The sequence below is a fragment of the Pseudophryne corroboree genome, chromosome 1 (assembly GCF_028390025.1).
Source record: "Pseudophryne corroboree isolate aPseCor3 chromosome 1, aPseCor3.hap2, whole genome shotgun sequence".
Classification (NCBI taxonomy): domain Eukaryota; kingdom Metazoa; phylum Chordata; class Amphibia; order Anura; family Myobatrachidae; genus Pseudophryne; species Pseudophryne corroboree.
In genome coordinates, this window is record NC_086444.1 from 171,424,916 (window position 1) to 171,713,273 (window position 288,358).

At 46.4% G+C, this 288,358-nt stretch overlaps 1 protein-coding gene across 2 annotated transcripts; it reads right to left on the reverse strand.

The window, feature by feature from the left end:
• Nucleotides 1-4,892: 4,892 nt before the first annotated feature.
• Nucleotides 4,893-127,294, reverse strand: LOC135059234 (baculoviral IAP repeat-containing protein 1-like). Of its 2 annotated transcripts, none has more exons than XM_063963892.1 (11): nt 126,712-127,004; nt 113,651-114,258; nt 57,923-58,022; nt 55,962-56,043; nt 52,274-52,322; nt 48,306-50,456; nt 47,136-47,306; nt 26,534-26,692; nt 20,434-20,520; nt 17,529-17,693; nt 4,893-6,019 (listed from the first exon to the last, which is right to left on the reverse strand). In XM_063963892.1, exons 2-11 carry the CDS (start codon nt 114,189-114,191, stop codon nt 5,655-5,657), a joined length of 3,870 nt encoding a protein of 1,289 aa, XP_063819962.1. In that variant the 5' UTR covers nt 114,192-114,258; nt 126,712-127,004; the 3' UTR covers nt 4,893-5,654. The 2 variants fall into 2 exon arrangements, with proteins under 2 accessions (XP_063819962.1, XP_063819961.1); XM_063963891.1 differs by lacking the exon at nt 126,712-127,004 and adding an exon at nt 127,011-127,294 and having other exon boundaries at nt 4,894-6,019.
• Nucleotides 127,295-288,358: the final 161,064 nt, after the last annotated feature.

The following is a 288,358-nucleotide window of genomic DNA, read 5'->3' on the forward strand; positions in this document are numbered from 1 at the left end:
CCTTATTGCCCTTATTGTGAAGAACCCCCTCTTTCGTTGGGTGGTCGACAGTAACTAGGTTGACAATGTCGAGGTCGACCACTATTGGTCGACAGTAACTAGGTCGACAGGGTGTCTAGGTCGAAAGGTTTTTAGGTCGACATGTTCTAGGTCGACAGGTCAAAAGGTCAACATGAGTTTTTAATGTTATTTTGGTGTCGTTTTCTTCGTAGAGTGACCGGGAACCCCAAATAGTGCACCGCGTCCCCTCGCATGGCTCGCTTCGCTCGCCATGCTTCGGGCATGGTGCCTTCGCTCCGCTACCGCTTCGCTCGGCACAGATTACCGTTCCAATCGTAGTCCACGTGGATCGTTAAGTATGAAAAGGTTCAAAAAAGAAAAAAATTGTGAAAAACTCATGTCGACCTTTTGACCTGTCGAACCTAGAACATGTCGACCTAAAGACCCTGTCGACCTAGACACCCTGTCGACCTAGTTACTGTCGACCAATAGTGGTCGACCTAGACATTGTCGACCTAGTTACTGTCGACTTTCAGTCCGGATCCCTCGTTGGGTATTACATTTTTTCTCTTCTAACCTCAGAGTATCGTGTGTCCTTTGTATAAGTCTCATAATAAACGAATCGCCTGATAGCTCCATGTATTGTCCCTTTATGTATTTACTGTATATATATTGATAATGTCTCCTCTTAGATGCCTTTCTTCAAGTGAGAACATTTTTAACCTTGTAAGACTTTCCTCGTATTCCAGCGTCTCTAACCCCCTTATCAATTTAGTTGCTCGTCTCTGAATCCTTTCAAGCTCTAAGTTATCTTTTTTATATTATGGTGCCTAAAATTGTATACAATATACAAGATTTGGGCATACCAGTAATTTATATAATGGTACTATAACACTCTCATCCCTTGTATCAAAATTGTATAATGGTACGATTACACTCTCATCCCTTATGCCCAAAATTGTACACAATATTCAAGATTTGGCCGTACCAGTAATTTATAAAATGGTACAATTACACTCTCATCCCTTGTCTCAATTCCCCTTTTTATGCAGGCTAAAACCTCATTTGCCATTGTTGCTGCAATCTGACATTGTAGATTGTTGTTACATTTCTTAGCAATGAGCACCCCCAGATCTTTTTCTAAAACAGTTTCTCCTAAAATCTCTCCATTTAATTTGTAGGATGCATGGTTATTTTTAGTTCCGAGGTGCATGACTTTCCAGTTTAAAAAAATAATTCTGTAGGGACTCTGACTCCTTGTCTGAGTTAATTACACTACATAGTTTAGTATCATCTGCAAATATTGATAACGTGCTTTCCAGACCTATTCCTAGGTCATTAATAAATATATTGAACAGTAGAGGCCTGAGTACTGACCCTTATGGTATTCCACTGAATACAGTCTCCAATTAACCATAACTCGCTGTTCCCTGTTATCCAGCCAATTACTTACCCAAGTACAAATGGTGTTTCCTATGCTGAGCTCTTTTAGTTTGAAAATCAGCATCTTGAGAGGCATTGTATCGAAGGTGTCACAACTGAGGACTGGTGTCAGTAGCTGGAGGCCTCAGTTGCAGGGGCTGACGGGTACATGAACTTAAGAGGTAGGAGAGGACTCCTAGACATGTGCTGAGATGCAGTACCAATTGCCCGAAGGCGTGACCACGACAACAGGAGGTATCTTTGAGGGTTTTTATTAAATTATAAAAGTCAAGAATGTGCAACCAAACAATAAATGTCACAAGTGAGTCTCTGAATCGCCACTGGTATTGACCAGTAATCCGGAGTATGAGTGGGAGTGCTTAGGAACACTTGGAAATACAGGTGGACTATAAAGTGATGCTGGGGATCGTAGATAAAGCGTGAGCGATGCTAGGGATCGCGGATAAGACTTGAGTGATGCTAGGGATCGCAGGTAAAGAGGGATGCTAGGGATCGCAGGTAAAACTTGAGTATGGAGACAGAATCTACTAGAGAGTGGCTGCTGGAAGCCGGAGTCATACACACGGGTGGTCTTCAGTATGCCGGCTGTCGGGATCCCGGCGCACAGTATACCGGCGCCGGGATCCCGACAGCCGGCATACCGACACTTATTCTCCCTCATGGGGGTCCACGACACCCCTGGAGGGAGAATAAAATAGTGTGGCGCGCGTGCCCGTAGCGTGGCGAGCGCAGCGAGCCCGCAAGGGGCTCATTTGCGCTCGCCACACTGTCGGTAAGCTGGCGGTCGGGCTCGTGGCGCTGGTATGCTGGGCACCAGGAGCCCGACCGCCGGCATATCGTAGTGAACCCATACACACTGCTAGCGCTGGGTGCGGGAACTAGAGAGTCAGGTTGCATCACAGAGCCTCAGCACCAGAGAACTGGAGCTGCACCGCAGAGGGTAACCACCAGGGAGTCAGGCTATACCGCAGAGAGAGTTCACAGGAGAGTCCTTAACGAAGCTGCATACTGGAATGCTGGAGAGACAATGGAAGTGCTGACAACCCTCTGGGTGCAGAGACAGGATATTTATACCTGCTCAATAGCAGGGATTGGCTGACAATTAGGTTCAGACTCCAGCAGCACTGTGGATAGGTGAGAAGTGTATCATGTGATTAGATCCAAAATGGCTGCGCCCATTAACGGAGATTGAAGGGGAAAACACTCAGAGACCATGTGTTAAACGGTAATGGTGGCAGAGGCCGCAACAGAAGGAACTCTGCACGCCTACACGCGCACAGCGGCCACAGGGATGACTGCAGCGGCCGCGGCACACAGAGGATGCACGTCCAGCGGGGAACCACAGTCGCGGCAGTGACGGCCGCGGCAGGACTGAGAGCGCCACACCACTGCAAGTGACTACACTGAGGAGGCCGCTGAACCAGCGCTGCAGGCCATAAACAAAAGATGTAATCCAAAAATAGCTATAGCCCGGCCCTGGCTCGCTGAGCCAACCTCAGGAGACACCTAACAGGCAGGAAACGGCGTCCAGTTACCCGGACTGTGACAGAATGCTTTTGCAAAATCTAAATAGACCAAATCTACTGCGTTGTCATGGTCAAGATTATCGCTCACTTTTTCGTAGAAGCTAATTAAGTTAGGAAGCTAATTAAGTTAGTTTGGCATGACCTGTCCCTCACAAAATCATGCTGGTTCTTAGTAATAAAATTGGAGGTATCCAAATACTCCTGTATGCTATCCTTTAATATTCCCTCCAAAAATTTTCTGACTACTTATGTTAAACTAATCGGTCTATATTACCGGGATGAGTTTTGCTTCCATTTTTAAATATAGGCATTACCTCTGCTTTATGCCAGTCCTTTAGTATCATGCCTGTTTTAAAAAATCAAATACAGAGGCCTTGCTAATTCTGAGTGAGGCGCCATAAGAACCCTTGGGTGAAGACCATCTGGACCCGGTGATTTATTAATCTTAAATTTGTTTAGTCACTCGTGCTATTTCCACCATCAAACAAGTGCTAAGCAATGGTACATTACCATGGTAAAGACAGGGTTAATTATTCACATATCCCTGCATGCATAGCCCAACTACACAGGTGTATCACATGGGTGTTAAGTACTTGGGTAGGAGGTATAAGTAGACTATGATGTGTTGGTGGTGGGGTGACCGATGCTGGTGACTAGCTAGGTGACCTGTGTATTGCTAGAACCAGGTTTATGGGACACTGTGAATGCTATATGGATGTGATTGCTGGAACTACACCTAATGCTGTATGTGCCATCCTGACATTTCCTTAAATAAACTACAGTAAGCTGGTTAAGCAAGATATGTGTGGACATTAAATTATTACTGTGTTTACCACGCATGAATGAAGTAACATCCCAAGAAGATCACGTAACTTATATGGGTAGTAATATTCAATTTTACTTAAAAACATATTCTATGATTTAGTTAAAATGACAAGTGAATCATAAGGATCATATTAACACTAATTAAACTTGATATTTTCTAAACAATTGACTAAAAAGATCAGTTGTGTTATGCAGCTGGGCATATCAATTAATGCGTATTACTTAAAGGAGAGCCTTTCAGGTGAAAATTTTATGAATCTTATTATGATTATTAAAATTCCAATTTGAGTGATTAGAGGTTGTTAATTAATGTAGTACCAAAGGGATTTCAAATGGGGCCTGATTCAGATGGTGTCACAACTTAAATGGTGTTGCAACTGAGCAATTATCACCAGACTGCGTATGCGTCGCGGCCGCAGTGCAGACACGCATCTTTGCAATGCCGCTCACAGTGAGGAATCATTGTCAGAGTGATTGACAGGAAGAGGCCATTTGGGGATGGTTGTAACGGGGTGTGTCAGTAAAAATGCAGGTATGTTGTGACTGTTTTTTGCGGCATGCCTCTTGCACAACTGCGACCTTGTATGCATAAAACATGGCATCAGCGTTGCAACTCCCACAGCCATTCCGAAGGCCATTGAGGCACTCAGGGAGTCAGTGTTCCTTGCATCTGGGTCACGGTTGGGAGGCAATACGCAGTTGCTGAGATTGTTACGATGGCTTTGACTGGCATTTCTGTTCACTTGTGGGCGGCTACTACACTTACAATGTTTCACAGTTCCATTACTGAAAAGGAATGCTGCTGCGTCGGCACGTTGGCCACATCTGCATCAGCCCCCTGATTTCTAAGATTCAATTAATAGGTACTCATTGATCCTAACAGAATAGAAGCTTACCACAGCTCATAGGTGACGTGTAACGCATAAAAGCATCACAGACCACTAAATAACTCTTTCTGCTAAGGGTTAGTCAAGGTTAGTCATAACTATAAGCACCCAACACAGATCATTCTTGTATTATGGATTTATAGTGGAACAGAGTCAAATTTAAAAGCCACCATACTGAAATTCATTTCTATGGTAATTCCTGAAGTCGCTGTCATGAGCCCAGGGCTTGACTACTGCTATGACTATTAGAAGCCTCATTTCAGCCACTAATAAAACAACATATTATGATTCCTATGTTGCACCAGTATAGCACTCTCTTATACCCCTTTTCCACAGCCGCTAAAACCTGGGTTATTGCTGTGCTATCCCAGATCGTGGCTCAGTGCAAAAGGGTTCATCTGGGTCCAGTGACCCAGGAGTCCAAACTGGCTAACTTGCGGGGTTGGGCCCAGAAAGGACCCAGATTAAGGGGCTGTTTAAATGGGTAAGCAGAGTCATCTGACCCGAATCCCGTTTACAGCATGGGGAGGACAGTGAGACTCCTGGCTGCTTACTGCAGTGATGACATTATTCGGGGGGCGGGTTGTGTCAGGGGTCGGAGCTGGAGTCTCACTGCAGGTGAGACTCTTGGCAGCAGCTGCTTCCGTGTGCAGTGTAAATGGCTCTGACCTGGGAATAATCCGGGTTGGAGCTGCAGTGGAAAGTGGCCAGTCCCGGGTTTAGCCCGGTTTGGAACTGTGTTCCAAATATCAGATCAGACTCGGGACTTGGGTGGAAAAGAGGTATTAGACATGTGCCTAGTTGGCCAACTAAAACCCCACACAGAGTATGTTTATATAACAATAAAAGTTTAGTAGCTTTCTCACACCTTCTACCACTATATACTGTACTATGATACCACATAACGTTTAATACTGACCAATAATCTTTATATTGATCAATTAAAAGATTGATACAAGAGTTTCGAATGCTTTCAATCTTCAATAATTGGTGAATTGAGCAAGTACCACTGCCATGCAATGGTAAGTCTATTGGATTGAGGGTGATTCTCTTTCATTGCATTGAACATGTTGAAATCATCTTCATCAAGCAGCCATCCAAGCATATTTATAGTCACCAGACTGGGAAGTCTAGACACAAGTTGTACAAAAGATGTGACTGTGGTGGCATGAGACTTTATTGATTGAGTATACAGCCTGCTGATATCCAGCCTATTTAACTCCGGCATGTTTCCCGCTCTCTCAAAAAAAGTCGTCCATCCAGATTCAGAGATTTCGGAATTCATTTGTAATTCAAGTTGCTGAAGCTTTGTCAGGAAGCTGTTTTTTGCTGCTTCAGCTGTGAATTAAAAAACAAACATTGTGTGAAGATGGAAAGGACTTTACTGCCTGCTGTGAAGCTTTAATTTGTCATTGATCTGCGCCCATTTTCTTTTATATCTCTCATTTGATAATATATTGAAAAAATAAGCATATCTAAAAACTAGAGATGAGCGCCGGAAATTTTTCGGGTTTTGTGTTTTGGTTTTGGGTTCGGTTCCGCGGCCGTGTTTTGGGTTCGACCGCGTTTTGGCAAAACCTCACCGAATTTTTTTTGTCGGATTCGGGTGTGTTTTGGATTCGGGTGTTTTTTTAAAAAAAACCTAAAAAACAGCTTAAATCATAGAATTTGGGGGTAATTTTGATCCCAAAGTATTATTAACCTCAAAAAACATAATTTACACTCATTTTCAGCCTATTCTGAACACATCACACCTCACAATATTATTTTTAGTCCTAAAATTTGCACCGAGGTCGCTGTGTGAGTAAGATAAGCGACCCTAGTGGCCGACACAAACACCGGGCCCATCTAGGAGTGGCACTGCAGTGTCACGCAGGATGGCCCTTCCAAAAAACCCTCCCCAAACAGCACATGACGCAAAGAAAAAAAGAGGCGCAATGAGGTAGCTGACTGTGTGAGTAAGATTAGCGACCCTAGTGGCCGACACAAACACCGGGCACATCTAGGAGTGGCACTGCAGTGTCACGCAGGATGTCCCTTCCAAAAAACCCTCCCCAAACAGCACATGACGCAAAGAAAAAAAGAGGCGCAATGAGGTAGCTGTGTGAGTAAGATTAGCGACCCTAGTGGCCGACACAAACACCGGGCCCATCTAGGAGTGGCACTGCAGTGTCACGCAGAATGTCCCTTCAAAAAAACCCTCCCCAATCAGCACATGATGCAAAGAAAAAGAAAAGAAAAAAGAGGTGCAAGATGGAATTATCCTTGGGCCCTCCCACCCACCCTTATGTTGTATAAACAAAACAGGACATGCACACTTTAACCAACCCATCATTTCAGTGACAGGGTCTGCCACACGACTGTGACTGATATGACGGGTTGGTTTGGACCCCCCCCAAAAAAGAAGCAATTAATCTCTCCTTGCACAAACTGGCTCTACAGAGGCAAGATGTCCACCTCATCTTCACCCTCCGATATATCACCGTGTACATCCCCCTCCTCACAGATTATCAATTCGTCCCCACTGGAATCCACCATCTCAGCTCCCTGTGTACTTTGTGGAGGCAATTGCTGCTGGTCAATGTCTCCGCGGAGGAATTGATTATAATTCATTTTAATGAACATCATCTTCTCCACATTTTCTGGATGTAACCTCGTACGCCGATTGCTGACAAGGTGAGCGGCGGCACTAAACACTCTTTCGGAGTACACACTTGTGGGAGGGCAACTTAGGTAGAATAAAGCCAGTTTGTGCAAGGGCCTCCAAATTGCCTCTTTTTCCTGCCAGTATAAGTACGGACTGTGTGACGTGCCTACTTGGATGCGGTCACTCATATAATCCTCCACCATTCTATCAATGTTGAGAGAATCATATGCAGTGACAGTAGACGACATGTCCGTAATCGTTGTCAGGTCCTTCAGTCCGGACCAGATGTCAGCATCAGCAGTCGCTCCAGACTGCCCTGCATCACCGCCAGCGGGTGGGCTCGGAATTCTGAGCCTTTTCCTCGCACCCCCAGTTGCGGGAGAATGTGAAGGAGGAGATGTTGACAGGTCGCGTTCCGCTTGACTTGACAATTTTGTCACCAGCAGGTCTTTCAACCCCAGCAGACCTGTGTCTGCCGGAAAGAGAGATCCAAGGTAGGCTTTAAATCTAGGATCGAGCACGGTGGCCAAAATGTAGTGCTCTGATTTCAACAGATTGACCACCCGTGAATCCTTGTTAAGCGAATTAAGGGCTGCATCCACAAGTCCCACATGCCTAGCGGAATCGCTCCGTGTTAGCTCCTTCTTCAATGCCTCCAGCTTCTTCTGCAAAAGCCTGATGAGGGGAATGACCTGACTCAGGCTGGCAGTGTCTGAACTGACTTCACGTGTGGCAAGTTCAAAGGGCATCAGAACCTTGCACAACGTTGAAATCATTCTCCACTGCACTTGAGACAGGTGCATTCCATCTCCTATATCGTGCTCAATTGTATAGGCTTGAATGGCCTTTTGCTGCTCCTCCAACCTCTGAAGCATATAGAGGGTTGAATTCCACCTCGTTACCACTTCTTGCTTCAGATGATGGCAGGGCAGGTTCAGTAGTTTTTGGTGGTGCTCCAGTCTTCTGTACGTGGTGCCTGTACGCCGAAAGTGTCCCGCAATTTTTCTGGCCACCGACAGCATCTCTTGCACGCCCCTGTCGTTTTTTAAAAAATTCTGCACCACCAAATTCAAGGTATGTGCAAAACATGGGACGTGCTGGAATTTGCCCATATTTAATGCACACACAATATTGCTGGCGTTGTCCGATGCCACAAATCCACAGGAGAGTCCAATTGGGGTAAGCCATTCCGCGATGATCTTCCTCAGTTGCCGTAAGAGGTTTTCAGCTGTGTGCGTATTCTGGAAAGCGGTGATACAAAGCGTAGCCTGCCTAGGAAAGAGTTGGCGTTTGCGAGATGCTGCTACTGGTGCCGCCGCTGCTGTTCTTGCGGCGGGAGTCCATACATCTACCCAGTGGGCTGTCACAGTCATATAGTCCTGACCCTGCCCTGCTCCACTTGTCCACATGTCCGTGGTTAAGTGGACATTGGGTACAACTGCATTTTTTAGGACACTGGTGAGTCTTTTTCTGACGTCCGTGTACATTCTCGGTATCGCCTGCCTAGAGAAGTGGAACCTAGATGGTATTTGGTAACGGGGGCACACTGCCTCAATAAATTGTCTAGTTCCCTGTGAACTAACGGCGGATACCGGACGCACGTCTAACACCAACATAGTTGTCAAGGACTCAGTTATCCGCTTTGCAGTAGGATGACTGCTGTGATATTTCATCTTCCTCGCAAAGGACTGTTGAACAGTCAATTGCTTACTGGAAGTAGTACAAGTGGGCTTACGACTTCCCCTCTGGGATGACCATCGACTCCCAGCGGCAACAACAGCAGCGCCAGCAGCAGTAGGCGTTACACGCAAGGATGCATCGGAGGAATCCCAGGCAGGAGAGGACTCGTCAGACTTGCCAGTGACATGGCCTGCAGGACTATTGGCATTCCTGGGGAAGGAGGAAATTGACACTGAGGGAGTTGGTGGGGTGGTTTGCGTGAGCTTGGTTACAAGAGGAAGGGATTTACTGGTCAGTGGACTGCTTCCGCTGTCACCCAAAGTTTTTGAACTTGTCACTGACTTATTATGAATGCGCTGCAGGTGACGTATAAGGGAGGATGTTCCGAGGTGGTTAACGTCCTTACCCCTACTTATTACAGCTTGACAAAGGGAACACACGGCTTGACACCTGTTGTCCGCATTTCTGGTGAAATACCTCCACACCGAAGAGCTGATTTTTTTGGTATTTTCACCTGGCATGTCAACGGCCATATTCCTCCCACGGACAACAGGTGTCTCCCCGGGTGCCTGACTTAAACAAACCACCTCACCATCAGAATCCTCCTGGTCAATTTCCTCCCCAGCGCCAGCAACACCCATATCCTCCTCATCCTGGTGTACTTCAACACTGACATCTTCAATCTGACTATCAGGAACTGGACTGCGGGTGCTCCTTCCAGCACTTGCAGGGGGCATGCAAATAGTGGAAGGCGCATGCTCTTCACGTCCAGTGTTGGGAAGGTCAGGCATCGCAAACGACACAATTGGACTCTCCTTGTGGATTTGGGATTTCAAAGAACGCACAGTTCTTTGCGGTGCTTTTGCCAGCTTGAGTCTTTTCAGTTTTCTAGCGAGAGGCTGAGTGCTTCCATCCTCATGTGAAGCTGAACCACTAGCCATGAACATAGGCCAGGGCCTCAGCCGTTCCTTGCCACTCCGTGTGGTAAATGGCATATTGGCAAGTTTACGCTTCTCCTCCGACAATTTTATTTTAGGTTTTGGAGTCCTTTTTTTTCTGATATTTGGTGTTTTGGATTTGACATGCTCTGTACTATGACATTGGGCATCGGCCTTGGCAGACGACGTTGCTGGCATTTCATCGTCTCGGCCATGACTAGTGGCAGCAGCTTCAGCACGAGGTGGAAGTGGATCTTGATCTTTCCCTAATTTTGGAACCTCAACTTTTTTGTTCTCCATATTTTATAGGCAGAACTAAAAGGCACCTCAGGTAAACAATGGAGATGGATGGATTGGATACTAGTATACAATTATGGACGGACTGCCACGGTTAGGTGGTATAAAAAAACCACGGTTAGGTGGTATATATTATAATAATAATACAATTATGGATGGACGGACTGCCTGCCGACTGCCGACACAGAGGTAGCCACAGCCGTGAACTACCGCACTGTACACTGGTTGATAAAGAGATAGTAGTATACTCGTAACAACTAGTATGACACTATGACGACGGTATAAAGAATGAAAAAAAAACCACGGTTAGGTGGTATATATTATAATAATAATACAATTATGGATGGACGGACTGCCTGCCGACTGCCGACACAGAGGTAGCCACAGCCGTGAACTACCGCACTGTACACTGGTTGATAAAGAGATAGTAGTATACTCGTAACAACTAGTATGACACTATGACGACGGTATAAAGAATGCAAAAAAAACCACAGTTAGGTGGTATATATTATAATAATAATACAATTATGGATGGACGGACTGCCTGCCGACTGCCGACACAGAGGTAGCCACAGCCGTGAACTACCGCACTGTACACTGGTTGATAAAGAGATAGTAGTATACTCGTAACAACTAGTATGACACTATGACGGTATAAAGAATGAAAAAAAAACCACGGTTAGGTGGTATATATTATAATAATAATACAATTATGGATGGACGGACTGCCTGCCGACTGCCGACACAGAGGTAGCCACAGCCGTGAACTACCGCACTGTACACTGGTTGATAAAGAGATAGTAGTATACTCGTAACAATTAGGATGACACTATGACGGTATAAAGAATGAAAAAAAAACCACGGTTAGGTGGTAGGTATATAATAATAAATAATACAATTCTGGTCGGACGGACTGCCTGCCGTGTGCCGACACAGAGGTAGCCACAGCCGTGAACTACCGCACTGTACACTGGTTGATAAAGAGATAGTAGTATACTCGTAACAATTAGGATGACACTATGACGGTATAAAGAATGAAAAAAAAAACCACGGTTAGGTGGTAGGTATATAATAATAAATAATACAATTCTGGTCGGACGGACTGCCTGCCGTGTGCCGACACAGAGGTAGCCACAGCCGTGAACTACCGCACTGTACACTGGTTGATAAAGAGATAGTAGTATACTCGTAACAATTAGGATGACACTATGACGGTATAAAGAATGAAAAAAAAACCACGGTTAGGTGGTAGGTATATAATAATAAATAATACAATTCTGGTCGGACGGACTGCCTGCCGTGTGCCGACACAGAGGTAGCCACAGCCGTGAACTACCGCACTGTACACTGGTTGATAAAGAGATAGTAGTATACTCGTAACAATTAGGATGACACTATGACGGTATAAAGAATGAAAAAAAAACCACGGTTAGGTGGTAGGTATATAATAATAAATAATACAATTCTGGTCGGACGGACTGCCTGCCGTGTGCCGACACAGAGGTAGCCACAGCCGTGAACTACCGCACTGTACTGTGTCTGCTGCTAATATAGACTGGTTGATATTTAAAGAGATATTAGTAGTATACAACAATACTATACTGGTGGTCAGGCACTGGTCACCACTCCTGCAGCAAAAGTGTGCACTGTTAATTAATATAATTGTACTCCTGGCTCCTGCTAACAACCTGCAGTGCTCCCCAGTCTCCCCCACAATTAATTATAAGCTTTTAATTTATACATTGATGACTGTGCAGCACACTGGGCTGAGCTGAGTGCACACAGACTGAGTCACACTGTGTGACTGACTGTGCTGTGTATCGTTTTTTTTTTCAGGCAGAGAACGGATATAGCAGAGAGAAGTGAACGGATATATTATATTAAATAAAAGTTAACTAGCAACTGCACTGGTCACTGACTGTGGTAAACTAACTCTGTCTGCGACTCTGCACAATCTCTCTCTATCTAATCTATCTATCTCTATTCTAATGGAGAGGACGCCAGACACGTCCTCTCCCTATCAATCTCAATGCACGAGTGAAAATGGCGGCGACGCGCGGCTCCTTATATAGAATCCGAGTCTCGCGATAGAATCCGAGCCTCGCGAGAATCCGACAACGTCATGATGACGTTCGGGCGCGCTCGGGTTAACCGAGCAAGGCGGGAAGATCCGAGTCGCTCGGACCCGTGGAAAAAAAAGTGAAGTTCGTGCGGGTTCGGATTCAAAGAAACCGAACCCGCTCATCTCTACTAAAAACTGTTCCTACTGTAACTTCTACATTGTATAACCTATATTATCTAAGGAGATTTCAGCATATCAAGAGAGTTTTAAATTAGTATTTGCAGCAATATAACTTGGCCGCAATAGACACTACAGTACTGTGAGAATTTTACTTGGCTGCAGCAATAATACCCCTTTCACACCGCCAATGCAGGATCTCACTTGGGAATTGGAAACGGTTCCTTCCCGAGTAGGATCCGGCATTGGACCCTACAGCAGGCTTCCCTGACCCGGCAATATGCCGGGCGGGTTGCCATAGCGGCAGGGGGCAGAGGTGGCGCTGGGAGATGAACTCTCTCTCTATTGCAGTGAACGGGTCCCGGGTCGCATCGACCCGGGAACCCATTTACGCTGCCACTGACCCAGTATTCAACCCAGGAATAACACTACTTTATTCCCGGTTTGAATTACCGGGTCAGACGACCCGGGAATTCGACCATTGCCCTTTCACACCGACCCGTGTCGACCCGGCAATATGCCGGGTCGATACCGGGTTATTTGTGCGGTGTAAAAGGGGTATAAGAAACATAGATAAAGAATATGACAGCATACAATAACCACTTGGCTCATCTAGTCTGCCCTAAACACATGTACATGCACACACTTTCACACTAGGGTTAATTTTTGGGAGCAAATTAACCTACCAGTATATTTTTGGATTGTGGGAGGAAACCGGTGTACCCCAGGAAATCCACGCAAGCACAGAGAGAATATACAAACTCTGCACATTTAGCTCCGTGGAGGGAGCCAAACAGTTATCCCTAAGGCCCTAAGGACTATTCAACTGGCAGCCTGCAGGCCAAATGTGGCCTGAGATTTACTGTAAATTAACCCATGATCTGAATTACTGATTGTGGTGACATGCATCTGCCAGCAGCAGCCAATAAGAATCAAGCTGATGCTATGCCTGCTGCGCTGAAGCCATGTAAGGCTGGAGGAGAGCAGATAGATCCCCTTCAGTAAATGTATCCTTTGATGTCATTATGAGTTATCAGATCATTTGACTGTTCATATTACATGCACAGAGTGCCTGGGTCCTGCAGGCTGCAGCAGTTTTCTTGGGATCAGACAGCTACTTGCACCACCTTGAAAGAGACAAAGGTAAGACTGGCTGACTGGCTTGTGAGAAACACGCTGATGAAGGGGAAAGGGGGTTCAGATGCTGAGGGTATTTGGGTCACAGGGGGCATGTTAGGGAGGGGCTGGGGGCAATTGGGGCACACAAGGGACATGTGGAGAACACACAGCTGTGTAGGGGGCATGCCACAGACATTGGGTACATTTTGAGCACAAGGGGCATGTCAGACAGATGCTGGGGGGCATTTGGGGAAAACAGCAAGTGTGTGGAGAACATGATACTGTGGAGGGGGCACATCACAGATGCTGTGGACACAGATGGACATGTAGGGAACAGCTGCTGGGGGCGGGCAGATGCTGTGGCCTAATGTGAATTATGAACACTACTGTGGCATAATGTGAATAAGGGGCACTACGTGTGGCCTGCTGTGCATGGGGGCATGTGTTACAAGCTGGTGGGCATAGGACATATGTTATAAATGCTAATGCCCTCTGCAGGAGGAGTCTGATGACATACTGTATAAAGAGGCATGTGTGGTTTGATGGCATACGAAGGGTGTGCAATAAGTTTCTGGCAGTCAGTGCAGTGCATAGGTAGAGTAGACCAGAGCCGGATTAAGGGGGAGAGCACAGGATATACATTACGCCTGTCTCTTTTTCAGAGATGAAGACAGCTTTGTCTCCATCTCTGCACCACAGGCATGATTGAAGCACATGCTCGGCTGCTCTCCTCACAGAGAGCTCTGAGCTCTGATGGGCAGGGCTCTCTGCATTAGATACATTGTAGCAGCTCAGTACACATGGACTCCGGCAGTAAATCTCCTCTTCCTCCTCTTCTCTCTTGATTAATGCTGTATTTTGTGTGTGTGTGTGTGTGTGTGTGTGTGTGTGTATACAATGTGCGTTTGTAGGTATGCTGTGTGTGTGTAGGTATGCTATGTGCATGTGTGTGTGTTTGTAGGTATGTTGTGTGTATGTATGCATGCTGTGTGTGTTTGTAGGTATGCTCTGTGTTACTGTGTGTATGTTGTATGTATATATGCTGTGTGTTTGCATGCTACATGTGTGTAGGTATGCTGTGTGTGACTGTATGTAGGCTGTGTGTGTGTGTTTGAAGGTCTGCTGTGTATGTATGTATGTATGTATGTATGTATGCTATATGTGTGTATACATGCTATGTGTGTGTAGGTATGCTGTGTGTGACTGTGTGCTGTATGTATGTATGTATGTATGTATGTATGCTGTGTGTGTTGTACATACGTTTGCTGTGTGTGTGGATGCATAATAAATATATATATATATATATATATATAAATATGTGTGTGTGTGTGTGTGTGTGTGTGTGTGTGTGTACTGTATGTACAGTATAGACACAATCTGACTGTCTGATTGTGGACTGCAATCTCTGATTAAAGTTCTTGTGAAATGTCCAAGCACAGAATCGTTCAAACGGCCATATTCAATTTCAGTTGCAAAATTGCAAATTCGCAAATCGCCCTTGTTTTTGGATTTCTGCACATGTGCTGTGACCACATTGCGCTTGCGGGAGGCTGAAATGCATTCACAATGCAATCTCAGGCCCAGTAAAGTGCGATTCGGGGCATGCATCTGATGTCAGCTGCGCTTGCTGCAATTAAAAACATGGCACCGCTGCCACTGCAGCCTGGAATATCATGCGTATGCATGGGTCAACTGGTACTTGGATGCATCGGTGGGCGTCTTTTACCTTTCTGGGCGGCTCTGCACATGAGTATTTTTAGCAAAAGCACTACTGAGAAATTTCTGTCTCGGTAGTGATCCAAGCTAAATAAGGCCCAAAAACAGCTCTGCACACCGAAGAAGTTAGCATGTTCACCTCCTTCATTAACTCAAGTATGGAGCTCAACAGCAGCCACTGGACAGCCATGATCTTCAATGACTACAAGAGTGGTTTGTGACACCAGTGAGTTTTGGCTGACTGCAAGCTGCTTTTGGGGAGGAAGCACTGTTGAACCATGGTGTTTGAATGGCTTGTAAAATTTTGGTGCAGGAATAGTCCCTGGAAGACGAGGAGTACTGTGTCCGAACTGTGCCATAACCGAGGACAACATTGCTGCCATGTGAGCTATAGTTGAGATGGACACTAGGGTGACCATGGTCCAGTTAGAGAAGGAGATCTGATCATGATCCATCCGCTTGATACTCCACAAAAAACATGGCCTTAGCAAGGTATCTTCACACTGGGTAACCCATCAGCTGACTCGAAAGCAGACGGAGGCTTGGGTGACTTTGTGCTGCAACATGCTGGTCAGGTTTGATGGTGGTCACTCAAAGTCTGTCTAGGAGATCATTAGTGGCAATGAATCCTAGATCTACAGTTTCAACCTTGAAATCAAACAATAGTCGGCCAAGTAGATCCCAATTGGAGGTGCGCCGGGACAGAAGTTTCTACGTAAGCGCAGCATGGCCAAGCATATGTTGGCTGTTTTTCTGGCCAAGACTGGTCTTGCAGCTTCCGTAGCACTTGTGCAGCAGTGCACCATCACTGGGGATTGGTATGCCAACAAATGCTTGCCGCAAATGCTAGAAGCCTTTTTCAGGTGCCATCCAAGTACTGTCCCTGCGCTCATGGTGCCCTTCTTCATCACACAATGAAGTGGTAGATTTTCTGGCCCACAAACATATCCGGAGCTTGGTCATCCACCGTACAGTCCAGACCTGGCACCCTGCGACTTCTTAGTGTTCCCACAAATCATGCACAAGATACGTGGGATTCATTTTGAGTCACTGGTATTTGAAGTGGAGACCTTTATCCAGCATGTAGAAGGCATACCTGCTGCATACTGGTACAGCTGCTTCACCAAGTGGCTTGAGTGTGTGCAACTAGGCATAGACTACTCGGTGAATACTGTGAAAAAAAATTAATGTTCACTTTATTTGTAAATAGAATACTTTTTGTGCTTCCGGAAATATACTGCCCCTCACATGTGTGATAAACTTTACGTGAACCCTTTTTGTATAAATATCTCCAGTGCTGTGTTGTTGTTTTTTTGCTATAAAAAGCTAAGCTCAATAATGCCTTAAATTACATTACTCAAATAATTTTTGACTAAGGCACTGGTGTTATGTTGTAGAAATAGGGACAAAGTTGCTTGTAGAGAATGCCAATATTAAATACCTTCCATTCTGAATTAAATACTTTTACTTCAGAACAGTAGTATAAACCTTTTTAACCATCTACCCAACACCCAACACCACACTGGTTCACCTCCCGGAAACAGGGCCTGATTCTGACATTGACTGGTGTCGAGGACCTTGCAGATTCCCGAGTATCATGTGCAGTACAATCGCAGCACATGTGCAGTCTGCTGACAATCGCTCCGTTGCGTGAACATTGGCACTGCATACAAATATGAATTAGGCCCATAACCTGAGTCATCCACTGGTATTTGCCTATATAACTCAACATCACACTTGCACACACATCATTTCCAATTTATTTTATGGAAAGTGTTTTCCATGAATGGATCAATCTGTATGCACTAGTGATCTCCTCCTATGTGCATATGTCCAATATGGCGCATACGCAGTTACCGATTTATTACTGTCGCACATATATGCAGTATGCTGAAATCTGTGAGATCCGCCCACATTTCCACTTCCGTCCCACTCAGGATCAGGATCATAGAGTTCACGTTTTGATTGCTCTTGGTACATCTTAAATGTTTTCACTTTAGTTGTATGTGGGATATGTTGCTTGCCCTGAGAGCATGGGTACAGAGTGTACATAAGGCACGTAAAAGGTCACTTTGCGCCTGCTACAAAGCATCAGAACTACTAGCCCTACTGAAATATAATACAAGAGACTTCTTCTTAAAGGTAGCCACTAGTTCCAGGTTTAAGAAAAAAGAGCTCTATAGATGATACTGAGAACACCAAATGGCTTACCTAACAGTACAATGCTCTCATCATCTAATATCTCCATCATGGTGAGGAACTGAAGGTTTGGAAGGTTCTGAAACTGTTCAACAATCAGTTTAGCAGCATGAGCCATTCCTTCTCCCACGGGCAACCACAACTTCTCCAGGTGAGTGAGTGAGCCCAATGCAGCAGCTGTGGGCCAAAGGTATTTTAAATACTTTTTCTGTATTAGTTTAACATTTCTTTAGTGTGCATTGCTACTATGTAAGTTATGGAAACTCTATGGCATGAGACCTCAATTCTAAAAACATGTTAATCTACAATGGGAGAGAATTAAATTCTGGAATAGACAGGATATGCTGTTCTAGAAAGGCATATTTCACACTGCTGGCATTGCAAGTTTTCCATTGCACGCAAAAGAGGTGAGATGGAAAACTTGCCATGCTGACACTACCATAATTGCTTAATGTAGCTTCAACACACTTGTCCTGAATATCCTGAATAGGCAACAGAGAAATCAGAAAACTGTCAATAAATAGAAAGTAAGTAAAGTTAACAAAGATCATCAGCCTTAAAACCAGAAATATCAGTCACAGACATTTATAGAATGGGAAGTTGCTGCTGAGTATGTGGAAAGAAAACACAAGAGGCCAGGCGGTAAATTTACTAAAATCCTTTAAAAATCCCTCATTTACTAAAAATCGATTTTGCATTCGATTTTCAAATTTAATTCAATGTGGATTCATGTTTGGAAGGGATTTTGAGTTTAATTTATGAAATCCTTTCCAAACTCGAACCTCAAATCCCCATTAAAATCCCCAGCAAAATTGAACAGAACATCCTCATTGCAATATGTATCATATGCACAGTAATTCAAGGGCAAGCTCTTTCTTCACACTGTTCATAAATGAAAACCTACTGTAAGTGATGATTTTTTATTTAAATACTTACAGCTGAAATTTTGGAAATAAATTTAGTCCTAAACTACCTTCCAGCCTGCCTTCCACTTTCTGTGCTCCCACAGTCAGTTGGTGTTAAAAATAAAATAAAACCCTGTTTATTGCATAATCTTTGAAGAGGGTTTGTTTTATTTAATGCATAATTATGCAGTAAATGGCAGCAAAGCACAGTATTGAACACTTTTGCCAAATAATAATATTCCTTTCAAATCATTTTTTTTTAATAAACCAAATATGCATTCTGTCATGGATTGGGTGGCTATATGTGCCTCTTTATATTTATGCTCAGCACAAGTTTGTGGATTTGACAATGGAGTCAAAAGCCAGGAGCAACAGCCATAGCCTACATAACCTTTTTTTTGGTGGAAGGGGAACAAATGAGAACAATTTAGTAACAAATACTATTAGCTGCTTTATTAACAAATACTGATACAGTATCTTACACAAAAAACATCCCTATAGCATTTGTCCCACAAGAATTTTTGCAGACAAAGATGAATTGCTGAGTATATAGGTATCATGGAATGAACTAGGATAGTCAGTTACAACACTCGTGATTTTAAAATTCATTATACAGTATCAGTGGTTCTAAGACTTTTTTGAATCACGGCACCCTAGAGTATCAGAATTTTTTTCATGGCACCACTAGGCCAAAAGCTTCTTATCGAGAAACTTAGAAAAAAATATTAAGTAAATGATGTTCATATGTCATCCTTAGGTACAATTATGTGGTTAGGGACAAGATTTGCTTCTGTTTGTTCATATATTTTATGATTGGCAGCCACCAGCACTGGTTTTGCCTATTACATTGACCATAAATAGTTTGAATTGGTCCTTAAACACCAACCTGAGGCACCCCTGCAAGTGTCCCGCGGCATCCCAGGGTGCCACGGCACACAGTTTGAGAACTACTACATTACATCATCCAGACAAATTGACCAATAATGTGCTCTGGTGCTATCGCACATTCATGGAATAAGTATGATGTCTATAAGTATAAATATGTGCACTATTCAACTCATGAAGCTGCTGATTGATCCTCCACAGTGTTCTCAGTCAGGTGGTGATTTGCATTTACATACCATAACCTTGGACATCCATTATTACTACTTCCACACTGCCCTACATGCTTTTGGGTACATAAAAAGTAATCACTATCAATTTCTTACCATTAGAATTTTGTTTAGAAGCCAAAATCGAATGTCTAACATTAGTCTAAATATTTGTGGATTTGAGGTTCAATTTTGAGTTCGATTTCAAATCGATTTGCAAATCGAATCTTAGTAAATGAGGGGATTTTATGTTGGGCTATGAGAAAACATCAATGTCTTTCAGAAAATCGATTTCTATTGGACTGAGTTGAATTTGGCTTTAGAATCGATTTGAATTCAATTGGGTCTTTAGTAAATCTCTTCAATCCAAATCGAATGGACATCGATTGCCAAATCCCTTGAAACACCAAAAATTTAACTTTATTAAATATACTCCCAAGTTTATTTCACCCTGATGTAACTTGATTCAGAAATATTAAAAAGCACAAACTACCCTGAGATATGAGCACAACATGTGAGGATCAAGTTGTGCACTTATGCAAATATAAAACTGCATATAAAAACTGGGGGAGGTGCACAGAAAGTGTAGGAAAGAGCAAATCTCAGGAATGAATTGTATTCAACAAGGTAACTATAAGCAGAAGCATAGTGATTGACCAATACTCTGATTCACTCACATGACATTCACAAGATTTCACAAGTGATGAAATTAGGCATTCCAGTAAAGTACATACAGTATCCTATGAGGTTTGAGCACTAGCACAAGCTGTTGTCTATCCCTCTTCCAATGTTGTATTCACATAGCCAACATTGAATACAATTTCAAGCATTCCATTTGATTTATTAAATAAAAATATCAAGCTAATAATAATTTAACCAAACATAAAAATTATAATAATGTAGAAATAGACTTTGTTTTACCGAAGATCTCAGCAATATCTTGCCCAATTATCTTTTCTTTGTTCAAGTTGAGAATTTTCAAAGACATAAAATTCTTCATTGTTTGAGCTGCCCGGAGAAAAATACGAATCATTAGAACACAACACACTCTAAGGGGGATATTCAATTAGCTGTAGTAATTTACCAAAGCTAATTAACTTCCCCGGGGTTATCCAATTCAGGAGCATAAAGAGCTATGCCAGGGGTGTGGCCTATAAAGGGGGCATGTCCACACCCACTAAAAATAATAAAATGTAAAGAATTTGGAGTGCGTTTGCAATTTTAAAACGATGCGATCGCACAGTGACTGACAGGAAGTGAGCGTTTAGGGGTGGTAACAGCGTTTTGTGGGGGTGGTGGCAAAATGCAGGCGTGTCATGGCCGTTTGGCGGCTGGGGCAGATTGCATTTACCCCTTTGATGTTCACGATTTTGCATATGGATTGCGATGCATATGCAACTGCGTATGCATCGCAAACACTGCAGTGGGTGTCTTTTTCCATTTCTGGGCGTCAACTACCTGTGCGATTCTTTGCAAATGAGATTGCAAAAAATTGCAATTGTAGTAGCAATAGCGATCCATGCTGAATTAAGCCCTAATTCCACAATCTAGCAAAACCATTTGCAACAATGAATAATTCCTAATTTAATAGTGCATCCATTCTTGCATCACGCTCTCCTTTGAATTTAAAAGCATTGCTATTGTGGGCTCACAATCAATGGCAGAACTACTGAGTGGTGGGCCCAAGTGCAACAATTTGCTTAGCCCCCTCCCTCCCAAACTCGTCACTGCGCACCCCCATCCCAGTGGATACCAGCCACCCTTTACCTATATGACCACCATGTACTACACACAGCATTGGTGACCCCCGTATACTACAGATAGCATTAGTGACCTACATATACGACAAATATCATTAGTGACCCCCATATACTACAGACAGCATTATTGATCACTGTATAATATAGACAGCATTAGTGACTCCCATATAATACAGACAGTGTTAGTGACCTACATATACAACAAACAGCATTAGTGACCTACATATACTACAGACAGTGTTAGTGGCCGCCATATACTACAGACAGGAACAGTTATGGACAGCTGTTACTTGTGTCTCTTTCCTGGTGGCTGCAGGTTCAAATTTAACAGACGCTGCATACAAACTGAAAAGAGTCTGTAATCAGGTTCATTAACTAGCTGAATACCCTTAAAGGCATATGCGTTTATGCTTGGTTTTACCATCCTACAACCATTCTGGGTGAATTATCCATCTCTATTAAAAGTTGGTCCTATATATATGGACTATGGATGTTTTATATCCATAAAGGCCTTTGTTCCTTTTTTTGTGATACCATACAGAAACCCCTGATGAAGTCGTTCTGACGAAACGCGTTGGGTCGAATCAGTTACGGTCTCTTATCTAGTTCACCAGTACACCCTACAGAATATACACCTATAAGGGTGAGGGTGTTCTTTAAAGGCTTGAACAGAAAACCTATTGACTGTATCTGGATGTATTTCTTTTAAGAATGTTTATATGAATGTATGGAACCTTTTATTTGTAAAAAAATGTTCATATGAATTTATGGAATTCTATATGGTTTTTTTTAATAAAAACAAATTGGTATCATATCTAATTTAGGCCATTCTGGCCGTCTTTTTGTTCGGGTGTGTTCTCTGGTGTGAGGGTATACTTGCAGGTGATACCAGTTATAAGAATCCACACCGTGGAAGAACAGCTACTGGAAATACTAAAATCTGAGTGTTTTAAAGTTATACCAAGCGCAATTGGTTATTGTTTTGTTTATGTTATTCTTTGAAAGTTCACTAACAGGGATTTTCTCCATATTGCTGCTGGTGGGTTGAGCGCGGGGTGGAAGACATTTTTTTGTATCTATATATATATATAAAATGTGTGTGTATACAGTATGTGTGTGCCCGGGATTTACAGATGAGCCATGCTAATCATGACTCCATCTATGCCTGGGCACGCACTAGAATGGGAGCTTCTCTGCACGCTCTCAGCGTGACTAGGTGGACGGATCACCTAGTCATGCCGGGAGCGCTCGTATGCGATGGAGCCACACTAGATGAGTGCGGCTCCAACTGTACATTTTTTATATTTGAGCATACAGTACTTTGTTAATGCTGGCTCTGACACAACCAACGCAGCAATTCACTGCAGCCTCAGTAGCCTCCCGGAGCCGTGACTAAGAAGAAACTGAGGCAACTGCAGTACAATCACCAGCACATACTTGAAGTGTGAACTGCTAGCATCCAGCACCTCCATCCCCCATAGCTGCTCAAGTGTGTAAGTCCTTTCCTCCTCATTCTTACAACTTGCCGCTGGCGCAGAAGAGGGTAGTTCACCGGCAGCACCGCCGCTAGTTCCACCACTGATTTCTTTAGAATTAATACCTTACTGATTACTGTCTCTGAGCCCTTTCTTCTAATCCTACTGGTGGTCCTTCCTGTGTGTTTTCCCAGTACCATCCACCTGTGCGTCTGCCCAGCACCATCCGCCTGTGCGTCTCCCTAGCGCCATCCCCATGTCTCTCCAGTGCCACCCCCCTGTGCGTTTCCACAGTGCCATCCCTGCGTGTCTCCCCAGTACCATCCCTGTGTGACTCTCCAGCACCATCCCCCATGCATTTCCCCAGCACCATCCGCCTGTGTGACTCCCCAACGCCATCCCCCTGTATCTCTCCATCAACATACCCCTGTGTCTCTCCATCGCCATCCCCCATGCATCTCCCCAGCACCATCCCCCTGTGCGCTGTCGAAGTAAAAAATATTACATAGAGAGAACATACAGACTCCACACAGTATGAGTCGCTATGCTTGCAAATACGCGCAGCGAGCACAGCAATATATGGTAACATACGCATTAATACAGACATGCCACAAAGATAGATTCAACACATATTTCATACAGCACATAAATTGAACATATCAAGCGCCCAGACATCATAAAGTTTTAAATTATATAATGGAGTAACGTCATGTTTGTGTATCATTGGAGCGGAGCAAGTTGGACAGGTCGTGCTTGGTGTCAAAGTAACCAGATTAATATGTAGATTCATTTGATGCCTGTTATTAAGTTGTAGCACATTGCCATGAGTAGATATGATTGAATGTATGAATATTAAGCCACAATTCAACTGACGACAAAGGACATTCCACTTAAAGCATGTGGACAGGAAACTCAGGCCAGCCCTTTTGATGACTTCAAGGCTTGCATATGAACTGACCAATGACTCATCATGAATGAGAAAGTTCCCTCCCCTAGACTAATAACAAGAGACCTGTGCACGCCCCCAACTCTCAGTGTATAGCTGATCACACACACAGAGCCGGCTGCGCTTTTTGCCACAGATGATGGTGGAGATGCTGTCTGTCCAGTGGCTGCATGATTTTACTGAGAGAGAGAGAGTGATATGGAGTGGAGAGTGAGCATTTGAGCAAAATATGGTAATTGTATTGCTGGCCGTGTCTGTATTTGATTTAGTTTGTAATAACTGCTTACTGTATAAATTGTAACCAAGTAACTATATATATATATATATATATATATATATATACTGTACATTGTGATATATTGAATACATATCCTTTTAATAACAAATATATACATCAATGAGCTTTTGAACTCAGATAATGTGTGGGTGTATTGTTTTCTCTTATGGGATGTAGTGTTTTACGATGTATAGCGCACATTCATAGCACATGGTAATAAGATGCACAGGCGTCCACAGTATATAATAGAGCTAGCATTTTAAATATTTGTTCGAAAATAATTTGACTTGCACAGCGCTATCCAGCACCATCCCCCTGTGCGCTATCCAGCACCATCCCCCTATGCGTCTCTCCAGCACCATTCTCCCATGCATTTCCCCAGCTGGGGGGATGCACAGGATCTGGTATCTTACTGATTACATCCCCTGTGTGTCTATCCAGTGCCATCCCCTGTGCACCTATCCAGTGCCATCCCTTGTGCACCTATCCAGCACCATCCTCCTTGCCTGTCCCTAGCACCATTACCATGTGTCTCTCCAGCCCAATACCCTATGCATCTCCCCAGCGTCATCCCCCTGTGCATCTCTCTAGCACCATCCCCAACCAGGCACATACTCCTGAAAAGCCCACCACCTTATTGAAGGCAAACAAGTCCTGCATGATCTTCACTCTGCAGCGGTAATTTCCTGAACCCTGCAGCCTGAAGTGAAAGAGAGATGCTGCTTCCCTCTGCAGCCTCGCACAACCCCCTGCAGAGCAGCTCACACTGCCACCCAGAGCTCCCCATAGATCCCGCAGCCGCTGTCGCCACTCTCCTCCATGCCCCCTAACCCAGCAACCAGTCATATTTCTTTAAGAGGAGGATCAGGGTGAAGAATGGATGGCGGTCCCTCCTCCGTGTCTGACCGCCCCCTCTGACTTAGACCGTGGTGCACAGGCGCAGACAGCAGCGCACACTCAGGGGACTGGTGGCATGCTCCAGCATATAATGAGTCAATCTGATTCAGTGTAATGCTGTCGGCTTTGGGCCCCTTTCCTGCAGTGGGCCTTGGTGCAATGCATCGGCTGCACTGGCGGAAGTTCCGGCATTGCTAAAAATTGTTAACATGCAGTCTTTGGGGTTTATTATCTCTCATTTACTGATATGGAAATATTGGGGGTAATTCCAAGTCGATCGCAGCAGGAATTTAGTTAGCAATTGGGCAAAACCATGTGCACTGCAGGGGAGGCAGATTTAACATGTGCAGAGAGAGTTAGATTTGGGTGGGTTATTTTATTTCTGTGCAGGGTAAATACTGGCTGCTTTATTTTTACACTGCAAATTAGATTGCAGATTGAACACACCCCACCCAAATCTAACTCTCTCTGCACATGTTATATCTGCCTCCCCTGCAGTGCACATGGTTTTGCCCAACTGCTAACAAAATTCCTGCTGCGATCAACTTGGAATTACCCCCATTATTTCTGTGCTTTTACACACATTTAAGTAATGGTCTAATTCAGGCTTCCAAAACTTGGTCCTCAAGGTACCCTAACAAACTAGGTTTTAATGATACACATGCTTGTGCACCGATGGTATAATCAAACTGAAGGAGGGCCTAATTAACTCATCTGTGCTTGATCATGGATATCCTAAAAACCAGGTCTGTTAGCGTGACTTGAGGATTGAGTATGGGAACTGCTGGTCTAAGGGCCTAATTCAGCATGGTTCACAAAAGCAAAATCTTTCTCTAATTGGCAAAACCATGTGCACTGCAGGTGGGGCAAATGTAACGGATTCAGTATGACTTACCGGCGGACATGATGCCGGCTGTCCATATCACGACAGCGGCATTCTATCCGCCATAATGCCAGCAGTGGAGCGAGTGCAAAGAGAGATTTGCTCCCAAGCACTGAAAAACAGACAAAAGCACTGAAAAACAGACAAAATGGTCAATAAGATAAATTGGTTAAATCCATTTGCTTAACCAATTTGTCTGAATGACCATTTTTGTCAGTTTTCAAGCATTTCGGAGCAAATTTGCTCCCATGCATTAACAGATTTTTATTCCAACCAGCCAGATTGGACAATAAATCTTTAGGTGTAAGGCCAGCTTTATTCATTGTCTACACAGATGATTTCACTGAAATCTCCTGCTTACCTGACAGCACTGAAGCGGGACCTAATTTTTTAAGTTTCTAATTCAACAAGCTCTGAAAATACAATATTTTTGGAATAATTCAGTGTAGTTAATTAAATACCATCTCAGGATGGTGTAATTAGCCTTGATTTTTTTTCCAACTACTATTTCAGCAGTCAAATATTGTAAAATAACTGTAAAAACAATGCATTGTTGTAAACTGTGACCTTTTTTTTGGTATGGTAAGGACGTGTCCTAGGATAACCTTATGAAAAATGTGTCACCCTAGTACTAGCGACCTTTATTTCTATCACCATATAGTACATGCTTTGTTTATTTAAGCATCTTCACTTTTAATAGCACTTTTATTTTTACTCTGACGTCATAAAACAATTAATAGTAATATTTCTAAAAATTGTGTAAATTCATTTTCTAATCATTACCCAGTAAAGCCATATCAGTGTCCTTTAGGACTGATCCACAGAGATTCAATTCTTTCAGCTTCTTGCAAGTTGCGAGGGAGTCCATCAGGCCTTCACAATCCAGATTTCCAAAACCTAGGTGCACTACTTCCAAATCTGGAAAGCTTTGTATGTACTGAACTGCAATGAAATAAATCTGTGTAAACACAAGACAGTTAAAACTAGTGACAGACTACTGACACCCCGGGGAATCTATGCTGCCAAATATTCCCCAGAAAATAGTAATTTATGAGTGCTTCTAAGTAGAGATGTGTGGCGGGCACTCTTCATGTTTTGTGTTTTGGTTTTGGTTCTGGTTCCATCCTCGTGTTTTGGATCCTGATTGGTTGTGCCAAAACCACAGTTCCGTGTTTTGGTTTTCGTTTTGGATCTGGATGATTTTTGAAAAAAACATAAAAACAGCTAAAATCACAGAATTTGGGGGGTAATTTTGATTCTATGGTATTATTAACCTCAATAACATTAATTTCCACTCATTTCCAGTCTATTCTGAACACTGAACACCTCACAATATTGTTTTTAGGCCAAAAGGTTGCACCGAGGTGGCTGTATGACTAAGCTAAGCGACACAAGTGTGCGGCACAAACACCTGGCCCATCTAGGAGTGGCAATGCAGTGGCAGACAGGATGGCAGATTTAATAAAATAGGCCCCAAACAGCACATCATGCAAAGAAGAAAAAGAAGTGCAATGAGTTAGCTGTATGGCTCAGCTAAGTGACACAAGTGTGCGGCACAAACACCTGGCCCATCTAGGAGTGGCACTGCAGTTGCAGACAGGATGGCACTTAAAAGAACTAGGCCCCAAACAGCACATGATGCAAAGTAGTAAAAGAGGTGCAATGAGATAGCTGTATGACTAAGCTAAGCGACACAAGTGTGTAGCACAAACACCTAGCCCATCTAGGAGTGGCACTGCAGTTGCAGACAGGATGGCACTAAAAAAACTAGGCCCCAAACAGCACATCATGCAAAGAAGAAAAGAGGTGCAATGAGGTAGTTGTATGACTAAGCTAAGCGACACAAGTGTGCACCACAAACACCTGGCCCATCTAGGAGTGGCACTGCAGTTGCAGACAGGATGGCATGTAAAAAAACTAGGCCCCAAACAGCACATCATGCAAAGAAGAAAAAGAGGTGCAATGAGGTAGCTGTATGGCTAAGCTAAGTGACACAAGTGTGCGGCACAAACACCTGGCCCATCTAGGAGTGACACTGCAGTTGCAGACAGGATGGCACTCAAAAAAACTAGGCCCCAAACAGCACATGATGCAAAGAAGTAAAAGAGGTGCAATGAGATAGCTGTATGACTAAGCTAAGCGACACAAGTGTGTAGCACAAACACCTAGCCCATCTAGGAGTGGCACTGCAGTTGCAGACAGGATGGCACTAAAAAAACTAGGCCCCAAACAGCACATCATGCAAAGAAGAAAAGAGGTGCAATGAGGTAGTTGTATGACTAAGCTAAGCGACACAAGTGTGCACCACAAACACCTGGCCCATCTAGGAGTGGCACTGCAGTTGCAGACAGGATGGCATGTAAAAAAACTAGGCCCCAAACAGCACATCATGCAAAGAAGAAAAAGAGGTGCAATGAGGTAGCTGTATGGCTAAGCTAAGTGACACAAGTGTGCGGCACAAACACCTGGCCCATCTAGGAGTGACACTGCAGTTGCAGACAGGATGGCACTCAAAAAAACTAGGCCCCAAACAGCACATGATGCAAAGAAGTAAAAGAGGTGCAATGAGATAGCTGTATGACTAAGCTAAGCGACACAAGTGTGCGGCACAAACACCTAGCCCATCTAGGAGTGGCACTGCAGTTGCAGACAGGATGGCACTTAAAAAAACTAGGCCCCAAACAGCACATTATGCAAAGAAGAAAAAGAGGTGCAATGAGGTAGCTGTATGACTAAGCTAAGCGACACAAGTGTGCAGCACAAACAACATGGGACGTGCTGGAATTTGCCCAGATGTAATACACACACAATATTGGTGGCACAGGAGACCCCTAAACCACACACACACACACACACACACACACACACACACACACACACACACACACACACACACACGGCAAAGCCTGTAAAATAAATTTGGATAATAATAACCCTTTTATTTGGAGTTATTATAATAATATGCAGCACAGGTGGGGACACCACACAGGGCAACCCCAGTAAAAATTATTTGGATAATAATATAAGTAATGTATATAAGCCTTTTATTTGGAGTAAATAATATACAGCACAATACACCACCACTGGACTGATGCAGCACAAGACAGCATCACTGGACTGGACTTATATGGCAGTACCCCTGGACTTATACAGCAGTACCCCTGGAGTTGTACGGCAGTGTCAGACAGAATGGCACTTTAAAAAACTAATCCCCAAACAGCACATGATACAAAGAAGAAAAAGAGATGCAAGATGGAATTGTCCTTGGGCCCTCCCACCCACCCTTATGTTGTATAAACAGGACATGCACACTTTAACAAACCAATCATTTCAGCGACAGGGTCTGCCACATGACTGTGGCTGAAATGACTGGTTTGTTTGGGCCCCCACCAAAAAAGAAGCAATCAATCTCTCCTTGCACAAACTGGCTCTACAGAGGCAAGATGTTGACCTCATCCTCCGATTCATCACCACTTTCAGTGCGTACATCCTCCTCCTCACAGAGTATTAATTCATCCCCACTGGAATCCACCATCACAGGTCCCTGTGTACTTTCTGTAGGCAATTGCTGGTCAAGGTCTTCCCGGAGGAATTTATCATTTATTTTGATGAACATCATCTTCTCCACATTTTGTGGAAGTAACCTCCTACGCCGATCGCTGACAAGGTTACCAGCTGCACTAAACACTCTTTCGGAGTACATACTGGAGGGGGGCAACTTAGGTAAAATAAAGCCAGTTTGTGCAAGGGCATCCATATTGCCACTTTTTCCTGCCAGTATAAATACGGACTGTCTGACATGCCTACTTGGATGCTGTCACTCATATAATCCTCCACCATTCTTTCAATGGTGACAGAATCACATGCAGTGACAGTAGACATGTCAGTAATCATTGGCAGGTCCTTCAGTCCGGACCAGATGTCAGCATTCTCTCATGACTGCCCTGCATCACCGCCAGCAGGTGGGCTAGGAAATCTAATCCTTTTCCTCGCAGCCCCAGTTGCGGGAGAAAAGGAAGGAGCAGCTGTTGACGGGTCACGTTCCGCTTAAGTTGACAATTTTCTAACCAGCAGGTCTTTGAACCTCTGCAGACTTGTGTCTGCTGCAAAAAGAGATACAACGTAGGCTTTAAACCTAGGATCGAGCATGGTGGCCAAAATGTAGTGCTCTGATTTCAACAGGTTGACCACCCTTAAATCCTGGCAAAATGAATGAAGGACTCCATCCACAAGTCCCACATACTTTGCGGAATCACTCCGTCTTAGCTCCTCCTTTAATTTCTCCAGCTGCTTCTGCAAAAGCCTGATGAGGGGAATGATCTGATTCAAGCTGGCAGTGTCTGAACTGACTTCACGTGTGGCAAGTTCGAAGGGTCGGAGAACCTTGAACAAGACGGAAATCATTCTCTACTGTGCTTGAGTCAGGTGCATTCCCCCTCCTTTGCCTATACTGTATGTCAATATATAGGATAGAATGGCCTTTTGCTGCTCCTCCATCCTCTGAAGCATATAGAGTGTTGAATTCCACCTCGTTACCACCTCTTGCTTCAGGTGATGGCAGGCCAGGTTCAGGAGTGTTTGATGGTGCTTCAGTCTTCGGAACACGGTGGCTGAATGCCGAAAGTGGCCCGCAATTTTTCGGCCCGCTGACAGCATCTCCTGCATGCCCCTGGCATTTTTCTAAAAATTCTGCACCACCAAATTAGATGTATGTGCAAAACTTGCTGGAATTTGCCCAGATGTAATGCATGCACAATATTGGTGGCGTTGTCCGATATCACAAATCCCCAGAAGAGTCAAATTGGGGTAAGCCATTGTGCGATGATGTCCCTCAGTTTCCATAAGAGGTTGTCAGTGGTGTGTCTCTTACAGAAAGCGGTGATACACAGCATAGCCTGCCTAGGAACGAGTTGGTGTTTGCGAGATGCTGCTACTGGTGGTGCCGCTGCTGTTGTTGCTGCGGGAGGCAATACATCTACCCAGTGGGTTGTCACTGCCATATAGTTCTTAGTCTGCCCTGTTCCACTTGTCCACATGTCCATGGTTAAGTGGAAAGTGGGTATAACTGCATTTTTTAGGACACTGAGGAAACTTTTTCTGACGTCTCTGTACATTCTCGGTATCGTCTGCCTAGTGAAGTGGAACCTAGATGGATTTGGTACCAGGGACACTACCTCAAACAATTCTCTAAGTCCCACTAAACTAATGGCGGATACCGAATGCACGTCTAACACCAACATAGCTGTCAAGGCCTCAGCTATCTGCTTTGCAACAGGATGACTGCTGTCATATTTAATCTTCCTCACAAAGGACTGTTGGACGGTCAATTGCTTAGTTGAAGTAGTACAAGTGGTCTTCCGACTTTCCCTCTGGGATGACAATCGACCCCCAGCAGCAACAACAGCAGCGGCAGCAACAGCAGGTGTACCACTCAAGGATCCTCCGGAGGAATCCCGGTTAGGAGAGGACTCCTCAGTCTTGCCAGTGACATGGCCTGCAGGACTACTGACGTTCCTGACTGAGGAGTAAGTTGACGTTGAGGGAGTTGGTGGTGTGACTTGCAGGAGTTTGGGTACAAGAGGAAGAAGGGATTTAGGTGTCAGTGGACTGCTTACGCTCTTACTCAAAGTTTCACAACTTGACACTGACATCTGATGAATGCGCAGCAGGTGACGTATAATGGAGGATGTTCCTAGATGGTTAACGTTTTTACTAGTGCTGGGCAACGATTAAAATTTTTAATCGCAATTAATCGCAGGATTTCCTGCTATTAATAGCGATTAATCGTATTGTTAGCCGACTAAAGTCAATAATGAATTCAAAAGTGGCGAGTACTTCTATATGAACTACACAGCAAAAACATTTGGTTTGCAGTTTTCCCTTAACACAGTAGCATTTAAAAAACTTTAAAAATTAAAATTAAAAAATAAAATATGTTTTCTGAGAATCTAAATCTGTTTTCTTACCCAGATTTTTCTTCCCACCAGATTGGACAGATATATTTTAGGTGTGTAACCTATTTACTGCTCTGCACCAAGCCAGTTGCTAAGACACACAAGGTTATTTACATTTTCAGATGATAAAGAAACTCTCTTCTTCTGTACAATATGACCAGCAAGAGAAAACAACCTTTCACAGGGTACTGATGTTGCAGGTGTGGCCAAGTACTTCTGTGCAATGGAGGCCAGCCTGCTGTGTGAGCCTGCATGTTTGGACCACCACTCTAATGGACAGGACTCTGTACTGATGGTGGGCTCCGCTCTGAATCGACGCACACTGTTCTCAACTGAATCTTCCTCCTGTTCAGAATCAGACTCTGATGAAGCAGCCAATAGGGCTAACTTTTTATTTGGTGGCTCTGATGTTGTTGCTTCCACTAAGGCCCACACCTCACCCCTCTCAGCTCTGGGTATACACTTGAGGTCCTTGAATCTAGGGTCCAATGCGGTAGCAATCTTCAGATATGCAATGTTGGCATTTTCTTTGCGTGTCTCCAGGTCTGTTCTGAATGTAGACTTAAATTTGACCACGTAGGCTGGGTCATCATCTGAACTCTCCATGACCCGAGAGAGATGGCAAAAAGCAGGCAGAACCACAGAGCATGAAACATACTTTTCTCCTCCCAGAAGTTCAGTCACATACCTGCAACAGTAAAAAAAAAATCAAACCCATTTCTTTGGGTACGGGAGAATGCTGGTGGTCAGAAGACCGACAGCGGCATCCTGGAATCCAGATACCCAAAAGTCCCCGGTAAGTATACTAACCCTCCCTACCCTTAACCCTCCCTGCTCCCTACTAACCCTAACCCTCCCTGCTCCCTACTAACCCTAACCATCCCTGCTCCCTACTAACCCTAACCCTCCCTGCTTCCTACCCACCACCAGTAAGTGCCTAAACCTACCTAACTACATCCCATTCATGCTATATTTTTTACAGACAGGACAGTGGAAAAATTAAATATATGAAGTATGTAAAATATACCTGCAGGGCTCCTGTAGCGTTTCCAACCTCTGCAGTTTGTCCATTTCAGCTGTAGTTGGCATGGCAATCTTGGTGTTGTGTGTGGTGAGGACATCCCTCAGTGCCTGTTCATTTCTACAGACACTTTTTATCATGTCCAGAGTCGAATTCCATCTGGTTGGAATATCTTGTATAAGCGACTCCTTATTTTGTCTATGTTGAAATTGTTGTTTTTGTAATTCTGCAGCACTTGCTGGACTGTGTTTAAAGTGGCCTACAACTTTTCTGCATTTGGCCAGGACATTGTCAAACGCACTGTTCTGCAGAGATACTGTGACAGAACGCTGGAGACTGTGCGCAGTGCAGGGGACATGTTCAAAAGGCAGGTGTCTTGCAGCAGCAATCATATTTCTTGCACTATCTGTGCTAAGTGTGCCGACTTTATCTGAAATGTTCCACTCCTGTGCAACATGAATAAAATGTTCAGCGCACGTTTCAGCAAAATGTCTCTCTTCTGTTTTCATTACAGTCAGAGCATGTGAATGTAGCTCCCAGTGTTCATCAATATAATGCACTGTAACTCCGAGGTAATTATGGTTACCCAGCGATGTCCAGTAATCTCCAGTGAGAGCAACATGTGGTACACATTGTAACGCCATCGCTTTTGTGGTACTCTCCTTTTCATACAAGTCATGTATTCTTCTTGTGATGGTGCGTCTTGAGGGAGGCTCATACGTGCTGTCATTCGTTGCGATCCTAAGAACATTCCTCAGACCGACATCTTCGACAATACTAATTGGCCTGCAGTTTGTAGCTATCCACTTCGCTATGTTATTTGTTAGCTTTTCTTGCTTTTGTTTATCTATACTTCTCCCATACGCTGTATCCAATGTAGTCTGCCGAAGCTTCCCTCCACTGTTTGTTTGAGTGGGTGAGTTGCTGGCATCAACGGTGTGTATTGCATTTAAGTGATACTTCAGACTCGAAGTACTCCGGTGATAAGAAAATTCAGCTTTGCAGTGTTTACAAATAACTTTGGTTTTATCAACTGTGCCATCTGGTAGAGATTTAAAATGAAAATGTCCATGTAAGATTTCGGTTCCTTTCTCCATTTTCTGTGAAAACATTTTTAAATAAATAAAATAAAATTTATTAAAAAAAAGTAAAACAAACTGTATTTTTTGTTTATAGCAGATTAGGCACCCCAGCAATAAAAGGGAGTATAATAGCTCAGCAGGGAGACCTTAATGAACGAAGGAGGCCCAAACTTTCACTAACTCTCCTGTTAATATAAGCAATATCAGCCCCAATGTACATAAACCCGTCACATCCAGTCCCACAGCGGCGTTGATAGAACTTGCGCGCACGCTGCGGAACCATTCTCATCCAGTCCCACAGCGGCACCCGCCAGAGAAGAGAAGGGCTGCCCTGCTCGCTGCAACCCACGCGACTGAGGTTTCTCCTCAGCCGCGTAACTAAGTTACCCAGTTCCGGCCAGCGCGCGCTACAGGATCCCACTCACCCAGTCCCATTGCTTGTGTTCTAGCTTAGAACTCTTAGAGCTTAGGCTCTGTATAAAAACCAGTACTCACAGAGATATTGTGAAGATGTCTCGGTCTCAAGAGGTTATGGCGGCTGGCGGCTTCCTCCTCTCCGGCGGCATCCGGTGGCTTCCTCTTCTCCGGCGGCATCCAGCGGCTTCTCCATCAAGGGGGTCAGATGAATAACTGCTTCTGGCGGCTTCTTCCGGCGCAGCAGCATTAACGGCGTTAACAATATTATCGCCGTTATTGCCTTATGGCGTTAACGCGTTAATAACGCGTTATCTTGCCCAGCACTAGTTTTTACCCCTACTTATTACAGATTGACAGAGGCAACACACAGCTTGACACCTGTTGTCCAGATTTGTGGAGAAATAATTCCACACCGAAGAGGTGGCTTTTTTGGTATTTTGCCCAGGCATCAGAATGGGCTTATTCATCCCACGGAAAACAGGTGTCTCCCCCGGTGCCTGATTTAAACAAACCACATCACCATCATAATCCTCACCATCAACTTCCTCCTCAGCGCCAGCAACACCCATATCCTCATCCTGGTGTACTTCAACAGTGACATCTTCAATTGGAATATCAGAAACTAGACTGTGGGTGCTCCTTCCAGCACTTGCAGAGGGCGTGCAAATGGTGGAAGGAGCCACCTCTTCCCGTCCAGTGCTGGGAAGGTCAGGCATCGCAACTGCTGACACACTTGGATTCTCCTTGGGGATTTGTGATACCATCTTAGAACACACAGTTCTTTGCTGTGCTTTTGCCAGCTTAACTCTTGTCATTTTTCTAGTGGGAGGATGAGGGCTTCCATCGTCATGTGAAGCTGAACCACTAGTCATGAACATAGGCCAGGGCCTTAGCCATTCCTTTCCACTCCATGTTGTAAATGGCATATTGGCAAGTTTAAGTTTCTCCTCAGACCATTTAAATTTAATTTTTTGCGTCATTTTACTGAACTTTTGCTTTTTGGATTTTACATGCCCTCTATTATGGCATTGGGCATCGGCCTTGGCAGACGACGTTGATGGCATTTCATCATCTATGTCATGACTAGTGGCAGCAGCTTCAGCACTAGGAGGAAGTGATTCTTGATCTTTCCCTATTTTATCCCCAAAATTTTTGTTCTCCATTATTTTTCTGGAGTTATATAACACAATATGCAGCACAGGAGAGCGTACCCCTACACCCCACAGGGCAAACCCTGTAAAAAATATATTTGGATTAAATGTTAATAATTTCTTTATTTGGAGTGAATAATATACAGCACAGGACACTACCAATGGTCTGATGCAGGACAACACAGCGACACTGTAAGGGACTTATTATACAGCAGCACTGGACATATGGCAGCAGAGGACACCACCACTGTGACTGGTCACTGGACTGACTGATGCACAGGACACTACCACTGGTCTGATGCAGGACAACACAACAACACTGTAAGGGACTTATTATACAGCAGCGCTGGACATACTGTATGGCACTGGTTCTGGGCAATATTTAAGTGACGATCAAAAAGAAGAAAAGTATTCCTTGATTAGGGCACTAATCAAGGAATACGTTTCTTCTTTTTGATTAATACTATATGCCAAAATGTTATTCCTAGGAGCACCCCCAATAGACATATTGTATTATTTGTACAAAAGATTACTTTTTTCTAAATGGGGAAGAGACGATTGTACACAATAAATTAAGTTTATTATATTATATCTCTGTGCGATCCTCTATATCTCTGCAATATTTAAGTGACACAGTATTTACACAACAATTTCTCTTAACGTCCAAAAACTGAGCAGCTTTTTTGAATGTACAATTGTTTAAATATGCCCAATAAGGAGTGTTGATATTGTATCATCCCAATGTCCACCATTACAGTTATTTTACTGCACTGATGAATTTACCATAGACCCAATAGCAGCAATCTGTTACTACACACTGAGGGAAACTACAAAAGCACAGACCTTCTGCACATAGAGGTAGTTTTATAAGCCTGATAAGCCCTCAAACCACCGAGCGTTCATCTTTGTGCAACCGATTATATATCAGTATAATTGACTTGTCTCTAAATAATCTATGAATCATTATAGATATAGGATAAGAGACACCAATAAGGTACTATTGAGACCAATTACATGAAGGTAAATTATTGCCTTTTTAGCTGATAGTGTGATACATCCTTTAATAGTCTGTTGGCACTGGCGTTTTTATAATGGGTGCAGTGTGTGCTCTGCACACGGGCCCCTGAGTCCAGAGGGGGTCCCCACTGCACACACTGCACCCATTTTTAAAATACTCACCCCTCAGAAGTCCAGCGCCGGCATCCGCAGCACTATTAGAACACAGTGAAAATGGCTCAGCGGCCATTTTCACGGAGTTCTGTGCATGCGCAGTAGAGAAAACTCAGGGAAAATGGCCGCCGTGCCTCCCCTGTCATTAATGATTAAAATAATACAAAGAAGATACTTATGACACATAGTCTGCTTTAGCCTTCATATTATTTTGATAATTTTTACCTGGTAAATAACTGCTTTAAATGTGTTTTGGAGGCACCGCTCTCGGTGCCTCCCGCTGTCAGTGTAAAGGGCCGGAAGTGGGGGGCAGGGCCAAGCTTTGGGCAGTGAAAGCCCATTAAAAAAAGCAGCAGAAGCAGCTCCTATGAAAGTACGCCCTGTCACTGAGGAAGCTGTGATTGGGCAGTGGGCAGGGAAGGCCTTATCATTACTCCTGGAAGTGGAACTGGTACGAGGTTGTGTTTGGCCCCCAGGGTTCCCGCACCCTACTTATATCCTCTCTGTACACTGCACCACCGGCGGGGGTCCAGGTGAGCGCTGGTCAGGGGTCCAGGTGAGCCGGTAGTGTCATGGAGGGGAGGATCATGAATCCATGGTTGGACTCTGTGACAAGGGGGATCTATACAGGTGCTAGGAGCCCTGCAGGGTGAAGAACGCTCTTACAAGGAGGGATCGCTGCTGGGCCTGCCTGGCAGCATGAGAAATTAAGGTTCTCTGTGAGGAAGGGGGCATGTCTTCAGTCTCTTTCCCCCCGCATGTCTGCATGCCCCCATTCTGCTGGGCCAGTTCACACTGTGCGCAGGGCCAGATGGCCGCTACCGCGATCAGTTCTCTGATCGGGTATTGGTCACTGGTCCTTCTTTAGTCACAGGCCACAGTAAGATGGCTGCGGGAGAGCTGCTGTGCATGCCCTGCAGCAGCAGCTCCCCCACGGAACTCCAGCAGCAACAGCCAGTAACAGGAAGCCGCGTAAGGGACTCATCTACAGGGAAAGGCTGCACGGGGCCAATAAGTCTCTCCCCATATGTTTTATATTTTAACTAGGGGTTGTGAGGCCAATTGCAGCCTCTACCCTCCCCTTTGCCATAGGACACTGTGTTTTTAGTCTATCTCCGAGGCTCCTCCCCTCCCACTGTGCAGCAGCGATACAGCACCTGCCCCGTTCCTGATCCTTCCTGACTGTGCAATAACTCCCATGTGGCAGGTGTAGAGGTGTGCCAGTGAGGAGCAGGCTAATGTATCATCATATATGGGCATACGTAGCAAAGTAATGACTTCAGAGGAGAGGGACTGATATGTGTTTTCCTCCCTCTGTATCTTCTGTCTGACTGTCCCTTCATTCTGTTTGTCTCTTTGCTGTCCATCTATCTCTCTGTTACTCTCTGCCACCTGCCTCTTCATTCTGCCTGTCTCTTTCCTCTGTGTCTGACTTCCCACTATCCTCTCACATCCTCTGTCTGCCTATCTGTCACTTTCCTCTGTGTGTCTCTTTCCACCATTCTCTCACATCCTCTGTCTGTCTCTTTCCTCTGTGTGTCTCTTTCCACCATCCTCTCAAATCCTCTGCCTGTCTGTCTCTTTCCTTTGTGTCTCTCTTTCGCCCTCCTCTCACATCCTTTGTCTGCCTGTCTGTCACTTTCCTCTGTGTGTCTCTTTCCTCCATCCTCTCACATCCTCTGTCTACCTGTCTGTCACTATCCTCTGTGTGTCTCTTTCCACCATCCTCTCACATCCTCTGTCTGTCTGTCTCTTTCCTCTGTGTGTCTTTCCACCATCCTCTCACACCATCTGTCTGTTTGCCTGTCTGTCTCTTTCCTCTGTGTGTGTCTCTTTTTCTGCCATCCACTCACACCCTCTGCCTTCTAATCTGTCTCTTTAATATGTGTCTCTCTTCCCACCATCCTCTCACATCCAATGTCTGTCTGCCTATCTATCTCTTTCCTTTGTGTCTCTCTTTCCGCCATACTCTCACATCTTCTGTCTGCTAGTCTGTCTCTTTCCTCTGTCCTCTCACATCCTCTACCTGCTGGTCTGTCTCTTTCCACCGTCATCTCACATCCTCTGTCTGTTTGCCTGTCTGTCTCTTTCCTCTGTGTCTCTTTTTCTGCCATCCCCTGTCATCTTCTGTCTGTCTTTCACCAGTAAGTCAACCCTATCGCCTTATCTACCCAACAGTTCATACTGTGTGGAGGACAGACATAATTACTAGTGGACTTTCTGAATAAGTTAAATACTTAAAAAGGGTATTCCACCTCCAAATGATTACACACAGCTTTATCTCTCCCCATTTTCTATATATATCTCAATCATGTCCCAGTCACTCCCGTCTCCTGACTCCTCTGTTCTGTCCTCACTGTCCTGTCTCTGTCCCCACTGTCATGTCCCTGTCCCCTCTGTAATGGTGCTATCACCTTTGTATTTTCCCTGTCACTCCTGTCTTCTGACTCCTCTGTTCTGTCCTGTTGCCTCTTTCCTGGTCCTATGACCTCTGTCTTGTCCTCACTGTCCCTGTCCCCACTGTAATGGCGCTATCACCTTTGTACTTTCCCTGTCACTCCTTTCTACTGACTCCTCTGTTCTGTCCTGTTCTCTCTGTCCTGGCACTATCACCTCTGTCCTGTCCCTGCCCCCACTGTCCTGCCCCCACTGTAATGGCGCTATCACCTTTGTACTTTCCCTGTCACTCCTTTCTACTGACTCCTCTGTTCTGTCCTGTCCTCTCTGTACTGGCACTATCACCTCTGTCCTGTCCCTGTCCCCACTGTTCTGGTGCTATTACCTCTGTCCTGTCTTCACTGTCTCTGTCCCCACTGTCTTGGTGCTGTTACCTCTGTCCTGTCCCTGTCACTCCTGTCTTCCAACCTCCTTGTTCTGTCCTGCCATTACCTCTGTCCTGTCCCTGTCACTCCTGTCTCCTGACCCCTCTTTTCTGTCCTGTCGCCTCTTTCCTAGTCCTGTAACCTCTGTCCTGTCCTCACTGTCCTGTCCTCACTGTCCTGTCCCCACTGTAATGGCGCTATCACCTTTGTACTTTCCCTGTCACTCCTGTCTACTGACTCCTCTGTTCTGTCCTGTCCTCTCTGTCCTGGCACTATCACCTCTGTCCTGTCCCTGCCCCCACTGTCCTGTCCCCACTGTAATGGCGCTATCACCTTTGTACTTTCCCTGTCACTCCTTTCTACTGACTCCTCTGTTCTGTCCTGTCCTCTCTGTCCTGGCACTATCACCTCTGTCCTGTCCCTGCCCCCACTGTCCTGTCCCCACTGTAATGGCGCTATAACCTTTGTACTTTCCCTGTCACTCCTTTCTACTGACTCCTCTGTTCTGTCCTATTCTCTCTGTCCTGGCCCTATGACCTCTGTCCTGTCCCTGTCCCCACTGTTCTGGTGCTATTACCTCTGTCCTGTCTTCACTGTCTCTGTCCCCATTGTCTTGGTGCTGTTACCTCTGTCCTGTCCCTGTCACTCCTGTCTTCCAACCTCCTTGTTCTGTCCTGCCATTACCTCTGTCCTGTCCCTGTCACTCCTGTCTCCTGACCCCTCTTTTCTGTCCTGTCGCCTCTTTCCTAGTCCTGTAACCTCTGTCCTGTCCTCACTGTCCTGTCCCCACTGTAATGGCGCTATCACCTTTGTACTTTCCCTGTCACTCCTTTCTACTGACTCCTCTGTTCTGTCCTGTCCTCTCTGTCCTGGCACTATCACCTCTGTCCTGTCCCTGCCCCCACTGTCCTGTCCCCACTGTAATGGCGCTATCACCTTTTGTACTTTCCCTGTCACTCCTTTCTACTGACTCCTCTGTTCTGTCCTGTTCTCTCTGTCCTGGTCCTATGACCTCTGTCCTGTCCCTGTCCCCACTGTTCTGGTGCTATTACCTCTGTCCTGTCTTCACTGTCTCTGTCCCCATTGTCTTGGTGCTGTAACCTCTGTCCTGTCCTCACTGTCCTGTCCCCACTGTAATGGCGCTATCACCTTTGTACTTTCCCTGTCACTCCTTTCTACTGACTCCTCTGTTCTGTCCTGTTCTCTCTGTCCTGGTCCTATGACCTCTGTCCTGTCCCTGTCCCCACTGTTCTGGTGCTATTACCTCTGTCCTGTCTTCACTGTCTCTGTCCCCATTGTCTTGGTGCTGTTACCTCTGTCCTGTCCCTGTCACTCCTGTCTTCCAACCTCCTTGTTCTGTCCTGCCATTACCTCTGTCCTGTCCCTGTCACTCCTGTCTCCTGACCCCTCTTTTCTGTCCTGTCGCCTCTTTCCTAGTCCTGTAACCTCTGTCCTGTCCTCACTGTCCTGTCCCCACTGTAATGGTGCTATCACCTTTGTACTTACCCTATCACTCCTGTCTACTGACTCCTCTGTTCTGTCCTGTCCTCTCTGTCCTGGCACTATCACCTCTGTCCTGTCCCTGTCTCCACTGTCCTGTCCCCACTGTAATGGCGCTATCACCTTTGTACTTTCCCTGTCACTCCTGTCTACTGACTCCTCTGTTCTGTCCTGTTCTCTCTGTCCTGGCACTATCACCTCTGTCCTGTCCCTGTCCCCACTGTTCTGGTGCTATTACCTCTGTCCTGTCTTCATATATATGGGAAAAATATAACAAATAAAGATATCATATCTATTAAAAATGTGTTCACTGTGTGTGTGTTTATTCAATTTTATATTGTTTACAAGTGTGTTAAAATTTCATGGGACCAAATCTACTACGCGGTTGTTGTTCAATACTGCCCTTATTACATTCGTTGCCACAAGTACACACACCTATATGATAGTGTAATCCAACAGACAGGGGCGTTTTAAGAGAGGAGGAGGCCCGTGTTCAGCCTCCTCCGTCGGGCCCCCTCCTCTCTGCCCGGAGCGCTGTAGAGTCTGAGCACTAGAGGGCTCAGACTCTACTGCGCATGCGCAGATCTCCGGGAAAATGGCACGGCGGCCATTTTCCCTGAGTTTTCTCTACTGCGCATGCGCAGAACTCCGTGAAAATGGCCGCTGAGCCATTTTCACTGTGTTCTAATAGTGCTGCGGATGCCGGCGCTGGACTTCTGAGGGGTGAGTATTTTAAAAATGGGTGCAGTGTGAGCAGTGGGGGCCCCCTCTGGACTCAGGGACCCGTGTGCACCGCATACACTGCACCCATTATAGAAACGCCAGTGGCACTGGGGCCCTATCTACCTATTCATGGGAATAAATAATTTTAGTAAATCATAGCTTATCACTCCTGTGGTCCTGCGCCGTCTCTCCACATACTTCCTTACAGTGAATGGCTGTCAGCACTATGATTTGGTGGATAGCTCCAGCCATCCACCTACAGATTGAGCCACGCTAATCGTGGCTCCGTCTGTGCGGGCACGCTTATCGCTGCGTCTGGGGCTCGCACGCGTCCGTGATGCGCACACGTTCCATTCACTAGAATGAAAGAGGGTCTCCCCCTAGGGCACGCGCACGTCCGTGGCGTGCACTCGCCCCATTCACTCCCGGTGGGGCTAGGCGGACGGATCACCTAGTTACGCCGGAAGTGCACGTATGCAATGGAGCTGCTCTAGATGAGTGCAGCTCCATCTGTATCAACACGCTGACAGCCATTCACTGGCTGACTGCAGGCTGGGAGACAGATAGAGAATTAATCAATGTCATTTATTGTCAGGGTCCCAAATTATGCTTAAACACTTTCAGTGTTATATTAGTGCTCCCTAGCGCTAATAAAATACAGGTAAACACTCTATTAGACTATCCAGGTCAGTGGTTTCCAAACATTTTTGAATCGCGGCTCCCTAGAATATCAGAATTTTTTTCACGGCACCCCTAGGCCAAAGAAAGAAATATTACATTAAGTAGATCACGTTTATATGTCATCCTTAGAGTCAGTTGTGTGGTGAGGGACAAGATTTGCTTCTGTTTGGCCACATATTTTATGACTGGCAGCCACCAGCACTGGTTTTGCCTATTACACTGACCATAAATAATTTGAATTGGTCCTGGACCACCAACCCAGGGCACCCCTGCAAGTGTCCCGAGGCACCCCAGGGAGCCACGGCACACAGTTTGGGAACCTCTGATCCAGGTCATCCAGCAACAATCACCCCACCGACAGGAAAGTCTTTATAAATCCTGATTGACAGGTGTCAAATCCATGTCCTCCTCTCCCTTATGTATTACGCATTATGGCCCTCATTCCGAGTTGTTCGCTCGCAAGCTGCTTTTAGCAGCTTTGCACACGCTAAGCCTCCGCCTACTGGGAGTGAATCTTAGCTTCTTAAAATTGCGAACGAAAGATTCGCAATATTGCGAAAAGACATCTCTGTGCAGTTTCTGAGTAGCTCGAGACTTACTCTGCCAGTGCGATCAGTTCAGTGCTTGTCGTTCCTGGTTTGACATCACAAACACACCCAGCGTTCGCCCAGACACTCCTCCGTTTCTCCAGCCACTCCCGCGTTTTTCCCAGAAACGGTAGCGTTTTTTCACACACTCCCATAAAACGGCCTGTTTCCGCCCAGAAACACCCACTTCCTGTCAATCACATTACGATCACCAGAACGAAGAAAAAACCGTGGCCCTCATTCCGAGTTGTTCGCTCGGTATTTTTCATCGCATCGCAGTGAAAATCCGCTTAGTACGCATGCGCAATGTTCGCACTGCGACTGCGCCAAGTTACTTTACTATGAAGAAAGTAATTTTACTCACGGCTTTTTCTTCGCTCCGGCGATCGTAATGTGATTGACAGGAAATGGGTGTTACTGGGCGGAAACACGGCGTTTCAGGGGCGTGTGGCTGAAAACGCTACCGTTTCCGGAAAAAACGCAGGAGTGGCCGGGGAAACGGTGGGAGTGCCTGGGCGAACGCTGGGTGTGTTTGTGACGTCAACCAGGAACGACAAGCACTGAAATGATCGCACAGGCAGAGTAAGTCTGGAGCTACTCAGAAACTGCTAAGTAGTTAGTAATCGCAATATTGCGAATACATCGGTCGCAATTTTAAGAAGCTAAGATTCACTCCCAGTAGGCGGCGGCTTAGCGTGTGTAACTCTGCTAAATTCGCCTTGCGACCGATCAACTCGGAATGAGGGCCCGTGAGTAAAATACCTAACTGCATAGCAAATTTACTTGGCGCAGTCGCAGTGCGGACACTGCGCATGCGCACTAAGTGGAAAATCGCTGTGATGCAAACAAATTTACCGAGCGAACAACTCGGAATGACCACCTATATGAAAATACATTTTTCAACAGATTTCTCAATGAGAGGTGGGCCAGGATCAAACATTACCGTGTGTGGTGCCCGCAATTTCTGTGGGGAACCACAAATTACGACTGCCTCTGCCTGTCAATCAGGCAGAGGCGGTGGCGGGGCGGGCGGCAATGCTCCGCTTTCTGGGTGGAAACGGAGCGTTGCAGGGGCGTGCCAGCCCAAACGCTGGGCTGGTATGCGCGAACGGGGGCGTGTCGGGTGTGCGGCCGCAGCGGCTGCCTGACGTCACACGCAGTCACTGCGACAACAAAAATGGCGCCGGGACTCCTGCGGCCGCAGCTAAACTGCGCCGGCAGGAGTCATCCCTAATTTCTGCTAACAAGCAGAAATTGCGTGCTGTTCGCAATTTCTGCTTGAAGCAGGGAGGGAGGCGCCGGACAGCATGCTGGGCAGCCTTGCCCAGCGCTGGGCGGCCCCAGCATGCGTGCTAATGGTGAGCAAATTCTGCTGATTAGCAGAATTTGCTAACCTTACTGAATTGGCCCCATAATACTGAAGATTTAAGTAATACAGCAATTGACAAGCCACACAGACATAAAAATGAAACCTTGCACACACAGTAAGCATGGGTTCACTACGGATTGCCAGCAGTCGGGCTCCCGGCGACCAGCATACCGACGCCGGGAGCCCGACCGCCGGCTTACCGACAGTGTGGCGAGCGCAAATGAGCCCCTTGCGGGCTCGCTGCGCTCGCCGCGCTACGGGCACGGTGGCGCGCTATGCGCGCCACACTATTTTATTCTCCCTCTAGGGGGGTCGTGGACCCCCACGAGGGAGAATAAGTGTTGGTATGCCGGCTGTCGGGCTCCCGGCGCTGGTATACTAAGCGCCGGGAGCCCGACCGCCGGCATACAGAAGACCACCCATAAGCATAATGCAGGATTGGTGTAGGCATTTTGAGTAACAACTTCCAAGGGTTGTGTATTTCACTCTCACAAAGTACCAGGTGAGGCAGCCATCTTGGGCGCACTGCATAGGATTACCCTGGGTGGAATAGTTTACTCCTAGAAGAGATGACACAAAATGGGGAGATTGTAACGTCTTAACGCTCAGACTCAGGTCCCAACAAAACCACCAGATCCATGTTTTTTTCATCCCATCTACTAGTGTACCAGATGAGGCAGCCATGTTCGTCACACTATGAAGGTTACACTGTGGGAGGTGAGCCGTACAAGGGGCCGATGCATATATGGGAAAACTGACACTTGTGTAATAGTAGTACAGTATTGATATACCCTGTATGGAAAGATCCACATGAAGAACATCCTGCCAGAGGAGGAACCATCCGAGGCTACTATCTGGGGTGCACTGCATAGGTCACATTGGCAGGATGTGAAAACAGTGGAGGTACACATTACAGGAATAGCACACAGTGGGGTGGAAGAGAGAGAAAAAAACACACAGTAAGAAAACATTTGCAGGTAACCAATGGAAGGGGGAAGGAAGAAAATTAGGATATTTCTATTTCTATTTTTGTATTTTTGTGATGCAGGAGGTGAGATTGGGCTTGCTTTGGTAGCCCAGAAGAAGCGGTTCTGAGCCTGACATGAACGAGGCAGTGACTTGGTGGGGATGTGACCCATAATGTTGTACCTAGGGGCGGCCTGACCCCTAAATCCACCCCTGGGTCTGGGAACCAAAATTTTAGTATAACTGCATGCTGTGATTTTTTTATGTTTACATTTTTCACCCAACTGTTGGGTGTGCTGTACTAGTCTAGTCTGTTGTCAGAGCTGGTTGTGCGAGTTCCTAGGTTACTGTGATGTCATATTGCTCCCTGGGTATTTATTGTGAAGCTTGATAAGGCTTGGACATTGCTTTAAGTGATGTAGAGGGGAGTTTATATCTGTGTGTGCCACATTCAAGGTATTGCCTGCAGGGTCTGACTGGCCCACAGAGGTACAGGGGAAACCCCCACTGGGCCCCACTGTCTGTGGACCCACATCCTCCTCTAGGGACCAGGTTCAAGACTGTGCACTTAAATTATACATATGTATGTTACATTATAATGCACAGTCTATGGTGTATTTTCTATAGTGCATTGCTGTTATTAACTTGGTGCATTATCATGATGCACTTGCAGTTTTTACTATATATATTTATCAAGGGGCCCAGATCATGCACTCTATATAAGCCTCTAAGCATGGGTCCCTATCACTGCATCCCCCGGTGGGCCTTTCTTGTCCCAGTCCAACACTGATTGTCTGTATATCTCATCTGGCAATGTACTTTCATTGACCACTTGATTAATTGAGAGCAGTGATTTACACATAGCATCTTGCACAATATTTCTGGTGCAGCTGGTCCAAGTGGCAGATCTAGGCGGAGAAGAGAGCAGTGTCGGACTGGGACATGAAGGGCCCACCTGGGGAACACAGTGGTAGGGGCCTATGTTTTAAGGGTGTGGCCAGTCTCCAGAGGGGGTGTATATATATATATATATATATATATATGTATCTGTCTCTCTCTCTCTCTCTCTCTCTATATATATATATATATATATATATATATATATATATATTAAATACTGCTAGGGCATGCGTGATAATGTACCAGATTAATAATACCATTACACTGCAGGAAATAAACCATAGTTCTGTGCAGTATAAGGTAACATATGTATAGTTCAATTGCTCACCGGGAACCTGATCCCTAGAGGAGGAGATGGCGGCCCCAGGCAGTGCGGCCCACAGGGGGTTTCCCCTGTACCCCGGTGGGCCAGTCCAACCTTTGGTGAGAGTGGATCACAAATTCAAAACAGTGAAATGCATGAAGCAGTGAAAAGAGTGGAGAAGTGAGCCTGTGGAGAAGTTACCCATGGCAACCAATCAACTGCAGAATATACAATTCGTACAATTGCATCTTATGCAAATGGTAAATGTTACTTCAATGCTGATCGGTTGCCATGGGCAACTTCTCCACTGGCTCACTTCTCCACCCTTTTCACTGCTTCATGAATAGACCTATCTCTCAAAGGTTTGTTACATCTTCCCCATAGTTAGTAACAGACCTCCAGTGACTCTTAAGGGGGGTACTCACGGAGAGATCCAGGCTTAAAATCTAAGCAATCTAAATAGATTGCTTAGATTTTAAGCACAGATCACTCGTGTTTAGCCGCCTCAGCGATAGCGATGCGCGGCCCCGCACATCGCTATCGCCGCTGCTAGATTGAGCCTGCATGCAGGCCAATCTAGCGGGTCGCTCACTTCACCCGCTGGGTGAAGTGAGTGGCCCCCGTCCTCCCCCCGCATCGCTCAGCACACATTGCGCTGTGCTGAGCGGTGGGAGAGATGTGTGCTGAGCGGTTCGCTCAGCACACATCTCTCCCATGTATACCCCCCTTAAAACTTACCAAACTTTGTTGATTCATTTCTACAATTCGATGATTGAAATACAATTTTCTTCATTCTGCTCAGTCCTTGAAATTCATCTGGCAAATGGTCTACAATCTCTGGATTCTTAGGTAGAACAATAGACACTTCCGTCAAGCAGGGAAATTTGTGAATGCCACAAACCAGCAATTCTAAAAACACAGTGAAGTTCATAAGAGTTAAAATGTTTTATTGCTGTTACAGTTGGCAGAATGAAATCATAATACTTTGTATAGGTGAACTCTGTTTAAAATAGTGTTGCATACATATACAGTATCTAGCATGCCCCTCTTTATTAAATAATTGTTTCATCTTTTGACCCACTTACTGTCTTTGGAAAATGAATAAGACCCAACAGTCTCTATTTTGAAGGAATTGTCCTGATTTGAAGATGTGTTGTGTTGTGATGAGGCAGATGTGGCTTGGTGGATCTAAGTGTAGTATGAACTTCTTTGCGCTTTTTGAATTGCGCTTTTTGAAATATTAGTAAGTATGGATTTGAATATTACATATGCAGGGCCGGTGCCAGGTTTCTGGGTTCCCTAGACAACATTTCACCAACCACCCTTGTTCCCTTCGATTCATAATATGCCACACATCAATGTACTCAATTTTTAATATACCACACAGCATATAGAAATGCCCCAACTATACACATACAGCAGAACCCCACAATCTTTACATTGCCTCCAATTCATAATATGCCACACATCTGTGCCACAAATTAATTATTCTGTATGCCACACAGCTACATCCCCACCTCATAATTATGCTACACATCAATGCCTCCAGTACCTAATATGCCACACATTTGTTCCACCAATAATATGCCACACTGCTGTGCCCCAAATTTATTGTATGGCACATAGCTGTGCCTCTAATTCATAATTATGTCACACAATACCCAATACTTATCCCCTGCCTCCAATACTTATCCCCTGCCTCCAATACTTATCCCCTGGACTCAGAGGTGTCCTCCAGTAGCTGGTACCCTTAAGCAGCTTCCTAAAGCTGCCAAATGGTACTGTAGCTTTAGCCCTATACATATATGCATTTTTCATAAATTGCTTATTTAAATATAAATGGAAATTATTATAAATAAGGCATATTCAAAATATTACTGCAGCTGAAAACAGCAAGGGACACAGTACCTGGATAGCAAGTCCCCTGAGAATTTTCAATCTCTAGAGATTCTAGAGAAGACATCTTGAGAATTAAATTTTGTTCCTCTGTGCTCAGATATGTGTTACATATAATCAGTTTCCTGAAGGATCTCAAAGACCCCTCAATGGCTGACCCAATATTCTTCAGGAAATCTCTGCAGTTGATCAGCTGAATTTCAATATGATCAGACATGGAGAACAAAATCTGGAATTTTTCACAGTTGAGTTGAGAGAAGTTGCCACTGTTAATACCAACTGCTTGAACTTTGAAAATAGGCACTTTGTATCCCATAAGTGACATGAATGATTGAACAATTATGTCACCTATTACAATTTCCTGAGGAAAAAGGGAAAGGAATTTATCTGTCTCAGTTGTTTTCTCTTCGTTATCTTGCATCGTTTTATGAAAGGAAAGATATGCAGAAGAGTAATCCCTTTCCACTGTTGGAACTCCATATTTTTCATATGCCTGTGCCAAGCCTGAGACATCAGTTGGTGCTTTGTGTGACATTCTTGTATCATACATGAAAAGCTTAACACAGCTGAACAAACTAATACTTTCTGGATAATTTTTGATGAAAATGAGTAAACTCCTGGAGGATGTCATGATGAGAGGACTTACAGAGAAGGACATTGTTTTCCCATTGAGAAACTTCATGATTATTGGAGCACAGTCAGGAAGACTTTTACTTTCAACTGATGCTTCAATAGCAAATGTCATTAATCGATCCATACAGTCTACATGAATCTCTTCAGGGATTGCTTTATGTAGGGTGTATATGAAAAGGTCCTCCTCAAGTTCAAGTTCTGGGTGCCGCTGCAAATGTTCTCTGCTGTCTAGATGGCTGTCCAGTGCCTCAGGCCTGTCATACAAGCTGAACAAATAAGTCAGGATCTTTGCAGTTGTTTTTGTGGAAATCATGCTGGCATATCTCAGGAAATAGCTGTAAGGTCCAATTAATTTGAGGAAAGAATTTATCTGATGAAGATAGTGATAACCTTTGTCCAATTCCACCTGATTTTCGGACTCTAATAGTTCACTCAGTTTCTTTCCAGCAAGAAACTCCTGGAATGAAGAGTCAAAAAACCTGTACATCGATTGAAGCCTCTGGGCTGTGAATTTGCTTAAAAGTCCAAATTTGACGGCCTTGTCACTTTCCACTCCAGCTGCTCTTAAGTCATGCTCTGTGAAGTGAAACTGGCGCTGAAAAAGACCCTTGAGGGAAAGTTCTCCACATGTTGACACCAGAGAATGCACTAGTTGAATCTCATTAGGGAATTTAAGGGTATAATATTTCAAGTATGCTTTAAAAGCATGTATGTCACTAAATATATTACAGCCAGGGTGTTGAATCCAGGAGGAGCATTGCGCAAGAACAATTAGAGGTGTTTGCAAAACAGCTCTTAAGTTTTCAAGTGTTTCTAACTTCATTAAAAATGTCTTTACCCACTCAATATCATGTGAAAACAGTTTTTTCACTAAATACAGAGTGGAATTTAAAGGAAATCCTTGGATGCTCAGGATGGTTCTGGCATTTTGACGCAACTTCCAGCCTTTGTCAGTTCCCACTGTGACTGACAGACTCACTCTGTTCCAGGGGTTCTTCTGTAAAAGTTCTTCTATGGATCCTGGAGTGGAGTCCATCAACCCATAGTCATCCAGGAGAAACAGGACCTTCTCTTTTAATTGCTTTATGATGTTCCCCAGGGTCTCTTCAGTGAGAGATGTTGTGGATCCCGTCAGCTGCTGGCGGATAATGTCACACAGAGAATGTTGGCTGTCAGAGGAGGATAGAGATATATAAAACACGAGGCTAAACCTACTGAGGACAGGACACCTCCCTGAGGCCCAGAGAATGGCAATCTTCTTGAGTAGAGCTGTTTTCCCACTGCCGGCTTCTCCTTCTATCATAGTGATGTCCCTCAGCTCTGACAGGATGTCCGGTAATGTGAGGTGCTGCATTATATGATTTCTGGTGTCCTTCAACACAACAGAGATATCTGCAAACAGTGAGGTGAGATCTATTGAAACTGTATCACCAAATGGGGTCATATTATAGAAAGCTGGATCATGATACTTTTCAATAAGCTGCTTCTTCAAAGTTTCCAGTGTTTCACAAAACAGAGTATTTGCCATTTCTGTAAAAACAATTTCATGTCAAATAAATTAATTAAAGATTGATCAATCTATGTATTTGAACATTTCAAATCAATACTATTTATCTTATACTACAGTATATTAGTTAATTTTTCTCGCTCAACATCAGCACAGAACAGATTTTATTGTAGGGTAATGAAGATTATGGGAAGCTATGAAAGGCTTTACCAAATGACGGGGTGCTGGCCAATAATTACATGAATTTGAATGCCATTCTTAGAAGAAATATAATTTAAAAGACAAAACCAGGTTGGTTTTACCTTTTAAATGATTGTCACTTTAAAACATCATCCAGGCTTGCTGGGAACTTGCCGAGCCTGCAAGTTGCAGACTAATCTATATATATATATATATATATATATATATATATAAAAACATGGATGTATGTGTGTATGTTCCAACATAACTCTAGAATGCCTGGAGCAATTGACACCAAACTTGGTACACATATGACTTGCAATCTGGAAGAAAATACTGTGGGGGTAAGACACATATAGCACCTGTAGGGGTGGGTGTGAGAAGGGGGTGAAATGTAAAAATCCATAGTGTTCGAGTTTGCTAAGATGAATAGTGACACTCCCGATGCCGTTTCAGTCCAAGTTCAGCCCCCATCAGCATGGGGGGTGAGAAGTGGGGGTAAGACACCCCTATCACCCTTAGAGGTGAGGGTGGGAAGGGGGAGACATGTAAAAAGCCATAGTTTTCGGGGTCGCCGAGATGCATAGTGGCACTGCCGATACCGTTTCAGTCCAAGTTCAGCCCCCATCAGCATGTGGGGTGAAAAATAAAATGTATATCTACATATGTGGCACTGCAGTGCTGCTAACTCACAAAGTCAATGGGGATGGAAAACTGTGCAGCCTGCCCAAGTGTCCTCCTCCTCTTAAAGCTAGCAGCTCCTCGCAGCACTGGGCAAGGCGCAGGGCAGTGTGAGAGACCGAGTAAGCCGGGACAGGAAGATATGTCTTACGTTATTACGTCTCTCTCCCGAATGTCGGGCGGGGAAGGGGGGAGGGGGAGTGATCCGGCATCCAGGATAGATTTCAGGTTGGCTGAGTGTTAAGGCAGTGAGAGGCAGAGACCCGAAGCTAGCGGCAGCACTGCCGAGTCCCCTTCAGAGGAGGTGGCGGCGGGAGACAGGTGCCGGCGGGACTCAGGACCTGAAATTGCAGCAGTGCGGGGGGAGGGAATGTGGCGATCAGAGTCCCTTCAGAGGCTGCAGCTCAGGTGGGCAGCGGGAGACCGGAGGCAGCGATTGTGAAACTAAGCAAGGAGACCTAGGGCCCTTTGGAATAGAGTCAGCCTATCCCTGCAAACCTTACATATTTAACATACAGCGGCCGGAGCTTGGTTTGTCGTCCCAGCATTTACAGCACTGTGCAGGGCAGCATCAGAGGTGGGATGGGGCAGAGAGGGAGGCAGATTATTCTCCTCAGTGCCAGCCTTTTGACAGTATCAGTCCGAGGAAGGCCTGCCTGGAGGTGTGGCCTGACAAAGATTGGCAATGGAGGACCATGTTCTGTTGTAAGTCTAATTAGTTTACCGGGAAGTCCTTCAAAATTAAAGTTATACATACGGAAATACTTGAACTTCCATAGCGAAGCACGAGTATTCAGCTAGTACATACTAAATCTGCTGTAGTCTCTTATCAGTTGACCTCAAGTGGAATTGCCTCCACCAAGTGAAACATGTAAAGGAGGGCCTTCCTGAAGAGAAAATGTCTTCTACAACTAGACATCAACTTAAAAATGTTCTTGGCAAAAGTTGTTTTAATGCCCTTGCATAACATGATTCTTACCTGGTACTGCTACTTCTCGATTGACCAGAATACTTGTGAATGATATACTCTGAAAATAACAAGATGAGAAATGCCCTTGAATACACAAGTTACAAATATACTTTACATAGTGGAAGTCAGTGCGCATTATGGTGTCCATTCCGAGTTGATCGCAGCCAGCAGCTTTTTGCTGATGCTGCGATCAACTAGTCCACGCCTATGGGGGAGTGTATTTTAGCTTAGCAGGGCTGTGATCGCTTGTGCAGCCCTGCTAAACTAAAATAATTTCAAGCAAAAGAAGACTAGGCCTATACCTACTTACCCTGTGCGACGATCCCTGCGATGCTGGAGCCGGCTTTGACATCAGATATCCGCCCTCCGTTCTCCTGAACACGTCTGCGTTTTACTCACCACTCCCCGAAAACGGCTCCAAACGGTCCGGATCCGCCCTGGAAGCCTTCTTCCTGTCAATCTTCTTTGCGGTCGGCTCTGTGATCGCTTCCACCGTTAGCTGTGGCCGTGCAACATAGCGCATTCCACTCCCGTTCGCACCGCAGCGATAAACCGATGCGTGCGAACGGGTCTGAATTACCCCCTATGACACAGAGCATTTAACTGCAAAGCCATTTTTACCACTTTGTGATGTCAGACGTTTTGATGCCATTTGCGCAGGGATTTTTGGTTCTGTGCACTTATCTGGACAACAAAACTATTGGGTGATGTATCAAGAAGTGAAAAGAGTGGAGAAATGGATCAGTGGAGAAGTTGCCCAAAGAAACTGATTAGATCCTACTGCACCTGTTGTTTTACAGAATGCACTTGATTAAATGCTACTCTAAGCTGGTTGCTTGCTGTGGGCAACTACTCCCCTGCATACACGTATCCGCAGGCAAGATCGGGTCATGTTCACACACGGAGAAACTTCACATGCCAGAGAGCTAGAGCTAGTGTCGGTGGTGCATGCAATGTGATAAATTGCACCAGCCAATCAAGTCCTAACTTCCGTGTCACAGGCTGTGTTTTAAAAATGCAACCAAAAAAAGGGGGAAAATGGGGGGAGGGACTACAAGTAGTTGCTTAGTTGGGCGCACAAATGAAATTCATATTGATTTTATTACCTTTAAAACTTAGCTTTTATTGCTTCACCTTCTAAAATGCCCCCTTTATATGGGGATTACACAGCAAAACATAGAGGTTAAAATTGATACATACAAACATAAACGTGAAAAGAAAGAATGTAAGTGTGAAAAGATTTAAAAGGCGGTACTTCCACTATTACTCTAGCAAGGTGTAGGGATAAAGTAATTTATCTGGCACATATGTGTCTCAAATGCATTGAATGGGAAACCCTCTAATATAATACAATTCAAATCATGTACGAGACAGGAAATAATTCTCTGGGTGTATATGGTGATATTACAGATTAATAAATGCCATATGTTGACAGATTCAACTGTGAGGATTCCTTGTAATAAATCACTGCTCTAAATCCAATGTGTGTTTGTTTGTGTTTTCACTTATGTAATCACACTTTAGTGTTCATTGCATCAATATAATGCACACATTCAGTTGATATTCTGTATCACCAAAATATAGTGAGATGGACAGAGATAGGTATTGTTGGAGTGAGATTTCTTTTATTCAAAAAGGATTCACATATTCATCATACTCCCTGAATTGATGTCAGTACCGAGCTAATCAGTCTCACGGTTGCCAGTGTCTATAATTACACTGCTATTATCATTGAAATGCTACAATGGCCTGTATTTCCTGTGCTATATAACAGGAAAATATCTGTTACAATGATTTTTAATTCAGACTCTACCTGTGTTTAGATATATTGTATCAGGATATAAGAGTCAGTGCTTGTGCTAAACGTATCCCTGATTTGTAGCAATTGTGCAATATAGCAACCTGTGTTAAATATTTTGTAGCACAGAGTAACTATTCGTTACTGAAAGATCTTTCTTCAAATTACAACCATGCTGATTGCAGTATATCAGAATATATTGACCAGTTCCCTTCCTTTGCGTGTCACTAAATCATACACAAGGGCTGGCAATTCTACATAATCGCTTGTACCATTTCAGAATATCAATATATGTGTGCAATTGAGAAGCTTGGCTGAGCGATGTTATTGTGATGCCAGTGTTGCATTACCAACTATCATACTGAATCTAACACAATGGCTAAACTCTGCTGACAATCTCACAGTGCTGCTGCAGACAGCAACAGCACGTGTAATTCACTTGGATACAATGTTACCCAGAGAAATTGTATATACTCTATGTGCTACCTGATGACCTACACTGACACTTGTTTAATTAACCTCACTATGCGAGGGTGCCAGTGGAGGACTATGAGTATATCTTCCTACATAAATAATTCTACACCATAGCTTAATTAAGAGTGTGGAGGCCGCCGAAACGCCAACGTGCACGTTTCGCTGTATAGCTTTAACGAGGCTAACCCGATTGTCCTCCGTGATACTCTATTTCTAGGATTAGTATTGTCCAATCACATACTGTATGAGGATCACGTGTGCCCATCCGCCAATGGCAACACGTCCTCTGCCTGATGTAATAATCGTCATCTGACTTCTGACGTCGGCCCACTACGATCACGTGGTACCCGACATGCGTCTGTCAGTTGGATGTAAACAAAGAGTCCGGTCACGTGATCGGAGTTTTAGAAAAATATCCATGTACAATCTCTTGCTGCCTATTAAGAAACCCCGATTGAGGGGAGAAGAATCCTCGGCAGGTTATTGATAAAAGAAACTATATTTCATGTTGTGTGGTGTAATTGAAAATATCGTGTGCGCCCTCCATATAAATTTAGTTGCACATTAGATCTTATATATCGATGGATTAGATATATATCCTAATATGTTCCGATATGGGATGATATTAACCCTGGTCAATCTTTGTCTCGAATTATGCATTACAGACATATATAGAGGGACACATTATTCAATTGTACATTATGTACTGTATACATTTTGCACAGTATATAAATATATGCTGTGCATTCCCGTACCCTATATATAAGGTACTCATATTTTTAGAAAAATTATTATTGATGTATGAAATAATTGATGTACCCAATATGGGATGATGTCTACCCTAGGCTAAAAAATATGAGGATCTTCGTGTAGCCCTTAGATGGCTGCCATATACAGGTAAGTAAGACACCGTGGTATGGTACTATATCACTTGTCACAACAGTATTTGGACAAAGTGTGTGGGCAAAAGAGAACCGACCCCACGGTGTCCAACTCATGCCTGATCTGTAGTACGTCATGAAGGTAAGTATATTTTGAGGTCTCATCCATTCTCAAAACAAGGAGTATGAATTAAATTGATTAACCTTCAAGTGAATATGAATTCTGCTTTCTGAATTCCATCCTAGCATGAAATATCTGTGGTGATGCTAAATCATGCGGTATGTGATGTGAAGAAAGAATTCTTTCTTCACATCACATACCGCATGATACGGGGCTGCACCCCCACAGTTTACCTCTAGTTTTAGAGTGAGATATCTCAATGGGGTTCATCTAGTCGATACAAATAACTGACTGTGCGTATAGTGTGCAGATACACTCTTTTTCTCCTGTGTTTTAAAAATGACAGGAGCGGATTGGCTGGTGAAATTTATGACTCACAGTGAAATTTATCACTCATTGATAAATACGGGCATGAATACTTACTGTTAAGCCTTCAAATTTTGCGTAATTCTTAATATACTGCCGTATGTCATCCTTTGATTTTCTGCTCCGGAGAAATTCACACCTTTCAGAAAAAAAATGAATTCAGTTATTTTGTAACATATGTTGGAATTGAAAATTATACTGTAGCTAATAGTTTCGTTTTTTGTCATAGTCTAAGTGATGTTATGTTTGAGTTCAAGATTTGAAGTATAAAAAATGCTGATAAAAGGTGAAACCATTATGTGATAAAGGTTGAGTATCCCTTATCCAAAATTCAAAATCACACATTTTTGTGTCCCCTACTGCGATAATGACACATATGTATATAGATTTTATATTATATATCTATATAATATATCTATATATATATATATATATATACACATAATATATACTATATATGTTATTATCTCAGTAGGGGACCTAAAAGTGTGTGATTTGAATTTTGGATAAGGGATACTCTGTATTTATGTTTAAACTTGTGTTTTCTACTCATATAGAGTCAGAATGGGCGGTAGCCATTTCGTAGCTGGCTTGCAGACAGCTCCCCCGGAACCCTCCCCGGAAGTGGACGCTGTGCAGTGCGGTCTTAGCTGACCACACATACACAGCAGCCTCAGCACATCGTAGGGAAAGGTGCATTTCAGAGCCCTTGTCCCTTTGGGTGCTGATTAATACATCAGCTCAATGTTATTGCATATTGCAATGCGATCCTGTGCAGTAAAATCCCACTTAGATCGCATTGAATATGTGATCTATGATAAATGCCCCCCATTGGTACTAGCAGATGGCATATTACCACCATGTTGTGGTTTGGTGACACTGCGTGTGATCTCGCAGAATGGATTTGCACATGTGCAGTTCTCTCATCATCCGAATTGTACACTAAACTTTTTTTGCAGCGCTGAGATCAGGTCAGAACTGGGCGTGCTTATGCACCACAATGCGCAGGTGCGTTGCACAAGTACAAAGTGGATCGTTGCTGTGCGATGTATTTTACAAAGAATCCATTCACACAGCCGATCGCAAGGAGATTGACAGGAAGAAGGCGTTTGTGGGTGGCTACTGACAGTTTTCAGGGAGTGGTTGGAAAAATGCAGGCGTGTTCATGCGTTTACAGGGAGGGATCCTGTCGTCAATTCCGGCCCCGGACAGTCTGAAGTGATCGCAGCGGCTGAGTAAGTCCTGGGCAACTCAGAAAATGCAAAAAGTTTTTTTGTACCGCTCGGGCTACACATGCGTTCGCACACTTGCAAAGCGAAAATACACTCCCGTATGAGCGGCGACTATCTGTTCGTAGCAGTGCAAAAAAAAACCGTAGCGAGCGATCAGGTCTGAATGACCCCCCAAGTCCATAATCACAAATAAGTTTCTAATGCTGGTTGATTCTAACAATTTTAATTTATTTTATTTTTTTAATGTAACATTTGCAATCCCCCTGCCCTTAGAAGTGCTGTATTTGCCTCTAGGTAACACTGGAGCTAGGACTTCATCCTGTATTCATGCCGAGGCCATACCCCCTCACCAGGGGCAGATAAAGAGAAAAGGGCGTCGGCCACCGTGGGGCTCCATAGGAGGTTAGTATAATTATATGGGTGCAGGGTGTGCGGTGTGTGGGACACCCTGCACCCACTATAGATATGCTCATGCCCCTCACACACTTGGTCAGTGTCGGACTGGGGCATAAAGGGCCCACCGGGGGAATGCAGTGATAGGGGCCCATACTTAGGGGTGTGGCCAGCCTACAAAGGGGGTGTGGCCAGCCTCCACAGAGGATTGAAATACACAATTGTCTTGTGCAGTGTAATGCAACATATCTACCATGTATAATACAAGTGCACAGTCTGGAACCTGATCTCTAAAGGAAGGAGTGGGCCCTCAGGCAGTGGGGCCCACCTGTGGTTTCCCCTGTACCCCTGTGGGACATACTGGCCCTGCACTTGGTCATTTATAGAACTCACTCAGGAAACCACTTTGCGTGTTCTCTCCATGGGTCGTCATTTTCCTCCCAGTTCCCCAGACATCCAGCACAGGAGAAGCATTGGACGGTGTCTCTTGTCCCTGCATTATTTTAAATCACAAAAGTTTATGGTAAATTCATAACATCTTTTTAACCAATTAACTAGATACATTCACCTACTTTGTGTTAGAAATATGTGTGTTCAATAAAATATTTCCAGTTCAGTGTTCTTAAGTAGGTAAATCTCAATCCATTTTTTTCCGCATTGGAAATATGTGTGTCGCAGAGTTTCTGTACAACAACGAATAGCCCAATAACTTCACTAGTGGAGTAGTTTTATTGATGAAACAGCAGCTGTGCAGTACAGTCGTACTCACTGTTATACACATTGGGGTGTCAAACAGCTCACCTGCCGGTGAGTGTATGTAGGTTCCGGCTAGCAGTGCAGGATGCTGGAACAGTGTTAAAACAGTAGGCAATTGCAGGTTTCACTGGAGCTAAGTAGAAGACTTCTAGTGTGGCACTATAGCCCAGTCTCAAGTTGGCTCTGCACATGCTCAGCAGAAGCCTATGTGGCCATCTTGGTACAGGGAATGAAGCTTCCCTTGAAAAGTAGCAATGAAGTGGCGCACTCCACATTCAACACAGGGAATAACTGTTTTACTTTTAAGTCTTAGTTAATATGGGTGGAGTGTCTCTGTATAGGTACACTAATGATAGTTATACAGAATATGAAGTGTATAGTATTTAAGCAAACAGCTTTAGTGATTCCCAATATACCAGTCAGAAAAATTAGGATTTCAATTACCTACCGGTAAATCCTTTTCTCGTAGTCCGTAGGAGATACTGGGAATTCATTAAGTACCATGGGGTATAGACGGGTCCACTTGGAGCCATGGACACTATAGAAGTTTGATAACGTGAGCTGGCTCCTCCCTCTATGCCCCTCCTACCAGACTCAGTCTAGAAAACTGTGCCCGAGGAGACATACATACGGAAATAGATAAGGAAAGCAGTGAGATTTCGAACCAGCACAACCATAACAAGAGGACAGCCATGCTAACTAAACTTGCAAACAGGGACAGCAACAGCTGAACCAAACAACAGTACTTAAACAAGTAACCATGCAGGAAGAACGAAGCACCGGGCGGAAACCCAGTATCCCCTATGGACTACGAGAAAAGGATTTTACCGGTAGGTAATTAAAATCCTATTCCCTCTTACGTCCTAGGGCTGGGGAGGCCAACCCGCGGCTCTTGAGCCGCATGCAGCTCTTTCATCCGCTGCATGCTGTCAGGAATCGACTCACCACAGCCACATCTGTCCGTCGGTGCGGACTCCGTCCGGGGTCCCTACGTTCTGCTGTCGTCCGCTCCTCTGCCGCCGGGCGTCATCCTGGGCCTAGGAACGCTCCTGTAACGGCGGGCGTGTGAGCGCGATGCGTTCCCGCCGGGCCGCGGCATGGGCGCCGCCATGACAGTCTCCATCGGTCAGAGTACGGCGGCCAATCCGGAGCTTGGCCGCACCTCCTTTTCCCATTCCAACCAATGTCTGCACACCAGGGGGTATATCAGGAGCTGCAGGGTGAGCCTGTGGTTGTCCTGAACTTTGTGTCACTCCTGCGACCCATGTGCCTGGATCCTCCGTGTTCCTGGTTACCTTCCTGTTTCTCCGTGTTCCTGGTTACCTTGCTACATCTCCGTGGAACTACAAGCATCAGCAACCCCTGCATCTGTATTTGGCTCCACACCTAACTTCAACCGCAGTGTGCTTCAGCCTCTGCAGTAGAGACTCTCTCCAGGTGCATTCCATCACCTCACCTGTGAAGCAGCTTGCTAGCTGCCTGTGCTTAACGAACTGCTCTGTGAACTTCCACCTGAGTCTCCTGCATCTGCTACCAGGTTTGCTACACATTTATTACCATCTCTGCTGGCTCCACGTTTTAAACCATTCTGGTTCCTCCATAGACTCTCAGCATCCAAGCTGCACCATTTCCATTGCATACTTTTTATTGTTTATTCCTGCACGTTTTTCTGCTGCCTTATTGTGTGAACTTTTATGTTAATAAAACACCATTGCGCTGATGCGCAGAAACCCAATCCAGCCTCCTCACTTCTTCTATCCTACCTCCACTGACCCACTAGCGCCCCCTCCGGGGACACAAGTAAAAACCGAACCTGACAGTAAGTTCAGGACCGATGGACTCGGACGGTGGTCAGAGTGTGGGGTCAGGGGCCTTACAAAATCTGGTCTCCCGCTTGGATGGTCAAGAGGCTGTGCAGCAGCAGATGTTCCAGTTTCTGCAAGGGATGTCCTCCCGGATTGATACACTACAGCAAACCCTGCCTAGTGTACTTGCTACTCCAGTTCCAGTTACCCCAGCACCTGCAAGTGCTGTGAGTTCTTCTACGCCGGCTGCATCAGCTCCAGTGTCACGCTTGCACCTGCCCGTGCCTAGCAAATATGATGGCAGTCCGAAGTTATGTCGCGGTTTCCTTAACCAATGTGAAATCCAGTTTGAATTATTATCACACAATTTCCCCACGTCAAGATCCAAGGTTGCCTACATTATCTCACTGCTCTCTGGTTCTGCCTTGAGTTGGGTGTCTCCTCTGTGGGAACGTGCTGACCCTCTGATGAACAACTACGCTGAATTCGTGTCAACCTTCAGACGTATCTTTGACGAGCCAGGTCGTGCAACATCAGCCACTGCAGACCTTATTCAGCTTCGTCAAGGTACCCGGAGTATGGGGCAATATGTCATCCAGTTCCAGACGTTAGCCGCAGAGATTCAGTGGAATAATTAAGCCCTGGTAGCAGCCTTCTGGCATGGACTTTCAGATCGGATCAAGGATGAACTGGCAACCCGCGATGTCCCTGAGCAATTGCCTGAACTGATTTCTCTATGCATCAAGTTGGACTCTCGCATCCGCGAACGCAACAGTGAGCATGCTCGTAGTGAGCCGCGCAAGTCAAGAATGGTACCTTCAGTACAATTTCAGTCTCCACCTTCTGATGAGCCTATGCAAATCAATAGGTCCCGTCTAACTCCTGAGGAGCGGTCAAGAAGACTCCGTGAGAGATTGTGTCTTTATTGTGCGGCTGCAGGTCACCAGATCAATTCTTGTACAGTGCGTTCGGGAAACGCCAGATCCTGACTTGTAAAGGAGGAGTCAAGTTGGGATCTTCTAGACAAGCTCCTTCAAACCAAGATCTCATTCTTCCTGTGACTTTAGAGACTACAGATGGTCTTCAGTCTGCATCTGCGTTAGTGGACTGTGGAGCCGCAGGAAACTTCATCACTCAAGCTGCGGTAGATAAGTTTCGTTTGCCTATCTGCGAACTCTCATATCCAGTCTACATCACTGCAGTAGATGGTAGCCGAATCTCCAAGGGGAATATCTCTCACCAAACCAGACCAGTGGTTCTGGGAGTCGGGTTCCTGCATTCTGAATTAATAAAGTTTTTAGTTATTCCTCAGGCAACCCAGGAGATCGTGTTGGGAATGCCCTGGCTCCAACTACATAATCCGCAGATTGATTGGTCTACGTTACAACTCACTTCCTGGGGTTCGCATTGTCGCCAGTCCTGCTTAGCCCAAGTTTGTCCTATCAAGTCTTCTAAAGTCAAAACCCAGTCAAATCTTCCTGCGGCTTACCAAGATTTCTCTGACGTCTTCAGTGAAAAGGCCGCTGATGTTCTGCCGCCCCATAGAGAGTGGGATTGCCCCATTGACCTCATTCCCGGCAAGAAACCACCAAGGGGGCGTACCTATCCGTTATCCGTTCCCGAAACTGAGGCGATGAGCGACTACATCAGGGAGAACTTACAGAAAGGATTTATCCGTCCCTCATCTTCACCCGCTGGTGCGGGCTTCTTCTTTGTTAAAAAAAAGGATGGAGGATTACGTCCAAGCATTGACTACCGGGGTCTCAATGACATTACCATCAAAAACAGTTATCCATTACCACTCATCACTGAATTGTTTGATAGAGTTAAGGGAGCCCGCATCTTCACCAAGTTAGATCTCCGCGGTGCCTACAACCTCATCAGAATCCGTAGTGGTGACGAATGGAAGACAGCTTTTAATACTCGAGATGGTCATTACGAGTACCTGGTAATGCCATTCGGGTTGAGCAATGCCCCAGCAGTGTTCCAGCACTTTGTTAATGAAATCTTCCGTGACGTTCTGTACAAATACCTCGTAGTTTACCTGGATGATATCCTCATCTTCTCCCAAGATCTCTCTTCTCATCGTCTGCAAGTCCGTGAGGTCCTCCGACGTCTTCGTGAGAACCGTCTCTACGGCAAATTATCCAAGTGTACCTTCGAAGTTACCTCCATACCGTTCCTGGGGTACATAATTTCCGGATCGGATCTCCAGATGGACCCGACAAAGTTGGAAGCCATTGCCAATTGGTCCATTCCAAGTAGTCTCAAGTCTATTCAGCGATTCCCGGGATTCGCCAATTATTATAGGAAGTTTATCCGAGGATTTTCAACTCTCATCGCTCCTATTACCAACTTAACTCGGAAAGGGGCAGATCATTCCAACTGGTCAGAAGAAGCTTTAGCGGCATTTCAAAAGATCAAGCTGGCCTTTATGTCTGCTCCAGTTCTGTCTCAACCGGATGTAAACAAGCCATTCGAGTTGGAGGTGGATGCCTCCACAGTAGGAGTTGGAGCTGTTCTCTCCCAGAAGGGAACTGATGGGAAGATTCACCCTTGTGGATTTTATTCTCGTAAATTCCTCCCTGCAGAAGCTAACTATTCCATTGGAGATCAAGAACTACTAGCAATCAAGCTGGCCCTTGAGGAATGGAGGTATCTCCTGGAAGGGGCCAAATTTCCGTTCAACATCTATACGGATCATAAAAATCTGCTTTATTTGAAGGCAGCCCAGTGCCTCAATCCTCGCCAGTCCCGGTGGGCTATGTTCTTCTCTCGTTTTAACTTTAAGCTTCATTTCCGCCCAGGTTCTCAGAATATCAAGGCAGACGCTTTATCCCGATCTATGGAGTCCGAAGAGGAGACGTCCGACTCGGTTCCGCATTCCATCCTGAGTCCAGTGGTATTTGCTTCGTCTCAAGTTTCTCCTACTCCACCTCCTGGTAAGACTTTTGTTTCCCCAGAACTCCGTTCCAAGTTGCTGTCTTGGGCTCATCAGTCCAAATTCACTGGGCATCCTGGTGTCCTGAAAACTTTCAAGTTCCTCTCTGAGACATACTGGTGGCCGAAGATGAAAGTTGACATCAAAGATTTCGTGGCATCCTGCCCGAAGTGTGCGCAGCACAAGACTCCTCGACAATCTCCAGCAGGTCAGTTACAACCATTATCTGTTCCCAGCCGTCACTGGTCACACTTGTCCATGGATTTCATCTCTGACCTTCCCTCTTCTCAAGGATTCAATACCATCTGGGTTGTGGTTGACAGGTTTACCAAAATGGCCCATTTTGTACCACTCCAGGGTCTTCCTTCCGCAACAAAGCTTGCCCAAATCTTCTTACGGGAGATTTTCCGCTTACATGGACTACCCACTGAAATTATATCTGACCGTGGAGTTCAGTTTGTGGCAAGATTTTGGAGAGCCCTTTGTTCTGCCATGCAAGTCAACCTCAAGTTTTCGTCAGCCTACCACCCTCAGACGAATGGGCAGACGGAGAGGGTAAACCAAGAGTTAGAAACCTTTTTAAGAATTTATGTTTCGTCTCCTCAAGATGACTGGTTGGACCTGCTCCCATGGGCTGAATTTGCCCACAATTTCCGCTACCATACTGCTACAGAAACAACTCCGTTCTTTGCTGTATATGGACAACATCCCCGTGTTCCAGATTTTCAAGAACTTCCTCACATTGATGTTCCTGCTGCCACTGCTGTCTTGAGTCAGTTCTCTTCAACCTGGAGGAAGTTTTATGCTTCTCTCAAGAAGGCTTCTAGCAGGTATAAGTTCTTTGCTGACCGCAAAAGACGTGCAGTTCCTAGCCTGAAACCTGGTGACAAGGTTTGGCTTTCCACCCGGAACCTCCGTCTTAGAGTCCCGTCGATGAAATTTGCACCACATTTCATCGGTCCCTTTTCCATCGAAAGAGTCATCAGTCCTGTGGCCTACAAGCTCAAGTTACCACCTTCTCTACGAATACCTAATGCCTTTCATGTCTCTCTCCTCAGACTGTTAGTCCTGAATCGCTTCCAAAGAGCTCTTCCAGTCGGCCCCAAAGTGCGAACTCAGCGGGGCGTGGAGTTCGAGATAGAGAAGATTCTGGATTCCCGTTGCCGGTACGGTCGTCTACAATACCTTATCGACTGGTCCGGTTATGGTCCTGAGGAGAGAAGTTGGGTGAATTCGTCAGATGTCCATGCTCCAAGGTTGGTCCGTGTCTTCCACAGAACTCATCCTTCCAAGCCACGTGGGTGTTCAGTGCCCACCCATAAAGGAGGGGGTACTGTCAGGAATCGACTCACTACAGCCACATCTGTCCGTCGGTGCGGACTCCGTCCGGGGTCCCTACGTTCTGCTGTCGTCCGCTCCTCTGCCGCCAGGCGTCATCCTGGGCCTAGGAACGCTCCTGTAACGGCGGGCGTGTGAGCGCGCCGCGTTCCCGCCGGGCCGCGGCATGGGCGCCGCCATGACAGTCTCCATCGGTCAGAGTACGGCGGCCAATCCGGAGCTTGGCCGCACCTCCTTTTCCCACTCCAACCAATGTCTGCACACCAGGGGGTATATCAGGAGCTGCAGGGTGAGCCTGTGGTTGTCCTGAACTTTGTGTCACTCCTGCGACCCATGTGCCTGGATCCTCCGTGTTCCTGGTTACCTTCCTGTTTCTCCGTGTTCCTGGTTACCTTGCTACATCTCCGTGGAACTACAAGCATCAGCAACCCCTGCATCTGTATTTGGCTCTACACCTAACTTCAACCGCAGTGTGCTTCAGCCTCTGCAGTAGAGACTCTCTCCAGGTGCATTCCATCACCTCACCTGTGAAGCAGCTTGCTAGCTGCCTGTGCTTAACGAACTGCTCTGTGGACTTCCACCTGAGTCTCCTGCATCTGCTACCAGGTTTGCTACACATTTATTACCATCTCTGCTGGCTCCACGTTTTAAACCATTCTGGTTCTCACACCAGTGAACTTATCCATCATTACCATTTCCTCCATAGACTCTCAGCTTCCAAGCTGCACCATTTCCATTGCATACTTTTTATTGTTTATTCCTGCACGTTATTCTGCTGCCTTATTGTGTGAACTTTTATGTTAATAAAATACCATTGCGCTGATGCGCAGAAACCCAATCCAGCCTCCTCACTTCTTCTATCCTACCTCCACTGACCCACTAGCGCCCCCTCCGGGGACACAAGTAAAAACCGAACCTGACACATGCGGCTCAGCCAGGTGCTGGCCACCACTGTCCTGGCCCCCCCTTCCCCCGTGCTCACTGCGCTGCTGCTGTCACTCTGTGAGGGGAGGAGAGCGCAGCATGCGCCTCTTCTGCCCCTCACTCTCCGGTGGCGGTCCGTGAGCCAGTCAGAGCTCGCGGACCGGCAGCTAACGCTGCCAGACCGCGAGCCTTGATTGGCTCACGTACCGGCGCCTAATTGAAGAGACACAGCCGCCGGAGAGTGAGGGGCAGGAGACGCGCACGCTGCGCTCTCCTCCCCTCACAGACAGCAGCGCGGTGAGCAGCAGGGGGAAGGGGGGGTCGGGGGGTCATGTATATCTGGCACTGGGGGCATTGCTGGCACTGTGGGGACATGTATACCTGGCACTGGGGTCATAGTTGGCACTGGGGAGACAAGTATATCTGGCACTATGGGGTCACTGGCATTGGGGGCATGTCTGGCACTGTGGGGACATATATATCTGGCACTTAGGGGACATGTATATCTGGCACTGGGGGGCATATCTGGCACTGTGGGGACATATATATCTGGCACTAGGAGCATAGCTGGCACTGTGGGGGCATATATATCTGGCACTGGGGGCATATCTGGCACGGGGGCATAGCTGGCACTGGGGGGAAATGTATATCTGGCACTGGGGGCAGAGCTGGCACTGTGTGGGAACATATATATCTGGCACTGGGGGCAGAGCTGGCACTGTGTGGGGACATGTATATCTGGCACTGGGGGCAGAGCTGGCACTGTGTGGGGACATGTATATCTGGCACTGGGGATAGAGCTGGCACTGTGTGGGGACATGTATATCTGGCACTGGGGGCAGAGCTGGCACTGTGTGGGGACATATATATCTGGCACTGGGGGCAGAGCTGGCACTGTGTGGGGACATGTATATCTGGCACTGGGGGCAGAGCTGGCACTGTGTGGGGACATGTATATCTGGCACTGGGGATAGAGCTGGCACTGTGTGGGGACATGTATATCTGGCACTGGGGGCAGAGCTGGCACTGTGTGGGGACATGCATATCTGGCACTGGGGGCAGAGCTGGCACTGTGGGGACACTGCATTGGGGGCATAGCTGGCACTTTGGGGACATATATATCTGGCACTGGGGGCATATCTGGCACTGGGGGGAAATGAATATCTGGCACTGTGAGGCATATATGTATCTGGCACTGTGAGGCATATATGTATCTGGCACTGTGGGGACATATGTGTATGTGGCACTGTGGGGGCATATGTTTCTGGCAGTGTGGAGGCACCCATTTTTTGACACTTTATGTATGTGGCACTGTACCGGGACATTATATGTATTTGGCACTGTACAACATGACTAAAAACGGAGTTATGACACAAGGTCATACTCCTACAAATGTCATAACGAAAGGTGTGAGCACAAAATGGGGTGTGGCTTTGTGAAAACTAGACCACGCCCCCATTTTTGCGCGAGCCTTCGGCACGCGCATGATACTGGCTCTTGCCCTTGACTACAGATTTTTTCTGGCTCTTTGCCTCTGACTGGTTGGCTACCCCTGTCCTAGGGGATACTCGGAATCAGTGGCGTGCGGTGAGGTCAGTGGCTGGTGAGGCACTACAGCCATAATGTCCGCTGAATCTTGCCGATGACCCCTACCGCCGCCGAGCCAATGCCCGCTACTGCCTCTGAGCCGATGCCCGCTGCCACCGCCAATGGCTTACAAACTCGCCCACCATCAACTGACCCAGCCCTCCGACACTAATTTTCATCTGAGTTCGATGCCGCCAATGCCCGCTGCCTACCTGCTCATCATACTTGCGATATATTGTAAATTTTTATAGAAGAAAAAAATTGTGTTTGGGACTGGGAAGGGAGTGGGAGGAGGACATGGATGCAATTTTGTTGTCCAGGGCTTCCATTAAGATGCAATTTTGTTGTCCAGGGCTTCCATTAACTTAATGGAGAAGGGTCTGAATGGGTTAAAAAAAAAAGTGTGAGGTCCCCGCTCCAAAGTATAACCAGCCTCGGGCTCTTTGAGCCGGTCCTGGTTGTTTAAATACTGGGGAAAAAATTCGACAGGGGTTCCCTGTATTTAGACAACCAGCACCAGGCTCTTAGTCTGGTCCTGGTTCCAAAAATACGTGGGACAAAAGATGTAGGGGTCCCCAGTATTTTTAAAAGCAGTATCGGGCTCCACTGGCCAGGGACATAATGCCACAACCGGAGGACACATTTATGAAGGTCCGTGCGACCATGGCATTACCCCCCCAACTAGTCACCCCTGGCCGGGGTTCCCTGGAGGAGTGGGGACCCCTTAAATCAAGGGGTTCCCCCCTCGAGGCACCCAAGGATCTGGGGTGAAGCCCGAGGCTGTCCCCAGTACCCCTAGGAGGTGGGTGCCGGGCTGATAGCCATAAGTGTGTAAAAAAAAAAGAATATTATTTTTTGCTGTGGAACTACAAGGTCCAGCAAGCCTCACCCGCTTGCTGGTACTTGGAGAACCTCAAGTACCAGCATGCAGGGAAATAACAGGCACTCTGGTAGCTGTAGTTCTACAACAACAAAAAAATACCCAAATAAAAACGCAACACACACACCTTGAAAGTAAAAATTTATTTAAACACACTTACACACTCACACATACTTACCTACATCCCACACCGACCACGTCCACTTGCCCATGTAGAATCCAATAGGGGTACCTGTAAAAATGAGAGAGAGATTACTTACCTACATCCCACACCGATCACGTCCACTTGTCCATGTAGAATCCAATAAGGGTACCTGTAAAAATGAAAATTATACTAACAAACTTCAATATACAAGAGGGGGAGAGAGAGAGAGAGAGAGAGAGAGTAAGAGAGTGTGTTTTTCACCTGTGTGGGCGATGCGGCATCTAGAACTAACAGGCAGGACTAATAGGTGCAGACACTCATGTACAGGCGCTCCCTGTTGAAGCGGCGGCGGTTCTCAGTGGCAGCATCAGTACAGGCTGTGACAGCTCATAGATGGGAGCATGCGGCTGAACGAGAGCCCTCACTCCCTCTCCATTTCAGCGGCGGGGCTCACAGGCAGCATCAGTAAAGGCTGCGATGGCAGCAAGCGGCTGACGGAGCGCTCCCACTCGCACTCCATTCAGTGGAAGCAGCGGGACTCACAGAGAGAGAGACCTGGTTATAATGTTGCTGTTCGGAGGACGGAGCCGGCGGAGGAGAAACAGAGAGGGGAGAGCCACACTCACTCTCCTGCTTCAGGACCCGCCACCACTTCCGCCTCCAGCACTGTGTTGGTGATTGGACAGCGGATCCAGCACTGGATCTGCTGTCCGATCACAGGTTCCTCGCTGACATGGGGGTGGTGTCCCTGTCAGCGAGGCACTTGTTTCAGTGCCGCTTTCGCTGTATTTTTAAATGGACTTTTAGAGACCAGTGCTTCGCCCCGCCCCCCGCTCTGTCCCCCATCACATTATCTATGGGAGGCACTGCTATCAGTGCCTCTCAAAATCATTTAAGCACAGAAAATTATTAGAATTAAATAAAGAAGATACTTATGACACAGAATACATGTCATAAGTATCTTCTTTGTATTATTTTAATAATTAATCACAGGGGAGGCACTGCCTCCCTTGACTGCGCGTCCCAGCTGGGAATCCATTTAGTACCATGGGGAAGTACCAAAGCTCCCAAACCGGGTGGGAGAGTGCTGAGGTTCCTGCAGAACAGATTCTCCAAACTGAAGGTCTTCAGAGACCAAGGTATCGAACTTGTAAAACTTGGCAAACGTGTTAGAACCCGACCAAGTAGCTGCTCTGCAGAGCTGTAATGCCGAGACCCCCCGGACAGCTACCCAAGAGGAACCAACCTAATAGAGTGGGCCTGTACAGATTTCGGAAACGCCAAACATGCCGTGGAATAAGCATGCAGGATAGTGAGCATGATCCAACGTGCAATTGACTGCTTAGAAGCAGGACACCCAGTTTTATTGGCATCATAAAGAATGAACAGCAAGTCTGATTTCCTGTGATGAGCAGTTCGCTTTACATATACCTTCAAAGCCCTAACTTACAATGTCCAAAGACTTTGCAGTAGCAGAGGTGTCAGTAACAACCGGAACCACAATTGACTGGTTGATATGAAATGCAGACACCACCTTAGGAAGGAATTGCTGACGAGTTCTGAGTTCAGCTCTGTCCTCATGGAAAATCAAGTAGGGGCTCTTGTAATACAAGGCCCCCAAGCTCCGATATGCGCCTTGCCAAAGCCAAGGCCAACAGCATGACAGTATTCTACATAAGACATTTTACGTCTACCTGCTGTAAGGGTTCAAACCAGTCCGATTGGAGGAATTGCAGAACCAAATTGAGATCCCAAGGTGCCGTGGGAGGCACAAAGGGAGGATGGATATGAAGAACACCTTTCAAATACGTTTGGACCGCAGGGAGAGAAGCCAAATGTTTCTGAAAGAAAATAGACAAGGCCGAAATTTGAACTTTTACGGAGCCTAGGTGTAGGCTCTCATCAACTCCTGATTGCAGAAAAAGCAGGAAATGTCCCAGATGAAATTCCTCCATAGAATATTGTCTGCTCTCACACCAAGAGACATATTTCTTCCAGATACAATGGTAATGCTTTGACGTTACCCCCTTCCTGGCTTGGATCATAGTTGGGATGACCTTGTCAGGAATACCTCTCCTGGCTAGAATCAGCCTTTCAACTTCCATGCTGTCAAACGTAGCCGTGGTAAGTCTTGACAAACGAACAGGCCCTGTTGCAGAAGATCCTCTCGAAGAAGCAGAGGCCAAGGATCTTCGATTAGCATCTCGAGAAGATCCACATACCAGGCCCTTCACGCCCAGTCTGGAGCAATGAGAATTGCTTGAACTCTCTACCTTTTTATTCTTTTGAGAATTCTTGGGATCAGAGGAATGGGAGGAAACAAGTACACCAGCTAGTTGACCTAGGGGTTGTCAGGGCATCGACCGCTATAGCTTGTGGGTCCCTTGACCTGGAACAATACCGCTTTAGCTTCTTGTTGAGTAGAGAGGCCATCATGTTGATTTTTGGATAACCCCACCGACGCGTCAGTCACTGGAACACCTCCGGGTGGAGGCCCCATTCCCCCGGGTGCAGGTCGTGTCTGCTGAGGAAATCTGCTTCCCAGTTGTCTACTCCCAGAATGAAGATCACCGACAACGCCACGGCATGTTTTTCCGCCCAGAGGAGAATTCTTGACAACTCTGACATTGCTGCTCTGCTTTTCGTTCCGCCCTGTTGGTTTATGTAAGTCACCGCCGTCACATTGTCTGACTGAAATTGAATGGCCTGATTCTGAAGAAGAGAGGTCTGCAGAAGGGCATTGTAGATAGCCCTGAGCTCCAGGATGTTTATTGGAAGAACGACTTCCAGACTTGACCACCGTCCTTGAAACTGCACCCCCTGGGTGACTGCACCCCAACCTCTGAGGCTTGCTTCTGTGGTTAATAGAATCCAATTTTGAATCCCGAACCTTCGACCCTCCAATAGGTGAGAAGTTTGTAGCCACCACAGGAGGGAGATCCTGGCTTTTGGCGACAGACGAATCCTCTGATGCATGTGAAGATGCGATCCGGACCATTTGTCCAACAGATCCAGCTGGAAGGGCCTTGCATGAAACCTTCCGTACTGAATTCACCCATAAAGTTCGCAGAGTCTTGTATGTATTGCAGGAGTAAAAAATTTCCTCTTGAGGTAAGGTATACAAAAAGGGTGCACACCAACAATCTTGCGCAATAAAATGATTAGAGCTGCCCAGCTTCTCCACTCAGCGGGACAAACACATAAATCCCGTAAATCAAGATAAATACAATAAAGTGCAGCGTGCATTGGCGCTCATACCATATGATGAATGACTGGTAATGAGAATGAGTAATTCAAATGAATTTATTGGAACAAAAAATATATATAAAAATTATATAAAAACAATGGTGAAATCATGCATGATATTGCACTGATTAAAACACAAGGATGTGGACCTACAGACAATGTCTGGAGCAAAGTGACTGTGCATACAGGGAGTAGGATCTCTCACCGTGTTATGGCCCTGCGGTGGGCTAGCTTTCAAGAAAGCAGTTTGCGGTCCAGAGCTGATATAGCCCGGCACCACCGCACAGGGCTTGGATCAGCAAATGAGTCCCGGACAGGTCACTGCTCCACTGCTCCAGATATGATGAATTTTCCGTTGACAACGCGTTTCGGTAGGTATGTCCTACCTTTTTCAAGTCAGTGATAGTTCTGTTGTGGGCTGTTGGGGTTTTTATATCCAATACCCTGATTTCTATTAGTGTCACCTGTAGTTTAGAGGCGGACTGGTGTTTCTCCGGCGTGTGTAGCCGGAAGTGACGCATCCTGCGTTCCAGCACACCCCGGAAATTGATATGGTGTGCGTTCCATGTCACTCCGGCTTTTCCGGAAGTACCGCACCTTGCGTTCCAGCGATAACCGGAAGTTGACATCACAGGCATTCTATTCCTTCTGAGAGTGGAATCTTAAATAAAAAGTCCACCACGGTCATGATGTCTTTCGTTTATACATATCCCAAAACAGGGGTTATAAATAAACTGCCTGTGATGGATAATTCTATTCCCAAACTGGCGCTATCGTAAATGAGTCATCATTCTCCATCTTTGTTAAGGGAACGAACACGTCATTTTCCAATTCTTTAAATTGCGATTCTCATTCCATAATAACTTTTATATTCCAGAGAGTAACCCACTCTGACCAAGCTCAGTGGTACTTCGTATTCCCACTTAGTCCTTCCCTAATACCCGAGTGGGTTTACTCCAGTATTCACGGGATTTCATATGGAATTTCATAGTCGTGCAGAAAATGACATGTAGGATTAGAAGATAAAAAGAGAAAAATTAAAACATGCAATTAAAATATTAATCAAGAATATGAAATTAATTATTAATTAGTTGATTAATAAATTAATCTAAAAACCACTTAAGTTCGAAATCAGAGTTATGACCATTAGGTTTCAAGGAATTGAGATCGAATATCCAGCGCATCTCACTCTGCGCTAACCGTTTTTCCAGATCCCTATTTCTCCAATTGGTTTTTATTTGCTGGATACCTAGATACCTGATTATATTTCCCTCACATTTTTTATGTACTTGGCCAAAATGTTCCGAGAATGGGTGACTCTCCAGGCCTTTGCGGATGTTGTAGATATGTTCCGCCATTCTAGTTTTTAAAGGCCTGGAGGTTTTCCCCACGTATATAAGCCCACATTTACATTCTAGGAGGTATATTACGTTCCTTGAGTTACATGTGACAAAATCTCTGATTTTGTGTTTTTTTCCATTTACTGTAAAATCAGTCGTTTTCCTTGGGAGATCTTTTTTGTATGTGGTTCTGCACATTAGACATGCTCCACACCTATGAAAACCCTGATTGCATGTCCTAACCAGGGATTTGTCTGGTAGACTACTTTTCACCAGACAATCCTTTAGGGATTTAGCTTTTTTATAAATGAACATTGGTTTATTGGGAAGGATTTTTCCAATAACCGGGTCATCCTGTAGGATCCTCCAGTTTTGTTTGAAGATTCGTTCGATTCTTTTGTGATGCGCCCCATATTTGGTTACAAAAGCCCATTCATAGGGATTGTCTCTTGTTTCCTTTGGCATTTTTTCTAATAACAATGTCTTCCTATCTATTTGGGTTACATGTTCTTCTGCCTTCTCTAGGATAGATTCAGGGTATCCCTTTTCCCGAAAGCGGTCTCCCATCTCTTTTAATTGAATACCTAGTATTTCAGGATCCGAGCAATTTCTTTTAAGCCGTTTGTATTGCCCAACTGGGATATTTTCTAACCACTTATGGTGGTGCTCACTGTCGATGTTAATATAGGCATTGGAATCAGTCGGTTTTCGATGAGTGGATGTGCAAATACGATTTCCTTGATTGTAAATTTTGAGATCTAAAAAAACTATCTCATTCCTACTCTGGGTAAAAGTGAGGTGAATATTAAAATGGTTTTGATTCAATGATTCTAGAAAGGGGGATAGACTGTCGTCTGTCCCCTTCCAAATGAATAAAATGTCGTCTATGAATCTCCACCATGACACCAGGTTCGCCCCCGTGGTTCTCATGGTATCTATTGTTTGCATCTCCCAATAGGCCATGTACAAATTTGCATAGCTAGGGGCGAACCTGGTGCCCATGGCGGTGCCCCTAATTTGGAGATAATACACACCTTCAAAGTAAAAATAATTGTTATTCAGAATAAAATCAATGGATTCCAAAATGAATAGCTGAACTACATCTTTATACTCACTTTTTTGTAAATAAAACTCTATGGCCCTTTTTCCCTCATTCCAGTTGATAATGGTATAGAGGGTACTTACGTCCGCACTGACCATTATACATTCATTGGTCCATGAGACTTCTTCTAATTTTCTTAAAACATCACCTGTATCTTTCAAGAATGCAGGAGTGGTGGTCACTAAGGGCTGAAGGAAGGAATCAACCATCGCCGATAGATTGGACGTCAGACTATTCGTACCCGTTATTATGGGTCGACCCGGTGGATTCACCATGTCCTTATGGACCTTAGGCAGGATATAGATGGTTGGGGTAGATGGATTGTCCAAATGTATGAAATCCCGTTCTGTACTGGATATAGCCCCAGCATCTACTGCCTTCTTGGTTAATTCTTCTAACTTCTTACTCATGTTGGTAAAAGGGTCCACCTTCAGTTTCCACTCTCAGAAGGAATAGAATGCCTGTGATGTCAACTTCCGGTTATCGCTGGAACGCAAGGTGCGGTACTTCCGGAAAAGCCGGAGTGACATGGAACGCACACCATATCAATTTCCGGGGTGTGCTGGAACGCAGGATGCGTCACTTCCGGCTACACACGCCGGAGAAACACCAGTCCGCCTCTAAACTACAGGTGACACTAATAGAAATCAGGGTATTGGATATAAAAACCCCAACAGCCCACAACAGAACTATCACTGACTTGAAAAAGGTAGGACATACCTACCGAAACGCGTTGTCAACGGAAAATTCATCATATCTGGAGCAGTGGAGCAGTGACCTGTCCGGGACTCATTTGCTGATCCAAGCCCTGTGCGGTGGTGCCGGGCTATATCAGCTCTGGACCGCAAACTGCTTTCTTGAAAGCTAGCCCACCGCAGGGCCATAACACGGTGAGAGATCCTACTCCCTGTATGCACAGTCACTTTGCTCCAGACATTGTCTGTAGGTCCACATCCTTGTGTTTTAATCAGTGCAATATCATGCATGATTTCACCATTGTTTTTATATAATTTTTATATATATTTTTTGTTCCAATAAATTCATTTGAATTACTCATTCTCATTACCAGTCATTCATCTTGAGGTAAGGTGTCTAACCCTTCAGTTAAATTACCAGACCATTTAGCAATGGCTCGTTTAATCCACCCACATTCTATAGTAGGTCTCTGGGCCACCCCTGCAGCTGTATGCAAAGATTTGAGTGTAGTCTCAATCTTACGATCAGCTAATCCTTTAGGGAGGCTGTACCAGGAACAGGTAATGCTATTTTACGTGAGAGCCTCTAGACTGATGCATCCACTATCGGTGTATTTTCCCATCTTTTCCTATCCTCAGGAGGAAAAGGAAAAGATGATAATAACCGCCTAGGAATTTGACATTTCTTATCTGGATTAACCCACGGTTCTTCAAACAGGGTATTTAATTCCTTTGACACAGGAAAGGTGGCTGAGGATTTTTTCTTAATATTAAAGAAAGATTCCTCACACACCTCTGTCACCTTATCAGGAAAATTTAGGACTTCCCTGATAGAGTCTATGAGAGCTGCAACACCTTGCGACAGAGTACACTCCCCTACCTCTATGTCCACCTCACCTTCCTCCAATAATGACTCTTCATTATCAGACTTAGAATGCAGTATATGGGCCAAAGTACGTTTTTGTGGCCAAATGGTAGAGGACTGAGACGCTTGTCTGAGTACTGAGTCCTTTTGCATAAACTCAGTCATAGACTGTCTTAAGTATTGCGTCTCCTTCTCATTACGAGATCATTTAGTAGATATGGTGGAAATCAGCCCCCGAATGGAGTCCAGCCATGCTGACTCCGTCCTACTAGCCTGAGAAGGGATACTACACTGAGTACACACTAGTGAACCCCCTGGAGAAGAGGAACACTGTGCCTTGCATGATACACACTCTTTGCCTGACATACTGCAGCAGTAACAGCACACACACAGGAAAAGGTTAAGAGCACAATTAACCCACAAAGAGCCCTTCCCGAGAGACACAGAGAGAGGATAGAACCAGCACACAGCGCCCTTATCGCTAAAGCCAAGATTAGCCAGGTCGCAGACTAAGTACCTAGATTAGGGATTTAGTACACTAGTATAAACCTGCTATGATCTGGAGGCTCTCCAGAGGAGCTGCGTGTCCCCGCAGTCAGCGTCTGTGTTGCTGCAGTAAGGTAAAATGGCACCTGTGAGCTGCTGGATCCGCTCATAGTGAAGCCCCGCCCCTGCAATGGCTAGCATCCTGTCAGCGGGGAATGGGACCATCAACCCTTAGTGGGGTTGTGCCGTCCTTCCCCCCAAGTCCCATGAAGCAGGCAGGCTGGTGCCATCCAGTCCTGCCTGAAAATAACAAACTTTTAAAATAAATGCAGAAAACTCTTCAGGAGCTTCCAGAGATGTGACCTACTCTGCTGAGCACATTTTCCATACTGAGTCTTTTAGGAGGGGCATAGAGGGAGGAGCCAGCACACATTTTCAAACTTCTATAGTGCCCATGGCATCAAGTGGACCCGTCTATACCCCATGGTACTAAATGGATTCCCAGTATCCCCTAAGACGTAAGAGAAATAATTTACCCTGCACAGAAACAATATAACCCACCCAAATCTAACTCTCTCTGCACATGTTATATCTGTCCCCCCTGCAGTGCACATGGGTGGTCATTCCGAGTTGTTTGCTCGCTAGCAGTTTTTAGCAGCTGTGCAAATGCATTGTCGCCGTCCACCGGGGAGTGTATTTTCGCTTTGTAGAAGTGCGAACGCCTGTGCAGCAGAGCGCCTGCAAAAACATTTTGTGCAAAACAAGACCAGCCCTGGACTTACTCTTCGTGTGCGTTGATTCTAACATTGGTGGGTTGGCCCATGCGTTTTTCTTAGCACTTCCTGAAAATGGTCAGTTGACACCCAGAAACGCCCCTTTCCTGTCAATCTTCTTGCGGCCGCCAGTGCGAATGAAAACGTCGCTAGAACGTGTGCAAAATCACAAAGGCCTTTGTACCCATACGTCGCGCGTGCGCATTGCGGTCCATACGCAGAAATGCCAATTTCTAGCCTGATCGCTGCCCTGCGAACAACGGCAGCTAGCGATCAACTCGGAATGACCCCCATGGTTTTGCACACTAGAGGAAGATTTTTCTTTTGCAATCAACCATGAATTAGGCCCATAGGGGATAACTCAGACCTGATCGTAGCAGCAAATTTGTTAGCAGTTGGGCAAAACCGTGGGGGTCATTCCGTGTTGATCGCACGCTAGCTGTTTTTAGCAGCCATGCAAACGCATAGTTGCTGCCCACGGGGGAGTGTATTTTCGCTTTGCAAATGTGCGAACGCCTGTGCAGCTAAGCTCTGCAAAAACATTTTGTGCAGTTTCAGAGTATGTCTGAACTTACTCAGCCCTTGAGATCACTTCAGTCTTTTTGGTGCCAGAATTGACGTCACACACCCGCCCTCCAAACGCCCGGACACGCCTGCATTTTCCCTACCACTCCCAGAAAACGGTCAGTTGACACCCGTAAATGCCCTCTTTCTGTCAATCTTCTTGCGATCGGCTGTGCGTATGGATTCTTCGTTTCATCCATAGCTCAGCAACGATTCGCATTGTACCCGTACGACGCACGTGCGCATTGCGGTGCATACGCATGCGCAGTAGAGACCTGATCGCAGCACAGCGAAAATCGGAAGCTTGCGATTAACTTGGAATGACCCCCCCTGGTGCACTGCAGGGTGGGGTAGGGGGGCAGATATAACGTGCAGAGAGAGAGAGAGTTAGATTTGGGTGGGGTGTGTTCAAACTGAAATCTAAATTGCAGTGTAAAAATAAAGCAGCCTGTATTTACCCTGCACAGAAACAAAATACAAAATAACCCACCCAACTCTAACTCTCTATGCAAATGTTATATCTGCCACATTCGCAGTGCACATGGGGGGTCATTCCGAGTAGATCGCTAGCTGCCGTTGTTCGCTGGGATCAGTGGAAAAAATAGCTAATCTGCGCAAGCGTATGCACCGCAATGCGCACACGCGTCATACGGGTGCGAAGTCTTTTGTGGTTTTTGCACTGGTTCTAGTGACGATTCCAATCGCACAGCCGAACGCAAGGAAATTGACAGGAAGTGGGAGTTTCTGGGTGTCAACTGACCGTTTTCTGGGAGTGTGTGAAAAAATGCAGGCGTGGCTGGGCGTTTGCTGGGCGGTTATCTGACGTCATTACCGTGTCACTCATCGCAGCAATCATCGCACAGGATAAATAACTACAGGGCTGGTCTTGTTCTGCACAAAATGTGTTTGCAGGCGCTCAGCTGCACAGGCGTTCGCACTCCTGCAAAGCAAAAATACACTCCCACGTGGGCGGCGACTATGCATTTGCCCGGCTGCTAAAAACTGCTAGCGAGCGATCAACTCGGAATAACCCCCATGGTTTTGCCCAACGGCTAACAAATTTGCTGCTACGATCAGGTCTGAATTACCCCCATAGTCTCTTGGCTAATGGGGTTCATTCCGAGTTGATCGCTCACTGATGATTTTGCATATGCGCCGCAATGCGCACGCGCATCGTACGGGCACAAAGAGCATCGCTGCTGTGCACTGGATCTAGCGAAGATTCCATTCGCACAGCCGATCGCAAGGAGATTGACAGGAAGAGGGCGTTTATGGGTGTCAACTGACCGTTTTCTGGGAGTGTTTGGAAAAATGCAGGCGTGGCCATCATTACCGGGTCATTCGTTGCAGCAATCATCGCACAGAATAAGTAACTACAGGGCTGGTCTTGTTCTGCACAAAATGTGTTTGCTGCCGCTCGGCTGCACATGTGATCGCACTCCTGCAAAGCGAAAATACACTCCCCCGTGGGCGGCGACAATGCGTTTGCACGGCTGCTAAAAGTAGCTAGCGAGCGATCAACTCGGAATGAGGGACAATATGTGTTGCAATAGTTACTAAGAAATTGTAATAGAGTATCCTAAGAAAACCTCTTGGTTCTTTACAGCATCAAACAGCATTGACTGCACCAATGTAAACATACCTGTACTGTAAAGGAGACCTTTGAATATTAGCAGCCTGAGAAAATGTCATGGATCCTTTAACGAACCACTTGCCTGGAGCGGTCGTATCAGATGCGCCAACAGTGCCTGCCGTGCTGACGATCACTGCTGATTAGGCAGCCTGGCGGCTGGTATCTGGTCTCTAGGTCGACCGCACTTAGGTCGACAGTCACTTGGTCGTCCACTATTGGTCATCATGCATTAGGTCGATTCTAGGTCAACATGGTCACTAGGTTGACATGTTTTAGGTCGACATGAGTTTTTCACGTTTTTCTTTTCTTCATTTTTAGAACTTTTTCATATTTTATGATCCACATGGACTACAATTGGGAACGGTAACCTTGGCCGAAGCATGGCAAGCGAAGCAAGCCATGCGAGGGGACACGGTCCACTAATTGGGGTTCCCTGTCACTCTACGAAGAGAACGACACAAAAATAAATTTAAAAAACCCTTTTGTCATGTCGACCTAATGCATGTGTCAACCTATTTTGGGTGTTGACTTAGTTACTGTTGACCAATAGTGGTCGACCCAGACACTGTCGACCTAAGTGTGGTCGACCCTATGAACCACACCCGTATAATATACACTGACTAAAGCTATATAACCTGTTTGGAGCCATTTACAGTTTGAATATATCATCTACAGAACCTGATTGTATTTTGTCACAGAGAGAGTTTTTATATTGTCTTTTGCTACTCTCTTCTCTTCCATCTACACATTCTGAGGGACTCTCATAGGGGATAATTCAGACCTGATCGCTGCTGTGCATTTTCGCACAGCAGTGATCAGGTCTGTACTACGCATGCGCTGGCGCCGCAGTGCACCGGCGCATGCCAGACAGCCGACGGCTGTCTTAACCCTGCGATCGCCTCTGTCTGATTGACAGGCAGAGGCAGTCGCTAGGCGGGAGGGGGCGGGCCGGCGGCATTTGGCCGCCGTTTAGGGGGCGCGGGCCGGGCAACGCAGGCGTGCCCGGACCATTGGGGGGGCGGGCCGCAGCGGCTGCGTAACATTACATGCAGCTGCTGCGACCCTCACAGCGACGGGTAGCTCTCTGCCAGCGCCCAGGAGCTGCGCTGGTGGGGAGCTACTTTTCAAGTACAAAAGCATTGCCGCCATGCAATCCTTTTGTACTTCTGCGACGGGGCAGGGCCTGACATGCGGGGCGGACTAGCCCTGTGCTGGGCATCCCCCGGCATGTCAGGGAAGCTGATCATAGATGTGCTAAATTTAGCACAGCTACGATCAGGTCTGAATCACCCTCATTGGGCCTAATTCAGGGTTGATCGCAGCAGAAATTTTTTTAGCAGTTGGGTAAACCAGGGCCCTCATTCCGAGTTGATCGCAGAGATTCATCGCATCGCAAACGGCAAGAAATCAACTAACTGCGCATGCGCAAAAGCGTAAATAGGCATGCGCGAGCACACCGATACGACACTTGTGCAGAAATACTAAAAAGAAAACCACACGTTACTCAGAAACGAAAACGGGGAGTGGCGGAGGCGTGGCAGGGGCGAGACTTCGCAATGGTCCGACATGGGCGTGAAAGTGGGCGTACAGTGTGGGAGTATGCAACTAGCAATAGGCGTGCTTTTCGCAAAAAAACATTGGCCCTCATTCCGAGTTGTTCGCTCGCAAGCGGATTTTAGCAGATTTGCTCATGCTAAGCCGTCGCCTACTGGGAGTGAATCTTAGCATCTTAAAATTGCGAACGATGTATTCGAAATATTGCGATTACACACCTCGTAGCAGTTTCTGAGTAGCTTCAGACTTACTCGGCATCTGCGATCATTTCAGTGCTTGTCGTTCCTGGTTTGACGTCACAAACACACCCAGCGTTCGCCCAGACACTCCCCCGTTTCTCCGGCCACTCCTGCGTTTTTTCCGGAAACGGTAGCGTTTTTTTCCCACACGCCCATAAAACGGCCTGTTTCCGCCCAGTAACACCCATTTCCTGTCAATCACATTACGATCGCCAGAACGATGAAAAAGCCGTGAGTAAAATTCCTAACTGCATAGCAAATTTACTTGGCGCAGTCGCAGTGCGGACATTGCGCATGCGCATTAAGCGGAAAATCGCTGCGATGCGAAGATTTTTACCGAGCGAACAACTCGGAATGACCTCCATTGTCAATGTTAAAACTAACATAGGAATCCATTGCAATCTTCACGCAGCAGCAGAGTAGGTCTGCAGTTACTCTGCATTTGCGAAGTACTGTTACAAGTGTGTATGCACTAATTAGCAGTTAATTGGAGAGCACATTCATCTGTTGGCCAATTACTTGTTAAATACTGCTCAGATGAGAGTTAGCAAACAGCAATTGTCTGAACCCACATTACATGTTTATTCTAATCACATATAAATCTCACACACTGCCAAATAAGGTTGTTATTTGTGTTCAAGTTGGTGTGTAAACATTTTTGTAAAGGGCAGGTTTTAATGTGTGTAAGACTACCAAATGCAAACAAGTGAAATTACTCAAAATGTAATTTAAAAGCTGCAACATTTAACCTAAATAAACTGTGACCGACATAATGCGGCATACACTTAATTTTGTGCATAAATGATAGTTTCATCTTTGTTTTTAATATCTGTCAATGTTTTAAATGATGTCCTGTTGCCCATTGAAAATTATAAAAATAGTTGTGTTATTTTAATTAATATGGACCTTAAAGTGTGGTGCAAGGCATACCTGATGCATTTTTAAAGATGCAATTTTTTTTTTAATTTGCAGTTTGTTCCCTTGTTCCCCAAGTGTCTATATGCTTACCTAATCTTCCTGGAACTAAGATTTACCTAATGCATTACCTTGAATAAAGTACTCAATTTTTTTTAAGTATTAATTTTTTATTACTGTAGTAATATATTTTGAAATCAAAACAACATGGCTACAGGTGAGTCTCACAGGCAGAGATGGACCAAGCAGCAAGCAGATGCCACTGACACAAATGATATAGCAGAACTCAGTACTCGGCAAACTCCAGCTTCTGGCCAAATGATAATTTGAAGTAAAAAAAAAAATATTAAACACCCTGCCAGACAAAAATATTGGGCCAACTGAGAAAGAATTAGGATCCACCACACAAACACATCAATACATAGCACACTAGTAAGAGGAAGATGGCTCTGGTGTTTCAGAAAAAAAGCTCACAGGCTACAATACCTCCAAACATTATTCATACATTTCACTAAGAGGGAGTTAGCCATTCTGGCCACACAAGCCAACTCCAAAATAACATAGAGACAACATGAAAAACATGGGTGCTGCCCATCTTGAGAGACATCACTTTCTTCTTTTTCTCCCCGCGTGAGGCTGTTCTTCTTGGCTTGGTCTGCGGAGCGACCTTCGTTGGCCTTGCCCAGTGGGCTGTTCTTCCTGGGCAGGGGCAGGGGAGGGAGCCGATGTGGGTGGCTCTCTGCCACTGTGGGCAAGGGAGACAGCGATGGCCTGGAGGCCTTGCAAGATGTTAGTTGCAAGGCTTTGGAATGAGGAGGCAAGTTGTTCTTGTCCCTGCCTGATCTCTGCCAGACCTTGGCAGAGTTGAGCAACACCTTGCTCAACACTGGTTCGGTGCTCACTGAGCCGGACAGCTATCTGGCTTACCTCCCGGATGACCCCGTCTTGAAAAGCATTTAGGCTCTCACCATACCTAGCTATTTCAAGCAGGATCTCCGGGATAGCAGAGGGTTGGGTGGGGGGGGCCAGTTGGAACCTGGAGAGGTGGGATTTGTCGTCCCACACTGCCAGACCCATTAGGTCCCTCCATCTCAGCCTCAGCCACATAACCCTCCTGTGACTCCAACTGCTCACCCCCCTGTGCTGTGTTATGTTGCAAGCAAATAGAAGAATGTGTGGGAAAAGAGTAAAAAAAAGAATTATTTTTTGTATTTTTAGACAGTTTAAAAACCAGAAAAATATGTGTGTAAACTTACCTGGCATGTCATGTTCCGTCAGGATCTCAGGCAGGTCCGTGTCCATATGAGACACCCCTTGGCCCTCCTCATAACTCACACAGTCTATCGCCATCTCCTCCAAGTCGGTAAACTCCACAGTGACAGCTGGTCCTCCACCTGTAGCCCTTGAGGCATTCCACTCCGCAGCCCTCTTGCCCTTCAGGCGGGATTTGAAGTCGGCCCAACTACATATGTTTGGGAAAATAGGGGCAAGGTAGAGTATTATTCTTTAATGTAATAAATATATAGGACACATGTTCTGCTTTTGTTTGCTATACCCAACATCACATGTAACTACCTTTTTAAGACTACTTAGCACAGAGAATGGACTGCCAAGATGCACTTACCGTCGTCTAACTTCCTGTGATGTTCTGACGATAGAGCCGACTTCATTCACTGAATGTGTGATGTCCCTCCAGATGCAATCTTTCGTAGCAGCACCCATGTTTTTCGGTCCTCTATGTATTTTGGACATGGCCTGCGTGACCAAAACACGCAACTCCCTCTTAGTGAATGCTGGCTGTCTTTTTCTACGTCTGGAGGTAGCCTGTGAGCTTTGCTCCTGTTGCTCCTCACCATCTTCCTCGTCACTAGCAGCTTCTGTATGTTGTGCTTGAGTGGCTAATGATGATTCTCCCTCAGTTTGCCCAGTATGTGTGTCTGCCAGGGTATCCCCACTTAATTGTTGGGGCTCAGAAGCTGGAATTTCCTGAGTACTGGGTCCTGCCTCTTCCAAATCCGCAGAGGCGGATCCCAGCATTCGTTCCTGGCATTGTATGCGTTTTTTTGTCAATGCTATCTGCTGCTGCATAATGCGGTCCATCTCTGCTGCTAATTCCTCACGAGTAGCCATGTTGGAGATGACGTCTGTACGCCCAGGTGTGTGGCTATTTATACCTACGTGCGCCGCGATCATTCACACAGGTGTACAGTATGCTAATAGTGTTACTGATTGTACTGGCTATATAAGGGCCCGGTTTGCACGCTGTGAGTGTGTGTGGGATGAAAGGAGTTGCTGTGTCTGGTGTGAGAAGGTGGTCTTTTGACGTTTGCAGAGTGAGTAATTTTAGCATTGTCAGGCATACAGTTTTCCGTTTATTAGCTTATAGCATGTACAGCGTATTGCGTTTGTTTTGCGAAATTTCGTTTGTGAGTATTCCTGCATTCGTTTTTGTTTTTTATGCAAGTATGTTTGTTGTTGCAATGCAGGTGTGGTTCAGATTTTGGGAGGATATCTGATTCAAAAATTTTTTTTTTTATAACCTGTACTTTAGTGTTTATGTTTTATTTGTTTGTTTTGTTCTTGTTGCTCTTAGCCTCCTTGTCTGTTTCTTGTAGGTATTTATTTGTGGAGACTGTATCCCATTGTCTTATTTTGGCAAATTAGCCTGTTTATTTTGGCACTGCCTAAGCAGAATTTCACTATTTTCTTATTGATCCGGTAAATACCCTAGGCCTGTGTTTGTGTCTCTTTGTGGTAATTGTCTATATGTGCTCTTAGCCTCCTTGTCTGTTTCTTGTAGGTATTTATTTGTGGAGACTGTATCCCATTGTCTTATTTTGGCAAATTAGCCTGTTTATTTTGGCACTGGCTAAGAAATTAATTTCTGTTGCTTTCTTGAGCAGGTAAGTAGCCTAGGCCTGTGTGTTGTTGAGTATGTGTGTGTTCAAAGTGTTTATATTATGTTTGTAATCACAATTTGATATTTTTTATAAATTTTTTTGAATTTTAGTGATGTTGACTCAAAGTAGTGCTGTTCTTGCCTGTAATAGCTACTAAAGGGATCCAGTTTGTCTACAATGTTGTTTAAACTTTAAACATAATTTACAATATTTATACTTAGTTGTTTGAAAATATGTAGTTGTTCTTATTATATGTGTATGTTTGGCTTGTTTACACATTGAGAATTGGTTTGCTTAACCTACGGCCCTCATTCCGAGTTGTTCGCTCGCAAGCGGATTTTAGCAGATTTGCTCATGCTAAGCCGCCGCCTACTGGGAGTGAATCTTAGCATCTTAAAATTGCGAACGATGTATTCGCAATATTGCGATTACACACCTCGTAGCAGTTTCTGAGTAGCTCCAGACTTACTCGGCATCTGCGATCAGTTCAGTGCTTGTCGTTCCTGGTTTGACGTCACAAACACACCCAGCGTTCGCCCAGACACTCCTCCGTTTCTCCAGCCACTCCTGCGTTTTTTCCGGAAACGGTAGCGTTTTTTCCCACACGCCCATAAAACGGCCTGTTTCCGCCCAGTAACACCCATTTCCTGTCAATCACATTACGATCTCCAGAACGATGAAAAAGCCGTGAGTAAAATTCCTAACTGCATAGCAAATTTACTTGGCGCAGTCACAGTGCGAACATTGCGCATGCGCATTAAGCGGAAAATCGCTGCGATGCGAAGATTTTTACCGAGCGAACAACTCGGAATGAGGGCCTTTGTTTGTTTCAAAATTCTAATTAGTGCTTTCACTTTTTTTTCCAAATTTATACTTGGTCCGTAATTGATTCAAGAATAAATGTTGTATGCTCCTGCAGTAAGTTAACACCCAGACAATTTTACTTTGATTATGGTTGACAATGTGTGTTTATAACTTGTCTTATTCTCAATATTCTTACCTTTATTTTAAGTTGGTGATGTCCGTATTTGTGGCTGCTGAAGCCCTCCCACCTCAACCCACGGAAGCACTCCCACCCCAACCGCCAGCTGCCAACCGCAACCGGCTCCTCATCAACCAAGGCAACGGAGGCGTGCTAGGCCACCAATTTTCCCCACCCGTGTCCTCCTTTTTGGGATGCCAGATGATGTGGTTTTGCGAAGATACAGGCTGCCACCACATCTAATCCTAGACACTCTCTCCATAATAGAGAGTGATCTGGAGTCTTCAATTCGGTATCCTACAGCAATACCACCATTGACACAATTCCTTGCTGTGTTACATTTTGTTGCCACAGGTTCATACCAACATGTTGTGGGAGACCTGGTTGGCATGTCGCAGGGACAGTTCAGTAAGGTCCTGCGGAGTGTCAGCCAGGCTTTCATAAAGCGTGTGAAGCAATTTATTGCTATGCCTTTGGATGATGGTGCCCTAGATGTGGTGAAGCGGCAATTTGAGGAAGGTGGTAGTCGCTTCCCACATGTTATTGGGGTTGTGGATGGCACACATGTAGCTATTGTGCCACCAAGACATAATGAAGAAATTTATAGAAACAGGAAACTGTTTCATTCTCTGAATGTAATGGTTGTTTGTGGGCCATCCCTCCAGATCCTTTCCCTGAATGCCAAGTTTCCTGGAAACTCACATGATGCCTATGTCATTAGACAATCAGGGATATGGCAGAGATTAAGATCAAGTCCACGGCAAGACATGTGGTTATTGGGTGAGTCTTTAAACATATTTTTTTTGCAAAATTTTAAAAACAAAATAATATTCTCATTCTAATTTTATTTTCTCATCAAACAGGAGACCGTGGATATCCTTGCACCCCCTGGCTCATGACTCTTTACCGTATGCCCAGGCCAGGACCACAGACGGCATTTAACTCCGCGCTTACTGCCACTAGACAGCTGGTGGAGCGCACAATTGGGGTCCTTAAAGGATGCTTTCGTGTGCTCCACCGCAGTGGTGGCGACCTCATGTATTCGCCGGAGATGGCAAGTAAAATAGTGGTCCTGTGCGCTATACTCCATAACATCGCGGTAAGGAGTCGCGTTGAGCTTCCTCACACAGAGGAATTGCCAGATGAGGAGCCAGGGGTTGGCCGGAGATTTGGTGGTGGGAGAGTTTCCCGGAGGGGAAGCGAAGTAAGGGCAAGCATTGTGCAAGAATATTTCAGGTATAGTGTATTTTGTTATGTTTTTGGAAAGTACTAAAAAACACTGTATGCTTATGGTCATTTTGCTCAGATGTAATTTAGGTTGCTATTGTAAGGTCATTGTGTAATTGTTAGGGTGTGTGTGAATATCTTATTATGTTTTTAAAATTTAATAAAAAACATGTTAAGCTTACAATGTTTTTACTTTGAATATAATAATGTGACGTTGCTAAATAGTGTCCTTTTTTTTTAATTAATCCTGTTTTTTTTTACATTAAACCCCAACATATGTTACTAAATGTTGTGCACTTTGTGACTGTGCAGCTGATTTATCACACAAAATGTGGTGAGTACACAGAGTTTTGTGTTAATTTTATACAAAGTGTGTGTGTGTGTGTGTGTGTGGGTGTGTGTGGGTGTGTTTGGGTGTTTGTGTTGGGGGTTTTGTGAGAATAGTTTAGACTTTTATCATGCTCTTCCGCGACTGCGTATTTCCGCTCTAGCGAACTATCCACTCTGCTCTTCACAGCATTGCAGACATCAATAAAGTTTATTTTAATGACAGCATAGATTTTAGACCAATCACATGCTAACACACACTATAAATATATGCCCAAATAAGGAAAACGCCATTGCCATGATGCGTGCAGCACCCTTCACACGGCGGGAACTCCGCGTGCTAGTGGAAGTGATGGAACGACGCGTAGGCCGCGTAGGGCGATTTATCCCAAATAGGGTTAAACGCGAGGCCTACGCGGAGGTCCGCCGCCTCCGCTGCCGCAGGAGCATAATACAATTAGAGAGGCGCTGGAGCGACCTGCGGAGGCGCACGCTAGACCTCCTAGCGGAGCTCCGCCAACAGATCAGGAACCTACGTGTCCGCAGTAAGTAACATTTCGTGCCCTAACGGGTTTTACGCATAACCTTTGCTTACTTTCGTTAAGTGTGAGTGCAAAAATTTGCCCAAATAAAATTTGCATGAGTGTGTGTAGGTAGGTTATGCAGTGATGCATACCTCCCAATATGACCTTTTGCAAGAGGAACACAATACTCTGCTTATGGATTTGTAACTTAATTGTTATTCTCAAGTTTTCTATGCACAAGTGATGGCAATCATACATTAAGAGTGAAGTGACGGAGCAGAACATTCTGTCCCTCCTGGAGAGACTCATGTTGGGAGGTATGGTACTGACTGTATGTTGTTGTGCATAATTACTACACAGGCAGAAAACTGAACAAAATAACCTGCTCAGTGGTTTTTGTTTTTAACAAAATGTGTTTTTTTTTTAAACTGGGGATGTTTATAATTAAAAATGTGAATATAGTTTTTTATGGATAGAAGGTATTTAATAAAGTTTAGTTAGAATAGGTTTGTTTGTTAAGGCCAACATCACCATAAAATATATTTTACTAACTTAGTAATGTTAACCCTGTCTCTTTAACATGGTACAGAACAGAGTAATAGGAATATGCTGTGGTTCAAAATGATTATGCTTTTTGATAAATTTAACATATGTCATTATAGGGCGAGCACAAGGGCAAGGTGCTGGTGCTGGGAGGCAACCCCAGCAACATTCCCCATCACCATCCCCTTCACGATCACCCTCACCCTCTCCTGCCCAATCCACCTCTCCTGCCACCTCAGCCTCTCCTGCACAAACCCCCTCTCCAGCCCACACCCCCTCTCCAGCCCAAGCCCACTCTTTGGATAAATTCCTCTCTCTGCCCCCCTCACCCGCTGTGTCCCAAAAAAACACACCCCCACCCTCACCCTATCATTCCCAAACCCACTCTGAAACTACCTCCCCCTTCCATTCCTCATCACCATCCCCTTCACGATCACCCTCACCCTCTCCTGCCCAATCCACCTCTCCTGCCACCTCAGCCTCTCCGGCTCAACCCCCCTCTCCGGCCCAATCCCCCTCTCCGGCCCAATCCCCCTCTCCGGACCAATCCCCCTCTCCTGCCCAATCCCCCTCTCCTGCCCAATCCACCTCTCCTGCCCAAGCCCACTCTATTTCCCAATCCCCCTCACCAGCCCACGCACACTCTCTTTCACAATCCCCCTCTCCACGCCACACCACCTCTCCTGGCCAATCCCCCTCTCCTGCCACCTCTGCCTCTCCTGCCCAATCTCCCTCTCCTGCCACCTCAGCCTCTCCTGCACAAACCCCCTCTCCAGCCCACACCCCCTCTCCAGCCCAAGCCCACTCTTTGGATAAATTCCTCTCTCTGCCCCCCTCACCCGCTGTGTCCCAAAAAAACACACCCCCACCCTCACCCTATCATTCCCAAACCCACTCTGAAACTACCTCCCCCTTCCATCCTGCCTCCTTCCCCCATCCTGCACCCATCCCCCATCCAGCCAACCTCACCCCTCCAGCCTCCATCCCCCAGCCAGCACCTATCCCCCATCCAGCCTCCATCACCAAGCCAGCCTACATGTGACACCGAATGGGCAGCAGAGGCACCAGAGGCAGTAGAGGGAGGTGGACAAGTGGCTGAGGAAAGTAAGTTCAGACACATTCCTTTGTTAAAATTAAGAAATATACAACAAACAATCTTAAAATAAAAATGTTGTACAGTGGCCAATCTTTTCTCTAGGTTAAATGCTTGTCTTCTTCATCATGGTATGGATGATGCATTCATATTTGTGTGTGGGACATTATATGTACAGTGTGTACATCTGGTTGATAATGACTATGTCGACAGGTTTGCATGCACAACACGGTTTGGATATTAAACATTATATGTAACACATTTAGAGCAGAGTGTTAATTTTTGTGTGTTTTAACTTTAACAATTGAGCTTTGGTGTTGCAATATTTTAATTCAAAAGTCGCAGGAGTCACTTTATTATCCAGCATAAGGACACAATGATTTGTGTTGTGTAAGTTACAATCACAAAATGCAATTATTATAAAATTAAAAGGACAAAAAAAAAACATAATTTTGTAAGGCAGCCTTTCGGGGAGTGTGGGCATGCTAGGATATGTTGTCCTTCTGAAGATGTTGATATGCATTGTGATGATGCAGGTCAAAACAGCACAAAAAACAAGTCTGCTTCACTACAGATGTGAATGAAGACCAGTATGGGGTTACATGTACTAATTTGGGGGTGTGATACAAGATTGGATGTTTACCATAGCAACCAAAACAAAACAAAGTTACAGTTATTTCCAACCTTCTAGAATAGAAGTTGAATGTTATTGGTTGCTATGGACAACATCACAACCTAAATATTACTCCCAGCTTAGTAAATGTACATCATGGTGTGTTAGAATTTTACACATTTTAATTTTGCTATGACAAACATTGCTGAGTATGATTGTGTGTTGGTATGCTACTGTTTTGTCTTTTATACATCCATGATGTTTATTATTTTATATGGAAGTGTGCTTTGTGGAATTGTGAAGTAATAGGTAATGTGAGTTATGTTTAAAATTGAATTTTTACTCTGCATTTCAGATGTTGCCGTTGGAGATTCCAGAAGAGCGTCAGTCATCATTGAGCGCATGAAGGCCCATTTGGAGGGCATGCTATGTGAACTCGAAAATTTGAAAACATTTATATAAAAAAAAAGTTAAAAAAAAGTTAATTTAAGTTTTGAAATGTTAAAAAAATGTTTAAAAAATAAAATAAATTTTCGCCATTATGCGATTGTTAGGTTTTTAATGCTAAAAAATTAAAACATATTGCAAAGGAAAAATTGGTTACCTAACAACAACAACAAAAATACAAAAATACTTTAAACATTAGTCTTATTTATTACATACAAATTAGGTTACTTAGTAGGTTATATTGTAAAAAACAAATGTAAACACATACATTCACACAATAAACAAACACACAAAATTATGCTATTTACATTTATGTCAGGCACAGTTTACACATCTCTTGCACTTGCTTTAAAAAAAAAACATGGTAATGTCCAATTAGGCCAACAAAGTGTTCTTGAAGTATTCTTTGCAGACTTAATTGGTCATGCACACAATCAATCAGTACACTAATTGGTTTTTAAATTGAGAGACGCTTGTTGAGTTTGACTTGCAAGGTGTCATCTTAATTATTGGCAAAAAACATTGCTGTGCGTTTGTTTGCTAAAGCCTTAGCACATTTAAGAGGAATGTGTAAATCTAAGATGACATCGTATTTTTGCGAGGAAGTTTGTGCGTATACGTTGGATTCGCATTACTGCGTTGTAATATGGCATACGCCTACCTTGTGTAATACTGCGTACGAAATAGCAGAAATACGTTGGGGGCGGACGTTCGCAATTTTGCAACATTATCGCAAAATTGCGAATATGTTGTGCGAACGAAACACATAGCGACCAACTCGGAATGACCCCCCATGTGCACTGCAGGGGGGCAGATATAACATGTGCAGAGAGAGTTAGATTTGGGTGGGGTGTGTTCGAACTGAAATCTAAATTACAGTGTAAAAATAAAGCAGACAGTATTTACCCTGCACAGAAACAATATAACCCACCCAAATCTAACTCTCTCTGCAAATGTTATATCTGCCTCCCCTGCAGTGCTCATTGGGGGTCATTCCGACCTGTTTGCACGCTGCTGTTTTTCGCAGCGGTGTGAACAGGATAGTTCTGCGCATGCACGTTGGCCGTCGCTGGGCAACGAGAAGAAGAAAAAAGAAAGCGATTGCTACCGCGATCACAAGAAGATTAACAGCAGGAAGGCGTTCCGGGGTGGCAACTCACCATTTTCTGGGAGTGGTGAGTCCAACGTAGGCGTGTCCAGGCTTTTGCAGGGCGGGTGTCTGACGTCAATTCCAGGACTGGACAGGCTGAAGACATCGCAGCGGGTGAGTAAGTTGAAAGCTACTCAGAAACTGCACAAAATGTTTTTTGCATAGCACGGCTGCACAAGCATTCGCAGTCTTGCTATGCAAAAAGCCCTCCCCCATAGGCGGCGTCTAGATGATTGCACGGGCAGCAAAAAGTTGCTAAGTGTGATCAACTCAGAATGACCCCCATTGTTTTGCCCAACTGCTAACAAAATTCCTGCTGCGATCAACTCTGAATTACCCCCTCTGTGCAGTATCTGGGAGGGGAATTGCTATACAAAAGCAGATCCCTCTCTTTTTCTTTAAATCCCTCATCCCTGACCTTCCACTATGCACCCTTACCCCCATGTCCAATTTCGTAACCCGTCACACATGGAGGCAGCAGGAGCCAGGGAGAGGCCATAGGAGCTCTATCTCTTCAGCTATACAATTGTACTTCCCAGCAGCTGCCATTGTCTGCAGCCACTGGAATTGAGGGATTCTGCTGTGCTGACTGATCAGCAGTGATTGGCAGCACGGCAATCAGTGGGGGAGAGTGCAAGGAGGCAGAGGGACCTTCCGGTCCCTCTGACAGCAGCAGCAGAGGGAAGTTTTCCTTCCTTACTGCTGCTAACACTATCTGACTGGTCGCATCCTCTGCGACCAGGTCAGATAAAGCACTTGCAGGCATGGTCGCATCTGATGCGACCATGCCAGGTAAGTGGTTAAAGTGGCCTCCAGTTCAAATTATGACACATTACAGTGTCCCCTTACCATTATATCATCCGCTACACACTCCTATCACTGAAAATGTAATGTCACAAAATTCAGGCTGGGCATTGGATCAGACCCAATTGCTTAGCAGGCAAATCTGGGAAATTGGTATGCAACTTTATAGCCTGGGTCCAGGCCCCCTAAGCCAATGGTACCCTTTGTACCCACTATATTTATGCCCATGTATATACACTGGTGATGTACGGTGAGGTAAGGCAGGTGAGGTAGAGCCTTTCCTGTCATACTAACGTTTGGACCAGAGTTCTGACTATATAAAGTATAGAAAAACTATAAAGAATATGTAAGAATAATACAAAGAAGATATTTCTAATTGTTTTTATAGTCAAAACTCTGGAGTAAAAAGTCTATGGCAGGTGAGGCAGTGCCTATATTTTCCACACATCTCTGATCAAAACTCACCAAATTTACAGGAGTTTATACTAGTGATGTGCACCGGACATTTTTCGGGTTTTGTGTTTTGGTTTTGGGTTCGGTTCCGCGGCCGTGTTTTGGATTCGGACGCGTTTTGGCAATACCTCACTGAAATTTTTTTGTCGGATTCGGGTGTGTTTTGGATTCGGGTGTTTTTTTCAAAAAACTCTAAAAAACAGCTTAAATCATAGAATGTGGGGGTCATTTTGATCCCAAAGTATTATTAACCTCAATAACCATAATTTCCACTCATTTTCAGTCTATTCTGAACACCTCACACCTAACAATATTATTTTTAGTCCTAAAATTTGCACCGAGGTAGCTGTGTGACTAAGCTAAGCGACCCAAGTGGCCGACACAAACACCTGGCCCATCTAGGAGTGGCACTGCAGTGTCAGACAGGATGGCACTTGAAAAAAATACTCCCCAAACAGCACATGACGCAAAGAAAAAAAGATGCGCAATGAGGTAGCTGTGTGACTAAGATAAGCGACCCAAGTGGCCGACACAAACACCTGGCCCATCTAGGAGTGTCACTGCAGTGTCACGCAGGATGGCCCTTCAAAAAAATAATCCCCAAACAGCACATGACGCAAAGAAAAAAAGAGGCGCAATGAGGTAGCTGTGTGACTAAGATAAGCGACCCAAGTGGCCGACACAAACACCTGGCCCATCTAGGAGTGGCACTGCAGTGTCAGACAGGATGGCACTTGAAAAAAATACTCTCCAAACAGCACATGACGCAAAGAAAAAAAGAGGCGCAATGAGGTAGCTGTGTGACTAAGATAAGCGACCCAAGTGGCCGACACAAACACCTGGCCCATCTAGGAGTGGCACTGCAGTGTCACGCAGGATGGCCCTTCCAAAAAGCACTCCCCAAACAGCACATGACGCAAAGAAAAAAAGAGGCGCAATGAGGTAGCTGTGTGAGTAAGCTAAGCGACCCTAGTGGCCGACACAAACACCTGGCCCATCTAGGAGTGGCACTGCAGTGTCACGCAGGATGGCCCTTTCAAAAAACACCCCCCAAACAGCACATGACGCAAAGAAAAATGAAAGAAAAAAGAGGTGCAAGATGGAATTGTCCTTGGGCCCTCCCACCCACCCTTATGTTGTATAAACAGGACATGCACACTTTAACGAACCCATCATTTCAGTGACAGGGTCTGCCACACGACTGTGACTGAAATGACTGGTTGGTTTGGGCCCCCACCAAAAAAGAAGCAATCAATCTCTCCTTGCACAAACTGGCTCTACAGAGACAAGATGTCCACCTCATCATCATCGTCCGATTCATCACCCCTTTCACTGTGTACATCCTCCTCCTCACAGATTATTAATTCGTCCCCACTGGAATCCACCATCTCAGGTCCCCGTGTACTTTCTGGAAGCAATTGCTGCTGGTGATTGTCTCCACGGAGGAATTGATTATAATTCATTTTAATGAACATCATCTTCTCCACATTTTCTGGAAGTAACCTCGTACGCCGATTGCTGACAAGGTGAGCGGCGGCACTAAACACTCTTTCGGAGTACACACTGGAGGGAGGGCAACTTAGGTAGAATAAAGCCAGTTTGTGCAAGGGCTTCCAAATTGCCTCTTTTTCCTGCCAGTATACGTACGGACTGTCTGACGTGCCTACTTGGATGCGGTCACTCATATAATCCTCCACCATTCTTTCAATGGTGAGAGAATCATATGCAGTGACAGTAGACGACATGTCAGTAATCGTTGGCAGGTCCTTCAGTCCGGACCAGATGTCAGCACTCGCTCCAGACTGCCCTGCATCACCGCCAGCGGGTGGGCTCGGAATTCGTAGCCTTTTCCTCGCACCCCCAGTTGCGGGAGAATGTGAAGGAGGAGATGTTGACGGGTCACGTTCCACTTGACTTGACAATTTTCTCACCAGCAGGTCTTTGAACCTCTGCAGACTTGTGTCTGCCGGAAAGAGAGATACAACGTAGGTTTTAAATCTAGGATCGAGCACGGTGGCCAAAATGTAGTGCTCTGATTTCAACAGATTGACCACCTGTGAATCCTGGTTAAGCGAATGAAGGGCTCCATCCACAAGTCCCACATGCCTAGCGGAATCGCTCTGTTTTAGCTCCTCCTTCAATGTCTCCAGCTTCTTCTGCAAAAGCCTGATGAGGGGAATGACCTGACTCAGGCTGGCAGTGTCTGAACTGACTTCACGTGTGGCAAGTTCAAAAGGTTGCAGAACCTTGCACAACGTTGAAATCATTCTCCACTGTGCTTGAGTCAGGTGCATTCCACCTCCTTTGCCTATATCGTGGCCAGATGTATAGGCTTAAATGGCCTTTTGCTGCTCCTCCATCCTCTGAAGCATATAGAGGGGTGAATTCCACCTCGTTACCACCTCTTGCTTCAGATGATGGCAGGGCAGGTTCAGGTGTTTTTGGTGGTGCTCCAGTCTTCTGTACGCGGTGCCTGTACGCCGAAAGTGGCCCGCAATTCTTCTGGCCACCGACAGCATCTCTTGCACGCCCCTGTCGTTTTTTTTAAATAATTCTGCACCACCAAATTCAAGGTATGTGCAAAACATGGGACGTGCTGGAATTTGCCCAGATGTAATGCACGCACAATATTGCTGGCGTTGTCCGATGCCACAAATCCCCAGGAGAGTCCAATTGGGGTAAGCCATTCTGCGATGATCTTCCTCAGTTGCCGTAAGAGGTTTTCAGCTGTGTGCGTATTCTGGAAAGCGGTGATACAAAGCGTAGCCTGCCTAGGAACGAGTTTGCGTTTGCGAGATGCTGCTACTGGTGCCGCCGCTGCTGTTCTTGCAGCGGGAGGCAATACATCTACCCAGTGGGCTGTCACAGTCATGTAGTCCTGAGTCTGCCCTGCTCCACTTGTCCACATGTCCGTGGTTAAGTGGACATTGGGTACAACTGCATTTTTTAGGACACTGGTGACTCTTTTTCTGAGGTCTGTGTACATTTTCGGTATCGCCTGCCTAGAGAAATGGAACCTAGATGGTATTTGGTACCGGGGACACAGTACCTCAATCAAGTCTATAGTTGGCTCTGAAGTAACGATGGATACCGGAACCACGTTTCTCACCGCCCAGGCTGCCAAGGCCTCAGTTATCCGCTTTGCAGCAGGATGACTGCTGTGATATTTCATCTTCCTCCCAAAGGACTGTTGGACAGTCAATTGCTTACTGGAAGTAGTACAAGTGGTCTTCCGACTTCCCCTCTGGGATGCCGATCGACTCCCAGCAGCAACAACAGCAGCGCCAGCAGCAGTAGGCGTTACACTCAAGGATGCATCGGAGGAATCCCAGGCAGGAGAGGACTCGTCAGAGTTGCCAGTGACATGGCCTGCAGGACTATTGGCTTTCCTGGGTAAGGAGGAAATTGACACTGAGGGAGTTGGTGGTGTGGTTTGCGGGAGCTTGGTTACAAGAGGAAGGGATTTAGTGGTCAGTGGACTGCTTCCGCTGTCGCCCAAAGTTTTTTAACTTGTCACTGACTTATGATGAATGCGCTGCAGGTGACGTATAAGGGAGCATGTTCCGAGATGGTTAACGTCCTTACCCCTACTTATTACAGCTTGACAAGGGCAACACACGGCTTGACACCTGTTGTCCGCATTTGTGTTGAAATAATTCCACACCGAAGAGCTGATTTTTTTTGTATTTTGACCAGGCATGTCAATGGCCATATTCCTCCCACGGACAACAGGTGCCTGACTTAAACAAACCACCTCACCATCAGAATCCTCCTTGTCAATTTCCTCCCCAGCGCCAGCAACACCCATATCCTCATCCTGGTGTACTTCAACACTGACATCTTCAATTTGACTATCAGGAACTGGACTGCGGGTGCTCCTTCCAGCACTTGCAGGGGGCGTGCAAATGGTGGAAGGCGCAAGCTCTTCCCGTCCAGTGTTGGGAAGGTCAGGCATCGCAACCGACACAATTGGACTCTCCTTGGGGATTTGTGATTTCGAAGAACGCACAGTTCTTTGCTGTGCTTTTGCCAGCTTAAGACTTTTCTTTTTTCTAGCGAGAGGATGAGTGCTTCCATCCTCATGTGAAGCTGAACCACTAGCCATGAACATAGGCCAGGGCCTCAGCCGTTCCTTGCCACTCCGTGTCGTAAATGGCATATTGGCAAGTTTACGCTTCTCCTCAGACGCTTTTAATTTAGATTTTTGGGTCATTTTACTGATCTTTTGTGTTTTGGATTTTACATGCTCTGTACTATGACATTGGGCATCGGCCTTGGCAGACGACGTTGATGGTATTTCATCGTCTCGGCCATGACTACTGGCAGCAGCTTCAGCACGAGGTGGAAGTGGATCTTGATCTTTCCCTATTTTTTTAACCTCCACATTTTTGTTCTCCATATTTTAATGCGCACAACTAAAAGGCACCACAGGTATACAATGTAGTTGGATGGATACTATAGTATACTTATGGACGACGAGTGACGACACAGAGGTAGGTACAGCAGTGGCCTACCGTACTGCTATATACAGTATAATGGACCTGGTGGACACTGTCAGCAGACTGCGTTTATAGTATATAAAAAAAAAGACACCACAGGTATACAATGTAGATGAATGGATACTATAGTATACTTATGAACGACGAGTGACGACACAGAGGTAGGTACAGCAGTGGCCTACTGTACTGCTATATACAGTATAATGGACCTGGTGGACACTGTCAGCAGACTGCGTTTATAGTATTAAAAAAAAGACACCACAGGTATACAATGTAGTTGGATGGATACTATAGTATACTTATGGACGACGAGTGATGACACAGAGGTAGGTACAGCAGTGGCCTACCGTACTGCTATATACAGTATAATGGACCTGGTGGACACTGTCAGCAGACTGCGTTTATAGTATAAAAAAAAAGACACCACAGGTATACAATGTAGATGGATGGATACTATAGTATACTTATGGACGACGAGTGACGACACAGAGGTAGGTACAGCAGTGGCCTACCGTACTGCTATATACAGTATAATGGACCTGGTGGACACTGTCAGCAGACTGCGTTTATAGTATAAAAAAAAGACACCACAGGTATACAATGTAGATGGATGGATACTATAGTATACTTATGGATGACGAGTGACGACACAGAGGTAGGTACAGCAGTGGCCTACCGTACTGCTATATACAGTATAATGGACCTGGTGGACACTGTCAGCAGACTGCGTTTATAGTATAAAAAAAAAAAGACACCACAGGTATACAATGTAGATGGATGGATACTATAGTATACTTATGGATGACGAGTGATGACACAGAGGTAGGTACAGCAGTGGCCTACCGTACTGCTATATACAGTATAATGGACCTGGTGGACACTGTCAGCAGACTGCTTTTATAGTATAAAAAAAAAAAGACACCACAGGTATACAATGTAGATGGATGGATACTATAGTATACTTATAGACGACGAGTGACGACACAGAGGTAGGTACAGAAGTGACCTACCGTACTGCTATATACAGTATAATGGACCTGGTGGACACTGTCAGCAGACTGCATTTATAGTATAAAAAAAAAAAGACACCACAGGTATACAATGTAGATGGATGGATACTATAGTATACTTATGGACGACGAGTGACGACACAGAGGTAGGTACAGCAGTGGCCTACCGTACTGCTATATACAGTATAATGGACCTGGTGGACACTGTCAGCAGACTGCGTTTATAGTATAAAAAAAAAAGACACCACAGGTATACAATGTAGATGGATGGATACTATAGTATACTTATGGACGACGAGTGACGACACAGAGGTAGGTACAGCAGTGGCCTACCGTACTGCTATATACAGTATAATGGACCTGGTGGACACTGTCAGCAGACTGCGTTTATAGTATTAAAAAAAAAGACACCACAGGTATACAATGTAGATGGATGGATACTATAGTATACTTATGGACGACGAGTGACGACACAGAGGTAGGTACAGCAGTGGCCTACCGTACTGCTATATACAGTATAATGGACCTGGTGGACACTGTCAGCAGACTGCGTTTATAGTATAAAAAAAAAAGACACCACAGGTATAGAATATAGTTGGATGGATACTATAGTATACTTATGGACGACGAGTGACGACACAGAGGTAGGTACAGCAGTGGCCTACCGTACTGCTATATACAGTATAATGGACCTGGTGGACACTGTCAGCAGACTGCGTTTATAGTTATATAGTATAAAAAAAAAAAGACACCACAGGTATACAATGTAGAGGGATGGATAGTATACTTATGGACGACGAGTGACGACACAGAGGTAGGTACAGAAGTGGCCTACCGTACTGCTATATACAGTATAATGGACCTGGTGGACACTGTCAGCAGACTGCGTTTATAGTATAAAAAAAAGACACCACAGGAGTGTTTTTCAGGCAGACAAACGTATACTGGTGGTCACTGTCAGCAAAACTGTGCACTGTACTCCTGCTATAACTGCTCCCCAGTCCCCACAATTAGGCAGTGTGAGCACTCAGCACAGATATATATCATGCAGCACACTGAGCACAGATATGGTATGGAGCGTTTTTTTCAGGCAGAGAACGGATAAAAAACTAGCAAAACTCTGCACTGTACTCCTCCTAACAGCTGCTCCCCAATCCTCCCCACAATAAGCTAAGCAATCAGATCAACTTTGTAGTATTAATATAAGTATAAACGGAGAGGACGCCAGCCACGTCCTCTCCCTATCAATCTCAATGCACGTGTGAAAATGGCGGCGACGCGCGGCTGCTTATATAGAATCCGAATCTCGCGAGAATCCGACAGCGGGATGATGACGTTCGGGCGCGCTCGGGTTAACCGAGCCATACGGGAGAATCCGAGTATGGCTCGGACCCGTGTAAAAAGGCTGAAGTTCGGGGGGGTTCGGTTTCTCGGAAACCGAACCCGCTCATCACTAGTTTATACTGCTGCACCTGTTTATAATGCCCAGATGTATATATACTGCTGCACCTGTGTATAATACCCAGATGTTTCTAAGCTACTGCACCTGTGTATAAAGCCCAGATGTACATACTGCTGCACCTGTGTATAATGTCCACATGAATCCTTTGGCTCAAATTTTGTGTGTAAATCTGCAGTGGCAAACGCAGGATTTGCATGGGGGGGTTTCCAGAACTGGGTGGAGCCAATCACGGGGGTGGGGACTGAGGTGACCCAGTATATGCTGGGTCTGTAAAACTAGTGTGTCTGTGTGTGTGTGTGTGTGTGTGTGTGTGTGTGTGTGTATATATATATATACATATCTACACATATATAGGGTTCACTATGGTATGCCAGCGGACAGGCTCCCGACCGTCGGCTTACCGACAGTGTGGCGAGCGCAAATGAGCCCCTTGCGGCCTCGCTGCGATCGCCACGCTACGGGCACGGTGGCACACTATGCGCGCCACGCTATGCGCGCCACGCTATTTTATTCTCCCTCCAGGGGGGTAGTGGTCCCCCACGAGGGAGAACAATTGTCGGTATGCCGACTGTCGGGATCCCGGGGGCCGGTATACTGTGCGCCGGGATCCTGTCAGTCGGCATACTGAAGACCACCCCATATATATACCGTGTGTGTATATATATATATATATATACACACACACACACACACACATACATATACACATATACATAGCATATTAAACATGCATATATATATATATATATACATACACATACAGTACACGTATATATACACATGTATACATATCATATGTGTGTGTGTGTTTATATGTATGTATGTATATACATGTGTATATATGTATGCACATGGATATATATGTACTATAATTAAAATAAAGTAAACTTTTATTGCACTTACAAGTGCCACCAGGAAGACAGCAGGCTGCAGAGAATGCTAGACAGCCATTAATAATACTCATGCAGCTAATGTGGAGGGGGTTTCTGGGTGCTCGGAAACCCCCCCCTGGGTGCGCCACTGAATCTGGCTCTGAAACTGGTCAGTGCCTCCTGAGCCATTTACCTCACCGTACGTCCCTGGTATATATTAGATATACAATACTTAAGCCCAAATAAATCATAATGACAAAAAATATTTTTTCATTTTTGATTTATTGAAAATCCCAATATAACATAATAATATTTATTATTGTGTATGAATGAGAGTAAAAAAGAATGATCCCAAAGTATGCCTACAAAATCATATATGAACCATGGGCCCAATTCAGATCCGATTGCTGCTGTGCGCTTTCGCACAGCATGCGAATAGATCTGAACTGCGCATGCGTATGCATCGCACTGTGCAGACGCATTGCACGGCTTCAAAGGGGATCGCCGATCAGTGACAGGATTGTGTGAAGGATCCATTCGCACAGGCGTTCGCAAGCAGATTGACAGGAAGAGGCCGTTTGTGGGTGGCAACTGACCGTTTTCAGGGAGTGTCCGGGAAAACGCAGGCGGGACCAGGCGTTTTGAGGGAGGGTGTCCGACTTAAAATCCGGCGCCGAACAGGCTGATGTGAATCGCAGCGACTGAGTAAGTCCTGGGCTGTGCAGAGACTGCGCAAAATTAGTTTGTGCAGCTCAGCTGCACATGCGTTCGCACACTTGCACAGCGAAAATACACTTCAACTGTAGGCAGAGGCGGATTTACCGTTAGGCAACCTAAGCAGTTGCCTAGGGCCCGGCAGGTCCCAAGGGGCCCGATACGGGACCCCCGAGAGCTGCAGTCACAAGTAGCCTAGTTCCGAATATAGAGGAAGTAAGACAGACACCATCAGCGTCTTCCTTTCCTCTGCTTCTCACTGAGAAGCATTTGCCTCTAGGTGCCAGCAGGGGGAGCTGAGATTACCGGCTTCCTAGGAGCAGCTGCTACTTCACTTCTCCGTGCTCCCAGGTCTGTGGAGTAGTCACTGGGGGTTGAGGCACTTGCTTCCCTGTAATTGTCTGCACTTCATCCTCCCTGGGAGGACCCCTGTAGCATGGCTGAATCCGATCAGTGGGCAGAGCTCAACAGGCTAGCCAGGTATCTACCTTCCTATCCAGTGAGTGTTCAACTTCAACAGCTAATAAGATACCAACCCCCTTGGAACCCATGTGAGCACTGTGAGTCTGCCTGCTGCAGTGAGCTGGGGAGAGTGGTGGTTTGTATGGGACTATAAGAGGCAGCTGCAGGGACTAGGAGTAGGTCCAGCAGTTGCTGGGACACTGTAACAGGTGGAGAGATGGGAATCTGCTGGGCCTGTGTGACTGGTACATGGAGGTTCACTCAATCTATGGGGCTGATGGAAGGGGACAATGGAGGGTAAGGTGAAGAGGGGGCTACTGGGAGGGGCTGACTATCTATGGCAAAGGGAGAGCTTATTTGGAAAAAAAGGGGTGCGAGGGCAACAGGTTCTACAGTATGCTCTGTGTTGTCAGTAGAATCTGGCCCTGAGCCCAACGGCCAATAGCTAAATGGAAGTGTCTAGTTCCCCTTCCGTAAATGTTAGCCGGTGACATCACAGGCCATGTGACCAGACCATGTGACGGTCCGTTTTTCAACAGGGTAGCATCTAGTTTCCCTTCGTGGAGAGGACCTTTCCCATAAGACATGTCACAAACTATTTGGAATAGTAACCTGTGGCGAGCGAAGCGGAGCGAGACACCGAGCCCGAAGCGTGGCGAGCGTCCATTGGTGCATAGACAAAAACAAATAACCTATCTGAACAGCGGGAAACAAAAATATACATAAACAGAAGGGGAAATAGAGGGTTTATAATAAATAATCTAGTTCCTCTTCAGTTACTGAAACAGAGGGGGATCTAGTCTCCACTTTGATAGTGTCTAGTTCCCATTCCGTAAAAACGTACATAAACAGAAGAGGAAATAGAAGGCTCATACTAAATAGTCTAGTTCCTCTTCAGTTACTGAAACAGAGGGGGATCTAGTCTCTACCGTAGCTAAATTGCTTAGCCTATATGCACTATATGAGAGGAGGAGTCAGGCTTTGGCGCCTCCAAGTTTGTGTAGATGTCTGAAGTGCATTTAACTATGGACTTGTGGCCAGTCATGTGGGGTGAGGTCTGTTGTGTATTTAAGGGATTTGTTGGGAGGTATAATGCATTTCTTTTAATTCTGGTTCGCCACTCCATTTGATATGGTTTTTTTAGGGTAGCGGTTACAGTATCACTAGTCGGGATCCCGGCTGTCAGTATACCGACAGCGAGATCTCGACTAGCGGGGAAATACAGACGCCGGAATCCCGGGCTCCACAGGCTTGATAGCGCTCGCCTCGCTGCTGGGATCCCGCTGTCGGTATACTGACGGCCGGGATCCCGTATGCCGATTTAACATACCGATCCCGTTCTTTTATGTCTGTTAAATACATTTTACAAAACTCAGATCCTCTGCTCTGAACTGCTCTAAAGGAAGATGTTTGTGCTATTGAGGGACAATGTTTATATGTATATTTTTTTGGTAATTGAAGGTTTACCTAATCCCCGGGAAGCACTCGAGTGTATTAGAGGAGCCGGGATGCGCCCAGAGAAAAACATGAGGTGCGTGCGTGTCTCATCAGGTTGGGTATAAGTGACTGGTGTTTGGGCAAGCAAAACGAAGCCCCTTGCAGGCTTGCTGCACTCACCACGATGCGGGCTCGGTGGCGAGCGCAGGTTCTGTTCCCCATATGTAGGTGTCGTGGACACCCATGAGTTGGAATAGTCCCTGTTAGTCAGCATTTTGAGGGGTTGGGATGTAGGCATTGGTATTGTGACCGGCGGTCTGCTGACTGCTGGTCACATAAATACATCCCGTTGTATCATGCAGGGTGTGTCATAATGCAGGAGAACCGGGGATGGAGGCAGCTTGGAAAGGAGACCTTGCCCTGACTGTATTGTCCTTGGTGCAGGAGTGAGGCGGGGTTGGTGTAATAATGGGTATTATTAGGGATTGGGGACAGTCCATCCCTTAAAATTCTTATTATTACACCCAATAGTATGACTGCATTATATATCAGTGCATACCCCCCCCCCCCCACCCAAACACACACTTATTGTAGCAGATCCCCATCCCTTATAATACTTATCACACCCATTAGTATGACAGTATTATATATAACACACACACACATACACGTTATTGCAGGCACTACAATTAGAATGGGATGCACTAAGTTTAGAAAAGTGATGATTTCACAGTGATAAAGTACCAGCCAATCAGCTAACTGCCATGTCACAGGCTGGGTTTGAAAAATGACAGTTGGGGGCTGATTGGCTGGTACTTTATCATAGTGAGAAATCATTTGAAGTTCACTCTATCAGGATTTTCACCCCTTCTCTCTGCGTGTTGCAGCTATCTATCGCCCTCCTGGGCAACCTAAACAACAATTTCTAGAAGATTTTTCTGCCTGGCTCCCACACTTCTTATCCTCTGACATCTCCACCATCATTATGGGCGATTTCAGTATAGCTCTTGACAGTCCACAATCTGTTCATGCATCCAAACTCCTCTCTCTAACCTCCTCTCTTGGCCTAACCCAATGGTCCGACTCCTCTACTCACCAGGAGGGCCACTGCCTTGATCTTGTGTTCACCAGGCTCTGCTCAGTTTCCCAACTCATTAACACTCCTTTCCCTCTCTCTGATCACAACCTGATCACCGTCACAATCTCTTCTATTACTTTAAATTCTAGGACACTAAAACCAAGCAAGCCTCCTCTAACACGCAGAAATACTAACAATATAAATTTTCAACAACTTTCCACTTCTCTGCAACAACGTCTCTCACCAATCTCTACATTCACCACACCTGACACTGCTGTATCCCACCTGCACCAGACCCTAGAGAGTGCCCTTGATGAAGTTGCTCCAGCTATCCATCACACTCCACGTAGGCTTAGATGACAACCATGGCACTCTAAATCAACAAGACACCTACAAAAACTGTCACGTAAGGTAGAACGTCAGTGGCGGAAATCTCAGAATCCAAGTGACTTTCTCACATATAAGACTACCTACCACTCCTATCGTCAGGCCCTGGACACTGCCAAACAAACATATTTCCAATCTCTCATCTCTTATCATGCCACCAACCCCAAACGACTTTTTAATACATTTAAATCACTTCTTTACCCTCCCTCACCTCCCCCACTAGCTACTATCAGTGCACAAGAACTTGCTTCCTACTTCAAGGATAAGATTGATAAAATCCGAGATGAAATGGTATGCTCTAACTCAGCCAGTGACCTGCTCAAATCCCTATCTGAACCCTCTGGCACTTTCTCTTCATTTGATCCCACAAGTGAAGATGAAGTATCAACACTCTTTTCATCCTCCTACTCCACTACCTCACCTCTTGATCCTATACCCTCACAGGTCAGCAAAAGTTTGTCTCCTGTGCTTATCCCAACCTTAACTAAAATCTGTAATCTCTCTCTCTCTACTGGCATCTTTCCATCTCTGTTTAAACATGCAGTGATTACTCCCATTCTGAAAAAACACAACTCTGACCCAAACACACTCTCTAACTACCGTCCCATTTCTCAGCTACCCAGTCCCTCCAAGCTACTTGAGAGACTTGCCTACACTCGCCTTACACACTTTCTTAACTCCCACAACTTACTGGACCCACTTCAGTCAAGCTTTCGTGCCCAACACTCCACGGAGACGGCACTGACCAAAGTAGTGAATGATCTGGTCACTGCTAGATCAAAAGGCCATTACACACTACTTATTCTTCTAGATCTCTCTGCTGCTTTTGACACTGTTGACCACTCTCTTCTCATACAAACACTAGAGTCCCTAGGTCTTCAGTACACAGCCCTTACTTGGTTCTCATCCTACCTATCTAATCGATCTTTCAGTGTTCGCTTCTCTGATTCTACCTCCTCTTCTCTACCTCTATCAGTTGGAGTACCGCAAGGCTCAGTCTTAGGTCCTCTGCTTTTCTCAATCTATACCTCCTCTCTTGGTAAACTAATCAGCTCCTTCGGATTTCAGTATCATTTGTACGCTGATGATACTCAAATCTACCTATCCTCCGCAGATTTATCACCATCTGTATTGGCTCGTGTCACTGGATGCCTGTCTGCCATTTCATCTTGGATGTCATCTCGCCATCTCAAACTCAACATTTCCAAAACAGAATTAATTATTTTCCCACCAGCTAAGGGTAGTTACCAACCTGATATTGCCATAACTGTTGACAATGCAACTATCCACCCTACCCCACAAGCTCGCTGCCTAGGTGTCATCCTTGACTCTGAACTGTCGTTTGTTCCACACATTCAATCTGTCTCTAAATCATGTTACATGCACCTTAAAAACATATCCAAAATACGCCCTTATCTTACACAAGAAACTGCAAAAACTCTGATCCATGCCCTCATCATCTCCCGCATTGATTATTGTAATAGTCTCCTTACTGGTCTTCCCAAACATAGGCTCTCACCACTTCAATCCATTTTAAATGCAGCTGCGAGGCTAATCTTCCTCGCCAGACGTTCTTCGTCTGCTGATCCGCTCTGTCAGTCCCTCCATTGGTTACCGGTATTCTACTGTGTCAAATATAAAATACTTTTACTTACATACAAGGCTATTACCCCAACTGCACCATCATACATCTCCTCACTCATCTCAAAATATTTCCCTACCAGACCCCTCCGCTCTGCACAAGATCTGCGTCTCTCATCCAGATGTATTACCTGTTCCCACTCAAAATTACAGGACTTTACCCGGGCTTCACCCACTCTGTGGAATGCCCTCCCACGCACAATAAGACTCTCCACTAGTCTCCAAACCTTTAAACGTTCCCTGAAAACTCATCTCTTCAGACAAGCCTACCAAATTCCTGACCCACACACATAACCTTCAATGCTTCCATATCCAGTTACATTCCCTCTGCACAGTCCCCATAACCTCACATTTTGTCTTCCAACATTGCTGGATGATCATATCATACAACCCACTAAGAAGCTAGCAATCTGGGGAAACATTATGTAATAGGTTGCATCTATCCTTGTGTATCAATACCTATTTCCCTATAGATTGTAAGCTTGCGAGCAGGGCCTTCCTACCGCTATGTCTGTCTTTGCCCTGTTTTGTTCTATAATTGTTGTTCTAATTGTAAAGCGCAACGGAATATGCTGCGCTATATAAGAAACTGCTAATAAATAATAATAAATAAATAATAGTGAAATTATCACTTTTCTAAGCTTAGTACATCCCGCCCTTAGTGAGGGGGGTACTGATATATAATTAATAGTCTCTGACTGAGGGATGTAATAATTGGCATTATAAGGGATATGGGAACCTGTTACAATCCATGAAGGTGGGAGGCAGTGATATAAAATGCCGTCAATGAGTGATTGGGGATAATAGCATTATTTGAAGCGATGAGGCTTGCTACAATTGGTAAGGCTGTGGCACTCATACAGTGCAGTCAGTGAGTGAGGGTGTAATAATGGGATATGGGGCCTGCTAAATTCCGTGAGCGGAGCACTGATCTAAAATACAGTAACTAAGGACGTCATTCAGTTCTGACCGCTGCTGTGTGTTTTCGCACAGCGGGCGATCAGATCATAACAGCGCATGCGTAAGCACCACAATGCACATGCACGTCAGACAACAACAACAATGGGGATCGCCGGTCAGCAACGGGATGGTGCGAAAAATCAGTTCGCATGGGCGTTCGCAAGGTGATTGACAGGAGGAGGCCGTACGTGGGTGGTAACTGGCCATTTAATGGGAGTGTTCAGGAAAACGCAGGCGTGTCCAAGCATTTTCAGGGAGTGTGTCTGACGTCGGCTCTAGCCCCAATCAGCCTGATTCTATTGCAATGGAAGAGTAAGTCCTGGGCTGTGCAGAGACTGCACATACAGAATTTTAGCAGCTCAGCGTACACATAGCATCACACACTTGCACGGCAAAAATACACTCCCCCGGGAGGCGGCGACTATCTGATCGCAGAATAGCAAAAAACGCAGCCCAGTGATCAGAACTGAATGACCCTCTTAGTGGTGTTATAATGGAAATTAGAGGGGAGGGAACATGGAGCAATCACTGAAGGGGGAAAGTAATAGAATATAAGGAGCTGCACCAGCCGCCGTGTCACTTCTGGCGGAACCGGAAGTTGGAATATGCGCTCCACTCACTTGGAGAGCATTACTTTACACCTCCCATTCTGGTTGGCGGGAGACGTACGTCACATCGAGCGGAAGGAGGAGCGGTGTGTAACACCTTCACTGCTCCCTGACCGCTACTTTTAGATAGCGACGTCATTTCCGGCGGAACCGGAAGTGACGCCATGCGTTCCAAATGTTGGATCGCATGTTAAAAAATGCGGTATTTCTCACTCTATAATTCTCTGTGGACATCGAAATTAATGTATGATGTTTTGCCATGTAATCTGAGGCTAATAAGTGCCTGTTTATTACTGAAATATGTGTGCAATGTTTTTAATAATGTAATCACGCCCACTGGAATAGGAAGTGGGTGTGTTTTAGTTCTATCTATAAATATCTGGTCCTCCAAACATCACTTACACCTTGACAAAGACCCTATCGGTTGAAACACATTGGTGTTCACTGCTGCCCAGGATTCGGTGAAGGTACAGCTCAATAGGGGGGGGGGGCTTCATAAAATACCCCTGTATGTTAGTTACTGTGCCTTCCTGGAAGGTCATTTTGGGTACGCATTTTAAGTGTAAAAATATTGTTTCAAGAATAAACTTGTATAAGTCTGCACTATGATTCCCCATTATTTGTCTTGCATGTACCTTAGTTGAGGACCTTCACAGAAAATTGCAAACGGTGGGGACGACTTACTACAAGTTTTATCACCATCGGGTATTTCCAGTGGTTGGAGTATTCAGGAGGAGACCAGATAAGAGATTTATCCAATTCTTGACTTTTTGACTGATTGACTCTATTGGGACACTTATGTTCTATAATTGAGAAATTTCTGCTTTGAGAAAAGTATCTGGAAGAATTTATTTTAAAATTGAGTATGATCCTATCTATTTACAACTAGAAGGATTGGCTTCATATCCATAAGACACCGAATAAGGAGTGTCATATACCTTCTTAAGTGCATAGGAACTTTTTTCTTTATTTGCATTGCTGTATCTTGCAGCTCCGTGTCACTTCAAGTATCCATATCTGTGCTGCATTGTTGTGAGCAGTATATAGTCGTACAGTGCAGCATTTTGGTGACCACCAGTATATATAGTAGTACAGTACAAAAGGCCATTGCTGTATCTTGCTGCTCTGTGCCACTTCTAGTATCCTGATCAGTGCTTAATATCTGTGCTCAGTGTCAGTGCTGCATTGTGGTGACCAGTATACTACAGTACAATAGTCCAGTGCTGTTCTCGCTGCTCAGTGTCAGTTCTCTGTAGTATCATCAGTGCTCAGTATAATCAGTGCTCAGTATAATCAGTGCTCAGTATAATCAGTGCTCAGTATAATCAGTTCTCAGTATAATCAGTTCTCAGTATAATCAGTGCGCTGTTAGACGTGCGCCTGTTTTCCGCCATTAGTGCATTGGGATTTAGACAATTGATGAAGTTATTGTGTCCCCGGTACAAAATCCCATCTAGATTCCACTTCACTAGGCAGGCGATAGCGAGATTTTAGCAATTAATATCAGTGATTTATAATTAATTATTAATTACAGTGATCTTGCCAAATGATTCCAGTGATTTTGTCATTTTCTTCCAGTGATTTGGACCAATAATACCATTGATTAGAACGAATAATTCCAGTGATTTTGTCATTTTCTTCCAGTGATTTGGACCAATACTACCATTGATTAGAACGAATAATTCCAGTGATTTTGTCATTTTCTTCCAGTGATTTGGACCAATAATACCATTGATTAGAACGAATAATTCCTGTGATATTGAGGTGTTTGTATCGCTTAGCTCTGCCATCCAGTGACCACAGTGCACCTCTTTTTCTCTTTTCTTTGCATCATGTGCTGTTTGGGGCCAATTTTTTAAAAGTGCCATCCTGTCTGCCACTGCAGTGCCACTCCTAAATGGGCCAGGTGTTTGTGCCGCCCTCTTGGGTCGCTTAGCTTAGTCATCCAGCGACCTTGGTGCAAATTTGAGGACTAAAAGTAATATTGTGAGGTGTGAGGTGTTCAGAATAGACTGGAAATGAGTGGAAATTATGGTTATTGAGGTTAATAATACTCTAGGATCAACATTACCCCAAAATTCTATGATTTAAGCTGTTTTTGAGGGGGTTTTGAAAAAAAACACCCGAATCCGACAAAAAAAATTCAGGGAGGTTTTGCCAAAACGCGTCCGAATCCAAAACACGGCCGCTGAACCGAATCCAAAACCAAAACATAAAACCCGAAAAATTTCCGGTGCACATCTCTAAAATATATATATATATATATATGAAAAAGATATTCGGCACTCCACTGAGATGCAGTAAGACAGCCTGCCGGGTGCCCTCCAGGTATCGGATCATATACAAATATGCAAATAGGCGGCACTCACGGACTTCTCAGGAATAACACTCGAGATCACTCAAGGTTAAATGGCTTAACGTTTCGGTTTATTAAACCGTCATCAGAAGATGAGTGATCTCGAGTGTTATTCCTGAGAAGTCCGTGAGTGCCGCCTATTTGCATATTTGTATATATATATATATATATATATATACACACACACACGGACACACACTGATGGACTTGTAAAGTACAGTATACAATCTTTAATATACATATACCCTCCTGGTGTTCCCGTTGTCCTCGGTGCTGCGGTGTGGGTATACCCGGTGCTAGGGTGCAGGTGTCCACTCACTGTGTCTGGTTCTCCGATGCTGGGTGTCCCCGGTGCCGGGATGCAGATGTTCCTGGTGTCCCGGTTTCCAGCACAGGGTGTCTCTTGTGCTGGGATGCCGATGTTCCAGGGGGCTGAGTTAGGTTGCGATCTCTCCTGGCTCCCTTGTTTACTTAGTCCTGTGTGCAGCGGCGAATGTTGCACCCGGGCTGGGGAGGAGGCCACGGTCTGTAACCCTCACACACCTTCGCTGTCAGTGCTATCAGCGGCCGCAACTGTTCTGACTGGGAGGAGGGAAGAGCAGGTTGATCGGAATCAACCACAGAGTGTGGGGGCCCCTAATGTTGGGGGGCCCAGGGACGACCGCCCCTGTTGCCCCTCCTTTAATCCGGGCCTGGTTGGGGCAATTTTTTATGGTTAGAAATGCAAAAGTTCCACTTCTCATTTACGTTGATCACAATTATCCACACTTCACATATATACAGTATGTAGATATATGTAATCATAGGAAAAAGTCAGATGATGAATTGCTGAATTTTCTGGCTGCCAGGTCAGCACAATGCACGGTTGTGCAGGGAGCATGGCTTAATATAAGAGGCATGACGTGGCACATAACGTGGCCATAGAGGATGTGGGGAGGGCGTGGCTAGGCTGCAAGTTTACCAGCATTGTATAGTGAAGGGGGGGAGGAGGACTAGAATAACACGTTTCAGCTCAAAATCGCATCATTGGGGTCCCAGTACGACCCAAGGGCGTAGCTACCATAGGTGCAGGCAGTGCAGCTGCTATGGGGCCCAGAGCTGAGAGGGGCCCTCCTTTCCTTTCAAAGTTACATGTGTTATATACATTTTTCGCCAAAAGGTGGTACGTAGGGGTCCTTTCAAACTTTTTTCTTGTGGCCTGCAATATATCTAGGTATGCCCCTGGACCTGCTCATTGTAGTGTGGTATAAAATTAATTGGAGGGCATTTTAATGTTATATAATATGAACCAGGGCACTGTAATGAGGCACAATATGAATGGTGAGCACTATATATCATAATGTGAATTGGGGGTACTGTGCGGCATAATGTGTACTGGCAGCTCTGAAATGTGACATAGGGTGAACATAAGCACTACTGCGATTCATAAAAGAAACTAGGGCACTACTATGGGGCATAACATTAAATAAGGCTCTACTATGGTTCAGAAAATGAACTAGGCACTATTATAGGGCATAAAATTAATAACTGCTGCAGAGAAGTGTCTCTCTAGAAGCACTGGGACGGGGGCCCCTTCAAAATGTTGCTATGGGGCCCACAAAGTTCTGGCTACGCCTCTGGTCCGACCACTGGTGGCTGGGTGGTGTGTTGGGTCCGCTCCAGGAGCCTCCTGATCTTTCCGGGAAAGTAGGAAGTATGCATTTGCCCTACTTGTTTCTGTGTCCAATTTTGGTTAACTTCATTCCTAAACAGTGTGTGTATGTGGAATTCATCGCTGTCATATGGATGCTTTGCCATACCCTCACTTGTCCCTAATTGGTGTGTTTTTTTTTGTGTGGCTCAATATGAGAATTCAGACATAATTTAAGTAACAGTTTTCAAGGGTCACCATTTTTTATTATTTGTCCTGGGCGCCATTAACCCTGTCAGAATAATTGCCCTTAAAGTACATTGATGGTCATTCCGAGTTGTTCGCTTGCTAGCAGTTTTTAGCAGCCGTGCAAACGTTATGCCGCCTCCCACTGGTAGTGTACTTTAGCTTAGCAGAAGTGCAAACGAAAGGATCGCAGAGCGGCGGCAAACTTTTTTTGTGCAGTTTTAGAGTAGCTCAATACCTACTCAGAGCTTGCGATCACTTCAGACTGTTCAGTTCCTGTTTTGATGTCATGAACACGCTCTGCGTTCGCCCAGCCATGCCTGCGTTTTTCCTGGCACGCCTGCGTTTTTCCGAACACTCCCTGAAAATGGTCAGTTGACACCAAGAAACGCCCTCTTTCTGTCAATCACTCTGCGGTCAGCAGTGTGACTGAAGAGCTTCGCTACACCTTGTGTGATAGTACGACGCGCGTGCGCATTGCGCCGCATACGCATGCGCAGAAGTGCCATTTTTTTGCCTGATCGCTGCACAGCGAATGAATGCAGCTAGCGATCAACTCGGAATGACCCCCATTGTCCCCAATACCAGAATCATTTAATTTTTTTTTGGCCAGAAACATGCTAAAGGTGGTAAGTTTACAACATTTACAAATTAAAACTGTCAAATGTATTAATATGTAATTTGAAAACCATTATGTCTATAAATGTATGTGATTCCTGTAGGATGATCTGCACAAGATACATTTTCATAAAGAAACACTGTATAAAAGGGATGCGGTCAATTTACCTACAATCAAAATACCGACGGTAAAAAACCTGACAACCACTGACTGACGATCAAAATCACAACACGGTCACCATCCCGACATGGTCAAAATACCGACATTTAAAATACCGACAAGGTCAAAATACAGACATTTAAAATGTTGACAGGTCAAAAAGTCGACATGAGTTTTTCATGATTTTTTTATTGAAACCGACTTGTTCATAATTTACCATCCCAGTGGACCTGGAGGGGGAATATAATAGTGTGCCGAGCGCAGCGAGGCACCGCGCCCAAAGCAGGGGACGCGGTACACTTACACGGTGTCCATGTCAACCCATGTCAATCCATGTCGACATATACACCAAAAACAATGAAAAACTTGTGTCAACTTTTTGACCGGTCAACATTTTAAATGTCGGTATTTTGACCTTGTCTGTATTTTAAATGTCGGTATTTTGACCTTGTCAGTATTTTGACCTTGTCGGGATTTTCACCGTCGGTCAGTTGTTGTTGGGATTTTGACTGTCGGGATTTTGATTGTAGGTATTTCACACTGATCCCGTATAAAAACCATACATTACAGTCTTATCCGGCTGTTTGGCACTGGCAATGTGCCCTGGGGTCCCGACAGCTATGGGGCATGTATGGATGTCTGATGACATGTATAAGCAGATGGAGGTGGGGTGTCTGATGGGCATGCAGAAAGGTCTGATAGACATGTGGGAGGAAGGGGGTCCAATGGGCATGTTGGAAGGTCAAATGGGCATGTGGAGGGGAAGTGGTCTGAAGGGCATGTGGAGGGGGTCTCATAGGCATGTGGGAAGGTCTGAAGGGCAGTTGGAGGTGGGGGGTGGTCTGATGCGCAAGTGCGGAGGTCTGATGGGCATGTGGAGGGGAGGGAGTGGGAAGGTCTGATGGGCACGTGGAGGGGGAGGGGATCTGATGGTCATGTGGGAAGGTAAGATGGGTATGTGGAGGTGAGGGGTCAGATGGGCATGTGGAGTTTTTGCCCAAGGCAACAGAAAGCCTACAGTATCTTTGCTTTTGATGCCAGATTAGAAACCTGCATAGTTGTTGTTGGTAACCACACACGGAGAAAGGTCCTGAGTACCTACTGGAAACAAAAATAATAAAGAAAATTACCTGTGAAGAAAAATCCAGCTTGTGCAAGGACACGTGGCTCCAGTAAAGCATACACAGGCCAGCAGGTAAATGATTGCAATCTGATCTGCTCATTCTGCATTGATTCCTTGCTATCCTTCAACGCAGGCTGCAGGCGGATGTCATACTTTGATATATTCCCAACATCATCTCCCTGAATAAATCCACACATAGGGTTGAATTTTCTATGGTTCTCTAAAGGGGTGGCAATTATGGATTGCTTACACAGTACCAGCCCACAGCTGAAGCACTGGCAGCTGTAATCCACACCTGTCCGGAAGAAACCAGCTGACGCCAGCTCTTGTGGAGACCAGGTTGACATGGGTTCTAGATTCAAGAGATTCCTCAACCTCTTTGCCTCACTTCTCATTGAGTAGTTGGGTCCTTTGGGCAGCTGCTCACGTATCTTTCTGTGGTTTTCTTCCATTTTACTTATCATTTTGCCTATGTCAGCATGCATAAAATATGATGGCAGCGTGGGCTTAAAGGATGGGTCAAACTCAGAAATGTTTATTAGGTCCATACTTTCAGAAGACAATAGATGTTTTAATATACTGTATACGGATAGAAAATTTGTTTTCAGAATGAATCTGTGAAAATATAAAGAAAAAAAATTCTATTAGAATATATGTCCCCTGAGCAGAGAGCACCTAGTAATACTGAAAATGTGTTGAAGATGTAGAGCACTTCTGCATAGACTCCATATTGCTCATCCACGGAGACTTCATTTTCTGTATCAAGAGAGCCACAATGTTTCTACTGCACATGCGTGGCACCATCTTGTTCACAGTGTTAGAGCACCACAGTGAGAGACGAGAGGTGGTTGATAAACAGTTAAAAGGTCTACAGTCAATAGGTCAACACCCATAGGGTCAAAAGGTTGACAGGGTCAAAAGGTCAACAGGGGCAAAAGGTCATCAAGGTCGACATGAAAAAGGTCAACATGCAAAAGGTTGACAGGGTTGATATGGTCGACACATGTTTTTTAGGGTTTTTCATGGTTTTACAAGTTTTGCTGCATTTACTATTCATGTCACAAACTATTACCTTTAGTAACCTTGTGACGAGCGAAACAAAATAGCACCCCCAACAATGTGAAAAATAACAATTGTGTTGACCTTTTGACCATGTCGACCTTTTGACCACCGTCCTTTTGACCCTGTCGACATTTTGAGCCTGTTGACCATTTGGTGATGATAAGGAGGAAACTGTACCAATCACCAGATGTGTTTCATAGTTATTCATAGGAGGGACAGATGAGAGGCTCCTGTTTCTCTTTGCTGTAGGGAAAGAAACAAGGGAAGGACAGGGCAGGTGCTTACTGTGCATATACAGTAAACATTTGCTACAAGCAAGATATGTGTTTGGAGAACACTCGTGACTGATATGTTCCAACACAATGGGGGTATTGGTGGGTCAGCAACGTGAAATGTTTTATTTTGTATGTGCACACGTCTAACTTGCTGATATTCAAAGTCATGTGATATAATATGCCATACTTCTTTGTGTTGCAAGCATGTGTGCAGTGGCAGAGTAAGGGAGGGTGGTCACCATCTCCCAAATCATAATTTTTCCAATATGTATCTCTTATATATTAGCCCAGATCTGTGACTTTGTGCCTCATTTGCTAACGCTGGGTGGAGTCACAACACTGGGCGGAGTTAGTCAAATGAGTCATAGATTTGGGCAAATCTTTAGGAAACTAGGAGCAGAAGCAGATGGTATGGGCATGGCACAGGCAGGGGTGTGTGAGGGGGTATGCCGTACAGACAGACGAGCACCGGCTCACTGTGTGCTTGACCCCCCACATCAGCATACTCAGCAGGGGCGCTCTGGCACAGAGGAGCGTCACTTTCTGGCACACTCCACGCTTCTTAGCTGCAATTTTGTAGGGCACCTGCCGCTGTGCAGGTTCCGTACTGCCTCTGTTATCTCCAGCCCTGGCAACCCCACCGCTAGCTGCAGTGCTGCCGCCCGCAGTGAGGTGCACCCAGCTCCTTCTCACACTTTAGCCGGCGGGCAGCGCCTCAGAAGTCCGCGCTGCTTGCAGGCTCCGACCCCTTCCTCCCTCCAGCCGCAGCGTCTCCTGGGGGCTAACCAGTCACTCCCAGTAACCCCTTACACAGTGCTCGGCAGCCGCGCGAGGTCCGCGGTGTGGGACTGAGGAATGGGGGAAGGGATGCAGGCGGGCGGAGGAAGAAAGACTCCAGCCTGAGAGAGTCAGCCATTACAGGTCTCCAGCAGCAGCAGATCCCAACAGGTTCGGTAGGAACAGCAGTAGCCAGCAGCAGTGACTCCGGTAAGACACATCTGTCTGTCACTGTCACCACTGTTTTGTCCCTAATATACCAATCTCTCCCGTGCCCTGTGTTCTGTCATGTCCCTGTCACCCTTATCCTGGCCCTTTCACCCTTATCCTGGCCCTGTCACCCCTATCCTGGCCCTGTCACCCCTATCCTGGCCCTGTCACCCCTGTGCTTACCCTGTCAACCCTATCCTGGCCCTGTCACCTTTGTCCTGGTCCTGCCGCCCCTACCCTGGCCCTGTCACCCCTATCCTGTCCCTGTCATTTCTGTCCTGGCCCCGTCGCCCCTGTCCTGGCCCCGTCACCCCTGTCCTTGCCCCGTCACCCCTGTTCTGACCCTGTCACCCCTGTCCTGGCCCTGTTACTGCATACCCTCCAACTACCTTTTTGGCAGGTACAGTACCCGCAGCACCTCCAGACCCCAATGCACCACACCTCCGCACCTTCCCCTCCACCCACCCGCGGCGCCTCCGGACCCCCTACACCACCCCCGGCACCCCCGCCCCATCCCATCCCACAGCACCTCCAGAACCCTTCACCCATCAGCAACATCCCCGCACCTGCCCCTTCACCACATGCGGCACCCCACCCCTCCCCCACACGCTGTGCCTCCAGAGCCCCTCCACCACCCACGACTCCCACTCCCCCCCCTCCACCACCCACAGCACCTCCAGACCCCCTCCACCATCCACCCCCCCATATATGTCTCCCCCCACACCTGCCCCCCTCCACCTGCAGCATCTGCAGACACCCTCCCACATCCGTGATCCCACCCCCACACCCGCCCTCCCCCACCCATGGCACCCCTGCAGCCGCCCCTCCATCACATGCAGAACCTCCGGACCCCCTTCCCCATCCTCCGCACCACCCGCACCTGCCCCTCCCCCATCCGTGGCACCTCCGGACCCCCTACCCCACCCCCGGGGGGTGGGCCCGGATGGGGAAGGGTCGGGAGGTGCTGCTGGTGGGGGAGGGACAGAGGAGTGGGGGCTGCAGATGGGGGAGGGGTCCGGAGGCACTGCAAATGGGGGAGGGGCAGGGTTGCCGCTTGTGAGGGAGGGGCAGGTGCGGGGATGCTGCGGATAGGTGAAGGGTTCTGGAGGTGCTGTGGGATGGGAAGGAGTGGGGGTGCTGGGGGTGGGGTAGGGGGTCCGGAGGCACCATGGGTGGGGGAGGGGCAGGTGCGGGTGGTGCGGCAGATGGGGAAGGGGGTCCGGAGGCGCTGCAGGTGGTGGATGGGTTGGTGCGTGGGTGCCGTGGGTGAGGGAGGGGCAGGTGTGGGGGGGAACGCGGATGGGGGAGGGTGTCTGCAGATGCTGCGGGTGGAGGGGGGCAGTTGTGGGGGGAGACATATGGGGGGGAGGATTATGGAGGGGGTCTGGAGGTGCTGTGGGAGGTGGAGGGGCGGGGGAGAGGGAGCCGCGGGTGGTGTAGGGGATCTGGAGGCACAGCGTGTGGGGGAGGGGTGGGGTGCCGCATGTGGTAGAGGGACAGGTGCGGGGATGTTGCGGATGGGTGAAGGGTTCCAGAGGTGCTGTGGGATGGGATGGGGCGGGGGTGCCGGGGGTGGGGTAGGGGGTCCAAAGGTGCCGCGGGTGGGGGAGGGGCAGGTGTGGGTGGTGTGGCGGATGGGGAAGGGGGTCCGGAGGCGCTGCCGGTGGTGGAGGGGCGGGTGCGGGGGTGCCGTGGGTGGGGGAGGGGCCGGTGCGGAGGGGACTGCGGATGGGGGAGGGGGTCTGCAGATGCTGCGGGTGGAGGGGGGGGGCAGGTGTGGGGGGAGACATATATGGGGGGTGGATGGTGGAGGGGATCTGGAGGTGCTGTGGGTGGTGGAGGGGCGGGGGAGTGGGAGCTGCGGGTGGTGTAGGGGGTCTGGAGGCACAGCATGTGGGGGAGGGGTGGGGTGCCGCATGTGGCGGAGGGGAAGGTGCGGAGGTGTGGTGCATTGGGGTCTGGAGGCTCTGCGGGTACTGTTCCTGCCAAAAAGGTAGTTGGAGGGTATGCAGTAACAGGGCCAGGACAGGGGTGACAGGGTCAGAACAGGGGTGACGGGGCCAGGACAGGGGCAACGGGGCCAGGACAGAAATGACAGGGACAGGATAGGGGTGACAGGGCCAGGGTAGGGGCGGCAAGATCAGGACAGGGGTGACAGGGCCAGGATAGGGTTGACAGGGCAAGCACAGGGGTGACAGGGCCAGGATAGGGGTGACAGGGCCAGGATAGGGGTGACAGGGCCAGGATAAGGGTGACAGGGCAAGGCCTGGGTGATAGGGCAAGGCCAGGGGTGACAGGGACATGACAGAACACAGGGCACGGGAGAGATTGGTATTAGGGACAAAACAGTGATGACAGTGACAGACAGATGTGTCTTACCAGAGTCACTGCTGCTGGCTGCTGCTGTTCCACTCCAACCTGTTGGGATCTGCTGCTGCTGGAGACTTGGTATGGCTGACTCTCTCAGGCTGGAGTCTTGCTTCCTCCGCCCGCCCGCATCCCTCCCCCCACTCCTCAGTCACACACCGCGGACCTTGCGCGGCTGCCGGGGACTGTGTTAAGGGGAGACTGGCAGTGACTGGTTAGCTCCCAGGAGACGCTGCGGCTGGAGGGAGGAAGGGGTCGGAGCCTGCAAGCAGTGCGGACTTCTGCAGCGCTGCCCGCCAGCTAAAGTGTGAGAAGGAGCTGGGTGCACCTCACTGCGGGCGGCAGCACGGCAGCTATTGGTGGGGTTGCCGGGGCTGGAGATAACAGAGGCAGCACGGAACCTGCACAGCGGCAGGTGCCCCACAAAACTGCAGCTAAAAAGCGTGAAGTGTGCCAGAAAGTGACGCTCCTCTGTGCCAGAGAGCCCCTGCTGAGTATGCTGATGTGGGGGGTCAAGCACACAGTGAGCCGGTGCTCGTCTGTCTGGACGGCATACCCCCTCACACACCCCTGCCTGTGCCATGCCCATACCATCTGCTTCTGCTCCTAGTCTCCTATAGATTTGCCCAGATCTGTGATCATTTGACTAACTCCGCCCAGCGTTGTGACTCCACCCAGCGTTAGCAAATGAGGTACAAAGTCACAGATCTGGGCTAATATATCGGCGATATGTATGCATGTTTAATATGCTATGTGTATATATATATATATATATATATATATATATATGTGTATATAAGGTATATATGTGTATATATATACACACAGACGCAGTAGTTTTACGGACCCAGTATATACCGGGTCACCTCAGTCCCCACCCCCCGTGCTTGGCTCCACCCAGTTCTAGAAACCCCCCCCCCATGCAAATCCTGCGTTTGCCACTGCCTGTTAGTCGGCATGCCGACTGTCAGGATTGTGAGAGGGCAGGTGTCCGGCATCGGTATTGTGACTGGCGGTCTCCCGACTGCCAGTCACATAACTGCATCCCGTGAGAGAGAACTTGTACACAGAGTTGCATATCACAGAAAATTGGGTGAGCAGATGGTCATTTCAGGGAAAATCTGGCAGGCTAATGGCCTTATGAGCATAAAGCAGGTGGGCAGCTATGGCATATACGAGAAAATATGATTGAGGGGCAGGTGAAAGCTACTGCCCCTGTCTTGCATGGGGGGTGCCAATGCCGTTTCTTGCACACAGCGCTAAAATGCCTAGTTACGGCACTGCAGGTGGGCCACATGAGGCATGTGAAAAAAATGTGAGTGGTCAGTAGGGGGCATATGAAAGAAAAGCTGGTGGGCAGAGGGGTATGTGAGGGAAAACTTGGTGTGCTGTGGGGCATGTGAGGGTGAGCTGGCAGGTACAGCATACTTGCCTACCCTCCCTCATTCTGCTGGAGACTCCCTGAAATAGAAGCAATCTCCTTGACTCCCTGAATAGTTCAGCAATCTCCCTGATTGCACCTTAACCCCATTATGCAGCTGTTACATTCTTGGGGGGAAATAATAAATCATTCAAATGGGATCATCACTGCCATTTCCCTGCATTAGTTATAAGTAGAGATGAGCGGATTCGGTTCTCTGAGAACCGAACCCTACCGAACTTCACATGTCAAACACGGGTCCGAGCCAGGCTCGGTTGTTCCCGCCTGACTCGGAAAACCCGAACGAGGCAAAACGTCATCATCCCGCTGTCGGATTCTCGCGAGATTCGGATTCCATATAAAGAGCCGCGCGTCGCCGCCATTTTCACTCGTGCATTGTAGAGGGTACAGAGAGGATGTGGCTATGTTCTCTCAGTGTCAAATCTCAGTATCAGTGCTCAGTATCAGTTCTTATTGCTGCTCAGTAATACTAGTACAGTGTCTCTCTTGTGCTGCCTCTTGCTGCTGTAGGGTGCTGTGGTAGTAGTGTCCTGTGACTGTGCATCGGTCATCATCATTCCAGTCACAGTGGTATCTGGGGGGGTGACAATTCCAGAGTGCTTTTGTGCTGCTCAGTAATACTAGTACAGTGTCTCTCTTGTGCTGCATCTTGCTGCTGTAAGGTGCTGTGGTAGTAGCATACCTCCACACTGTCCCGCTTTCAGCGGGACAGTCCCGCTATTCGGACCGTGTCCCGCTGTCCCACCCGCGGGCAGCAGTGTCCCACGGGCGGGGGGGGGGGGGGGGGGCAGTTGGGAGAGCCTTTGATCACCTGCTGCTGGTGATCACTGAAAACATGCTGTGCGCACAGCACTGCATGCATTCAGTGGTAGGAGGGGAGCGGGGGCTGCCCAGCTGCTCGGGGAGCGCTGGGCACGCCCCCAAAAGGCAGGAAAATGCCCCGGATGAGGCCATGCCCCCTATTCGGATCGGCGCACGGCTGCGCTGCACGAGAGTCCCTCCTTCGTCAAGCCAAAAGTTGGGAGGTATGTAGTAGTGTCCTGTGACTGTGCATCGGTCATTATCATTCCAGTCACAGTGGCATCTGGGGGGTGACAATTCCAGAGCGCTTTTGTGCTGCTCACTAATACTAGTACAGTGTCTTGTGCTAATCGTGCTGCTCAGTGTCAGTTCTCAGTAGTATCATCAGTGCTCAGTATCACTGCTGATTGTCTTGTGGTGTTCAGTAATACTACATTACTAATACTAGTACAGTGTCTTGTGCTAATCGTGCTGCTCAGTGTCAGTTCTCTGTAGTATGATCAGGGCTCAGTATCACTGCTCATTGTCTTGTGGTGCTCAGTAATACTACATTACTAATACTAGTCAGTGGTGGTTCTTGCCACGGGCAAGCGGTACTTTTGCCCGGGGCGCCGCCTTCCGGAGGGCGCCGGCACCATCCGGAGGGCGCCGCACCAGGGCAAGATCCGCCACTGTGCCCCCCGTAGTGCCCTGCTGTGCCCCCCCGCTTTGAAGGGAACCAGACGCGTAGCGTCTAGTTTCCCTTCATGGAGAGGACCTTAGTTGTGCGGTGCGCGATGACGTCATCGCGCACCGCACAGCAAAGGTCCTCTCCATGAAGGGAAACTAGACGCTACGGTCTAGTTTTCCTTCGTCTAGAGGACCTTTGCTGTGCGATGCGCGATGACGTCATCGCGCACCGCACAGCATAGTGGCACAGACACTAGGGGTCATAATTGACCTCTAGTGTCTATGCTGTTCTATGGGAGAGACGTAATAACGTCTCTCCCATAGATCGAAGAGAACAGAAGAGAGGAGGAGAGGAGAAGAGCGGCGCCGCCGGCGGAGGGGGTCTGGATCAGGAACGGGGATGGTAAGTATACTTTTTATTTATTTTTATTTTTTCTTTCAGCGCGCTGACCACGCCCCCAATCGAAGCCACGCCCCCCATATTTTGCCCGGGGCGCCACAAATCATAGAACCGGCCCTGATACTAGTACAGTGTCTTGTGCTAATCGTGCTGCTCAGTGTCAGTTCTCTGTAGTATGATCAGGGCTCAGTATCACTGCTCATTGTCTTGTGGTGCTCAGTAATACTACATTACTAATACTAGTACAGTGTCTTGTGCTAATCGTGCTGCTCAGTGTCAGTTCTCCGTAGTATCATCGGTGCTCAGTATCATCAGTGCTCAGTATCATCAGTGCTCAGTATCGCTGCTCATTGTCTTGTGGTGCTCAGTAATACTACATTACTAATACTAGTACAGTGTCTTGTGCTAATCGTGCTGCTCAGTGTCAGTTCTCCGTAGTATCATCGGTGCTCAGTATCATCAGTGCTCAGTATCATCAGTGCTCAGTATCGCTGCTCATTGTCTTGTGGTGCTCAGTAATACTACATTACTAATACTAGTACAGTGTCTTGTGCTAATCGTGCTGCTCAGTGTCAGTTCTCAGTAGTATCATGTCAGAACAAAATGTTGTGGAGGTGTCTTCCTCAGAGGAGTCTGTACCAGGTACTCAGGATTGCCTTGAGTGGTTTCATCCCATTAGGATGGAGACAGAATGGTTGGATAGCCTAGGAAATAAGATTCCTCAAAGTTCATTAGGGCATACTCTATTAAGTTGCTTGAAAAAAGCTACGAAGAATGCTCTAGATATGGATCAGTGCATTTCATCTAGGACCCCCTCAGCTCCTGATACACAGGTCTTGCAGGCCAACGCGGACATAGATGCCGACACAGGGATCAACACAGAAGTTAGAGGGGGGCACTATGATAGATTGGAATATAAAATTCAGCAATTTATCAATGCCATTAGGGATGTGTTAGAAATACCTATACAAATAGAGGAAAATTCTTGTATGCTAACTGCAAAATCATTAGTGACATTCCCAGTTTTGGAAGAGTTGAATACCCTATTTGAAAGATCCTGGTTAAACCCAGAAGAGGTTTTTCACATCCACAATAAAGTACTTAAGACATATCCCTTTGCTGGGGAGGATAGAAGGAGATGGGAGATTCCTCCCATAATGGACATTTCGGTGTCCAGGCCATCAGGGGTAATTACATTACCTGTACCAGGCTCGGCCTCGTTAAAGGAGCCGACTGACCGCAAGATGGAGACAACTCTACGATACGGCTACTGGAGCCTCCCTTAGGCCCACTATTGCATGCACTTGGGTAGCTAGGGCTATATTAAAATGGTCAGACAATTTACTAGAAGACCTTGATACAATCCATAGGGATGATGTTGTCTTGATTCTAGGTCACATAAAGGATTCGGCTAAATTCATGGTGAAAGCCATGAGGGACATTGGGCTGATGAATTCTAGAGCATCCTCCATGGCAGTAGCGGCTCGCAGAGGTCTCTGGATCCGCCAATGGAACGCAGACGCCGAATCCAAGAGGTATTTCCCATTTGCAGGTGAGACACAACGCTTGGGGACACTATGAATACAAATCCTTCCGCAGCACCACCTGTGAGAAGACGTAACTCTGCTTCTCTGATGCAGTCCCCTTGGGCTGCCAGATCGAGAAAATTCAGGAGGGCCTACTTCTGCACGAGGCTAGGCCATAGAAACAGCAGTCTGCACCCTCTACAGGTGCACGGGTTCAGAGGTTGGATTCTACTCCCTTAGCGTCCTCAGCGGGACGTGGAAGGACTCCCATGTGGGGTCCACTGGGAAGGGGGGGATCTCATCTACATCACTACAGGGGAGCCTTAGTGATTATTATTATATCCCGGGTAATAAAAATTATTACCCAGGGTTACAAACTGGATTCAGAAGTTTCCCCCTGGCTGTTTGTTTAATCAGCCCTGCCAATTGTTAGGACAGTGGGTTTGTCCCTGTCATATAAAAAAAGTTTATGTAACCCTTTCCTACCCACTATTTCCCGGCAGTGAGGGGGTTACTATCAGTGACTACTAAGGCGTGCCTCCACCCAAGCACTTATGTAGTTTAGGCTTGCTTGGGAAAGCCAATGAAGAGCATGTATTTATACCCTTCCCCTAGGTTGCACTTTGACCTGTACCTTCACAACTGTCTGTTCTTCCTTGTGTTTCAGATTCACTCCCCCGGTCATCAATTGGATTCTCAATTAACCCTATTGGTAAGTATTTATGGCAAATAAAACACAACCACTTCTTTCACTTATAACTTTGCAATTATATTGAAATACATCTTTACCTCAGCTTATCTCTTTATATCATAGAATATCCTATATACTCTATACCATACATTTCCAACTGCATGCATTACAAAAAAAATACTCTTTGAAATAACACCTATAGCAGTGGCAAACGCAGGATTTTCATGGGGGGGTTTCCAGAACTGGGTGGAGCCAAGCACGGGGGCGGGGACTGAGGTGACCCAGTACATGCTGGGTCCGTAAAACTAGTGTGTCTGTGTTCATATCTATATATGTACACATATATACCGTATATACACCTATATATATATATATATATATATATATATATAAATATATATATATATAATATACACATAGCATATTAAACATGCATATATATATCCATTTCAAGCTTCTCACACTCGCTTACAAAGCCCTCACCCACTCCTCTCCCAACTACATCTCTGACCTTATCTCCCTTTACACTCCCACCCGTCCTCTTCGCTCTGCTAATGCACGCCGATTCTCCTGCCTACTGATTACTTCCTCCCACTCCTACCTCCAAGATTTTTCACGTGCTGCTCCAATTCTCTGGAATTCCCTACCTCTCCCCCTCAGACTCTCCAACTCTCTACAAAACTTCAAACAGGCTCTCAAGACCCACTTCTTCACCAAACCCAGCCAAATCTCATCCTAACCCTCTGTTCTACGCTCTCTATGTACCCCATCTGTCTCACCCCTGTCTGTCTACCCCTCCCCTTTAGAATGTAAGCTCTCACGAGCAGGGCCCTCTTCCCTCATGTGCTTATCCTTTGTCTTACTTTAATAATCTTCAACTGCATCAACTCCAGCAGTATTCTGCCACCTGATACTTATTCCAGTGTCATCTGCTGATGTAACTATGTTTATTTACCCTGTACTTGTCCTATACTGTCATCAACTGTAAGTTGCTGTTTTCCTGTTTGATTATTTATGTACTCTGTAATTGGGCGCTGCGGTACCCTTGTGGCGCCATATAAATAAAGGATATATATATATATATATATATATATATACATACAGTACAAGTATATATATATATCATGTGTGTGTGTTTATATGTATGTATATACATGTGTATATATGTATGCACAAATTGCACATGGATATATATGTACTATAATTAAAATAAAGTAAACTTTTATGAAGCACTTACAAGTGCCACCAGGAAGAGAGCAGGCTGCAGAGGACGCTAGACAGCCATTAACAATACTCATGCAGCATTAAAAAAAAAAAAAATTTGGTGGAGGGGGGTTTCTGGGTACTCGGAAACCCCCCCTGGGTGCGCCACTGTATAGGTGTTTGAGTGACCCGGGTACTCTTAGGGTGATAGTGCACTATAGGGCCCATAGACCTATGAAAACATCAGCATTTAGTACAGACTATGTAACATCATTACTAATACCCCTTTTCCACTAGCTCTTGCGGGGGCGCGCATTTACCCGTGTTTTTCCCTAGTGGAAACGGGTCCCCCGGCAAATTCCCGGTAGCTAGCCGGGTTGAACACGTGTTCAACCCGGTTTGCTGTCTAGTGTGAATGGGTGCCGTGTCGAGGAAGGGCGGCGCTGGGAGACCATGTGATCTCCCAGCGCCGCCCCTGCCGCGTCAGTAGTAGCGTCACCAATCCGGCAATATGCCGGGTTGGTGAGTGCTGTTCAAAAGGGGCTGTAGCACGGGTCGCAGCCGTGTCAGACGACACGGCTACAACCCGTGCTTTTAGTGGAAAAAGGGGTATTAACAATAACCTTCAATTCTCCCTTTAGCTAGTGAAAGGCCTCTTGGCTCAGTCTGGAAAATGATTGCAACAGTTCCTGTCCTATATAATGTTACAAATGTTTCTCTGTGGTCTGCTGAGTAGAAGGTACTTCTTAACTTATATGTATCAAACACTAACAATCGGATTTTTCCCTTCACAGTAGATGTGTATTTGTAGCTATACAATTTTATATGGTACTCCTTGGAACGTTAGTATATCTGATCCCTGGCGGCTGTACCTCCTTAACCAACTGTATTCCTGTGTATTTCCTAACACAAGGGTCCTCTATGTTCCTGCAGAGTTGAAGTGTTTAAGCTGTCCCTTAGGCGATATCCGGGTTAGAAGCAATATATGAAATATAATCACAGTCTTGGTGTACTTGAAGTAGTTTGGCTCATAACAGAGTCTTTTATATGCTGACTACCAGTCTCTTCACCTTGTACTTATGGAACAGGTGAATTGTTCAGCAACTATTTATAAAATGCAGATTAATTTGGACTATCCCTTTACTATTGACTCTGCTTTTATTTGCTGTCTTTATATAAATGCTGCGCTTAATGTCTCGGTCTCCGCTCTTATTGTTTCCTAAGCAAAACGGCACCCTTTGTATACATAGCAGTTCCTATCCTTCAAAAATTAATCCTCAGGGCTGCTTAATGTTCCGCTTCGCCTGCACCAGTGCTAATTTGATGCTGTGCAACACTGGTAACTGACACTGCTACAAATATTTATGCAGCGCTACTATAGTCCTTGGGCACAGTTCCACAGGTACATATACATAGCCCTCTAGCACTTTCCAGATTTCTTAATTTCTTATGATGGAGCAGGAACCGATACTGTACAATCCACACTGGACCAATGATGCAATAAAATTGGATTCCTCTGTACTATAGTCGGCTCCTCTATATCTATTGTCTAGCGCTAGCATAATCAGTCCCACTCCTGTCATAGACTAGAGCGATAGTACTGCTGGTGTACAGTGTACAATGAATATCTGCTTAAATACACTTACACCTCCGCCTATTGATGCTGCAGTAAGGGGCTCTCCCTACTCCTCCTCTCTCATTTGCATAGGCCGCTTCTTCACTGCTTATATGCACCTCACTCTGTGGCCCTGCCTGGGGTTAGGGTGTGTGTGGCTGTTGCTAGGCTGCTACTGGCGTCTATGTTGTTATAGCACCGGCCAACTCCGCTTCCCCTCCCACTGCTTCTGCCGCTCAGAGGACTCTAAGGGGGCTCTCCGCCGGGTCACACCACCTTCCCCTGCCTGCCTGGAAGACTCTGCGGGGGCAGCGTGCGGCGGCACAATACCTCAGCGTGATCTCCTCCTCTCCTCCTGATGCCTGGAAGGATAGCTGGCAGGTACCGTGCAGACTCCAGGCTCCCGACCGCGTCTTCTCTGGGCTGCGTCACACTCTCACCGCGCTCCCCCTTGTAAAGTTCTACCGGTTCTCCCTAGCGGCTGTCACTTGTCTCCTCTCACCACTCCCGGGGCTGGCTGTGTTCAGCAGTTCCCAGCTGCATCCAGTCTCCTGCGTCACCGGCACCAACTGACTTTTGTGCACCCGCTCTCCTCCTCGTGCGGTCTCTGCCATTTGACCGTTATAGCAGCGTGAGGGTCAGTTTCTGGAACAGTCTCTCCAGCTGTCCCATAAGTAGTATCATCCCTGTACACCATGTTATCGTCAGCCACATACATAGTTTAATATATATATAATGGAAAATACATGAATTCATTTATATACACCATTACCTAGTATAATTCTATGGGTCATAGTAACTTGTCATACCTCTAAATAAACTCCCATGGTCTTCCTATGTTAGGGCGCTACAATTAGAACGAATAATTACTGTGATACTGGCTTTTAATTCTAGTGATTTTGTAATTTTCTTCCAGTGATTTGGACCAATAATACCATTGATTAGAATGAATAATTCCTGTGATACTGGCTTTTAATTCTAGCGATTTTGTCATTTTCTTCCAGTGATTTGGACCAATAATACCATTGATTAGAATGAATAATTCCTGTGATACTGGCTTTTAATTCTAGTGATTTTGTCATTTTCTTCCAGTGATTTGGACCAATAATTTCATTGATTTATAACGAATAATTCCAGTGATATTGCCTTATAATTCACATGATACTGGAGCCTAATTCTAGATGGGCCAGGTGTTTGTGCCGCCCACTTGGGTCGCTTAGCTTAGTCATCCAGCGACCTTGGTGCAAATTTTAGGACTAAAAATAATATTGTGAGGTGTGAGGTGTTCAGAATAGACTGGAAATGAGTGGAAATTATGGTTATTGAGGTTAATAATACTATAGGATCAAAATTACCCCCAAATTCTATGATTTTAGCTGTTTTTTTTTTTTTAAATCACCCAAATCCAAAATGCGTCCGAATCCAAAACACGACCGCGGACCCGAATCCAAAACACGAAAAATGCCCGCTGCACATCTCTAGTTATAAAACACAATGGGGCAGATGTATTAACCTGGAGATGGCATAAGGAAGTGATAAAACAGTGATATGTGCAAGGTGATAAAGGCACAAGCCAATCAGATCCTAACTGTTAATTTACATATTGGAGCTGATTGGCTGGTGCCTTTATCACCTTGCACATATCACTGGTTTATCACTTCCTTATGCCTTCTCCAAGTTAATACATCTGGCCCACTGATCCCTATGGCTACATGCATTTTAAATAAAGTTTCTCATGGCCACTTACAGTATATGGAACCTCTTGTAAAGCACAATACACTAACAAATTCTGCAAAATCGAAGTGTCTTTTTTTCAAGAAGTAGATCTTACTAACTTTGGGGCTCATTTACAGTACATTTGGATGTAGATGTAGCAGTACATGTCCGCACTGATAGGTGTTACTTTCACATCTCCCTGAAATGCTTTTTCAAAAGTAGGCAAGTATGAGGTACAGCATACCTCCCAACTTTCCTGATTTTCACAGGACAGTCCCACTGTCCTACCCGCGGGCCGCAGTGTCCCGCTTGTGAAGGGGAAGTGGTGGGGGGGGGGGCAGTTGGGAGGCTCCTGCACTCGCTGTTCATGCGCACAGTCTCTATTCAGTTGAGACAGGAGAAGAGGGGGCATGCCTACGCTCACGGAGCGCTGGGCATGACCCCTCAGTGATGAAAATGGGGGCATGGCTCGCGGCCGCGGGCCTTCCAATGAAGTCATGCCCTTTTATTAGGCCACACCCTTTTTCGCCACGCCTGTGTCCCTCCTCACATATGGACAAAGTTGGGAGGTATGGGTACAGTAGATGTGCTTGGGAGTAGGTGGGTTGAGGGGCAAGTGAGACAAAAGAGTGTGCGCAGAAGGGAATGTAACGGAATAGTTAGGTAGAGTCAGGAGTGTAACTAGAACTTGGTTGGCCCCATAACAAAATATTTAAGGTCCCCCCCCACCCCAACCCAGGTCTCCAGAGAGAGAGAGTGGCTGCAGGAACATTGAGACTAAGGGGCCTATTTATCACCATCCGCATCCAGGATGCAGATGACAGGTAATTAAATCGCCCAAACTCGCACTGCGATAATTGATTACATCGCAGGGATGTATCAATTATCGCATGCAGGGACAGAGCTTGCGGTCAAGCTCTGTCCCTGCAATGACACTCCACTGCATCATCGGGGTAATTTTCAGAAAAAATACCCCAATGTCCTGCTGTGCATGCGCAGACCCCGCTGACATCACTGCTACTACCGCTGCCCGGCTGAACCCCCCCACCGTCACGACTACCCCATGCGCCACGGACCCCACCTCAGCAGATATATATACTTACCAGTGAAAATGGAAAAATGGAGGATCTTGTTGGGCACTAGAAAGGGAATGGGCAGCCTTGGATACACACAGGGGTTTTCCTTCTCCCCCCAAACAAACGTATACAGAAATGTAAAATGGTGTATCCTGGGTGCCCACTTTCAGTGGTGAATGATTTCTATGCAGAAACCAAGACAATGGTTTCCTTCAGCTAAAAAGGTATTTAGACTGGGTGGGTCATAAATTTATACCTTCAGTAAGTACAAAGTAATTGCAGTATAAAAGCAATGAAACATGTAAATTTAATATAATAAGCATAAAACACAATTAGGGATATATATCCCAATTTCTTCATAAAACAATTCGTACCAAAAAGGTAGCAAAGGAGCCGCAGGTGGGGAAGGGTTGTCCAGACTTCACCCTGCTCTGGCTCCTGAGCTTACCAATGAAGTTTGTCCGCAGTAGAATCCAGTGGGTAAATGGTTGTAGTCCCAACGTGCGAATATCCAGTAGCCAACGCATTTCGAGATCTGCAATCTCTTCCTCAGGGCTTGATAGTTTCCACAGTTGTCCAAACAAGCTTTTTAAAGATGGTAGGTGAGTACTTCTGGTCCAGGGTTCACCGGAACCGGAAGTTGGAACTCAAAATACTAGATGGCTAAATAGCTATATTTTTAACTCTAGTATATGGTGATTTTGAGAGTGAACATCCTTATGGATGTATGTCTGTCAGAGACTGAATAAACATAATAGCCGGTGAGGTGCTGAGAAGACGGCCGTGTGGCCGGAAGTGACGATATCTGGAAGTGCCGTCGACCGGAAGTGACGAAACCGGAAGTGGGGCAATGACGCCGCTGGTATGGAAAAAAATTATGGCGCAAGTGACTTAACCGGAAGTGAGGCACCCGCGATTTATTTGAAAATAACAGAAGTGCAATGATGAATACGATATAAAGGTTATTTCTCACCAATACCCAGATTAAAATAATTTTATGGTGAATGTGATAAAATACCATGCACTATGGGTGATATTACTTGTGATTTGTACTAAAACAAAGATGATACTGTATCTAGATGATTATCAATAATAAGGGATGATGATCCTTTTACATGATTATGTACCAATGAGGAAGTATAGGAATATCCCATAATATTAGAACTAAAGTTCATACGCTATGAGTCCATATCGGGTTGTCCCAAGAGAAAATTATTCATAATTATATTGCATCCGGGTACTCAACTGTGGTGACCATATTCATGTTTGCTTCAATGTTTCTGGCTAGGAAGTACTCAATGGATTCCAAGGAAAGAAGAAAAGTAGAGGGAAAAAGTAGGTTATAATGAGTATAGACAATATGTTTCTTTCATAACAAAAAAAAAGGGGGGGGGGGAAACAGTCAGGAGGCTGCGCATTCCCTTTCTAGCGCCCAACAAGTTCTTCCATTTTTCCATTTTCACAGATTCTCTATTTCCTTTAAGAGTAACTTGTAGGCAGCATCATGTGGCACCATATGTCAAAAAGAGATGAAGAATTGAAAGAAGCTTTTACCATTGATTTTAACAAAGAAGAAATAGAAATGACAGATGACAATTTAGAGATGGCAATGCATCGACTAGGGGAATGGTTAGCAAAGGAAAACAAACTCTGGTGGGAATTTGCCACACTTGAAAAATATTCTGCAGAGCAAGTAATCCCCAAAGGTCCGAGATTTGATTAAAAAAAAAACTCGTTTGATGATGCAACAGAAGAATTCACTAAGGATTGGATAAAGATTTTAGATGACTGTTCCATGAAATTAATTGTACTCATTAGAAAAAAATTTAAAAACAAACTTAAGGAAGTGAAAGAAAGAATAGACATCCTGAAAACTCTTATCACGCCATACGATCAACTTCCCCTGTACAGCGATTTAGAAAAGGATATTGCGGAGAAGCTTAATCACAATACGAAAGAACTTATAAAGAAAAAACAGAAAAAACTCCAGCGTGACTTTGATTTTTATAAATTTGCATCACAAAAATAAGAAAACCACTTCCTACAAGAGAGAATCAGAATAGATCTAATGGTAACAATTATAAAGGAACAAGAAGACAATATCCACAATATACATCATACCAATCACAGCGATCACGATATAATCAAAGTCCGAGAAAACCAGCTAGATATGAACATTTCAACTACAGGAGGATGACACAAGAACATAGGAGAGATAGAATTCAAGAAAACAATTATCACCAAGAACATCGAGCAACACAGAGGAACTATGAAGATAGAAGAGTCAAACATCATATGGATCAAAATCGGAGAAGAACACCAACCCCTGAGGGAAATACAACAATGGAGAATCGAAAAACTACACATAATGACCGCCCAAAAGAAAGAACATAAAGAGAGTCGCCTTATTTAGAAGAAAGGAGGAGTCTGAAACGACGACTTTAAAAAAGACAGGAAAGAGAAATCAGAAGAAGAGAAAGAGAGGGAAAAGAGCTGGAAAACCATTACAGAAAAGAACTGGAACTACCTAATACGGAGAACACAGTTAATGAAGAAACAGGAAATAAAGTCATTTACAATTGAAGCTCAAGAATTCTCACAGATACAGAAGAACGAGTCCTGAAAAAAGGCTTAAAATTCGCGCCAACTACAACTACTGATGATTTTGATAGGTTTATGGACATACACAAATTTATACGGAACATTTCTTTGAAGAAATTCTTTGAAATAAAACGGAAAGATGAAACCCCTTCACTACAAACCACAGAAGACCCCACCTCTCAATCAATACACAAAAAAAGTCTAAATTCTACCCTGCGCATATAAAAGGTAATTTTATAGAAACCTTTCAAAAACTCGTCATTGAAGACATCAGCTCAATGGACAACAAAAAGAAAAAAAACACACAATCCAACCTCACGAAAAAAGAACGAGAAGCGATAAAATCCCTCCAAGAAGATCAGGATATCGTCATCAAACCATGTGAAAAGGGGGGGGGGGCATAGCCATTTTGAATAAGTTGGACTATGTGAATGAAATTTACCGCTAATTGTCAGACACCAACACCTATCAGAAACTCAAAACAGACCTTTCTGCAAAGATAAAGAACAACTTTTAGAGACTATTACAAACCCACCTTGAAAAGGGTGGAATCTCAGCTTCTGAATTCTCTTTTTTTAACATTGAAGACCTGATCACTCCGACCAACTACGTATTACCCAAGATACACAAGAGCAGCACATCCCTCCGGGACTACCAATAGTCGCTGGAACAGGATGCCTAACCTCCAATCTTTCTGCTATGACTGTCCATGAACTTCAACCTCTAGTAATAAAAAATCCCTCATATCTAAAAGACACCAGTGACACCATTAAGAAATTAGAAGAAATATCTTGGGATCCTGAGATCATCATGGTAACAGCTGATGTCGTCTCCTTGTACACTATTATTGAACAACAGAAGGGTATAGAAGCTACGTCTTGGTTTTTAGACCAAACCGAATTTTCAGAGGCAAGAAAATCATTCCTCATTGAGTCCATTGATTTAATTTTGAAAAATAACTTCTTTTTCTTTGAAGGGAAGTATTACCTCCAAAAAAGGGGAACAGCGATGGGTATACGCTTTGCTCCCTGCTTTGCGAACCTTTTCATGGTGTATTGGGAGAAGGAAAACATCTACACACATGGTTTGTGGAAAGATACGCTCATCATATGGAATCGGTATATTGAGGATGTCATTTTTTTTGGAAGGGAACAATCTAATTCAATTTTTTGTGATCATTTGAATCAGAACGACAGGAACATCACTTTCACCTTTGAAAAAAGTAAGACTGAGATTAATTTTCTGGATTTGTCGATCTGTATCAAAGAAAACAACATTCACACAAAAACCTACAATAAACCTACGGACTCGAACAACTACATTTCCAAAGAAAGCGAACATCATAAAAACTGGCTTAATGGTAAACTAAAAGCCAGTTTTTAAGAATACGGAGAAACTGCAGTGAGGACACCATCTGCATTTCACAAATCAACAAACTAAAGAGTGCCTTTATCGAAAAGGGATACCATCCAGATAACCTTGAGAAGATTCAAGCTGAAACAATGAGTATGAACAGGACATCTCTCATACACAGAAACAAACAGGACAGAAGAGATACTAATTTTTCAAATCATTCACAATGGTCATTCATCACAGGGTATGACCATCAACACAAGCAAATAGAGTCAATTATCAAGAGACATTGTCATTTGTTATGTATGGACAACACATTAAGAGATATTATTATCAAAAGACCAATATTCATTTACCCCAAAGCATCCAATAAAAAAAAATAAAAATAGTATGCAGTGCTCTACCACAAAAAAAGCATTAATCCCATCAGAACAAGTGGATTCCATAGGTGCGAACTTTGCTTACCATGCAGACAAATCAAGATAGAAACATCTAAATATACAGAAGTAATAGCAAATGGAACCACCTTTAAGATCAAAGATTTCATTACATGCCATACTAGCAATGTTATCTATCTTGTTGAATGCACATGTGGAAAGAACTACATTGGACGAACGTCAAGAGCTCTGAAAACAAGATTAGGTGAACATTTGTGAAACATAAAGAATGGCCTTCTCACTCATAATTTGTCAGAACACTTTAAAACAGAACACAATTGTTCTTCTACATCTGTAAGGAAATTCGTAGTAAACCTGGCCAGGGCCAAAATGAAACTTATATACAAACTGCAGTCCCTATGCCCAAAAGAATTGAATAAGGACTTTGAACTGAAATGGTTTCTGTAATTTATAGGCCCCATTGTTCTCTCCTGACTGTTTCCCCCCCCCCCCACCCCCCCCTTTTTTTTTGTTGTGAAAGAAACATATTGTCTATACTCATTATAACCTACTCTTTCCCTCTACTTTTCTTCTTTCCTTGGACTCCATTGAGTACTTCCTAGCCGGAAACATTGAAGCAAACATGAATATGGTCACCACAGTTGATTACCCGCATGGAATATAATTATTAATAATTTTCTCTTGGTACAACCCGATATGGACTCATAGCGTATGAACTTTAGTTCTAATATTATGGGATATTCCTATACTTCCTCGTTGATACATAATCATGTAAAAGGATCATCTTCCCTTATTATTGATAATCATTTAGATATCATCTTTGTTTTAGTACAAATCACAAGTAATATCACCCATAGTGCATGGTATTTTATCACATTCACCGTGAAATTATTTTAATCTGGGTATTGGTGAGAAATAACCTTTATCTCTTATTCATCATTGCACTTCTGTTATTTTAAAAGAAATCGCGGGTGCCTCACTTCCGGTTAAGTCACTTGTGCCATAATTTTTTCCATACCAGCGGCATCATTGCCCCACTTCCGGTTTCATCACTTCCGGTCGACGGCACTTACGGGTATCGTCACTTCCGGCTACACGGCCGTCTTCTCAGCACCTCACCGGCTATTATGTTTATTCAGTCTCTGACATAGACATACATCGATAAGGATGTTCACTCTCAAAATCACCATATACTATAGTTAAAAATATAGCTATTTAGCCGTCTAGTATTTTGAGTTCCAACTTCCTGTTCCGGCGAACCCCCGGACCGGAAGTACTTACCTACCATATTTAAAATGCTTGTTTGGACAACTATGGAAACTATCAAGCCCTGAGGAAGAGATTGCAGATCTCGAAACGCGATGGCTACTGGATATTTGCACGTTGGAACTACAACCATTTACCCACTGGATTCTACTGCGGACGAACTTCATTGGTAAGCTCAGGAGCCAGAGCAGGGTGAAGTTTGGACCACCCTGCCGCATATACCACCTGCGGCTTCTCTGCTACCTTTTTGGTACGAATTGTTTTATGAAGAAATTGGGATATATATATCCCTAATTGTGTTTTATGCTTATTATATTAAATTTACATGTTTTATTGCTTTAATACTGCAATTGCTTTGTACTTACTGAAGGTATAAATTCGACCCACCCAGTCTAAATACCTTTTTAGCTGAAGGAAGCTATTGTCTTGGTTGCTGCATAGACATTATTCAGCCACTGAAAGTGGGCACCCAGGCTACACCATTTTACATTTCAATATACTTACCAGTTCAGGGAGCCGATCCGTGCTGCTCCTGCTGGGCTGCCGGGTGCCAGTTTCTGTGCGCTGCAGTGACCCCTGGTGCTGTAAAGTGTGCTGCCGCTTTATAGCGTCACTTTACTGCACTAGGGTCACATTGCAGCACATGGGGGACCCGGCAGCGCTGGAGCAGCAGGCACAGGCTCCCTGAACAGGTGTGTATGGTTTTTTTTTTACTTTTTGTTTTCTTTTTACACTGTGTTCAGCTTGTGTGTCCATAGGACACACATAGCTGATCACTGGAGCCGGGTCCCGCTCAGCTTTCTCTGCCAGGGGCAGAGAAAGCTGGGCAAATGCCTGTCTATCGCAGTGCTGCATTGTGATCTCGCCAGCCTGAGCTGGCGAGATTATCACAGGGCACACCGGTATTTTTTCAAATTTTTTTATTTTTTATTTTGACACATCACATTTCCCATTATATGTATGGGGAATGCGATGTGGCTTACTAAAAAAAAAGTGAATTAAAGGGTTTGGAGCAGTTTTTCATGAAAACTGCTCCAAATGCCCTTTAATACATTTAGGTGATACTAAAATAATGTGAAGGGTGTGACAACACCATTTTTCACATTATTTGAGTCAAAATAATGTTAATAGACTCCCAAGAGTGGCAGAAAGGACACACAGAGTGACAGCAGAGACAGATTGACAGACGGTGACAGCAGGGACACAGAGGCAAATAGAGTGGCAGCAGAGACAGAGAGAGAGTGCCGGCAAAGACATAGGGACAGAGGGGGTAATTCAGACCTGATCGCTCGCTAGCATTTTTTGCAGCGCTGCGATCAGGTCAGAACTGCGCATGTATATGCACCGCAATACGCAGGCACGTCGCACGGGTACAAAGCGGATCGTTGCTGTGCAATGGGTTTTACGAAGAATATATTCGCTCAGCTAATTGCAAGGTGATTGACAGGAAGAAGGCATTTGTGGGTGTCAACTGACCGTTTTCTGTGAAAGCGCAGGCGTGTCCAAGCGTTTTCAGGGTGGGTGTCTGATGTCAATTCCTGCCCGGACAAGCTGAAGTGATCGCAGTGGCTGAGTAAGTTCTGGGCAACTCAGAAACTGCACAAAGTTTTTTTGTACGGCTCGACTGCACATGCGATCGCACACTTGCACAGCTAAAATACACTCCCCCATGGGCAGCGACTATGCAAACGCTAGACTGCAAAAAAACACTAGCAAGCGATCAGGTCTGAATCACCCCCAGAGATAGGCAGCAGGGACTTAGGAACAGAGAGAGGCAGCAGGGACGTAGAAACAAAGAGAGGCAGCAGGGACATAGGTACAGATAGAGAGGCAGCAGGGACGTAGGCAGAGATAGAGGCAGCAGGGGTATGGGGACAGAGAGAAGGGAAGTAGGGACAGGGAGAGGGGCAGCAGGGTCATAGGGACAGAGAGAGGAGCAGCAGGGACATAGGGACAGAAACAAGGGGCAGCAAGAACAGAGAGGGGGTAGCCCAGACCAGATGATTGCAGCAAGGACATACAGATGGGTCCACGTTTATCTTGACCTTTAATAGGATTAACTGAGACTGGCCAATCAGACTTAATCCCCTGTTGCAATGACTTAATACCCTGCTGTATTGTTCTCTGTATTTTATTGCAGCTGAGAACAATAGATGAAGGGTTTATGCTAATAAGTCATGATGTACCTAGGTGCAGAAAACTAGTCAAGATAACCGTGGACCCATCTGTACATAGAGACGGAGAGAGGCCATAGGGACAGAGAGAGTCAGCAGGGATGTAGGGACAGAGAGAGGGACAGCAGGGATACAGGGACAGAGAGTAGCAGCAGGGATGTAGGGACGGAGACAAGAAAAACACACATACATTGGCCTCCATGGGAAAAAGCACATACATTGGCCTCCACAGGTAAAAAAAACACATACTTTGGCCTCCGCAGAAACCCCCCCAATACATATACATTGGCCTCCACAGAAAAAAACACACACATACATTTGCCTCCATGAACAAACACACTTTGCCCCCCTCAGGAAATAAAATCACTGTAATGTTCTATCTGGCACCCTTGGCATATACCTCTCTCCACTCCAATATATCCTCAGTGCTGCTGCTTGGCTCATCTTTCTCACCAAATGTACTACATCCACCTCCCCTCTCTTACAAGCCCTTCACTGCCCTTCCCCTTCAGAATCCATTTCAACCTTCTCACACTCACTCACAAAGACCTCACCCACTCCTCTCCCAGTTACATCTCTGACCTTATCTCCCTTTACACTCTCACCCATCCTCTTTGCTCTGCTAATGTTTGCTGCCTCTCCTGACTACTGATTACCTCCTCCCACTCCTAACACCAAGATTTTACAGGTGCTGCTCCCTTTCTCTGGAATTCTCTACCTCTCCCCCTCCGACTCGTCACCTCTCTACAAAACTTCAAACATCCTAAGCCCTCTGTGGCCCTAGCTCACTTTCTACCCCATCTGTGTCACCCCTGTCTGTGTGCCCCTCACCTTTAGAATGTAAGCTTTCACGAGCATGGCTCTCTTTGCGCATGCGCTTTTACTTCTCTTACTTAACCTTATTTTCAATACTCCCTTTGACGGCACCAAATCCCTCGGTTATCTGCCACCCTGATACTTATTTCAGTGTTGTCGGCTGATGCAGCTATGTTTATATACCCTGTATTGTCCTATATTGTATTGAATTGTAAGTCACTGTTTTCTTATTTTTGTTCATTTGTTTATGAACTCTGTAATTGGGCGTTGCGGATCCTATGTGGTGCCATATAAATAAAGGATAATAATAATAATAATATGAATAATAATAATAATATTAACGACTTCCGGTGGGCGGGGCATCCAGCATGGCCGCTTTTTACTCCCTCTCTGCACAGGGGCTCGAGTAATTTACTCTAATCCTTCTTTTATCACCCCTTTGGGTCTGCTAACTTGGTGGGAGTGTGTTCCCCCAATACTGAGGATCAGATTGCTGCCCTATTCGCCCCTGTGGACCTATCCTACACCGAAGTTAAACTGTTTTATGTGAACGGTGTGGATGACTGCCTGCTTCTGGCGCGAAACCCGCCTGAGGAAACGTGACGCTTATCGCCCTGCTCACTTCTTCCCCTCCACGGCCTCGTACAGCTGCCCCTTCCATCTGGGGGTCTAGGGCAAGGAGCACCCCTTTCTGTGCCTTCCGAGGTGGTGCCCCCGCAGTGTATACCCGACTCGTGGCCCGCGGACTCCCGGAGCTGTGGTGGCTCGGGCTGTCGGGCGGGAGACACTGCTGCTAGAGCTCCGCCGAGAGCCGTACGGACCTTCCCTGAGTTGCGGCCCGCTGGACAGGAGGGCTCCCCTGCACCCTGCCGCCTCTCTCCTTCAGAGGCTGGGACGTGGTGCCAGTTCTCCCCCCACCTCACACCTGAACAGCTGCGACCCGGCTGGAGCTCCGTCTCTGTGCCGCCGGAGGTGCCTGCAAGGACCGCGACGGCTGTGTGCCTGGATCTGCCGCTGGCGCCCGCTGCGGCTGCTGCTCTGCACTGGGAGGACATCGGAGCCGACGGGACTGTGGGAGTGAACGGCTGGACCTCCTAGGACCAAGAGGATCCGTCCCTGCCCGTGCCGCTGGGGTCTCCCGGGGGCCGCGGCGGTAGTGGATTCGGACCATCCGCTCTGCCCGCTCCACGCGGCTTGCGCCCCCCCCCGGCTGCGGCTTCACGCGGGCGCCTGTTTCTGTGAAGATGGATGCCGGGGCTGGCGGGCGAGCAGAGCGGCTATAACAGTGCCCACTTTCAGCCTGGAAATTAACGTGCTGACCCCCCTCCCTTCTTTGTCAACCTGCTGGGGCTTGCAGCCTTCTCCTTCTACTGCCAACACCTGAGGGAGTCAGTGGCTGCATTGTCTGGATCTGCTCCCTGGCTGGTGTTCGGGGGCATCCCACTACCATCCTCCACTCACATGCAAGGCCCTCTGGGCACACCAGGTACTAATATTGTTTGTGTCCCCCCCCCCCCCCCTCACACACACTTTTTACTAATAAATACCCCTTTCCTCCTTTTTCTTACCCCACACTTGAATCCTTCCCCCCTATTGTGTGGACCATTCCCTCCCTTGCTGCTTAATTATCCCTCACAGTCGTACCTATCCTTCTACTTCCACACTTCACTCTCCCCTCCCTGCACCTTACTCGTGCACCGTTAGCACGTACGGGAGTCTCCTGTACACCCACAGGGGGAACTAGTTGCTGGAGGCTTACTGGATCTCACCCTCCGGTTCCACAGGGTTGGAGACGGATCAGTACTTTCCATTAACTGTCCCCTAGCCTACGCCTGCTATTCCTATCTACTATTGCTGGAAGGCCTCTTGTCTTAAAGGATACTATGTGACACCGGCTGGGGCTGCTCCGGCGGTTTCTACCCTCAGACGAGGACTTTACCCTTGGTATATTTGACTCCTGGCCATAGCCTTTATCCGCTGTCTTGGATTCACTTTTCAGTATCCTGATATCGTCCCACTTTCTGCTGTTCCTATTGGAACCTTCTCAAAATGTTTGTTATTTTTCATATATAGCTCACATGTGACGTTTGTTATTTTCATTTCAGTATTCCATTCTGTATTGCTTGACATAACATACTGTTTTTGGATGCATAGTATATTGTCTCTAGATATATGCTTATACTCTCATTAAAAATTGCTGTGGTTTGCTGCCGGGGCTGCTCCATAAGCCCCCCTGCGGGTTGCAGTATGTTCTAGATAATAGGCTTGGCCTAGCACCTCCGCCCGAGCTCTGTATGTAACTGCTTCTGTATCTTTGCCACTGTCCATATTAGGGGAAACAGTACTTAGAGGTGACGTTGATTGCCCCATTTTTCACCCTCTGGGGTATGGACAAATACCTCGACAAGACCATGCCCCCGAAACAGTCCAACACTTCCTATAAGGGGGGAAAGGGGAAAGAGCCCCTCCCTAAATCAGTTCCCCCCTTCCCGGTTGGACACGGGTCGGAACCACCTAATTTGCCCAGTGACAAAGCCCCTCCTCTAACGGCTAAAGAGATTTCTGATTTTCTCATGCCCTTACTTGATAGGCGATTTGACGACCTTCAGGCCCGCTTAGAATCGGACTCTCATGCAACGCGTCTTACCGCATTGGAAACGAGACTGGGAGACACCGAGGACCTGGTCCAATCCTGTCAGGCGGGGATAGCTTCCCAGCATACCTATATACAGCAACTGCAGGATAAAGTCGAGGACCTGGAGAATAGATCTTGCAGGATAACCTTCGATTTATAGGTGTCCCGGAGTCCTTGATGGGCCAGGCCCTCTCCTCATATCTTTCTGTAGACCTCCCAAACTCATTGGGAATTATAGACGATATGGGAATCCCACATCTCGAAAGAGTCCACAGGTTGGGTGCGATGCAGGACGGAGCGCGGCAGCGCTCGCGCCCGGTCATTGCTCGCTACCTTGATTATAGAGCCAAAGAACAGGTTCTCTCAGCCTACCAAAAAACTAGAGAACTGTTGGTCAAAGGTCACAAAATCTTGATCTTCCAAGACTTCTCAGTTGCAGTGGCTCAGAAACGAAAGGAATTCTCTGAGGTTTGCTCCTACTTACATAGCAAAAACATCAGGTTTGCTCTGTTGTACCCAGCTAAACTACGGGTCACAGAGAACGGTAATCAGGTGTTTTACACGGACCCGGAAGTGGCGAGATCTAATTTTCTGACTCCTAAATCCCCATCAAAATCACCTGATGGATAGGGTGTTGGTCAGGAGGGAACATCGGGTTGATTGTATCGGGAACTCCCGCCTCGGGCGGATATGTGCTAGCCATTGATTGGCGTAGTTTTCAGTTTATAGATAATATAATACTATACTATAAGTGTTCACCTTAATAAATTAATACTTATTTTGTTGGATTTTTGTGTGCGCACCACTGGACCCAGTTGGTGCCCACTATGGTTTTGGAAGTTGAGAAAATGTTGGAAAAAGGAGTTATGAGTCATCATGTTTCAATATTGTTGTTTCACACATTAAGACTGTGTTATAGATTTTATGTCATGCTGATGTTTGTATGGATGAAATTGCTGATGTCCTGGCGACCTTGGTGTGGGAGGGGGGCCGCCGCTGTCCGCCTGAATTTATTGATTACCAGTCAAGTTTCACATTGCCCTGAGGGGATTGGGTAGCCATGCCGTCTGTAGTTCCTTCCTCAGATGAGGTACTGCCCCCGAAGCCGATACAATTCATTTCCTGGAATGTAGGGGGACTTAACTCCCCAATCAAGCGACGATACACCTCAAACGTTTCCACCCAGATGTTATTTTCTTACAGGAGACCCACTGGCTGGTGGGGGAGGAAAATGTCCTGAAGGCACCATGGCTTGGCCCCTGTGTAGCTGCCCCCTTTCGTACGAAGACCAGAGGGGTAGCAATACTTTTTCAGAAAAACCTACCTGTTACTATCTTGTCAGAAATCATAGATCCCGAAGGCAGGTATATCATCATGGACATAGAGCTTTTTCATACCAAATACACACTTGTCAATTTATACGCCCCCATTGTCAATACGCATACATTTATTCAGGACATTGCCCACATTCTTTTAAGCAGAACTAACTACTCCTTGATAGTGGGGGGGGACTATAACATGGTGGACGACCTCACAGTTGACAGATCACCAAGTGTGCCGAGAACTACTGACTCCCAGAGCAGGCATCTACTGGCCTTTCGAGACTCACTGGACCTCTCTGACCCCTGGAGATTGCTGCACCTGACTGACAGGACACATACCCATTTGTCGCTAGCACATGGAACCTTGTCTCGCATTGACAGGTTTTTAATAGCTGATGACTTAGTATCCCAGATCGCGGGGGTAGACATACTCGATATATTGATCTCTGATCATGCCCCCGTCACGCTAGCACTGGCCCATCCCCATATGCACCCGACAGATCGTATTTGGCGGTTACCGCAATATTTGGCAAATTCAGAGGATTTTAAATCATACCTAACCTATCATTGGACCAATTACGTTGATGACAACATAGAATATTGGGACAAGCCCGAGATTTTCTGGAATGCCTCAAAGGCAGTGATGAGGGGTCATATTATTAGTTATGTCTCTCGGAAGAAAAGAGACTCTAAATTGGAATACACAACATTAAAAGCTACTATGTCCAGGACCTTCCAAACATATACTGCTAACCCTACAGAGACTACTCTTGACGAATACAAACAGGCCAGGCGCCTACTTGAAACCTACCTAGCCACCCAAGCAAAACATTCCTTAGACTACACCAAAAATAAATTCTACAGATGGGGCAATAAGGCTGGTAGATTATTGGTGGTCATCTCTAGACCTCCCCAAAAACGTCATGTTATAACTACCATACATCACCCCAGGACCGGTCGGGTTATCACAAAGTCGCAGGAAATAGTAGAACAATTCCACTCCTACTTTCAGTCCTTGTTCCAATCGACACAAATAGACACTGAAACACAAACACAGTTGCTCACGGATGACGTGCTGCCCCCTCTGACCAGAGACCAGAGAGAAGCCCTTATGGGTCCCATAACGGCGGAGGAAATTAACGCCGCCATCTCTAATTTGCCCCATGGTAAGTCCCCGGGCCCAGATGGTTTGTCGGGTGATTATTACCGCTTGTTACAGGCCCAAATTGTCCCCTCTTTACTGGAACTGTTTCTTGCAATACACGAATGGAGTTCCCCGTCCCCGCTTTTTAATGAAGCTTTTATTACACTTATCCCTAAACCTGGCAGGGACTCTAATTTCCTCTCCTCCTACAGACCAATTAGTCTCCTAAATGTAGATTACAAACTTCTAGCTAAGATTATGGCAACGAGACTCCAATCCATCCTTCCTGATATTCTCACCACGACACAAATGGGTTTTGTGACTGGCAGACATGCGGTTAAGGCGATCCGCATGGCACTGGCGGCGGTGGCGGCATCCCAGTCTCCCTGCACAGACTCTAACATGCTTCTTAGCCTCGATGTCAATAAGGCTTTCGACATGATACTATGGCCACACTTATTTACCGTGTTGGAGAAAAGGGGGTTTGATGTGAGTTTTATTAACTATATACGATATATCTACAGCACTCCGTCCGCCTCGCTCCTAATTAACGGGATTAGAGGTCAACGGTTTTTCTTGGAAAGGGGAACCCGTCAGGGATGCCCTTTATCGCCCCTCCTATTTAACTTGGCTCTTGACCCGCTGCTTAGAACATTGCAGGATTGGTCTGTTTTTAGAGGGATAAAAGTGGGTAGTCAGGAAATTAAACTCTCAGCCTTCGCTGGCGACATCCTCCTTTATATTTCGGACCCCGAATGTTCCCTAGCTCAGATCATGGACAGGATTACTTCATTTGGCCGCATATCGGGTTTTAGTATTAATATGGATAAATCGAAGGCCCTGTTGTTGTGTGGCGCTGTGACATGTCCAACTTGGGCAACACGTTTCCCCTTTCATTGGGTGTCCACATATATCACATACTTGGGTATTAATATCCCACGTTATATTTCAGAACTCTATAAAATCAACGTACATAAGATACTACACACCCTGACTGATGATGTCAAGAGATGGGAACGCCTTCCACTGTCATACCTTGGTAGGGCCAATCTTCTGAAAATGGTGGCAATACCTCGCCTACTATACCCCTTGCAAACACTTCCCATACTGTTGACGAAGCAGGACTCACAGCAGATTAATAAACTTATTAGAACCTTCATATGGAAGGGGGGCCGAGCTCGTATCGCGCTACGTAAGCTTACTCAGCCTAAATCCAATGGGGGTATTAATTTCCCAGATGTAGTGGTTTATAACCACGCTGTTCTTCTGAGTCACTTGAGGGACTGGTTGCCAAACAGCTCTATTTACACAAATACACCCCTCGAACAAAGCTTCCTTCCGACTGTAGCCTTGACATGTTTCCTCCATCAGCATGACTGGGAAATACCTGACCACATTCGGTCTAATCCTCTTCTATGGTCTACCAGTAAGATGTGGCACATACTGCGACAGAATGCGAAACTAAACCCGTATTACTCCTTACATCTACCCCTAATTAAAAACCCAGACTTCTTAGACGGCATGGCTGCTCACCCCTTCCAGACTTGGAGGGAGGAGGGCATAACATCAATTCACTCACTAGTGGCAGTGGGAGACCGCCGCCTGCTCACCCTCTCAGAGGTCTCAGCGAGGCATGAGGTGATTGTCTCATCTTCCCTTCCATATCTACAGACACAATTCTATGTCAGACATGTCCTCGCACATTTTGCGGATGGGGATTGGACCAACTCCTTGAATAGCCTCTTAACACATCCGGTACCGAGATATAAGGCCATTTCTATCCACTACACTTTCTTGAGAAAAATATTGGATCATGCTACTGTGAGGGGTGGCATGTCCTCTTGGTTGGCTCACTTTCCTGATCTGACCATACCAACTATGGAAAAATCGCTACTTTACTCCAGAAAGGTCCTCCCGGGCAAGCATGTACACTGAGTTGTTTCTTAATGTATATCATAACACCTACTTATCCCCACTACGGCGCTTCCACATGGGAGCGACCGACTCACACTCTTGTCCAAAATGTCATCAGAGTGAAGCAGACACTTTTCACTGCTTGTGGACATGCCCGATTGTGCAATACTTCTGGCACCTGGTTAGGAGATATGCGGAGGCAAATCTAATTACCCACGTGCCCTTCACCCCTGAATGGGCAGTCTTGGGCATTATTGATCCTGCCCTCCGCATGCCATCGGAATGTAAGAAACTACTGATAGCCCTAAGCGCCGCGGGGAAAAAGACTATACTACAGGGTTGGATAGATAGTACACCGCCACAGATACCACTATTCCTAAACAAGTTGCATCATATATTTAGGATGGACTGGGTGGAGGCCATTGTAGACAGGGGTAAACAAGTGGAACGATTCTTTCACCTGTGGGAATCCTACATCCCCACCCTGCCCCTTACTAGTGTTCCTTCTAGGCTGTTTCAGCAGGGTGCTGCACCCTGCCCATTTTTCAAATGTGAAAAAGCACCCTGCCCTTTTTCAGTGCACCCTGCAGGACCACAAATCACCCCCTTGTATACAGAATGCAACAGTCAGAGTGCATGTTACACTGTTATTGTCTACTCCTTGCTCATCTTTGAAATTGGAACACAATTTCTATCCTTAGCGAACTGGATGACAGATGAGGGACTGTAAATGACATCACTGCTGTGGCTGCCTGCATAACACAGCGCTCTGATGAAGAGGGAAAGAACAGGGTAAGCAGTGAGCATGTACTGCTTACAGTATTTCTCTAGTAGAACAGACATTTTTTTTACCTATATATTTGAACCCTCTGCTTAACTTTTCTGTTGTATAACACATAACGAATTATAACCACTTCAGCACTGGAGGAGACATTTATTATTATCTCCTTATTATGTATATGCTACAGCCAATCTTTCACAAAGACTGGACATCTAAGGTATGTTTCTCAGTACAGATGTTGGGTGTTACATGGGTGTCCTATATGTATGTATGTATGTATGTATGTATGTATGTATGTATGGGTAAAGGATATATTAAAGGGAAAATGTATGTACAAAAACGATAAACATTTGCCCTATGCTTTATGCGCAAAGCGTCATCAAAAATGTGCCCTTCAAAATAAAATAGTGCCCTCTTCAATGACCTGCACCCTGCCCTAAAAATATCCTAGAGTGAACACTACCTTACCACACGTCTAAACATTCATAACAGCCTCAAAAACACCACGTGGTACCTAACTAGACTGGCCACACAGGAACAACCGGTATCCCTGGTCTAGGTGTGGATGGCTGTGGCGGCCTCCCTCTGGGTTGCTTATACCATGTACAATGACGCTAGCATGATTACTGTAAACCTTTCTTTTTGGAAGAATAATGTCTTAACCGATGATTAATATAGATACTGTTGATGTATACAACTTGATCTTAACGTTTGTGTATTATAACCTCATGATTTATGTGTTCCTTATGACTTTCATGATGACTCAATAAAAAGTTATTTGAAAAAAAATAATAATAATAATATTAACATTGCTCGCTATAGGGGAAAAAAATCACATTGCTCAATACAGTGAAAAAAATAATAATCACATTGCTCCCCATAGTGAAAAAAAAATCACATTGACCACCACAGTAAAAAAAACAAATAACATTACTCCCCACAGTGAAAAAAAAAATTGCATTGCTCCCTACAGAGATAAAATCACATTGCTCCCCACAGTGAAAAAAAAAGAAAGAAATTGCATTGCTCATCACTGTGAAAAAGAATTCACACTGCTCCCTACAAGGAAAAAAAATCACATTGCTCCCCACAGAGGAAAAATATTACATTACTCCCCACAGTGAAAAATAAATCACATTGCTCCCCACAGGGAAAGAAAATCACATTTGCACCAAAGGGAAAGAAAATCACATCTGCCACACAGAAAAAAGAAAATAACAAACTTTGGAGTTTGGAGCTAGGAGGGGGAGACCACAGTACTGGGGCAGGGGACAGGGTGCAGTGGATGGGAGCCATGAGAGGAGATAGGGAACAAGAAAGGCATACTGAGGGTGGAGAAGGGAGAAAAGAAGTAGGGAGTGTGATGGATCTGGGGACGGGCCAGCCCCAGACTGGATCAGCCATTGAATAAGGGGAAGGCGACCTGCACCACTGGTACCACCCATGCTACACCTCTGCCGGCAAGGTGGGGCGGATGCTGTGAACTGGGGACACTGCTGGGCAGGGAGCGTGGATCGCACCCACTACTTCTGCAGCTGAACTTCGCAAGGGGGGGGGATATGGGCCTTAGTTAAACCGTGGGTGCAGGGGCAGCTGCGGGCCCTGGAAGCATCTAGTTCCCTGGAAGCATCTAGGGCCCCATAGCAGCTGCACCCCTTGCACCCTTGGTAGTTACGCCACTGGGTAGAGGGGTATGTGAGGGAAAAAAACTGGTGGGTAGAAGGATAATTTAGGAAAGAGGTGGTGGTCAGATATGCATGCAAGCAAAAAGCTGATGGAGAGTTTCATGTCATGCTTTTCTCTAATTTAGAAATAGTCCCTTTGGGACAATTCATTTCTCATTGTGGGTGCACACACACAAGTTTGTAGCTCCCCAAGAAAAATGTGCAATGTTGTTGGCCTTTATGTGCCAGCATTTCTCAGGCACTTCATGCCCATCATCACTAATTAAATTGCCCCCTTTATTATAGTATTTTGTAGGTATACCGGAATTTTACAGTGCTTTTGTATAAGTGTACTGTCAAGCAATAGACAGGGAACTATTGAGTTAGAGGTGCCTGAGTGTGTTGTCAACCATTTGATTCTGTCGACCTTTTAACCATGTTAACCATATGCAGGTCAACCATATGGTGTCGAGTCGACCAATTGACTGTTGACCTATGGATCGGACACCTTCTGCACTTTGCTGCTCCATAGGAGTGCTGGTATGCAGACACGGCACTGCTAGTAGTGAATGGCTTCAATAAAACAGGTAATTAAATGCAGCTGTAATAAGAATGTCACTGAAAACCAGACCAAAGTGCAAATAGACTCTTAATAGTGCATTACTCAACTTGTGGACGCTCTCCCCCGCCTACACAGCAGGTGCAGGCAGAGGAGAATGCTGGTATGCTCAGTGGCAGGAGCCTGTCTAGCAGGTGCGGATTTCTCACAATGCAACCTAGGTGCCCGCCTTTGGGCGGGCCCCACAAAGAAATATGGCCTGTCCAAAATGTTCCCAGAGTAGCACTGCGCGACTATCAGAGCCGGATCAAAGCAGGGGCGAGAGGGGTGGCCGTCCCGGGGCCCCCACACATTAGGGGCCCCATACAACCTACGTTTTCACTGAAAAGCTGTTACTGAACAGCTGAGCCGCTGAAGGAAGACTCCTACAAAACGGTTTTATAGGAGTCTTCCTTCGGCTGCTCAGCTGTTCAGTAACAGCGGCCGCCGAGGAGCTCTTGCACAGTCAGTCTCGCAGGACAGGGAAATCCAGCAAGACAGTGACTGCAAGCCACCGGACAGCCTGCGCTCCCTAGTCACTACTGAAATGTAAGTGAAGGTGTGTGTGTGTGTGTGTGTGTGTGTGTGTGTGTGCGTGTGTATATATGTGTATCATGTATGTGTGTATGTATATGTATGTATGTGTGTGCTAGCGCGCGGTCCTGGGAGGAGGAGGGGGGGTGAGACTTCGTCAGAGATCATAGGTGGGGGCCCCCACAATCTACGTTGCCCTGGGCCCCCACCACCTTTAATCCGGCCCTGGCGACTATTGTGTGACGCCATGACATCACACGGACTTGCCTGTACCCACAGAGTATGTTGTCTGCACTGTGTATGTTAGGTACTTGTAATATACATGTAATATAAGGCAATCCGGTCTACTGCCCACCTACCATAAAAAAGAAATCCTATAGTGTACTCAGGAGGTGGGGGGGGGAGGGGGTGTTGCATGTTTGCTTGTATGTTTATACTAACATCTATCAATTATAGGGTTGTTTAATTGGGTAGTCAGTGTCCAGCTTGTGAAATTACGCTGGCACCCCAGTAATGTCACTATTATATTAGGCAGGCACCAAGTGCTTGCAGTGTGAAAATGCAAATAAATGCCCTGCGCCACACAGCCAGGGAGATATAAGCCCACCAATGGGGGGGGGGGGGGGTATTCAATTAGCTCCGCCATTTTTGGAGCTATCGAATTTACCCCCCTTGTGTATTCAGTTGCGGGCTGTTTTTGACCATTTATCCATTATCATTCTTCTCACCCAGCATTGTGACGGGAAATTTGTGTCATATTTGGGACCGCTCTGCCATTTATTGCTTACAAGTGAAACTATAAGTGGAACTTTCTTCCAGTGATTGCGGACATTCACCCAGCTAATCAACAATGGTTGCTCCATTGATTGCGATACCTGTTATACATGCATCAATCAAGGTGTGCCTATTAATGCAATTTAGTGCAATCATTATTGTATTTGTCTACTTTTACTCTAGTGTGTAAGGTTAATAAATTAATTTATTTTATACGTCGGCTCTCATTCTCTCCCTGGTACACTGCGCAGCCGTTTCTTGTTTTAATTTACTGCAGAATGGTAGTTTTAGAAACTATGCCCAAAACATTCTCCGCAGAGCACATAACGCAAAGAAATAAGGTGCAAGATGGAATTTTCCTTGGGCCCTCCCACCCACCCTTATGTTGTATATATTAAACCAGTGGTTCTCAGACTCGGTCTTCAGGACCCTACACGGTTCATGTTTTCCATGTCATCCAGGAGGTGCACTGTGTATCATCAACTGTCACATTTTAAAAATCTACAGGTTACCTGCAAAACATAAACCGTGTGGGGTCCTGAGGACTGAGTTTGAGAACCTGTGTATTAAACTGGACATGCACAGTTTAAAAAAACAATCATTTCAGCAACAGGGACTGTCACTTGTGGCTGAAATGACTGGTTTGTTTGGGCCCCCACAAAAAATTTTTTAAAAGGACTTCCTACTTCACATTAAGAATGTCACAACTGAGGGCCTGAGCTGACGGGAGGCAGCCTCAGTTGTAGGGGCTGAGATGTAACGGAACCTGGGAGGTTGTATCAGACCCCTAGACATGTAAGTAACATGTAGAATAACTGCCCGAAGGCGTGACCACGACAACCAGGATAAAAGTCAATGATGTTTATTATGACAAACTCCGTAACACAGCAGCAGTAAAAGGAAACATAAAAGTCAACAGAGGATAAATACAATTCCTGGGTACTACAGGGTGGCAAGGGCCACAGGCACTGGTAGTGTGAGACAGTTCTTATAATCTTCTAGTTGGAAAGTCCTTACCAGGCCTGACTGTAGCAATGGAGAGAACCCAGGATCGTACCAGCTGATGTTCCAGGAAAGGCTGGGCTGCTGAAGGTAAAACGGCTGCTGTGGATACTGGCTGGAACCAGACTGTTGTTGGTACGGAGTGGATACTGGCTGGAACCAGTTAAATAATAAACGAACTTGAGAGCGATGAAATAATAATGAAGTTTGGAGTTTGAGAGCGGTGAAATAATAATACCGGTGGAGAGTGGTAAACTGCAGAAAAGGACACCGGCCCTTTAAGAGAAGCTATACACTGCTGGAAGCTGGGCTGGAAGCAGGTGATTGTTTGAGAGCGGTGAAATAATAATACCGGTGGAGAGTGGTAAACTGCAGAAAGGACACCGGCCCTTTAAGAGAAGCTGTACACTGCTGGAAGCAGGTGATTGTTGTAGCTGGAAACAGGTGAGTCCAGAATGGATCGGAGAGTCAGGCTACACCGCAGATGGAATGCTGGTGCGGGTCTCTATAGCAGAAGTCTGGAGACAGGAGCTGGAACCTGGAAGACAACCACAGGAGAGAGACAAACTGGAACTAGGTTAGACAACCAAAGCACTGACGCCTTCCTTGCTCAGGCACAGCATACTTATACCTGCAGCAAGGAAGGGGTTGGCTAGGCAATTATGCAAATCAACAATACAGACAGCAGATTGGTGGAAATAACCAGATGACAAAATCCAAGATGGCTGCGCCCATGCAGACACTTGGAGGGAAGTTTGGTTTGTAATCCATGTGAGAATTGAAACAGTAATGGCGACGCCGGCCACAGGAGACAAGAGACGCCAGACTGACAAGCGCACATTTAACCACGCGGGCACAGCGGAGGCCGCGGCTGATGAAATCACCACTCTGACATTCTGCATGTGGAAACTCAGGAACAGCGGGATCCGGTCCTGGAACGCTGAGCCAGCCTTAGGAGGCATCTGAAGGGTAAGTAATGGCGTCCAGATACCCGGATCGTGACAGCACCCCCCCCTTTAGGAGTGGCCCCAGGACACTTCTTAGGCTTTAAAGGAAACTTTGCGTGGAAATTTCGGACCAAGGCAGGAGCATGGACGTCTGAGGCATTGGTCCAAGAGCGTTCTTCAGGACCATAGCCCTTCCAGTCAATGAGGTATTGTAACTGACCGTAACGGAAACGTGAGTCCAAAATCTTGGCCACCTCGTACTCGACTCCCCGTTGAGTCTGAACTTTGGGAGCTGGAGGAAGTGCGGAATGAAACCGATTCAGGATCAGCGGTTTCAACAAAGAAACATGAAATGTCCTGGGTATTTTCAAGAAGGATGGTAACTGTAACCTGTAGGCAACAGGATTGATGACTTGTTCAATCTTGAAGGGTCCGATGTAGCGAGGTGCAAATTTCATGCTGGGAACTCTCAACCTCAAATTCTTCGTGGACAGCCACACACGATCACCCACCTTGAGAGCAGGAACCGCTCTACGCTTCCTATCGGCAAACTTCTTATACCTGAATGAGGCTTTAAGCAGGGCTGCGCGGACGTTCCTCCAGTTATTTGAAAACTGACGCAAGGTGACATCCACTGCTGGAACAGAAGTTGCGGGAAGCGGTTGGAATTCTGGGACTTTAGGGTGGAATCCATAATTAATGAAGAATGGTGTAGAAGAAGATGAGGAATGGTATTGATTGTTGTGGCTGAACTCGGCCCAAGGAAGGAGTTGAACCCAGTCATCTTGAGAGGAAGACACATATATACGGAGGAAGGCCTCCAAGTCCTGATTCACCCTCTCGGTTTGACCATTGGTCTGAGGATGGTAAGCCGTGGAAAACTTTAACTTGACTTGGAGGGCTTGACACAAACTTCGCCAAAATTTGGCTACAAATTGTACTCCACGATCCGAGATGATCTCTTCAGGAAGACCGTGAAGTCGGAAGATCTCTTGTATAAACACTTGAGCCAACTTGGAAGCTGACGGAAGACCGGTGAGAGGGATGAAATGTGCCATCTTGGTGAACCGGTCAACTACCACCCAGATGGTATTAAACTTGTTGCAGATAGGTAGATCGGAAACAAAGTCCATCGACAAATGGGTCCAAGGTCGACGGGGAACAGATAATGGAACCAGTTGCCCCGCAGGCGACTGGCGGGAGACTTTGTGTTGGGCACACTTTGGGCAGGAGGCAATAAATTCCATAACGTCCTTCTTCAGAGTTGGCCACCAGTAGGACCTAGAAATAAATTCAAGGGTTTTCTGAATGCCTGTATGTCCAGCAAAACGGGAAGCATGGGCCCAATGCATGAGCTTCTTCCTTAGAACTGGCTTAACAAAACTTTTCCCTGGTGGAGGCGTAGAGTCCATCCCTACCGTGGAGAATGCCAACGGATTAATAATAGGATGCTTGTCTGCAGACTCGGACTCATTTTCTTGCTCCCATGAGCGGGAAAGGGCATCGGCCTTACGATTCTGAGAACCCGGACAGAACTGGAGTTTAAAGTCAAACCTAGAGAAGAAAAGTGCCCATCTGGCCTGACGAGGATTCAGACATTGTGCGCCTTTGAGATATAAAAGATTTTTGTGGTCGGTAAGTATGGTGATTGAGTGGGAAGCTCCCTCCAACAGGTATCTCCACTCCTCCAGAGCGAGCTTGATGGCTAGCAACTCCTGATCGCCAATGGCATAGTTGCGCTCAGCTGGGGAGAACTTCCGGGAGAAGAAACTGCAAGGATGTAGATGTCCATCTTTGGCCCTCTGGGATAACACTGCTCCTACTCCAACGGAGGAGGCATCTACCTCTAAGATAAAAGGAGAGTCGGTGTCGGGCTGTTTCAGAACTGGTGCAGAGATGAACCGTTGCTTCAGAAGGTGAAAGGCCTGTGTAGCTTCCTCGGACCACTTGGACGGATTAGCACCTTTCTTGGTTAATGCAGTGATAGGCGCCACGATGGTGGAAAAGTCTCGTATAAATTTTCTATAATAATTGGCGAACCCTAAGAACCTCTGGACCCCTTTGAGGCTTAAGGGTATAGGCCAATTCTGGATTGCTTGGAGTTTCTCAGGATCCATCTCTAGTCCGGAACCGGACACAATGTAACCTAGAAACGGAATGGTTTTAACTTCAAACACACACTTCTCCAATTTACAATAGAGGTGATTGACACGGAGACGGGAAAGAACCTCTTTTACCCAGAAACGATGATCTTCGAGATTATTAGCAAAGATGAGGATGTCGTCTAGATAAACCACGACATGGCGGTACAAGATGTCCCTGAAAATCTCATTCACGAAGTGCTGGAAGACTGCTGGAGCGTTGCTCAATCCGAAGGGCATGACGAGGTACTCATAATGTCCGTCACGGGTGTTAAAGGCGGTCTTCCACTCGTCACCCTCACGGATTCGGATGAGATTGTAGGCACCCCTCAAGTCCAGCTTTGTGAAAATAGTTGCACCACTAACTCTATCAAAGAGCTCGGTAATCAGGGGTAAAGGGTATCGGTTCTTGACGGTAATGTCGTTCAGACCTCTGTAGTCGATGCACGGACGCAGACCACCGTCTTTCTTCTTAACGAAGAAGAAGCCTGCGCCGGCTGGAGAAGAAGATGGTCGGATGAAACCCTTCGCCAGGTTCTCTTTGATGTACTCTTCCATGGAGTGTGTCTCAGGCAGAGACAACGGATAAGTTCGGCCTCGCGGTGGAACCTTCCCTGGAATGAGGTCGATTGGGCAGTCCCATTCTCTATGAGGAGGAAGGATATCAGCAGAGGCTTTACTGAACACGTCCGTGAAGTCTTGATATGGAGGAGGCGGAACATCAGATGACCTGGGGAAGGAAGAACAAACAGGAAGAACTTTGGCTAAACAAGTCTCAGCACAGGAGGGACCCCATGCCAGTATTTGCGTAGTCGTCCAGTCAATTGATGGGTTGTGGAGACGGAGCCATGGAAGGCCTAAAACCACTGGATGTGTGGCTCTTGGAATCACTAAAAAAGAAATATACTCAGAATGAAGAACTCCCACTCTCAGACGAACTGGAAGAGTCCTTAAGGAAATGACTGCGTCAAAAATCTTGCTGCCATCCACGGCAGTCAAAGAGATGGACGAGGACAGTCTCTCGGTGGGTAGGGACCACCGTTTAACATAAGCTTCGGTTATGAAATTCCCAGCTGCTCCGGAATCAAGGAGGGCAATGACGTTCCTGTAACGTTGAGCAATTTGGAGCGACACTGGGAGGTTACAGTCATGAGGAGATGGAGAGGAGATCATTACTCCTAGCCGGCCCTCTCCTTGGCGAGCTAGGATCTGGAGTTTCCCGGACGTTTGGGACAGGCATTGATAGTGTGCGACGGAGCTGCACAGTAGAGACAGAGAGACTCAGAGAGACGTCTTCGGCGCTCAGCGGGAGATAGACGGGAACGACTAATTTGCATAGGCTCATCCTTGGATGGAGATGGTTGACGAGGAGGAGGAGCAGAAGATTTAGGAGTAGATGATCTTCCTCGCTCGGTTGCTCTCTCTCTGAAACGTAGATCAACCTTCGTGCAAAGAGAAATTAGCTCATCCAACTTAGAGGGCAAGTCTCTGGTAGCTAACTCATCCTTGATGCGTTCTGATAAGCCATGCCAGAATGCAGCATACAGGGCCTCGTCGTTCCATGCCAGTTCGGATGCCAGGATTTTAAACTGTATAAGATACTGTCCCACAGTACGTGTTCCCTGGCGTAAACGGAGAATCTCAGATGAAGCAGATGTTATCCGGCCTGGCTCGTCGAAAATGCGCCTGAATGTAGCTACAAAGTCAGTATAGGAGGATAGCAGGGGATCAGACTTCTCCCATAAAGGTGATGCCCAGTCAAGGGCTGAGCCACTGAGAAGGGAGATGATATAGGCAATTTTGGTACGGTCACTGAAGAAATTGCCAGGTAGAAGCTCAAAGTGGATTTCACATTGATTGAGAAATCCCCTGCAGAACCTTGGAGATCCATCAAATTTTGCTGGCGTTGGAAGATGAAGATGTGGACTGGAAATGGGTAAGGTGGGTGGGGTTACAGCTGGTGTTACTGTAGTGGACGCACCGGACGTGCCAGGTCCACGGAGGGTCATTTGAATCCCATCCAGCCGTGTAGAGAGATCCTGGAGACAGCGGATGATGTGGCCCTGTGCAGCCTCCTGATGTTCAAGTCGGGCTGCCAGTTCTTGCATCGGCCTGGCCGCTTGATCCTGGTCTCCGGCTGGATTCATTAGGCGTCAGTGCTTACTGTCACAACTGAGGGCCTGAGCTGACGGGAGGCAGCCTCAGTTGTAGGGGCTGAGATGTAACGGAACCTGGGAGGTTGTATCAGACCCCTAGACATGTAAGTAACATGTAGAATAACTGCCCGAAGGCGTGACCACGACAACCAGGATAAAAGTCAATGATGTTTATTATGACAAACTCCGTAACACAGCAGCAGTAAAAGGAAACATAAAAGTCAACAGAGGATAAATACAATTCCTGGGTACTACAGGGTGGCAAGGGCCACAGGCACTGGTAGTGTGAGACAGTTCTTATAATCTTCTAGTTGGAAAGTCCTTACCAGGCCTGACTGTAGCAATGGAGAGAACCCAGGATCGTACCAGCTGATGTTCCAGGAAAGGCTGGGCTGCTGAAGGTAAAACGGCTGCTGTGGATACTGGCTGGAACCAGACTGTTGTTGGTACGGAGTGGATACTGGCTGGAACCAGTTAAATAATAAACGAACTTGAGAGCGATGAAATAATAATGAAGTTTGGAGTTTGAGAGCGGTGAAATAATAATACCGGTGGAGAGTGGTAAACTGCAGAAAAGGACACCGGCCCTTTAAGAGAAGCTATACACTGCTGGAAGCTGGGCTGGAAGCAGGTGATTGTTTGAGAGCGGTGAAATAATAATACCGGTGGAGAGTGGTAAACTGCAGAAAGGACACCGGCCCTTTAAGAGAAGCTGTACACTGCTGGAAGCAGGTGATTGTTGTAGCTGGAAACAGGTGAGTCCAGAATGGATCGGAGAGTCAGGCTACACCGCAGATGGAATGCTGGTGCGGGTCTCTATAGCAGAAGTCTGGAGACAGGAGCTGGAACCTGGAAGACAACCACAGGAGAGAGACAAACTGGAACTAGGTTAGACAACCAAAGCACTGACGCCTTCCTTGCTCAGGCACAGCATACTTATACCTGCAGCAAGGAAGGGGTTGGCTAGGCAATTATGCAAATCAACAATACAGACAGCAGATTGGTGGAAATAACCAGATGACAAAATCCAAGATGGCTGCGCCCATGCAGACACTTGGAGGGAAGTTTGGTTTGTAATCCATGTGAGAATTGAAACAGTAATGGCGACGCCGGCCACAGGAGACAAGAGACGCCAGACTGACAAGCGCACATTTAACCACGCGGGCACAGCGGAGGCCGCGGCTGATGAAATCACCACTCTGACATTCTGCATGTGGAAACTCAGGAACAGCGGGATCCGGTCCTGGAACGCTGAGCCAGCCTTAGGAGGCATCTGAAGGGTAAGTAATGGCGTCCAGATACCCGGATCGTGACAAAGAATTACTGTGAGGATGTTGATGATGAGGTGTTAATTGCATTATAATCTTGTACAATAGATTTCATGTCTTCGCCGCAAATTACGTAACATGGAGGAGGTGTCTAGATGGCTAACATTCCTACCTCTACTAAATTTGGCCTCACAGATGGATCAGATGCTTTCATAAACATTGTCATGATTGGAGTAAAAACAATCCCACACCCAAGAGGTGTCTTTTTTGGTCTTATGCCCAGGATTCGCACTGGCTTTCTTTTTATCAAAGTCAACAACTGCAGCCACTGGTGGCTGACTTACACAAGCAACATCATCATCATCATCATCATCAACATCCTCATTGTCATATAGTACACACATATCCCCCTTATCCTGTCCCACTTCCACACATAAATCCTCAATTTGTATTATGTCCTCCTCATCAGATTCATTGTCACCATCTTTACTTGTACTGCTCCCAACATGTTCAGATGGTTCAGAAATGGCAGAAGGAGGTGAAAGAGGCTTCTCTATGAGGACAGTGTGAGAAATGTCAGCTGATGTGCACACCTCTAAACGTTCCTCAAGAATGTCTGCTGGTTCTGATTCTGAATGCGCAGTTTGTCTTACTGCCTATGCAGCTAACTTTCCTTTCGATTTTTTTTTTCTTTACCACTCTAAAACTACATTTTACACACCCTTGCCTAAGCTCTCTATGCCCCTGGGCAGCTGCCTTAGCAGATGACGTTGACAGACTTGCATTGTCAATGTCATGACTAATGGCAGCAGCTTCAGCACTAGTAGTAGCCTCCATTTCTATCAACACAAAGTGGGGTTGACCTTCACCGACAGCATCGCACAAATTAGTCAGAAATATATATAATAAATAATTACACACTGCGGTTGACTTCACCGACAGCGTCGCACAAATGAGTCAGAAATGTATATAATAATAATTACACACTGCGGTTGACTTCACCGACAGCATTGTATAAATGAGTCAGAAATGTACAGTACCAGTCAAAAGTTTGGACACACCTTCTAATTCAATGGTTTTTATTTATTTTAATTATTTTCTACATTGTAGATTAATACTGAAGACATCAAAACTATGAAAGATCACATATGGAATTATGTTGTAAACAAAAAAGTGTTAAACAAATCAAAATATGTTTTATATTTTAGGTTCCTCAAAGTAGCTCCCTTTTGCTTTGATGACAGCATTGTACACTCTTGGCATTCTCTCAATCAGCTTCATGAGGTAGTCTCCTGGAATGGTTTTGAATTAACAGCTGTGCCTTGTCAAGAGTCAATCTGTGGAATTACTTGCCTTCTTAATGTATTTGAGACCATCAGTTGTGTTGTGCAGAGGTAGGGTTAGTACACAGTGGACACCCCTATTTGACTACTGTTGGAATCCATTTTATGGCACGAACCACTCAACTCAGCAAAGAGAAACGACAGTCCATCATTAGTTGCAGCTGGCATGTGCCCATAGAAATGAATGGGGGCATGCGTGCAAATATGCACTTGCGCGTTCATTCACATGCACACTAGCTGCACTATTGGTGCAATGATGTGTACGCATCATAGCATAGATAAGCATGGTTACATCTGTATCGTTGTTAAATCTGCCCCTATATTTGCAGGGGCAAACACAAGCATTCTGGGAGGGGCAAATGCAATCCACTATCTGCTGCTCTGCGGAACATTGTAGCAAGTGCAGGAGGCTTGGGGAGTGGTAGAAGAACATAGTACCAATCCTAGACATACAGTATATGTACACTAGTCTATTATGCACTGGATAGTAATAGACATAATTAACACTATAGAAGGTCTATAGTATAGGCTGTATCAAACATTTAACTAATATATACAGAGCTGGCACAAGCCGCTCAGCAAAGGAATGCAGTGCAGGGAGGCACCAGGAATGGAGAGGCGCTCTCCCTGCGCTGCATCCCTGTACTGAGCTGATGTCCCCCTGCTGCTGCCGGCTGCTGCTGCGTCTGTCACACTCTATGACAGCAGCGGCGCCGGAAGCATGAAGCCTCCTCTCCCCTCCCCTGTGTAAGTGCAGTGTGCTGACCTAAAAGGGGACGGGGCTACATGGAACTGGTGGGGGGGCTACATGGGACCAGGCTGAACAGGAGGATGATCTGCTCCAGCTCCGGCCTGCCATCCTTAGGTAAGAGGATGTAAAGAGAATGAGTGAGTGAAAGTGTGTGTGTATGTGTGTGTATGTATGTGTAATATATGTGTGACTGTGTATGTGTGTAATGTATGTATGTGTGTGGGTGTGTATCTGTGTTTGTGACTGTGTGGCATAATGTGTGTAAGTGTCACTGCTACAGGGGGCTTTGCGTGTGGAAGCGTCACTGGTAAAGGGGGCGTTGCGTGTGTAAGTGTCACTGCTACAGGAGCGTTGCGTGTATAAGCGTCAATGCTACAGTGTGTAAGCGTCACTGGTACAGAGGGTGTTACTTGTGTATGTATCACTACTATAGGGGGCGTTATGTATGTAAGCATCACTGGTACAGTGGGCGTTACATGTGTAAGCGTCACCGCTACAGTGGGCATTACATGTGTACGCTGCGTTACATGTGTAAGCGTCACTAATACAGGGGGCATTACTTTTGTAAGCGTCACTACTACAGGGGGCGTTACTTGTGTAAGCGTTACTGGTACTGGGGTGTTATGTGTGTAAGCATCACTATTATAGAGGGCATTATGTGTGTAAGCGTCACTGGTACAGGGGGCGTTACATGTGTAAGCGTCACTGGTGCAGGCGGGCGTTACGTGTGTAATCATCACTGGTACAGGGGGCTTTACATGTGTAAGCATCACTGGTACAGGGTGGCGTTATGTGTGTAGGCGTCACTGGTACAGGGGACGTTACGTGTTTAAGTGTCAACGCTACAGGGTTCATTATGTGTGTGCACTGCGTCACGTGTGTAACCGTCACTAATACTGGGGTGTTGCGTGTGCAAGCATCCCTTCCACAGGGGGTGTTACGCGTGTAAACATTACTGGTACTGGGTAGAGATGAGCGGGTTCGGTTTCTCTGAATCCGAACCCGCCAGAACTTCATGTTTTTTTTCACGGGTCCGAGCGACTCGGATCTTCCCGCCTTGCTCGGTTAACCCGAGCGCGCCCGAACGTCATCATGACGCTGTCGGATTCTCGCGAGGCTCGGATTCTATCGCGAGACTCGGATTCTATATAAGGAGCCGCGCGTCGCCGCCATTTTCACACGTGCATTGAGATTGATAGGGAGAGGACGTGGCTGGCGTCCTCTCCGTTTAGAATAGATTAGAGAGACACTTGATTTACTAATTTTGGGGAGCATTAGGAGTACTCAGTACAGTGCAGAGTTTTGCTGATAGTGACCACCAGTTTTATTTATAATCCGTTCTCTGCCTGAAAAAAGCGATACACAGCACACAGTGACTCAGTCACATACCATATCTGTGTGCACTGCTCAGGCTCAGGCCAGTGTGCTGCATCATCTATTATCTATATATAATATTATATATATCTGTCTGACTGCTCAGCTCACACAGCTTATAATTGTGGGGGAGACTGGGGAGCACTACTGCAGTGCCAGTTATAGGTTATAGCAGGAGCCAGGAGTACATAATATATTATATAGTGAGTGACCACCAGACACACAGTGCAGTTTATTTAATATATCCGTTCTCTGCCTGAAAAAAGCGATACACACAGTGACTCAGTCAGTCACATACCATATCTGTGTGCACTGCTCAGGCTCAGGCCAGTGTGCTGCATCATCTATATATATTATATATCTGTCTGACTGCTCAGCTCACACAGCTTATAATTGTGGGGGAGACTGGGGAGCACTACTGCAGTGCCAGTTATAGGTTATAGCAGGAGCCAGGAGTACATAATATTATATTAAAATTAAACAGTGCACACTTTTGCTGCAGGAGTGCCACTGCCAGTGTGACTAGTGACCAGTGACCTGACCACCAGTATATATAATATTAGTAGTATACTATCTCTTTATCAACCAGTCTATATTAGCAGCAGACACAGTACAGTGCGGTAGTTCACGGCTGTGGCTACCTCTGTGTCGGCACTCGGCAGCCCGTCCATAATTGTATATACCACCTAACCGTGGTTTTTTTTTCTTTCTTTATACATACATACTAGTTACGAGTATACTATCTCTTTATCAACCAGTCTATATATTAGCAGCAGACACAGTACAGTGCGGTAGTTCACGGCTGTGGCTACCTCTGTGTCGGCACTCGGCAGCCCGTCCATAATTGTATATACCACCTAACCGTGGTTTTTTTTTCTTTCTTTATACATACATACTAGTTACGAGTATACTATCTCTTTATCAACCAGTCTATATATTAGCAGCAGACACAGTACAGTGCGGTAGTTCACGGCTGTGGCTACCTCTGTGTCGGCACTCGGCAGCCCGTCCATAATTGTATATACCACCTAACCGTGTTTTTTTTTTCTTTCTTTATACATACATACTAGTTACGAGTATACTATCTCTTTATCAACCAGTCTATATATTAGCAGCAGACACAGTACAGTGCGGTAGTTCACGGCTGTGGCTACCTCTGTGTCGGCACTCGGCAGCCCGTCCATAATTGTATATACCACCTAACCGTGGTTTTTTTTTCTTTCTTTATACATACATACTAGTTACGAGTATACTATCTCTTTATCAACCAGTCTATATTAGCAGCAGACACAGTACAGTGCGGTAGTTCGCGGCTGTGGCTACCTCTGTGTCGGCACTCGGCAGCCCGTCCATAATTGTATATACCACCTAACCGTGGTTTTTTTTTCTTTCTTTATACATACATACTAGTTACGAGTATACTATCTCTTTATCAACCAGTCTATATATTAGCAGCAGACACAGTACAGTGCGGTAGTTCACGGCTGTGGCTACCTCTGTGTCGGCACTCGGCAGCCCGTCCATAATTGTATATACCACCTAACCGTGGTTTTTTTTTCTTTCTTTATACATACATACTAGTTACGAGTATACTATCTCTTTATCAACCAGTCTATATATTAGCAGCAGACACCGTACAGTGCGGTAGTTCACGGCTGTGGCTACCTCTGTGTCGGCACTCGGCAGCCCGTCCATAATTGTATACTAGTATCCAATCCATCCATCTCCATTGTTTACCTGAGGTGCCTTTTAGTTGTGCTTATTAAAATATGGAGAACAAAAATGTTGAGGTTCCAAAATTAGGGAAAGATCAAGATCCACTTCCACCTCGTGCTGAAGCTGCTGCCACTAGTCATGGCCGAGACGATGAAATGCCAGCAACGTCGTCTGCCAAGGCCGATGCCCAATGTCATAGTACAGAGCATGTCAAATCCAAAACACCAAATATCAGTAAAAAAAGGACTCCAAAACCTAAAATAAAATTGTCGGAGGAGAAGCGTAAACTTGCCAATATGCCATTTACCACACGGAGTGGCAAGGAACGGCTGAGGCCCTGGCCTATGTTCATGGCTAGTGGTTCAGCTTCACATGAGGATGGAAGCACTCAGCCTCTCGCTAGAAAAATGAAAAGACTCAAGCTGGCAAAAGCAGCACAGCAAAGAACTGTGCATTCTTCGAAATCCCAAATCCACAAGGAGAGTCCAATTGTGTCGGTTGCGATGCCTGACCTTCCCAACACTGGACGTGAAGAGCATGCGCCTTCCACCATTTGCAAGCCCCCTGCAAGTGCTGGAAGGAGCACCCGCAGTCCAGTTCCTGATAGTCAGATTGAAGATGTCAGTGTTGAAGTACACCAGGATGAGGAGGATATGGGTGTTGCTGGCGCTGGGGAGGAAATTGACCAGGAGGATTCTGATGGTGAGGTGGTTTGTTTAAGTCAGGCACCCGGGGAGACACCTGTTGTCCGTGGGAGGAATATGGCCGTTGACATGCCAGGTGAAAATACCAAAAAAATCAGCTCTTCGGTGTGGAGGTATTTCACCAGAAATGCGGACAACAGGTGTCAAGCCGTGTGTTCCCTTTGTCAAGCTGTAATAAGTAGGGGTAAGGACGTTAACCACCTCGGAACATCCTCCCTTATACGTCACCTGCAGCGCATTCATAATAAGTCAGTGACAAGTTCAAAAACTTTGGGTGACAGCGGAAGCAGTCCACTGACCAGTAAATCCCTTCCTCTTGTAACCAAGCTCACGCAAACCACCCCACCAACTCCCTCAGTGTCAATTTCCTCCTTCCCCAGGAATGCCAATAGTCCTGCAGGCCATGTCACTGGCAATTCTGACGAGTCCTCTCCTGCCTGGGATTCCTCCGATGCATCCTTGCGTGTAACGCCTACTGCTGCTGGCGCTGCTGTTGTTGCCGCTGGGAGTCGATGGTCATCCCAGAGGGGAAGTCGTAAGCCCACTTGTACTACTTCCAGTAAGCAATTGACTGTTCAACAGTCCTTTGCGAGGAAGATGAAATATCACAGCAGTCATCCTACTGCAAAGCGGATAACTGAGTCCTTGACAACTATGTTGGTGTTAGACGTGCGTCCGGTATCCGCCGTTAGTTCACAGGGAACTAGACAATTTATTGAGGCAGTGTGCCCCCGTTACCAAATACCATCTAGGTTCCACTTCTCTAGGCAGGCGATACCGAGAATGTACACGGACGTCAGAAAAAGACTCACCAGTGTCCTAAAAAATGCAGTTGTACCCAATGTCCACTTAACCACGGACATGTGGACAAGTGGAGCAGGGCAGGGTCAGGACTATATGACTGTGACAGCCCACTGGGTAGATGTATGGACTCCCGCCGCAAGAACAGCAGCGGCGGCACCAGTAGCAGCATCTCGCAAACGCCAACTCTTTCCTAGGCAGGCTACGCTTTGTATCACCGCTTTCCAGAATACGCACACAGCTGAAAACCTCTTACGGCAACTGAGGAAGATCATCGCGGAATGGCTTACCCCAATTGGACTCTCCTGTGGATTTGTGGCATCGGACAACGCCAGCAATATTGTGTGTGCATTAAATATGGGCAAATTCCAGCACGTCCCATGTTTTGCACATACCTTGAATTTGGTGGTGCAGAATTTTTTAAAAAACGACAGGGGCGTGCAAGAGATGCTGTCGGTGGCCAGAAAAATTGCGGGACACTTTCGGCGTACAGGCACCACGTACAGAAGACTGGAGCACCACCAAAAACTACTGAACCTGCCCTGCCATCATCTGAAGCAAGAAGTGGTAACGAGGTGGAATTCAACCCTCTATATGCTTCAGAGGTTGGAGGAGCAGCAAAAGGCCATTCAAGCCTATACAATTGAGCACGATATAGTAGGTGGAATGCACCTGTCTCAAGTGCAGTGGAGAATGATTTCAACGTTGTGCAAGGTTCTGATGCCCTTTGAACTTGCCACACGTGAAGTCAGTTCAGACACTGCCAGCCTGAGTCAGGTCATTCCCCTCATCAGGCTTTTGCAGAAGAAGCTGGAGGCATTGAAGAAGGAGCTAAAAGGGAGCGATTCATCTAGGCATGTGGGACTTGTGGATGCAGCCCTTAATTCGCTTAACAAGGATTCACGGGTGGTCAATCTGTTGAAATCAGAGCACTACATTTTGGCCACCGTGCTCGATCCTAGATTTAAAGCCTACCTTGGATCTCTCTTTCCGGCAGACACAGGTCTGCTGGGGTTGAAAGACCTGCTGGTGACAAAATTGTCAAGTCAAGCGGAACGCGACCTGTCAACATCTCCTCCTTCACATTCTCCCGCAACTGGGGGTGCGAGGAAAAGGCTCAGAATTCCGAGCCCACCCGCTGGCGGTGATGCAGGGCAGTCTGGAGCGACTGCTGATGCTGACATCTGGTCCGGACTGAAGGACCTGACAACGATTACGGACATGTCGTCTACTGTCACTGCATATGATTCTCTCAACATTGATAGAATGGTGGAGGATTATATGAGTGACCGCATCCAAGTAGGCACGTCACACAGTCCGTACTTATACTGGCAGGAAAAAGAGGCAATTTGGAGGCCCTTGCACAAACTGGCTTTATTCTACCTAAGTTGCCCTCCCACAAGTGTGTACTCCGAAAGAGTGTTTAGTGCCGCCGCTCACCTTGTCAGCAATCGGCGTACGAGGTTACATCCAGAAAATGTGGAGAAGATGATGTTCATTAAAATGAATTATAATCAATTCCTCCGCGGAGACATTGACCAGCAGCAATTGCCTCCACAAAGTACACAGGGAGCTGAGATGGTGGATTCCAGTGGGGACGAATTGATAATCTGTGAGGAGGGGGATGTACACGGTGATATATCGGAGGGTGAAGATGAGGTGGACATCTTGCCTTTGTAGAGCCAGTTTGTGCAAGGAGAGATGAATTGCTTCTTTTTTGGGGGGGGTCCAAACCAACCCGTCATATCAGTCACAGTCGTGTGGCAGACCCTGTCACTGAAATGATGGGTTGGTTAAAGTGTGCATGTCCTGTTTTGTTTATACAACATAAGGGTGGGTGGGAGGGCCCAAGGACAATTCCATCTTGCACCTCTTTTTTCTTTTCTTTTTCTTTGCATCATGTGCTGATTGGGGAGGGTTTTTTGGAAGGGACATCCTGCGTGACACTGCAGTGCCACTCCTAGATGGGCCCGGTGTTTGTGTCGGCCACTAGGGTCGCTAATCTTACTCACACAGTCAGCTACCTCATTGCTCCTCTTTTTTTCTTTGCGTCATGTGCTGTTTGGGGAGGGTTTTTTGGAAGGGACATCCTGCGTGACACTGCAGTGTCACTCCTAGATGGGCCCGGTGTTTGTGTCGGCCACTAGGGTCGCTAATCTTACTCACACAGCTACCTCATTGCGCCTCTTTTTTTCTTTGCGTCATGTGCTGTTTGGGGAGGGTTTTTTGGAAGGGACATCCTGCGTGACACTGCAGTGCCACTCCTAGATGGGCCCGGTGTTTGTGTCGGCCACTAGGGTCGCTTATCTTACTCACACAGCGACCTCGGTGCAAATTTTAGGACTAAAAATAATATTGTGAGGTGTGAGGTATTCAGAATAGACTGAAAATGAGTGTAAATTATGGTTTTTGAGGTTAATAATACTTTGGGATCAAAATGACCCCCAAATTCTATGATTTAAGCTGTTTTTTAGTGTTTTTTGAAAAAAACACCCGAATCCAAAACACACCCGAATCCGACAAAAAAAATTCGGTGAGGTTTTGCCAAAACGCGTTCGAACCCAAAACACGGCCGCGGAACCGAACCCAAAACCAAAACACAAAACCCGAAAAATTTCAGGCGCTCATCTCTAGTACTGGGGCTTTACGTGTATAAGCATCACTACTATAGGGGGCATACGTGTGTAAGCGCCACTGGTACAGGGGGCGTTACATGTGTAAGCATCACTGGTACAGGGGGGCGTTACGTGTGTAAGCATCACTGGTACAGGGGGGCGTTACATGTGTAAGCATCCCTGGTACAGGATGGCATTACGTGTGTAAGCGCCACTGATACAGGGGGCGTTACATGTGTAAGCATCACTGGTACAGGGGGGCGTTACGTGTGTAAGCATCACTGGTACAGGGGGGCGTTACATGTGTAAGCATCCCTGGTACAGGATGGCATTACGTGTGTAAGCGTCACTGGTACAGTGGCGTTATGTGTGTAAGCATCACTACTATAGGGAGCATTACGTGCGTAAGTGTCACTGGAACAGGGGGCGTTACGTGTGTAGGCATTACTGGTACAGGGCAATTACATGTGTAAGCGTCACTGGTACAGGGGGCGTTACGTGTAAGTGTCACTGGTACAGGGGGAGTTACGTGTGTAAGCTGCACTACTACAGGGAGAATTATGTGTATACGTGTCACTGCTACAGGGGGCGTTATATGCGCTGTCCCTTTCTAAAGTATGGGAGGGCGCAAATTTATAGTTTGCAGGAGGGCGCCGAACACCCTAGCACCTGCCCTGAATATAAATAATGCAAGAAAAACAAAGTTGAGGCTGCGCTGTATTTGATGAATGTAACGACACTGATAGTGTATCTAGTAAAAACACATTTTATTCCTAAAACAATAGTATGTACTTCAGTTTAAAAATGAATTCATCATAAAAAATGCATGCATATCAAGAATAAATGATTATTGATATATACTTCATGCAAACAAATAGATGGGATTACCCAATTCGCCAGGATATGGAAATGTGAGATAATATGGAGTCCGTTCCAAGATTAGTCCCCTATATTGGTAAAGTCCAGCATTAACAAAGTCTCAGAGATAAGCAATGTCCAATGGAATGGCAAATTACCGTTAGAGGGTGATATGCTCCAGGATCTTTTAGTGATGAGCTCCTCATGCAGTACGGTGAATGCACTTCCTTCGTGCAATTTTGCTATTTGTGTTCTCAGAGTTAAAGTTGGTAGTCTGGACGTAAAGTATATAGTTTTGTACGTGATCAAAAAATCTAGTAAGTAGTTGGTCATAAGTTACAGTAAATATGAAGAGCATTTTCACAGTTTGTATTTACAGCAAACAATATCTAGCACTTACCAAAGATATGTCCGATATATTGCATCCAACTCAGACAGCCAAACACCACAGAAAAAGCAATGTAAATGTTTAGAACAAAAATCTGTAAGAGTTGTACAACTGAGGATTCAAGTTCCGCAACTGCTGAGAAGAAGCCAGTGGCGCACCCAGGGGGGGTTTCCGAGTACCCAGAAATCCCCCTCCACTAAAAAAATTAAAAAAAAAAAAAATTTTTTTTTTTTTTTAGCTGCATGAGTGTTATTAATGACTGTCTAGCGTCCTCTGCAGCCTGCTGTCTTCCTGGTGGCACTTGCAAGTGCAATAAAAGTTTACTTTATTTTAATTATAGTACATATATATCCATGTGCCTACATATATACACATGTATATACATACATACATACATACATACATATAAACACACACACACATATGATATATATATACATGTGTATATATATGTGTACTGTATGTGTGTGTATATATATATATATGTATGCGTGTTTAATATGCTATGTATATGTGTATATGGGTTCACTACGATCTCCCGGCGGCCGGCCTCCCGGCGACCAGCATACCGGCGCCGGGAGGCCGGCCGCCGGCTTACCAACAGTGTGGCGAGCGCAAATGAGCCCCTTGCGGGCTCGCTGCGCTCGCCACGCTACGCGCGCCACACTATTCTATTCTCCCTCCAGGGGGGTCGTGGACCCCCACGAGGGAGAATAAGTGTCGGTATGCCGGCGGTCAGGCTCCCGGCGCCGGTATGCTGGTCGCCGGGAGCCCGACCGCCGGCATACTGAAGACCACCCGTCTATATGTATGTGTGTGTGTATGTGTATATATAGATATATAGATATATATATGTGTGTGTAGATATATGTATATATATATATATATGTAGAAGAGTCAGAACAAACAAATGTCCAAGACAGGACATGGCACTCCACGACTTTAGTATAAATGATTTTAATGCATCCACTTAATCAACGACCTGCATCACTCCAACAGCCAGTGGTGCAGTGTAAACTGTGGCATAATGGCACAAGCATATATATGTGTAGATATATATATATATATATATTAGAGATGAGCGCCTGAAATTTTTCGGGTTTTGTGTTTTGGTTTTGGGTTCGGTTCCGCGGCCGTGTTTTGGGTTCGAACGCGTTTTGGCAAAACCTCACCGAATTTTTTTTGTCGGATTCGGGTGTGTTTTGGATTCGGGTGTTTTTTTCAAAAAACCCTAAAAAACAGCTTAAATCATAGAATTTGGGGGTAATTTTGATCCCAAAGTATTATTAACCTCAAAAAACATAATTTACACTCATTTTCAGCCTATTCTGAACACATCACACCTCACAATATTATTTTTAGTCCTAAAATTTGCACCGAGGTCGCTGTGTGAGTAAGATAAGCGACCCTAGTGGCCGACACAAACACCGGGCCCATCTAGGAGTGGCACTGCAGTGTCACGCAGGATGTCCCTTCCAAAAAACCCTCCCCAAACAGCACATGACGCAAAGAAAAAAAGAGGCGCAATGAGGTAGCTGACTGTGTGAGAAAGATAAGCGACCCTAGTGGCCGACACAAACACCGGGCCCATCTAGGAGTGGCACTGCAGTGTCACGCAGGATGTCCCTTCCAAAAAACCCTCCCCAAACAGCACATGACGCAAAGAAAAAAAGAGGCGCAATGAGGTAGCTGTGTGAGAAAGATAAGCGACCCTAGTGGCCGACACAAACACCGGGCCCATCTAGGAGTGGCACTGCAGTGTCACGCAGGATGTCCCTTCCAAAAAACCCTCCCCAAACAGCACATGACGCAAAGAAAAAAAGAGGCGCAATGAGGTAGCTGTGTGAGTAAGATTAGCGACCCTAGTGGCCGACACAAACACCGGGCCCATCTAGGAGTGGCACTGCAGTGTCACGCAGGATGGCCCTTCCAAAAAACCCTCCCCAAACAGCACATGACGCAAAGAAAAAAAGAGGCGCAATGAGGTAGCTGACAGTGTGAGTAAGATTAGCGACCCTAGTGGCCGACACAAACACCGGGCACATCTAGGAGTGGCACTGCAGTGTCACGCAGGATGTCCCTTCCAAAAAACCCTCCCCAAACAGCACATGACGCAAAGAAAAAAAGAGGCGCAATGAGGTAGCTGACTGTGTGAGAAAGATAAGCGACCCTAGTGGCCGACACAAACACCGGGCCCATCTAGGAGTGGCACTGCAGTGTCACGCAGGATGTCCCTTCCAAAAAACCCTCCCCAATCAGCACATGATGCAAAGAAAAAGAAAAGAAAAAAGAGGTACAAGATGGAATTATCCTTGGGCCCTCCCACCCACCCTTATGTTGTATAAACAAAACAGGACATGCACACTTTAACCAACCCATCATTTCAGTGACAGGGTCTGCCACACGACTGTGACTGATATGACGGGTTGGTTTGGACCCCCCCCAAAAAAGAAGCAATTAATCTCTCCTTGCACAAACTGGCTCTACAGAGGCAAGATGTCCACCTCATCTTCACCCTCCGATATATCACCGTGTACATCCCCCTCCTCACAGATTATCAATTCGTCCCCACTGGAATCCACCATCTCAGCTCCCTGTGTACTTTGTGGAGGCAATTGCTGCTGGTCAATGTCTCCGCGGAGGAATTGATTATAATTCATTTTAATGAACATCATCTTCTCCACATTTTCTGGATGTAACCTCGTACGCCGATTGCTGACAAGGTGAGCGGCGGCACTAAACACTCTTTCGGAGTACACACTTGTGGGAGGGCAACTTAGGTAGAATAAAGCCAGTTTGTGCAAGGGCCTCCAAATTGCCTCTTTTTCCTGCCAGTATAAGTACGGACTGTGTGACGTGCCTACTTGGATGCGGTCACTCATATAATCCTCCACCATTCTATCAATGTTGAGAGAATCATATGCAGTGACAGTAGACGACATGTCCGTAATCGTTGTCAGGTCCTTCAGTCCGGACCAGATGTCAGCATCAGCAGTCGCTCCAGACTGCCCTGCATCACCGCCAGCGGGTGGGCTCGGAATTCTGAGCCTTTTCCTCGCACCCCCAGTTGCGGGAGAATGTGAAGGAGGAGATGTTGACAGGTCGCGTTCCGCTTGACTTGACAATTTTGTCACCAGCAGGTCTTTCAACCCCAGCAGACCTGTGTCTGCCGGAAAGAGAGATCCAAGGTAGGCTTTAAATCTAGGATCGAGCACGGTGGCCAAAATGTAGTGCTCTGATTTCAACAGATTGACCACCCGTGAATCCTTGTTAAGCGAATTAAGGGCTGCATCCACAAGTCCCACATGCCTAGATGAATCGCTCCGTGTTAGCTCCTTCTTCAATGCCTCCAGCTTCTTCTGCAAAAGCCTGATGAGGGGAATGACCTGACTCAGGCTGGCAGTGTCTGAACTGACTTCACGTGTGGCAAGTTCAAAGGGCATCAGAACCTTGCACAACGTTGAAATCATTCTCCACTGCACTTGAGACAGGTGCATTCCATCTCCTATATCGTGCTCAATTGTATAGGCTTGAATGGCCTTTTGCTGCTCCTCCAACCTCTGAAGCATATAGAGGGTTGAATTCCACCTCGTTACCACTTCTTGCTTCAGATGATGGCAGGGCAGGTTCAGTAGTTTTTGGTGGTGCTCCAGTCTTCTGTACGTGGTGCCTGTACGCCGAAAGTGTCCCGCAATTTTTCTGGCCACCGACAGCATCTCTTGCACGCCCCTGTCGTTTTTTAAAAAATTCTGCACCACCAAATTCAAGGTATGTGCAAAACATGGGACGTGCTGGAATTTGCCCATATTTAATGCACACACAATATTGCTGGCGTTGTCCGATGCCACAAATCCACAGGAGAGTCCAATTGGGGTAAGCCATTCCGCGATGATCTTCCTCAGTTGCCGTAAGAGGTTTTCAGCTGTGTGCGTATTCTGGAAAGCGGTGATACAAAGCGTAGCCTGCCTAGGAAAGAGTTGGCGTTTGCGAGATGCTGCTACTGGTGCCGCCGCTGCTGTTCTTGCGGCGGGAGTCCATACATCTACCCAGTGGGCTGTCACAGTCATATAGTCCTGACCCTGCCCTGCTCCACTTGTCCACATGTCCGTGGTTAAGTGGACATTGGGTACAACTGCATTTTTTAGGACACTGGTGAGTCTTTTTCTGACGTCCGTGTACATTCTCGGTATCGCCTGCCTAGAGAAGTGGAACCTAGATGGTATTTGGTAACGGGGGCACACTGCCTCAATAAATTGTCTAGTTCCCTGTGAACTAACGGCGGATACCGGACGCACGTCTAACACCAACATAGTTGTCAAGGACTCAGTTATCCGCTTTGCAGTAGGATGACTGCTGTGATATTTCATCTTCCTCGCAAAGGACTGTTGAACAGTCAATTGCTTACTGGAAGTAGTACAAGTGGGCTTACGACTTCCCCTCTGGGATGACCATCGACTCCCAGCGGCAACAACAGCAGCGCCAGCAGCAGTAGGCGTTACACGCAAGGATGCATCGGAGGAATCCCAGGCAGGAGAGGACTCGTCAGACTTGCCAGTGACATGGCCTGCAGGACTATTGGCATTCCTGGGGAAGGAGGAAATTGACACTGAGGGAGTTGGTGGGGTGGTTTGCGTGAGCTTGGTTACAAGAGGAAGGGATTTACTGGTCAGTGGACTGCTTCCGCTGTCACCCAAAGTTTTTGAACTTGTCACTGACTTATTATGAATGCGCTGCAGGTGACGTATAAGGGAGGATGTTCCGAGGTGGTTAACGTCCTTACCCCTACTTATTACAGCTTGACAAAGGGAACACACGGCTTGACACCTGTTGTCCGCATTTCTGGTGAAATACCTCCACACCGAAGAGCTGATTTTTTTGGTATTTTCACCTGGCATGTCAACGGCCATATTCCTCCCACGGACAACAGGTGTCTCCCCGGGTGCCTGACTTAAACAAACCACCTCACCATCAGAATCCTCCTGGTCAATTTCCTCCCCAGCGCCAGCAACACCCATATCCTCCTCATCCTGGTGTACTTCAACACTGACATCTTCAATCTGACTATCAGGAACTGGACTGCGGGTGCTCCTTCCAGCACTTGCAGGGGGCATGCAAATAGTGGAAGGCGCATGCTCTTCACGTCCAGTGTTGGGAAGGTCAGGCATCGCAAACGACACAATTGGACTCTCCTTGTGGATTTGGGATTTCAAAGAACGCACAGTTCTTTGCGGTGCTTTTGCCAGCTTGAGTCTTTTCAGTTTTCTAGCGAGAGGCTGAGTGCTTCCATCCTCATGTGAAGCTGAACCACTAGCCATGAACATAGGCCAGGGCCTCAGCCGTTCCTTGCCACTCCGTGTGGTAAATGGCATATTGGCAAGTTTACGCTTCTCCTCCGACAATTTTATTTTAGGTTTTGGAGTCCTTTTTTTTCTGATATTTGGTGTTTTGGATTTGACATGCTCTGTACTATGACATTGGGCATCGGCCTTGGCAGACGACGTTGCTGGCATTTCATCGTCTCGGCCATGACTAGTGGCAGCAGCTTCAGCACGAGGTGGAAGTGGATCTTGATCTTTCCCTAATTTTGGAACCTCAACTTTTTTGTTCTCCATATTTTATAGGCAGAACTAAAAGGCACCTCAGGTAAACAATGGAGATGGATGGATTGGATACTAGTATACAATTATGGACGGACTGCCACGGTTAGGTGGTATAAAAAAACCACGGTTAGGTGGTATATATTATAATAATAATACAATTATGGATGGACGGACTGCCTGCCGACTGCCGACACAGAGGTAGCCACAGCCGTGAACTACCGCACTGTACACTGGTTGATAAAGAGATAGTAGTATACTCGTAACAACTAGTATGACACTATGACGACGGTATAAAGAAAGAAAAAAAAATACCACAGTTAGGTGGTATATATTATAATAATAATACAATTATGGATGGACGGACTGCCTGCCGACTGCCGACACAGAGGTAGCCACAGCCGTGAACTACCGCACTGTACACTGGTTGATAAAGAGATAGTAGTATACTCGTAACAACTAGTATGACACTATGACGGTATAAAGAATGAAAAAAAAACCACGGTTAGGTGGTATATATTATAATAATAATACAATTATGGATGGACGGACTGCCTGCCGACTGCCGACACAGAGGTAGCCACAGCCGTGAACTACCGCACTGTACACTGGTTGATAAAGAGATAGTAGTATACTCGTAACAACTAGTATGACACTATGACGACGGTATAAAGAAAGAAAAAAAAATACCACAGTTAGGTGGTATATATTATAATAATAATACAATTATGGATGGACGGACTGCCTGCCGACTGCCGACACAGAGGTAGCCACAGCCGTGAACTACCGCACTGTACACTGGTTGATAAAGAGATAGTAGTATACTCGTAACAACTAGTATGACACTATGACGACGGTATAAAGAATGAAAAAAAAACCACGGTTAGGTGGTATATATTATAATAATAATACAATTATGGATGGACGGACTGCCTGCCGACTGCCGACACAGAGGTAGCCACAGCCGTGAACTACCGCACTGTACACTGGTTGATAAAGAGATAGTAGTATACTCGTAACAACTAGTATGACACTATGACGGTATAAAGAATGAAAAAAAAACCACGGTTAGGTGGTATATATTATAATAATAATACAATTATGGATGGACGGACTGCCTGCCGACTGCCGACACAGAGGTAGCCACAGCCGTGAACTACCGCACTGTACACTGGTTGATAAAGAGATAGTAGTATACTCGTAACAACTAGTATGACACTATGACGACGGTATAAAGAAAGAAAAAAAAATACCACGGTTAGGTGGTATATATTGTAATACAATTATGGATGGACGGACTGCCTGCCGAGTTCCGACTGCCGACACAGAGGTAGCCACAGCCGTGAACTACCGCACTGTACTGTGTCTGCTGCTAATATAGACTGGTTGATAAAGAGATAGTATACAATACATACAACAATATACTACTATACTGGTGGTCAGGCACTGGTCACCACTAGTCACACTGGCAGTGGCACTCCTGCAGCAAAAGTGTGCACTGTTTAATTTTAAATTAATATAATATTATGTACTCCTGGGGGCTCCTGCTATAACAACCAGCAGTGCTCCCCAGTCTCCCCCACAATTATTATAAGCTTTGCCTTTTATACATTGATGTGCAGCACACTGGGCTGAGCTGAGTGCACACAGACTGAGTCACACTGTGTGACTGGCTGCTGCTGTGTATCGTTTTTTTTCAGGCAGAGAACGGATATAGCAGAGAACGGATATATTATATTAAAATAAATAAAAGTTAACTAACAACAACTGCACTGGTCACTGTGGTAAACTCTGTCTGACTCTGCACAATCTCTCTCTCTCTTCTAATCTAATTTCTAATGGAGAGGACGCCAGCCACGTCCTCTCCCTATCAATCTCAATGCACGTGTGAAAATGGCGGCGACGCGCGGCTCCTTATATAGAATCCGAGTCTCGCGAGAATCCGACAGCGTCATGATGACGTTCGGGCGCGCTCGGGTTAACCGAGCAAGGCGGGAGGATCCGAGTCTGCTCGGACCCGTAAAAAAAACATGAAGTTCGTGCGGGTTCGGTTTCAGAGAAACCGAACCCGCTCATCTCTAATATATATATATATATATAGACACAGACACACACACAGACACACACACAGACACACACACAGACACACACACAGACACACACACACACACACACACACACACACACACACACACACACACACACACACACACAGACAGACACACACAGACACACACACACACACACACACACACACAGACAGACACACAGACACACACACAGACACACACACACACACACACACACACACACACACAGACAGACACACACAGACAGACACACACACACACACAGACACACACACACAGACACACACACAGACACACACACAGACACACACACACACAGACACACACAGACACACACACAGACACACACACAGACACACACGTTTTACGGAACCAGCATATACTGGGTCACCTCAGTCCCCACCCCCGTGATTGGCTCCGCCCAGTTCTGGAAACCCCCCCATGCAAATCCTGCGTTTGCCACTGGAAGCTGTTGAATAACAAGGTGCTGAGATAATAAGGTGTTGTCAGCAGTAGCTGCGAATGGGCTAATACAAGGAACAAGGAAGTACAGTATAATGATCACATACAAAAATATGTATGTGGAACATATACTGAGCTGTACAGCAAATCAGTATTCTCTGAATTAAACTGGCCGTACACCACCGTTTTCATTCAAAGAATCAACTGAATGATTACGATGTACACAATATTGTTGTAAATAACACCAAGATTAAAATTATAGTTACTCCACGGTCATAATAATTTTAGGTAAATAATTAGTAGGCTGTGGCATAAAAATGCCATACAGTAGTCAGTATGTTGTAATAGACCACATGGCCCCCAAGAGGTCTGTAAAACATGGATTATTGTATTGCTCCTTTACGCCACAACTTACTATTTACCTCTGATTATTACTGCTGTGGAGTAACTCAAATTGTGTGTTATTTGTACCAAGATTTTTCACATATTTCTTTGTTTATATTTTTAGTTCATGGTTATACAGTATGAAACACATTTATTATACTTTTCATGTTTGATATAAGTCTGTCTCCCTTTTTATTAGACATGTGGATATTTGTTGCATTTAAACATTTTAAATGAGATAATAATGTATTTTAAGTAAGAATTAAGAGTGTGCCTGGGACCACCATACAATACACAAAGCACTGCTGTGCCTGCAATATAATGCCAAGAACATCAGTGGTTGCTATATAATGCAGAGAATATTGCAGTGACTGCAACACAATACATAGAGCATCGCCGTGACTGCAATATAATGCTGAGAACATCATAGTGACCATCATATAATTCAAAGTACATCACAGTGACCACCCTGCTTTACACAGAGCATCACAGTACCCACTATATAATACAGAGAACATCACAAAAAACATCCATGTCTACCATTTCATACAGAGGAGTATGACAGCTCTACAATATAGATAGTATTGCCTTATAATATTTTTCCCTTATCATTAAGTAAACATTCCTCAAAATTTATGTATATATGTGAATTTTATTATTCATTTTATTTGATGTTTAGTAAATAAATTCAAGTATGCTTTTACAATCATCCACAGTTTTTTAATAATTTACTATTGGAGAAACAACCAGCGCCGGCTTTAGTGCTTTTCGTTGTAAAAATTCTATTGGGACTGACAATCCCTTGCTGGCAGCTGTGACAGCGCATCTGGAATCGCTCTTTTATTCCTCAAAATGTATTAACTACTACAGTATTATTGTAACAACTCCATTCAATGTAATTAATATATATTTAACCTCTTTACAATAATTAACTACTGTACATAATCCTCATGATTAATACACTAATTCAACAAATACACTGATTCAATGTATGTATATTAATCCCTAATGAACTCCTCAGTTGAATAAGACAAAATCCCTTCATTTTAAGTAACCCCTTATTCTTACTATTACCTACGGTAATTTATGCCCTCACCAACCCACCCGTGTTATGCCCTAACTTACCTGCTGGAGACCTCTATTCCTCTCCTATTGCAGGAAACACTGTGCCCAGGAAGCAGATGCCTGGCAGGCAGGACCCATCTAAGCTGTTGCCAGTGAGGAGTAAGCGAGGCATGCAGAGTCAGGCAAAGGAGACAGAGACAATGCACCCTATTGCCAAAGTGCACAGCTCCTGGGAGGTGAAAACTATACTGCTGCCTCCATCTTCACTTCCTTCCCCTGCAGCTTCTGTGGCAGCTAGCTGCAATTCCTGGTCCCTAGCTGATACCTCCTCCCTCAGCTTCTGCCTCATCTGCATACTCCACCCACCCCCTCCTTCCTCACTGCTCCCTAGAGGTGGCATATTATAGAAGTTCTCAAGCTGTGGTTTATGAAATCTCTCTCACTGCAGCCTATTATAACCCATAGAGGATACAAAGCTATTGTCGTTAAGTTCTCCTAGGCTGCTCTCATGCAATACGTCTTGTATGAGTCCCTCTGTATACAATTGGTGTTGCTCAGGCATATGTAGAAGCTTTGCTGTTCCTCTCACACCTATACCATCAAATTCATCCATAGGTTACTTGGTAAATGTGAGGCATTATCCAGTGACACCATTGTCCTTGAACCATTATCCTCAGCTCTATTACAGTACTTCGTTGCTATGAGTTTTAAGATGTTTGTTGAGATAAATTTTGTCTAGACTGAGTCTCAGTCGGGGTAACAGATCGAGATGTTGATGTTTTAACAGGTGACAGCTAGAAGGACAACAGAAAAAATAGGAATTTAATACCTACCGGTAATTCCTTTTCTCGTAGTCCGTAGTGGATACTGGGGATCTGTACTTTAGTACCATGGGGTATAGATCGGGTCCACTGGAGCCTGGCACTTTAAAAAACCTTTAGTGTGTATATGTGTGTGTTGGCTCCTCCCCTCTATGCCCCTCCTACCAGACTCAGTCTAGGAAACTGTGCCCGAGGAGACGGATATACCACGAGAGAAGAAAACAGGTACAACAGCGGTGAGGCATTAAGCTAACACACAACCATAACCGAAAGGAGGGCATTAACTAGAACAGAGGATAGCAACACCAACCTAACCAAGATAGCAAAGCTATCCCAACAACAAAATGGGACCGCAACGGCGGGCCAACCAATCACTTACTCAGGTAAGCAGGAATCGAAGCACTGAGGCGGGCGCCCAGTATCCACTACGGATTACGAGAAAAGGAATTACTGGTAGGTATTAAATTCCTATTTTCTCTTACATCCTAGTGGATACTGGGGAACTGTACTTTAGTACCATGGGGAAGTCCCAAAGCTCCCAAACAGGTGGGAGAGTGCTGAGACCCCTGTAACACCGCCTGACCAAATTGAAGGTCATCCTTGGCCAAGGTATCAAACCGATAGAACTTAACAAAAGTGTTACAACCAGATCAAGTAGCAGCTCGGCACAAGTGTAAGGCTGAGACACCCTGGGCAGCCACCCAGGAAGAACCCACAGATCTCATTGAGTGGGCTTGAATAGACGTCGGCAAGGGCAGAGCCACCGAAGTATAGGTTTGTTGAATGGTCAACCTGAGCCAACGAGCAATTGATTGCTTAGAAGCCGGAAGACCAATCTTGGTGGCATCATAAAGGACAAACAGCGAATCAGATTTCCGATGATGAGCAGTCCGTTTTACATAAACCTTCAGAGCCCTCACCACATCCAAGGACTCTGGGCCAATGGAAGCGTCAGACAACACCGGAACCAAAATGGGTTGATTCACATGAAAAGCCGAAACTACTATTGGCAAAAATTGAGGTCAGGTCCTGAATTCTGCCCTGTCTTCAGGAAAAATCAAATAAGGACTCTTATAGGATAAGGCCCCCAATTCAGAGACACGTCTGGCAGACACCAATGCTAATAACATCATTGTCTTCCAGGTAAGAATTTTCAACTCCACCTTATGTAAGGGTTCAACTTCAAACCAGTCCAATTGAACAAAGTACAGAACCACACTGAGATCCCACGGAGCCGTGGGAGGTACGATGGGTAGTTGCATATGAAGAACTCCTTTTAGGAAAGTTTGTACTTCCAGCAACATGGCAAGTTGTTTCTGGAAGAAAATAGAGAGCGCCAAAATCTGGACTTTGATGGAGCCTACACGTAGGCCCATATTCACTCCCACTTGCAGGAAAAGTAGAAATTGACCAATTCTAAGTACCACAGGAGAAACCTTTCTATTTTCACACCAGGAAACTTACTTTTTCCAGATACGATGATAATGTTTAGACGTAACTATCTTCTTGGCCTGGACCAAGGTGGAAATAACCCAGGAGGGAAGACCTTTTCTAGCTAGAATCTCCCTCTCAACTTCCAAGCCATCAAACGTAGCTGCTGTAAGTCTGGATAGACGGACAGACCTTGTTGTAGAACATCCTTTTGAAGCGGCAGAGGCCAGGGATCCTCCAGAGCCATGGTTAGGAGGTCCGAGTACCATGACCGTCGAGGCCAATCTGGGGCAATTAGAATTGCTTGAACACTTTCCCTTCTTAGTCTTTTTAGAACCTTTGGGATTAGCGGTAGAAGAGGGAACAGGTACACAAACTGGTACGTCCAAGGTGTCGTCAGCACGTCCACTGCTACAGCCTGCGGATCCCTCGTTCTGGAACAGTAACGGCATAGCTTCTTGTTGAGATGAGAAGCCATCAGATCTATCTGCGGACAGCCCCACTGGTGAATTAACTGTTGAAACACCTGGGGATGTAGGCCCCATTCCCCTGGATAGAGGTTGTGTCTGCTTCCCAGTTGTCTACTCCTGAAATGAATATGGCTGAGATGGCCCTTGCATTGGCATCCGCCCAGATGAGTATTCTTGACACTTCTCACATCACCGCTCTGCCCTTTTGTTCCCCCTTAACGGTTTATGTTTGCCACCGCTGTGGTGTTGTCCGATTGAACCTGGATCACCTGATTCTTCAGGAGATGGGAAGCTTTCAGAAGAGCATTGTAATTTGCCCTGAGTTCCAGGATGTTTATCGGCAGAGCAGATTCCTGAACTGACCATATCCCCTGGAACTGGGCCCCTTGGGTCACAGACCCCCAACTCCAGAGGCTGGCATCCGTTGTCAGTAGAATCCATGAGTAGATATTGAAATTCCTGCCTTCTACCAGGTGAGGAACTTGTAGCCACCATAACAGAGAAATCCAGGCTTTTGGAGATAAGGTCACTTCCTGATGCATGTGAAGGTGACACCTGACCATTTGTCCAGCAGATCCAGCTGAAATGGTCAGGCATGAAATCTGTCACATTGGATTGCCTCGTAGGCAGCAACCATCCTGCCCAACAAGCATATGCAAAGATGTATGGATACCTTGCGAGGATGGAGCACTGAGCGGACCATAGCCTGGATAGCCAGGGCCTTGTCCATCGGAAGAAACACCCTTTGAGACACTGTATCTAGTATCATTTCCAGGAACTGAATACGTTGGGTCAGTTCCAGGAAAGATTTCGGGAAAATTAGGATCCACCCATGATCCGTAAGTAGGCGAGTCGTCAGATCGATGCTGTGCAATAGACGCTCCCTGGACATAGCCTTTATCAGGAGATCATCCAAGTAGGGGCTATGTTAACTCCCATCATGCGCAGTTGCAGCAAGATTTCTGCCATGACTTTGGTGAAGACCCTCGGAGCTGTGGACAGGCCAAAAGGCAAAGCCTGTAACTAGAAATGGTCATCCAAGATGGCGAACCTGAGGTAAGACTGTTGAGGGGGCCACATGGGAATGTATAGGTAAGCATCCTTGACATCTAGGGATACCAGGAATTCCCCCTCCTCCAGACCGGACAACACTGGCTGCAGGGATTCCATCTTGAATTTGAACACCCTCAGATATGGGTTTAGAGACTTCAGGTTCAAGATGGGTCGCACCGAACCATCTGGTTTTGGAATGACAAAAAGACTGGAGTAAAAACCCCTGTTGCATAACGGAGGAGGTACTGGAACCACCACCCCTATCCGCAAAAGTTTTTGAATTGCCTCTTGCAAGGTAACTTTTGCTGCGGGTAAAACTGGCAAGCCAGATTTGAAAAATCTGTAAGGAAGAAGTGCTTGAAATTCCAGCCGGTATCCCTGGGAAATGAGGTTCCTCACCCAAGGATCCCAGCAGGACACATGGGCGAAGTGTTGAAGGCGAGCACTCACCTGAAAGTCGCAATGCTGCTGGGGCCAACCATCACGCGGAAGGCTTAGTGGCAGGGGATCCGGTGGCCTGGTCCAAGGAGCCAGCAGCTGCAGGTTTACGGGACTTACCATGAGATCCTCTGGAAGTAGTGGAGACCCCCCGGCCCCTGTCTCTGAACCTTGCCAGTTGCCACATGAAAGGACTGCAAGGAGGGGCCTGTGTAAGAACGTCTAGCAGATGGCGCAGCCAACGTCAGATAGGCAGACTTACCTGCCGTTGCCTGGGAGATCCATTTATTTAATTTGTTGCCAAACAAGGCATCACCTGTAAAGGGAAGATTGTCTACACCCTTTTTGGAATCAGCGTCCACTGACCATTGACGCAACCACAGAGCTCTGCGTGCCGAAACAGCCATAGCAGTAGTGCGGTCATTTATCTTACATAATTTTTTTATAGCCTCGCTCATAAAATTTGCAGCATCTTGTATATGTTGCAGCAGAGTAATGACCTCATCCCAGGGCAGAGAGTCTAAACCATCAATAACAGTATCAGATCACTTGACTATCGCCTTGGAAATCCACCCACAAACAATTGTGGGGTGCTGTGCTATGCCTGCTGCCATATATATTGCCTTGAGAGTGGTCTCAATTTCTCTAACGTCCTAGTGGATGCTGGGGACTCCGTCAGGACCATGGGGAATAGCGGCTCCGCAGGAGACAGGGCACAAAAGCAAGCTTTTAGGATCACATGGTGTGTACTGGCTCCTCCCCCTATGACCCTCCTCCAAGCCTCAGTTAGGTTTTTGTGCCCGTCCGAGCAGGGTGCAATCTAGGTGGCTCTCCTAAAGAGCTGCTTAGAAAAAGTTTTTAGGTTTTTTATTTTCAGTGAGTCCTGCTGGCAACAGGCTCACTGCATCGAGGGACTTAGGGGAGAGATTTTCAACTCACCTGCGTGCAGGATGGATTGGAGTCTTAGGCTACTGGACATAGCTTCAGAGGGAGTCGAAACACAGGTCACCCTGGGGTTCGTCCCGGAGCCGCGCCGCCGATCCCCCTTACAGATGCTGAAGATCGAGGGTCCGGAAACAGGCGGCAGAAGGCTCTTCAGCCTTCATGAAGGTAGCGCACAGCACTGCAGCTGTGCGCCATTGTTGCTACACACTTCACACTGAACGGTCACGGAGGGTGCAGGGCGCTGCTGGGGGCGCCCTGGGCAGCAATATTTAATACCTTCTTATGGCAAAGGAATACATCACATATAGCCATTGAGGCTATATGTATGTATTTAACTCAGGCCAGATACCTCAAAACCCGGGAGAAAAGCCCGCCGAAAAGGGGGCGGGGCTTATTCTCTTCAGCACACAGCGCCATTTTCCTGCTCAGCTCCGCTGTGAGGAAGGCTCCCAGGACTCTCCCCTGCACTGCACTACAGAAACAGGGTAACAAAGAGAGGGGGGGCACATTTTGGCGATATTTATATATTTAAAGCGCATATAGCAGAAACAACACCTTTTAGGGTTGTTTATATACATTTATAGCGCTTTTGGTGTGTGCTGGCAAACTCTCCCTCTGTCTCCCCAAAGGGCTAGTGGGGTCCTGTCTTCGATAAGAGCATTCCCTGTGTGTCTGCTGTGTGTCGGTACGTGTGTGTCGACATGTATGAGGACGATGTTGGTATGGAGGCGGAGCAATTGCCGGTAATAGTGATGTCACCCCCTAGGGAGTCGACACCGGAATGGATGGCTTTAGTTATGGAATTACGTGATAATGTTAGTACATTACAAAAGTCAGTTGACGAAATGAGACGGCCGGAAAACCAGTTAGTACCTGCTCAGGCGTCTCAGACACCGTCAGGGGCTGTAAAACGTCCCTTACCTCAGTCAGTCGACACAGGTACCGACACAGATGAATCTAGTGTCGACGGTGAAGAAACAAACGTATTTTCCAATAGGGCCACACGTTATATGATCACGGCAATGAAGGAGGCTTTGCAGATCTCTGATACTGCAGGTACCTCAAAAAGGGGTATTATGTGGGGGGTGAAAAAACTACCTGTAGCTTTTCCAGAATCAGAGGAATTGAATGACGTGTGTGATGAAGCGTGGGTTAACCCCGATAGAAAACTGCTAATTTCAAAGAAGTTATTGGCATTATACCCTTTCCCACCAGAGGTTAGGGCGCGCTGGGAAACACCCCCTAGGGTGGATAAAGCGCTCACACGTTTATCAAAACAAGTGGCGTTGCCGTCTCCTGATACGGCCGCCCTCAAGGATCCAGCAGATAGGAGGCTGGAAACTACACTGAAGAGTATATACACACATACTGGTGTTATACTCCGACCAGCAATAGCCTCAGCCTGGATGTGCAGTGCTGGGGTAGTGTGGTTGGATTCCCTGACTGAAAATATTGATACCCTGGATAGGGACAGTATTTTATTGACTTTAGAGCAATTAAAGGATGCGTTTCTTTATATGCGAGATGCTCAGAGGGATGTTTGCACTCTGGCATCGAGAGTAAGTGCGATGTCCATATCTGCCAGAAGAAGTTTATGGACGCGACAGTGGTCAGGTGATGCGGATTCCAAAAGGCATATGGAAGTATTGCCATATAAAGGAGAGGAATTATTTGGGGTCGGTCTATCGGATCTGGTGGCCACGGCAACTGCCGGCAAATCCACTTTTTTACCTCAGACCCCCTCCCAACAGAAAAAGACACCGTCTTTTCAGCCGCAGTCCTTTCGCTCCTATAAAAACAAGCGGGCAAAAGGACAGTCTTATCTGCCCCGAGGCAGAGGAAAGGGTAAGAGAGGGCAGCAAGCAGCCCCTGCCCAGGACCAGAAGCCCGCCCCGGGTTCTACAAAGCCATCAGCATGACGCTGGGGCTTTACAAGCAGACTCAGGAGCGGTGGGGGGTCGACTAAAGATTTTCAGCAATCAGTGGGCTCGCTCACAGGTGGACCCGTGGATCCTGCAGATAGTATCTCAGGGTTACATGTTGGAATTCGAAAGGTCTCCCCCTCGCCGTTTCCTAAAGTCTGCTTTACCAACGTCTCCCTCAGAAAGGGCGACGGTATTGGAAGCCATTCACAAGCTGTATTCTCAGCAGGTGATAGTCAAGGTACCCCTCCTACAACAGGGAAAGGGGTATTATTCCACACTATTTGTGGTACCGAAGCCGGACGGTTCGGTAAGACCTATTCTAAATCTGAAATCCTTGAACCTGTACATACAGAAATTCAAGTTCAAGATGGAGTCACTAAGAGCAGTGATAGCGAATCTGGAAGAAGGGGACTTCATGGTGTCCCTCGACATAAAAGATGCTTATCTGTATGTCCCAATTTACCCGTCACACCAAGGGTATCTCAGGTTCGTGATACAAGACTGTCATTATCAGTTTCAAACGCTGCCGTTTGGTTTGTCCACGGCACCTCGGGTCTTTACCAAGGTAATGACCGAAATGATGGTTCTTCTATGAAGAAAAGGCGTATTAATTATCCCTTACTTGGACGATCTCCTGATAAGGGCAAAGTCCAGAGAACAGCTGGAAGTCGGTGTAGCACTAACCCAAGTAGTGCTTCAACAACACGGGTGGATTTTGAATCTTCCAAAATCTCAATTGTCCCCGACAACACGTCTGCTGTTCCTGGGAATGATTCTGGACACGGTTCAGAAATAGGTGTTTCTCCCGGAGGAGAAAGCAAGGGAGTTATCCGAACTTGTCAGGAACCTCCTAAAACCAGGAAGTGTGTCAGTACATCAATGCACAAGAGTCCTGGGAAAGATGGTGGCTTCTTACGAAGCAATTCCATTCGGCAGATTCCATGCACGAATATTTCAGTGGGATCTGCTGGACAAATGGTCCGGATCGCATCTGCACATGCATCAGCGGATAACACTGTCACCAAGAACAAGGTTGTCTCTTCTGTGGTGGTTGCAGAGTGCCCATCTGCTAGAGGGCCGCAGGTTCGGCATACAGGACTGGGTCCTGGTGACTACGGATGCCAGCCTACGGGGCTGGGGAGCAGTCACACAGGGAAGAAACTTCCAGGGGGTATGGTCAAACCTGGAGACGTCTCTTCACATAAATATACTGGAGCTAAGAGCGATCTACAATGCTCTAAGCTTGGCGAAACCGCTGCTTCAGGGTCAGCCGGTGTTGATCCAGTCGGACAACATCACGGCAGTCGCCCATGTAAACAGACAAAGCGGCACGAGAAGCAGAAGAGCAATGACAGAAGCTGCAAGGATTCTTCGCTGGGCGGAAAATCATGTCATAGCACTGTCAGCAGTGTTCATCCCGGGAGTGGACAACTGGGAAGCAGACTTCCTCAGCAGACACGACCTTCACCCGGGAGAGTGGGGACTTCATCCGGAAGTTTTCCACATGATTGTGAACCATTGGGAAAAACCAAAGGTGGACATGATGGCGTCTCGCCTCAACAAAAAACTGGACAGATATTGCGCCAGGTCAAGAGACCCTCAGGCAATAGCTGTGGACGCTCTGGTAACACCGTGGGTGTACCAGTCAGTGTATGTGTTCCCTCCTCTGCCTCTCATACCAAAGGTACTGAGAATTATACGGAAAAGGGGAGTAAGAACAATACTAGTGGCTCCGGATTGGCCAAGAAGAACTTGGTATCCGGAACTTCAAGAGATGCTCACGGAAGATCCGTGGCCTCTACCTCTAAGAAGGGATCTGCTTCAGCAGGGACCTTGTATGTTCCAAGACTTACCGCGACTGCGTTTGACGGCATGGCGGTTGAACGCCGGATTCTAGAAGAAAAGGGCATTCCAGAGGAAGTTATTCCTACCTTGATAAAAGCTAGGAAGGAAGTGACCGCACAACATTATCACCGCATTTGGAGAAAATATGTTGCGTGGTGTGAGGCCAAGAAGGCCCCAACGGAAGAATTTCAATTGGGTCGATTCCTACATTTCCTGCAGGCAGGATTGTCTATGGGTCTCAAATTGGGCTCTATTAAAGTTCAAATTTCGGCCTTATCAATCTTCTTCCAGAAAGAATTGGCTTCAGTGCCTGAAGTACAAACTTTTGTCAAGGGTGTATTACATATACAACCCCCAATTGTGCCTCCAGTGGCACCGTGGGATCTAAACGTAGTTTTGGATTTTCTCAAATCTCATTGGTTTGAGCCTCTCAAATCGGTAGATTTGAAGTATCTTACATGGAAAGTAACCATGCTACTGGCCCTGGCTTCAGCCAGGAGAGTTTCAGAGTTGGCGGCTTTATCGTACAAAAGCCCATATCTGATTTTCCATTCGGACAGGGCAGAACTGCGGACACGTCCTCATTTTCTCCCTAAGGTGGTTTCGGTTTTTCACTTGAACCAGCCTATTGTGGTGCCTGCGGCTACTAGCGACTTGGAGGACTCCAAGTTACTGGACGTTGTCAGAGCATTGAAAATATATATTTCAAGGACAGCTGGAGTCAGAAAATCTGACTCGTTGTTTATCTTGTATGCACCCAACAAGATGGGTGCTCCTGCGTCTAAGCAGACGATTGCTCGTTGGATCTGTAGCACAATTCAACTTGCACATTCTGTGGCAGGCCTGCCACAGCCTAAAACTGTAAACGCCCACTCCACAAGGAAGGTGGGCTCATCTTGGGCGGCTGCCCGAGGGGTCTCGGCATTACAACTTTGCCGAGCAGCTACGTGGTCAGGGGAGAACACGTTTGTAAAATTTTACAAATTTGATACTCTGGCTAAAGAGGACTTGGAGTTCTCTCATTCGGTGCTGCAGAGTCATCCGCACTCTCCCGCCCGTTTGGGAGCTTTGGTATAATCTCCATGGTCCTGACGGAGTCCCCAGCATCCACTAGGACGTTAGAGAAAATAAGAATTTACTTACCGATAATTCTATTTCTCATAGTCCGTAGTGGATGCTGGGCGCCCATCCCAAGTGCGGATTGTCTGCAATACTTGTACATAGTTATTGTTACAAAAATCGGGTTATTATTGTTGTGAGCCATCTTTTTTAAGAGGCTACTTCTTTGTTATCATACTGTTAACTGGGTTCAGATCACAAGTTGTACGGTGTGATTGGTGTGGCTGGTATGAGTCTTACCCGGGATTCAAGATCCTTCCTTATTGTGTACGCTCGTCCGGGCACAGTACCTAACTGAGGCTTGGAGGAGGGTCATAGGGGGAGGAGCCAGTACACACCATGTGATCCTAAAAGCTTGCTTTTGTGCCCTGTCTCCTGCGGAGCCGCTATTCCCCATGGTCCTGACGGAGTCCCCAGCATCCACTACGGACTATGAGAAATAGAATTATCGGTAAGTAAATTCTTATTTTTATGGTCAGCTGGCTTTTTTAGGGATATAGCCCATGGCACCGGCAGTACCAATTTCTTAAACAGTCTGGATACAGACGGATCGACTGACGGGGTTTTTTACCATACCTTCCTGTCCTCAGCTGGGAGGGAAAAAGTAGCTAAAATTCTCTCAGGGTTTAAACATGCCTCCCTGGCCAGAGAATTTAATTATTTAGACACAGGAAAGGTGACTGAGGTCTTTGGTCTAACATTAAAGTACAACTCCTCATCTGGTTCTGCGTCCTGATCCGGTATGTGAACAACCTCTCTTACAGCATAAATGAGGGCCTCCACACAAAGATCTGTCCTCATCCATATCATCATCCAGATCAGGCTGATCAGAATCAGACTGGAGCACCTGTGGCGGTGAGTGTTTATGTGAAACCATCAGAGGGGGCTGAGAAGCCTTTCTGGTATCTGCTGCTTTAGCCATACAATCAATAGACTATTTCAACACCTGTCTCTCCTTTTTAGAAGCAGCTAATTCTGAATTTACACTCTGAATCATGCTTTTAAAATTATCTAGCCAGTCAGGTGCCTGTGAACTGTGTCACTGTGGAGATAAGGAGCACTGTTCACACATGAAGGACCCCGCTGATGAAGGGGTAGAGTTACAAGCAGTACACATAACCATGTCCACAGACATATTTTCACAACTGTAATACAGCAAAGCTCACTAAACACCTCCACACAGACCCTAGAGAGCCCCTGTAGTGACACTGAGGAACGGAGACCAGCAAACAAAACACAGCAGCAGAGTGTGAAATTATGGGTACAACCTGACAGAAGTGCAGCGGCACTACCGCTGATGTGCTCCCCCCTGCTATGACCCCCTGGTACCAGTACAGAGTCTGTAACAGTGTGTAACCATGGAGGAGCAGCGTGCATGCAGCCTTGATGATCCACAGCAGCAGGAAATGGCACCTTCCCGTCTCTGGTCCTGCTCCGGGAAGCCCTGCCCCTTGCAATGGCGCACGGTCCCTTCAGTATTATACTGGCCATGTTAACTCACACACACAGACATACATACATTTTATCTCCTATATATTAGCCCAGATCTGTGACTTTGTGCCTCATTTGCTAACGCTGGGTGGAGTCACAACGCTGGGCGGAGTTAGTCAAATGAGTCACAGATCTGGGCAAATCTATAGGAGACTAGGAGCAGAAGCAGATGGTATGGGCATGGCACAGGCAGGGGTGTGTGAGGGGGTATGCCGTACAGACAGACGGGCACCGGCTCACTGTGTGCTTGACCCCCCACATCAGCATACTCAGCAGGGGCTCTCTGGCGCGGAGGAGCGTCACTTTCTGCACACTCCACGCTTCTTAGCTGCAGTTTTGTGGGGCACCTGCCACTGTGCAGGTTCCGTACTGCCTCTGTAAAGATGTGCCCTGTGGGCACATCCGTGTTGCTGTCCCTAGCTGGGGGCAGCGCTGGGCCAGCTTGTCTGTCCCCAGCGCTGAGTGTGCGGCGGCGGGTGTCTGGTGCAGGGATCGGATGTTTCCCTGCACCAGGCTGTCGGCGGTGGGGCAGCTTGTCTGTCCCCAGCGCTGAGTGTGCGGCGGCGGGTGTCTGGTGCAGGGATCGGATGTTTCCCTGCACCAGGCTGTCGGCGGCGGGGAGCGGCGCGGCGGCGCTTTAAACTTGGCGCCGCTCGGGCCGCCAATCAGAAGCGCCGCCCGCGGCTTTTTGAATCCGGCGCCTCCAGCGAGCCAATCCCGGCTCGCGGGGCGCCGGCCAATCACAGTGGGGCGCGGCGAGCCATTCGGTGCTCGCCGCATCATAGGCCCCGCCCCCGGCGTCTGATGTCAGACGCCGGGCGGAAGCCTGAAGACAGGACGGCGCGGAGGAGCGCGAAGAGAAGAAGACGCGACGGGCGGGAGGAGAGGGCTGCGCGCGCGCGGAAGAGCGCGAGGAGGAGGTCAGCGGTCGGGCTCCGGGAAGAAGATGTCCAGCGGCGGCTGGACGCGGAGCAGCAGAGGCGACGCCGCTGGCCAGGACGGGTCAGCGGCAGAAGAGGACGCTGGAGTTCCCTGGAGCAGGTGAGGCCTCGGTGAGGCAACCTTCACCCCCTCCCCTCTTCCTCCCTCGACCACCAGGGACGGGCATTAGGCCCGAGGGCACAATTCAGGCACTAGGCCTGTGGCGCAGCTAGGAGTTTGGGGGCCAATATTTGATTAGGTGGTTTGGGCATTAGGCCCAAGCCACCCTACCCCTGTGGCACCAGTTAGGCGGGTACTAGGCCCGGGGGCAAATCAGGCAATAGGCCTGCGGGGCATTAGAGGGCGTTAGGCCCTAGTGTATTTTTGGCAATTAGGGAATATTAAGGTGACCCTGGGCACAAGGCCCAGGTCACCCAACGGGCAATAAGTTAGGCGGGCGCTAGGCCCGTGGGTGAAGTCAGGCCTCCGGCCTGGGCGCAGTCAGGGGGCGCTAGGCCCAGCGAGTAAGTACCCCCCCAAGGTGAATAAAGGTGGCACTGGGCACTAGGCTCGGGCCACCCTGCGGTATTTAGGCAGTCAGGCCTGAGGCCCACATAAGGGAAGGCACAGGAGGTGGGTAGGCCGTGCGGTGCCCACCCCCTTCCAACGGTAGGTAGGGATTAAAAAGGGACAGCACCGTTTTATGTTGTATTTCCGATGTGTGTGTTGTTACCGTGCAGGGCAAAATGTTGTTATAGAGTTTGTGCATAGTTGTGTTGCACCACTTACACTTATGCCAGTTTGAGGGCTTTGTTATGCAGTTAGTGTAGCGGACGCACACTAGATTAGAGTTAGGCCCTGCACGGCTGTTTCTCTCCTTGCCTCCTTACAGGGACCTGTAAGTGGAGAAGATCGGAGTACAAGACGTAGGACGGTGAGTAACATCTGTCTGTGTGTTCCTTCTGTGTATCCCTATCTATCTCCCTTCCTTCAGGGCAACGGTGAGCCTTGCACGCTGGTGCAAGGTAGAATTTCCACCTGGCGCGAGAGTGCCAATAGGTGAAATTCGGGCTCTGAGGCGGACGCCTGGGATGACCCTCACCTAGCCCGAAAGCACTATTTTTCTTTAGGTCGGAGGGCGTTTCGGTCCACAGTCCGGAGGACAGCACTCAGAAATCTCCTTCCTCCTAGGTCGTCGTGTCCGGGTCCGACGGAAGAGTTGCCAGGTCCGTTGAAGGTTCCGGTACCTGAAGGTGAGAGAGAGCGGCGCCTGGTGAGTACCGAGTCTACACCTGCACGGCAGCAGGCACCACACGCACCGCAGCCGCACCTCTCACACTTGGCGTAGTCGGCAGGATCAAAGAGACCGGATCACGGACACGATGTGGAACGCCACCAAGAAGACCTCCCTGCGGACGGCTCCGGAGAAGACTCACCCCCGGATGTGTGCGGACCAGAGCGACTGGGTGACGGTGTCTGGGGCAGACATCCTGAAGATGGTGCAGCGGTCGATCCAGCATGGAAAAGAAGAGCGCCGGGAGAAAGGGGCGCAAGAAGGCCGCTGTGACGCCCTGCAAGAAATGTCGGCAAACAGGGCACTTTGCCAGCGAGTGTACTTGGCGAGAGACGTCCCCAAAGAAGGTGGTCCAGGAAGCGGACCGAAGACGTCAGAAGGGCCAAACGAAGAAGGAGTCCTGGTGTTTGCTCTGCGGAGACTACGGGCATGAGCACAACAGTTGTCCCTGGGACGAAGAGTTGAGCCAAGACGAGGTTGATTCCTGGTGTGAAAACTGTGGAGATCCCCGACATCGGCTCCTGGAATGTCCATGGACAGAAGACAGGACGGACTACGAGGCCACGGTGAAGCAGATGACGGAGTCTCGTCAGCAGCTTTGGGACCGGGTGGCTGCAGAGCCTGTGTGTGCGCTCTGCGAGGTGAGAGGACATGCGCTTCCCGACTCTCCGTGGAATGAAGACCGGATGATTGCTTATGGTCGCGCCCAGATATGGGAGGAGGAAACCAGGGAAATGGAGCGGAAGACCCTGCTTGAAGTTAGTTCGCAGGTGCCCATTTCCTCTGAGCCGGAAACAATGGGTGGAGATTCCTCAGCGAAGGAGTACGCTGAGGAAGTCACAATGCCAGCGGAAGCGAAGGAGTACGCTGAGGAAGCAGAGGTGCCAGCGGAAGCGAAGGAGTACGCTGAGGAAGTAACGATGCCAGCGGAAGCGAAGGAGTACGCTGAGGAAGTAAAGATGCCAGCGGAAGCGAAGGAGTACGCTGAGGAAGCAGAGGTACCAGCGGAAGAGACTAAGTACGGTGAGGAGGAAAACGATACCCCAGTACAGATATCGGAGGAGGACTGGGACTACGGTGAGCTGTCCGCCGACGAATCTCTCCCAGGACAGATGGAGGACGACTCTGGCATCGGAAGCGCCGACGAGAGTGACTGGCAGGATCGGGTGGAGTCATGCTCCCAGTTGAATGCCCTCCGTGAAGAGGAGGAGATAGTCCTGGAGCAAGAATACCTGCCGGGAGTGCCGAAATGGACGGACGTACGGGGAGAGGATCGCGATGCCGTGGGAGGACCCGTTCCAGAGGAAGACACAGGACCTTTGGAGATGCCCCACGAGGAAATGCGACATGTGGTGGCTGTTGCCCGGGAGGAAACGGATGCCCCGGAGGATTCCGCTGTTGGGTAGTGGTCGATACCACACCCGGAAGACAGGGACGAAGCCACAGACGATATCGAAGGTCAAGAGTGGGTGACTGTTGTCCCCGTGGAGGAAGATTCCCCTTGGTGGCCAACGTCGAGCGACCGTGAGGAGATGCCACTCCCCCAGAGGATCCGCCGAGGGAGGTCAGGACGTAAGAGGAACCCGGAGCTGGAGGAGGAAGGGTGTGGGGTCACGGCCGGTCCAGGCTGGGCCCTCGAACACAACCTCGCCGGAGGGACCTCGGAATTCCCTGACCCGCGGACAATGGAAGTCGTGAGGAACTTTGTAGGGACTACAAAGGAAAAAGGGGGGGGGGGAAATGTAAAGATGTGCCCTGTGGGCACATCCGTGTTGCTGTCCCTAGCTGGGGGCAGCGCTGGGGCAGCTTGTCTGTCCCCAGCGCTGAGTGTGCGGCGGCGGGTGTCTGGTGCAGGGATCGGATGTTTCCCTGCACCAGGCTGTCGGCGGCGGGGAGCGGCGCGGCGGCGCTTTAAACTTGGCGCCGCTCGGGCCGCCAATCAGAAGCGCCGCCCGCGGCTTTTTGAATCCGGCGCCTCCAGCGAGCCAATCGCGGCTCGCGGGGCGCCGGCCAATCACAGAGGGGCGCGGCGAGCCAATCGGTGCTCGCCGCGTCATAGGCCCCGCCCCCGGCGTCTGACGTCAGACGCCGGGCGGGAGCCTGAAGACAGGACGGCGCGGAGGAGCGCGAAGAGAAGAAGACGCGATGGGCGGGAGGAGAGGGCTGCGCGCGCGCGGAAGAGCGCGAGGAGGAGGTCAGCGGTCGGGCTCCGGGAAGAAAATGTCCAGCGGCGGCTGGACGCGGAGCAGCGGAGGCGACGCCGCTGGCCAGGACGGGTCAGCGGCAGAAGAGGACGCTGGAGTTCCCTGGAGCAGGTGAGGCCTCGGTGAGGCAACCTTCACCCCCTCCCCTCTTCCTCCCTCGACCACCAGGGACGGGCATTAGGCCCGAGGGCACAATTCAGGCACTAGGCCTGTGGCGCAGCTAGGAGTTTGGGGGCCAATATTTGATTAGGTGGTTTGGGCATTAGGCCCAAGCCACCCTACCCCTGTGGCACCAGTTAGGCGGGCACTAGGCCCGGGGGCAAATCAGGCAATAGGCCTGCGGGGCATTAGAGGGCGTTAGGCCCTAGTGTATTTTTGGCAATTAGGGAATATTAAGGTGACCCTGGGTACAAGGCCCAGGTCACCCAACGGGCAATAAGTTAGGCGGGCGCTAGGCCCGTGGGTGAAGTCAGGCCTCCGGCCTGGGCGCAGTCAGGGGGCGCTAGGCCCAGCGAGTAAGTACCCCCCCAAGGTGAATAAAGGTGGCACTGGGCACTAGGCTCGGGTCACCCTGCGGTATTTAGGCAGTCAGGCCTGAGGCCCACATAAGGGAAGGCACAGGAGGTGGGTAGGCCGTGCGGTGCCCACCCCCTTCCAACGGTAGGTAGGGATTAAAAAGGGACAGCACCGTTTTATGTTGTATTTCCGATGTGTGTGTTGTTACCGTGCAGGGCAAAATGTTGTTATAGAGTTTGTGCATAGTTGTGTTGCACCACTTACACTTATGCCAGTTTGAGGGCTTTGTTATGCAGTTAGTGTAGCGGACGCACACTAGATTAGAGTTAGGCCCTGCACGGCTGTTTCTCTCCTTGCCTCCTTACAGGGACCTGTAAGTGGAGAAGATCGGAGTACAAGACGTAGGACGGTGAGTAACATCTGTCTGTGTGTTCCTTCTGTGTATCCCTATCTATCTCCCTTCCTTCAGGGCAACGGTGAGCCTTGCACGCCGGTGCAAGGTAGAATTTCCACCTGGCGCGAGAGTGCCAATAGGTGAAATTCGGGCTCTGAGGCGGACGCCTGGGATGACCCTCACCTAGCCCGAAAGCACTATTTTTCTTTAGGTCGGAGGGCGTGTCGGTCCCCAGTCCGGAGGACAGCACTCAGAAATCTCCTTCCTCCTAGGTCGTCGTGTCCGGGTCCGACGGAAGAGTTGCCAGGTCCGTTGAAGGTTCCGGTACCTGAAGGTGAGAGAGAGCGGCGCCTGGTGAGTACCGAGTCTACACCTGCACGGCAGCAGGCACCACACGCACCGCAGCCGCACCTCTCACACCTCTGTTATCTCCAGCCCCGGCAACCCCACCGCTAGCTGCAGCGCTGCCGCCCGCAGTGAGGTGCACCCAGCTCCTTCTCACACTTTAGCTGGCGGGCAGCGCTGCAGAAGTCCGCGCTGCTTGCAGGCTCCGACCCCCTTCTCCCTCCAGCCGCAGCGTCTCCTGGGGGCTAACCAGTCACTCCCAGTCTCCCCTTACCACAGTGCCCGGCGGCCACGCGAGGTCCGCGATGTGTGACTGAGGAGTGGGGGGGGGGGGGATGCGGGTGGGCGGAGGAAGCAAGACTCCAGCCTGAGAGAGTCAGTCATGCCAAGTCTCCAGCAGCAGCAGATCCCGACAGGTTGGAGTGGAACAGCAGCAGCCAGCAGCAGTGACTCCAGTGGGACACATCTGTTTATCACTGTCACCATTGTTTTGTCCCTAATACCAATCTCTCCCGTGCTCTGTGTTCTGTCATGTCCCTGTCACCCCTGCCCTTGCCCTGTCACCCTTATCCTGGCCCTGTCACCCCTATCCTGGCCTTGTCACCCGTATCCTGGCCCTGTCACCCCTGTGCTTGCCCTGTCAACCCTATCCTGGCCCTGTCACCCCTGTCCTGGTCCTGCCGCCATTATCCTGGCCCTGTCATTTCTGTCCTGGCCCCATCGCCCCTGTCCTGGCCCCTTCACCCCTGTCCTTTCCCCGTCACCCCTGTCCTGGCCCCGTCACCCCTGTCCTGACCCCGTCACCCCTGTTCTGACCCTGTCACCCCTGTCCTGGCCCTGTTACTGCATACCCTCCAACAACCTTTTTGGCAGGTACAGTACCCACAGCACCTCCAGACCTCTTCCCCAATGCACCATACCTCCGCACCGTCCCCTCCACCACATGCGGCACCCCACCCCTCCCCCACACGCTGTGCCTCCAGACCCCCTACACCACCCGCGGCTCCCATTACCTTGACCCTCCACCACCCACAGCACCTCCAGACCCCCTCCACCTTCCACCCCCCATATATGTCTCCCCCCACACCAGCCCCCCCTCCACCCTCACCCATCCGTGGTCCCCCCCACATCCGCCCCTCCCCCACTCACAGCACCCCTGCACCCGCCCCTCCACCTGCAGCGCCTCCGGACCCCCTTCCCCATCCACAACACCCACGCCCCATCCCATCCCACAGCACCTCCGGAACCCTTCACCCATCCGCAACATCCCCGCACCTGCCCCTCCACCCCATGCGGCACCCCACCCCTCCCCCATACGCTGTGCCTCCAGACCCCCTACTCCACCCGTGGCTCCCACTCCCCCACCCCTCCACCACCCACAGCACCTCCAGACCCCATCCACCATCCACCCCCCCATTTATGTCTCCCCCCCACACCTGCCCCCCCTCCACCCGCAGCATCTGCAGACACCCTCCCCCATTCGTGGTCCCCCCCCCACACCCGCCCCTCACCCACCCACGGCACCCCTGCACCCGCCCCTCCACCACCTGCAGCACCTCGGGACCCCCTTCCCCATCCACCGCACCACCCGCACTTGCCTCTCCCCCACACACGGCACCCCTGCCCCTTCCCATCCCTCAGCACCTCCGGAACCCTTCACCCATCCGCAACAGCCTCGCACCTGCCCCTCCCCCACCCTCTGCACCCCTGCCCCTCCCCCACCTGCAGTGCCTCCAGACCCCTCCCCCATCTGCAGCCCCCACTCCTCTGCCCCTCCCCCACCCGCAGCACCTCCCAACCCTTCTCCATCCGCCCCCCTGCATCCGCTCCCCCTCCACCAGCAGCATCTACAGACACCCTCCCCCATCTTCAGTCCCCCCCACACCTGCTACATTCTGTACATCATGCCCTGCAGGCACTGTTCACGCCGTTGCAAGGGTTGCGCCTCCTTCACCATCGCACGCCCTTTCATTGTGCAATATTTAACCACTAACAAAGGAATGCAGGTAATACTCCATATAATACAAATATTGAACCCCAGAATGGCGTACAAGGGTTGAGGGGGCGTAGCCCCTTGCAACGGTGTGAAGAGCGCCCGTAGGGCGCGATGAAGCACCTAGTATATATATAATATATATGTAGTACACACAAGCCCTAATGGACAGTGAGCACTGCGGGCCATGAGCCCTGAGTCTGTCTAGTCCACGGTGGGCACCGCAACTCCTGGCCGCTAACCGGGCCCCCGATGTTACCACTCGCCTCACCTATCGATCTTTGGCATCTGTTAGAGGCTGGCGGCTAGCAGCTGGCGTGGGCACATGTACTAACGGTGTTTGAATAGCACCTCAGGAGCTCAGTGTCCTATCAGCTGAGATTATGAACCATTAACCCTCAGGAGTTTGGTTTGGTCCCCCCTTTAAGTCACACGAAACAGGTAGACAGGTTGCCAACCAGGACTACCTGAAAATAATAAAATAAAATAAAAAAATAAAGGAAACTCTGGAGCTCCAGAGAAATGCACATTGGGCACATTTTTCTAAACTGAGTCTGGTAGGAGGGACATAGAGGGGAGGAGTCAGCACACACATACACACTAAAGGTAAAGTGCCAGGCCCCAGTGGACCCGATCTATACCCCATGGTACTAAAGTACAGATTCCCATTATCTACTAGTGATATGCGCCGGAAATTTTTCGGGTTTTGTGTTTTGGTTTTGGGTTCGGTTCCGCGGCCGTGTTTTGGGTTCGGACGCGTTTTGGAAAAACCTCACCGAAATTTTTTTGTCGGATTCAGGTGTGTTTTGGATTCGGGTGTTTTTTTCAAAAAACCCTAAAAAACAGCTTCAATCATAGATTTTGGGGGTCATTTTGATCCCATAGTATTATTAACCTCAATAACCATAATTTCCACTCATTTTCAGTCTATTCTGAACACCTCACATCTCACAATATTATTTTTAGTCCTAAAATTTGCACCGAGGTCGCTGGATGGCTAAGCTAAGCGACCCAAGTGGCCGACACAAACACCTGGCCCATCTAGGAGTGGCACTGCAGTGTCAGACAGGATGGCCCTTCAAAAAAATACTCCCCAAACAGCACATGACGCAAAGAAAAAAAGAGGCGCAATGAGGTAGCTGTGTGACTAAGATAAGCGACCCAAGTGGCCGACACAAACATCTGGCCCATCTAGGAGTGGCACTGCAGTGTCACGCAGGATGGACCTTCAAAAAAATACTCCCCAAACAGCACATGACGCAAAGAAAAAAAGAGGCGCAATGAGGTAGCTGTGTGACTAAGCTAAGCGACCCTAGTGGCCGACACAAACACCTGGCCCATCTAGGAGTGGCACTGCAGTGTCACGCAGGATGGCCCTTCAAAAAAATACTCCCCAAACAGCACATGATGCAAAGAAAAAAAGAGGCGCAATGAGGTAGCGGTGTGACTAAGATAAGCGACCCAAGTGGCCGACACAAACATCTGGCCCATCTAGGAGTGGCACTGCAGTGTCACGCAGGATGTCCCTTCAAAAAAATACTCCCCAAACAGCACATGATGCAAAGAAAAAAAGAGGCGCAATGAGGTAGTGGTGTGACTAAGATAAGCGACCCAAGTGGCCGACACAAACATCTGGCCCATCTAGAAGTGGCACTGCAGTGTCACGCAGGATGTCCCTTCAAAAAAATACTCCCCAAACAGCACATGATGCAAAGAAAAATGAAAGAAAAAAGAGGTGCAAGATGGAATTGTCATTTGGCCCTCCCACCCACCCTTATGTTGTATAAACAGGACATGCACACTTTAACGAACCCATCATTTCAGTGACAGGGTCTGCCACACGACTGTGACTGAAATGACTGGTTGGTTTGGTCCCCCACCAAAAAAGAAGCAATCATTCTCTCCTTGCACAAACTGGCTCTACAGAGGCAAGATGTCCACCTCCTCCTCATCGTCCGATTCATCACCCCTTTCACTGTGTACATCCCCCTCCTCACAGATTATTAATTCGTCCCCACTGGAATCCACCATCTCAGGTCCCCGTGTACTTTCTGGAGGCAATTGCTGCTGGTGAATGTCTCCACGGAGGAATTGATTATAATTCATTTTAATGAACATCATCTTCTCCACATTTTCTGGAAGTGACCTCGTACGCCGATTGCTGACAAGGTGAGCCGCTGCACTAAACACTCTTTCGGAGTACACACTGGAGGGAGGGCAACTTAGGTAGAATAAAGCCAGTTTGTGCAAGGGCATCCAAATTGCCTCTTTTTCCTGCCAGTATACGTACGGACTGTCTGACGTGCCTACTTGGATGCGGTCACTCATATAATCCTCCACCATTCTTTCAATGGTGAGAGAATCATATGCAGTGACAGTAGACGACATGTCAGTAATCGTTGGCAGGTCCTTCAGTCCGGACCAGATGTCAGCACTCACTCCAGACTGCCCTGCATCACCGCCAGCGGGTGGGCTCGGAATTCTTAGCCTTTTCCTCGCACCCCCAGTTGCGGGAGAATGTGAAGGAGGAGCTGTTGACGGGTCACGTTCCGCTTGACTTGACAATTTTCTCACCAGCAGGTCTTTGAACCCCTGCAGACTTGTGTCTGCCGGAAAGAGAGATACAACGTAGGTTTTAAATCTAGGATCGAGCACGGTGGCCAAAATGTAGTGCTCTGATTTCAACAGATTGACCACCCGTGAATCCTGGTTAAGCGAATGAAGGGCTCCATCCACAAGTCCCACATGCCTAGCGGAATCGCTCTGTTTTAGCTCCTCCTTCAATGTCTCCAGCTTCTTCTGCAAAAGCCTGATGAGGGGAATGACCTGACTCAGGCTGGCAGTGTCTGAACTGACTTTACGTGTGGCAAGTTCAAAGGGTTGCAGAACCTTGCACAACGTTGAAATCATTCTCCACTGCGCTTGAGACAGGTGCATTCCACCTCCTTTGCCTATATCGTGGCCAGATGTATAGGCTTGAATGGCCTTTTGCTGCTCCTCCATCCTCTGAAGCATATAGAGGGTTGAATTCCACCTCGTTACCACCTCTTGCTTCAGATGATGGCAGGGCAGGTTCAGGTATTTTTGGTGGTGCTCCAGTCTTCTGTACGCGGTGCCTGAACGCCGAAAGTGGCCTGCAATTCTTCGGGCCACCGACAGCATCTCTTGCACGCCCCTGTCGTTTTTTAAATAATTCTGCACCACCAAATTCAAGGTATGTGCAAATCATGGGACGTGCAGGAATTTGCCCAGATGTAATGCACGCACAATATTGCTGGCATTGTCCGATGTCACAAATCCCCAGGAGAGTCCAATTGGCGTAAGCCATTCTTCGATGATCTTCCTCAGTTGCCGTAAGAGGTTTTCAGCTGTGTGCGTATTCTGGAAAGCGGTGATACAAAGCGTAGCCTGCCTAGGAACGAGTTGGCGTTTGCGAGATGCTGCTACTGGTGCCGCGGCTGCTGTTCTTGCAGCGGGAGGCAATACATCTACCCAGTGGGCTGTCACAGTCATATTGTCCTGAGTCTGCCCTGCTCCACTTGTTCACATGTCCGTGGTTAAGTGGACATTGGGTACAACTGCATTTTTTAGGACACTGGTGACTCTTTTTCTGAGGTCTGTGTACATTTTCGGTATCGCCTGCCTAGAGAAATGGAACCTAGATGGTATTTGGTACCGGGGACATAGTACCTCAATCAAGTCTATAGTTGGCTCTGAATTAACGATGGATACCGGAACCACGTTTCTCACCGCCCAGGCTGCCAAGGCCTCAGTTATCCGCTTTGCAGCAGGATGACTGCTGTGATATTTCATCTTCCTCGCAAAGGACTGTTGGACAGTCAGTTGCTTACTGGAAGTAGTACAAGTGGTCTTCCGACTTCCCCTCTGGGATGCGATCGACTCCCAGCAGCAACAACAGCAGCACCAGCAGCAGTAGGCGTTACACTCAAGGATGCATCGGAGGAATCCCAGGCAGGAGAGGACTCGTCAGACTTGCCAGTGACATGGCCTGCAGGACTATTGGCTTTCCTGGGTAAGGAGGAAATTTTCCCTATAGATTGTAAGCTTGCGAGCAGGGCCTTCCTACCTCTGTCTGTCTGTTTTTACCCAGTTTTGTTCTATTACTGTTATTCTAATTGTAAAGCGCAACGGAATATGCTGCGCTATATAAGAAACTGTTAATAAATAAATAAATAAATTGACACTGAGGGAGTTGGTGGTGTGGTTTGCAGGAGCTTGGTTACAAGAGGAAGGGATTTACTGGTCAGTGGACTGCTTCCGCTGTCGCCCAAAGTTTTTGAACTTGTCACTGACTTATGATGAATGCGCTGCAGGTGACGTATAAGGGAGGATGTTCCGAGGTGGTTAACGTCCTTACCCTTACTTATTACAGCTTGACAAAGGCAACACACGGCTTGACACCTGTTGTCCGCATTTGTGTTGAAATAATTCCACACCGAAGAGCTGATTTTTTTTGTATTTTGACCAGGCATGTCAATGGCCATATTCCTCCCACGGACAACAGGCGTCTCCCCGGGTGCCTGACTTAAACAAACCACCTCACCATCAGAATCCTCCTTGTCAATTTCCTCCCCAGCGCCAGCAACACCCATATCCTCATCCTGGTGTACTTCAACACTGACATCTTCAATTTGACTATCAGGAAATGGACTGCGGGTGCTCCTTCCAGCACTTGCAGGGGGCGTGCAAATGGTGGAAGGCGCAAGCTCTTCCCGTCCAGTGTTGGGAAGGTCAGGCATCGCAACCGACACAATTGGACTCTCCTTGGGGATTTGTGATTTCGAAGAACGCACAGTTCTTTGCTGTCCTTTTGCCAGCTTAAGTCTTTTCTTTTTTCTAGCGAGAGGATGAGTGCTTCCATCCTCATGTGAAGCTGAACCACTAGCCATGAACATAGGCCAGGGACTCAGCCGTTCCTTGCCACTCCGTGTCGTAAATGGCATATTGGCAAGTTTACGCTTCTCCTCAGACACTTTTAATTTTGATTTTTGGGTCATTTTACTGATCTTTTGTGTTTTGGATTTTACATGCTCTGTACTATGACATGGGGCATCGGCCTTGGCAGACGACGTTGATGGCATTTCATCGTCTCGGCCATGACTAGTGGCAGCAGCTTCAGCACGAGGTGGAAGTGGATCTTGATCTTTCCCTATTTTTTTAACCTCCACATTTTTGTTCTCCATATTTTAATGCGCACAACTAAAAGGCACCACAGGTATACAATGTAGATGGATGGATAGTATACTTATGGACGACTAGTGACGACACAGAGGTAGGTACAGCAGTGGCCTACCGTACTGCTATATACAGTATAATAAATGGACCTGGTGGACACTGTCAGCAAACTGCTAAACTAGTATAAAGAAAAAAAGCCACCACAGGTATACAATGTAGATGGATGGATAGTATACTTATGGACGACGAGTGACGACACAGAGGTAGGTACAGCAGTGGCCTACCGTACTGCTATATACAGTATAATTGACCTGGTGGACACTGTCAGCAGACTGCTAAACTAGTACTACTAGTATAAAAAAAAGAGCCACCACAGGTATACAATGTAGATGGATGGATAGTATACTTATGACGAGTGACTGACGACACAGAGGTAGGTACAGCAGTGGCCTACCGTACTGCTATATACAGTATAATGGACCTGGTGGACACTGTCAGCAGACTGCTAAACTAGTACTACTAGTATAAAGAAAAAAAGCCACCACAGGTATACAATGTAGATGGATAAATAGTATACTTATTATTATTAATGGATGACGAGTGACTGACGATACAGAGGTAGGTACAACAGTGGCCTACCGTACTGCTATATACAGTATAATGGACCTGGTGGAAACTGTCAGCAGACTGCTAAACTAGTACTACTAGTATAAAAAAAAAAGCAACCACAGGTATACAATGTAGATGGATGGATAGTATACTTATGGACGAGTGACTGACGACACAGAGGTAGGTACAGCAGTGGCCTACCGTACTGCTATATACAGTATAATGGACCTGGTGGACACTGTCAGCAGACTGCTAAACTAGTACTACTAGTATAAAAAAAAAAGCCACCACAGGTATACAATGTAGATGGATGGTAGTATACTTATGGACGACGAGTGACGACACAGAGGTAGGTACAGCAGTGGCCTACCGTACTGCTATATACAGTATAATGGACCTGGTGGACACTGTCAGCAGACTGCTAAACTAGTACTACTAGTATAAAAAAAAAAGCCACCACAGGTATACAATGTAGATGGATGGATAGTATACTTATGGACGAGTGACTGACGACACAGAGGTAGGTACAGCAGTGGCCTACCGTACTGCTATATACAGTATAATGGACCTGGTGGACACTGTCAGCAGACTGCTAAACTAGTACTACTAGTATAAAAAAAAAAGCCACCACAGGTATAGAATGTAGATGGATGGTAGCTGGGGCGGATCCAGAAAAAAATTACAGGGGGGGGGGCACCATAAGGGGCGTGGCTTCGTTGGAATGGGCGTGGCTTCGTTTGAATGGGCGTGGTATTGCAGGAAAAGACTACCTTATACCCCAGTTTTGCAACCTGCACGCCCAGACGTTGGCCACCACAGGAAAGAAAAATAATCCTGATTCATGCCCCTTACATTATTTGTCATTTTTCCTCCTTATAGTAATGCCCAGTATACATTATGCCACATACTGCAATGGCCCTTAGACATTATGCCACACACAATAATGCGCATGACACAGTATGCACACACCGTAATGCCCCCGACACATTATGCCACACACCGTAATGCCCCCGACACATTATGCCACACACTATAATGCCTGTGACACATTATGACAGGAATTGCAATGCCCGTTATACATTATGCTACACACTGCACTGCCCCTGATACATTATAGCACATACAATGTCTGTGACACATTATGACACACACTGCAATGTCCGTGATACATTATACCACACACTGCAATGCCCGATACATTATAGCACATACAATGCCTGTGACACATTATGCCACACACTGCAATGACCTTGAGACATTATACCACAATGCCCGTGATATAGTATACCATACACCGTAATGCCTGTGACACATACCGCAATGCCCGTTATACCCTATGCCACACACCGCAATGCCCGTTATATATTATGCCACACTGCAATGACCCTGAGACATTATACCACATACCACAATGCCCGTGATATAGTATACCACACACCGTAATGCCTGACACATTATGACACACACCGCAATGTCCGTGATACATTATGCCACACACTGCAATGACCCTGAGACATTATACCACATATCACAATGCCAGCGATATAGTATACCATACACCGTAATGCCTGTGACACATTGACACACACCGCAATGTCCGTGATACATTATGCCACACACCGTAATGCCCATTACACATTAAGTCCTACAGTAAGGCTTCTAATTACTTTTCAAATACCTGCTCGTTGTCAGGGGTTTCATGCACTGGGTGTCATGCTCGTTGCCAGGGGTTTCATGCTCTTGGTTCCATGCACGGTGCCAGGGGTTTTCATGCTCAGGGTGTCATGCTCGTTGCCAGGGGTTTCATGCACTGGGTGTCATGCTCGTTGCCAGGGGTTTCATGCACTGGGTGTCATGCTCGTTGCCAGGGGTTTCATGCACTGGGTGTCATGCTCGTTGCTAGGAGGTAGTCCTTGTTGCTAGGGCTGTGCTCCCAGTGCCACATATGTCCCCAGTGCCAGATATTCCCCCACGGTGCCAGGTACTCACATGCCCCCAGTGCCAAATATAGCCCCCCCCATGTGCCAGGTACACATATACCCCCCCAGTGCCACATATGCCCCCAGTGCCAGATATTCCCCGACAGTGCCACATATGCCCCCAGTGCCAGATATCCCCCCCCCAGTGCTATATATGCCCCCAGTGCCACATATGCCCCAGTGCCAGATATTCCCCCCCAGTGCCACATATGCCTCCAGTGCCAGATATTCCCCCCCCCCCAGTGCCACATATTCCCCCAGTGCCAGATATTCCCCCCCCCAGTGCCATATATGCCCCCAGTGCCAGATATTCCCCCCAGTGCCATATATGTCCTCAGTGCCAGATATTCTCCCCCCCCCTCCCTGCCAAATATGCCCCCAGTGCCAGATATTCCCCCCCAGTGCCAGATATGCCCCCTCAGAGCGTCCCCCCCCCCGCTTCCTCCGCCGCCGCCGCTCCCCCCGCTCCCCTGCTGTTAGGAGGGACACGGAGGGCACAGTGCACGCCTCTCTGTGTCCCTCCTGTGTCTCCGGCGGCCGCGGGTCACTCTAATAAAGGAAGTGCTCACGAACGGCACTTCCTTTATGAGACCCGCGGCCGCCGGAGACCCAGGAGGGACACAGGGAGGCGTGCACTGTGCCCTCCGTGTCCCTCCTAACAGCAGGGGAGGAAACGAGACCGCAGACTGACATGCGGACGCTCGTCCGCATGTCAGTCTGCACTAAATCAGTGGCGCCCCCGCACTGCCCGCAGCAATACAAAAATCAACTAAAAATGACAGGGGGGGCACGTGCCTTGGTGCCCCCCCCCTAAATCCGCCACTGGATGGTAGTATACTTATGGACGACGAGTGACGACACAGAGGTAGGTACAGCAGTGGCCTACCGTACTGCTATTAAATACAGTATAATGGACCTGGTGGACACTGTCAGCAGACTGCTAAACTAGTATAAAAAAAAGCCACCACAGGAGTGTTTTTCAGGCAGACAAACGTATACTGGTGGTCACTGTCAGCAAAACTGTGCACTGTACTCCTGCTATAGCTGCTCCCCAGTCCCCACAATTAAGCAGTGTGAGCACTCAGCACAGATATATCATGCAGCACACTGAGCACAGATATGGTATGGAGCGTTTTTTTCAGGCAGAGAACGGATAAAAAAAAACTGGTGGTCACTATCAGCAAAACTTTGCACTCTACTCCGAGTCCTAACAGCTGCTCCCCAATCCTCCCCACAATTAGTAATAAAACAAGCAATCAACTGTCTCTTCTACAATTATAAACGGAGAGGACGCCAGCCACGTCCTCTCCCTATCAATCTCAATGCACGTGTGAAAATGGCGGCGACGCGTGGCTGCTTATATAGAATCCAAATCTCGCGAGAATCCGACAGCGGGATGATGACGTTCGGGCGCGCTCGGGTTAGCCGAGCAAGGCGGGAGGATCCGAGTCTGCTCGGACCCGTGTAAAAAAGGTAAAGCTCGGGTGGGTTCGGTTTCTCGGAAACCGAACCCGCTCATCACTACTTATGACACAGAATACAGTATGTGTCATAAGTATCTTCTTTATATTATTTTAATCATTAATGACAGGGGAGGCACTGCCTCCCCTGCCTTCCCTGACTGCACGTCCCTGGTTTGCCCAGACCACCCACCCACCAACTAACCTTGCCTAAGCCAGTCTTCCCATCTGTCACCTCAAATCTAATATTTTGACCAATTTACCCGGCAGGAGAAAAACGCACCTATACGTCAATGGTGAGAGAGTGAAAAAAGAGAGCAAGAAATAAGTGGGGCATGGAGAGCCCACCGGGGGAATGCAGAGGTAAAGGCTAATGCTTAGGGGTGTGGCCTGCTGCCACAGAGGCTTGGCTAACATGGTATAGGGCCCATGATAAATATATATAGTAAATACTGCTAGTGCATGCATGATAATGTACCAGATTAATAACTGCAATGCACTGTAGATAATATGTATAATGTACAATTCAAGTGCACAGATGGGACCTGATCCATAGACGAGGAGGTGGGCCCCCAGGCAGTAGGGCCCACCGGTGGTTTCCCTTGCACCTCTATGGGTTATGACTGTCCCCCTCCCCCCTCACTCCCACTCAGGGAGTCATAACCACCATAGCATTCATTTCTGACGCTAACAGGAATTACAACTGTACAAATGTAGCCATTTTCGTTGTGGCTACATCTTAAGGCGATTGCGCCTTGTTAGTCGCGACCGCACCACGTACGTCTGGACGTCTAAGACATGTGTGTGCCCCATTCACATGGATGGGGGCGGCAAATGCCGCAACTCGACATGGCTAGGCACAGGTGCGCATAGCTGCGTCGAGGGTGCACGTTTCCCTCAGATGTAGCCATGATCAGCATGGCTACATCTGTATATAGTATTGGATAAAAACAAAAGTAATGATTAAAGCACAATTTAATTCTCTTACATCTCTACATATTAATAAAAATGAATCAGCGTGCAACACTGGCACACTGGGATTTAGGCAGGCAGAGAGAGAGAGAGTAAAGCACCCTTCATATATCTCCAATGGCCCATTTGCAGCCGCTTGTGGATGTTAAGTAATGGCACTGTCCCAGTAGGTGTGAGATTTTGTTTTTATCCAATACTATGCTATCCCCAAGGTCGTAAGTCATATATTATAATAGTCATGCTAAACGTCTGCCGACGATTCAAAATATGCTGCTCTTATCTTTGTCCAGTCACTAACCTTCTACCAGTGTGCTATGCCGTGCCAGGCCTCTGAAAGCATATGCAAGAGACAGCAACAGCATAGCCCTGACATAGGCAGTTTCCATTATGACATCACAGCATGACCTCACACACCCCACCAGACCGGCTAAGACTGGTTATTTCTGGTTTGAGGCCCTTGTCTTTTACATGACTGGCCTAAGGGAAATGTGATTTCACTTATTATTTAAAATTATTACATTAGAAAAATTTTATTACTGCCATTTGCCGGCAGTTTTGCTCACTTAGTGGCATCTAATATTGTGATGTATATTTTATATTTTACAAATAGAGCCTGATTCAGGTTGGATCGCAATCGCAATAAGCGATCCAGCGGTAAAAATTGCTAAGAGGATGCGGGATCCTGCGCAGGGCCCATACTGCGCATGCGCCTGCATTTTCTACAGCGCCCCACAGAAAATGCGATTGCTTCTGCCTGTCTATGAGGCAGAGATGGTCGCGGGGGTGGGGGGGGGGAGGCAACGCTCCATTTCAAAGACGGAGATGGAGTATTGCGGGGACGAGACTTCAAAACAGGGGCGGCAATGGAGAAACGGGGCATAGTCGGGGCAGCTGCATGACATCACACGCAGCCGATGCTATCACAAAAATGGCTGCGGGTCTCATGCGGGCGTCTAACATGTGAGGCATACTAGCCCTGTGCTGGGCGTCCCCCCGCATGTCAGAGAATCTGATCATAAATGTGCTAAATTTAGCACATCTAGGATCAGGTCTGAATCACCCCCATGGAACAAAAAAAAGGCCCAAATTATGTGATTTTAGTTTTGTTTGTCAATTTTTGAAAACAAAAAAACAAAACCAGTCACGGCAGTTTGGCAAAAACCAAATACAAAGCCGGATGACGAATCAGGGCCAATTGCAAATCCAGCAAAAATGGTCCTGTGCACATCTCTAGTAATATTCTAATATCACATTGAGTTTGCTAGCATTGTATGCCTAGGGATGTGCTGATATGAGACATTCCCTTTAACTCCTGTTTTATTGAGCTTAATAAATTATTCCTGTAGTTTAGCTGGTCATTCAAAACTTGGGATCAGTGCTACCATATGGTCCCTACTGGTCTGCACATGTGCACTGATGTTGCTTGCTAACTGATAGCTGCATTAGAAGTTGCTGCATTCCACAGGAGGAGCTAGTTGCTTATATCCAGTTTTGCGTTCCACATGGCACAGTTCGGGAGCACCAGTGCCACATTTTACACATGGTACCCTGAGGTTACCGGCAGAGAGGTGCATCTCTGCCTGACCGATTACGTGACTTAAGTGTTGAACAGTGTATTGTTGCTATAGGATGTGATACCACTACCAGGCAGGCCATGTGGTCCAAATTAAACTACTGTACATGTAGTTTGCTGTCTTTTTGTACATTATTCTGTTGGTATAAACATACTTGCCTACGCTCCCTCATTCTGCAGGAGACTCCCTGAAATAGAAGCAATCTCCCAAACTCCCTGTATAGTCCAGCAATCTCACTGATTGCACCTTAACCCCTGATGGGGGTTAAGGTAGAGAATAGAATAACAGTCGGTAAGAGTAATTCTAGAAAGGCACTTGTAAATAATGGTAAGTTACCATTAAAGCAAAAGGGCAAAGGAAATATTAACATAAAATGTATGCTTGCGAAAGCAAAAAGGCTATCAGGTAAAATGGGGTAATTGGAATGGCATGTATCAAAAAATCAGTATGATATTATAGGTATTACGGAAACATGGTGGGACGACTCTCACGACTGGGTTACTAATTTGGAGGGATATTCACTTTTCAGGAGGGACAGGGCTACCAAAAGGGGAGGAGGGGTATGTCTCTATGTAAAACCATCTCTAAAACCAAACTTAATATATGTTATTTACGAGGGGACTGGTGATAATGTGGAATCACTATGGGTTGAGATCACTAGTGGGGGCACTGAAATAAAGAAACTAGTCATTGGCACGTGCTACAAGCAACCAGATATTAGCATACGTGACAAGGAACTGCTCTCACAGCAAATTGAAAAAGCTGCGGGAATGGGGGACATCCTAGTGTTACGGGATTTTTAACTATTCGGGTATAAACTGGAGTAACGATTCATGTGTAAAAATTAGGAGCAGCAGGATTCTAAACACATTAAAGGATCAATACTTGTCTCAATTAGTCGAGGACCCAACCAGAGGTAATAATGTTCTGGACCAAGTTATTACCAATAATGTGGACATTATATCAAACATTACAGTTGGGGAGACCTTGGGAAACAGTGATCACTATATGATCACATTCAGCATCAGTTTCAAGAAACATAGCTATAAGGAATCAACAAAAACATTCAACTTTAGAAAAGCTAACTTCAATATGCTGAGACAGGCACTAAACGACATTGACTGGGAAGTTTTGTTTCATGGTAAAGACACATCGGAAATGTGGGATACTTTAAAAGGGTTGCTTGATAGCAATATTCACAAATTCATACCCTTGGGCAGTAAACGCAAGAGTAATAGACTCAAATCAATGTGGCTTAATAAGGATGTCAAAGAAGCAATGGCTAAAAAGAGGTGTTCTTTTAAAGCATTTAAAACTAATGGAGGGGAGGAGTCATTCCAGTATTACAAAGAACGCAATAAAAGATGCAAAAAAGTAATAAGGGCAGCTACAATTGTAAACGAAAAACAAATTGCTATAGAGAATAAAGCCAGTCCCAAAAAGTTTTATAAATACATAAACATTAAAGGGTTAAAAAATTAGAACATAGGCCCATTGAAAGAAGAACTGTGAGCCTTGGAAACGATGACAAAATAAAAGCGGATATACTGAACAGCTTTTTTTCACCAGGGAGGATCAGACGGTGTTAGTAGTGCATAACGACAGTGAAGGTAATGATTCTTGGCTAGATGCTTGTTTAAGTGAGGAATAGTCCTGGAGAGACTAAGCAACATAAAGATTAATAAATCACCGGGACCAAATGGTTTTCATCCGAGGGTTATTATGGAGCTTAAGGCACAGCTTGCAAGACCCTTATACTTGATTTTCTATAGTTCCATTAAATCGGGTATGGTACCGATGGATTGGCGTATCAGTAGTGGAAAAAGATTTGGGGGTCCTCATAGATAATACACTCAATAACAGTACACAGTGTCAAAATGCAGTGAAGAAGACAAGTAAAGTCCTTGCTTGCATAAAACGGGGTATTGAGACCAGGGACGAGGATGTAATCATGCCGCTGTACAAATCATTGGTACGTCCGCACCTGGAATATTGTGTTCAATTTTTGGCACCATATTATAAAAAAGATATTGCGGAACTTGAAAGAGTTCAAAGGCGTGCTACTAAACTGATCTAAGGGTTAGCGACACTGGAGTACGAGGAAAGGCTAACTATGTTAAATATGTATACTCTAGAAAAGAGGCGTCTAAGAGGAGATATTATTAATATCTTCAAATATGTAAAGGGTCATTACAAAGAGTTAGCAGGGGATTTGTTTATTAATAGAACTCTGTATAGGACACGTGGACACTCACTGAGGTTAGAGGAGAGAAAATTCCGTACAAAACGTAGGAAGGGGTTCTTCACGGTAAGGGCAATCAAGATTTGGAACTCCCTGCTGGAGAAGGTAATAATGGCGGACTCTGTAAATGCATTCAAAATCAGGTTGGACAGCTTTCTAGCTGAAAAAAGTATCCAAGGCTACAGCATTTAATATATTGGCATTAGTATCTGGGAGTTGTACGAAATATAGTTGACAATTGGTACGAAACCATTATTTCAACTGATGCATTATAATGTGCACAGCTAAACACAGAATACAGGTTGAACCCGATAGGCATTTCACCTCTTTTCAACCTCAACAACTATGTTACTATGTTAACCCCATTGTGCAGCTGTTACATTCTTGGGGGGGAAAAATAAATCACAGATACATACATTCAAATGGGAACATCAGTGGCATTTCCCTGTATTGGTTATAAGTAGTGATGTGCACCGGAATTTTTTTTGGTTTTGTGTTTTGGTTTTGGTTCCGCGGACGTCTTTGGATTCGGACGCGTTTTGGCAAAACCTCCCTTAAAATTTTTTGTCGGATTCGGGTGTGTTTTGGATTCGGGTGTTTTGTTTCTTAAAAAAACCCTCAAAAACAGCTTAAATCATAGAATTTGGGGGTAATTTTGATCCTATAGTATTATTAACCTCAATAACCATAATTTCCACTCATTTCCAGTCTATTCTGAACACCTCACAATATTATTTTTAGTCCTAAAATTTGCACCGAGGTCGCTGGATGACTAAGCTAAGCGACCCAAGTGGCCGGCACAAACACCTGGCCCATTTAGGAGTGGCACTGCAGTGTCAGACAGGATGGCACTTAAAAAAATTGGCCCCCAAACAGCACATGATGCAAAGAAAAGATAAAAAGAGGTGCACTGTGGTCACTGGATGGCAGAGCTAAGAGACACAAACACCTCAATATCACAGGAATTATTTTTGTTCTAATCAATGGTATTATTGGTCCAAATCACAGGAAGAAACTGACAAAATCACATGAATTATTCATTCTAATCAATGGTACATCTGCACGAGTTGTGTGCGAACTGTTGCCCTGGAAGCCCAGGTAACTGATCTAGAGCAAACCATTACGCAACTGAGGGAGATTCACAATCTTGAGCGTAGTTTAGACAGAACGGTGGAGGAATTGCGGGAGGGGTCACTGGTAGAAGAGGATGATGATCAGGTAGCCAGTTGGGTCACAGTTAGAAGGAAGAAAAAGAGGGGGAGGCACGACATCTCCGAACTATCAAACCCGAACAAATTTGCCCGATTGGACGAGGAATCGGAGGATGATAGTGAAGAAATGACGGTGCCGGAGGAGACTGCTCCCTCTAGCATCCAGAGGTGCGGTCCCTCTGGCGCGGTTGGGATAAAAGATAGAGAGGTACCTAGTCAGATGGTGGTGGTAGGGGATTCTATCATCAGGAAGGCAGACAGGGCAATCTGCTACCGGGACCGTGATCGCCGTACAGTCTGTTGTCTCCCGGGTGCTCGGGTACGGCACATCGCGGACCTGGTAGATAGATTGTTGGGAGGGGCTGGCAAAGAGCCGGCGGTCTTGGTGCACGTTGGCACCAATGACAAAGTTAGCGGAAGGTGGGATGTCCTTAAGAAAGACTATAGGGACTTAGGAAAGAAACTGAAGGCAAGGACATCTAAGGTAATATTCTCGGAATTATTACCCGTGCCACGCGCTAGTCCAGGGAGGCAGAGGGAGATTAGGGAGGTAAATGTGTGGCTTAGGGATTGGTGCAGGAAAGAGGGGTTTGTGTTCCTGGAACACTGGGCGGACTTCTCAGTCAGGCGCCATCTCTTTTGTTGTGACGGATTGCACCTGACTGAGGAGGGGGCAGCGGTGCTGGGGGGAAGGATGGTTAGAAGGTTGGAGGAGATTTTAAACTAGGAGCCTGGGGGGAGGGTTTAGCTAGAAACTACGGGTCATGCAGTGAGAATAGTGGGGATGGCGGTAGTAAACGAAATGGGGGAGAAGTTGGGGGGAGTGTAAGAGCAGGCGGTAAGGTTACTAACATTGGTACTAAAAGAGATTTTACCAAAGCACTAACCAATGACGATTACAGGTCATCCTTGCTACATAAGGTGAAAGATGTCCCTAACGCAAGGGAAAATACTTATCTTAGTTGTATGTATGTAAACGCCAGAAGCATTACTGGTAAAAAGGGTGAACTAGAAATACTTGCAGCAAGCAAACAGTATGATATTATAAGCATTACTGAAACTTGGTGGAATGAATCTCATGATTGGACAGTCAATCTAGAGGGCTATACACTGTTTAGGAGAGACAGACTAAATAAAAAGGGTGGAGGGGTGTGTCTTTACGTAAAGCCGTTTTTAAAACCTGATATACGGGAAGATATTCAGGAGGGGACTGTAGACACTGTCGAGACATTATGGGTAGAAATTGCATGCGGGGAAAAAGGAATAAAAAAGTTAGTATTGGGTGTATGCTATAGGCCGCCTGGTATCAACGCATCTGATGATTAATTGTTACTAAAGCAAATTGAAAGAGCAGCAGGAGTAGGAGACATAGTAGTGATGGGAGATTTTAACTACCCAGAGATAAACTGGAAAAACGATTCATGTGATACTGCTAGGGGCAATATGTTTTTAAACACACTTAATGATAACTACTTAGTCCAACTAATTGAGGAACCAACTAGGTACAATGCAATCTTAGACCTGGTATTAACAAACAATGGGGATTTGGTATCAGGTATTATAGTAGGGGAACCCATAGGAAACGGCGACCACAATATGGTCACATTCAATATCAGTTTCCATAAACAGCCCTATACTGGCTCAACTAGGACTTTAAACTTTAGCAAAGCAAATTTTGAAAAGATGAGGGTATTTTTCAGGGATATTGAATGGGAAGGTTTGTTTTTAGGAACAAATACTATGGAGAAATGGGAGGTACTAAAATTCCTGCTAGCTAAAAATACACTCAAATGTATTCCTATGAGTAGCAAAAAAAGGAATAAAAATCATAAACCGATGTGGCTTAACAAAAAGATTAAGGAACTTATGGGCAAGAAAAGGCGAGCATTTAAAAAATACAAATCTGACGGGGAAGCAGAGTCATTTCAGCACTATAAGGAATGTAACAATATTTGCAAAAAGAAAATAAGAGGGCTAAAGTAGAAACTGAAAAACTAGTAGCAAAGGAAAGCAAAGCTAATCCCAAAAAAATCTTTAAATACATTAATAGCAAGAGATTAAAGAAGGAGAGTATAGGCCCTTTAAAAGACAAGTTGGGAGTCTTAAGCAAAAATGATAATGACATAGCGGACACACTAAATGAGTTTTTTTCAACAGTATTCACTAGAGAGGACCCAATTCAGGGACTGACACACAATCTCAATAATGAGAATATCACACTGATAGGTACTTATTTAACCGAGGAAGTAGTCTGTGACCGATTAAAACATTTAAAGATTAATAAATCACCAGGGCCCGATGGTATTCATCCAAGGGTTCTAATGGAGCTTCACTCTGAACTGGCAAAACCGCTATCTTTGATCTTTAAGGATTCAGTTATATCAGGTATGGTTCCCAAAGACTGGCGTATAGCGGAAGTAGTGCCTATATTCAAAAAGGGAAGTAAAGCTGAACCAGGTAATTATAGACCAGTTAGTCTTACATCTATAGTGGGGAAAGTATTGGAAGGTATTCTAAGAGATAGTATTCAGAAGTTCCTTGAAGTCAATAAGGTCATTAAAAGGAATCAACATGGGTTTATGAAGGACAGATCCTGTCAAACCAACTTACTTGGCTTTTATGAAACAGTAAGCGCAAACCTAGATCAGGGTAAAGACGTGGATGTAATCTTTTTAGACTTTGCCAAAGTGTTCGATACTGTACCACACATGAGACTTATCTACAAGCTACAAGAATCAGGGCTAGGAAGCACAATATGCACTTGGGTCAAAAACTGGTTAGATAATAGGGAGCAGCGCGTTGTGGTTAATGGATCTTTTTCAACTTGGACTGAAGTGCTAAGTGGTGTGCCGCAAGGCTCAGTATTAGGACCGCTATTGTTCAATATTTTCATTAACGACCTAACAGAAGGTCTAGAGAGCATGGTGTCAATTTTTGCAGATGATACCAAGTTGTGTAAGGCTATAAATACAGAGGAGGATGCCGAGTCTCTTCAGAATGACTTAGTTAAATGAGAAGCATGGGCAGCCAAATGGAGAATGCGCTTCAACACAGACAAGTGTAAGGTAATGCACTGTGGTAACAAGAACAAAAATTACACCTACCTACTAAATGGGGTAAAATTAGGGGATTCTGTACTGGAAAAGGACTTAGGTGTCCTCATAGATAGCAAGCTAAGCAGTAGTACCCAAAGTAGGACTGCAGCAAAGAAGGCTAATAAGATATTAGCATGCATAAAACAGGGTATTGATGCTAGGGACGAGAGTATTATACTCCCGTTATATAAATCACTAGTGAGGCCACACCTTGAATACTGTGTACAATTCTGGGCACCGTACTACAAAAAGGATATCCTGGAGCTTGAAAAGGTACAGAGGAGGGCGACCAAACTAATTAAGGGCATGGAGACGATGGAATACAAGGAAAGGCTTGAAAGACTAGGCATGTTTACATTGGAAAAGCGGAGACTAAGAGGGGATATGATCAACATCTACAAATATATAAGGGGACAATACACAGAGCTTGCGCGGGACCTGTTTTTGGTTAGATCAACACAGAGGACTCGTGGACACTCGCTCAGGTTAGAGGAGAGGAGATTCCGCACAATACGGCGTAAAGGCTTTTTCACGTTAAGGACAATATGGGTTTGGAATTCCCTGCCCGAGGGAGTTGTAATGGCGGAATCTGTCAACACCTTTAAGAATGGGTTAGATAAATTCCTAATGGATAAGGATATCCAGGGGTATGGTGCATAGTCATGCATTATAGTTACTATAAATAGGGATAAAATGCAACGGCTGACAGCAGCATCAGTCAGAAATTTTAGTCAAATCATCATGCATAGGAGACCACAAATAGGTTGAACTCGATGGACAATTGTCTTTTTTCAACTTAAGATACTATGTTACTATGTTACTATGTATTATTGGTCCAAATCACTGGAAGAAAATGACAAAATTACAGGAATTATTCATTCTAATCAATGGTATTATTGGTCCAAATCATTGGCAGAAAATGACAAAATCACAGGAATTATTTGTTGTAATCAATGGTATTACTGGTCCAAATCACTGGAAGAAAATTACAAAATTACTGGAATTATTTGGCAAGATCACTGTAATTAATAATTATAAATCACTGATGTTAATTGGTAATATCTGCTATCGCCTGCCTAGTGAAGTGGAATCTAGATGGGATTTTGTACCAGGGACACAATAACTTCATCAATTATCTAAATCCCAATGCACTAATAGCGGAAAACGGGCGCACGTCTAACAGCACACTGATTATACTGATAACTGATTATACTGATCACTGATGATACTACGGAGAAGTGACACTGAGCAGCGAGAACAGCACTGGACTATTGTACTGTAGTATACTGGTCACCACAATGCAGCACTGACACTGAGCACAGATATTAAGCACTGATCAGGATACTAGAAGTGACATGGTGCAGCAAAATAACGCTATGGCCTACTGTACTGTAATACTATATACTGGTGATCACCACAATGCAGCTCTGTACTACTATAGGTCACCACAATGCAGCACAGATATTGAGCACTGATCTGGAGAATAGAACTGAGTCTGACACGGAGCTGCAAGATACAGCAATGGCCTACTGTACTGTACTACTATATACTGGTGGTCACCACAATGCAGATTGTACTACTATATACTGGTCCCCACAATGCAGCACAGATATTGAGCACTGATCTGGAGAATAGAACTGAGTCTCACATGGAGCTGCAAGATACAGCAATGGCCTACTGTACTGTACTACTATATACTGGTGGTCACCACAATGCAGCACTGTACTACTATATACAGGTCCCCACAATGCAGCACAGATATTGAGCACTGATCCGGAGAATCGAACTGAGTCTGACACAGAGCTGCAAGATACAGCAATGGACAACTGAACTGTACTACTATATACTGGTGGTCACCACAATGCAGCACTGTACTACTATATACTGGTCCCCACAATGCAGCACAGATATTGAGCACTGATCCGGAGAATAGAACTGAGTCTGACACGGAGCTGCAAGATACAGCAATGGACAACTGTACTATACTGCTATATACTGGTGGTCACCACAATGCAGCATTGTACTACTATATACTAGTCCCCACAATGCAGCAAAGATATTGAACACCGATCCGGAGAATAGAACTGAGTCTGACACGGAGCTGCAAGATACAGCAATGGCCTACTGTACTGTACTGTACTGTACTACTATATACTGGTGGTCACCACAATGCAGCACTGTACTACTATATACTGGTCCCCACAATGCAGCAAAGATATTGATCACTAATCTGGAGAATAGAACTGATTCTGACACGGAGCTGCAAGATAAAGCAATGGCCTACTGTACTGTACTACTATATACTGGTGGTTACCACAATGCAGCACTGTACTACTATATACTGGTCCCCACAATGCAGCACAGATATTGAGCACTGATCCGGAGAATCGAACTGAGTCTGGCACGGAGCTGCAAGATACAGCAATTGACAACTGTACTGTACTACTATATACTGGTGGTCACCACAATGCAGCACTGTACTACTATATACTGGTCCCCACAATGCAGCACACTGAGCACAGATATTGAGCTTTTCAGGCAGAGAACATAGCCACGTCCTCTTCGCTCAATCGACAATGCACGAGTGAAAACGGCGGCGGCACGCAGCTCTTTATATGGAATCCGAATCTCGCGAGAATCCGTCAGCGGGATGATGACGTTTCGGGTTTTGCGTGTTAGGCGGGAAGAACCGAGGCTGCCTCCGACCCGTGTAAACCACGTGAAATTCGGGGGGGTTCGGATCTCGACGAACCGATCCCTCTCATCTCTAGTTATAAGACACAGTGCTCCCTATGGCTACATGCATTTTAAATAAAGTTTCTCGTGGCCACTTACAGTATATGGAACCTCTTGTAAAGCACAATACACAAACAAATTCTGCAAAATATAAGAGATTTTTCTTCAACAAGTAGATCTTACTAACTTTGGGGCTAATTTACATTTGGATGTACTGTAAGTCATTTTTATGACACGCCTCTCAGATGGAGCAGTACACGTCCGCAATGATAGTTGTTACTTTCACATCTCCCTGAAATGCTTTTTCAAAAGTAGGCAAGTATGCTTTAAGTCGGGTTCTGTTGAATAACCTGGGCAGAGTCAAGGTCTGCAGAAGCATGACCGGAACACCAACAGTCAGTGCAGTGCTATACGCTGGAAGTCCAACTGCACTAAGTGAGTGTAATAATTCCACTCATACTCAGTGGCGTAACTAGAAGTTTTTCTCCCCCAAGCCAAAAATTTATTCGGCGCACCGCTCAGCATTCAAGCGGCGCTACTAATGTACAGGGGGCGTAACTGACCACGCCCCCTGTATTAAGCCACGCTCCGTTTCCTGCCCGGGGCGCAGAGCGGGCTTGAACCGGCCCTGACGACAGGAATCGCAATGCCCGTTATACATTATGCTACACACTGCAATGCCCCTGATACATTATAGCACATACAATGCCTGTGACACATTATGACACGCACTGCAATGACCCTGAGACATTATACCACATACCACAATGCCCGTGATATAGTATACAACACACAGTAATGCCTGACACATACCGCAATGCCCGTTATACCCTATGCCACACTGCAATGCTCCTGAGACATTATACCACATACCACAATGCCCGTGATATAGTATGCCACACACCGTAATGACTGTGACACATTCTGACACACAGCGCAATGTCCGTGATACATTATGCCACGCACTGCAATGACCCTGAGACATTATACCATACACCGTAATGCCTGTGACACATATCGCAATGCCCGTTATTTATACCCTATGCCACACTGCAATGCCCCTGAGACATTATACCACATACCACAATGCCCGTGATATAGTATGCCACACACCGTAATGCCAGTGACACATTCTTACACACACCGCAATGTCCGTGATACATTATGCCACACACCGTAATGCCCATTACACATTAAGTCTACAGTAAGGCTTCTAATTACTTTTAAATTACCTGCTCGTTACCAGGGGTTTCATGCTCTTGGTTCCATGCACGGTGCTAGGGGTTTTCATGCTCAGGGTGTCATGCTCGTTGCCAGGTGTTTAATGCATTGGGTGTCATGCTCGTTGCCAGGGGTTTCATGCACTGGGTGTCATGCTCGTTGCTAGGGGGTACTGGTTGTTGCAAGGGCTGTGCTCCCAGTTCCACATATGTACCCAGTGCCAGATATTCCCCCACGGTACCAGGTACTCACGTGCACCCAGTGCCAAATATACCCCCCCCCAGTGCCACATATGCCCCCAGTGCCAGATATTTCCCCACAGTGCCAGGTGCTCACGTGCCCCCAGTGCCAAATATAGCCCCCCCCATGTGCCAGGTTACACATACAGTGCCATTTATGCCCCCCCAGTGCCATATATGTCCCCTCAGTGCCCCCCAGTGCCACATATGCCCCCAGTGCCAGATATTCCCCCACAGATTCCCCCTCAGTGCCCCCCAGTGCCATATATGCCCCCTCAGTGCCATATATGCCCCCTCAGTGCCCCCCAGTGCCATATATGCCCCCTCAGTGCCCCCCCCCAGTGCCATATATGCCCCCTCAGTGCCCCCCCAGTGCCATATATGCCCCCTCAGTGCCCCCCCCCCCCACTGCTGTGAAGGAGGAACACGGAGGGCACAGAGCGCGCCTCTCCTGTGTCCCTCTGGGTCTCTGGCGGGTCTGTTAAAGGAAGTGCCAGTTCGTGAGCCAATCAGAGCTCACGAATGGCACTTCCTTTATTAGACCTGCCGGAGACCCAGAGGGACATGGGAGAGGCGCGCGCTGTGCCCTCCATGTCCCTCCTTACAGCAGGGAGAGTTAGTGAAAACAGATTGACATGCGGACGCTCGTCCGCATGTCAATCTGCTCTAAATCATTGGTGGCGCCCCCGCAGCCCCCCGCCCCCAAGCCACCGCGAGGGCTGCGGGGGCAGTAGTTACGCCACTGCTCATACTGTATAGTCATTTTGGACAGGTTGGTATTGGGTGACCGGTGGTTGGGAGACTGGCGGTCACCATACCGACGCCGGGATTCCGTCTGTCAGATGGCCAGCAGGGGGGTTTCGGCCAGCACAACAAAGACCCTTGCGGGCTCGTTGCGCTTGCCACAGGTTCGATCCCACTCTGTGGGAATAGTCCCTGTTGCTCGGCATGCCAACTGGCGGGCTAGTCAGTGTTCATGATGCCAGCGCTGGTATTGTAACCGCATCCTTTTTGGACTTGAGGAGCCTGCACACTGCAAGCATCTGGTTGTTCATTTATTGTTCCTCTCCCTGATGTTAGATCGAGACCATACATACCTCAGTCCTTTTCTAGGTTACTAAGCTATACAACAGTGAAAATGTGATATAAATTCATACAGTAGTTTTTGTGTGATGCCAGAACGTACAGTATAAATTAGAGATGAGCGGGTTCGGTTTCTCTGAATCCGAACCCGCCCGAACTTCATGGTTTTTTTCACGGGTCCGAGCAGACTCGGATCCTCCCGCCTTGCTCGGTTAACCCGAGCGCGCCCGAACGTCATCATGACGCTGTCGGATTCTCGCGAGACTCGGATTCTATATAAGGAGCCGCGTGTCGCCGCCATTTTCACACGTGCATTGAGATTGATAGGGAGAGGACGTGGCTGGCGTCCTCTCCATTTAGATTATAAGAGAGAGAGATTTACTGGAGTTTAGGACTAGGAGGAGTACTGTAGAAGTGTAGAGAGTGCAGAGAGTTTACTAGTGAGTGACCACTAGTAAACTGCAGTTTATTTAATATATCCGTTCTCTGCCTGAAAAAAGCGATACACACAGTGACTCAGTCACATACCATATCTGTGTGCACTGCTCAGGCTCAGCCCAGTGTGCTGCATCATCTATATATATTATATATCTGTCTGACTGCTCAGCTCACACAGCTTATAATTGTGGGGGAGACTGGGGAGCACTGCAGTGCCAGTTATAGGTTATAGCAGGAGCCAGGAGTACATAATATTATATAGTGAGTGACCACCAGACAGTGCAGTTTATTTAATATATCCGTTCTCTGCCTGAAAAAAGCGATACACACAGTGACTCAGTCACATACCATATCTGTGTGCACTGCTCAGGCTCAGCCCAGTGTGCTGCATCATCTATATATATTATATATCTGTCTGACTGCTCAGCTCACACAGCTTATAATTGTGGGGGAGACTGGGGAGCACTGCAGTGCCAGTTATAGGTTATAGCAGGAGCCAGGAGTACATAATATTATATTAAAATTAAACAGTGCACACTTTTGCTGCAGGAGTGCCACTGCCAGTGTGACTGACCAGTGACCTGACCACACTGACCACCAGTATAGTTAGTAGTATACTTATATTGTGATTGCCTGAAAAAGTTAAACACTCGTCGTGTGACTTCACTTGTGTGTTGTTTTTTTTTTATTCTATAAAAATAAAACTCATTCTGCTGACAGACAGTGTCCAGCAGGTCCGTCATTATATAATATATAATATATACCTGTCCGGCTGCAGTAGTGATATATATATATTTTTTATATCATTTATCATCCAGTCGCAGCAGACACAGTACGGTAGTTCACGGCTGTGGCTACCTCTGTGTCTGCACTCGGCAGGCAGTCCGTCCATAATTGTATACCACCTAACCGTGGTTGTTTTTTTTTCTTCTTTATACATACATACTACTACGACATCTCTTTATCAACCAGTCTATATTAGCAGCAGACACAGTACAGTACGGTAGTTCACGGCTGTGGCTACCTCTGTGTCTGCACTCGGCAGGCAGTCCGTCCATAATTGTATACCACCTAACCGTGGTTTTTTTTTCTTTCTTCTTTATACATACATAGTTACATAGACATCTCTTTATCAACCAGTCTATATTAGCAGCAGACACAGTACAGTACGGTAGTTCACGGCTGTGGCTACCTCTGTGTCTGCACTCGGCAGGCAGTCCGTCCATAATTGTATACCACCTAACCGTGTTTTTTTTTTCTTTCTTCTTTATACATACATAGTTACATAGACATCTCTTTATCAACCAGTCTATATTAGCAGCAGACACAGTACAGTACGGTAGTTCACGGCTGTGGCTACCTCTGTGTCTGCACTCGGCAGGCAGTCCGTCCATAATTGTATACCACCTAACCGTGGTTTTTTTTCTTTCTTCTTTATACATACATGGTTACATAGACATCTCTTTATCAACCAGTCTATATTAGCAGCAGACACAGTACAGTACGGTAGTTCACGGCTGTGGCTACCTCTGTGTCTGCACTCGGCAGGCAGTCCGTCCATAATTGTATACCACCTAACCGTGGTTTTTTTTTCTTTCTTCTTTATACATACATAATACTACGACATCTCTTTATCAACCAGTCTATATTATTAGCAGCAGACACAGTACAGTACGGTAGTTCACGGCTGTGGCTACCTCTGTGTCTGCACTCGGCAGGCAGTCCGTCCATAATTGTATACCACCTAACCGTGGTTTTTTTTTCTTTCTTCTTTATACATACATAGTTACATAGACATCTCTTTATCAACCAGTCTATATTAGCAGCAGACACAGTACAGTACGGTAGTTCACGGCTGTGGCTACCTCTGTGTCTGCACTCGGCAGGCAGTCCGTCCATAATTGTATACCACCTAACCGTGGTTTTTTTTTCTTTCTTCTTTATACATACATACTACTACGACATCTCTTTATCAACCAGTCTATATTATTAGCAGCAGACACAGTACAGTACGGTAGTTCACGGCTGTGGCTACCTCTGTGTCTGCACTCGGCAGGCAGTCCGTCCATAATTGTATACCACCTAACCGTGGTTTTTTTTCTTTCTTCTTTATACATACATGGTTACATAGACATCTCTTTATCAACCAGTCTATATTAGCAGCAGACACAGTACAGTACGGTAGTTCACGGCTGTGGCTACCTCTGTGTCTGCACTCGGCAGGCAGTCCGTCCATAATTGTATACCACCTAACCGTGGTTTTTTTTTCTTTCTTCTTTATACATACATAGTTACATAGACATCTCTTTATCAACCAGTCTATATTAGCAGCAGACACAGTACAGTACGGTAGTTCACGGCTGTGGCTACCTCTGTGTCTGCACTCGGCAGGCAGTCCGTCCATAATTGTATACCACCTAACCGTGTTTTTTTTTTCTTTCTTCTTTATACATACATAGTTACATAGACATCTCTTTATCAACCAGTCTATATTAGCAGCAGACACAGTACAGTACGGTAGTTCACGGCTGTGGCTACCTCTGTGTCTGCACTCGGCAGGCAGTCCATAATTGTATACTAGTATCCATCTCCATTGTTTACCTGAGGTGCCTTTTAGTTGTGCCTATTAAAATATGGAGAACAAAAATGTTGAGGTTCCAAAATTAGGGAAAGATCAAGATCCACTTCCACCTCGTGCTGAAGCTGCTGCCACTAGTCATGGCCGAGACGATGAAATGCCAGCAACGTCGTCTGCCAAGGCCGATGCCCAATGTCATAGTACAGAGCATGTCAAATCCAAAACACCAAATATCAGTAAAAAAAGGACTCCAAAACCTAAAATAAAATTGTCGGAGGAGAAGCGTAAACTTGCCAATATGCCATTTACCACACGGAGTGGCAAGGAACGGCTGAGGCCCTGGCCTATGTTCATGGCTAGTGGTTCAGCTTCACATGAGGATGGAAGCACTCAGCCTCTCGCTAGAAAACTGAAAAGACTCAAGCTGGCAAAAGCACCGCAAAGAACTGTGCGTTCTTCGAAATCCCAAATCCACAAGGAGAGTCCAATTGTGTCGGTTGCGATGCCTGACCTTCCCAACACTGTACGTGAAGAGCATGCGCCTTCCACCATTTGCACGCCCCCTGCAAGTGCTGGAAGGAGCACCCGCAGTCCAGTTCCTGATAGTCAGATTGAAGATGAAGATGTTGAAGTACACCAGGATGAGGAGGATATGGGTGTTGCTGGCGCTGGGGAGGAAATTGACCAGGAGGATTCTGATGGTGAGGTGGTTTGTTTAAGTCAGGCACCCGGGGAGACACCTGTTGTCCGTGGGAGGAATATGGCCGTTGACATGCCTGGTGAAAATACCAAAAAAATCAGCTCTTCAGTGTGGAGGTATTTCAACAGAAAAGCGGACAACAGGTGTCAAGCCGTGTGTTGCCTTTGTCAAGCTGTAATAAGTAGGGGTAAGGACGTTAACCACCTCGGAACATCCTCCCTTATACGTCACCTGCAGCGCATTCATAATAAGTCAGTGACAAGTTCAAAAACTTTGGGCGACAGCGGAAGCAGTCCACTGACCAGTAAATCCCTTCCTCTTGTAACCAAGCTCACGCAAACCACCCCACCAACTCCCTCAGTGTCAATTTCCTCCTTCCCCAGGAATGCCAATAGTCCTGCAGGCCATGTCACTGGCAATTCTGACGAGTCCTCTCCTGCCTGGGATTCCTCCGATGCATCCTTGCGTGTAACGCCTACTGCTGCTGGCGCTGCTGTTGTTGCTGCTGGGAGTCGATGGTCATCCCAGAGGGGAAGTCGTAAGCCCACTTGTACTACTTCCAGTAAGCAATTGACTGTCCAACAGTCCTTTGCGAGGAAGATGAAATATCACAGCAGTCATCCTGCTGCAAAGCGGATAACTGAGGCCTTGACAACTATGTTGGTGTTAGACGTGCGTCCGGTATCCGCCGTTAGTTCACAGGGAACTAGACAATTTATTGAGGCAGTGTGCCCCCGTTACCAAATACCATCTAGGTTCCACTTCTCTAGGCAGGCGATACCGAGAATGTACACGGACGTCAGAAAAAGACTCACCAGTGTCCTAAAAAATGCAGTTGTACCCAATGTCCACTTAACCACGGACATGTGGACAAGTGGAGCAGGGCAGGGTCAGGACTATATGACTGTGACAGCCCACTGGGTAGATGTATGGACTCCCGCCGCAAGAACAGCAGCGGCGGCACCAGTAGCAGCATCTCGCAAACGCCAACTCTTTCCTAGGCAGGCTACGCTTTGTATCACCGCTTTCCAGAATACGCACACAGCTGAAAACCTCTTACGGCAACTGAGGAAGATCATCGCGGAATGGCTTACCCCAATTGGACTCTCCTGTGGATTTGTGGCATCGGACAACGCCAGCAATATTGTGTGTGCATTAAATATGGGCAAATTCCAGCACGTCCCATGTTTTGCACATACCTTGAATTTGGTGGTGCAGAATTTTTTAAAAAACGACAGGGGCGTGCAAGAGATGCTGTCGGTGGCCAGAAGAATTGCGGGACACTTTCGGCGTACAGGCACCACGTACAGAAGACTGGAGCACCACCAAAAACTACTGAACCTGCCCTGCCATCATCTGAAGCAAGAAGTGGTAACGAGGTGGAATTCAACCCTCTATATGCTTCAGAGGTTGGAGGAGCAGCAAAAGGCCATTCAAGCCTATACAATTGAGCACGATATAGTAGGTGGAATGCACCTGTCTCAAGCGCAGTGGAGAATGATTTCAACATTGTGCAAGGTTCTGATGCCCTTTGAACTTGCCACACGTGAAGTCAGTTCAGACACTGCCAGCCTGAGTCAGGTCATTCCCCTCATCAGGCTTTTGCAGAAGAAGCTGGAGACATTGAAGGAGGAGCTAACACGGAGCGATTCCGCTAGGCATGTGGGACTTGTGGATGGAGCCCTTAATTCGCTTAACAAGGATTCACGGGTGGTCAATCTGTTGAAATCAGAGCACTACATTTTGGCCACCGTGCTCGATCCTAGATTTAAAGCCTACCTTGGATCTCTCTTTCCGGCAGACACAAGTCTGCTGGGGTTGAAAGACCTGCTGGTGACAAAATTGTCAAGTCAAGCGGAACGCGACCTGTCAACATCTCCTCCTTCACATTCTCCCGCAACTGGGGGTGCGAGGAAAAGGCTCAGAATTCCGAGCCCACCCGCTGGCGGTGATGCAGGGCAGTCTGGAGCGACTGCTGATGCTGACATCTGGTCCGGACTGAAGGACCTGACAACGATTACGGACATGTCGTCTACTGTCACTGCATATGATTCTCTCAACATTGAAAGAATGGTGGAGGATTATATGAGTGACCGCATCCAAGTAGGCACGTCACACAGTCCGTACTTATACTGGCAGGAAAAAGAGGCAATTTGGAGGCCCTTGCACAAACAGGCTTTATTCTACCTAAGTTGCCCTCCCACAAGTGTGTACTCCGAAAGAGTGTTTAGTGCCGCCGCTCACCTTGTCAGCAATCGGCGTACGAGGTTACATCCAGAAAATGTGGAGAAGATGATGTTCATTAAAATTAATTATAATCAATTCCTCCGCGGAGACATTGACCAGCAGCAATTGCCTCCACAAAGTACACAGGGAGCTGAGATGGTGGATTCCAGTGGGGACGAATTGATAATCTGTGAGGAGGGGGATGTACACGGTGATATATCGGAGGGTGATGATGAGGTGGACATCTTGCCTCTGTAGAGCCAGTTTGTGCAAGGAGAGATTAATTGCTTCTTTTTTGGGGGGGGTCCAAACCAACCCGTCATATCAGTCACAGTCGTGTGGCAGACCCTGTCACTGAAATGATGGGTTGGTTAAAGTGTGCATGTCCTGTTTTGTTTATACAACATAAGGGTGGGTGGGAGGGCCCAAGGACAATTCCATCTTGCACCTCTTTTTTCTTTTCTTTTTCTTTGCATCATGTGCTGATTGGGGAGGGTTTTTTGGAAGGGACATCCTGCGTGACACTGCAGTGCCACTCCTAAATGGGCCCGGTGTTTGTGTCGGCCACTAGGGTCGCTAATCTTACTCACACAGTCAGCTACCTCATTGCGCCTCTTTTTTTCTTTGCGTCATGTGCTGTTTGGGGAGGGTTTTTTGGAAGGGACATCCTGCGTGACACTGCAGTGCCACTCCTAGATGGGCCCGGTGTTTGTGTCGGCCACTAGGGTCGCTAATCTTACTCACACAGCTACCTCATTGCGCCTCTTTTTTTCTTTGCGTCATGTGCTGTTTGGGGAGGGTTTTTTGGAAGGGCCATCCTGCGTGACACTGCAGTGCCACTCCTAGATGGGCCCGGTGTTTGTGTCGGCCACTAGGGTCGCTAATCTTACTCACACAGCTACCTCATTGCGCCTCTTTTTTTCTTTGCGTCATGTGCTGTTTGGGGAGGGTTTTTTGGAAGGGACATCCTGCGTGACACTGCAGTGCCACTCCTAGATGGGCCCGGTGTTTGTGTCGGCCACTAGGGTCGCTTATCTTACTCACACAGCGACCTCGGTGCAAATTTTAGGACTAAAAATAATATTGTGAGGTGTGAGGTATTCAGAATAGACTGAAAATGAGTGTAAATTATGGTTTTTGAGGTTAATAATACTTTGGGATCAAAATGACCCCCAAATTCTATGATTTAAGCTGTTTTTTAGTGTTTTTTGAAAAAAACACCCGAATCCAAAACACACCCGAATCCGACAAAAAAAATTCGGTGAGGTTTTGCCAAAACGCGTTCGAACCCAAAAGACGGCCGCGGAACCGAACCCAAAACCAAAACACAAAACCCGAAAAATTTCAGGCGCTCATCTCTAGTATAAATTTCACTTTTTTTTGTCTCCATGGTCCATAAACAGTCCCTAGAAGTATAATTCTCAATAAAAAAATGTCTATATACAGACACAACCCTTACAGTTTTATTATATGTATAGATTTTTATTGTAGGGTGTCCCTATTTATCTTTGGCTATGTAAGGCTTTGTGTGAACCCAATTTCCACTGTTGTTATGTTGTTTATTACTGTTCCAGTGTTTCAATGATAACCTCATTTAAGGACAAAACGATGAAAACTAGTGTGCCCTGAGCAGTCTCCAGGTGTGCAGCCATAGAAGCACATCCAGGCCCGTCAGTGTTTTGCCGTTACTGAGGCCCTGGAACGATCAATACTGGTGGGTTTAGTGGTTGCAGAGCCAGTTCTTATTTTGGACCCGGGCAGTGTTGGGCTCTTCTGGCTTTCTCAGATGTGGCTCAGACGTTACCTGTGGAGAAGCTGCAACATGACATCATAGGACATGCAACTGCACCATGCATCACCATTATATTTGAATATGCCTTGGCAATACTTAAATCTTGTTCAGTGTGCCGCGAGTTGTAAAGGGTTGAAAATCTCTGTGCTACAGTGTCGTCACCATGTTGTTATAAAAATGACAACAGTCGAGCATTGGTAAAGGGGCTGCTGGAGGGGCCTGGCAGAAGCCCCAGTTTGCTACCCCTCCCCAGTATGCCTGTGCTGTAGCCAGTGGCAGTGGCGCCGTCTTCATGGTGATTTCTTTGGGAAGATGGCACTGCACATAGAAAGCAAAGACTCTGGCACTGCTCCTGATTGGCTTCTGGTCCGTGAACACGGACCGGCACCTGATTTAAGATACCCGTGTCATCGCCGGAGACCGGACTGGGGAGCAAGAGAGGTGTGCGCTGTGCTCTCCTGCCCTCGCTGCAAGCAAGGTGGTTGAGCCGCAAAAGGACCCCTGCCCGCGGGCCACAAAAGGATGCGGTAGGAGCTGCGAGTTTGACACCCCTGCCCTAGAGTTTCAGAATTTCTGTCGCGGCACCCCAAGGCCATAGTTTCTTAGTGAGAAATTTAGAAAAAAATATAAAATGAAGTAAATTGTGTTTATAATATGTCATCCTTAGGTTCAGTTATGTGGTGAAGGACTGGTTTTGCCAATTAAATTCAGTATAAGCAATTTTAATTGTTCATGGACCACAAAACTATGGCACCACTGCAAGGCCTCCCTTATCCCCCCCTTCCCACCTTTCCCAAGGAACCCCAGGGTCTCACGGCCCCCTGTTTGGAAACTACTGCCATAAAATAAACTGATTTTTATAACTACATGTAATACACCTTAGATCTCAGTTCCTTTAAGGTTTTATATCCTTCTATACAGTAAACTACACATATTTGAAAATCCTACACCAGGCACAAGTAATAATTCAGATGCGTTGTTGACCGGCGGCCGGGATCCTGGTGGTCAGCATACCGATGATGGGATCCTGACTGCCAGCATGCCGGGAGAGAAGCAAGCAAAATGAAGCCCCTTGCTGCGGGCTTCACGCTGCGGGCTTGGTGGCTTGCTGCGCTCGCCACAGGTTCTATTCCCACTCTATGGGTGTCATGGACACCAACTAGTGGGAATAGTCCTCGGCCCCACTGACTGCATTCGGTGGCCGGGATCCCGGTGGTGGTAAGCTGACCGCCGGGATGGTGACTACATCCCATTTAGATGACTATGTGGGAGTTTTAGCATTATTATCCTATTTGTATGTAAAAAGTGTTGAAAGGGGAGAGCGCTACTGCGCAGATTCCATACTGTTCCTTCAGGAAGGCTTCACTCCCTGTACCAAGATGGCTGCTGACCTAAATCCTGCACATAAATGCGGCGGCATCTTGTCAATGTCTTAGAGCATCACAGTGGGAGACAGTAGTTTTTCACTTAACTCCTCAGAGACCTGAGATTATCAGAGATCCACACTTCCAATGATCTTGCCGAATAACACCCCTCTCATCTCAACCTCCGCTCAGTGAGAACCAGTGTGTAACAGTGATTAAGTGGGGTTCATAGAAATATTTTATGCAATTCACAGTATGAGCTTATCTTTGGAGTGTTGGAGAATTATTATACATTTTTATTTTTTATTCTTTGGTCAGAGAATTTTTTTTTATTATTTTATAATGTAACTGGACCCTGTATTGTTATTTTCCCCTCAGCTCACTTTAAAATAGTTATAAAGGAGAAAGATATCTAAAAGCAATTATAGAGTAAGACCATTTTCCTTACTGCGTAAGCTGCAAACTAGGTGTCCTGTTAGTTGCTTTTCATTTTACCTTTGTATGCCTTACTGCCATGCTTTACTTATTGCACAGTGTAATCTATGTAGTGGACCCAAAATGGCTGCCTCACATGGTACTCTCTTGTGTAGAATAAACAATGCATGGTTCTAAACTCTCCTAATATATTTGTCTCCCTAAATATGTGTAATTTCTTCACCTTTTGAGAGAATTTATTTATTAAGACAACTTCAAGCAAAATATATTTAAAAAATAAATGTCTATTTTTATTTTAAGCACAATGTAGCCTATTTTTGTTCTACTTCTTCTTCTTCTTTGTCTTCGTCTTCTTCTTTAAAAACACCACACCGTCTTTAAGAAAAAAGTTTATTAGTCAGGGTCTTCACCTGGGGGAGGCGGCCTTTAAGTTCTTTTGCATGGCTGCCGCCTTCCCAGGGCTTCCAGCTTCTTCACCCGGTGGGCGGCGGCTGTTAAGCTCTTTTGCATAGCACTTGGAGAACCACAATTGCCAGCATGTCCGGACATAAAGGGCCCGCTGGCACCTGTAAAGAAAATATTAAAATAAAAACACCACACCGTCTTTAAAAAAAAGTTTATTAGTCAGGGTCTTCACCTGGGGACGGCGGCATTTAAGCACTTTTGCATGGCCACTGCCTCTTCAGGGCTTCCGCCGTCTACACCTGGGGGGCCACCGCCTCCCCAGGGCTTCCGTCGTTTTTCTCCGTCGTCTTCACCTGTGAGGCAGCGGCCTTTAAGCTCTTTTGCATGGCTGCCGCCTTCCCAGGGCTTCCAGCGTCTTCACCTGGTGGACGGTGGCTGTTAAGCTTTTTTGCATAGCACGTGGAGAACCACAAGTGCCAGCATGTCCGGACATAAAGGGCCCACTGGCACCTGTAGTCCACCTGTAAAGAAAATATTAAAATAAAAACACCACTCCGTCTTTAAAAAAAAGTTTATTATTCAGGGTCTTCACCTGGGGGCGGCGGCCTTTAAGCTTTTTTGCATGGCTGCCGCCTCTCCAGGGCTTCCGACGCCTTCACCTGGGGGGCCGCCGCCTCCCCAGGGCTTCCGGCGTCTTCACCGGGGAGGCAGCGGCCTTTAAGCTCTTTTGCATGGCTGCCGCCTTCCCAGGGCTTGCAGCGTCTTCACCTGGTGGGCGGCGGCCGTTAAGCTCTTTTGCATAGCACTTGGAGAACCACAAGTGCCAGCATGTCCGGACATAAATGGCCCGCTGGCACCTGTAGTCCACCTGTTAAGAAAATATTAAAATAAAAACACCACACCATCTTTAAAAAAAAGTTTATTATTCAGGGTCTTCACCTTGGGGCGACGGCCTTTAAGCTCGTTTGCATGGCTGCCGCCCATCCAGGACTTCCAGCGTCTTCTTTCTTCAGGAGCTCTTCCGCCGTCAGACTGACGCCGATGCCTCGCGCTGACTTATATAAGTCAGCCGGAGGGGCCGGGGTGATGACGCAGCGAGCCGTGATTGACTCGTGGTTGCCATCTTGAATTTAAAAAATTACGCTGAGGTGCCATTTTTGAAATTGGTACCGCTCCGTTGCCAAACTCTGCAGAATGGCAGTGCCACCAATACTCTCACTGCCACCGATGCCTACACCTCCGCGCACCCATGCAGTGATGGCAGCGGATCCAGTGACGGATCCTCTGGCCAATCACTGTGGCCTCACTGACAGGGGTGTGCTTTCATGGGTTGAAAGCACGTACCTGTATGAAAGCAGCACCTCTAATGATGCCGCTTTCCCATGCATTTCCAATGGTCTTTTAATGCCCATGGCTAGGCCCCGCCCCCCGCTCCCACACCCTTCCCCATTCACAATGGGAGGCACCACGATCCCAAACACATTTAAACAGGGATAATGATTAGATTAATATGAAGGAGATACTTATGACACAGAATACAGTATGTGTCATAAGTATCTTCTTTATATTATTTTAATCATTAATGACCGGGGAGGCACTGCCTCCTCTGCCTTCCCTGACTGCACGTCCCTGGTTTGCCCAGACCACCCACCCACCAACTAACCTTGCCTAAGCCAGTCTTCCCATCTGTCACCTCAAATCTGATATTTTGACCTATTTACCCGGCAGGAGAAAAACGCACCTATACGTCAATGGTGAGAGTGTGAAAAAAGAGAGCAAGAAATAAGTGGGTCATGGAGAGCCCACCGGGGGAATGCAGAGGTAAAGGCCCATGCTTAGGGGTGTGGCCTGCTGCCACAGAGGCTTGGCTAACATGGTATAGGGCCCATGATAAATATATATAGTAAATACTGCTAGTGCATGCATGATAATGTACCAGATTAATAACTGCAATGCACTGTAGATAATATGTATAATGCACAATTCAAGTGCACAGACGGGATCTGATCCATAGACGAGGAGGTGGGCAAATGTAGCCATTCTCGTTGTGGCTACATCTTAAGGCGATTGCGCCTTGTTAGTCGTAACCGCACCACGTACGTCTGGACGTCTAAGACATGTGTGTGCCCCATTCACATGGATGGGGGCGGCAAATGCCGCAACACGACATGGCTAGGCACAGGTGCGCATAGCTGCGTCGAGGGTGCACGTTTCCCTCAGATGCAGCCATGATCAGCATGGCTACCTCTGTATATAGTATTGGATAAAAACAAAAGTAATGATTAAAGCACAATTTAATTCTCTTACATCTCTACATATTAATAAAAATGAATAAGCGTGCAACACTGGCACACTGGGATTTAGGCAGGCAGAGAGAGAGAGAGTAAAGCACCCTTCATATATCTCCAATGGCCCATTTGCAGCCGCTTGTGGATGTTAAGTAATGGCACTGTCCCAGTAGGTGTGAGATTTTGTTTTTATCCAATACTATGCTATCCCCAAGGTCGTAAGTCATATATTATAATAGTCATGCTAAACGTCTGCCGACGATTCAAAATAAGCTGCTCTTATCTTTGTCCAGTCACTAACCTTCTACCAGTGTGCTATGCCGTGCCAGGCCTCTGAAAGCATATACAAGAGACAGCAACAGCATAGCCCTGACATAGGCAGCTTCCATTATGACATCACAGCATTACCTCACACACCCCACCAGACCGGCTAAGACTGGTTATTTCTGGTTTGAGGCCCTTGTCTTTTACATGACTGGCCTAAGGGAAATGTGATTTCACTTATTATTTAAAATTATTACATTAGAAAAATTTTATTACTGCCATTTGCCAGCAGTTTTGCTCACTTAGTGGCATCTAATATTGTGATGTAAATTTTATATTTTACAAATAGAGCCTGATTCAGGTTGGATCGCAATCGCAATAAGCGATCCAACGGTAAAAATTGCTAAGAAGATGCGGGATCCTGTGCAGGGCCCATACTGCGCCTGCATTTTCTACGGCGCCCCCCGGAAAATGCGATTGCTTCTGCCTGTCTATGAGGCAGAGATGGTCGCGGGGGTGGGGGGGGGAGGCAACGCTCCATTTCAAAGACGGAGATGGAGTATTGCGGGCAGGGCCGGCTCCAGGCATGTTCGACTGGAGCGGCCGCGCGGGGCGCCACTCTTTTAGGGCGCCGCACGCTGCGGCCGCCATATTCCTGCCTGGAGCCAGCCTTCAAACTGTGTGTGTGTGCGCGCAGCGCGCTGTGCGGCGCCTGACGTTAGACGCCGGCGCCGCGCAGCGCAGACGGAATCGTTCATCCGTCCAGCCGCCCGCCCGCCTGCCTGCCTGCCTGGGCCCACAGCAGTACTCCCCCTCCCGGCTCCCAGCACCGCAGTCCGCAGTGACAATGCCATGTAAGTTAAAATCTGCACTGTGGGGGCATTATATATCTGGCACTGTGGGGGCATTATGTTTATTCATGTGGGGGCATATCTGCACTGTGGGGGCATTATATATCTGGCACTGTGGGGGCATATCTGCACTGTGGGGGCATTATATATCTGGCACTGTGGGGGCATATCTGCACTGTGGGGGCATTATATATCTGGCACTGTGGGGGCATAGCTGCACTGTGGGGGCATTGATTCTTGCACTGTGGGGGCATATCTGCACTGTGGGGGCATTATATATCTGGCACTGTGGGGGCATATCTGCACTGTGGGGGCATTATATATCTGGCACTGTGGGGGCATAGCTGCACTGTGGGGGCATTGTTTCTTGCACTGTGGGGGCATATCTGCACTGTGGGGGCATTATATATCTGGCACTGTGGGGGCATATCTGCACTGTGGGGGCATTATATATCTGGCACTGTGGGGGCATATCTGCACTGTGGGGGCATTATATATCTGGCACTGTGGGGGCATAGCTGCACTGTGGGGGCATTATGTTTCTTGCACTGTGGGGGCATATCTGCACTGTGGGGGCATTATGTATCTGGCACTGTGGGGGCATATCTGCACTGTGGGGGCATTATATATCTGGCACTGTGGGGGCATAGCTGCACTGTGGGGGCATTATGTTTCTGGCACTGTGGGGGCATATCTGCACTGTGGGGGCATTATGTATCTGGCACTGTGGGGGCATATCTGCACTGTGGGGGCATTATATATCTGGCACTGTGGGGGCATATCTGCACTGTGGGGGCATTATATATCTGGCACTGTGGGGGCATAGCTGCACTGTGGGGGCATTATGTTTCTGGCACTGTGGGGGCATATCTGCACTGTGGGGGCATTATGTATATGGCACTGTGGGGGCATATCTGGCACTGGGGGCATTAATGTATCTGACACTGTGGGGGGCAATAATGCATCTGGCACTGTGTGGGCACTTATGCATCTGGCAATATGTGGGCATTTATGTATCTGGCACTGGGGGGATTTATGTATCTGGCCCTGTGGTGGCATATCTGGCACTGTGCGGGCATTTTTATATATGGCACAGTGGGGACATATCTGGCACTGTGTGGGCATTTTTATATCTGGCACTGTGTGGGCATTTTTATATCTGGCACTGTGTGGGCACTTATGTATCTGGCACTGCGGGGGCATCATGTATCTGGCACTGTGGGGGGCATATCTGCACTGTGGAGGCACTTATGTATCTGGCACTTTGGGGGCATTTATGTATCTGAACTGTGGGTGCATATCTGGCACTGTGTGGCCATTTATGTAGCTGGCACTGCTGGGGGGCATGTCACGTGTAGCTGGCACTGCTGGGGGGCATGTCATGTAGTGTTCCCGCTAGGCGTCTGTGGCTAGGCAATGTGTCTCAGTGCTGTGCCTGGCGCAAAGTGTATAGGAGGTTCTACCTGGTGCAGTGTGTATTAGCTGCACTACTGTGTGGTGTAATGCAAATTGCCACTATTATGTGGCCACGTACCTTCCCCACGAAGTAACTCCCATTAATTTTTGCTGCGCGCCTTCGGCGCGCACTGTCCATGCTTTGACATATAGGTGTGGGAACAACAAGCAGTATGTACATCATTTTGCCCTCCTAACTTAAAAATGTGCCCTCCCTGTGATCAGCACCATGCCCTAAAAAGTGAACACTATCCTGTGTAGCTGGCACTACTGGGGGGCATGTCATGTGTAGCTGGCACTGCTGCGGGGCATGTCATGTGTAGCTGGCACTGCTGCGGGGCATGTCATGTGTAGCTGGCACTGCTGGGAGGCATGTCATGTCTATCTGGCACTGCTGGGAGGCATGTCATGTCTATCTGGCACTGCACATTATGTGTATCTGGCACTATACTGGAGACATTGTGTGTAAGGAACACTACTGTGGCTATGTGTAAGGCTGCTAATTGTGTGAAAATATTTTTACAGTTTGATGATATGAAGTTACGAGTCCACGCCCACTTTTCCAGAGGCCACACCCACTTTTCCGGGAGCGCGCGCGCATGGGGGGGGGGGGGGGCGCTTTTACATTTTCTCGCTCAGGGTGCTAGTAGGCCTGGAGCCGGCCCTGATTGCGGGGACGAGACTTCAAAACAGGGGCGGCTACGGAGAAACAGGGGGCGTAGTCGGGGCAGCTGCATGACATCACACGCAGCCGATGCTATCACAAAAATGGCTGCGGGTCTCATGCGGGCGCCTAACATGTGGGGCATACTAGCCCTGTGCTGGGCGTCCCCCCGCATGTCAGAGAATCTGATCATAAATGTGCTAAATTTAGCACATCTAGGATCAGGTCTGAATCACCCCCATGGAACAAAAAAAAAGGCCCAAATTATGTGATTTTAGTTTTGTTTGTCAATTTTTGAAAACAAAAAAACAAAACCAGTCACGGCAGTTTGGCAAAAACCAAATACAAAGCCGGATGACGAATCAGGGCCAATTGCAAATCCAGCAAAAATGGTCCTGTGCACATCTCTAGTAATATATCACATTGAGTTTGCTAGCATTGTGTGCCTAGGGATGTGCTGATATTAGAGATGAGCGGGTTCGGTTCCTCGGAATCCGAACTCCCCCGAACTTCAGCCTTTTTACACGGGTCCGATGCAGACTCGGATCTTCCCGCCTTGCTCGGTTAACCCGAGCGCGCCCGAACGTCATCATCCCGCTGTCGGATTCTCGCGAGGCTCGTATTCTATCGCGAGACTCGGATTCTATATAAAGAGCCGCGCGTTGCCGCCATTTTCACACGTGCATTGAGATTGATAGGGAGAGGACGTGGCTGGCGTCCTCTCCGTTTAGATAGAGAGTGAGACACTTGATTTACTAGTAATTTAATTTTAGTAATTTTGGGGAGCATTAGGACTGGAGTACTCAGAGAGTGCAGAGTTTTGCTGATAGTTATACTAGTGACCACCAGTTTTATTTATTATTTAAAATCCGTTCTCTGCCTGAAAAAAAACGATACACAGTCACATACCATATCTGTGAAATTTTTGGTGGGTAGTATCTGTCACATAGAGCGCCACACAGATCTATATTCAACCAGGAGGGGAGATTAAATATATAAATAAATATTACTTATTTATCTCGTCTCTCTTCCTTGTATGAGAAGGTTTCTTCCAGACACTTCTTCTACTCCCGTATGTTCAAAATATGGGGAGAAAATAAATAATATGGCATGTGTAGTACAGTACTTTTAATTACATAAAGACGAACAGACAATTTGTGCAAATATGCAGAGGTTTTTCAATACAATGCTCAAGTGATGGCATATCACATAAGAGCCATAGATTTAGTGCAAATAACAGTAGAACTTCAAACAGCAGCGTCCCAAGTGCCAATGAAAGTGTGAACGGACTAAACAATTACCAGAAAGCTATGAGAACCGGTGGAAAACAGTTCTCATTATAAGTTCTTTAATATATCACCAGTACGGTCCTCCCGGGATAGGCAGTCTGGGATAGGTTCCTGGTAATCGTCAATTCTTCCACATCAAACAGGCTGAACTCCAGGATAAACTGTTCTGGTAAGAGCCAACGCGTTTCAACCCTGTACTTAGGGTCTTTCTCAAGGCAGTGAATGATATGTCCTCTTTCCATCCATCCTTATAAAGGTAAATGTGCCCAATCATCTTGCTCCATCAAAACACCTCTCCCGTCAGCCAATAGGAGGTGTTGTTGTTCAAAGGAAGGCCTATAATCCAGCCCACCTCTACGTACTGATCTCACCTATTCTCGGTGGCCCGCGGCGTTCCGAGACGTCACTTCCGCTCCTCAGCGGAAGTGCGTCACCGGCGCCGTTTCCATGGATACATCGGTATTCATGCAGCTCCCTCGCCGCGACGTCGTTGTCATGGTTCCCCTATTAGGTAGAACGAGTTGCCGACGTCGTCACCTAGGAGACCAGGACGCTTTCATTGGTTTTACCTCCGGCGTTTCCCGTGTCTCCATGGTTGAAAATCGTCGGGAACTTTTATCATAATAGTCCAAAAAAAACCATGGTGGCCACTTCATTGAATTGCATTTCTTCCTTCCTAAAATATATAAAGGCACGAATCAAACCTCACATATCCTTAAAAGACATTATCCTTATATTTTATAAAAACAAAATATCTTTAAAAATTTGATGTATAGATTAAAAAATACATATTCTATTTCAGATATATATGGAGATATACGGTAAAAAGCCATAACAGATATGAAAAACTTTTACCCCTCATATATACTTATGAAATGTTTCTAAAAGCCATTCATAAATTATTCATAAAAACCATTTCAACTCAAAATCATTGTTTAGCCCATGAGGATGCAGTGTGTTGAAGTCATAAATACATTGCATTTCACATTTGGCTAACAAAGAAGCTAAATCCCTTTGTCTGAAATTCCCTTTCACCAAACGTAGACCCGCAAATCTCACAATATTTTTTGTTGAACTGCCATGGTATTTTTTAAAATGATTAGACAGTGCATGCGTTTCTAACCCTTTTCTGATGTTACGGCAATGTTCTCCAATCCTTATTTTTAGTGCCCGGGAAGTACGCCCAATGAAAAATAAGTGACATGTGCATTCAATAAAATATACAACATTGTTCATATTGCATGTAATAAAATCTGTTAATTTAAAACTTTTCTCATTTATTACTATACTTTCCAATTTCTTTGTGCCATCACTTTTAATTTCTCTACACCCCAAACATACGCCACAACGGTGGAATCCAGTAGTGGCAATTCTACCTTCTCGCTTTTTTGGTTTCAGAAAACTGTTAACCAATTTTTGTTTAATGTTTGGGGCTTTTTTATAGATAAATGATGGGCGTTCTGGAATTACTTTGCCTATCACTGGATCCTTTTTCAGGATGTTCCAGTTCTTCTTTATCGATCTCTCTAGAATGCGATACTGGGAATTGAAGCCTGTTATAAATGCCCACTCATAATTGTTCTGTTTGGGCTCTCTATCTGCATTTGTGCTCAAGAGGTCCTTTCTTTCCATTCTATCTACTTCTTGTATGGCTTGCTCCACCTTATCCATTTTGTATCCATTATTGTTGAATCTGTTTTTCAGTTCAATGGTCTGCTGTTTATATACTGTTTCTTCCGTGCAGTTTCTTTTTAACCGTCTCAGTTGTCCATATGGAATGGAGTCTAGCCAGTTCGTATGATGACAACTGTCATAATCTATATAGGACCTAGAGTCAGTTTGTTTGGTGAAAGTTTTTGTCTGTATCTGGTTATTCTTTATAAAAACCGTAATATCTAAAAAATCCACACTTATTTCATCAATATTAAAAGTGAAATTGATTTTCAGACTGTTATTATTTAAATATGTACAAAAATCTTCCAGCAAATTCTTCTCACCCTTCCATATAAAAAAGACATCGTCTATGTATCGGCGCCAGGCTACCAGGTTCGCTCCGAATGGGTTGTTGGTCCAAACCGTGTCCTGTTCCCATTGACCCATAAAAATATTCGCATAACTCGGAGCGAACCTGGTGTCCATCGCCGTGCCCATTTTCTGGATGTAAAAATCTCCATTGAAGATAAAATAATTGTTATGAAGAATAAAATGGACCCCCTCAATAATAAAATTTTGGATGCATTCATCTAAAGTGCTTCTTCTCAGGTAGGTTGTCATAGCTTTTATGCCTGCTTCATGGTGAATTATAGAATATAATGACTTAACATCTGCGGTCACCATTATCATGTCATCCTCCCATTGGATAGTTGTTAAAAAATTTAAAAATTCTTTAGTGTCCTTTAGGTGTGATACATTTCCTAAAACTAATGGTTGTAAGAAATGATCTATATACTCTGATAGATTGGCTGTTACGGACCCGATCCCAGACACTATGGGCCTACCTGGAGGATTAGTCACATTCTTGTGCACTTTAGGCAACAAGTATATTGTTGGTACAACTGGATGGGGGTTGGAAAGAAATTTTGCCTCTCTTTGGTCCAAACTTCCCAAGGCCTCATACTTTTCAATAAGGACCTGTAATTCTGAATTAATTCTTCCAGTGGGGTCAGATCGAAGTTTGGAGTAAGTCTCTCTGTCGCTTATGTGAGTCTCCACTTCTTTCGTATACCAGTCGGTATTCATTATGACAACCCCTCCCCCCTTATCGGCCGGCTTGATAATGATGTCCTGATTTTTCCTCAAATCTTTCAGAGCTGCCCTTTCCTTGTAACTTAAATTAAATTTAATACCTGTAGGCTTAATCATTCTTAAATCATCTTGTACTAAGTCACAGAATGTGTCAATAAATTTCCCCTTCACATGCGCTGGAAAAAAGATAGATTTTGGTTTGAATGGTGTTCTAGCAACTGCTTCTAAAATTTCTTCATTGGATGCTTCTTCTTTTAATAGAAATCATTTTTTTAGGCATAATTTTCTTGTAAACTTATGAATATCTACAAATGTCTCGAATTTATTTATTGCCGTAGCTGGAGCATATTTTAAGCCCTTCTCCAAAACTCTCTTTTCTGGGTCTGTTAAAATATGCGTACTTAAATTAAAAATCTTAACGCCCCTTTCGGGAATGTTTCCTGAAACTTGGACTGGTGTATTATCCTCAGTCTCTGCTGTTTTAATCGGTTCGTCATTTATGACTCCTTTTAGTTTTTTGCTCTTCCTCAGGGGCTTTTTCTTCTTATTTCTTTTCCTTATACCCCTTCTCTTTCCTCTATGTGTCTTATTTTTTATCTCCATTGTCGATCTCTCCTCCCATTCTCTAAAAAACGAGCTCCTTCTCTGCTTTCTTCCAAGGTTTCATATCTGTTATTCGTACGTATGGGTGTTCTATACTCTCTTCTTCCCTGTCTTTCCCTATTGTACCTATCGCTTCTATATCTAGTGTCCCTCTGATTTAGGGTAACATATTGATTATTGTATTCATTGCTTCTTATCCCTCTTCTAAATGTGTGTTGTGGTGTTCTTTCCCTATGGTTATCATTCCCCTTTCTTTCAAATCCCTGATTCTGTCTCTCTTGTGTCTTATCAAAGTCTCGTCTTTTGTTGTTTTTATTATTATTAGCCCTCTGTACTGATCTATTTCTTGTATCCAGGATGGGAGTCCTACCTTGTCTCATTGGTGAATTATTTGAAGGATTTATTCCTTCATCTGCCTCCTTTTTGTCTCTTATAAACTTTCTTATTTTTCTGTCTACCAATATTTTCTCATTTCTTTTAATGTTGGACTCTATTCTATCCTCTAATTGTTTATAGTCAGCCATATCTGCAAAAGGGTTGACCAGATCTTTATATTTCTTAATTTCTTCATCAAGATCAGCTAGTTCCCTCCTCCTTTCATTGATGATAAGATTCATCAATGAGAACGAGCATTCACTGATTATCCTTTCCCATTCGTCTCTGAAGGAATCTGATGCAGTATCAAATGAGGGTTTTTTGTTAATTTTCAAACCTCTCGGGATAATTTCGTGGGTGGTGTATTTCTCTAGCGTAACCATTTCCCACCATATTTTATTTTCTTTTATGAGGGTACCTTCTAATTTTCGCATCACATTCTCTAAACTTTCGTCCAACAAATCAATGTGATTACCCTCATCCTTGAATAAATTTTCTAACAAAGATTTTCTCTGATCTCTGTATTTAAACATGTTATGCAGCAGTATGACAACAACACTTAAACGGAGAGAAAAAAATTGCAAATCTATAGAGAATTTTCTAAGTGATAATTAGACACACTGCGCAAAGTAGGCAGCTCCACAAACAAAATACCGGTAAAAGTGTCTCTCCAATACACTCAAATAGACAAGAAATTTTTGGTGGGTGGTATCTGTCACATAGAGCGCCACACAGATCTATATTCAACCAGGAGGGGAGATTAAATATATAAATAAATAAATATTACTTATTTATCTCGTCTCTCTTCCTTGTATGAGAAGGTTTCTTCCAGACACTTCTTCTACTCCCGTATGTTCAAAATATGGGGAGAAAATAAATAATATGGCATGTGTAGTACAGTACTTTTAATTACATAAAGACGAACAGACAATTTGTGCAAATATGCAGAGGTTTTTCAATACAATGCTCAAGTGATGGCATATCACATAAGAGCCATAGATTTAGTGCAAATAACAGTAGAACTTCAAACAGCAGCGTCCCAAGTGCCAATGAAAGTGTGAACGGACTAAACAATTACCAGAAAGCTATGAGAACCGGTGGAAAACAGTTCTCATTATAAGTTCTTTAATATATCACCAGTACGGTCCTCCCGGGATAGGCAGTCTGGGATAGGTTCCTGGTAATCGTCAATTCTTCCACATCAAACAGGCTGAACTCCAGGATAAACTGTTCTGGTAAGAGCCAACGCGTTTCAACCCTGTACTTAGGGTCTTTCTCAAGGCAGTGAATGATATGTCCTCTTTCCATCCATCCTTATAAAGGTAAATGTGCCCAATCATCTTGCTCCATCAAAACACCTCTCCCGTCAGCCAATAGGAGGTGTTGTTGTTCAAAGGAAGGCCTATAATCCAGCCCACCTCTACGTACTGATCTCACCTATTCTCGGTGGCCCGCGGCGTTCCGAGACGTCACTTCCGCTCCTCAGCGGAAGTGCGTCACCGGCGCCGTTTCCATGGATACATCGGTATTCATGCAGCTCCCTCGCCGCGACGTCGTTGTCATGGTTCCCCTATTAGGTAGAACGAGTTGCCGACGTCGTCACCTAGGAGACCAGGACGCTTTCATTGGTTTTACCTCCGGCGTTTCCCGTGTCTCCATGGTTGAAAATCGTCGGGAACTTTTATCATAATAGTCCAAAAAAAACCATTGTGGCCACTTCATTGAATTGCATTTCTTCCTTCCTAAAATATATAAAGGCACGAATCAAACCTCACATATCCTTAAAAGACATTATCCTTATATTTTATAAAAACAAAATATCTTTAAAAATTTGATGTATAGATTAAAAAATACATATTCTATTTCAGATATATATGGAGATATACGGTAAAAAGCCATAACAGATATGAAAAACTTTTACCCCTCATATATACTTATGAATATTTTAACAGACCCAGAAAAGAGAGTTTTGGAGAAGGGCTTAAAATATGCTCCAGCTACGGCAATAAATAAATTCGAGACATTTGTAGATATTCATAAGTTTACAAGAAAATTATGCCTAAAAAATTCTTTCTATTAAAAGAAGAAGCATCCAATGAAGAAATTTTAGAAGCAGTTGCTAGAACACCATTCAAACCAAAATCTATCTTTTTTCCAGCGCATGTGAAGGGGAAATTTATTGACACATTCTGTGACTTAGTACAAGATGATTTAAGAATGATTAAGCCTACAGGTATTAAATTTAATTTAAGTTACAAGGAAAGGGCAGCTCTGAAAGATTTGAGGAAAAATCAGGACATCATTATCAAGCCGGCCGATAAGGGGGGAGGGGTTGTCATAATGAATACCGACTGGTATACGAAAGAAGTGGAGACTCACATAAGCGACAGAGAGACTTACTCCAAACTTCGATCTGACCCCACTGGAAGAATTAATTCAGAATTAGAGGTCCTTATTGAAAAGTATGAGGCCTTGGGAAGTTTGGACCAAAGAGAGGCAAAATTTCTTTCCAACCCCCATCCAGTTGTACCAACAATATACTTGTTGCCTAAAGTGCACAAGAATGCGACTAATCCTCCAGGTAGGCCCATAGTGTCTGGGATCGGGTCCGTAACAGCCAATCTATCAGAGTATATAGATCATTTCTTACAACCATTAGTTTTAGGAAATGTATCACACCTAAAGGACACTAAAGAATTTTTAAATTTTTTAACAACTATCCAATGGGAGGATGACATGATAATGGTGACCGCAGATGTTAAGTCATTATATTCTATAATTCACCATGAAGCAGGCATAAAAGCTATGACAACCTACCTGAGAAGAAGCACTTTAGATGAATGCATCCAAAATTTTATTATTGAGGGGGTCCATTTTATTCTTCATAACAATTATTTTATCTTCAATGGAGATTTTTACATCCAGAAAATGGGCACGGCGATGGGCACCAGGTTCGCTCCGAGTTATGCAAATATTTTTATGGGTCAATGGGAACAGGACACGGTTTGGACCAACAACCCATTCGGAGCGAACCTGGTAGCCTGGCGCCGATACATAGACGATGTCTTTTTTATATGGAAGGGTGAGAAGAATTTGCTGGAAGATTTTTGTACATATTTAAATAATAACAGTCTGAATATCAATTTCACTTTTAATATTGATGAAATAAGTGTGGATTTTTTAGATATTACGGTTTTTATAAAGAATAACCAGATACAGACAAAAACTTTCACCAAACAAACTGACTCTAGGTCCTATATAGATTATGACAGTTGTCATCATACGAACTGGCTAGACTCCATTCCATATGGACAACTGAGACGGTTAAAAAGAAACTGCACGGAAGAAACAGTATATAAACAGCAGACCATTGAACTGAAAAACAGATTCAACAATAATGGATACAAAATGGATAAGGTGGAGCAAGCCATACAAGAAGTAGATAGAATGGAAAGAAAGGACCTCTTGAGCACAAATGCAGATAGAGAGCCCAAACGGAACAATTATGAGTGGGCATTTATAACAGGCTTCAATTCCCAGTATCGCATTCTAGAGAGATCGATAAAGAAGAACTGGAACATCCTGAAAAAGGATCCAGTGATAGGCAAAGTAATTCCAGAACGCCCATCATTTATCTATAAAAAAGCCCCAAACATTAAACAAAAATTGGTTAACAGTTTTCTGAAACCAAAAAAGCGAGAAGGTAGAATTGCCACTACTGGATTCCACCGTTGTGGCGTATGTTTGGGGTGTAGAGAAATTAAAAGTGACGGCACAAAGAAATTGGAAAGTATAGTAATAAATGAGAAAAGTTTTAAATTAACAGATTTTATTACATGCAATATGAACAATGTTGTATATTTTATTGAATGCACATGTCACTTATTTTACATTGGGCGTACTTCCCGAGCACTAAAAATAAGGATTGGAGAACATTGCCGTAACATCAGAAAAGGGTTAGAAACGCATGCACTGTCTAATCATTTTAAAAAATACCATGGCAGTTCAACAAAAGATATTGTGAGATTTGCGGGTCTACGTTTGGTGAAAGGGAATTTCAGACAAAGGGATTTAGCTTCTTTGTTAGCCAAATGTGAAATGCAATGTATTTATGACTTCAACACACTGCATCCTCATGGGCTAAACAATGATTTTGAGTTGAAATGGTTTTTATGAATAATTTATGAATGGCTTTTAGAAACATTTCATAAGTATATATGAGGGGTAAAAGTTTTTCATATCTGTTATGGCTTTTTACCGTATATCTCCATATATATCTGAAATAGAATATGTATTTTTTAATCTATACATCAAATTTTTAAAGATATTTTGTTTTTATAAAATATAAGGATAATGTCTTTTAAGGATATGTGAGGTTTGATTCGTGCCTTTATATATTTTAGGAAGGAAGAAATGCAATTCAATGAAGTGGCCACAATGGTTTTTTTTGGACTATTATGATAAAAGTTCCCGACGATTTTCAACCATGGAGACACGGGAAACGCCGGAGGTAAAACCAATGAAAGCGTCCTGGTCTCCTAGGTGACGACGTCGGCAACTCGTTCTACCTAATAGGGGAACCATGACAACGACGTCGCGGCGAGGGAGCTGCATGAATACCGATGTATCCATGGAAACGGCGCCGGTGACGCACTTCCGCTGAGGAGCGGAAGTGACGTCTCGGAACGCCGCGGGCCACCGAGAATAGGTGAGATCAGTACGTAGAGGTGGGCTGGATTATAGGCCTTCCTTTGAACAACAACACCTCCTATTGGCTGACGGGAGAGGTGTTTTGATGGAGCAAGATGATTGGGCACATTTACCTTTATAAGGATGGATGGAAAGAGGACATATCATTCACTGCCTTGAGAAAGACCCTAAGTACAGGGTTGAAACGCGTTGGCTCTTACCAGAACAGTTTATCCTGGAGTTCAGCCTGTTTGATGTGGAAGAATTGACGATTACCAGGAACCTATCCCAGACTGCCTATCCCGGGAGGACCGTACTGGTGATATATTAAAGAACTTATAATGAGAACTGTTTTCCACCGGTTCTCATAGCTTTCTGGTAATTGTTTAGTCCGTTCACACTTTCATTGGCACTTGGGACGCTGCTGTTTGAAGTTCTACTGTTATTTGCACTAAATCTATGGCTCTTATGTGATATGCCATCACTTGAGCATTGTATTGAAAAACCTCTGCATATTTGCACAAATTGTCTGTTCGTCTTTATGTAATTAAAAGTACTGTACTACACATGCCATATTATTTATTTTCTCCCCATATTTTGAACATACGGGAGTAGAAGAAGTGTCTGGAAGAAACCTTCTCATACAAGGAAGAGAGACGAGATAAATAAGTAATATTTATTTATTTATATATTTAATCTCCCCTCCTGGTTGAATATAGATCTGTGTGGCGCTCTATGTGACAGATACCACCCACCAAAAATTTCTTGTCTATTTGAGTGTATTGGAGAGACACTTTTACCGGTATTTTGTTTGTGGAGCTGCCTACTTTGCGCAGTGTGTCTAATTATCACTTAGAAAATTCTCTATAGACATACCATATCTGTGCTCAGCCTCAGTGTGCTGCATGATTGATAATATCATCTATGTATATCTGACTGTGCTGAGTGCTCACTGCTCACACAGCTTAATTGTGGGGGAGACTGGGGAGCAGTTATAGCAGGAGTACATAACAGTGCACACTTTTGCTGCCAGTGTGACTGACCAGTGACCACCAGTATATTGTCTGCCTGAAAAAGTTAAACACTCGTGTGGTGTTTTTTTTTTTTATTCTATAAACGCATTCTGCTGACAGACAGTGTCCAGCAGGTCCGTCATTCATTATATTATAATATATACCTGCAGTAGTGATATATATTTTTTATATCATTATCATCCAGTCTATACTAGCAGACGCAGTACGGTAGTCCACGGCTGTAGCTACCTCTGTGTCGGCAGTGCTCGTCCATAATTGTATACCTACCTGTGGTGGGTTTTTTTTTTCTATCTTCTTCACACTAGTAGTTTAGGAGTCTGCTGACAGTGTCCAGCAGGTCCGTCATTATATAATATATACCTGTCCTGCAGTAGTGATATATATATATTTTTTATATCATTATCATCCAGTCTATACTTGCAGACGCAGTACGGTAGTCCACGGCTGTAGCTACCTCTGTGTCGGCAGTGCTCGTCCATAATTGTATACCTACCTGTGGTGGGTTTTTTTTTCTATCTTCTTCATACTAGTAGTTTAGGAGTCTGCTGACAGTGTCCAGCAGGTCCGTCATTATATAATATATACCTGTCCTGCAGTAGTGATATATATATATATTTTTTATATCATTATCATCCAGTCTATACTAGCAGACGCAGTACGGTAGTCCACGGCTGTAGCTACCTCTGTGTCGGCAGTGCTCGTCCATAATTGTATACCTACCTGTGGTGGTTTTTTTTTTTTCTATCTTCTTCATACTAGTAGTTTAGGAGTCTGCTGACAGTGTCCAGCAGGTCCGTCATTATATAATATATACCTGTCCTGCAGTAGTGATATATATATATATTTTTTTATATCATTATCATCCAGTCTATACTAGCAGACGCAGTACGGTAGTCCACGGCTGTAGCTACCTCTGTGTCGGCAGTGCTCGTCCATAATTGTATACCTACCTGTGGTGGGTTTCTTTTTTCTATCTTCTTCATACTAGTAGTTTAGGAGTCTGCTGACAGTGTCCAGCAGGTCCGTCATTATATAATATATACCTGTCCTGCAGTAGTGATATATATATATTTTTTATATCATTATCATCCAGTCTATACTAGCAGACGCAGTACGGTAGTCCACGGCTGTAGCTACCTCTGTGTCGGCAGTCACTCGTCATCCATAAGTATACTAGTATCCATCCATCTCCATTGTTTACCTGAGGTGCCTTTTAGTTGTGCCTATTAAAATATGGAGAACAAAAATGTTGAGGTTCCAAAAATAGGGAAAGATCAAGATCGACTTCCACCTCGTGCTGAAGCTGCTGCCACTAGTCATGGCCGAGACGATGAAATGCCATCAACGTCGTCTGCCAAGGCCGATGCCCAATGTCATAGTACAGAGCATGTAAAATCCAAAACACCAAATATCAGTAAAAAAAGGACTCAAAAATCTAAAATAAAATCGTCGGAGGAGAAGCGTAAACTTGCCAATATGCCATTTACGACACGGAGTGGCAAGGAACGGCTGAGGCCCTGGCCTATGTTCATGGCTAGTGGTTCAGCTTCACATGAGGATGGAAGCACTCAGCCTCTCGCTAGAAAACTGAAAAGACTTAAGCTGGCAAAAGCACAGCAAAGAACTGTGCGTTCTTCGAAATCACAAATCCACAAGGAGAGTCCAATTGTGTCGGTTGCGATGCCTGACCTTCCCAACACTGGACGTGAAGAGCATGCGCCTTCCACCATTTGCACGCCCCCTGCAAGTGCTGGAAGGAGCACCCGCAGTCCAGTTCCTGATAGTCAGATTAAAGATGTCAGTGTTGAAGTACACCAGGATGAGGAGGATATGGGTGTTGCTGGCGCTGGGGAGGAAATTGACCAGGAGGATTCTGATGGTGAGGTGGTTTGTTTAAGTCAGGCACCCGGGGAGACACCTGTTGTCCGTGGGAGGAATATGGCCATTGACATGCCTGGTGAAAATACCAAAAAAATCAGCTCTTCGGTGTGGAAGTATTTCAACAGAAATGCGGACAACATTTGTCAAGCCGTGTGTTGCCTTTGTCAAGCTGTAATAAGTAGGGGTAAGGACGTTAACCACCTCGGAACATCCTCCCTTATACGTCACCTGCAGCGCATTCATCATAAGTCAGTGACAAGTTCAAAAACTTTGGGCGACAGCGGAAGCAGTCCACTGACCAGTAAATCCCTTCCTCTTGTAACCAAGCTCACGCAAACCACCCCACCAACTCCCTCAGTGTCAATTTCCTCCTTCCCCAGGAATGCCAATAGTCCTGCAGGCCATGTCACTGGCAATTCTGACGAGTCCTCTCCTGCCTGGGATTCCTCCGATGCATCCTTGCGTGTAACGCCTACTGCTGCTGGCGCTGCTGTTGTTGCTGCTGGGAGTCGATGGTCATCCCAGAGGGGAAGTCGTAAGACCACTTTTACTACTTCCACCAAGCAATTGACTGTCCAACAGTCCTTTGCGAGGAAGATGAAATATCACAGCAGTCATCCTGCTGCAAAGCGGATAACTGAGGCCTTGGCATCCTGGGCGGTGAGAAACGTGGTTCCGGTATCCATCATTACTGCAGAGCCAACTATAGACTTGTTTGAGGTACTGTGTCCCCGGTACCAAATACCATCTAGGTTCCATTTCTCTAGGCAGGCGATACCGAAAATGTACACAGACCTCAGAAAAAGACTCACCAGTGTCCTAAAAAATGCAGTTGTACCCAATGTCCACTTAACCACGGAAATGTGGACAAGTGGAGCAGGGCAGACTCAGGACTATATGACTGTGACAGCCCACTGGGTAGATGTATGGACTCCCGCTGCAAGAACAGCAGCGGCGGCACCAGTAGCAGCATCTCGCAAACGCCAACTCTTTCCTAGGCAGGCTACGCTTTGTATCACCGCTTTCCAGAATACGCACACAGCTAAAAACCTCTTACGGCAACTGAGGAAGATCATCGCAGAATGGCTTACCCCAATTGGACTCTCCTGTGGATTTGTGGCATCGGACAACGCCAGCAACATTGTGTGTGCATTAAATATGGGCAAATTCCAGCACGTCCCATGTTTTGCACATACCTTGAATTTGGTGGTGCAGAATTATTTAAAAAACGAGAGGGGCGTGCAAGAGATGCTGTTGGTGGCCAGAAGAATTGCGGCACACTTTCGGCGTACAGGCACCACGTACAGAAGACTGGAGCACCACCAAAAACGCCTGAACCTGCCCTGCCATCATCTGAAGCAAGAAGTGGTAACGAGGTGGAATTCAACCCTCTATATGCTTCAGAGGTTGGAGGAGCAGCAAAAGGCCATTCAAGCCTATACAACTGAGCACGATATAGGAGGTGGAATGCACCTGTCTCAAGCGCAGTGGAGAATGATTTCAACGTTGTGCAAGGTTCTGCAACCTTTTGAACTTGCCACACGTGAAGTCAGTTCAGACACTGCCAGCCTGAGTCAGGTCATTCCCCTCATCAGGCTTTTGCAGAAGAAGCTGGAGACATTGAAGGAGGAGCTAACACAGAGCGATTCCGCTAGGCATGTGGGACTTGTGGATGGAGCCCTTAATTCGCTTAACAAGGATTCACGGGGGGTCAATCTGTTGAAATCAGAGCACTACATTTTGGCCACCGTGCTCGATCCTAGATTTAAAACCTACCTTGGATCTCTCTTTCCGGCAGACACAAGTCTGCAGGGGTTCAAAGAACTGCTGGTGAGAAAATTGTCAAGTCAAGCGGAACGCGACCTGTCAACATCTCCTCCTTCACATTCTCCTGCAACTGGGGGTGCGAGGAAAAGGCTCAGAATTCCGAGCCCACCCGCTGGCGGTGATGCAGGGCAGTCTGGAGCGACTGCTGATGCTGACATCTGGTCCGGACTGAAGGACCTCACAACGATTACGGACATGTCGTCTACTGTCACTGCATATGATTCTCTCCCCATTGAAAGAATGGTGGAGGATTATATGAGTGACCGCATCCAAGTAGGCACGTCAGACAGTCCGTACTTATACTGGCAGGAAAAAGAGGCAATTTGGAGGCCCTTGCACAAACTGGCTTTATTCTACCTAAGTTGCCCTCCCACAAGTGTGTACTCCGAAAGAGTGTTTAGTGCCGCCGCTCACTTTGTCAGCAATCGGCGTACGAGGTTACATCCAGAAAATGTGGAGAAGATGATGTTCATTAAAATGAATTATAATCAATTCCTCCGTGGAGACATTCACCAGCAGCAATTGCCTCCACAAAGTACACAGGGAGCTGAGATGGTGGATTCCAGTGGGGACGAATTGATAATCTGTGAGGAGGGGGATGTACACGGTGATATATCGGAGGATGATGATGAGGTGGACATCTTGCCTCTGTAGAGCCAGTTTGTGCAAGGAGAGATTAATTGCTTCTTTTTTGGTGGGGGTCCAAACCAACCCGTCATTTCAGTCACAGTCGTGTGGCAGACCCTGTCACTGAAATGATGGGTTGGTTAAAGTGTGCATGTCCTGTTTATACAACATAAGGGTGGGTGGGAGGGCCCAAGGACAATTCCATCTTGCACCTCTTTTTTCTTTCATTTTTCTTTGCGTCATGTGCTGTTTGGTTAGTGTTTTTTGGAAGGGCCAGCCTGCGTGACACTGCAGTGCCACTCCTAGATGGGCCAGGTGTTTGTGTCGGCCACTAGGGTCGCTTAGCTTACTCACACAGCTACCTCATTGCGCCTCTTTTTTTCTTTGCGTCATGTGCTGTTTGGGGAGTATTTTTTGGAAGGGCCATCCTGCCTGACACTGCAGTGCCACTCCTAGATGGGCCAGGTGTTTGTGTCGGCCACTTGGGTCGCTGAGCTAAGTCACACAACTACCTCATTGCGCCTCTTTTTTTCTTTGCGTCATGTGCTGTTTGGGGAGTGTTTTTTGGAAGGGCCATCCTGCGTGACACTGCAGTGCCACTCCTAGATGGGCCAGGTGTTTGTGTCGGCCACTTGGGTCGCTGAGCTTAGTCATCCAGCGACCTCGGTGCAAATTTTAGGACTAAAAATAATATTGTGAGGTGTGAGGTGTTCAGAATAGACTGAAAATGAGTGGAAATTATGGTTATTGAGGTTAATAATACTTTGGGATCAAAATGACCCCCAAATTCTATGATTTAAGCTGTTTTTTAGGGTTTTTTGAAAAAAACACCCGAATCCGACAAAAAAAATTCGGTGAGGTTTTGCCAAAACGCGTTCGAACCCAAAACACGGCCGCGGAACCGAACCCAAAACCAAAACACAAAACCCAAAAAATTTCAGGTGCACATCACTAGCTGATATGAGACATTCCCTTTAACTCCTGTTTTATTGAGCTTAATAAATTATTCCTGTAGTTTAGCTGGTCATTCAAAACTTGGGATCAGTGCTACCATATGGTCCCTACTGGTCTGCACGGGTGGTCTTCAGTATGCCGGCTCTTGGGATCCCGGCGCACAGTATACCGGCGCCGGGATCCCGACAGCCGGCATACCGACACTTATTCTCCCTCGTGGGGGTCCACGACCCCCTGGAGGGAGAATAAAATAGCGTGGCGCGCATAGCTCGCCACCGTGCCCGTAGCATGGCGAGCGCAGCGAGCCCGCAAGGGGCTCATTTGCGCTCGCCACATTGTCGGTAAGCCGGCGGTCGGGCTCCCGGCGCCGGTATGCTGGTCGCCGAGAGCCCGACCGCCGGCAGATCGTAGTGAACCCGGTCTGCACATGTGCACTGATGTTGCTTGCTAACTGGTAGCTGCATTAGAAGTTGTTGCATTCCATAGGAGGAGCTAGTTGCTTATATCCAGTTTTGCGTTCCACATGGCACAGTTCGGGAGCACCAGTGCCACATTTTACACATGGTACCCTGAGGTTACCGGCAGAGAGGTGCATCTCTGCCTGACCGATTACGTGACTTAAGTTTTGAACAGTGTATTGTTGCTATAGGATGTGATACCACTACCAGGCAGGCCATGTGGTCCAAATTAAACTACTGTACATGTAGTTTGCTGTCTTTTTGTACATTATTCTGTTGGTATAAACATACTTGCCTACGCTCCCTCATTCTGCAGGAGACTCCCTGAAATAGAAGCAATCTCCCAAACTCCCTGAATAGTCCAGCAATCTCACTGATTGCACCTTAACACCTGATGGGGGGTAAGGTAGAGAATAGAATAACAGTCGGTAAGAGTAATTCTAGAAAGGCACTTGTAAATAATGGTAAGTTACCATTAAAGCAAAAGGGCAAAGGAAATATTAACATAAAATGTATGCTTGCAAAAGCAAGAAGCCTATCAGGTAAAATGGGGGAATTGGAATGGCATGTATCAAAAAATCAGTATGATATTATAGGTATTACGGAAACATGGTGGGACGACTCTCACGACTGGGTTACTAATTTGGAGGGATATTCACTTTTCAGGAGGGACAGGGCTACCAAAAGAGGAGGAGGGCTATGTCTCTATGTAAAACCATCTCTAAAACCAAACTTAATATTAGTGATGTGCACCGGACATTTTTCGGGTTTTGTGTTTTGGTTTTGGGTTCGGTTCCGCCGCCGTGTTTTGGGTTCGAACGCGTTTTGGCAAAACCTCACCGAATTTTTTTTGTCGGATTCGGGTGTGTTTTGGATTCGGGTGTTTTTTTCAAAAAACCCTAAAAAACAGCTTAAATCATTGAATTTGGGGGTCATTTTGATCCCATAGTATTATTAACCTCAATAACCATAATTTCCACTCATTTTCAGTCTATTCTGAACACCTCACACCTCACAATATTATTTTTAGTCCTAAAATTTGCACCGAGGTCGCTGGATGGCTAAGCTAAGCGACCCAAGTGGCCGACACAAACACCTGGCCCATCTAGGAGTGGCACTGCAGTGTCACGCAGGATGGCCCTTCCAAAAAATACTCCCCTTCCCAAACAGCACATGACGCAAAGAAAAAAAGAGGCGCAATGAGGTAGCTGTGTGAGTAAGCTAAGCGACCCTAGTGGCCGACACAAACACCAGGCCCATCTAGGAGTGGCACTGTAGTGTCAGGCAGGATGGCCCTTCCAAAAAATACTCCCCAAACAGCACATGACGCAAAGAAAAAAAGAGGCGCAATGAGGTAGCTGTGTGAGTAAGCTAAGCGACCCTAGTGGCCGACACAAACACCTGGCCCATCTAGGAGTGGCACTGCAGTGTCACGCAGGATGGCCCTTCCAAAAAATACTCCCCAAACAGCACATGACGCAAAGAAAAAAAGAGGCGCAATAAGGTAGCTGTGTGAGTAAGCTAAGCGACCCTAGTGGCCGACACAAACACCTGGCCCATCTAGGAGTGGCACTGCAGTGTCACGCAGGATGGCCCTTCCAAAAAATACTCCCCTCCCCAAACAGCACATGACGCAAAGAAAAAAAGAGGCGCAATGAGGTAGCTGTGTGAGTAATATAAGCGACCCTAGTGGCCGACACAAACACCTGGCCCATCTAGGAGTGGCACTGCAGTGTCACGCAGGATGGCCCTTCCAAAAAATACTCCCCTCCCCAAACAGCACATGACGCAAAGAAAAAAAGAGGCGCAATGAGGTAGCTGTGTGAGTAAGCTAAGCGACCCTAGTGGCCGACACAAACACCTGGCCCATCTAGGAGTGGCACTGCAGTGTCACGCAGGATGGCCCTTCCAAAAAATACTCCCCAAACAGCACATGACGCAAATAAAAATGAAAGAAAAAAGAGGTGCAAGATGGAATTGTCCTTGGGCCCTCCCACCCACCCTTATGTTGTATAAACAGGACATGCACACTTTAACGAACCCATCATTTCAGTGACAGGGTCTGCCACACGACTGTGACTGAAATGACTGGTTGGTTTGGGCCCCCACCAAAAAAGAAGCAATCAATCTCTCCTTGCACAAACTGGCTCTACTTAGGCAAGATGTCCACCTCATCATCATCGTCCGATTCATCACCCCTTTCACTGTGTACATCCCCCTCCTCACAGATTATTAATTCGTCCCCACTGGAATCCACCATCTCAGATCCCCGTGTACTTTCTGGAGGCAATTGCTGCTGGTGAATGTCTCCATGGAGGAATTGATTATAATTCATTTTAATGAACATCATCTTCTCCACATTTTCTGGAAGTAACCTCGTACGCCGATCATATGCAGTGACAGTAGACGACATGTCAGTAATCGTTGGCAGGTCCTTCAGTCCGGACCAGATGTCAGCATCAGCAGTCGCTCCAGACTGCCCTGCATCACCGCCAGCGGGTGGGCTCGGAATTCGTAGCCTTTTCCTCGCACCCCCAGTTGCGGGAGAATGTGAAGGAGGAGATGTTGACAGGTCGCGTTCCGCTTGACTTGACAATTTTCTCACCAGCAGTTCTTTGAAGCCCTGCAGACTTGTGTCTGCCGGAAAGAGAGATCCAACGTAGGTTTTAAATCTAGGATCGAGCATGGTGGCCAAAATGTAGTGCTCTGATTTCAACAGATTGACCACACGTGAATCCTGGTTAAGCGAATGAAGGGCTCCATCCACAAGTCCCACATGCCTAGCGTAATCGCTCTGTTTTAGCTCCTCCTTCAATGCCTCCAGCTTCTTCTGCAAAAGCCTGATGAGGGGTATGACCTGACTCAGGCTGGCAGTGTCTGAACTGACTTCACGTGTGGCAAGTTCAAAGGGAAGCAGAACCTTGCACAACGTTGAAATCATTCTCCACTGCGCTTGAGACAGGTGCATTCCACCTCCTTTGCCTATATCGTGGGCAGATGTATAGGCTTGAATGGCCTTTTGCTGCTCCTCCATCCTCTGAAGCATATAGAGGGTTGAATTCCACCTCGTTACCACCTCTTGCTTCAGATGATGGCAGGGCAGGTTCAGGTTTTTTTGGTGGTGCTCCAGTCTTCTGTACGCGGTGCCTGTACGCCGAAAGTGGCCCGCTATTCTTCGGGCCACCGACAGCATCTCTTGCACGCCCCTGTCGTTTTTTAAATAATTCTGCACCACCAAATTCAGGATATGTGCAAAACATGGGACGTGCTGGAATTTGCCCAGATGTAATGCACGCACAATATTGCTGGCGTTGTCCGATGCCACAAATCCCCAGGAGAGTCCAATTGGGGTAAGCCATTCTGCGATGATCTTCCTCAGTTGCCGTAAGAGGTTGTCAGCTGTGTGCGTATTCTGGAAAGCGGTGATACAAAGCGTAGCCTGCCTAGGAACGAGTTGGCGTTTGCGAGATGCTGCTACTGGTGCCGCCGCTGCTGTTCTTGCAGCGGGAGGCAATACATCTACCCAGTGGGCTGTCACAGTCATGTAGTCCTGAGTCTGCCCTGCTCCACTTGTCCACATGTCCGTGGTTAAGTGGACATTGGGTACAACTGCATTTTTTAGGACACTGGTGAGTCTTTTTCTGACGTCCGTGTACATTCTCGGTATCGCCTGCCTAGAGAAGTGGAACCTAGATGGTATTTGGTAACGGGGGCACACTACCTCAAGAAATTGTCTAGTTCCCTGTGAACTAACGGCAGATACCGGACGCACGTCTAACACCAACATAGTTGTCAAGGCCTCAGTTATCCGCTTTGCAACAGGATGACTGCTGTGATATTTCATCTTCCTCGCAAAGGACTGTTGGACAGTCAATTGCTTACTGGAAGTAGTACAAGTGGTCTTCCGACTTCCCCTCTGGGATGACGATCGACTCCCAGCAGCAACAACAGCAGCGCCAGCAGCAGTAGGCGTTACACTCAAGGATGCATCGGAGGAATCCCAGGCAGGAGAGGACTCGTCAGACTTGCCAGTGACATGGCCTGCAGGACTATTGGCTTTCCTGGGTAAGGAGGAAATTGACACTGAGGGAGTTGGTGGTGTGGTTTGCGCGAGCTTGGTTACAAGAGGAAGGGATTTACTGGTCAGTGGACTGCTTCCGCTGTCACCCAAAGTTTTTGAACTTGTCACTGACTTATTATGAATGCGCTGCAGGTGACGTATAAGGGAGGATGTTCCGAGGTGGTTAACGTCCTTACCCCTACTTATTACAGCTTGACAAAGGCAACACACGGCTTGACACCTGTTGTCCGCATTTCTGTTGAAATACTTCCACACTGAAAAGCTGATTTTTTTGGTATTTTCACCAGGCATGTCAATGGCCATATTCCTCCCACGGACAACAGGTGTCTCCCCGGGTGCCTGACTTAAACAAACCACCTTACCATCAGAATCCTCCTTGTCAATTTCCTCCCCAGCCCAAGCAACACCCATATCCTCATCCTGGTGTACTTCAACACTGACATCTTCAATTTCACTATCAGGAACTGGACTGCGGGTGCTCCTTTCAACACTTGCAGGGGGCGTGCAAATGGTGGAAGGCGCAAGCTCTTCCCGTCCAGTGTTGGGAAGGTCAGGCATCGCAACCGACACAATTGGACTCTCCTTTGGGATTTGGGATTTCGAAGAACGCACAGTTCTTTGCTGTGCTATTGCCGCAAGTCTTTTCTTTTTTCTAGCGAGAGGATGAGTGCTTCCATCCTCATGTGAAGTTGAACCACTAGCCATGAACATAGGCCAGGGCCTCAGCCGTTCCTTGCCACTCCGTGTCGTAAATGGCATATTGGCAAGTTTACGCTTCTCCTCAGACGCTTTTAATTTTGATTTTTGGGTAATTTTTTTACTGATCTTTTGTGTTTTGGATTTTACATGCTCTGTACTATGACATTGGGCATCGGCCTTGGCAGACGACGTTGATGGCATTTCATCGTCTCGGCCATGACTAGTGGCAGCAGCTTCAGCACGAGGTGGAAGTGGATCTTGATCTTTCCCTATTTTTTTAACCTCCACATTTTTGTTCTCCATATTTTGCGCACAACTAAAAGCCACCACAGGTATACAATGTAGATGGGTGGATAGTATACTATTATTACTTATACTTATGGACGACGAGTGACGACACAGAGGTAGGTACAGCCGTGGCCTACCGTACTGCTGCTTATATATATATAATATACTGTATAACGGACCTGGTGGACACTGTCAGCAGACTGCTAAACTAGTATGAAGAAAGAAAAAAAAAACACCACAGGTATACAATGTAGATGGGTGGATAGTATACTATTATTACTTATACTTATGGACGACGAGTGACGACACAGAGGTAGGTACAGCCGTGGCCTACCGTACAGCTGCTTATATAATATACTGTATAACGGACCTGGTGGACACTGTCAGCAGACTGCTAAACTAGTATGAAGAAAGAAAAAAAACACCACAGGTATACAATGTAGATGGGTGGATAGTATACTATTATTACTTATACTTATGGACGACGAGTGACGACACAGAGGTAGGTACAGCCGTGGCCTACCGTACTGCTGCTTATATATATATATATAATATACTGTATAACGGACCTGGTGGACACTGTCAGCAGACTGCTAAACTAGTATGAAGAAAGAAAAAACACCACAGGTATACAATGTAGATGGATGGATAGTATAGTATTACTTATACTTATGGACGACGAGTGACGACACAGAGGTAGGTACAGCCGTGGCCTACCGTACTGCTGCTTATATATATATAATATACTGTATAACAGACCTGGTGGACCCTGTCAGCAGACTGCTAAACTAGTATGAAGAAAAAAAAACACCACAGGTATGCAATGTAGATGGATGGATAGTATAGTATTATATTACTTATGGACGACGAGTGCACTGACGACACAGAGGTAGGTACAGCCGTGGCCTACCGTACTGCTGCTTATATATATAATATACTGTATAACGGACCTGGTGGACACTGTCAGCAGACTGCTAAACTAGTATGAAGAAAGAAAAAAAAAACACCACAGGTATACAATGTAGATGGATGGATAGTATAGTATTATATTACTTATGGACGACGAGTGCACTGACGACACAGAGGTAGGTACAGCCGTGGCCTACCGTACTGCTGCTTATATAATATACTGTATAACGGACCTGGTGGACACTGTCAGCAGACTGCTAAACAAACTAGTATGAAGAAAAAAAAAATACACAGGAGTGTTTTTCAGGCAGACAAACGTATACTGGACTGGTGGTCACTGTCAGCAAAACTGTGCACTGTACTCCTGCTATAACTGCTCCCCAGTCCCCACAATTAGGCAGTGTGAGCAGTGCACTCAGCACAGATATATCATGCAGCAGTGCAGCACACTGAGTGAGCACAGATATGGTGGTCGGAGCGTTTTTTTCAGGCAGAGAAACAAAGGATTAAACTCACTGGTGGTATAATCAAAACCCTGCACTGTACTCCCTAACAGCTGCTCCCCGTCCCCAATCCTCCCCACAATTATAACAATGTCACTCTTAGTCTTTTCTATTACGGAGAGGACGCCAGCCACGTCCTCTCCCTATCAATCTCAATGCACGTGTGAAAATGGCGGCGACGCGCGGCTCCTTATATAGAATCCGAGTCTCGCGAGAATCCGACAGCGGGATGATGACGTTCGGGCGCGCTCGGGTTAACCGAGCAAGGCGGGAGGATCCGAGTCGCTCGGACCCGTGTAAAAAAAAGGTGAAGTTCGGGCGGGTTCGGATTCCGAGGAACCGAACCCGCTCATCACTACTTAATATATGTTCTTTATGAGGGGACTGGTGATAATGTGGAATCACTATGGGTTGAGATCACTAGTGGGGGCACTGAAATAAAGAAACTAGTCATTGGCACGTGCTACAAGCAACCAGATATTAGCATACGTGACGAGGAACTGCTCTCACAGCAAATTGAAAAAGCTGCGGGAATGGGGGACATCCTAGTGTTACGGGATTTTTAACTATCTGGGTATAAACTGGAGTAACGATTCATGTGTAAAAATTAGGAGCAGCAGGATTCTAAACACATTAAAGGATCAATACTTGTCTCAATTAGTCGAGGACCCAACCAGAGGTAATAATGTTCTGGACCAAGTTATTACCAATAATGTGGACATTATATCAAACATTACAGTTGGGGAGACCTTGGGAAACAGTGATCACTATATGATCACATTCAGCATCAGTTTCAAGAAACATAGCTATAAGGAATCAACAAAAACATTCAACTTTAGAAAAGCTAACTTCAATATGCTGAGACAGGCACTAAACGACATTGACTGGGAAGTTTTGTTTTATGGTAAAGACACATCGGAAATGTGGGATGCTTTAAAAGGGTTGCTTGATAGCAATATTCACAAATTCATACCCTTGGGCAGTAAACGCAAGAGTAATAGACTCAAATCAATGTGGCTTAATAAGGATGTCAAAGAAGCAATGGCTAAAAAGAGGTGTTCTTTTAAAGCATTTAAAACTAATGGTGGGGAGGAGTCATTCCAGTATTACAAAGAATGCAATAAAAGATGCAAAAAAGTAATAAGGGCAGCTACAATTGTAAACGAAAAACAAATTGCTATAGAGAATAAAGCCAATCTCAAAGAGTTTTATAAATACATAAACATTAAAGGGTTAAAAAATTAGAACATAGGCCCATTAAAAGATGAACTGTGAACCTTGGAAACGATGACAAAATAAAAGCGGATATACTGAACAGCTTTTTTTCACCAGGGAGGATCAGACTGTTATGAGCCATGGCTGTGGCTCATTCCTGTTTTGCATGTCGGTTAGGTATTTTATGTTATACTTCTGTTTATGTTCCCCGTGGGTGTCATGGGGTGCTCGGAGCTCACCCTTAAGGAGGGGATACTGTTATGAACCACAGGTAGTGGTTCATTCCTATTTTATGTTTATAAGTTGTCTTGCAGGCCAGGATTTCCCGTTGCTCTGTTTAAGAATACTCTTGGTTGCTGCCGCTGGTGAGTCTGTGTAATTGCAGCTTGTTCCCATGTGTTCAGCCTCACCTGGCTGCTAATTGCATCTTGTCAGTTTGGAGTCATGCAACAGGACAGCTGCATGACATTATTAATTAGGCCTCTCTGTTATATGCTGGCTCAGTGCAATTCACAGACGCTGGTGATATTTCTAGGTTTCCAGTCTGCTTGAGTTCTGAGCTTGTTCCTGCCAGTTCCTGAGCTCCTGTGTAGCAGTGTCTGTCGAGCTGCTTCCTGTGTCGATTCCTGTGTCAGTCCCTGTGTCGATACCTGTGTCTGATCCCGTGTCCTGCCGTGAAGCGTTCCTGTCCAGAAGTCTTGTGGCTTTGCCTATGCCTGGTCGAGTTTCTGGCTTCTTGGTGTCCACCGGTCTGTCGTTTGGGATTCTGCCTGTCCTCCAGTTCTGAGAGTCTGTGTCGGCAGCATTGGGGGTTCCTGTCCGTTTGCCAGTATTCGTACCGGTTCCGTGAGTAGCGGCTCTGCCGCATCCGTCGGCCTAGGCCGCTGTATTCCGTTATTATTTCTGTCACTGGTGTTTTGCAGAGGGTTCTGCTTATGCTGTCACCGCCGGTACACAAAAGTATTGTGTCGGCGTGTGGTCAGCATTTCCTTTGTTGTTCTTTTCCTTTGGCGGCAAGCCGCACATAATTTGGTTTTAGGTTTGTTAGTAGCCCCTGGCCTTGTTGTTTAGTTAGAGGGCCCCTTGTTATCACCCTGTCTCGGTTCACTCTTTGTCTCTCATTAAGACCTGAGGGGGCATCGAAGTTGGGCAGACGTAATCCGCCCTTCAAACGCGGCTGCCATGGGCTCAAGCAACCATAGTCTCGCAAGAGTGTACTGACAGCACGGGCGAGACAACGGAGGTAGGGCGCCAGGGGCTATTCCCTTTCCATTCCCCTTTCCCAGCATTACGTCCTGGTGCTCTGGACTCACTTCATAACATCTCCCTTGTTCTGAGCACCAGGAACCTAACAAAGACGGTGTTAGTAGTGCATAACGACAATGAAGGTTATGATTCTTGGCTAGATGCTTGTTTAAGTGAGGAAATAGTCCGGGAGAGACTAAGCAACATAAAGATTAATAAATCACCGGGACCAAATGGTTTTCATCCGAGGGTTATTATGGAGCTTAAGGCACAGCTTGCAAGACCCTTATACTTGATTTTCTATAGTTCCATTAAATCGGGTATGGTACCGATGGATTGGCGTATAGCTGAGGTAGTGCCATTATTTAAAAAGGGTTCTAAAAATCATCCTGGGAACTATAGACCAGTTAGTTTAACCTCTATAGTGGGTAAAATATTGGAAGGAATTTTGAGGGATAGCATAGAGGATTATCTGCGGAATACTAAGTTTATTAGCAGGAGTTAGCATGGGTTTGTGAGGGACAGATCATGTCAAACTAACTTAATTAGCTTCTACGACGAAGTGAGCGATAATCTTAACCAGGGAAAAGCAGTGGATGTGGTCTATTTAGATTTTGCAAAAGCCTTCAATACAGTGCCTCACAAGAGACTGATCATCAAATTAAGGGAACTTGGACTAGGATACACTGTTTGTACATGGATAGGTAATTGGCTGGATAATAGGGTACAACGAGTAGTGGTCAATGAGATGTTCTCCAGCTGGGCACTAGTAGTCAGCGGTATACCACAAGGGTCCATATTTGGTCCGCTACTGTTCAATATATGTATTAATGACCTAGGAATAGGCCTGGGAAGCATAGTATCAATCTTTGCTGATGATACTAAACTGTGTAAGGTAATTAATTCGGAAATAGATGTGGAGTCTCTACAGAATGACTTATTTAAACTTGAATTCTGGGTGTCTAAATGGGGAATGAGGTTCAATATTGAAAAATGCAAAGCTATGCATTTTGGGATTAAAAACAAACTTGCATACTATTCACTTAATGGGGAAAATATAGGGGTATCAGTAGTGGAAAAAGATTTGGGGGTCCTCATAGATAATACACTCAATAACAGTACACAGTGTCAAAATGCAGTGAAGAAGACAAGTAAAGTCCTTGCTTGCATAAAACGGGGTATTGAGACCAGGGACGAGGATGTAATCATGCCGCTGTACAAATCATTGGTACGTCCGCACCTGGAATATTGTGTTCAATTTTTGGCACCATATTATAAAAAAGATATTGCGGAACTCGAAAGAGTTCAAAGGCGTGCTACTAAACTGATCAAAGGGTTAGAGACACTGGAGTACGAGGAAAGGCTAACTATGTTAAATATGTATACTCTAGAAAAGAGGCGTCTGAGAGGAGATATTATTAATATCTTCAAATATGTAAAGGGTAATTTCAAGGAGTTAGCAGGGGATTTGTTTATTAATAGAACTCTGTATAGGACACGCGGACACTCACTGAGGTTAGAGGAGAGAAAATTCCGTACAAAACGTAGGAAGGGGTTCTTCACGGTAAGGGCAATAAAGATTTGGAACTCCCTGCCGGAGAAGGTAATAATGGCGGACTCTGTAAATGCATTCAAAATCAGGTTGGACAGCTTTCTAGCTAAAAAAAGTATCCAAGGCTACAGCATTTAATATATTGGCATTAGTATCTGGGAGTTGTACGAAATATAGTTGACAATTGGTACGAAACCATTATTTCAACTGGTGCATTATAATGTGCACAGCTAAACACAGAATACAGGTTGAACCCGATAGGCATTTCACCTCTTTTCAACCTCAACAACTATGTTACTATGTTAACCCCATTGTGCAGCTGTTACATTCTTGGGGGGGGGGGGGGGGGGGGAATAAATCACAGATACATACATTCAAATGGGAACATCAGTGGCATTTCCCTGTATTGGTTATAAGTAGTGATGTGCACCGGAAATTTTTTGTGTTTTGGTTTTGGATTCGGTTCCGCGGACGTGTTTTGGATTCGGACGCGTTTTGGCAAAACCTCCCTTAAAAATTTTTGTCGGATTCGGGTGTGTTTTGGATTTGGGTGTTTTTTTCTTCAAAAAACCCTCAAAAATAGCTTAAATCATAGAATTTGGGGGTAATTTTGATCCTATAGTATTATTAACCTCAATAACCATAATTTCCACTCATTTCCAGTCTATTCTGAACACCTCACACCTCACAATATTATTTTTAGTCCTAAAATTTGCACCAAGGTCGCTGGATGACTAAGCTAAGCGACCCAAGTGGCCGGCACAAACACCTGGCCGATTTAGGAGTGGCACTGCAGTGTCAGACAGGATGGCACTTAAAAAAATTGGCCCCAAACAGCACATGATGCAAAGAAAAGAGAAAAAGAGGTGCACTGTGGTCACTGGATGGCAGAGCTAAGCGACCCAACACCTCAATATCACAGGAATTATTTTTGTTGTAATCATTGGTATTATTGGTCCAAATCACTGGAAGAGCATTACAAAATCACTGGAATCATTTGTTCTAATCAATGGTATTATTGGTCCAAATCACTGGAATAAAATGACAAAATCACTGGAATTAAATTGCAGTAATGTCGGGAATTATTTCAAATGGCAGTACCACTGGACATATACGGAAGTGTCAGACAGGATGGCACTTAAAAAAATAGTCCCCAAACAGCACATGATGCAAAGAAAAGAGAAAAAGAGGTGCACTGTGGTCACTGGATGGCTAAGCTAAGCAACACAAACACCTCAATATCACAGGAATTATTCGTTCTAATCAATGGTATTATTGGTCCAAATCACAGGAAGAAAATGACAAAATCACAGGAATTATTCATTCTAATCAATGGTATTACTGGTCCAAATCACTGGAAGAAAATGACAAAATCACAGGAATTATTCGTTCTAATCAATGGTATTATTGGTCCAAATCACTGGAAATGACAAAATGACTGGAATTATTTGGCAAGATCACTGTAATTAATAATTATAAATCACTGATGTTAATTGGTAATATCTGCTATCGCCTGCCTAGTGAAGTGGAATCTAGATGGGATTTTGTACCAGGGACACAATAACTTCATCAATTATCTAAATCCCAATGCACTAATAGCGGAAAACGGGCGCACATCTAACAGCACACTGATTATACTGAGAACTGATTATACTGATCACTGATGATACTACGGAGAACTGACACTGAGCAACGAGAACAGCACTGGACTATTGTACTGCAGTATACTGGTCACCACAATGCAGCACTGACACTGAGCACAGATATTAAGCACTGATCAGGATACTAGAAGTGACATGGTGCAGCAAAATAACGCTATGGCCTACTGTACTGTAATACTATATACTGGTGGTCACCACAATGCAGCTCTGTACTACTATATACAGGTCACCACAATGCAGCACAGATATTGAGCACTGATCTGGAGAATAGAACTGAGTCTGACACGGAGCTGCAAGATACAGCAATGGCCTACTGTACTGTACTACTATATACTGGTGGTCACCACAATGCAGCACTGTACTACTATATACAGGTCCCCACAATGCAGCACAGATATTGAGCACTGATCCGGAAAATCAAACTGAGTCTGACATGGAGCTGCAAGATATAGCAATGGACAACTGAACTGTACTGCTGTATACTGGTGGTCACCACAATGCAGCACTGTACTACTATATACTGGTCCCGATAATGCAGCACAGATATTGAGCACTGATCCGGAGAATAGAACTGAGTCTGACATGGAGCTGCAAGATACAGCAATGGCCTACTGTACTACTATATACTGGTGGTCACCACAATGCAGCACTGTACTACTATATACTGGTCCCCACAATGCCGCAAAGATATTGATCACTAATCTGGAGAATAGAACTGAGTCTGACACGGAGCTGCAAGATAAAGCAATGGCCTACTGTACTGTACTACTATATACTGGTGGTCACCACAATGCAGCACTGTACTACTATATACTGTTCCCCACAATGCAGCACAGATATTGAGCACTAATCCGGAGAATCGAACTGAGTCTGGCACGGAGCTGCAAGATACAGCAATTGACAACTGTACTGTACTGCTATATACTGGTGGTCACCACAATGCAGCACTGTACTACTATATACTGGTCCCCACAATGCAGCACACTGAGCACAGATATTGAGCTTTTCAGGCAGAGAACGTAGCCACGTCCTCTCCGCTCAATAGACAATGCACGAGTGAAAATGGCGGCGGCACGCAGCTCTTTATATGGAATCCGAATCTCGCGAGAATCTGACAACGGGATGATGACGTTTTCCTCCGTTCGGGTTTTGCGTGTTAGGCGGAAAGAACCGAGGCTGCCTCCGACCCTTGTAAACCACGTCAAGTTCGGGGGGGTTCGGATCTCGACGAACCGATCCCTCTCATCTCTAGTTATAAGACACAGTGCTCCCTATGGCTACATGCATTTTAAATAAAGTTTCTCGTGGCCACTTACAGTATATGGAACCTCTTGTAAAGCACAATACACAAACAAATTCTGCAAAATATAAGAGTTTTTTCTTCAACAAGTAGATCTTACTAACTTTGGGGCTCATTTACATTTGGATGTACTGTAAGTCATTTTTATGACACGCCTCTCAGATGGAGCAGTACACGTCCGCAATGATAGTTGTTACTTTCACATCTCCCTGAAATGCTTTTTCAAAAGTAGGCAAGTATGCTTTAAGTCGGGTTCTGTTGTATAACCTGGGCAGAGTCAAGGTCTGCAGAAGCATGACCGGAACACCAACAGTCAGTGCAGTGCTATACGCTGGAAGTCCAACTGCACTAAGTGAGTGTAATAATTCCACTCATACTCAGTGGCGTTACTAGAAGTTTTTCTCCCCCAAGCCAAAAAATTATTCGGCGCAGTGCCCGTTATACATTATGCTACACACTGCAATGTCCCTGATACATTATAGCACATACAATGCCTGTGACACATTATGACACGCACTGCAATGACCCTGAGACTTTATACCACATACCACAATGCCGGTGATATAGTATACAACACACAGTAATGCCTGACACATACCGCAATGCCCGTTATACATTATGCCACACTGCAATGATCCTGAGACATTATACCACATACCACAATGCCCGTGATATAGTATACAACACACCGTAATGCCTGACACATTATGACACACACCGCAATGTCCGTGATACATTATGCCACACACTGCAATGACCCTGAGACATTATACCATACACCGTAATGCCTGTGACGCATACCGCAATGCCCGTTATACCCTATGCCACACTGCAATGCCCCTGAGACATTATACCACATACCACAATGCCCGTGATATAGTATGCCACACACCGCAATGCCTGTGACACATTCTGACACACACCGCAATGTCCGTGATACATTATGCCACACACCGTAATGCCCATTACACATTAAGTCCTACAGTAAGGCTTCTAATTACTTTTAAATTACCTGCTCGTTACCAGGGGTTTCATGCTCTTGGTTCCATGCACGGTGCCAGGAGTTTTCATGCTCAGGGTGTCATGCTCGTTGCCAGGTGTTTCATGCACTGGGTGTCATGCTCGTTGCCAGGGGTTTCATGCACTGGGTGTCATGCTCGTTGCTAGGGGGTAGTGCTTGTTGCTAGGGCTGTGCTCCCAATTCCACATATGTCCCCAGTGCCAGATATTCCCCCATGGCACCAGGTACTCACATGCCCCCAGTGCCAAATATAGCCCCCCCCCTCCAGTGCCACATATGCCCCCAGTGTCAGATATTCCCCCACAGTGCCAGGTGCTCACGTGCACCCAGTGCCAAATATAGCCCCCCCCATGTACCAGGTACACATACAGTGCCATATATGCCCCACTTAGTGCCCCCCCAGTGCCATATATGTCCCCTCAGTGCCCCCCAGTGCTACTTATGCCCCCAGTGCCAGATATTCCTCCACAGATGCCCCCTCAGTGCCCCCCCCAGTGCCATATATGCCCCCTCAGTGCCCCCCAGTGCCATATATGCCCCCTCAGTGCCCCCTTAGTGCCATATATGCCCCCTCAGTGCCGCCCCAGTGCCATATATGCCCCCTCAGTGCCCCCCCCACCCGCTGCTGTGAAGGAGGAACACAGAGGGCACAGCGCGCGCCTCTCCTGTGCCCCTCTGGGTCTCTGGCGGGTCTATTAAAGGAAGTGCAGGTTCGTGAGCCAATCAGAGCTCACGAATGGCACTTCCTTTATTAGACCCGCCGGAGACCCTGAGGGACACGGGAGAGGCGTGCGCTGTGCCCTCCGTGTCCCTCCTTACAGCAGGGAGGGTTAGTGACAACAGATTGACATGCGGACGCTCGTCCGCATGTCAATCTGCTCTAAATTAGTGGCAACGCCCCCGCAGCCCCTCGCCCCCAAGCCACCGTGAGGACTACGGGGGCAGTAGTTACGCCACTGCTCATACTGTATAGTCATTTTGGACAGGTTGGTATTGGGTGACCGGTGGTTGGGAGACTGGGGGTCACCATACCGACGCCGGGATTCCGTATGTCAGATGGCCAGCAGGGGGGGTTTCGGCCAGCACAACAAAGACCCTTGCGGGCTCGTTGCGCTTGCCACAGGTTCTATCCCACTCTATGGGAATAGTCCCTGTTGCTCGGCATGCCAACTGGCGGGCTAGTCAGTGTTCATGATGCCAGCGCTGGTATTGTAACCGCATCCTTTTTGGACTTGAGGAGCCTGCACACTGCAAGCATCTGGTTGTTCATTTATTGTTCCTCTCCCTGATGTTAGATCGAGACCATACATACCTCAGTCCTTTTCTAGGTCACTAAGCTATACAACAGTGAAAATGTGATATAAATTCATACAGTAGTTTTTGTGTGATGCCAGAACGTACAGTCTAAATTTCATTTTTGTTTGTTGCCATGGTCCATAAACAGTCCCTAGAAGTATAATTCTCAATAAAAAAATGTCTATGTACAGACACAACCCTTACAGTTTTATTATATGTATAGATTTTTATTGTAGGGTGTCCCTATTTATCTTTGGCTATGTAAGGCTTTGTGTGAACCCAATTTCCACTGTTTTTATGTTGTTTATTACTGTTCCAGTGTTTCAATGATAGCCTCATTTAAGGACAAAACGATGAAAACTAGTGTGCCCTGAGCAGTCTCCAGGTGTGCCGCCATAGAAGCACATCCAGGCCCGTCAATGTTTTGCCGTTACTGAGGCCCTGGAATGATCAATACTGGTGGGTTTAGTGGTTGCAGAGCCAGTTCTTATTTTGGACCAGGGCAGTGTTGGGCTCTTCTGGCTTTCTCAGATGTGGCTCAGGCGTTAGCTATGGAGAAGCTGCAACATGACATCATAGGACATGCAACTGCACCATGCATCACCATTATATTTGAATGTGCCTTGGCAATACTTAAATCTTATTCAGTGTGCCGCGAGTTGTAAAGGGTTGAAAATCTCTGTGCTACAGTGTCGTGACTGTCGTCACCATGTTGTTATAAAAACGACAAAAGACGAGCATTGGTAAAGGGGCTGCTGGAGGGGCCTGGCAGAAGCCCCAGTTTGCTACCCCTCCCCAGTATGCCTGTGCTGTAGCCAGTGGCAGTGGCGCCGTCTTCATGGTGATTTCTTTGGGAAGATGGCACTGCACATAGAAAGCAAAAACTCTGGCACTGCTCCTGATTGGCTTCTGGTCCGTGAACACCTGTTTTAAGATACCTGTGCCATCGCCGGAGACCGGACTGGGGAGCAAGAGAGGTGTGCGCTGTGCTCTCCTGCCCTCGCTGCAAGCAAGGTGGTTGGGCCGCAAAAGGACCCCAGCCCGCGGGCCACAAAAGGATGCGGTAGGAGCTGCGAGTTTGACACCCCTGCCCTAGAGTTTCAGAATTTCTGTTGCGGCACCCCAAGACCATAGTTTCTTAGTGAGAAATTTAGAAAAAAATATAAAATGAAGTAAATTGTGTTTATAATATGTCATCCTTAGGTTCAGTTATGTGATGAAGGACTGGTTTTGCCAATTAAATTCAGTATAAGCAATTTGAATTGTTCATGGACCACAAAACTATGGCACCACTGCAAGGCCTCCCTTATCCCCCCCTTCCCACCTTTCCCAAGGAACCCCAGGGTCTCACGGCCCCCTGTATGGAAACTACTGCCATAAAATAAACTTATTTTTATAAGTACATGTAATACACCTTAGATCTCAGTTCCTTTAAGGTTTTATATCCTTGTATACAGTAAACTACACATATTTGAAAATCCTACACCAGGCAAAAGTAATAATTCAGATGCGTTGTTGACCGGCGGCCGGGATCCTGGTGGTCAGCATACCGATGTTGGGATCCTGACTGCCAGCATGCCGGGAGAGGGGCAAGCAAAATGAAGCCCCTTGCTGCGGGCTTCACGCTGCGGGCTTGGTGGCTTGCTGCGCTCGCCACAGGTTCTATTCCCACTCTATGGGTGTCATGGACACCAACTAGTGGGAATAGTCCTCGGCCCCACTGACTACATTCGGTGGCCGGGATCCCGGTGGTGGCAAGCTGACCGCCGGGATGGTGACTACATCCCATTTAGATGACTATGTGGGAGTTTTAGCATTATTATCCTATTTGTATGTAAAAAGTGTTGAAAGGGGAGAGCGCTACTGCGCAGATTCCATACTGTTCCTTCAGGAAGGCTTCACTCCCTGTACCAAGATGGCTGCTGACCTAAATCCTGCACATAAATGCGGCGGCATCTTGTCAATGTCTTAGAGCATCACAATGGGAGACAGTAGTTTTTCACTTAACTCCTCAGAGACCTGAGATTATCAGAGATCCACACTTCCAGTGATCTTGCCGAATAACACCCCTCTCATCTCAACCTCCGCTCAGTGAGAACCAGTGTGTAACAGTGATTAAGTGGGGTTCATAGAAATATTTTATGCAATTCACAGTATGAGCTTACCATCTTTGGAGTGTTGGAGAATTATTATACATTTTTATTTTTTATTTTTTGGTCAGAGAATTTTTTTTAATTATTTTATAATGTAACTGGACCCTGTATTGTTATTTTCCCCTCAGCTCACTTTAAAATAGTTATAAAGGAGAAAGATATCTAAAAGCAATTATAGAGTAAGACCATTTTCCTTACTGTGTATGCTGCAAACTAGGTGTCCTGTTAGTTGCTTTTCATTTTACCTTTGTATGCCTTACTGCCATGCTTTACTTATTGCACAGTGTAATCTATGTAGTGGACCCAAAAGGAGAGCGAAATGATTGCATAGGAATGGAGAGAGTTAAACCTCCTGTGAGGGGTGGACCTAACTGTAAGGAAAAGTACAGCCTGTGGTAGAGAGGGGAGGGATCAGTATATATAGGGATGTCTAGACCAGCTTGGTCTCTCTTGCTGCTGGTTTGCCTTGCGTGAGTATTGCTGAGTGAGAGCTGAATAACAACAGTGCTGCTGCATCAGCATATACACAACACCCAGCAGAAGATTTAGCACAGCAGTATGCACAGAAGCCAGTAGTACCAGAAGCAGCAGCAAGTGTTTGGACATCTGGACTAATAGGACAGTGATTATACTCACAGACACACATAGACTTTGGCTAGGCAGTGCAGATGCTATTTTTTTTATTAGATCTGTATTGCTGGGCTGTGTTGTACTTTTACCTTTCATTTTACAGCATCAGATTCAGGAAGTGAAAATCCAGTGAAGTGAGTGAGACAATGAGAAGCCTAATGCAGCTGCTGGCTCTATTCTCTCTGTGTCTAACTCCTCCTTCCTGATGAACTAATCTTTGCCAAAGCTGTGAACTGAACGAACTAGTTCACTTTGAAGATTAGTTCATTTTGAACTAATCATTCATGAACTACCCATCACTAGCCAGTTTCAACGTCTCCCCTGCTGCCTCCCTTACAGCCGGCTTCCGGCGGGGGGCGGCGGCGGGGGGAGGGGGGGGCGGCGGGGGGGGGGGGACGTCCCAGGATAGGGCGCGGCAGCATTGAGCCCCGCAGAGGTGCCTTCCCTGCAGACGGAGAGAGCTCCGGCCTGCGGGGGGAGGGCACGTGCAGGGGGGCCGGTGGCAGGCACAGCAGCGATAGTTAGGGCCAGCAGGCGCAGGATAGGATAGATGATCGGTGGGGGGCTACGCCAATTGTGGTCAGGGGGGTCAGCGGATCACCAGCAGGCCAGGCGGGGCATTGGCCGTTGGGTCCCTTATCGGCGCCTGCCGGCCGACGGGCCAGGAGAGGTGCGCCGGCATCTGCGGGGGCTCCCGCCGGTCTGCGGGGGGAGGGCACATGCAGGGGGGCCGGTGGCAGGCACAGCAGCGATAGTTAGGGCCAGCAGGCGCAGGATAGGATAGATGATTGGTGGGGGGCTACACCAATTGTGGTCAGGGGGGTCAGCGGATCACCAGCAGGCCAGGCGGGGCATTGGCCGTTGGGTCCCTTATCGGCGCCTGCCGGCCGACGGGCCAGGAGAGGTGCGCCGGCATCTGCGGGGGCTCCCGCCGGTGCCGGCCGCGACTTTTGGGGAAGTCAGGAGGCTTCCAGAGAGTTGGCGTCTGGCTCTGTCGACGGTGGTGGCGGCATTGGGCCCATTGGCCGCAGCTGCATCCCCGGGGGCAGCAAGGCATTCCGGCGCACACGCAGAAGCGAGGGCGTCCGGTACGCAGCCGGGGTCAGCGGCTCAGCGAATAGCGCGTGCTTGCCGTGACCTGGGGCGGCGCAGTTGGGACACCATCCAGTAATTACGGAGCGCGGACGCGAGGTGGGGACGTCTTTGCCCCGGAGTGCTAGGCAGGCCCCGGGAGTGGTTTCCGGGTTCCGTGCTTTGTCTTCTTTTTCAGGTGATCGCGGAGAGGTTGAGGTGGACGTGAGCGTTGAGGAGTATTTAGAAGTTTCCACACCGGTGGACTCCCAGTCCGAACAGTCGACAGCGTCAGGTGAGGTTGAGCAGTCGGCATCGGGCTCCAGCGCGCGCTCCAGTTCTCTCAGTTCCTCCTCTTCTTCATCCCTGTCGTCGCAAGCGTCCGACATCCGTAGCACGACTAGGGCAAAAAAGCGTGCGACGAAGTACGCTAAGAGGGCGGCAGGGCAGCAGGAGAGGCGGAAAAGACGCAAGCGGCTTAGCGAGGACGCTCGCAGGGCCAAGAAGCGCCGTGATTTGCCGGGAGTAGTCCACTGTGATTATACGGCAGTGTTGAGGGGGTTGCGGGATAGCTGCCGTAGGATATCTGCAGAGGCGATTACGTGGATATGTTCGTGCTGACTAAGGACGCGAAGCAGGAGTATAAGGCAGCGACAGCTGAGAAAGGCATCGGAGCTGAAGCTTTCCGTACTTTAGACAACTGGCTGGCCGGTTTTTGCGTCTTTGCGGCGTGTTATCTGGAAGATAGGCCTGAGGAACATATGAACGTCATACGATACCTGCACTTGATACTAGAGATGAGCGCCTGAAATTTTTCGGGTTTTGTGTTTTGGTTTTGGGTTCGGTTCCGCGCCGTGTTTTGGGTTCGAACGCGTTTTGGCAAAACCTCACCGAATTATTTTTGTCGGATTCGGGTGTGTTTTGGATTCGGGTGTTTTTTTCCAAAAACACTAAAAAACAGCTTAAATCATAGAATTTGGGGGTCATTTTGATCCCAAAGTATTATTAACCTCAAAAACCATAATTTACACTCATTTTCAGTCTATTCTGAATACCTCACACCTCACAATATTATTTTTAGTCCTAAAATTTGCACCGAGGTCGCTGTGTGAGTAAGATAAGCGACCCTAGTGGCCGACACAAACACCGGGCCCATCTAGGAGTGGCACTGCAGTGTCACGCAGGATGTCCCTTCCAAAAAACCCTCCCCAAACAGCACATGACGCAAAGAAAAAAAGAGGCGCAATGAGGTAGCTGTGTGAGTAAGATTAGCGACCCTAGTGGCCGACACAAACACCGGGCCCATCTAGGAGTGGCATTTTTGTTCTCCATATTTTAATAGGCACAACTAAAAGGCACCTCAGGTAAACAATGGAGATGGATGGATTGGATACTAGTATACAATTATGGACGGGCTGCCGAGTGCCGACACAGAGGTAGCCACAGCCGTGAACTACCGCACTGTACTGTGTCTGCTGCTAATATATAGACTGGTTGATAAAGAGATAGTATACTCGTAACTAGTATGTATGTATAAAGAAAGAAAAAAAAACCACGGTTAGGTGGTATATACAATTATGGACGGGCTGCCGAGTGCCGACACAGAGGTAGCCACAGCCGTGAACTACCGCACTGTACTGTGTCTGCTGCTAATATATAGACTGGTTGATAAAGAGATAGTATACTCGTAACTAGTATGTATGTATAAAGAAAGAAAAAAAAACCACGGTTAGGTCACTGGTATATACAATTATGGACGGGCTGCCGAGTGCCGACACAGAGGTAGCCACAGCCGTGAACTACCGCACTGTACTGTGTCTGCTGCTAATATATAGACTGGTTGATAAAGAGATAGTATACTCGTAACTAGTATGTATGTATAAAGAAAGAAAAAAAAACCACGGTTAGGTCACTGGTATATACAATTATGGACGGGCTGCCGAGTGCCGACACAGAGGTAGCCACAGCCGTGAACTACCGCACTGTACTGTGTCTGCTGCTAATATATAGACTGGTTGATAAAGAGATAGTATACTCGTAACTAGTATGTATGTATAAAGAAAGAAAAAAAAACCACGGTTAGGTGGTATATACAATTATGGACGGGCTGCCGAGTGCCGACACAGAGGTAGCCACAGCCGTGAACTACCACACTGTACTGTGTCTGCTGCTAATATATAGACTGGTTGATAAAGAGATAGTATACTCGTAACTAGTATGTATGTATAAAGAAAGAAAAAAAAACCACGGTTAGGTCACTGGTATATACAATTATGGACGGGCTGCCGAGTGCCGACACAGAGGTAGCCACAGCCGTGAACTACCGCACTGTACACTGGTTGATAAAGAGATAGTAGTATACTCGTAACAACTAGTATGACTGACTATGACGGTATAAAGAATGAAAAAAAAACCACGGTTAGGTGGTATATATTATAATACAATTATGGATGGACGGACTGCCTGCCGAGTGCCGACACAGAGGTAGCCACAGCCGTGAACTACCGCACTGTACACTGGTTGATAAAGAGATAGTAGTATACTCGTAACAACTAGTATGACTGACTATGACGGTATAAAGAATGAAAAAAAAACCACGGTTAGGTGGTATATATTATAATACAATTATGGATGGACGGACTGCCTGCCGACTGCCGACACAGAGGTAGCCACAGCCGTGAACTACCGCACTGTACACTGGTTGATAAAGAGATAGTAGTATACTCGTAACAACTAGTATGACACTATGACGGTATAAAGAATGAAAAAAAAACCACGGTTAGGTGGTATATATTATAATACAATTATGGATGGACGGACTGCCTGCCGACTGCCGACACAGAGGTAGCCACAGCCGTGAACTACCGCACTGTACACTGGTTGATAAAGAGATAGTAGTATACTCGTAACAACTAGTATGACACTATGACGGTATAAAGAATGAAAAAAAAACCACGGTTAGGTGGTATATATTATAATAATACAATTATGGATGGACGGACTGCCTGCCGACTGCCGACACAGAGGTAGCCACAGCCGTGAACTACCGCACTGTACACTGGTTGATAAAGAGATAGTAGTATACTCGTAACAACTAGTATGACTATGACGACGGTATAAAGAAAGAAAAAAAAATACCACGGTTAGGTGGTATATAATTATACAATTATGGATGGACGGACTGCCTGCCGAGTGCCGACTGCCGACACAGAGGTAGCCACAGCCGTGAACTACCGCACTGTACTGTGTCTGCTGCTAATATAGACTGGTTGATAAAGAGATAGTATACAACAATATACTACTATACTGGTGGTCAGGCACTGGTCACCACTAGTCACACTGGCAGTGGCACTCCTGCAGCAAAAGTGTGCACTGTTTAATTTTAAATTAATATAATATTATGTACTCCTGGCTCCTGCTATAACAACCTGCAGTGCTCCCCAGTCTCCCCCACAATTATTATAAGCTTTTATACATTGATGTGCAGCACACTGGGCTGAGCTGAGTGCACACAGACTGAGTCACACTGTGTGACTGCTGTGTATCGTTTTTTTCAGGCAGAGAACGGATATATTAAATAAAAGTTAACTTAACAACAACTGCACTGGTCACTGTGGTAAACTCTGTCTGCACAATCTCTCTCTCTCTCTCTTCTAATCTATTCTAATGGAGAGGACGCCAGCCACGTCCTCTCCCTATCAATCTCAATGCACGTGTGAAAATGGCGGCGACGCGCGGCTCCTTATATAGAATCCGAGTCTCGCGAGAATCCGACAGCGTCATGATGACGTTCGGGCGCGCTCGGGTTAACCGAGCAAGGCGGGAAGATCCGAGTCGCTCGGACCCGTGAAAAAAAAAGTGAAGTTCGTGCGGGTTCGGATTCAAAGAAACCGAACCCGCTCATCTCTACTTGATACACGATATGCAGCGCACATCGTCAGTAATCGAATTGCGGATGTAAGATGAGAAGTTCCGAGAGAAGCAGGACTGCTTACAGATTATTGACTTTGGTTGCAAGGACGTGGAGGTCTGGCCTACAGGTCACCCGGGCTTCTCAACCCGCAAAGGAGCCCCGGAATCCGGGGGCGGACGGGCAACGTGCAGGGTCGTCCGCCCAGGGGAGTAGCGCGGAAGGGGGACCGGGTAGGAGAGGTAGGTTGGCTATCCGCGGGGGAGGACAGGCCCCGCGAAGGGGAAGTGATTCGCATTTAATAATGCGACCTGTTCCTTCGGCAAGCAGTGTCGGTTTCGACATTCGTGCTTGCGATGTGGCGGCTTTCACCCGGCCTCCAACTGTTTTAAAGGAAATCGGCAAGGCGCGAGGGGAAAGCAAAGCTACGCAAAACCCGGTGCGAGCAGGATCGCTCAACAGGGCCCCAACGCCAATTAATTTGGACGCCATGTCCAAATGGTTGGATTGGTATCTGAATAGTACGGACGCCCAGTTTTTGTTTCAGGGTTTTAAGTTTGGTTTCCGCTTGCCAGTTGCTGGCGAAGTATCGGTCAAGGCTCTCCGGAATCTTCAGTCCGCTCGCGCCTTGCCGTATGTTTTGCGCGAGAAAGTTGATAAAGAGGTGCGAATGGGTAGGATGGAGGGCCCGTTTAGCTCGCCCCCAGTGGATGACTTGGTCATTTCCCCAGTGGGGGTAGTCCCCAAGAAGACTCCGGGTGCCTTTCGGCTCATTCAACATCTTTCTTACCCGTCAGGGTCGTCGGTCAACGACGCGATACCACCGGCACATTGCTCGGTGGTGTACCAGTCGTTTGACGAGGCGCTGGAGTTGGTTCGTAGTTATGGCCCGGGAGCTCTGATGGCTAAGATCGATGTTGAGTCCGCGTTTCGGTTGCTCCCGTTGCATCCGGACTCATTCCGTTTTATGGGTTTTGGGTCGGAGCAGAATATTTAATTGACAAATGTTTGCCGATGGGATGTTCCGTTTCCTGCTCGTTTTTTTTACGGTTTAGCACATTTTTACATTGGTGCGTGGAGTCTTCGTCAGGGGGTCATGGCGTTGCGCATTACCTCAATGATTTCCTGTGCGTGGGACCGGCGAATTCGCCGCGCTGCAGCGACTTGCTGTTCAGCATCCGAGCGCTGTTTTTTTCACTTTGGTGTTCCTGTGGCCGAGGATAAAACGGAGGGGCCAGTTTCCTGATTGTCGTTCTTGGGGATCGAAATCGACACGGTTGCGAAGCTCCGCAAAGTTATTTGCCAGTTCGTAAGGTCGCGCAAAGTCACGCTGTGGCAGGCGCAGTCCTTTCTGGGCCTTTTGAACTTTGCTTGTCAGGTGATCCCGATGGGCAGGGTTTTCTGCCGAAAGCTGGAGAGGGCGACGGCGGGGTGTGCCAGGCCGCATCATTTCATCCGCTTGTCCTCCGAGATTAAGAGGGATTTGGCCGTATGGGCCTCGTTCCTGGGGGATTTCAACGGGGTGCGTATCTGGCAGGCCCCAACGGTCGACAGCGCTCGGTTACAGCTGTTTACCGACGAGGCGGGTTCCTCTGGGTTCGGTTGCTACCTAGAGGGGTCTTGGTGCGTGGCCTCGTGGCCTGAGGAATGGCATCGCAAAGGTTTCACTAAGGACCTTTTGCTGCTGGAGCTTTTCCCCATTATGGTAGCACTGGAGGTTTGGGGCGATCGTCTGGCTCATCGCGGCATTTTGTTTAGATGTGACAATCTGGGCGTGGTGCATGCGATCAATAACCAGAGGGCGAAGTCGCTGGTGGTTCTGAGGGTGCTGGGGCGGTTGCTGCTGACATGCTTGCATAAGAATGTATGGTTCCGCGCGCAGCATGTGCCTGGTCTGGAGAACGGAATTGCCGACGCGTTGTCCCGTGGTCAGTGGGAGAGATTTCGTTTGTTGGCACCCGAGGCCGATGAGCGGGGGTTTCAATGTCCCGGTTATGTCTGGCAGGTGATCGGACTGGACTGGAGGGTCTAGCGATGCGGTCAGTGGCTCCGAACACACTCACGGCTTACAGTCAAGCTTGGAGCGAGTGGGAAGAGTTTGTCCGAGGACGTAGTCAAGAAGGTAAGAGCGGGCATCGGATGATGCTTTCTTTTATTTGGCAGCTCTTTGTCACGGGTAGGTCCAGAGCGGTGGTGTCCCGGTACTTAGCAGGGATTTCGTTCTTTAATAAAATCAAGGGTGTCCCTGACGTGACAAAGAGCGGGCTTCTGGTTAAGGCGATGAAGGGGTGGGCGCGCGTGGCGCTAACGCCGCCTGATAGGTGGCGGCCCATCGATGCGGCCTTGCTACCGGCTGTCATCGAGGCGGTTGGCGGTATCGCGTCGTCTATTTTTGAATCGCTTTTGTTCCGGTTGGCGTTCTCCATGGCTTACCACGGAGCCTTTCGGATTTCGGAGCTGGTAGCACCATCTAAGCGGGCAGACTCGCGCATGCTTCTGGATGACGTGGTGGTGGGCGAGAGGTCCTTGCTGTGCAGATTGCGTCGCTCTAAGACGGACCAAGTAGGTATAGGTCGATGGGTCACCTTGGTTCCGTCGCTGGAGGAGAGCATTTGCCCGGTGAGGTTGGCATCGAAATATGCGGCGGTTCGGCCCGTTGGGCAGGGGTCGTGGTTGCTGCATTATGACGGTTTACCCTTGACGAAATATCAGTTTCGTTGGATGATGGGTCGCTGTCTGGCGGGCTTGGGCCTCTCACCCGCTGCTTTCGGTACGCATTCCTTCCGAATCGGGGCAGCGACGTCGGCTGCGTCGGCAGGTTTTTCCGTGGCGGAAATCCAGGCAGTGGGGCGATGGAAGTCGTCGAGTTACAGACGATATATTCGCCCAGTTCCATGAGTTGTTTTGTTTGACTAACAGTTCAGTTTATTAGTAGTTGTATAAGTTCATGTTGTAAAGTTCAGAACGTCCTTGTGTAGTGTGTCTGTTTGTCTTCCCTATTCATCCTACTCAGGGATTAGCTACTCGCCGCTGCTGGCAGCGGGGGTTTGGAGTTCTTTTGCGATCTTTTGCCTGACTTGACGGACTGAATTCTAATCTACAATTCGGCTGATCAGTTCAAATCAAAGTCCCTCAGCAGGTTTTTACGCTTTCGCCTCCAGCTGAGTTCTTACATGTTTTTCCCGATTTTATACCCCCCCCCCCCCCCTGTTTTATTTTCCTTATATTATTTTGATTTTTCCCATTGTGTGTTTATGTTCTGCTTCGATTGGCTGGAAGCTTGTTCAGATCGGCTAGGCCGTGACTTCTGCAAGACACGAAACCCCCCTTTTTTCTTTTGGCAGATCCTTCAGGTTAATGCGTTTAATAATCTCCGTTTTAGATTCTTATTAACCGATTTTTACTCCTTTCCTTCTCTTTAGGTTTGGTAGAAGATGATTTGGCAATCTGGGTGGTTGGCCACTCTTATGTGTACTGGGCAGCCAGGTTTTTGGCCTCGGAGGGGGCACAGATGTTTCCTAGGGCTCATGGCGTTCGTTGGCTTGGTTGGCAGGGGATGATGTGGAAAGATCTGAAGAGTAGATTGGTCAGTCAGGTCAGCGAGCATGGAGTCCCTAGGGTGCTGGTTGTCCATTTAGGTGGCAAAGATCTGGGGAAGAGGACATCTTTGGAGCTGTGGTGAGCCATGATAGAGGATCTGGCCAGTGTGGCCGCAGCGTGGACCAATTGTGTCTTGGTGTTCTCTATGATGGTGCCAAGGTTGCGTTGGCAAGGAGTGGCGGACGGTCGCCCGATTGATGAGGCCAGGCAAAAGGTGTATGGGGCGGTGGTGAAGTGGGTGTTGGCCCACGGAGGCAAAGTGGTTCGCCACCCTAGGATTCGGTTTCGTGACAGTCACCTTTTTCGGCCTGATGGTGTGCATCTGTCCAAGGAGGGGATGATGCTTTTCCTGGAGGATCTTTTTCTGGTGTTGCAGGAGTTAGGTTAAGGGTATGGTAGCGGTGCGAAGACTCTGGGGAGGAGTCTTTCGCTGTTGGCGGAAAAGAACGGCAGGTTGTAGTTTGTCTTGTTAGTTGCAGTGATTTACAGTTTGGTGTGGTTTAGGTGCACTCACCTCCATTGACTTTTAAGGCCGCTAGACCACCCGTCAGGGGGCAGCGTCATTACCCATCAGGGTGGGTAGTCAGCGTGGAGGTCTGAGTCGGGCACCTATTACCTATTTATGGTTTGTGTTAAATTAGGATCGTTTGGAATTCTAATGTTTTGAGGTTATTGTCAGTTGAATATAGCCGTTCTTTTTTCTGCCACCATATGCCGGCATGTTAACTAAAATTTCACTTTACAGGTTTTTCTAATGGTTAGGGTACAATAAATAGCTAACAATTTTCTGCCAAATTCAAGTCTCCGTGTCATTATTTCTTGGTATTAAAGGTACTGAATGCTTTACTTTTTGAATAAGGGTCCACACATTATCATTAGGAGGTTTAGGAGAGCGAAATGACTGCATAGGAATGGAGAGAGTTAAACCTCCTGTGAGGGGTGGACCTAACTGTAAGGAAAAGTACAGCCTATGGTAGAGAGGGGAGGGATCAGTATATATAGGGATGTCTAGGCCAGCTTGGTATCTCTTGCTGCTGGTTTGCCTTCCCGCCCTCCCTCCCTGTTTGGTAGAGGTTTTGGCACGGAGTGCCTTGGCATTGAATTGTTAGTATGGTTTATCGTTGGCTATTTGCTGGCGGAAAAGAACGGCAGGTTGTAGTTTGTCTTGTTAGTTGCAGTGATTTACAGTTTGGTGTGGTTTAGGTGCACTCACCTCCATTGACTTTTAAGGCCGCTAGACCACCCATCAGGGGGCAGCGTCATCACCCATCAGCCAGGTGGGTAGTCAGCGTGGAGGTCTGAGTCGGGCACCTATTACCTATTTATGGTTTGTGTTAAATTAGGATCGTTTGGAATTCTAATGTTTTGAGGTTATCGTCAGTTGAATATAGCCGTTCTTTTTTCTGCCACCATATGCCGGCTGAATCGGCATGTTAACTAAAAAAGGTTTTTCTAATGGTTAGGGTACAATAAATAGCTAACAATTTTCTGCCAAATTCAAGTCTCCGTGTCATTATTTCTTGGTATTAAAGGTACTGAATGCTTTATTTTTTTAATAAGGGTCCACACATTATCATTAGGAGGTTTATGGCAGCCTCACATGGTACTCTCTTGTGTAGAATAAACAATGCATGGTTCTAAACTCTCCTAATATATTTGTCTCCCTTAAACATCCTAGTGATATTTGGTGGATCCCCTTTATTCAAGTAAACCTTAGTTACCTCTTATACCAGTAAATAAAGACACGGAGACTTGATTTTGGCAGAAAAATTGCTAGCTATTTATTTGACCCTAACCATAGCCAAACCTGTAATTGGAAAAAAGTTTGTTAAGATGCCGAATCAGCCGGCATAATGGTGGCAGAAAAAAGAACGGCTCTATTAAACTATTGGTAAACTTAAAATGGTAAACTGACCGAAACCGTCCAGCACCCTATCAAAATCGGTAATAGGTGTCAACACAACCCCCACAGTGACTTCCCACCGCTCCTGGGTGCCCTGCCGCTGCCTCCCGGATGGGTGGTCGAGCGGCCATTAAGTCGATGGAGGTGAGTGCACCTAAACCATATAGCACTGAAACTTACTACCTATAAAAACCATACAACTAACAAACTGCCGTTCTTTTCCGCCAAAAGCGAAGGACTCCATCCCAGAGTCCTCGCACCGCCACCATAACCTACCCTAACTCCTGCAACACTAGGAACAGATCCTCCAGGAAAAACATCATCCCCTCATTGGATAGATGTACACCATCAGGCCGAAAAAGGTGACTGTCTCGGAACCGAATCCTAGGGTGGCGAACCACTTTACCTCCGTGGGCCAAGACCCACTTCGCCACTGCCCCATTCACCTTTATCCTGGCCTCATCTATTACGCGTCCGTCCTCCACACCTCGCCAACTCAACCTTGGCACCATCAGGGAAAATACCAATATACAATTGGTCCATGCTGCGGCCACCCTTGCCAGATCTTGTATCATGGCCCACCGTAACTCCAAGGAAGTCCTCTTCCCTAGGTCGTTGCCACCTAAATGGACAACCAAAACCTTGGGAACCCCATGCTTGCTGGCCTGACTGACTAGTCTACTCATCAGATCTTTCCACATCATTCCTCGCCAACCAAGCCATCTGATTCCCTGACCTCCAGGAAACCTCTGAGCCCTATCAGAGGCCAAAAACCTTGCTGCCCAAAAGACATACGAGTGGCCGACCACCCACACGGGCAAGCCATCAGCAACACAACCTGAAGAGGAGGAAAAAGGGGTAAAATTTGTTACTAGAATTCTACGCCATAACTTGTAATTGCGTTAACCTGAAGGATCTGCCAAAAAGAAATTTTTTTTATTGCTTCTAATGTCGCAGCAGTCACGGCCTAGCCGATCTCACGAGCTTCTAGCTGATTTGAAGCAAAACATTAACACACGAAGGGAAAGGCAAAACAAAACAAAACGAAATTAAAGAGGGGAGGGGGGGTATAAAAAAAAGGGGGTAACACATGAAGTAACTCAGCTGGAGGTGAAAGCATAAAACCTGCTGAGGGACTTATATTCGAACAGATCAGCCGAATTAATGATTAGAATTCAGTCAGTCAAGTCAGGCAAAAATCGCAAAATAACTCCAGACCCCCGCTGCCGACTCACGCCAGCAGCGGCGAGTGGCTAATCCCTGAGTAGGATCACACACGGGTAAACAAACCAACGTACAGCAAACATAACATATGCATAAACACAAAACCAACATGATCTTACTCTAATTTTTATAAGACAAACTACGCATTAGCAAAATATCTCAGGCGACGGGGCGAATGTATCGCTTATAACAGGACGACTTCCATCGTTCCACCGCCTGGATTTGCGACCCTGAAAGACCCGCCGCCGCAGCCGCCGTCGCAGCCCCTATGCGGAAGGAGTGTGTACCGAAGTGGGAGGGGGAAAGGCCCAAGCTCGTCAGACAGCGACCCATCATCCACCGAAATTGAAACTTCGTTAATGGCAGCCCGTCATAGTGCAGCAACCACGACCCCCGACAATCAGGCCTTACTGCCTCATATTGCACTGCCAACCGCACTGGGCATATGCTCTCCTCAAGTGCCGAAACCAAGGTGACCCATCGGCCTCTCCCCACTTGGTCCGTCTTAGAGCGTCGCAATCTGCACAGCAAGGACCTCCCACTCACCACCACGTCCCCTACTAGCAAGCGCGAATCCGTTTGCTTAGAAGGCGCTACCAACTCCGATATCCTAAAGGCACCGTGGTAAGCCATGGAGAACGCCAATCTAAAAAGCAGCGATTCAAACATAGACGATGCAATGGTTCCGACCGACCCAATGATGCCCGGCAGCAAGGCCGCATCAATGGGCCGCCTCCTGTCAGGCGGCGTAGGCGCAACGCGCGCCCATCCTTTCATCGCCCTAAGCAGAATCCCACTTTTCGTCACATCGGGAACGCCCTTAATTCTGCAGAAAAACGCAATGCCAGCCAAGTACCGGGAAACCACCGCTCTAGACCTGCCTGACACATAAAGCTGCCAAATAAAAGAAAGCATCATCCGATGCCCGCTCTTACCTCGTTGCTTCCGTCCTTTAGCAAATTCTTCCCATTCGCTCCAGGCTTGGTCGTAAGCTTTAAGCGTGGATGGCGCGACCGATCGCAGTGCTAGACCTTCCAGTCCGGCCCGATGACCTGCCAGACATAATCGGGACAATGAAAACTAGAGATGAGCGGGTTCGGTTTCTTTGAATCCGAACCCGCACGAACTTCACTTTTTTTTTCACGGGTCCGAGCGACTCGGATCTTCCCGCCTTGCTCGGTTAACCCGAGCGCGCCCGAACGTCATCATGACGCTGTCGGATTCTCGCGAGACTCGGATTCTATATAAGGAGCCGCGCGTCGCCGCCATTTTCACACGTGCATTGAGATTGATAGGGAGAGGACGTGGCTGGCGTCCTCTCCATTTAGATTAGATTTAGAAGAGAGAGAGAGAGATTGCTGTGATACTGTAGATTAGAAGAGAGTGCAGAGTGCAGACAGAGTTTAGTGACTGACGACCACAGTGACCAGTGACCACCAGAGACAGTGCAGTTGTTTGTTTTATTTAATATATCCGTTCTCTGCCTGAAAAAAACGATACACAGTCACACAGTGACTCAGTCTGTGTGCACTGCTCAGCCCAGTGTGCTGCACATCAATGTATTGTATATAAAGCTTATAATTGTGGGGGAGACTGGGGAGCACTGCAGGTTGTTATAGCAGGAGCCAGGAGTACATGATAAATAATATTATATTAAAATTAAACAGTGCACACTTTTGCTGCAGGAGTGCCACTGCCAGTGTGACTAGTGGTGACCAGTGCCTGACCACCAGTATATTAGTAGTATTGTATACTATCTCTTTATCAACCAGTCTATATTAGCAGCAGACACAGTACAGTGCGGTAGTTCACGGCTGTGGCTACCTCTGTGTCGGCACTCGGCAGGCAGTCCGTCCATCCATAATTGTATTATATACCACCTAACCGTGGTTTTTTTTTTCTTTCTTTATACCGTCGTCATAGTCATACTAGTTGTTACGAGTATACTACTATCTCTTTATCAACCAGTGTACAGTGCGGTAGTTCACGGCTGTGGCTACCTCTGTGTCGGAACTCGGCAGGCAGTCCGTCCATCCATAATTGTATTATAATATATACCACCTAACCGTGGTTTTTTTTTCGTTCTTTATACCGTCGTCATACTAGTTGTTACGAGTATACTACTATCTCTTTATCAACCAGTGTACAGTGCGGTAGTTCACGGCTGTGGCTACCTCTGTGTCGGAACTCGGCAGGCAGTCCGTCCATCCATAATTGTATTATAATATATACCACCTAACCGTGTTTTTTTTTCGTTCTTTATACCGTCGTCATACTAGTTGTTACGAGTATACTACTATCTCTTTATCAACCAGTGTACAGTGCGGTAGTTCACGGCTGTGGCTACCTCTGTGTCGGCACTCGGCAGGCAGTCCGTCCAACCATAATTGTATTATATACCACCTAACCGTGGTTTTTTTTTCATTCTTTATACCGTCGTCATACTAGTTGTTACGAGTATACTACTATCTCTTTATCAACCAGTGTACAGTGCGGTAGTTCACGGCTGTGGCTACCTCTGTGTCGGCACTCGGCAGGCAGTCCGTCCAACCATAATTGTATTATATACCACCTAACCGTGGTTTTTTTTTCATTCTTTATACCGTCGTCATACTAGTTGTTACGAGTATACTACTATCTCTTTATCAACCAGTGTACAGTGCGGTAGTTCACGGCTGTGGCTACCTCTGTGTCGGCACTCGGCAGCCCGTCCATAATTGTATATACCACCTAACCGTGGTTTTTTTTTCTTTCTTTATACATACATACTAGTTACGAGTATACTATCTCTTTATCAACCAGTCTATATATTAGCAGCAGACACAGTACAGTGCGGTAGTTCACGGCTGTGGCTACCTCTGTGTCGGCACTCGGCAGCCCGTCCATAATTGTATATACCACCTAACCGTGGTTTTTTTTTCTTTCTTTATACATACATACTAGTTACGAGTATACTATCTCTTTATCAACCAGTCTATATATTAGCAGCAGACACAGTACAGTGCGGTAGTTCACGGCTGTGGCTACCTCTGTGTCGGCACTCGGCAGGCAGTCCGTCCATCCATAATTGTATTATATACCTCCTAACCGTGGTTTTTTTTTTCTTTCTTTATACCGTCGTCATAGTCATACTAGTTGTTACGAGTATACTACTATCTCTTTATCAACCAGTGTACAGTGCGGTAGTTCACGGCTGTGGCTACCTCTGTGTCGGAACTCGGCAGGCAGTCCGTCCATCCATAATTGTATTATAATATATACCACCTAACCGTGGTTTTTTTTTCGTTCTTTATACCGTCGTCATACTAGTTGTTACGAGTATACTACTATCTCTTTATCAACCAGTGTACAGTGCGGTAGTTCACGGCTGTGGCTACCTCTGTGTCGGCACTCGGCAGGCAGTCCGTCCAACCATAATTGTATTATATACCACCTAACCGTGGTTTTTTTTTCATTCTTTATACCGTCGTCATACTAGTTGTTACGAGTATACTACTATCTCTTTATCAACCAGTGTACAGTGCGGTAGTTCACGGCTGTGGCTACCTCTGTGTCGGCACTCGGCAGGCAGTCCGTCCAACCATAATTGTATTATATACCACCTAACCGTGGTTTTTTTTTCATTCTTTATACCGTCGTCATACTAGTTGTTACGAGTATACTACTATCTCTTTATCAACCAGTGTACAGTGCGGTAGTTCACGGCTGTGGCTACCTCTGTGTCGGCACTCGGCAGCCCGTCCATAATTGTATATACCAGTGACCTAACCGTGGTTTTTTTTTCTTTCTTTATACATACATACTAGTTACGAGTATACTATCTCTTTATCAACCAGTCTATATATTAGCAGCAGACACAGTACAGTGCGGTAGTTCACGGCTGTGGCTACCTCTGTGTCGGCACTCGGCAGCCCGTCCATAATTGTATATACCACCTAACCGTGGTTTTTTTTTCTTTCTTTATACATACATACTAGTTACGAGTATACTATCTCTTTATCAACCAGTCTATATATTAGCAGCAGACACAGTACAGTGCGGTAGTTCACGGCTGTGGCTACCTCTGTGTCGGCACTCGGCAGCCCGTCCATAATTGTATATACCACCTAACCGTGGTTTTTTTTTCTTTCTTTATACATACATACTAGTTACGAGTATACTATCTCTTTATCAACCAGTCTATATTAGCAGCAGACACAGTACAGTGCGGTAGTTCACGGCTGTGACTACCTCTGTGTCGGCACTCGGCAGCCCGTCCATAATTGTATATACCACCTAACCGTGGTTTTTTTTTCTTTCTTTATACATACATACTAGTTACGAGTATACTATCTCTTTATCAACCAGTCTATATATTAGCAGCAGACACAGTACAGTGCGGTAGTTCACGGCTGTGGCTACCTCTGTGTCGGCACTCGGCAGCCCGTCCATAATTGTATATACCACCTAACCGTGGTTTTTTTTTCTTTCTTTATACATACATACTAGTTACGAGTATACTATCTCTTTATCAACCAGTCTATATATTAGCAGCAGACACAGTACAGTGCGGTAGTTCACGGCTGTGGCTACCTCTGTGTCGGCACTCGGCAGCCCGTCCATAATTGTATACTAGTATCCAATCCATCCATCTCCATTGTTTACCTGAGGTGCCTTTTAGTTGTGCCTATTAAAATATGGAGAACAAAAATGTTGAGGTTCCAAAATTAGGGAAAGATCAAGATCCACTTCCACCTCGTGCTGAAGCTGCTGCCACTAGTCATGGCCGAGACGATGAAATGCCAGCAACGTCGTCTGCCAAGGCCGATGCCCAATGTCATAGTACAGAGCATGTCAAATCCAAAACACCAAATATCAGTAAAAAAAGGACTCCAAAACCTAAAATAAAATTGTCGGAGGAGAAGCGTAAACTTGCCAATATGCCATTTACCACACGGAGTGGCAAGGAACGGCTGAGGCCCTGGCCTATGTTCATGGCTTGTGGTTCAGGTTTTTTGGAAGGGACATCCTGCGTGACACTGCAGTGCCACTCCTAGATGGGCCCGGTGTTTGTGTCGGCCACTAGGGTCGCTAATCTTACTCACACAGCTACCTCATTGCGCCTCTTTTTTTCTTTGCGTCATGTGCTGTTTGGGGAGGGTTTTTTGGAAGGGCCATCCTGCGTGACACTGCAGTGCCACTCCTAGATGGGCCCGGTGTTTGTGTCGGCCACTAGGGTCGCTAATCTTACTCACACAGCTACCTCATTGCGCCTCTTTTTTTCTTTGCGTCATGTGCTGTTTGGGGAGGGTTTTTTGGAAGGGACATCCTGCGTGACACTGCAGTGCCACTCCTAGATGGGCCCGGTGTTTGTGTCGGCCACTAGGGTCGCTTATCTTACTCACACAGCGACCTCGGTGCAAATTTTAGGACTAAAAATAATATTGTGAGGTGTGAGGTATTCAGAATAGACTGAAAATGAGTGTAAATTATGGTTTTTGAGGTTAATAATACTTTGGGATCAAAATGACCCCCAAATTCTATGATTTAAGCTGTTTTTTAGTGTTTTTGGAAAAAAACACCCGAATCCAAAACACACCCGAATCCGACAAAAATAATTCGGTGAGGTTTTGCCAAAACGCGTTCGAACCCAAAACACGGCCGCGGAACCGAACCCAAAACCAAAACACAAAACCCGAAAAATTTCAGGCGCTCATCTCTAATGAAAACTCCTTTCGTCGGCCTCGGGAGCCAACAAGCAAAACCTATCCCATTGCCCTCGTGAAAGTGCGTCAGCGACCCCATTCTCCAGACCTGGCACGTGTTGCGCGCGAAACCACACGTTCTTGCGCAGGCAAGTCAACAGCAACTGCCCTAGCACCCTTAGCACCACCAGCGATTTTGCCCTCTGGTTGTTAATCGCGTGCACCACGCCCAGATTGTCGCATCTGAACAAGATGCTGCAATGCGCTAACCGCTCGCCCCAGATTTCCAGCGCAACCATGATGGGGAAAAGTTCCAGGAGCAGAAGGTCCTTAGTCAAACCCGCTTGATGCCAGTCCGCAGGCCATGATGCCGCGCACCAAGATCCCTCTAGATAGCAACCAAAACCGGAGGCTCCTGCCGCGTCGGTGAACAGCTGCAATCTAGCGCTGTCGACCGTTGGGGCCTGCCATATGCTCACTCCGTTGAAATCCTCCAGGAACGAGGCCCATACGGCCAGATCCCTTTTTATCTCAGCGGACA

Excerpts from the sequence above, each read along its gene's own strand:
- LOC135059234 (XM_063963892.1), bottom strand. The coding sequence starts at position 114,191 with ATGGACCTAATAAACATTTCTGAGTTTGACCCATCCTTTAAGCCCACG. Across the intron at positions 20,521-26,533 it reads CACTGATATGGCTTTACTGG|CTCAAACAATGAAGAATTTT; the intron begins GTAATGATTAGA and ends TTCTCCGGGCAG. Across the intron at positions 6,020-17,528 it reads TGAGAGCATTGTACTGTTAG|CTGAAGCAGCAAAAAACAGC; the intron begins GTAAGCCATTTG and ends TTTAATTCACAG.